The sequence below is a fragment of the Pholcus phalangioides genome, unplaced genomic scaffold (assembly GCF_987345545.1).
Source record: "Pholcus phalangioides strain wild (caught in Gottingen) unplaced genomic scaffold, Ppha-v1.0 ptg000001l_1, whole genome shotgun sequence".
Lineage (NCBI taxonomy): Eukaryota > Metazoa > Arthropoda > Arachnida > Araneae > Pholcidae > Pholcus > Pholcus phalangioides.
The window spans coordinates 14,556,525-14,844,882 of NW_028301594.1; the positions used below are offsets into that span (position 1 = coordinate 14,556,525).

Here is a 288,358-nt window from a genome sequence, read left to right on the forward strand (position 1 = left end):
GGGGGGGTAGGATGATGCTTACGTCATCAACCAACCTTTAGTAAGATATGATATATTCTTATGACATCTCTTATTCGGTGCTCCAAAAACGAGAAAACCATTTCGATTGTTTGTGGGTACTTGAAGTAACATTCCCCCAGCTATCGATAAGTGCCCTACAGAACCACTTTAGTGATCTCTAAATGTTTCGCGGATCCAAGTGATCTGGAAATGCGTCCGGGCCGCTTAAGTGCTCTAAAACTGTGCCACGCATCACTCAAGTGATCCTTAATTATACCCGCGGATCACTTACATAATCTGAGAATGTGCCACTGGTAACTTTAGTGATGTAGAACCGCACCGGGGGCCACTTAAGTGCTACGTATAAACCTACGTCACATGTCACGCAAGGGATATCTAAATGTGTCACGGATCGCTTAAGTGTTCTGGAACTATGTCCCGGATCATTTAAGTGATCTGAAAATGTACCACGGGACACTAAAGCATTCTGTAAATGTGCCGCTTAGTTAATTTTTACGACATTGACTTTTTTGCCGTTGGCCTCAAAAGAAACGGGGCAACAACTTTTTAATTTTTGTTTTTCAAGACAGGGTGACCGTATAAGATGTTAATTTTAATAACTATTCTTCCCTCTTCAATATAAATTACGTATCTGAGGTCTAAATGTTATTTAAATATTTTTCTAACTGAAAGTATGCCTTTGGGATCAACGGGTCGTCAGTACAATACGGCAAGGGGAATCATGTCCCCCCCCCCCTTGTATATTATTTGTGATCTTTTAAGTCACGCGGGATACAAACAGTTCAGACATAGCTGATTCTTAGATATTTTAGAATCAGATTTTTTAAAACTGTAGAAAATATAAAATAATTAGTTGTTCTAGTTTTGAAGTTTGATTTCAATGGATCACTAAATGATATAAACATACAGGATATAGAAGTAGAAAATTCATTGATCTGAACTAATTTACTTCGATAATGTACGTAGAATGAAATTAAATGAATAAATTACTTATTACTTTTCTTTACTTCATATTTCCCTCTCGCAAAAAAACAGATTTAGGGTGTCACCCACAATATAATGTGTGAATAATTCGAACATAAACAAGTGAGTGAACCCGCAATTTTAACATTCGCCCCCCCCCCCCCACATGATGCGGATGAGCGACCATTACACAAAACTTTATAGAAAAAATTATATTTGTGGATGAAGGAAAATGTTATCTTCGAACAGAATTGCTGTAATGATTAATCTACGTTAAAGAAAACCCATCATGGTTTTACCATTATTCATAATTAACGTGGGAAATATTTAATTAATACGTCTCATTCGAAATCATTATATCAACAAGAAAAATCCTGGTCTTGGAAGACCTTAGGGAGAAGCGGCTGTGAGTCCCGACTTTTCGGCGTCCTGTGGCTATTTATCGCTCCGGTGATAAATTCCCAGGAGAACTTTCTATCAAACACGAGGTGAGCGGAGCAAATCCCAACTAACAAGACATACTTTCAGCATATACACACTGGCAAGAACAAAACCGAGTTATATGCTTCGTATATGCTTACTTGCTCACATAATATATTTTTTGTTTCTTTTCCTATATCATAACTCCTAGATTCGCAGTTCTTTATCCGAAAATATTGGGACAATCTTAGGTATACTGTATATGTTTCCTAGCTGTTAAATCAGCGTGTTCTCTCTCTCTCTCTCTCTTATTTTCGGAGATGCGCCAAAGATTATGTTGATAAAAAGGCCAATTTAAGCAGAAACGTTTGTAAGGAAAGTATTGGGATATATATATATATATATATATATATATATATATATATATATACATATATATATATATATATATATATATATATATACATATATACATGTATACTGTACGTGGTTAATTTCCTAGGTGCTAAGGTGCAGTCTTGTCGTTTTCAAAAATACCTAATTTATGGTTAATGTGGGTAAAATGGATGATATGCAGAATAACCTGATTTATATCGGTTAATATATGCATAATAATCTGCTTTTCTTAATCAGATCTTGGCCGGCCGCTGTGTCTCAATGAAGAAATTTCAGCATGCGGTCGGAGAAGACTTTAGCTGTGCATGTACGTGTTATGAAACTAACGGGAAGTCGGTTTCTGTGCAATGCTTATTATGTATGTGCCGCCATCTGTCATCAGTTTTTCCAACTATGAGTGTAGTGTATGGATTGAATAACTGTATCGTTGTATGCCCGTTTTTCCTCTCCGTGGCGAGATTTTATAAATATGGTCGCATTCACGCCTCGAAGTTAGGAACCACAGAAAATCAACTTCAGCCAACCACCTCTGTGGCGACGGTGGAGTTCGAACCCGGGTCCTCGTGATGCGAGGCCGTGACTACGATCACTCGACCAACACAGCGGCTATGCATGATAGCCGGATTTATATCGGTTAATATATGGATAATAACCAGATTTATCACATTCGCTGGATAACATATACACAGAGGAGCTCACTTGACAATATCCGGACATTTGTCTAAACTCAAGATTGGACAGGTGGCAAAAATGAAAATCGATGAAAAATTTCCAGGCATAAGAAATGAATACATCAATGATACAAATTAAGACGTGGTAGGTGTGATCATCAAAGGTCGAAACAAAATAGAAATAGCAGTTCTTGTTTTTTTGATTGGGAAATTGACTTTTTTTTGTGTAGTAGCGATACCTATTGTGGGCCGGAGTAATTGAACCATCGCCAAGTAGGTGGTATGACATGCGTTTTTATTTCGATGTTCTCAAATATTTTTCGCTTTAACCCTAAATTTAATCCAAAAACTTTTACAGCAACATCATTGTTTCAGATCATGAACATATTATGGACAATTGAAATATTTATTCATAGTATATGAAACATGTTACAAAGAACCAAAGCCTCGGTTGGACTTAAATTCTGGTTTTGTCAACGTTATAGTTCATTGAAGTAGTTTTAAAAGTCTCTTTAAAGTCAATCTCTCACAATATGTAAATCAAGCTGCAACGGTGAAGTTGATACAATCATAGTCATGCATTGTGTCATTCGTAATCTGGGTAGATGATATGCTTGTTATGACGGATTTCGAAATTACTTGGTGCTAATTATTTATTGTGGAATTTTGTAGAACAGCTAATGCAAGAAAAAAATGCTTGATATTTTTTTACATTTTTCCGTTCAACTGCGTTCGACCGTACACACACTAGAGATCCTCCATACCCTTGATATCAGTTAATGTTTGTTCACAGGCACATATGCAACTCCCGTAAGTAAGCAGTAAATCATTAGCACGTAACGTGTCGATTCGTTTGCTTTGGTTGCAAACTAACGACAAACCCGGCGAAAACTTTTTAAAGTTATGATTCATTCCCTCTTAAGGGAGCCATCTCCAATCCCGAAAGTAACACTAGTAAGTATATCTTGCGGGATGGAGATTCCCGTGCAAATGAAAGTACAAGTTTACCTCCGAAATAATTTCACGGTTTCCTGGTCTCTCTCACGTACATACGAAACCGATATTACCTAATAACTTTGCGTGTGGCATCAGTTATTACTCGTATGATTCGAGTACAGCAAGAGGATTTCCGCTGACAATGTTACATCCATCACATCATTTGGTGCATCTAGAGTAATGAACTCATCGATAAACGCAGTTTGGGGACACCAAAGCCAGCATTAATGTCTTTCTGTCTCTCTCTCTTTCTCTCTCTACATATTGCGCGCCCAACTTCCTCTCTCTCTCGCTATATAGCCTCTCGCACGGAATTAGTTCTTAACGCTGGTCATTAATAATCGAACACACCTGGTCCACGTACCACCATCGCCCCAACAGCCTTTACTTATCCCTCCAATAGCGACTAGGGTCTGTCAAACCTTTACCTTTAGGGAGGTTACCCGTGAGAGTTGACGAACTTCTCGCTACATCGTTGCACAGACATACATATACAGGCGAAGTTGGAACGAAGAGCACCAACACTCCTCAAGCTTATGATTGATATCCTGTGATTGCTCGCTAATACTCATTAACCGGTAACGTGCTCACTTTGGTCTGTGACGGGGCTATATAAAAATCTGCCGCATTTTTCTGTGAAGATCCTTCGTTTGTTCATATTGGTGATTATCACCAGATTCGTTCGGATATTTTTAATTTGCATTTTCACTTTTTGTGTAATTAGGATACGATGTTGACAGAAGTTCATTGGGTAATGTTATGTGCATATCGAATTCGATATGGAATCACCATAACATCGATGATCATCACACTTCATTGTTACCACTGACATATAATTAAAATATATTGTCATTTTCAGTAAAACCGATCAACTTGGACGATCCCTAAACTAGGTGGTTTTGAACATATCCTATATATCTTGGACACGTCACTTCTTGGACACACTAACTTGAGAAGTTTTTAATGGAACAACATGTGTGTGTGTAACACAGACAGGTTTTTATCCCTTTCAGATCCGAACAATCAATTTTCAAGATTATATTTCGTGTTTTTGATATTCAAAAATTACTTTCAAAACATCAATTATAGCAAATCTTTATTTTTCTCTCAGTTTTTACGTATTTGTCAGTTGTAACGTTTTCCCCTCAATCTTTCAGTGAATTTAAAAACAATGTGCATAATATACGTACATGTATCATATCCAGGTAGAAAGCGAATTTTGAATGAATCTGTTCAAACGGAATGTGCATGAAATACTCGCAAACACGCAAAACATCGAGCAAAATTGAGTAATTAACAGTAGTACGTTGGAAGCGGTCATTTCGACCGCAAACTTACTTTTTCATGCCATTGCACCCGAACGGTTAATTTCAGGTACTTGAAATTCTATGACTTTTCTCATTTTGTTTTAGCTCTTAATTTGCTAAAGTATTCATATTCTAGGTTTCTTATTTTAGTGGTAAAATGAAGTTCTACCAAGAACGACGGTAGCGGGGTCATTTTGGCAGCTATAGATATATTTAACTAATATGATTTCAAAACATGCTGAAATGGACAGTCTTCTGGTACGAAAATTAATATTCTGAGGAACGGATGTTCTACTATGATGCTTTCTTTTCTCCGTTATACGGTAAAGTGTCAACGTGAGCAATTTTAAATCTATTCTTAAAAACGGGCGAATTACTGTATACCCCAGTGTATAATCCGCGGATGTCAAGGGGCGAATTCGAGTCGATCTCCCCTTTAAAAAGTCTCGCCACAGACAGCATCCATCCAAAAAAACATATAAATTATATAAATAAAATATTATAATAAAACATATAAATATTTAATTTACTTCCTCAGTTAATAAAAGAGCCGCTGTGGTGGTCGAGTGGTCATAGTGACGGACTCGCATCGCGGGGACCCTGGTTCGAGCCCCACCGTCGCTACAGTGGTGGTCGGCTGAAGTTGGTTTTCTATGGTTCCCAACTTCGAGGCGCAAATGCGAGCCGATCTGCCCGTTCAAAAGTCTCGCCACAGAGAGCAACAGCCCTACAAACAGTACAAATATTCAGTCACTACACATCACTCACTTCACTTCTGAGATATAGATGGCAGCACTGAAAAATCATACACAACACTAGATACGCACTCAGACTGTTAGGAACACACACTTACACTTCCGGCACAACTCACTAGGTAATAAATTGCCTATGGCGATAGACCTGAGTTGTGCTCGGTTTGAAAAAAAAAAGTTAATAAAAGAACAATCTTCATGTACATCTTTTTTTATCAATTTAAAATCTTGGTTGTTAACTCAAGAAGATTTAAATTATCTGTTTCATATTGTAATGCAATCTTCTTTTATCTTGCATACGCCGCTAAATGCCAAATTTTTTTGTTTATCAATTCCATTCCTGTTGCCACTTATTTCTTGGTGTTATATATATGTGTGTTTTTTTCTTTCTTTTTTTTCTCTCGTTATTATATATGCCGACAGATATGTATCGGATATTGTTTTGTGGGCTCACAAGCTTGCTTAGCCCCTAAATGTTTTGTAACTGTCTTTAAAAATATTAAATAAAGGAAACATGATGAAAAAAACAAATGCGTTCAATCTCCGTCTTACGAAACCCCGAAACTTTTCTCCAACTCTAAACCCCATCTCGTCTGTAATCAGCACAGAATTTGTTAATCGCGATAGTACCCAATTGTTCGAGGAAAATATGTTGTAAAAATTTTAGAAAAGTGGCTAAAATTCTGCCGACGTAATACTTCAACCTTGAAACGAACAATTTTTTTTTTTTGGCTATAGTTGACCACTTTGCTTTCTTTTGAAAACTTTTTGGGCAATATCCTAATTTTTATAAAGGAGGGATATTGTAATCCTAAACATTTATCGTGTTGTTTATATTGTTACTTTTCTATTGGAACAGTTTTGCGGGAACCATTGGCGGGCCGCAACTGGCCGCGTACTGGAGGTTCTGCACTCCTGCGTTTATTTGAATATTGAAATTATCATTCCCCAGAGGGGTTGACGGAATATGGGTCGTGGCCGTTGGGGGGGGGGGGGTTTACTGTTCTAAAAATAATTTCAAATTTGTGAAATATTTTCACTCAAAGAAGAAGCGGATTAAAACGCATTCATAATGGTGTTAATTAAATATTAATATGCAAATAAAATGACAATAATCCGATTAAAATAATAGATTTGGAGGGAAAATATCAATGGTGTGTGACTAAACAACAATGCTGTTACGATAAATGTGATCTGTTATCATACATGATGAGCAGTAATTATGCATACACACTTATCGCCGGAGGGTGTGCTAAATTTATCACTTTTACCGGCGAATGTGCATAATACTAAAGCGTCGTTGGGGAATTCGCAAAATTCCCCAAAATTGATTACTTTATCTGCGATTATGCATAATAGCCAAGTGTTATTATTAAATTTGATAAATACCTAATATTTATCATCTTTATCTGTGATTATGCATAGTATCCTAGTGTAATAAATGAATTTGATAAATATGTGTGGCGGATGTCATCGGACCCCGATATAATGATAACAAATTTTGCGATCGTACCCCGATATAATGATAACAAATTTTACGATCGTATTCCGATATAATGATACGATATATGTATAAATTGTCATGTATAGCATATTATATAGTGCGATTTATCATGTTTACCAACGATGCGACGCTTGGGTATTGTGTATAATCGCCGGTAAAGGTTATCAATCTAAGAAAATTTATGAAACTGACCAAAATGTTCGGCGATTATAGATGCATAATGACCTGTCATCGGGCATGATAACCGAATTTATCACATTTACCGCGTGGCATAGTTATTTCGACTTCCCTTTTCCACCAAAAGTCGAAATTTCATTCATCAGTGTTTTCCCCCCGAAAAAAAGAGAGAATAGACGTGAAGAAAAAGGAATAACATATCTATGTAATAAAGTATGTGTTTCCTTTTTTCCCCTTTCTGTCCATGGAACTCGTGGAAGCTGGAACTTACGCAACAGCAGCAGCGAATTCCGTCGACCAATTTCGACATAACGCGCTGCAATTGGGATAAATAAGTACTAAAGAAGAAAGACGATACTTTTTTTGCTTTCTCTTATTTCCCCCCACGTATGGACGCGATAACCAGGGAAAAACAGTAACAGTAATATCCATCCGTGGGATGACTGATGGATAAGTTCTTGCAGGTAATAACCAAGTCGTCCCTTCATTTACCTTTCGTTACTCCGGGAATCACCAGCGAATGTTATTTGCTTTTCTTCACCCTCTCGTTTTATCCACACTCGTCTAGTTTTACGTGCAGCCGCGTTGTAATCAAATATGGATGCTCATTCGAAAATCGAAATGGCAATCAATGGGTGATAACAGTGGTTCCCAACCGGAGGTGCGGGGAGAGTATTTTTGGGGGGTTCGACATGGAAAAACAAATACATGTTGACTGATTAGTCAGGGAAATTAAAGTGGTGACAAAAATGGAATTTTTGAATTCCGAAAAAATAATAAATCATACCAATATTTTAACTTCCACTCGCAAAAATGTGGCATATGAATTTTGCGTTTTAAATTTTTTTTTTTTTTTGCGATTAGCGATCGTACTTGTGTTTTCATTTCGGTTGAGGAAATATACCATCATTTACCGAAATTATTTTGAGGTTTGTTTACATTGGCACCTGGTGTTATTTGTAGGTTGTGCTTAGATTTGATGCTGTCGTGAACACACGACTCAGGGAAAACGTGAATATTCAGTCGAGTGTCAAAGAAACATTAATTTATAGTATTTTTGGCTAGAATCAATAAGAGGAAAATTGTTCAATGAATTTTTTTTTTCCAAATCTCAAAACAAAATTAAAAAATATTTTTTTGGGATTCGTGTTTGAATTAATTAAAAAAAACGAAGCCAAAATTAAAGATTAGCTACAGCAAAAAAGACATTAAACAATAAGTGAAATAATTCATAGCAATTAATTATTGGATAATTAATGTAATCAATTACGGAAAAAAACCCCTGAATTTTCTAATATAAAAATGTATTAGCCAAGGTGGTGTGGGAAAGGGGCCGTTCAAGTATTACGTAGGCAAATTTTTAGCCATTTTTGATTCCTCCCCCCCCCCATTGTCAGCAAAATTTCGTCATCAGCTCTACCCCTCTGAATCCAACTCATATTTTCATAAAGGGTGGTTGATGACGTAAGCATTATCCAAACCCACCCTCCCCCCTTGTCATCAAAAGTCAGCAAATCAGAAACCCCCTCCCCCATAGATGATGACGTAATACTTGAACGGCCCCAAAGAAAAAAAGGTTGGGAACCAGTGGGAACCGGAAGATCTGTGAATTTCACAATTTAATTTTTTTTTAAATCGGATTTATTCTTAAAAATGGAATTTTGAAAAATATTGCGCGAAACTTAGTTTTCACTGTTCTTCAACGAATTCTCACTACACAATGTATTAAGTGTGAAATGGATTTTACGATTTAAATTAACTTAAATTTATTACATTTATAAATCTGCTCTAAATTTATTTATGATATTAACTTATAAGAATGTGTATTGCCCCTAATGTTGAAATGAATTTTTAAATGGATAAGAGACCACCACAAAATTAGAGTAAGGATATCATTACATGTATACAGTAAATACAAAAAAAAAACTTTTTAATTTCCTGAATTCGTAAAAGTGTTATGAAATTGAAAATTTCATTTTGACAGCACTTAAATCAGTACTTGCGTAAAGTTATAACACAGCTTTTGTGCATGTGATTGTTTTGATTATGACGTTTTGTTCTGCACCAGAAAAATTGAAAACTCGTTTTCCTAATTTAGCCGAAATCTTGAAAGATCTCTAAAAATATGTGATTAAATAAAAGAAGCGATGTATTTGATGCAATAATTTTAATAAATATTTATTTCATACGCAAATATATTACATTTCAATCTGTTTATATATATATACTGTATATGTATATGCGTTACTGCCAAAGACCGAAGTACGGCCAATTCACGACGGGGGCCCATCAGTTCGAAAATTGGCCAATTTCGTTAACTATTGACCGAACAATGTCCAAAATTCGAAGCAAATGTTCGAATTGCAGAAATTATTTCGAGTTTGGCCGGCTATTTCGCGATGTAGCGGGAGATTCCTGGCCAAAGCTCGATGTGTTGATGGTAGAAATAGGGTTTTTTTAATAATCAACGTATGATGCATATCTATATATAGCAGCTACATTGGATTAGCTCTATGCGACGAGAGAAAAAAAAGTGGAGTTTGAGGGAAAAAACTTTAAAAAATAATTATATAAACTATATTTTTTCTATCAAATTTTTGAGCAAAAAACGATTACCACATCGTGACAGCGGCTTGAGTGGTTTCCATAACTAACGTGGACATAATTATCACGAAAAAATACGTCAATTAGCAAATTCACGAAGTGGCCTTCCCCGTCGCTAGTTGGTCAATTTCGATCTTTGGCAGTAACATATACGTATATGTGGTATTCAATGCGCAGTATTTAAATTAAGATTATGACACGTAGATGAAGTAGTAATTCTATAACATTAAAATAAAATGAGAATTTATTTAAATTGGTAAGAGAGCAGATAAGATCTGCTGCCACCCTTTGCAAAAGACAACCTCAACTGTTACCAGTATATGGGTTTCTTCTATACACTCCCACGCACGGACCCGGACCCCCTGACAGAATGACCTATATTTACACTACCGTTCACAAGCACATTCTAAGAATCCGAAAACATGAGGGGGGGGGGGCATCAGGGGAACCTTTCTTTATACGTAGAAATACATATATAACACACACACACATGACACCGATGATGTCATTGCACAGTCTACAAGGACGTAAAAACGATTCCCGGACACGCTCGAAGTTACCAGGTATTCTTTTGATGTCTGCCACAGCGACGACAAACCGCGCTTTGAGATCCTCCAGTGTGTCCACAGGCGTCGCATAAACGAGTGATTTAAGGTGACCCCGTAGGAAGAAGTCACACACGGATTGAGATCCGTCGAACGTGGAGGCCAAGCAACGGGTCCCGCGCGTCCAATCCACCTCCTTTCGTCTCCTCTGAACTCAGAGACTGCATGCGTTTTTCGCGATTTTCACACTCTCAATGTGGTTTGCGACACCATGTTCCATTGCAATTTTTGTTCCCCTTGATACCTACTAACAACCCTCCGAGTTTGCCGGTCCATTAACAGAACACACTGTATATACAAGCCCCAAATGTTTAAAGAATTGCTATAATAATTTTTGAAAAATAAGACTGCAGTGTTACTGCGGTTAAGGGTACGCAGGAGGACAGTCGAAAATTGGTAGGAATGTTTATTATTACATATATGAAATCTACTTACGGGTACTCCAAACATATATACAATACAGAAGTCCGTTATAAAGACAGCTCACAATTACGGGGAAAAAGTGTCGTTATATCGGAGACTTCTAGTAATTAGCAGATTTTTAAGTATTTGCCCTGTAGGATAAACCTTTGTAATTCTGTACGTTCGTAAAATCGTCACTTATATAGATCATTTCGTTCTGATATCAGTGAATAAACGGGAACTCGAACTTGCTATTGATTTTCCGGCTCACAGCAGTTGATTCTCTATAACCTATTTTGCGCAGAATTTCGTATTCTTAAAAGGCTTTGGCAGACTTTGGCAGTTCTTAGTAATTATGTTATTGTTAAATTCCGTTGTTTCATGAACTCGCTTTAACATCTTCTTGCTGATCGAAGATTTTTGTTAATATGATTTTTCCAGCCTCTGCAGAACGTCATAAGTTCTCGTCAAATTAACACTAGCAGTGAAAAAATGACCGTGGTCTTTAGTCACTGCCAAAAGTCATATTTCGTATGTATATTAATAAAGCCAACCAATAAAAGGAAGAGGTGAGAAGTTTGACGTTTCTGCATCCATTTTAGGTAAAAGGATAATGTTTTGACAATGAGTATTTGAAATGATGTGATTAGTTAACCGTCTTTAGCTCAATCCTTAGGTATAGAAAGTGAAAATTGACATTTTTGACAATTTTGTTGACGTCATAACGGAAGTTTATAAACTCGATATAAACGATATTTTTTGTATGCTTAGCATTAGCTCTTTGATAACCACTTGCAAATCACTTGTAATAACGCGATTCGCATTATAAGCCATACTCGTTAGAACGGGCTTTCCCATTGTACCCATTCTGCTTTCCCATTGTTTCCCATTGTACTTGATGAGATTTTCGTGGCCATCATAGATAGAAAGATAGTTTCTCACAATTGAAGGGACTTCAATATTATGCGATCATCCTCATCGTTGACAGCTGCCATTAATTAGATGTTTACCAAAAAAAAAACACTAATAAGTGTATAGTAATATTTATTGATGATAACAAAAAAAAAATTCCAGCAAATGAGAATATTCTGTAAATCTTTCAGCTCAACTAGCTTCAGCTGTTGGCAATTTAGAAATTTTTCTAACCAAAACCAAATAAGAAATAAATAGTTACCGATGCGTAATTATTTATTTTATATAATTTTCGTCTCATACCCAAAGAAAAAATTTCCGAAACGATATTTTTTATGTGGTGTTATCATCTTCTTTCACAGATATTACAGAAAACGGATAATACAAGGGAAAAAAAAATCTTGTTTTTTTGCTTGTCATATTAACTCTGTTAAGTAATAGTTTTAAAATAAGAAGCTTTAGAATCAAGAGCTATTAAAAATTCGAAAATTCAATTCCCGACTCATTAAAAGGCAGCCTTTAATATCATCGTCATCATCATCATCATCATCCTAGGGCTATTGTTTTCACTTCTCTTTAAAAGAGAGCTCTGGATTTCATTGGCCTTCCTCTTTAGATTTCCTAGTGTTCATTTACAGAAATCCACCGTCATTACGGCCAACAAAACGTCTCAAGGGGTTTTCCACTCTCTCTCTCTTCTCTATTTTCCTTTCCCAGCAAAGATTTCATCTTACGGGAGAATTTTCCCTTCCACATTCACTCAGGGATTTAATTCAAAATCTTCCAGAAGCCGAGGGGAAGAGAGAGATTCCTTTTATATGCACTCAAACACACACACACAAATATACACCTATATCTACATAACACGGGAGGAACCTTGTTTGTGTTCGTATAGTGAGTTTTAGAGCTTTGCTTAGAAAAGGGAGATTTTAAAAGCAAGGGAATAGGTTGAAGGTAAGATTGAGAACAGATTTGCCGCGATTTCCAACTGACTGCGTGCTCCATGACTTGCTAACATGTTCCTCGGGAATGTTTAGGGAGTTCGGTAAGTCCTTTCCGAGGGGGGATATATCCCGGATACCGTAAATATCTCGGTCTCGAATCGCATTCTCATTATCAAGGCGGAAGATACGAACGAGGCCAAAAATCCCCGGTATCAAGTGTTTTAAATTTGTATAGCTCATACATGAAATGAATGTCAAATGATGTAATTCTCGATGTTATTCAACTATCTTCATGAAAATTTACAGATTTTACGATGAAATAAAATAGGCAGCAGAGTAAATTCTACGGTTATATGACTATATGAGAAGCTTACTTTCAAAAAGAAACTCTTCCACTTTTTTTTTTTTGAAATACACTTTTTTCACGGTTTCTGAATCTTTGAAATGAGCTCAGTCTTATTATTCAACAGGGTTTGTTCAAACGAGAATATTTATGATTTAAATTACAAATTAAAAGTAAAGTTATTTGTTTCTACTAAAGCAGAACAATCAACTTCGTGCATTCACTTCAGTAGTTTCATTCAAAGGAACACATAACAAAGCGGATGTCCTACTGGCGTTGAGGATTTTTTTTTAACTTTACATTTTTCAAACGGTGCTTTGGAAGATTCATTTCACAGTAGAACCTCTCGTTAAACGACACCCATGGGACCGAAAACTTTGTCCGCTAACGGAGAGTGTCCATTAACGGATAGTAAAACGCACCAAGCCCCGTCGACGTAATTTAAAAAAAAAGGGTCCATTATCGAACGTTTCATTATAGAATGATCGTGTTCCTTATGTTACTCACGAAAGCGTAGAGAGGGTACCTTCCTTGGTTATGTGAAATTTTCTGGAAGCAGCAGGTGATGTGGAAATTTCAACTTTTCACAAACCAGTACCAACTTTCATCAAAAAAGTAGCATTTCCACTAATTTTCTTTCGAACCGGAACATTTCCAAAATTTAAACATAAGCAACCCCCTTGAATGTTGATAAAAAAATGTTCTTATACCACTCCCGAATGCTACCTGTTAGGCTATTTTCCAATTTAGTAAAACAGCCTCATTCCCGAGAATAAAAACTTTTTTACTCCTACTGTAAATTTAGCAATTGTGGAAATATTCTTTTGAGAAAATAAGCTTCTCATACGCAGATGAATATCCATTGGTACTGTTGCCTATGACGTTAATCATAGGAACGGGAAAATATTCAAACTCACGATTCCTAATTGAATAGGATTATTTTAATTTATTTACGACAATAATAAGCATTTTTCAAATTTTAATTTTTAATATTGCGTGTTCAATAAAATATTACACATTATTAATATTAATATTGGGTGTTCAATAAAATACTACAGTAATATTGGGTAACATATTAACGTAAAGTATGGACAAAATCAACTCAACAGTTAATGAATTTGCATAATTATACAATTACATATTCTATCACCGAGTTGTTTTTAGAACCGTATTAGATAGCGGGGGACTGCTTCAAAAACTGTGGAATTAATAAAATTTCATTTGCGGAGTTATATCGCACTGTTAATGCTCGTAGGGATGAATACTAAACCATAAGCCACGAAAAATGAAGAAAAAGATTAATTTATTTTTTCAACTCCAGTGTTTTCATCAAATAATAGAAATGCTCACTCAACAAAGTTGCTGGGGGAAAAAAAATTAAGATACTGATGAGTAGATGTAAGGACAAAAATGTGTTGAATTCCATTTTTCTCTGCTCAAACACTTACGAGAAAACAACTTGTCTGAAACAACTGGTATGATGGGTAATCTTGAGAGCACCCCTGTCTAATCCGTTAGAATATGCAAGAAAAATGGAATGATGGAAACATTTTGAACTTTTTTTTTTCAAATTGTTAGTTTGCTAGAAATTCCCCGAATTAGTTATCGGGTTATTTTGTATATCGTTATGATTAAAAATTTTTATATCTTCAAGATATCTACCATTCTTATGAGTTTTCGAATAAAATGGTACTGAATTGAACTTTTAATAACATTTTTTGATAGAAACTGTCTCAAAATGCTGAAAAACAATAATAAGTTTTGGACATTTTCTATTTTAAAAGCCATTTTTATGTCAAAATTTAAGCACAATTAATGGGATATTTCAAACATGGTTGCAAAAACCTCTATGGATAGAATGGTTTGTTATTTTCACAGTACATCCAGTGGTTAATCATTAGTGATGATGCGGGTCATGAACCAAAATTTAAAGTATTGCATGGTATGCTCATAAGTTACACTCAAATCTGTTGATGTACGTGTGAATCTATAAAACACTATAATTAGACAAATATATGTGATATACCTTAGATTTTACTTCATAACCTCGGCAATATATAGCAACATATCATATTAAAATTTCCTATAAATGAATAGTTTTAGAAATCGTGTTTCACACTCAAGTAAAATGTGTAAAATTCTTTGTAAAACGCGTTTAAATTTTTTATTCATGGATAACTTGTATGTAAAAACGAATCACCTAGTGGAGGTAACTTCAGTTATAATCACAATCATATGAACAAAACAAAACTTGTTTTGGAATGGAATAAAAAAAAAAATAGAGATTTCATAAATTTTCTTAAAAATCACGTTTTGAACGTAGTCGGATACCGTAAATGAATAATTTACGAGGGATAGTATACAGAAATATATCTAGTACAAAAAAAAATCTAAACCAATCCCAAGTCAAATCCTGACTCTATCCAGGGGTGAATAATCCTACCTAAATTCTGAAAGTCCCGGAAGAAAGATGACGCCGCGTGTGTTCATCCGAACGTTCATTTCGTTTGCACAGAGCCTCATCTGGATGTGTTTGTTTCTCCCTTTATCTATCCTCTTTTCCCACCCCAAACTCCACTCCGGTTCCGGGAGTCAGTCTGGAATTCCGGAATTCGAATTGAAGTCTTTCTGTCCCGGCTGTTTAATCCCAGGGGAGAAAAAGGAAGCAAAGGCCCGGAATGGCAAGGCGAATGACATTCCTAAGCATAAACAGAATTCCTACCCCCCCCCCCTCTACCCTTCCCTGCGCAGCGATTGCTTCTTTCCAGGGTTTTTTTTTCCACCCCATTTTATTCTCCGTTCATAAAGAGGGCAGCTCGCTTATCCTTACAGCATATCAAACAACTCGTCCTGGAGAGAAAAAGAACCGCGTTTCGTTATGCATGTAAAGTGAGGAAACGGTGTAGGAGGAACGAGAAAAAAAGCCAACAAACAGGGGCAAGTGGTGCGACGATACACGAATACACTGTACATACGGGGGGGAAAAAAATAAGAATACAGATCGAATACGAATAGAATAAAATTTCGAAACATTCGCAACATTGCATACAAAAGGATACCTCCCTTCCACCTCGTCTTTTACATGCAGAGTTTTCTGTGGGATTATTATTATTTACCCTCCCCGCGACCGAACCTCATCTCCCGTCTTTTCATCGAGAACGCGGTTCAAGGATAGAATTTTAATGTTCCTATCCTGGATTATAAACCACAATAAAATTGCTATATTTTTTTCTCCCTCCATCCCTCCCTTCTTGGTATAAATGTACAAAAAAATTATCTTTTCTTTGCGATTTTATATTTTTCCCCGGTGGAAAGTCAGTAACATTTCAAAAATAGGAAGCATGGAAACAGGAATAATTCATATTTTTATTTACGTATTGGAAACTGAAGACAAATGAAATGGACAATATACACGTAAAACAATAAATATTTAACACTGCACCGAATATCGGGTAATTTAGTATTCTGTAAGTATTAAGTATAGTTTATAGTATCCAATGCAATGTTTACGTTTCGGTAAATATGATAGATCGACGATTATCCATAATCGCCGGTTATTATGGTTATTTAGAAATAGTGTCGGTGAGTTTGATAAATTTCCTACATTTATGGATTTTAACGGCATTCCGTTAGCTATTTAATGTATTTACCAAATACAAACTAGGGATTATATATATCACCGGTGAACGTGATGAATTTTCAAAATATTTCGACATTACCAAAATGGTCGGCCATTATGCGTTATAACTGGATTTATCATTTTACCAATGAGAACTGTTCATTATTTGTCTATTCAGATGTATAGAGCAGGAATAAAGTAATAGACAAATTTTCAGTTTTTCATCGGAAAATATTTATCATATACATGTACGAATAATTTGTGTGTGTGTTTATTACTTACATACAGGATGTATAGCTAACACTTTGCACCGCAAGTAACTGGGGAACCGTTGATCCAGGCATCTTCTAATTAGAAAAATAAAAAAAAATCCAAATATCGCGTGTGCACCTCGGATGCGTCATGTGTGATATATACACATTAGTAGTGTAGTAAATTTGTAGATTCGATGGAAATCTGTAGTAGATCCGTAGGAAAAGGTTTTTTCGTAATACAGCTCCTTTCGATATGAATGACGTATCTGAAGTTCATACGTTATTTGAATGCTTTTTCCAATTGGAAGTGTCTCGACGATGAACGGTTCTCCGGTAATATGCTGCGTAAAGCACCCTATATATACATCAGTTTCTTCCTCTTTTAATCTGAGCCAAAATTGGCTGTTAAATAATAATGTTCTGATTGATTTGTTTTTGTTGTATGTCCCAATGCCCTTAACAAACAAAACAAAAAAAATTGATTTGGGTTGATATCTTTACTAGGACCATTTCAGTTGGGTATATATATATGTGGATCTCAAGTCTTAACTTGGAAAAATAATAATTAAAACCATTAAAAGATGAAGGTAAACTTATGTGTGTACCTCTGGAGCGAACAGGACAAATTGCATCCAGTTGTCTGTACCGTGTACTATAAGTAACCTTTGGTCACCTGGCTGAATATCAATGCAATGATACTTTTCTCTGATGAAAACAGTGGAAAGTATTCTCATCAACACCAGCGGTGTCTCATGTTCCAGCTCGGACAGATGCCTGAATTTGTAACTATGTTGTCGAAGTTCTGTCTGCTCTTCGGCGAGACTATTTTAAATTGGAAAATATCTACGGCTATGACGACTAATATTTTACATCGATTAATAATATATTTAAAAATAACTTGAAAGTCTAACACCACAAACTGCTTACATACATTAAGTATATTTATTTTATCATTTCCTATTTATTTTGAGCAACTATTTGCGTTATCTTATATCTGGAGAAGTTTAAAAAATTGATTTATGAGAAGAGTCACACCCTAGAAGTCTAATTGCCTTTTTGTGCGGACGTGTGGGTGTTTGCATCAATTGAGCCGTTAACATTTTGGAGCTTATTTTTTATTTGTTCGTTTGTATATTGTATTGTCTATAGATTTTCCCAGTATGTGGCATTCAGTTATTATAGTTGGAATATCTCATATAGGATATATTTTTCTAATTCAGTACGTTCATGTTCCCATTTTTGATTTTTTGCATACTAGAAGTTCTGTTTTCATTTCACAATCGTGTTCTAATAACCCAAAGACTGAATAAGAAAAGTTTTTGACTAAACCCAGAGAGATTTTATTTATTTGCCCTTATCGTTGTTTTATTTAAAAGAAAGAAAGAGAGAGTGAGTACAATGGTGTTTATTATTTTCAATCTCTCGTATGTGGTCTGAGGATGTTATATTTTCCATCTGCATCCCTTATTTTTGTCTAAAGATGTTTCATTTTTCATCTCGATTTCCTTATTTAGTCTAAGAATGCTTTAATATTGTTTTTGTCGTTTTCACTTTTTATCGTTATTTTATTTCTCAAGTCATATTATCCGTTTTTGGCGATGTGTGGCGATTTTTTTCTTTGGCAAGTGTTACACCATCGAGCTTATATTACAAGTATATAATATAAGATGGGTTTTCCAACCAATCTCATTAATAACAGTAAATTGCGATATAGCGATATGGCCAGAGTTGGTGTTTGGTAAAATAGTAGTCTTTCACTTGAAAAAGTGACCAGGCAGAACTTGAGGACGATACTTACTTGTACAAAATTTTATTTGCAATTTTACTTCAAAATATGGAATACAGATGGCAGCACCAGTGCAATACGACATGTTATGCTGTTGCTGTCGCCTGTATTGCGATATGACCGAAGTTGGTGTGCGGTCAAATAGTAGTATAACACGAAACAAACATTACTCCGGCAATATGAATATGTTAATGGGCACTCGTATACACACACAAAACACGTTTCCTGCATGCAATCAGCTCATTAGAAATTCCCTAACGGAATTTTTACTAGACCCATGTACAGTAAAGGAGTAGCAGACAGCACATGGACACTATAACGTAAGGCTGAGCGTGTACTTTGGCAAGAAATCAGCAGGAAAAAATCAGCAACGAATGTGAAACGCAGTGTACGAACTGAGTGGAATGTTAAGTACTCTCACCCCCTCAACATCTATATCAGCGTATATTTGCAGCAGTGAGCGACGCTTCAAACACTACTAAACACTTGACGAGAGATCGAGTTTCATTTGGACAATCTGCAAAACTAATAATGGTGCTTACATTGTACGTATTGTACTGTTTATTTTTTAAGACTTGATAGGTTAACCTGCAATTAACATTAAAATTGTCCTCTTCGATTGAACTGAAATTTAAATAATCATGGGTCACACTCTCATATAAGATATTTCTTTTGAAAACTCACAAATACAAACGCAAAGGCCACATCAGTCAAATTGCCGAACGAGGTGGTTGAAAAAAAGATATGGATATCCATACAACTAAAATACAGCAACCCCTCCAAAAAATTAATCCGCGAAACTAATTAAAAATATATAATTAATGCCCATAAAAACGATTTTAGTTGTCTTATTTTAAGTATGGATAGCTTCTCGATTCATCCCACTATGTCTATGGTACTTCTTTTTAAACTTATCAATTGTGTTGGAATTCACAGCCAGCGGAGATGAGCTATTCTATATATTGACAATCCTATTAGAGAAAAACTTCCCGTGACACCACAAATGGGAGTCGCCTCTTACTAAACGACACTGGTGTCCCCTTGTCGAAGCAGTTGATTAACGGTGTATTAGTAACTCATGACCCACATCCTATTCATTCCGTTGAAAATTTTGAGCACTTCGATCATATACGCAACACCTGCCGCCGTTCCTCCAATGTAAATATATGAAGTCTCCCGCCATAGCTCAAGCCTTGCGTGGCAACAAGAGTACGCGTAACTCTTCTCTGCAGCCCCTTGCCCAAGTATATGTCCCTCTATAGATACTGTCTCCAAAACCTTACGGCATACTCCAGTGCAGGATGAACTAGGCCTCGGAAAAGCGGAAGAATGACTTTAGGAGAACGCGAAGAGACCTTTACGAAAATGAAACAGATGATAAGTGTTGCTGCATTCAAGTATTCGGATTTTTTGCATTAGTCATATGCTGTACACCATGTCTCTTCCAAGTGGTGAATAATATTCGTTCAACAACAAAGAAAGTCTTATAAAGCGCAATGCTACATATGGTCTTTAATAGAAAAAATATATTTATAATCCTGAAATACCGTCGACAAGAAGAATCATTTCTACACTGATGAGCCAAATCCATTTAACAATAAAAAAAAATTATAATTTAAAATATTTTTTTCGTGTGAATAGTTGATGTTTATACGTGTTTTTTTATGTGCGGGAAATCGTTTGTTACATTCAGAGAATAAAGTCCGAGAAATAGAAAAACTGTTTGCCAAAGTCCTCCTTATATTTCGTCCATATTTCCTATGTTTTGCCAACTTTTATCTCGCAAAGAAATACGAGATCTCGTAAGAAGACGGGAAGAGCAGAGGCAGCGATGTGCCGCCATCATACGCCACACGAGTAATAACATGGAAGGTTCTTCTATCGGTACGAAATGAAATTCTGACGAGAGGTAGTGAGCATAGTCTAGAATTGTGGTAGGAAATATGAGAAAAGTGAACGGGTGCGGATGGAAGACGCGCACATATATACAGAGAAAAGTATTTTCTATCCAACAGAACTTCTTATTTGCTGATTTTTTGTTTGCTCCTTGAAACTCTAGACGTCACGTGTCAAGATTCACTTTCCAGAGATAACAAGTCCATTCAATGGAATGCGAACGGTGCGAGATCTATTGGATGTCCATTTGCCTCGAAGCCCATCGAGGTTTGAGACTTGACTCGGAAGTTGTTATTTTATACGTACAAACATTTTTTTCCAGATACTTATTTTTGCCCCCTTCCACGTACAATAATAATAAAGTTCTCTAATACTACGCAGGTAATGTATTTTTACACTTAAATTGCAAAGATCATATTTAATGTAGCATGCGGTCTATATTAATGTTCAATATGATAAAATATGTTACTGCAAAAGTCCGAAATCGGTCAGTTGCTGAAATAGCCATGTATCACACATTGGCGATGAAAAAAACAGACTTTGCACCTACCGGACCGTTTTACACCAGCTCATTCAACATTGGCCAGGGATCTGCTGCCACTTCGAAAATCAGCCGGCCGATGCCCGAATCATTTCTGAAAATTCGTCTTTCGACAATCCTCTCGGCCATTTCGTGAAATCACCGCATTTTGGACTTTGGCAATATCATATACGTATATGAAGTTACTGTGTTTTTGAGTGCCGGTAATTTTCGAATTTTGAAAATTGAGAAAATTTAATTAGAATAAATTTTTTAAAAAAACCGAAAGGAACATTAAACATTACAACATTCGATGGATTTGAACAACGTTTCGTTTTAATCTTTTAAAATTTTATTAGATGCGTACCACCTCATCCTGTATAAACTATACGTCTCTAAATATTTTGAAAATATGTTACAAAATTCAAAAACTTTCATGGACCCGGAAACAGATGCTTATTTGGAGAAAATCTCTGAATATCTACGATATCACATAATAATTTCATTCCGTTTCAATGTAGCTAAAACTAAGCTTCATGTTACTAAGAGGAAATAGTAAGCTTTCACGATTTCGGAAAATATCTCTGATAATTCCTAAATAATTCTGGATGTAGGAAACATGACTGAAAATGAAATAAGTAGTAAAAAAAAAAATTTCAAAATTTTAAGTTTGTCCGAGAAATAAGATTTTTCAAGTTTTTCATTCTATTTTATTAGGAATTCAAAAAAAAATTAAATGTTAATGAAAATAAAGAAACCTTATAAAAATGCAAATTAATTTTGAAACATTGAAGAATAAATTAGTAACATTTCATGCCGAAAATAAATTGATAAAGGCTCTTGAAAGAACGTGATTAACTAAAAAGACTATTTTTTATAAATTGGTAGTCAGCTCCAATCATGCGAATTTCAATAATAATTATTTATTGCGATTTGAAAAATAATATGTGTATCATAATAAGAATTTAAAATGAAATTAGTAATTGTTTATTAAAATCTTTATAAACGTTTTAAACATATTATAAAGAAACCTTTTCCGGTATCAATACATTGTAGAAAATACTTTAAATTTGATTCAGAATGGTTGCAAGCCTTTCAAACATGAAAATTCAATAAAACCAGGAAACAAAATTCACAATTTCAAGAAAAACTTAATGACATGAAAGAACTTCCAGAAAGTCTCAAACATTTATAAAATCATCACAACATATTAATATTCTACAGAAGTTCGTCACTGCAGGCCCCTCTCATAACAAGTAATGTGATCAAAATTTATGCAAATGCAAATACAACTATTGTCACAACAACTACAACTATTACAATACCAGGAATTGTCTTGGTAACATAAATGTTTCTTATGTAGAGAAAGACGTCCTCTTCACTTTTTAATACAAAATGTATGTTGCGGTAAATATAGTTAATCAGTCATTATAGATAATAACCGTTTATTATGCATACATGTCAATCGTCTTCGTAAGTTTGATAAATTTACCACTTTTATCAATCAATATGTATAATATCCTAGTGTGGTTGGTGAATTTGATAAATTTCTCTAAAATTCAACACTTTCACATGCGATTATGCATAATAACCAAGTGTGGTTGGTAAATTTTATAAATACGAAAAAATTCTGATTGTGTATAGAATGCGTGAATAATATACTCAGATCCCGATATAATGATAACCAATTTTATTTTTGTTACCCTGATGTAATGATACAATACATGTATGAATTATCATATATAGTATATCACATAGCATGACTTAAAATGTTTGCAAACGACGCCAAGCCTCGGCATTATGCTTAACCGCCGGATTTTGATAATACCTAAGTAAAAGTGATTATTTCAGGGAAATTTATGAAACTTACCGAAATGCTCGGTGATTATATAAGATAACCGGTTATTATGTATAATGTAACCGGATTCATCAGATTTAACGTAACATATATACTGAAACAATGACTGTATGAAGAGATATTGATGTATATTAAAAGAAAATTCATCTCTGCCCTCACGGGTACTCGAACCCCGGTCTCGCATATGCCGCACGAGCGCTCTATCTGTCCACTAAAACAAAATAACGCGTCTTATTATAAAACCTCTACTGAGAAAATGACTTTGAAATGACGTTTAAAAACACCGCGATGTTTTTCTATTTGTAGCCCGTCCCTGAGAAAAAAAACCCTGAATCCTATAAAAGCTAAAATAAGAAGAAAAAAAAATGAAGAGAAACCTGCAGCATCGTGGAATGTCTTGTGGCTGATTTTGGCAAAAAGTTGCCGACTCGAGCTTTTCTTGAAGGAAACTGAATATCGGAAAGGACATACAAAAACGCAACCCCCCTTTCCTCATTTTTAAAAGAAAAAGTATCATGAAAAGTCGGCACGAAAACTCCACTGATAAAAGAAAAAAAAAAGAAACAGTTTCAGGGAATCACAAAATTTACTTTTCCCATCTTTCTTTATACATATATATATATATTTTTATATGTTTATTTTTCTTTCATTCTTGATGTGTTTGTTTCTTTCTTTTTGAAGCAATCTTGATTCCTCACGCCTCAAAAACAAAGTCCTATTCTTTTGCCATTTCCTCTTCTTTTTGTTTCTATAGTTGTTTTTTTTTTGTTTCTCTCGCTAAAATGTTATAGATAAAAAAATAGAAGAAGAAATCTTTTACAGAATAAGAGTATGAGTCAGCAAAAAATTACTTTTATTTATTTATTTTTTTTTTCATTCTTCCATCTTATTTTCGCAGAAGCTTCCAGTTTTCTTCAAATATGTCTTGGTGAATTTGTTAGAGGACAAAAGAAAAGAATAACGTTGAGTAATCCATGTAAGTAGACGATCCAAATTTATTTATAAAATGGAAACGTGTCTGTTTTAATTTCAACAAGAAAACTCAACACAAAGCCAGATGAAATGGTTGCGGGGGGAAAAAAAAGAATTGTCTTCGAAGTTGTCGATATAATTTTTGTTTTTTTTCTCCGTAATTCACTAGAAATATTGGATTTGTGTGGTGGAGAAAACACAATACACACACACACAATACTTTATACAATGTAGGGATTCTCGTAATTCTATAAGAATAGGATAAATAACGGGGAAATTAAGTTAAGAAATCCCAAATCCTCTCGGGATATTATTCATGAGAAATATGTAAATTTCTTAAAGGAACGAGCACGAATTTCTTATTAGGTATCAGTTTTGGTTTCTCATTTATTCATTAGGAATTTATGTTCCCATTGTATCTCCTAGAATTTTTGTAAATACAAAAACAAAGGGAATAAAATTCTCGGTTTCATTCTTTTTTCGTATATTTTTTTTTCCTCACTAACGGATCAGAAAAAAAAAAAAGTAGATCGCACTTTACACTCAGTCTAAATTCCGTCGAGGAATTTATAGCTCTCTAGGGCCCTGCCGGACGGACTGGATGGCGTAAAAAGGAATCGTGACTGACCTTACTGGCTGATGGCAGCGATGTGTAAAAAAAAAAAGAAGAAACAAGTGTTACCAAAAAAAAAGAAAAATAATTTTAAATTGAATGTATTGCTGGAGGTCATAGATGACTAGGAGAAAAGAAAAGAAATATTTTCACCTATTTTTTTGTTCTTTTGTTGGCACTCATCGTGTCCATCAGGGACTACGGTGAAAAGTGTCTTAGACACTTTTTATCTCCAAACTTTGTATCTTTTTCTTCTCTTTTTAAACTCATATTTTATTTCCGAAGCCTGTACCAGTAAATGTCTGGGGAGACAGACATTCCGCACGTTCGTAGATAAAGAACAATTTCGTAGAAGAAGGCAAAAACGGAAACTGTATGAGGAGTGGACACGTCTTGTGTCTAGAAAGGTTCACAATGAAATTTGTATGCATATATTTTTGAATTTGAATTCATATACAGTCAGCCCTACTTAAATGAGTACCAGCGGTTCAATTTTCCAATATCCGATAGGCGGTTATTCGATTATGCAGGAACGATTCATTTGTCATTTCATGTGGTTAGTGTAGTCTGTTTTCTGAAGGTTGATAAAAGACAAATTTTTGTAAAGATTCGTTAATAAATCAGACATCACAAATGAAATGAAAATTTAATATTGAATATCTAAGATTTTTACTTTTCATTACTATCGTTTTCGTCCTCTATGAGCTCAACAATGAGCAAGAATAAAATAATTAATTTGACATACTGAAGACTCTCCGAGTCTAGTAACCAGTTTAAGGTTTGGGTTTTTTTGCAAGTTTTAATTTAGCAACATATTTTCCATTAATTACAACTGTTTTACCTAATAAAAATATATACATAGTGGTTATAGTATTAGTCGTTCGTATAGTAATCAAAACAGGATGAAGTTACTAAATTTATTCAATTAAGCAAACAGTTTCTGCGTTGTCTTTATGGGGAATTTTTTATTCTAAAGGGTTTTATCCGTTCAATCGTGATATTCCGGATCTGATGAAGCGGGGCCAACTTCATTTAGGCACTGGTCGCTTATCAGGACCACCACAGGCTCGATTTCCCCAATTGGCGTGATGCGATGTCAAAGACGACTTTTAATGGTAACCTACAATGCCTATTCTTGCGGTTCAAGTAGCGAATTTTCTTCACCATCAAACACTCTCATATGAGAATTCACTGGTTTTCTCATTGCCAATCGAGTCCTGATAACCGACAAGTATCTTAATTTGTGAGTCAGAGGCCAGATAGTGTCAGGCTAGTTGAAAAAAAGGTTTTATTCTCATACTAAAGAGCCCACCGGCTGGTTGAAGGTGATGTTGGTTTATCCATGGAAAAAACCTAATCTTGGGAGATGACACTTCTCTCGCTCTCTATCTTTCCAACCTGACCTCGCGCATACAACTCGTTCGTATCCTCTGCGGAACTTGTAACGAATTGGGGCATGTTAGACTGTGCTTGTACGTGCTATGAACCGAACGTGAAATATGTTTCTGTGTAATGCTTGTTATAGTGCTGACATTTATTTTTCAAACTGTGGGTGAAGTGTAACTAGTGTTCTAGGGATCCAAGCTTCAATTAAACATCCTTTAAAAATTGCATTGAAGGATTACAATTAATGCAGATTTCAGGCTTAAGTATGCCAAAGTTGCCGTAAGGAGAGTAATACCCGTTTGGCGATGGGCATAGACAGTCTCTTGCGACTCGAGAAGGGTAAAAAGCCCCTGACTAAGGACAAGAACAAATCAGTCTTGATAGTTTAAAGTGATGGCGTCTGGTACACTTTCTCTGAGAACCTCAATTTGTAGGATGCGAGGGGTTCTATTCGTGTACGAAAATAATGCACACTGGTTTTTGATTCTTTGAGTCAGCGCTGTTGCTGATTGATTAAAAACCTTAAATTCACGTTTTTTTACCAACGTAAAGTCGCCGACTCGCAGAATTGTGAACCGGCGTGCACTATGATCACACCTTTGGGTGCCGATCCGGTGCTTAAGGCTAAAGCACTGGCTGTTCGTGGCGCAGCCTTGTTCCGTGGTCTAGAACCTGTACCGAGACAGACTATGACTGTAGAAGATATTGGCACGATGTGTCTATAATAAGCCCTCCGCACAGACATAGCATTACATTCTATGTCTATGGTTCTCTGGTGACTATCGACTCGTAGCCTTGAACTCGTTTCTACTCATTAGATCTGTGTTGCCAGGATTGCACCGTCTGTTCATCGGAAGAACTGATCACATGACATTCAGTCAGTTTTGGGAGGAGCAGAGAAAGCCTTATCCACAAACCGCGTTAAACTTGATATGACTAATTTCTTAATGTGTGTGGGGCCCCATAGGAATTTTTGCTCTTTTTTTCTCCCTTCTCTAAAATTAAACGTTCTGAAAATCTTTTATTGCCAAAAAACGAACCCATAAGATGCGTCATCATAAAACTATAAAAAAAAAATTAAAATCATCCCCCTCAAAATATTTCTCGAAAATTTTAATGCATAAAGTGCTCAATTTGATTTATAAGTACATCACTCTTACTATATCTTCAAAATGAAATTTTTCAGAAAACTTCATTCTGAGAAAATATGTGAATAATAAATGATAACACACTTGATTTATTTCTTATGCGATTCGAAATATATTCAAAGAAATGGGCACGCGAGCATATTTTTGTGACGAAAATGGGAAAAGGAACGCTGGTTGCGTAGCCATCATTCGAAATACGCAATACAATCCACATACACACACACAGAGACACGTATAGGGATCTCGACCCGAAGCAAATATATATATCAAGCACCGGCCGCAAAATACGCTGAACAAACTATAAATCTCTTTAATATGAAGGAACTGACAAAGTACAAATAAAATGAGCTCTGATGTCCTTCTATATATCCAGAAATGACAGAAAATGCACAGGATATATATATATATATATATATATATACATACACATACACACACACACATAACAAAGCAACGCCATTTTCAGTGTCTGAGGGAAAAACAACCTCAAAAGAATACGAGATCGTGAAGAGAAAAAAAAAATACACCGAAGAAAACCATTATTATTTTTTTTATAAAGAATTTCCTCGGCTTAGATTCATGTTCGCCCTATATATTCTGTCCACATTTTCGATGTCCTTTGCTATTTTCTGTTTCCTCTCCCCCATCTTCGCCTTCCGATGAAATACGAGAAATAGAAAAGCTTTCAGCATCAGGTAATGATGTCAACCCAATGGCGATGCGGAAGCGAGAGAATTTATACATATAGATATATATATGTAAGGTGGAAATATATATTTATATATGAAATCGCAAATGTCTACAGGACAAGAAAAGAGTGTAAAGTTCAATACCAACTTCGGACTTTTATATCCATGGCTGTATTTCTTTCTATATATATACACGGTTTATGCTTGAAATTGTCTTCAAACTGACAATACACCAATGTGATATTCGTGAATCCGTACTGAATAGTTTCGCTAAAAATTTTTGTTGTACTATAGGAACAGGCTTTTTCTTTTCAATTACTTTGCTTTCAAGTCCAAAATACCGAATTCTGAAATGAATGCAAAACAAAAAGTTTCTGGTACTGGTTCATTTTGCGTATCTAATTTATCTTTCATCAGCCAAATTAGTCGGAGACATACCTCTTTAAGAAAAATAAATTTCAGTTGACGCCCGTTATAACGACATATACATCGAAAATGGGTGGTATATCGGGTTGTAGTTATATTGAAAGAAGCAAATAGTGTTGCCATAATGGACTTGTCGTCCCAGGCATTGTATCAGAATGATCACCATAATGCCTGGTCTTTATGAACGAGTATGTTAAATATATATATCTTTTTTTTTTGTTTTAGAGCTTCTACTTCTACCAAGGAAAGATAGATGACGTTTCTGATGCTTTCACTTGCTAATAAATACTAGTTTTTTCGAACCTTCCTACTATCTAAGCCCAATAAATATTGAAGACGAATACAACTATACACAAGCTGTTACGAACTGTTCGTAAGATACCGTTAAATGCTCTGTAATTTTTTTTCGAAATGATTCTTTTGATATTCTTTGATGATATTCTTTTTCATAGTTGATGACACGGACATAGAAATCATCTACGAATAAGGAAAATACAAAATACCATCTGCGAGAAGATGTTAAAAGTGATCACATCAGAATAGGCCCCTTGCCGTCTAAAATAAGGAAGAGTTGATAAACTTTGCTTAATAAAACTCAGAAAATCACCAACAAATGAGGGAAATACAAAACCCCTTACTCAACCTTACCCCAACCATACAAAAGTTCTTCCTCACGTATAGAAAGCCCGGGAAATCATTAAAAAAATCTCGAATTCCTCTGCTTATAAAGGACCTTGAAGAGGCCGTATATAAAGCCTTGGAAATCACTTATACAAGAATATTGATAGTATATGCATTGAAGTAGTATGGTATTCCAAATAATTATAACTACCATCTTTTCGACAGGAAAAAAATATAACCCAAAAACAGCCGATAGGTGGCGCTAGTACGAGCAAATGTGATGGAAATATACAAATAAGACGATTATAAGAACTTGCGCGCTCCTAATCCACCACCAGTTCACCGTTGTAAACCGTATATGTGGACCTGCTGCACTCTGCCGTTGCTGTATTTGTGACTCGCCTGCAATGCGTTATTCACTATGGTGGTCACGTGGAACATATGATGCTGTAATAAACGATTTCAAAGCATTCTGTTCCTTATTTGCGTATGTTTTCTTTGACTTGCGTGTGCCAGCGCCATCTATCGGCTTTTTTTTTTAGTTTTTTGCTGCTTAAAAAAAAATTCCGTTACCTAGCGACGCTAACCCTGCAAACCGTTTTTTATTTCGGTTATTTTTCCGGTTTGTTCTGAATTTTTAAAATTTCTACGGACGTTTTGCGCACCCTGTACATGAATTTAATTAAAGCATAAAGCAAATCTCACATTACGGAAAGAATCGTACTAACCCCTCAACGTCAAACGACGTACTCAGTACGTCAGTCTTGGACCTCTCATGCCGTCGAGCGTGTGACTCGCCGTCGGCGACCAACTGAATATATTATAATTTTTTTTTTATCCATTATATTATTTTCACGATCTCCGCATGCTTGGTATGATTCGAAAGAGGAATAATGCGGCTTTGTACAATCATAATTATTATATTATTTTCATTTGTCATATTTTATTGTGAGCGATGAAGGTTTGCTGCTTAACACGTGGAAACCGAGATATTATTGTAAAGATCATGTTTTAGCCCGTTGAGCTAGAACGCCCTGTATAATTATTACTTTAAAAAGCATGTTTAAGTCTCTGTGAGCTAAAATGCTCTGCATAATTGAGTTGGTAGTTCTTTGTTACAGTAATGAGGCTATTATAAACCTCCGATTTTTGGGTAGTGGTAGAAGAGGAAGAAAATACCAAAAACAAAAAAAAAGTAATACACTGGTGATGCTATACAACATTATAGACAAGACGTTCTTTTATAAACATGAAAAAAATTCAAATTAATTCAACGATTAGTTTAAAAGTTATTTTTTTAACTAAGCATCTGGAAAAAACCGGCGATTCCATTTTAAACTCCTCCGACCTACGAGATGGGAATCATTTAAATCTCCCCCGGGCTTGAGGAGTTAATAGCCACCGAAACAGAAATTATAATAAAGCTAATCTCACTAAAAGACACTCAAAATACAAAAAAAATCACAACACTCACCCACCATCATCTGTCCTTGTAAGCACCCTGTAGCAGGAAAACACTTATATTCTCTTTTTAAATTGGATTCTGAAGCAAATTTACACCGGTCCGGTCGGGAAAAACAGAACCTCCCTACCCTAAAAGTCCCCACCAAGAAGTGTGTGGTACACCTAGATTTGGAGTAATCTGACAGAGATGCTATTTTCTGATTGGTCAATAATGCTCATGTGTTACCTTGAGAATTTTATCCAAACGTGGGAACGAGGCAGAAGATACAATGCTTATAATGTGATGGCAGTCACCAAATAAAAATACAACAGTTCAGTATATGAGCTTCTGAAGGCTTTCGTCGGAAGACACGACTCAGCCAAAACTGCGCGAAAAAAGAAATAAAAAACAAGAAGTTATCACTTCCATGATTCATTAAAATTAATTAAAAATACTTATATTAATATTATTTATATATTCAGTCAAACCTCGTTAATGAGTCACTCTTGGGAGAGCAAAAATATGACTTAGTAAGCGGAGTGACTCGTTAAACGGAGTAACACATAGCTGTGCCAATTCCTGCCTGAGGACAATTGAGACTTCCAAAAAATTACCCGGTAAGCGGAGTGACGTGTTAACCGGGTGACGCACTAACGAGGTTTGACTGTACTTATATACAGGAGCGGGACGCTCTCACGTCACCTTGTATTGGAAACGGTCGGGGCTTTGCAAAACGTCTTTCACAAATCAAAAGAAGACGAAGATATTCCTACCAACATCTAATCTAGGGGTCTAATTGCATGAACGTGCATGAAGACGGCAATTTTAAAGCGAGAATTTTATTCTGAATTAATTATACTGGAAATTTGAGATTGTTGATCAAGAGCCACTTTCTAACCATGAAGCGTTTCAGATGTTTTGTTTTCGAATGGATACCCCAATAATAGATCGCGGCATGAATTTCGCGTCAGGATCGCGTTGAAGAAGCGGAACAGGAACCATCAACCAGAGTCCAACTAAAGTGACACCGAACGATTTTGTTAGCTTTCTATCGAAAGCCTATATGTTGCGAGACGAGTGGAGAGGCGGCGATGAACGCATTTGGTCTCTTGGTGAAATATGGAAGGCCATTAGAAACATAAAAGCTCTACGTGCCCCGAATCTAAAGTAATAAACTTACGGTACATTACATGTTAGTAACATTCGAGGCGAAGAAAATAAGAAAAATAACTGGCATCTTCGGAAGACGGTCCGTTTTATATCTTCACTTGGTATTTTGAAGATAAGGAGCGTTCGAAGCAAGAGTGTGTTTGTGTGTGCGTAGAGGTGTAGACGTGGTCCTGGAGACATAATTTACGCTTTACAACATCTATTGTACCATCTTCGATTTCATTCAACACCATCTCTTAAAATTTCCGTTAGAATTTGCCCCTTTTCCACAGTTTTTCAACAGATATCGAAATGATAGTTATTCCTGATTCATTCTAGGAGAAAAACTCTGAAAAATACTAATTCTTGGCTACGAATTGGCTTAGTTTTTTCCCCCTATAGGGTTATTTTATAACTTCAATTATTTTTCTTTCATCCAAAACGATCATATTGACCAGTGGGTGCACAACCAGATTTGCGGTATTTCTGACGCTAGCGGGCCAGAAATTTATAGTGACCATATGATACGTATTATACGTGATATTACCGTAATCTTGACCCAACTTTTTTACTAAATGTCCCATTTTTTATTTTTTTTTCATTAAGTCTTACTTGAATTTTCGTGAGTTATGAATTATGATATGATAATTTTGACTTTATCATATATGATAAATTATAATAATATATATTCATCTCAACATATATTTTGTCAAATATAAACTTTTTTTGGTGAATCATGCATTTTCACTTGCAGTACTCGTCATTTTCCACGATTATCTAAGAGAGCAAGTGTTTAAAAATCCGCATATAACGAGAAGTCTTGTAACGACACTTTCTTCCGTAATTGTGAGCTGTAATTTCAATGGATTTTTATTGTATTGCACGTATGGTTTGGGTAACCATTAGTAAATTTAATGCATGACAAATATACATCACCACCAATTTCCGACTGCCCTGTGCTCTCTTATCTGTGGTAACACTGCACTCTTTTAATTTACAAAAATTATAACAAAATTCTTCAAACATATTATGCTGCTTTTATACAGGATGCATAAGTAACAAGGCGTATGACATTTACTACTACTACTAAACCATACATGTATCTGTATAGTTTAGTCTCTGTCCATATTCGTCCATATTCCCCTGCGGAACTTCTAAGAATTGGTACATGTTGGAATGTGCGTGCTGTGAAACCTGGCGTTGTTTCTGTGTAATGCTTGTTATATGTAGTTCTGCTATCTGCCACCAGTTTTTTCTAACTAATGAAATTTACTAGAGAACCACTGGTCCTAGAGGCATACTTCCAGATAACATGCTGTATTGAAAAAAAATAAAAAGTAACTTTTCATACTGTCCCCGTGTACACAAAAACCCAATCATACAAACACAGATACAAGGCCTCAACAGGCAAAATGCCCAACGAGTGGATTGAGAAGAAGATGCCTGTAACAAATATCCAATAGATCTCATATCCAATTTGAAAGTTTTTGCCCTGTCTCTCCTGATGAAAAAGAAATTCCACTATTATAACTGCAATATTAATGCGATATTTGAATTCGAAGAATGAAGAAAAGTTTTTGAAAAAGCAACACTTTACTTAATGCTTTTTTTCCGAACTTCAAGCCCTTTGTTGAATTCGAACATCTCAGCAAATATTGCATTTAGAAACGTGGAATGTTTTTCGTTGTGATCAGGATCGACGGGAAAATAACTTTTCAATTGGGGTTTTGGGCACACGGGAGAGAAGATGCAATAAAAAGTGAATTTTTCTTTACTATACAATACCTTGCAACATGAATGACATATCTAAGTGCAATATTTTATTTAGATGTTTTTTTTATTGGAAGTATGCCTCTAGAATGAACGGTTCGCCAGTAAAATGTCACATGCTCTGTTACCTATGCACCCTGTATATCGATTATGTTTAAGCAAGGCAATGTTGTTGAGCACTGTATATCCACCCAAAATCGATTGTGTTACCACACCACTGACGGGAAATGACATTTTTTTGGTCTTGAATGGGGAAAAAAATTTATAAAAGTGCAACTCTTCTAATTCAACGCGTAAAAAAAGCAAGTAATACTGTATAAATGAAATTTTGTTATTTCATCACTAAACAAAAGACAAGTGCAATAAACATTTTGAACGTAATAGGATTGCTATTGAGCTTAATTAAGCCCAAAACGAAGTTAAAAAAAACTACATTGGGGTTGGTTTGCACGATTGTTTGGGAGGACCAAAGTAGCCACTGTATTGCTCAGAACATTACTATCGAATTAACAACGATAAATAATCCGAGTTACAACTTTATAGGTATGATTTGAAAGACAATTAGTTTTTGCATATTAAAAAAAAACTTTAATTTGTAATGCTTTTCTGACAACGATTCAGAGTGAAACAAACTAGCAGAGATACATTTATCCGGCAATGATGTCACTCTCCGCTATCAATGCAATGGTTTTTAACAACTGGCTGATGAGAGAAAACGTGACCGTACATGAAGAGTCGGACCTAATTCAGGTAAAAGCTCACAATTGTTGACACTGCCACGAAATGGCGACTTATCCGAGGATGATGTCACTCTCTGCTATACATACGATAGGTTTTCTAACAGCTGGCTAATGCGAAGATATATTTGGGAAAGAGAGCGAATTCATCTCAAGGGCAGTTAAATTGTCTCTCTTTCGTTAATATATCTTCGCATCCGCCAGCTGTTAAAATCCTTGGTACGGATACGTTTAGCAAACGATATCCAAAATAGCTAATGCATTACTAACTCAAACACATGAGTTGACCAATAATGTCTTCTGTCGGGAAAAATTAAAATTGTTTGAAAATTTTCATTGGAATAGCCACTAGATAATGATGAATAATTTTTTTCAGGATCGATGCAGTTTCCCACTCCCGGTGAAAATTAGCCCCGGATTACGGTGCTAATATTTTTCTTAGAAGAATTTTTTGAGAATTATTTGGATACCATCACATTGTTGCTTCTTACTTATTTATTATTTTGAAGCCTTTCGTCGAAATCGAAAGACTTCAAAAATGTCAGGAACGCTCTAGGGGAAAAAAAAGATTTTAGATCTACAACTTTATCACAAAAAAGTCATATTCAATCTAATGTTCAGACTCTGAAAAGAGGCATATAATAGTAATAAGAAAGAAGAAGATGGATAAAGTCAGCATGAGAAAAGGTAGAATGTCGGTAAGAAAGACAGAGAATCAGGCACATGTTACGTAACACTCAGGCATATTTCTGAGAATCGAACAGATTGGGGAAAGGATTTCGTATCCGGTGTGTGAATTGACTTGTTATCCGCAGAAAAGAGAGGAAGGAATCTTTCTATTCCTCAGTCACACGTGTGTACATCTATTTGCACGTGTCCCAACAAACTCTGCAGAATAAGAAGACCGAAAACTCACAGAGGATGAAGAGAAAAAGTTGTTCCTTTTTACTTGTTTTATCCTCCTTTTTTATATTACGTACGAATATGTTTTCGGCAACCTCAATATCTTTCTCATCACTTTTTCATTTCCGGAACTGATGTTGCCATTATTACTGAGGTCGTTTCTTGCTTGATTCTACATATTTCGTGATAGAAAGATACATGATAGAACTAGAAACGTTCTTTCTAGAATGAATGGAATTGACTGGGGAGTTTCGCGAATTTCCTTCGACAAGTTTTCTGTGATCTTCGTACGGTTTCTATCCGTGTAAGAAAGGACAAGTTTTCTTCTATTTAGGTGAACTCGACACATTCTAAACATCATTTTAATTTTTCGTATGGATACTTTCCCGAGGTTTTAGATACCAAATTGTAAAAATGTTGCCTATTTATTTCTAAACAACAGATGTAAATTTGCGTCCTTCATTTCCATTCAATTCGAGGATTGTTAGGATTTTCCGTTAAGGATTTATCCACACAATTTCGGACAACTACAATACTGCTTTGATTCAATAAAAACTGAAAATAAGTATGTACGTGGAATATTAAACTAAACCATCAGGTTCTTCACACGTAGAACGGATGACATTAGAAGAGAACACTGTACCTACAGATTAAATTACATTATTTCTCAACCGCTGTGAAACACATTTTCATCTAGTATAACGCTCAGGGTATGCTCTAAACTTTTGTGAATAAAGTAATGTTTTTAAAACCTAAAGTTTGAAATAATGAATTTTAGAAATTCTAAATTTTGCGATTAAATTTTCATTCCTAATGACAATAAACTGATGTACGTACGGACATACCCAGGTGTACCTGCGGGCATAATAAAAAAAAAGTGCAATATTTTGAAAACATTTATTAACAAACATTTTATTGATTCATAAAATGCTCATATATACGTATACACATAAAATAATGTAGTATCAATACATACCGTCAACTGGGGCGATTAATTCAGATTTCACCCAGTTTCAAAATTAAAATTTAAAATTTTCATTCAATCTGTTGGTTAAAAAAACTGCAGCAAAATTTTTATGTTCGGTTTATGGTTCACAGCTATCATTTATGTAGTTTTTATTTTAAAGGGGCCACCCTCCCCCTCTCTTTATAATAAAAGTCAGACTTCATAATGGGGTAGCTTTACCCAAAAATACCAAAACAAATCTATGGCTTCACTGCAATTAGAGTTGACATGCACAAAAAACAACTTAACGTAGTTCAAAGCTCCAAGCACGTCTTATTGTGTTCGAAAATACAACGTAGACTATTTTGTTCGCTACAGGAAGGTAGCAACAGGTAGGTTAAGATTCCGATGATTTTAAAATCTAAAATAAATCAACAAAACCTGGATAATAAACTAAGACTATGGTAAGTAATTATAATAAAATAGAGGGAGAGGAAAATAAATAAAGATGAAATGATTTGTTTTACTTTGACCTTCAAGTAAGAGTAGCAATATCATATTTACTTACCTTGAGCACAAGCTACTTTCCCGTCAGCATCGACCTATCACTAGTTTACATCCGCTAAGAAGTGCCACTCTGTATTCCCCCTGTTTTGGAAGATTTAAATGAAATGTCCGTAGGTACAAAAACTGTCTTCAAGTGCAGCGGTCTTCCCTTTGTACGCCCTACCCGATGTCGATATGTCATCTGCTTCGTTTCATATAAACGACGCCATATAGAATATCAGTATTCGGGTTTGAACCCCATTGGCGCCATAGCGGTTGTTGGCTGATGTTGGTTTTCTGCGGTTACACAACTTCAAGGCACGAATGTGAGCCAGTCTCTCAATTGGAAGAGTCTCCTCCACGGAGTGCACGTAGACCTTTAACGCGATACTTACATAATCGTGTTAAAGGTCTCTTTTTCTCACACACCTCGTTGGACATTTCGGCCTTGTATTTGTATAATATGAAGTGCAGGTATTTGCAATTTTCTCTTGAACACATGGAATGCAGGTGGCAACACCAATATACCACGAAACGAGCATAACTCTGGCAATATAAATTCGTTAGGGGGAAACGCATACGCACAAGCGACACGTTCCGGCATGTTCCAGTTTGTTTGAAATTTGTCAGAGGAATGTCCACGAGGAACGTGCACGGTTGGGTACTACACGTATATCGATGTTCGGTCGATCCCTCGTTACAATTGTATTTTTGTTTGCACAAATCAAATGTTTTTGACTTGTTAGACTTTTTTTTAATTTTTGATTTTGTACGTCGTATTTGTTGCATCTATGATCACCATTCATCATTCGCAATCCTTTTGTATCTTTTAATAATTGCATTGTTGTCTATATGTGCTCATATATATATATATATATATATATATATATATATATATATATATATATATATATATATATATATATATATATATATATATATATATATATATATATATATATATATATATATATATATCTTTGTATTGATATATTGATATATCATTTCGTGTACAATAAGTGGGGAAGTGTGTGTGGGGGGAAGTTTTGGGAGGGGTCCTGCTGCTGGTTGGATTGTGGCCATGAAGCTTGGTGTGGATGGTTTGCTGGTCTCGGATGTAGTTGGATTTTTTTTCCACCGTGGCCCACGTCTCCTGAGCTGAGACGGACCATCTTATACCCACCCTGGGGACAGAGCGGGGGTCACGATTGGTCTGGTGGTGGTTGGGTAGTATATAAACGAGGTTGCGAAATTCAATTATCTTAGTTTGGGAACTGGCTCGGAATCTTCAATCTTCAGAGATACTGCAGTCGAAACCCTTCTTAACGAATACCGTTACAGCAAAAATCTCGTTTTAACGACCACTGTTCTAATTCCCCAGATAATATTACATAGGGACAATGCAAAAAACCTGGAATTCCTTTATAACGAAATTTCGTTATAACTAAGTGATTTCTCGGGTCTCTCGGAGTTCACTATAACGGGATTAAACTGTACTTCCACACGCGGAAGAGTATTCCGATAATAAATCTACAAAAAATGTGGTTACAGTAAAAAGTTTCCATAGCAATTAAAGAGATCTTTTAGGGCTAATGACGTCAACGGTTCCGAACCTTGCTTTATTTCGAATGATTATCATCATTATGAGATGCTGGAGAGATTATACAGACGCGTATATACATCTATCAAATCTACATTCGTGATAAAAAGTAATTAAAAAAAAATGTGATCGTCTCACGTTCTTCTAAGTAGGTGCTGGATTTATTTCCAGATTGATTTTGAAATAAAAGGCAAAGCCTTAAAGCAATAGCGAATTCAATGATTAAACATATTTTCGGATTCTTCCCGGAGTGAATCTCGCGGAAATGTATACTGAAGAGAAAATGAGAAAATGCGTAGGGGGATAGAGGGGGTTCGCGGCTTCCAAGAACTCTGCTGATGTTCCTATACACCCCAATGTATCAAACCGTGAATTACAACTACAATGTCCCTATAGTTATTGCTAGAGAAATATGCAAACTTTTTCAGAATGACAAATCGAGCAACTTTTTTGGAAATACAGCCGAAATGGAATGAGGAATAAAACTTGGTTGTCTCAGCTGGGAATCGAACCATTTACGTCTAGCGATCCACAAACATAATACCATGTCATTTATTTTCTCATTATACGCACAGTAAGGTGATTCAATGAATAGATGCAATATAGCTTATTTCAACTTCAGCAATACGAGTCCAGGTGGCGACACTTGATTTGCTGTGGGCCGAGAGGAGGAAAAACACTTGAATTCCAATATCTTGGTCATGAATATGAAAATTTCATTTTGGGAACGACAAGAATGGCATTTGAGAAAGTAAACTACTGCCGTTATATCCAAGTGTCATTAACAGGCAACGTCATATATTTTAATTCGGCGGAAACCTCTGTTTATAGGCATTGTGTAGGAAGTGTCATGATAACTAACTGAGTTCGTAAATATGTTAAAAATGAAGGGTTAAACAGCAGTTTGGAAACGCGAAAGTGAATGAGTGACAAGATATTAATACAGACCGTCTCGAAAGTTTCGACACTACAGATTGCGCCATGGATACCATTTCGAATTCTAGTTTCGTGTTGTTTCCTTGTGATCAGAATGGAAAAACCTAGTTTGAACTACGGTCGTTTTCTAGGAAAATAAGTTTTGGATTTTTTTAAATCAAATTTTTGAAAAATGGCTGTCCCAGAAGTTTAGAAAAACTTCCGATCATACTTAAATTTCGAATATTGCGTCTATATGGAATTTGCTTTCATTTAAAAAAAAAATTGCCAAAGTCGACGCATATTGTGTACGACGAAATCCTTCGATTTCTCCATTTGAAAGCAAAAAGAAAGGATGTAGCTGCTTAATCATTTCCATTGATTTAAGCAGGTCGAAATCGAGTGTCTGGCGTGTAGTGACCCAACGTGTTTCTCAAAAGCCAAAACCCGGTTGTGGTAGGCAACGCAGTATAAGTTTGCGCGAAAGCAAAACCGTTGGAAGATCGGCTCTTCAACGAAAAATAATGATCTTGAATGAAGTTATGAAAAATTCTGGACTAAAAATTTCATCAGATTTAGTTCATAGACAGATCAGGGAAGCTTGTATTTGATTCATAAAAGAAGGGTTGAGAAATCGCTTGCCTCAAGGAAGCACCAAATAGAGGTGCAGAAGAGAGATTGGAATGGACACGAATTCATATGTTTTAGGAGACAAATAGCTTGGTATCATATTTAGTACGCAAAAAGAAAAAAAATTGAGCTCACATGTCCCAGAAGGTTGCCTTCAGCAGACTGTGAGGTGGAGCTTCGACAATGGTAGCAATTGCTTCTAACGCGGTCAGGCTTCCCCAATTTGTGAAATTGGTCGTCAAAACACTGATGCTTAAAGGAGATCCTAGAGGACAAATTCCTACTGCTTACAGAAGGGATTTAGGAGTACCAAACTTCACATTTCAACATTATAACGTGGCTATTCAAAGATCTGAAGCCACAAAAATGCTCTTTAATCGTGAAAATGTATCGGTTTTAGACTGGCCATCGTTGAGTCCTGACTTGAATCCTATTAGAAATTTATAGGACCTACTTGAGATAAATATGTTTGCGAATGAAATACAGTGTTTTCGACTGTTGATGACTTGAAGAGCTCTATTGAGGAAACATGATACAGTTTTGATGTTGAAATCCAGAATTTAATTGGATCCATGTGTGTTTCGGGTGTTCAGAAAAAAAATTAAAAGTCTGTTAGCTACTAAAAGCCTGTAACTTTTGTTAATCTAAATTTTGTCTGAACTTTTAAGACAGCCATTTTTGTATTTCCGATACTATAAATATTCTAAATGTTCTTTTGCAGAATATGTTTTTAAAAATGCAGAAATGATTCAGATATCATTCATTAAAAGTTGTTAATTTTACTCGCTGTACTTTTCCTGCAGTTTTGACAAAAGTGGATTATCTAAAATTTTGAAACGTACTGTATAAATATAGCGCGTTGAACATGGTATTGCCTGAGAGCAAGAAATACGTGTGTTTAAGTAATAGAAAAAAAACTCGCTTCATTCTAGTAAAGTTATAAGTATTTGTGTGTATCCTATAAAATTCTATAAAAGAAGAAAAAAATTGGTTTTTTTTTGTGTGTGTATATATTTCGGTCTACTTCTCTTCCTGCCCAGTTTCCTATTTTTTCTCCTCTTTTTCCGGGTTTTTTGGTCCGTTTCGTGCTATTTCCTTGGCGTTACTGATAGGCTGAGCCTCCGGTCACGATTTCTCTCTTTCAGTATTTTTTGTTGTTGTTGTTGTTATGCTTCGATCCTGTGGTCCTGGCTCAGGAGAGCAATAACTTTCCCCGACGAAAATTCAACTCTGTTTCAATTTTCGAGAATGTTCCTTCGAGGGGGAAAATAACTAAAAGAAAAAAAAGCTGAGAAAGTCTATTGTAAAAAATTAAAGTAGGAAAGTGAAATATAGAGGTCGCTTTTATTTTGACCGATGTTCCACGGGAATATGCTCTCAGAGCTATTATAAATTATTCACGGCCTATAAAAGCACCTTTTATTTGAGGAAATATTCCATGTACAGTGTATCTTGGGATAACTTTCCAATTTCCTTATGCGTATTTTATTCGCTCCCAATTGAAATTTCATCTGAATTGTTTGATAAACTAGATCATGATCATTTTAGAGACAATAATTTTCGGTAAGTTACTGCATGTTTCACGTGAAGTGTTGAAGAGTAAAAATTTGGATTGATTCTAAAATTTAATATGAAAAATATCAGAGTATCATAGTTCCTAAAATAATAATTATAGAAATTATAAACACAAAATTCATATACATTATACACTCGACAAAATATTGAATTAGTACAAAATTTGCAATTCTGTTTACTACATCAAAATAAATTTACCTGATGATAATTTGATACAAATTTGCTGAGATATGAGCGATCGAAGTTGAGAAATTTTATTAAAATTACTGTTATTCCAAACCTTTTCCATGACACGTAGTCCATTTCTACTCTTTATACCAATATCGGAAATTTGCAATTATGTGTGTGTGATATGTATACAAACACATAATTGCAAATTTCAATTGCAAATTTCAATTGCAAATTTCAATTGCAAATTTCAATTGCAAATTTCAATTGCAAATAGTAAGCGGTGTCCCACAAGGATCGGTACTCGGAGCGATACTCTTTTTGATTTATGTAAATGATATACAACACCTACAAATGAATGGAAATATTATTAGTTATGCAGATGACACAGTGCTCTTCATTTCCGATAATGATAACCTAAACCTTAAATATAAAGCTGAAAATGATATGACAATAATTTAACAATGGCTAAAATATAATAAATTGACCCTTAATTTAAATAAAACTAAATTTATGCATTTTCAATTATATAATAACAGAAATATAGAACCAATAACAATACAATATCATGTAGGTCATTGCTCACGCAATGAGTGTCGCTGTACTGAAATTAAGGAGTCCGATGAAATAAACTATCTTGGAATCGTTTTTAATAAAAACCTTAAATGGAAAACTCAAGCGGTGACAGTAAGCAATAAACTAAAATACATCAATACCAGGATTTACTGCTTGAAAAATATTATATCCCCTAAATTTCTTCGTACTATTTACTTCGCATGGATTTTACCAGTCATACAATATGGTATATCGGTATGGGGCGGTGATTATGACTCAAATATAAATATAATAAGAAACACTCTGAGAAAAGTTGTGAATAATATATCTGAAAAAATAAATATAATCCAAGACTGTCACAATGATTATAGATTTAACATCAATAAACTGTATCTTTACAAAATATTATTCTTTATTCAGAAAAATCCGATTGTTTCAGAATTAAACACCAGCAGAGACAAACAAGACAACACGGAATTCAATACGCCATAATTAAACCAAACAAAACCATAATACAAAAACAATTCATATACATAGCACCTAAAGAATATAATAGATTGAATAACGAAATAAAGGCGGAAAAATCACTGCACAAATTCGGAAAACTACTCATAAACAAAATCAACACAATTGAATATTAATCCCATGCATCTTTTTTTCTCTCTTTACGAATGTAATGTGAGGACAATATTGTATTTTAATTATATACACCATTGGTCTGTTGTCAACCCCAATATATACTACACTATCAATATGCCCTGGACGGATTATGTAATCCCTTGGGCTAATATATAAATGGTAATATATATGTTTTTTTTTTGTTTTTTTTATATTGCGTCTGTATTATATGTTGTAATATGTGTGTGTGTGTAATAAATTTCAAATTTCAAAATTTCAAATTTCAATTGCAAATTAATCGCTCTCTTCTGCTTATAATACTACTAAATCACACCTGTACGTCATCAACATTTCTTTGGGAAACTTATATGAATTGGTTGCCATCACCGGAATATGTATGTAATGTGTAACTCTGAATTGAAGTTTGTTTTTTTGTTTCCCATCAACGCCTGTGTTTTGAAGAAGTGCTGCCATCTTTCGTGAAAACTCGAACAATTCATTATCTTGCCTTTGATACGCAACAAAGGTGTTCAACCTTTAGAAGAGCACGGGATAGTTCACTGATTTAACAAGTTATCTGTAAATGTGTAGAGGGCCACTTAGATGTTCTAGAGCTGTGCAACAGGTTACTCAATTGATCTGTTAGTCTGATATGGTTTACTCAAATAATCTTGGATTGTACCACAGACCCCCCCCCCCCTAAATGATGTAGAAGTGCACTGCGGATCACTGAAGTAGTCTGAAAATGTGCTGTGGACAACTTAGCTGTTCTGGAACTGTGCCCACTAGAGGAATCAGTGAATCCGCCACGGGTCACTCACGTGATCTCGTAACGCTTCACAGCCCCACCCCCCTGCACCGATGGCCACTTGAATGATCTGGTAAAATCTCAACAAATGATGATCTACTATTTCACCAAACACTGGCCAAATCGCTATATTGTAATTTACTGTCATTAATGAGATAGGTTGGAAATGCAGGCGTGGTCTATTGGAGGTCGCCTCAAGTTCGTTAAGACAGCCCACCAGGCCACTCGGGTGCAATATATAATGATCTGGGCCACTCAAGTTGAAATGCACTTTTGGGCTTTTCTCTGGGAAAAAATGCGCCACTCCATTTATGTTTTACAAAACTAGGTCGTTTCGTTCTGTACCAGATGACTCTGTAGGCCACATTCGGCCTGAGGGCTGGGCAGATACTATATAGTGTCCCATAAATTCGTAAATATTTCAAACGTTAATGAAAAGTGGAGAAATTGGTATATTTGAATGCGGTTTGCGAAAAAGTTATTCACACGAAAGGGACTTTTTCGGTATGAAAAATAGCTCAAATTTTTGTCGTGAGAGAGCAGTGCACGAAAGCAAATGTACTAGAAATATGCAAATCAGAGTCCTATAAAATGCAGGACGGAACATAAACAGCTAATTTTTCTGTTACTGTGGCTTCATAAGTTTTTTTTTTTTTTTTTTTTTTTTTTTTTTGACATTGGTAGACAAACCATTATTTACTCCAACCATTGTTATACTCCACGGCATAATTTATTTATTTCTGCTTATAATTTTTCACGTTTTACTGCAATTTCAAAATTAACAGTAGAATCTTCATTTATTCCGTATAACCATCTTGGAGCAACCAGTACAGGAATGGACGAATAGAATTAGACGAAGATCCACTTCCTCTAATGATTGCAAGGTTTCCAGGAATGTTACTCTATAGAACGGGAAAATGTCTCGGAATCGGCATAAATCCTTTTCTCTCTCCTTTATCTTATAACGCTGAGGATGATGTTGATGATCATGTCGTTGTCTGAAATCTCGTAAGGTATTCGAACGATGCAATTACTTCGGCTGTAAATTTCCTAAGCAGATCAACGTCTGACATGGACGTCGTCTTGATTTATAAGTTTGTGCGTCGCATTTAAGCGAATTCCTTCACTTACGATCATGTTAAGAAGCGCGAAAATGTTTATGGAACTATCTGATGACTGGAATGTGTCAAAAAAGACAAGGAACTTCGAACTTATATATGTTACTGCCAAAGTCCGAAGTGCGGCCACTTTGCGACTTTGTCAAGTGTTTTTGCCGAAGTCCGAATTGCGGAGATATCTCGGACTTTGGCTGGCCATTTCGCGAAGTAAAAACTGCACGGTAGGAGCTAAATATTTTTTTTCTCAAATTGCCAATGTGTGATACATGTCAATACGTAGCAGCTGTATTGGATTAGCTCCTTGTGAAGAGAGAAAATAAAATAACATTTTAGAGAAAAACCATAAAAATAATTATCTGAACATATTGTTTTTTCTGCAAATTTTTGAGAAACAAATGGTTCCTGCGTCGTAACTGCGGTTTGATGGGTTGCCATAATCACTAACGTGGACATAATTATCACGAACAAATACGCCAACTTGACGAAGATCCCGAATCATGTCTTTGGTAATCGGACTTTGACCAGAGATCACCTGTCACTTCGTGAACTGTCCGGCCAATGTACGAATTTCCGGTCACCACCGAAGTTAAGCCACGACTTCAGGCAATGAAAAGTCTGTTGCCTTGATGCCTACAACGACAAAAAAATATTAAATCATTACACTTCACTCATAGTTCAAAAAATAGATGGTAGCCCTATAACAAGCAATACACAAACTTCACGTCAGGTTCACAACATATACACACACATATTCCAACATTCGTTAGAAATTACGTAGAGAAATGTAGAGAAGGTGCATGTGTGGTTTAGTAGTAGTACTCACTGAAGATGATTATTAAGATGAAGGTGTAAAGAAAAACTCTGCAGTATAGTATTGCTCCTTATCAGAATCTATCACTTGAGCGCCTAACTGGCACCCACGCAGTGATGTTAATGCACACGAATCATCGCTCATATATATACCAGGTGATATCTATCCTGGGGTCCTCGGGGAATGCGCTAATGAATTGTTGGGGTCAGTCGCACAGATTTGCAGTAGTGTTGCTGTAGTATCATCCCTGTAGTATCACCCCTTTCAACGCTTTGTATAGGATAGACCATGATTTATTACTTCGCCGTCAATCGACTGCTTTTACAAGGGGACACCAATATCGTTTGGTAAGGGACAATTCTAGGTTATGGTATCGCAGGGAAGTTTTCTCTAATAGGATCGTCAATAAATGAAATTGTTTACCCCCTTGAATAGTAAATTGTAACACAATTGACACGTTTAAAAAGAAATGCGATAAACATGTTGGGGTAAATCAAGAAGCTATCCGTGATTAGAATAAGACAACCATAAGTATTTTTTTTATGTGGACATTGCATTATATTGCATCATGCATACATAGTCTTTAGTTCTTCCAATTGAATTTTTTATTGGGTTTCTGTATTTTAGAAATACAGTCGAATCCCGTTATAACGAACGCCAAGAGACCGGAGGAATCACTTCGTTATAACGAAATTTCGTTATAAAGGAATGCCAGGTTACCTAGCATTGTTCCTATGTAAACTTATATGGGGGGGATTAAAAAAGTGTTCGTTAAAACGAGATTTTCGCTATAACGGTATTCGACTGTATATGACATCCATATTTGTTATGGCATCTTTTTCTCAGCCACCTCGTTAGGCATTTTGCCTGTTGTGGCCTTGTATTTGTATTGCAACTCCCCATACTCAGTGCATAATCTGCGTAATTTTTACCACAGCCAATTTCACCATACCTAGTAGATATGGTAAACCGAAACATAGCAATTACGATTAAACAATGAGTATATATTACAAAGTATTTTGGCAACGTATTTGCATAAAAACAATACTGTGCGCAGTTTAAAATGCCGTCGTAGATTCTTTAAATGCCTCCCGATTCCGGCAAATAGTTCCGTGAATACCGCACGTGGTTAGAAACTATCGTTCCAGCCTATCAGAAACAAACCGTGCTTGAAATTTTTCGGAATCACCGGACAATAAATGTCTTTCGAAGCAAGTGGGAGGTGCTTTAATTACTCTCGCGTAAGGATTCCAGAGTCAAGTTAACATTTCCCCCTGATTCATTTAGAAGAGAAATCTCCTTGAAACTTGCTCATGATGCTGCTAGTTTCTAGCTTGAATGTACGATGGGAATGGAACGGATACATTTCTATCTCTCCCGGTGGCATAAAGTAACGCAATGCATCAACCCCTGTCCAGATCACAAAATACCTTCCCGCCTTCAGAGAACGAGCCGAATTTAATCTCTCCAATTTACCCAACCTTCCTCAATAACTATACATATGCATACTCGGGGAATGCGTCTCTTCCGACCATATATGTATTATACGCACACGACGTTTGCATTTCCAGAAAATTATAGCCATGCCATATTGACGGTCACACACGACTGCTTAATTCAATGAGGGTGAAGATGAACAGCCGGAATGCCCCAGATATGCATTCGTATCGAAGCTGGCTTGTTGTGAATGGCACGTTTCTGATATAGAAATTAAGGTTACGGTCCTTGCGAAACAAATGCTCGGATGAGCGTCAATATCGATGGCTGTGGTGAATTCAATGAACATTGGTTAATATTGGTGTCCGGTTAAGAGTATATTATAGTCGATCCACTGAGATCCGCTCGACTGGATTTATTGTAACAGAAGGATGCACCACGTATATCTGCCGCTTGCGGGCCAGAACGTTTTATGTATAAGTGGAGGGGGGAATCACACACACACACACACACAAATATATGACCTCCAATTTATGGAACATTTCCGTAATTTTGGAGTCCCTACTTTTCATATATATCTTGAATTTTTGAAATCAAGAATTACGATTATTTTCAATAAGCTTTACATTATATTATGGTAATTATTGCTCTATTAGTGTCCAGCTAAGAGTATATTATAGTCGATCCAATGAGATCCGTTCGACTGGATTTATTGTAACAGAAGGGTGCACCTTAATAATCAGTTTAAATCATATAAATATATTCATATGGCGTACATCTACATTTATCACCATTGGCGAATTTTCATCATTTTTAGCGATAGTTGAATATTTTCTTGCCTTTGACACAATTTTCGGCTGAAATTCACAATTTACTTACTTTTGATATTTTTTTAGCTGTAATTTTTCAACTTTACTTGAATTTTACAGTGTTTAGCTGATATTGGCAATTTTACTTGCTTTTAACAACTTTGTTGCTTATAACTCGAAACTTTACATTCTTTTGAAAAAAATTTGGGTATATTTCGGAACTATACTTGCATTTTAAGATTTTTTGCTGTAATTGTCGGCATTACTTTCCTTTCACTATTTTCTCTCTTGTAAGTTGCAACTTTACTTTATTTTGACTATTTTTTCGGCTGCAGATGGTCATTTCACTTGTCTTTTTTGCCTTTGCTAATTTTTCGTCTAAAATGGCAACAGTGTCCTTGGTTGTTACAATTGTTATGTGTATAAATCGCCACTTTACTCTCATTTGAATTTTTTTGCCTGTAATTTGCAACTTTACTTGAATATTAGTTTCCTGGGTTTACTTGGCAACTTTACATGTATCAGATAATTTTTTGGCGATAATTGGTGATATTCCATAAGTATTTCCGATTTCTCGTATTTTCATGAAGGATATATGGTCAGAGTATTTATTATGTTCCGTGTATTGATACTTTCTTTACGGAACACCTTTCACGGGTCATTATAGCATAAATTCATAAAAATGAGTGACATTCTTATATAAAGGACCCAACACCCAACATGCTTACGCAAGGTGTGATTTGTTGCATCACAAAGCTTGTTTTTCACCCGTGTATTTTAACACCTTTCTGTGCAGTGATCGGAAATGGAAGTTACAAGGGGACAGACGGAACATTTCCTCTCCTAATGATATCTAAACAAGTTCCCGCCATGGATATTGCGTTTTCTAACGTTTGGCGGTCGTAGGGGGATCGTAAAAACCCGAATACGATTCCCACTTGAAGCGCAGGGGTTACCGGATGAAGTTAACTTTCTGTGGCTTTCCGACTTCGAGACGGAAATACGAACTCACCTTCCCCTTAAAATTCGCGCATCTCTGACTTTCACTTTCAATATAGATGAGAGCCTTTCCCGAACATGAAACACGCATGACTGTGACACCATAGATACGTCAAGGCTGCGCGTGTACACACGCAACTTATTCCAGGGTACTTATTCTACAGTTAGCGACACTCTGTTTTTGGATCACAATTTACTTAATTTTTCACGACGATTATCTGGTTACCTTAATTATAAAGGTCAAAATTTTATTCAGACCCATAAGGATATTACCAATATTAATTGCAAGAATAGAATAATTTTTTATCGAGATAGAATTAAAATTATCAAGTGTGCTTGCGGATCAGTTCTACCGTCGTTACGAATCACCTCTCGTCCGCGAAGTTGAAAAACGCTGATCGAACTAAATCCACTCAAACAAGATTTTATTGACATTTACATATAAAAATGAGTATTCATGAGTTTAAAACATTATCTTCATCATTCTCAATGAAGCTATATATTCAGTTAAACTCATTCAAAACTATTAACTTCAAATTTATATCTTCGTTTTCTTCAAACATCTCTTGTGAATTGACATTAAAAAAATCTAATCTGAACAGGACGACGTTATAGTCATTTTTCTTCTGACGTTTCCACTCTTATATCTTACTGAGAGAAATTTCGAAATGATTGCTTGAGATATGTGGAAGTAATTTCTTCTTCGGATCTATTTCATCAGTTTGTTGTCATCAGTTTAAAATATAGGAAAAAAAGACAAAGAAATGCCGAAAGAAATATCAAGGCAGAGTGAAAAAAAAAATGAGTGGAAAAATTTTAATTGCCACGTTTGACATCTTCAACTTGCATTTGACAACTCGAGAAATGTTATTAACCTCCCTTCAGAGAGAGAGTATTCCACGACGAAATTAAGACAGTTGCTTAGAATTATGAAATAATAGGCAACTCGATAACTTTGAACATGGCTACTACAACTACTGTTTGACGTACCTGCAACTCGTACATTTTTTAACGAATTGATAATGAATTTTAATGAATTTCTAACGAATTGATACATGCTAGAATGTGTGTTGCGAGTGCATTTGGAGTCCTAACGCATTTATGTTTTCAGAATTGTGCTTTTGTTATGTTCCTGCTGAAATCCTTCTTCCATATTTCCAAGTAAAGATGCTTTGCACATGACTGTTACACTCAAGACATAGACAAGAAAGAATGTTAAAAGAGTGTATTAGATGTGTCGCAAAACTGGGAAATGCACAGTGTCCTCTGTATGTGCCTGGAGAGCTTACAATCTACACCCCGCCTTAATATACACTCCATCCCTCCAAAAAAAAACAAGCTGAATAAGAAAGCTTTATGCAGCTTTCCCAATATATCATTGTGCACACGTAACTAAGTCTCTTTGTCATGCACTATATCACCCTTTTCTTCAAGAAAACGAATATCAAAATTTCAAAGATGATTTCTAATGACACATCGGAATTGCACCATTCGAATAAGATTTGATCGACGCATACATTAAAATCTATATCACGAGTTTCAAACATTATCTTTATCATTTTCAATAAAGCTACATTCATTTAAACTCATTTAAAACTATTAATTTGAATTTTTTTTTGTTTTTTCAAACGTTCCTTGTAATTTGACGTTAAAAAAAATCTGAACAGGATGTTCAGATTACGTTACAGTCATCTTTCTCCTCACTTTTCCGCTCTACTATCTTAGCGCGAGAAATTTCGAAATCATTGCTTGAGATATGAGTCAGCAATTTCTTTTTCTTCGAACCAATTTCATTAGTTTCTTGTCATCGGTTCAACATGGGGGAGAAAAAAAAAAACCCACATGAAAAAATGCCGAAAGGAATTTCAAGATGAAGTAGAAGAAAAAAAAAATGTTAATTGCCACGTTTGACATCTTCATCCTGCATTTGACAACTCGAAAGAAGTTATTAACCTCCCTTCAGAGAGAGAATTTCACGAAGAAATTAAAACAAGTGCTGAGAAGTATGAAATAATGGGCAACTCGATAGCTTCGAACATGACTATTACATTCCAGACATGGCGTAGGAGAAGAAGAAAAAAAAGTGAACCAGACAAAAAAGAGTGTAATAGAGGTGAAGAAAAACCGGGAAATGGACATCGTTCTCTGTATGCGCCTGGAGACGACAACCTACACCCCGCCCTGGCATTTACTCCATCCTTTTAGAAAAAAAAAGAAGACAAGCTGGGATAAGATAGGCTAGTACTTGGTGTCCTTAGGAAACTATTTCAACTTCTTTCTTCTCCTCCTTAATTTTTTTTCCCCTGGTCAGTATCTAAGGGTATTTTTTCGCCAGCCTTTCTTTCCTTAGAAACGTTGAAGAACTGGAAAGCTAATGGTACTTTTCTCTATAGCATTAGCTGTGGTATCCAAAGCACTGCCCCGTTGAGACGATAACAAACATAACAAAGCTAGTAAAAGAAAATGTTTGAAGGATAAGAATACTATATTCCGGATGGTTTTTTATTCAGAAGGAATCCGGGAAGTTAATAATATCGTTATAATATATATATATTTTTTTTAGGAAATAAAAATTCAGTCGTTCATCACTCTTTCTTACCACGATCATCAGTTCCTGTGACTTGAGGCAGAATTTTATTAAGTATGATTTTTTTCATTTCAAGAATGATACCTTTATCGAATGGCCACCCAGACTGATGCGGAAGAAATTCGGAGATGAAATATGGTTTTTGTTAAAATGTTTAGGATGAGCATTGCGATATCTTAGACCAGATGATTTCAACTTTTCAGACTAGCTGGTCATTCCATCCGAATCACCAGACAGACTGGATTTATTAGAGTTACATTAATAATCTCCATATTATTCGATTGCGCAAACTTGCTCATATAACTACAAATTCAAATAGAAAGACAAAAGTCACGATAGGCAAATTGCAAAGCGAGGTGGCTGAAAAAAGATGCCCCGAAAAAAAAATGGATGTTAGATCAACAAAAATAACGCAACACAATAAAAAACATATATCACCAAAAAAACAAGAAGTAATTAATAATATATAATACACTGCCCATAAAACAGGTTGTAGTTGTCTCATCTAACTATGGATAGCTTCTAGATTTATCCACTATGTCTATGGTACTTCTTTTTAAACGTATCAATTGTGTTAGAATCTCCAAAATTTATCCGTATTTTATGTGATAAAATTGTTTGAAATCATCTCAATAAAGCATATTCTCGTTAAGACATTGCAAAGTTTTAAGACATTTAAAGAAATGGTGTTTTCAAAAATTTTTCCTTAACTAACAAAAAACATAATTTGGGAAAAAATAGAATTTTGATGGAAAAACATAGCATGGATAATAATAGCCAACAGCTTATATTAAAATATGTATATTAGCAATACTTTTGGTGCTGGTAGACTAAAATTTTCATGTTATTGACAGCAGAAAATTTCAAGGTATTCCATAATTGAAAGCTCGTTTTTTTTGTTAAATGTTTCTGCACCAATCTCTTTAATAAATATTTGAAAGTTCAAAGTTCACATTTCACTTAACAATCAGCTATGAACGTACACTAACGAAATCGAAATAGACACCTCAGCCCATCCTATATAAGCGGATACAGTCACTATGAACGTGGGGGGCGGATCACCGAGGGTGTGTGTATATAAAATAGTGGGTGGTTGGATGTACTTTATGTCTCCACTCACGCCTATGCCAGTAGTACGAGTTTTACCACTGGAGAACGGGGGCGATTGCACCCCCCCCCCCCGTCCTCTGGAACCACCTACTGCCCAAACGTGGGATCAAAACAAATTGCTGATTCTTTAGAACTTCTAAAAAAATACATAGATTTTTCAATTCCGTAATCTTTTTCCAGAAATCCATCGAAAAATCACAGAATTTAATAATTATATGACTACATAGAGCCCCTCCGAATTCCGTCACAAGACAAAAAAAAAATGTACTGAATCCTCTACCTCGATCCGCCTTTAATTAATGGAAGTAAATGTAGAACATACGTTACCTAGAATCATAACAACATATTACTATACACCAGGGAACATTTCAGGACTCATAACTTGAAGAAACTAATAAAAATGCATAATTATCATGCACAAAAGTCGCAATAAATCCCGTTCCTTACTCGAATAAATCATCATACATTTTTCTGGAATGGACATACGTAATAACTACGGCGTTTTTATAATGATCGTGTAGATTTAGTTCCATTAAACATATTTTTCAACAACAAAATAAGAATAAATGAATAAAAAAAAAATATAGAAAATCGAAAGAAAAAAAAATCTCGTTAAACGAATACTTAATGGTCCATCGTAGAAATCATATCCGAACAGGTAAAGAAGGGAAACAGGCGCATGTGCGACAAAAGAGAAGATGATGGAATAAAACATCACCGACGCACAAAAGTCATAAAGTGCATTAAAAATTCCACTTCTTCATCTCGAGCATCATCTTTAAGAGAGTCTTGTTTCCTCGTGCCTCCGACGATGTTTCTTAAAGCTTTAAAAATTCACTAGAGTGTGCCCAAGACTTTTGTGTTCATTGCTTTCGAGAAATAAACTAAGACACACACACACACATAAAGTAATGAAAAAGAAAAGAAGAATAACAAATAAAATTTCTCCATCTTCCTCTGTCTCTTCCTCTGAAGGAAATTATTCGAACGAATAAGCAAAAAAGCGAAAATTTTCACGATTTTATTTCTTCTTCTACCCAAGAAAATTGTTGCCACTTCATAAATCTCCATAAGGGAAAAGTGGGAAAACGTTGAAAGCATTTGAGGATATATACATATACACAAAGGGAAAAATATAGAATTCGAACAGCGCGAAAGCCATCGCTGCCCTAAACTATATGGAGGCGTTTGAATGTTTTATTTTTCATTCCTTTCCATTCACGCCTTTTATCGCTTTGTCTTAAGCCACAGGTAATGGACTATCCAGGAATAGATGGATTCATTTTCTTTCTGCCTTATTCTGTATATTATAAGTAAGAATTTTAGTTTGATACTCTCTCTCACATACGAGTCGATTCTAGAATCTCTCTAAATAGAATCGCTATCATTCATTTACGCGTAATGCACTGGAACCGTTCGTTATTTGAACAAAAACCGAAAATGATACGTGATGTAGATTTTCATCTATTATTATGCAGGGTGTTCCTTAGATCCCGTGAATATGCTAATAATGCAGAAGTGGATGAATGTAATAGCTTAGCACTGAGATGTACAGTCATCGCCGATTAATGTGATCACATCGGAACTCAGGTTTTCTGATAACTATATCCGAAAAAGTCCTGTTTGTAAGTACGGGGACCAAACCTTCCATTTGGTGGAACGGGATATATGGTAAACAGGTATTGGTAAAATGGGACAACTGTTTTCTTTCCCGCATAATTTGTTTCAAAATGTTCAATCGTTTCCATATTTTTTTATTGTATTCCAAAACAGGATATCTTTTTTCCCCTTTAAGCTAAAATTCTACATTTCCGTTATTATCTCTACTTTCGTTATTCAGTGATTGTGAGGCGTTCGAATGGAATTGTCCAATGTTAATCGCAAATTACGACATTTCTTTAATGGGCACAATACGTTTCAAAGATATTTGACAAAATTCTCTCGGAAAAAGAAATTTGAATCTAGTCAACCGAAAGACAACGATCAAGAAATGTGGGAAAACACTTTTTGTCGAACATCTACATCTTTACTATAGGAAGGTATATATATAATTACGATTTACATTTTCGGAAATACATTTGTCACAATAAATCGCATTCTCATGTATAGGTCTCAGCCAATACTGTGGTATAAATAAATAATTGCAAAAGCGATTTCACATGTGTGTGCGCGTATGGATCTCAGCGAATACTAACGAATGATTACACTGATTTATCAACAAGGGAGGGGGGGGGGGCAGAGAACACCTTTTAGTCTTCTACATAGTCTTGCAACCCGATAACAATAACTTACAGGAAGAATTAAGTTCAGTTAAACCTCAGCTTCAGAATCCGCAAAGAACTTTCGACGAAGAAAAAGTATAGCATTGTCCGAAGTCCCAATAGCAAAAAGTGGTTCCCATGTTATGATATTGATGCGGGGATTATGAATTGTCGGGTGATAAGAAATACTACCACTACTTTTAAACCACACATACACTTCGTCCATAGTCCTCTGCAGAATTTCTAACGAATTGGTAAATTTTGGAACGTGCATGTCCGTGTTGTAAACCTGACATAAAATTAGTAAAGTGTGTAATGTGTAGTGCTGCCATCTTCAATCAGTTTTCATAAGTATGAGTGAAGTGCAAGGGTTCGGAATTTTATGCCCCTAATGATGAAACGTCATTGCTGATAGGTTAAAAAACCTGAATTTACTTATCACCAACGACGCTTTATCTTTAGCGGCATAAAACTCCGAGCCCTAGTAATGTCTAAATGTTTTAACGTTGTAGGCCTAATACGGAAGACTGGGATTTCAGGTTTTCCCTGGGATTTTCCGGCCTTCAGGTATGGCATCCAAGTGGTACAGTGATAAACTCTTTTTCAAAATGAAACAAAAAAGGCTGTCTTGGCCATCATGTAAATTAGAATTCAATTTCAAAGTATTCGGGTTTTTGGCCGACGTCATGTATAGTTTTTTTACAAACTATACATAACGTCGGCCGAAAAATCCGAAAACTTTGAAATGGAATTATTTTTCAAAATGTCCCTCATGATGCAGTAAAGCCAGTTTCCTTCGGTTGCCACCATTATCACAGCTGATTTAGGAGAATATTTGTTGTTGTTTTTTACTTCTAGAAATTGACTCGGGCATGTTTTCAAAAGTGTCTATTAATTATAAGAAAAGTGCCCAAAAATTTAAAACTATATGCAATGTAGTACATCATAAGCTTTGATTTTTCTATGCGATTTGTTCATGTTTTAGCTAGCGATTCTTTCTGTTCAGATGGAACACTAATTTTCCAGAGATGGTGTGTCGGAAAATATGGAATACTATAAGGTATCATCTGTTGGGAGCTAGAATATCTTTATAACACAAAAGGTTTTGGAAGGCAGAAGAGAAGAGGTCTGAGAGGCACGTCTTAGGGAAGACATAGATCAGACAAACATACGCGTCTGATGTATGCCTTGTTCACTGTGGCTGTCTCTTTCATCTTGACTGCATCTTCACTTTTACGACAGAGAAGAATGATTGTATTTAAGGCAGTTCTAGTAAACAGACTATGAGACCATCACATCATCAACTACAAAAACAAATGATAAAATTTTCATTGTCATACAATGATTAAACCTCACCTCATTTTTGACTAATTCTCGTTAGTTTTCTTCATTTTTAACCCCCTGTTCCGTATTACTCGATAGTAATTCCAGCTGGTGTTAGTTCCATATTGCACCCCCCAGAAAAAGTTGTTTTAATGACTTTTGCTCATGCATAAAATTTATTTTTAATTACCATACACTTGTCTATGCAAGGACAAGATTCCATAGTTTATAGAAATTTAGGTTTCATGTTTCTATTATGTTTTAAATTGAAATGATGAAAGAAAAAAAGTAAATGAAAAATAAAAAGATATTCCCTATTTCCTGCGCCTCCTACATAAAAATTTCATGAATATATTGGAATGTACGATTTCGATTATGATTCACGATTAAAAATGATTTTACTGTACACGTTCCGGTAAAAGTTATAAATCCCATGCTTATGTATATCCAACATTTGGTATACAAATTATGCTCTATAAATATCTTACATGCCTTTACTATTGATCTCTATCTCTCTCTCTATCTCTTTTTTTTGATTTCCCAAATATATTTCATTTATAGTATTGCTTAATTTTATTCTTAATTTGCATTCGACACACCCATTTAATGCGGTTTCTACATTTCCCGTCTATTCATATCTACCAAAAGTATGATGCATTTTCCTGATTTCTTATTGAAAAAAATATACATATTTGTACAAAAAGGGAGCATTATAGAAATTATCATTATTATTGAGGTATTTTTGAAAATTTTCATTTAAAATATTAATTTGAAAAAAAAACAGGCAATACTAAGTATCATTATTATTGTTTACAGACGGTGCATAGTAAACAGAGGTATGACATTTTATTGATGAACTGCGGATCCTAGAGGCATACTTCCAAATAGAAAAATTTTCCAAATAACGTGAGGTGATTTACTATTCAAGGAAATTTATAGTTATTAAAATAAAATAAAAAATATAGCATTTTATATAGTCCGCGTGTGCCGCAAAACCTTGATGGAAAGTGTTGTTGTCATGTCTCTCCTGATGCCCGCAGAAAACATTCCACGTTTGTAAGTGCAATATTTACTGAGATATTCGAATTCGAAAAAAGGGAAGTTAGAAAAAAACAGCATTAAAAATGCAAGTAAAACGGGTTTTCCGCATTTAACACTGTTACCCACCCCTCAACTTTCTTTCATTTTTCGAATTTAAATATCTTAGTGAATATTGCATTTGTAAACATGCATGAAATGTTTCTTGTTCTGATCAAGGGAGCCAGGGCAACAACTTTCTTGCAATGGCTCTCCAACTTTACTTGAGTTTGTTGCTGAAAAGAAATGCTGAAAAAATGAAGAATAGCAATTAGAAGTGCAAAAATATGCATTTAAAAATGCCTAAAAATTAGTCCTAAAATGAAAAACACTCAATATTGAAATATATTATAGAAAAAAAATTAAGATATTTGATGAAATTCAAAGAATAAAAAGTTAAAAATAATCACGAAAAAACATTAGTACAATGCGAAGTAATAGAAAAAAAAACTTTGCATTATTTTAAAAAAAAATAGATGATTTCATATATTTCATGCACTTATTCATTTGCATTTAATTCGGATTCTTCTAACAATCACCAATCGATAAGTTAGATATTTTTTTTTTTTTGCATTTATCACTACTACCATTGATTATGATGCATTCCGAAGTAAAGTTTCATAAAATATGGAAAAAAAAACATATGGAAGTATCACTTCGATTTAATCATTTCTCATTACATGAGGGTTTACTACGTATTTTTCAAGACATTAATCAAAGTTGAAATAAGAGTGAAGAGGGCAGTAATTTTTGTCAGTTTATTAATCTTGGCTTTCTTCACATTAATCCCTACGTGCAACATAACCAACATTAGGGATCAAGTGCATTGGCCTCGACTGGACTCTGAGCATAATGTATGGTACACTAAAGTATTTGATTGATTGAAGATTTATCAAATTATATTTTGGGGAGGGCACTGGTTCCAACTGAATGTTGTCTCGTAACGTAGATTTTATTCGCAGATCACCATAACTTATTTCCATATGACTATGGTCTTCTCTTAAGCGCGTTCTCAACGGATGATCCAAACTAATTGATTTTAATCATTTTGTTAAATACCTAGGTTAACAAATATCTCAATTCGTGAGCTACGAAATAAAGTTACATTTCAAGTTACATAATTTTAAAAGTAACGGTTCAGCCGATTATAGTTCAGCTAAAGTTAAAACGTGGACTAGAATAAAAGCGATAAACGGTAGGCGATCAAGTCCACTTAAAAATGAGCTTTTATATCATCGAGAGATGATGTGCACGCAGTCTATATGGAATTTGCATGGAGGAACAGGTGATGTTACTGTTACCAGATGCGGGTTATTATTATGCATAATAACTGGGTAAATGTGATCTAATCGCATTATATATGAACAAATGTTATTAGGATGCTCAGTGATTATTAAGGATACGTAAATTTCGTATTTACGAAATAAATGCGAAATTTGCCAGTCTTGACGAAGAAATACTAAAATTTGATGTTTTACTACTTTTCCGCAAAATCAAGATAATTTACACTTTTTGAAGTAGAAAAGTCGTAATTTTGCTCAGTACTTGTGAGCGTGCTTGAAAGCGAAACCACAAGCATCACTTCTTTCCCCTCTGACATTATGTTAGATGCAAATACAGTCGAGTTCGGTGTTAACATAGCCCCTAGGTGATTCGAGAAGTGTATTTTGTAACCGACGCGTATGTTATAAGCGAAGCGTTGGAATTAGCTTACGTAGAAATGGCATATATGCATTATTTGAATTGTCGTGATCAAAATAAGCTTATGCCGCACATAATTCAAATATAATATAGAAGAAATATAGTTTTTGATTGATATCTGAAAAGTTTCGGAAATTTATTAGAAAATGCAAGATATACAACTACATGCAGACATTTTTGGAAACGTTAATGACTTTTTTTGAGTTTATGCTAACGGTTCTTCCCTTTGAAACTGACAGTATTGTACAATTTAAGATAAAAAATTAATTCAATAATTTAAATTTATAATTGTATTCATTCACTCAATGAATATATATAGCAATAGACGATAGAGTTTTGCTGTATTAAATTATTAATTGTCAAAAATTTATTGCAAAAATAGTTACATTAATTACTGGCATGTGGCGCTAAACTTTGTCAATAATAGTATTTCGTCCAATCGAAATTGTAACTATTTCAGCCACGTAATTTCTCCTTCATTGAAAAAAATTAGGTCTTTTTTTTGAGGAAACGTCAAGTTATATATATACAGTGTATAAATAAATAAATAAATATATATATATATCGATAGCATACAATAAATATTTTTCATAAAAGGCGGTTTCTCACTGTATTTTTTAGCAGTATGTTATATCCGGACTATTTTCTTGGTTGAGCCCATTTTTTTCGGTCTGTTATATCCACAGTGTATATTTTAAGCACAGGGTACGTTATAACAGAGGTAAAAATGCATAGATGTGAATGGGAAAAATTTTAAGGATTATACAACCGTACGTTATATTCGGGTTATGTTATAAGTGTATTCGACTGTATATGCAACTGTTTGGAATTTCGGAAAAAAGATGCTATAAAAAGTATTTGAAAAATGATGTTAAACTACTGTGTTTTAAAATTTTGTAAGTTTTTTTTTTCTTTTTGACACAAAATAAAGTGTTCTAGACTCTGCCGCGAAGCTGGGCTGGAAGAGATCTCATCAACAGGATAAGTCCAGTGGCAAAGTTCTGGCGTTCACTCAGCACTATCGTAAAGCTGTTTCTGCTCCATCACAGGCTCAAAGACTGATGGAGTCACAGATATTTCTCTGGAAATATTTTTTAGACAACTATCTCAATATGAATTTTCTCAGTTTCCACGTACGCGATGGGTGCACCATACGTATTTTTTCTATAAAAATTAAGTTAAAATAAAATAATTGCAAAGAAGATATAAAAACGGCAGGTTTTTTTGTCTTGTGATGTTGGCTTTCCCTTTATTAATTAATATGTTAAAAACATAATAAAAAAATTACCATTAAAATTCATCCTCCGAGACTGAAATTTGTGCTGAATGTCTTTAAATCTTCCACTAGACAGATTTAAATTGTAGACATGAGAGAATAGTTCCCCCCCCCCCCTTTATATTTGTAATACAAATTGTAATACAAAGACAAAAAATATATTTATATATTTTTTATTTGTCCCTAATTATTTCCTGTTGGGTGAGATCAAAAGCGAAATATCATACTATATGAAGAAGTGACTTTGGCACAATTTGTGTTCATTTTCTCTCCATTATAATTAAGTTACAAAATAATTACCCTCGCATAAGCAAAAACTGAAATCTTCTTCTTCTTCATAGTGGGTGCAGTTTTAGTAAAAAATGTTAATTCATAAGAGAGTTAATACAAAAATTTCCAATTAATTAATATGTCCTCAACTCACGATAATGCTTATGTATCGCACAACAATAAAAACTGTGGAATAACATAACAAAAACAGAAAAAGTGCTGAAGTTGCAATAAATAAACAAAATTTATCAAACTTATTCAAAACGGTCGGTTGTAGAATTACACATTTAAAATTATATATCATAGTTAGAGAATTGATTTTTAAAAAATAATAAAATATTTTAATGTGTCAAACTCGGGGAATAAAATATAAAAAAAAAATCTGTCCTTTTCGGTAGTAGTTTTGCTCATGCGCGGTGGCAGCAGCACCAGCGAAGTCCCGTTTTTCCCGCTCCTGACAGATAACGCTCCCTACTGACGAAAATTCTCTCTTCTCCAGTCAGTATCTAACCGCCAATCTATAAGCATCAGTTTCGGCCACCGGGCAAACAACCAAAAATGTCTCTAGTTCTCTCGTCGTCGTCGTCGTTTTGACCTTTAATTTCTTGATGATAATATTTTATTACTATTATCATTATTCTTAATTTTTATAAATTAATATCTTCAACGAAGAAAAAAAAATAGGAATTGAAAACTATAAAATCCTGGATATTTCTTGTGGTTCTTTTTTCCCAGAGCCGTCGTGTTTTTTAATGGGATTTTCTCAAGATAAAATACGAAAAGAAAAAAAAAAGCCCATACCGAGACGAAACCTGATTGAAAATTAAAGCATTATTGATATTATTTCCTATTTCTGTTGATTATCGTCATTGGAAGTTTATACCGTTTACGCTACTGTGTACGTGTCATTTTTTCCCCCCAAATGGTACTGATGCGGAGAAATTGAATTACTTTTGAAACTTCTGGAAATATTCGCACAATTCAAGTTTCTTCTCTCGAGCGTCGTTTCGGAAACTTTTTTCAAGAGCTTTCATTTAAGGGCTGGTATGGATATTTATGTGAACATATACAGTGGTGTGTACATGTATAATAATGAAGAATATTTTATTACAAGGTAAGATAATTAGATATTCAAACTTTGAAAATGAAATTCAAGTAATTCGGTTCTTTTTGAAGATTTACCGAGAGGAATGGATGAAAATATTTTTATGACTATGCATGAAGCTGAACATTGATTCATGTGTGAACATTAGGAGAGGTAGCGTAATTTTTTTATCAATTAATTTACGGTTCGTGAAATACGGAACTAGAAGTTTACGGGGGATTATATTGATGGATTTTTGACGCATTCATTTTTCAGAATTTGGGCATATATGTTGTGGAAATGTGAAACCTTTGTCAAAATTTCTGGCTTACAAATCTTGAAACAGCAAAATGTATTTCGATAACGAGAACGTTTGATGTAACGTTGGAATCATCGGATAATAAGTGATAGGTGATTGTAAAATGTAGGAGTGATATGCCATCTATAGAGAATATATATATATAGTGAATTTTCTGTGTGCCTAATGGATTGTCGGTACGCATATAAATAAAAGGAGAATATTCATATATATATCTACATAGAGCGGCAACACATAAACAAATGATGGAGCCGGTCTTTCGGAAGTCACGTCAATGTCTATTTGCAGTCTATCTCCTGGCCGCTCTGCTGTTGATTGCAGCCTCGCAAACGATATCTGGGGACAACACCAAGAAACTCGTGTCCCGTGTCGTGACTACGAAATACGGCTCCCTCAGAGGATACGTGACCACGCTACCAAATAAGCAATGGAGGACAGTTGAAGTATTTCTCGGGGTCCCTTACGCCAGTCCCCCCGTAGCTTCCTTAAGGTTTATGCCACCGGTGACTCCTGCCCAGTGGCGGGGGACCAGGATGGCCGATCGCTTCAGCCCCGTTTGTCCGCAGAAACTCCCAGACATACGGAATGAGACTGAGGCTCTCAAGAGAATGCCCGCTGGCCGACTGGAGTACCTGAAAAGGCTCATGCCTTTCCTGCAGAACCAGAGTGAGGACTGCCTCTACCTGAACATATACGCACCTGCTTCCGGTAAGTTTTCCGCAATATTTTAGTACATTAGATACCCAATTAATTTTCTGAATATTTCTCAATATTTTGAAAACTCATTGAATTACAGAAGACAATGATAGATATCATCAATTTCAAGTCAAACATGGTTATTATTGTCACACATCTTGGGAGTCAGAAGTGTTTTAGACATGTCATTGATCGACATGTGCTTTGTATGTGAGATTCTGATTTCTGTATTAATTCTTTGGGTGCTCGTACACTCACAGTAACTCGGTCAAACTGCAAAATAACTCCAGGTGTAAAATTTGATACTGTTGTAATTTATGGGATATGAATAATGAATTTAATTTAATTAAAAGAGAAAAAAACTCATTGCACTTCAATACGAAAATCGTGAATTATTTAGCTACAAATAGAAATTTCTCTCATTTTTGACACTTTACTCTATGCAATAATTTAGGTGTTGTGCTAATTTTCCAGTAGCAGCTGATATTAAAAGAAAATACTTTAAAAACTAGACGATTTAATACCTACTTTTCCTTAGATAATCATGAAAATAGAAAATATTCATGTAATTGATTTCGCATTGAACATGAATATATTAAAATATCGATTATGGGGATATTCAAATGTAATATACCAAATTATTAATTTTAAATTAAAATGACTAATTTTTATGAATATATTTGAATATCAATATTTAAAATATAATTTTCTTGTAAATCTCTCTTAGTTCTCCTTAAAAAATATCAAGTTCCATATGGTAAACATGATCAAAAATGTTTTTATTCGATCATTATATTTTAATCATAAATTTAGAACAAAATTATAGTATTAGTTTTGAACAAAAAATAATATAAGAATATAATTTATATAAGAACAAAATTAATAATAAGAAAATAATATATAATCTATATATATAAAATTGATTGTGTGTGTGTGTTCTCTATACAAATCTACAATTTTAGATCGATCGTCGCCAAATTTTGCATATATACCAAATGGGACCTGACTTGAACGATAGGCTACTTTAAAATTTAAAAATTTCGTCAGAGCAGGGCAAATGCCCAACGGGCAAAAAACTGTCGTGTCGGGCAACAATGGTTTTTGGGCCTCAACAATCACTTTCGGAACGTTTACTTTGGTTACCGTGGTACCCTAGCAATGCGTTTCAGACGTGTATATGCCTTTACAACGGTTTATCACTTCTTTAATGCTGCCAGTATATATGTATAATAATTTATGCCTTTATAATGGTTTGCCATTTTTTCAATATTCCCAGTAACGAGAGCTTTTGAATAGACTTCAGAATCATCATCAGCATCATTTTGAGGGTCAGGAAAAAGGTGATTCTCATAGAAATCGGTGTTAAAATTTCCGATTTTACTGAAGAAATGGGGAAATTTATTGGGGTTTTCCACCACATAAATATTTTTAAAAAATTTATTGAATTCTTAATTTTTGAAATATTGAGTTCGCTTAGAGATATACGAAGCCCAGGAGATAAAATATGAATTAATTAGCCGGACCTACTTTTGAGTTGAATATCCATGCTATAAGACTGATTTAATTTTTTTATTTATATCTTCCCAAGCATGAAAATTAATGTCTCCATATTGTCTTTAGTATTCAACTGCATAAATTCATGTAGTTTAGGATGTTTTAAAATTAATTATGGGCCCATAAATTTCATCGAAAAAATTCCACAGCTTTAATTAAGCATTTTTGGAAGCTGAAACAAGTAGATGTGGACAACTTGAAGTCCAGGGGGCGGGAATAGAAATACTTGGCACCCCTTAAAAAGCGGAAAAATATTTTACTTCCTACATTTCTTTAAATCTAGATTTGTTTCTTTCATGAGTCGAAAGTAGCTATATTGGTGTTCACTTGGACACGGTTTGTATGTATGTTCCTCAAAGAAAGAGGGAGGTATCACGTGATCCAAAACGCCTCATTGAATAAAACCCGGGCAGCGCCGGATATTATAGCTAGTATAATATATTTTTATTATTGCATTTTAAATTGGGTTGCTGTATTTGTGAAATATATGGCATCCATATTTGTTATGGGCATCTTTTTCTCAGCCACCTCGTTGATCATTATGGCTGTTGTGGCTTTGTATTTGTATTTGTGGAAATTTTTGAACAAAATAATATAAGAATATAAACTTAGAACAAAATAATTTTAGAATATATAAATTCAGAATGAATAATTGGAATATAAATTGAGACTAAAATAATTATAATATAAATTCAAATTAAATTAATTACAATATAAATTCAGAACAAAATTGTAATATTAATTTAGAACAAAGGAGGAGGAATATAAATTTAGGACAAAAATTAAAATTAAAATTAAAAATAATAAGAACATAAATTTTTTAGCGATAAAAAATCAGATCCTGGGTTAGAATCATGTGTATCTTAGAATTATTAATGAAACCTCTATTTTTCTCTAGTACGATACGATCTATAATGTTCTGAAAAAAATTGATTATAAAATTGGTAGATATTCCGTTCATTAAACGTTTTAAAATAAACATCGTAATTATATTTCCGAAAAAAATCATGTTCATAATTTGAAATTCATCAGACTCAAATTCAATGTAATTTTAGTAACTCAATGAAAATAAAATATCATCCATGTGGAAAGTTCGTCCAATGCTCACTGCAATAATTATCACAAGAAAAAGCACGGATAATGTACTTATCTGATTAACCAGAAGAAAAATACACGTTATAATTTAAATAACTGTAGTCAAACAAAGTTCGTAATCTGTATCTTAAACAGCAAGGGATATAAAATGACCGTATTTGATCCTCACGTAAGGGACTATGGTCATTTCAAAATCTCTCTCGGACGAGAAATGTTTCCACGAAGATGGAAAAAAAAAAGTAACTAAATATCCCAAAGAATAATATGTGTCTTGAAATGGGAGGAAATAACAAAAACAAGAGTAGAAAAATACTCAGAGGGATTAGCAAAGGGATCAAAATAGGCGCCCACGAAATAGCTTTTTCCCCTGGACTGTAAAGCAACTGAAACAAGTCCAAGGAAGAACAAATATCATCGCAATAAAGAGACTGCGAACTAAAACCTTATGAGGAGCAAGAAGAAGAAGAAGATGGTTGCTCGTTACTTATCTCCCAAGATCATTGTCCTTATCTTTCCTGTACAATTTCCCCGAGACTTTTATTTGTTGTTTCTGTTGCTTCTGTACTATATATATATATATATATATATATATATATATATATATATATATTTAGACGCACCTTATATATCTCTCTCGCTCCTCCCGAGGAAAAAGATTTGAAGATTCTGTTCATCTTTCGATAGCCTATGGCACAGGCTTTATTCTTCGATAAATATCAGATCGGTGTGAAGGAAATAAGCTGGTGCTGATACAATCCTCTTCCCCAAACATTCATAAATATACATTCCCACATGCAGGGTAGTCAAAAATAAACTGGCACCGCTCAGACATATTTAGCGCCTATTGTGATGGAGGTATATTGGCGAAACTTGGTATATAAGATATATGGACCATAGAAAAGATTCAATAAAAAATTGTTAACTTTTTTGAAACCAGGTGAAAAATGTGCTTTCAATCGCAGTTATATTTTTCCCATGATCACATAGTGGATACATATACCAAGTTTAAATGAAATACGCCCACCACAGCGGGTGCTGCATACTGTATTTTCCTGCGTATAATCCGTGTTGGTGCGTAATCCGTACGCGAAAATTGAAGAAAGAAAAAGAAAAGCAACGTATAATCCGTAATCGCAGGATTAAAAAAAATAATAATAAAATCGTACCTTGTGTTTCAATAATGAATCCATTGGTAGGCTAATTGATGAAATTTATTTACGAAACAATAGCATTATTTACATACAAAACAAAATTCACAGTCTATCGAAAACATTCAAATTCAGAATCATTAGAATACTCACCAGGCCTATAACATAATTTTCTGCAGATTATCCGTAGCGGTAAATAATCGGCATTTTTTAAATTTGACCATTTTTTAACAGATGATCTGCGGATTATACGGAGGAAAATACGGTAGGTCGGAGTAGTGTCAGTATAATCCAACTAACACCACTCAGCTTAATTATACTGACACTACTGCGACCTATGTAGCGCCCGTTGTTATCAACGTACTTCATCATATGTTCGGTATTACCCGAAATTTTTTTTTTCAAGAGTAGTTTAATACGCTTCGATTTTTTAAGGGTAATTTGATAGAAGAATGCGGTATCTTTCAATGAAAAACAGAGAAATATCTCTACCAAACATGTCCTAAAATTTGAAGGAATGTTTTCACTCCTAAAGGAAATTTGGAGGAGTGAAACTGAATTTTGATGCGTCAATTATGCATCTAGATACGTATTGCTAAACACTGCAGTACGTTATTTGGACCATTGGAAGAATATAACTGAGATAATAAAGCACCGCTTTTGCACTTCGTGGTCAAAACTTGAACTGTTTTTTTTATTGAATCTCCCCCCCCCCCCCCAATGATTCATATATTGTATAATACCAAGTTTTATCAAAGTACATCTGTCAGAATGGGAGCTACATACGCTTGAGTAGTGTTCGTTTATTTATAACCACCGTGTAGAATATATCATTTTAGCACGAGGGCTATATTTATTTTTTGGATGGGAACTGTCATTTGGACAGGTTAAAAATACTTTACGTGCCATTCGAAGTCATTACCACAATGCGTGCGGGCTAATATTCTGTTTGCCGTATGGTTCAAGGCATCGGTTCTCGAACTTATTGAGACCGCTGCCCGGTAAATTCAGATGAAGGAAATGAAGAATTTGCTGTGTTAGTTGCACAATATTTATATGGTTATCATCCAGGTTCATATTAAATAGCTAACATCTTAGTCCGTGAGATTTTTTTTTTTTTATCGTATGGGCTGTTACCTAACGGTATGATTGGCGTCTCGGCAACTTAAAAGGCCGGTTGAGAAAGGCTAGTTTAAGAAATAGTGCACATAAAAAGAAATATGTACAAGAGATGTTGAATTACATTAAGCGTCTAATAAATTCGTGTTATAACTGATTTTTAATAAAAAAACGGTGCTTGAACTTTTTATTACTATTATTATCTCCCGGTTATTAAATGTTTCTGAGTTTATAATGCTTTGATGATAAGACTGCTCAAAAAAATTTTTGTTTCATTCCTTCAAGGAAATTTAAATGGTTCCACGGTATATTGGGGCTGCCGTTTAGGTTGGTTTACGGTTGGTTTTGCTGAATTGGCTCTAGTTTTTAATTCCAAATATTTTAGTATAGTCTGCAGCCACTAATTTTTTGCATCAAATTATACTTTCGGTCCTCTACTTATTTTCCAGTTTTATTCAATATATTATTTAATTTATATCATGAGCAGACATTATTCGTCTTTATCTATTGATATTTAATTCATTATTGATTTACATTTCGCAAACTTTGAGTGTGATTTGTATGTTGTTTATGTATTACTATCAAAATTTAATTTTCACTTTATCTCAAAAACTGGAGATAATCTGACAAAACCAATGTTAGATTCGGAATCAGCATCTTAAATCATCGTATAATCACTGAAAAATCTGAGAACAAAATCAGTGTTAATGAGTATGAATGAGGTGAACAAAAATGGTTACCAATCTAAATAATATTATAGCATTTTTGCCATTAATGTTTATAGCGATCAATATTTACGAGGCAGTTACAGTAGGGTTTCCAATGCCCGTTGTCGTAGAGGTACATGAATATTTATGAATCTACATTGTGTTATACTTATGCATATTTATATTTAAAAAAATTGCTTTACTATAAAAAATTCATTTCGAATTGTAATTCATACTTTTCGTTGACTGAACTTTTCGGGTACTCTTTTAAAACTCCGACCGTCAAAGTGTGCATAAAAACTCGTATGTGTGTTTCATCATTCGCAGCCAAAAATTATCATTTTGCTAACAGTTGAAAGAATTGTTGATGCAAAATAACATAACAATAATGGCAACTTCTTTTTGTGATTTGAGATTTTGCCGCGCCTATTTTACAAAATTTCTATGAATGGTAAAACGAGGAGGTAACTCTAAAGCGTTAGCCTGGAACAACTAAAAGTAATAACACAAAACAACAACAAATTTTGTGGCAAACTTCAAAATTATAATTTCAGTAGTTCCTTTATTGATTTTTTTTTTAATTTCCGATGAAGCTACCCTTTTTTCTGAAACAACTCTTGAATTGCTGTGGTATGGATAAATTTTATAATACGGAAATCAAATTACAACGCATTTTGCTCAAAATGCATTGCCTGAAAAACATAAGATCAGTATTTTATTTCATTTTGATGTGCCGTATTTTTCTGCGTGTAATTCGCGGGTTATACGTTAAAACAATCATCTGAATTTGTTAACGCGAATTACAGTTGCATCTTATTTGCAGATTTTCATCTGAGAAGTTTGAATATCACTTTTTAAACTAACTTATAAGGTAAAAAAATTTTTTTGTTGAAAATTTACAAATGAAATTTACATTTGAGAATAAAAATTGGCATTTTCTTCTACAAAAACATGACTAGTTTATTCTTTTCTATTTTGTAAGATAACGAGGTTATGATATTGATGAGTGAAATTTTACCGGAAGAATTACACGCTGCCGCGGTAATACCTGCTGTGTATTCTTTGGAAAAAATCATGTTATACCAAATAAACGGAATTTTTAAATATTGGCAGGTTTTTTTTTTTTTATATGATTTTTTTTTTTCGGCGGTACAGCAGAAACAAAATCGACTTTTCTGTAGATTACTGATACTGATTTGTGAATATACGTTGCACATATATTTTTTCTTACAGCATTATTATTACTGGAGTGCAAGATACCATTATTTTTTTACATGTGAGAATCTAGGTTCAAACCCCGCTGATGGTACAGTAGTGGCCGATTAAGTCGGTTTTCTATGGTTTTCAAAGTTCGAGGCGGGAATAACGGCCAGTCCCCTATTTGAGAAAGTTTTTCTATAGAGAGCAGGAAGAACTTGCAACATGGCATTTACATAGCATGGAAATTCAAGCATTTACCGTGTTTACTTCAAAATACGAAAGACTGATGACAGCGCCAAAAATAACACTTAACAAGCACAACCGGCAACAGAACTACGTTTAGGGCCATGCTTATAAATAACATATTACGTTCACACAGTAATTTCTGACATGTACTGATTCGTCAGGATTTCCACAGAGGTTGTGCGAGGTGCGTGCATGGTTAAGGTATCTGACTACGTTCAAAACGTCATTTTGAAAGAAAATATATTTTGTATATAAATATGAAATCACTCTATTCTCTTTCTAATTCCAAAACGGGATTTTTACGTTCAGAACCGAAGTTACGTCCACTTCAGTGGTGCGTTTTTACATACAAGAAATACGTGAATGGAACTTTAAACATGTTTCACAAAGAAGGCTATTTTTCATAATTTTACTACAGTTTGAAACATGATTTCGAAAAATCTTTACATATATACATATAATTTATTATGAAAAAGCGAAAAAATTAGAAGTGGAAAAAGAAGGAAAAATTGAAAAATTATGGAACAATGAGGAGGTCGCTCTCAAGGGGGAGCCCCCCACATTGCTCCAAACTGCAAAAAATGTTTCTAATGACGGTAAGCCTAATAGGCATAAAATACCATCAGTTCCCCCGACATTTTTGCGATAAACAAGCTTTGGAAATCAAAAATGAGAATACACAATTATAACCAAAAAACATGAAAATCCAAATCATGAGTAGCACAATATAAAAAGATATTTACACGAAGTGTTATATATATGCAATTAGAAGATCTTCTAATTTTTATTTCTAGTTACGTGTATGCAGCTGCCTTGGGCGCTATACTCTGGCTTTTGAAATGTTTTAATTTCAGCACATTTCATATTTGGTTTTAAATTCAGTATTTCTTTTTGAACGTATGTTATAAAGTATATATATATTGAGAATACGAACTGAAATATAAGGTATATTACGTACATTTGTATCTTATATTGGTTACTTATATTGGGTCTTCCATATTTTGAAGTGAAAATGAAAAATTCCTAGTCATATAATGCCAGCATTCAATGTATTCCTGCTTTCAGAATTGAAAACTGCAACAGAGAATCCTTTGTCAGAAATTCATGATATTTTTTCAAAACCTAATTACATCTTTGCCAGCTCGTAGCCCAGTTGCAATCAAGTACTTATACAAATGCCAAAACCGTATTGATAATTTTCCAGACCGACCTATACTCATAGTCCTTCATTTAAATCGTCTCTGATGATACTACTTTACCGCACACCAACTACACTCATATATCGCCATACGGCAATTTTCAACCAGTGGAGCTGGGTGGGAAATGCTCCATCCATCGGCGGTCACCCCAGGTAAAGAAGTTGCTTCTCACGTTCAATGCCCGGATTCGAACCCACGGACCTTGATGGCAACCTTCATTGTAGAAGACGAGCACCGTACCACTGCGCCACTCGAGCTATCTGATGATACGGGGCGCATTCGCAAAAAAGTTACGTAACGAAATAATTTCAAAGCTCGTATCAGTATTCAGACTTTTTCATCGTTTTCGATACATGCAGCTATATCTCGTTATCACCAATCCAATGATATCACTGGGTATGAATACCTCTCCCGATCTGGGTACCAGGTTCACAACGCGCTTTCGTAACGAAATTGTTTTACCCCATATCTCGAGAGGCTGGCAACGGAAATACACGTAGCAGCCAATGGTGACGTCTGATAGGCATTCTTGCGCTTTGAATTTTATACCTGTCAAATTTACTGATATGGGCAACAGACCGCATTCGTTATAAAGTTATTTTACTCTATATCTCGAGACATTTTCATCGCAAATAAAAGCCAATGTTGTCGTTTAGCAGGCATTTTAACGCCAATTCAATGAAACCACTCTGATTTTTGTTCTTCTTCCGGTCTGTGCACTATACTAGCGAATCACATTCATTACTAAATTGTTTTACACTATATCTCGAACAGGTTCGCAACGCAAATAGACGATATTAGTATCGTCTGTTAGCTATCCTAAAGAAAAATCCGATGATACCCATTTCATTAAGTCAGCGTCTACGTACCTCTCGATGTAAAGCACAAAGAACGTATTTTCGTCTAAACTGGCGGTCGTAACTTAAAACCATTTTTTATCCTAGAATATGATGTTGAAGGTACATTTTTAAATCAAACAAAATCTATGTTTGTCGGATTCCGACATATTGTTCCCATGGGTCCAGCAATCTTTTGGCATTAACTTTATTTGGGATATTCACTGGATTGTAATAAGCGTTTCTAATCATCTACTACTTCCTATTATTTATCATTTTTTTGTCAAGGTGATGTAGTTTTTCAATTCTCCAGGTATCTTGAACTAGAAAAAGTGCACTCCGAACGGTGATGAAATTTCCTCCTGAAATCGTATCTTTTCGTCTTCTACTTACTTCTATTACAATACATCATCCATAATATGTACGACTGAGTTGAAAAGCTTTTGGCACGGGTTCTACTACTTTATCCGTATGTGAGTACGTGTACATCTTCTCTTGTCGAGTGATGGATGAGGTCAAAGTGTCTTCGGGAATGACGCAGCGGCTCGGCATCTGCTAGTAATTCAACTCGAAATTTCGGACAGAGACATTCGAGTTTGATTCGGTGTTGGATCGATTGGTCCTGTTACAAGACAGCCTCTTGCGTTTAACGTATGTTTCTTGGCCATGTTTCCGTCTCGTCTTTCCTTCTTTTCTTCGAGTTAAAATAAATTTCTCTGGGATGGGGATTTTAAGACTCATTTTTCAAGTGAAATGAACTGTCCTTTTTAGACCGGTTCCCATGGTATAGCATTAATCCTAACAGGGCCACTTTGTTTTCTGCCTCGCATAAGACTAATGGTCGGGAGTATTTTTTGGCAAACATATACACATTTTTATCAAACTATAATCCCCAATAAAATGACCTGGTCATTTATTTTAATTTCATATCTTTATTCTGTGGGTGTATCAAGAAGAAAAACCTGAGAAGAAACTCGGATAAAAAACATTTTGATCCTTAAATATGAGTCCAAAGGGATGTTTTTCCGTTGGAAACATATTTTTAATTTCGTTGCTTTTCCTTTGGAAGTTGAAATTATTAAATTTTATAAATACTGGATATAAAAAAAGGAGATAACTATATAAAAGTTTATCGTGTTATAAAGACCCGGGATGCAATGGAAATATTCGGGTACTTCCTATTCCTTTAGATCGGTGTTTCTTAATCTACGTTCCTTGAAGATGACACAGGTGGTCTATAGACAGACTTGAAAAACTTGTATTCGTGTTTCCAACATGATTTGCACTGCTTGAATATTAACTCTGATCTGCATTTCAATAAGCAGAATCAACGAGAAAATTGGGAAAATTTATCACGCGATAGTGTTAGATCATTGTCGAAAAATCCGAGAATCGGATACATTGAATAGATAGATTCTCAGAGGTTCTGTCAAAGAATTTCCACATTTTTCAATGGAATTTCCTTTCTAATTTCTCCAGAAAGTGAACAGAACTTGTAATGCAGGCACGTTTCATTTTCTTTTTAGTTTGCCATTAGGTAACGGTGACGATCACTAGGGTAAAAGAGCTTGAGCCATTTTCTGAAGGATGCGCCATCCATCCACTGATGTAGTCCCTCTACGGAGTATAGTCATGTAGAGACAACGATGTGAGAACAGATGAAAGCAACGTCCCTTTTTCCTCCAGATAAATATCGTTCTAGTCCAAGTACCAGGTTTATGACCCAAAAGTAATAGAAAAAAATCAATAGTTCGAGAAATGTACACAATTCCGTTAGTAGGTTGTATAAAGGAGGATCTGCGTCAGGCATTGGCATTGATGGACCGGTAACATCCCTCTCCAAGAAGAGATGTCGACGTGCTTTTCGGAGGGGATGGGTGCATCCGGAAGTCTTTGCAACAGACAGAAAGTCTGAGACCTTCCTACTAAACCGCGCATGCATCTCGTAAACATTCACAGGGAAACTTCTAAAGAACTGATGTGTGTCGGAGTATGACTGCATGTTTTGTGTAACCAACGTGAAGTTTTTTTCTGAGAAATGTATGATATGTGTGTGTGTGTGTGTGTTCAAGAAGCGCTGCAATCTGTAAGCAAATCTGAGACCACTAAAGCAGCTTCTGCCGGAGACAAATGCACTATTCTGGGAAGAACATATTTTTGGCTGGAAATTTATAAAAAAAAGAAAATAAACATTCATGACTTTTTGAGCCTTTCTGTAAAAACAGATTCGTGCTGATGTCTGCAATTTTCGAATTATCGAATTTTTACCGTATCCTTAATTTTTCGATCCACCCAGTATTTCCGTCTCTTCGTGTTCTTTTTCATGGATCCGCAAAGCAAAATGGATGTAAGCTACAACGTACCCGTCTTACCTCACTCGCACGAATAAATTATGAATTGAATATGCAGTCGAATCCCGTTATAACGAACTCCAAGAGACCGGAGGAATCATTTCATTAAAACGAAAGTTAGTTTTAAAGGAATTTAAGGTTACCTAGCATTGTTCCTATGTAAAGTTATTTGAGGGATTAGGAAAGTGTTCGATAAAACGGGATTTTCGCTATAACGGTATTCTTTAAAACGGGATTCGATGTAATTGCTGAGAAACGTTGGCGGTTGAAGAACATAAGATATCCAGGCGTAATAGTCAATGAAATAACACCGAAACGTGCAATTTCGTGTCGGATGATGAATCGGGTAATATTGTAAATCTACAGGAGAACCGCAACGAGGATTGTTTGGATTGGCCACGTGGAGCTCGTTCGTTCGAGGATTTATTTTTAACGGCTGTATTTTCTCCCATCGCAACACACACGCACACACAATACCTTTATTAATATCTCTTAATTGTGGTAATTTAGAAGCTGTAATACGTCCTCGGTCTATTTGTTGCAGCGGTTGCTGCTGCTGCTGCTGCTAACACATCTCGAAAAGGCGCCGCAGATGTCAAGGGGCGATAAGAGCCGTACGTGATCTGCAAAGTCATCCAATCGCTTTAAGTACTAACACACAGTATCAAAGAGGTGAAGCGGTGGAAAAAAAAAAAATGCAGGAGCCAAACCATTTTCGTCGTCGTCTTTCTCTTTCTCTGTGTTCAAAAAGTGTTGAGCCTTAGATTAATGACAGACATTAGGGAATTGCCCAACAGTTAATGGGTTTTATTAGCGAACACAAAAGATGCTGAGGAATAATAACCGAGGGAAGGGGGAAAAAAATCTAGTCGTGCTTTCTGTACAACTGCTCGTTGTCCTGTTATGGTTTCCTACTGAAAGGGGGTGTAAATGTACGAGTAATAACTTTGACATTCTCGCTCATTTATTCCTGTATGTATTCGTATATTATCAGGATTTTTTTTTTTCCTTATAATATGTCAAAATTTTTCCTCTCATAGCATGCTTGTCGATTTTTTCCCCCGTCGATTGCACAAATTACGGGTCAATAACGTTTCGTGTTTGTCTCATTAATTTTGATCATTATCAAAAGAGAGGGTACATGGTACCAGAAAGTAGTAATTATGGTATATTAAGTTATTTTAGTCGATTCTTACATCAAACGAAAACATCTACCTCAAAATAACTATTAACCATATTAATCTATAATATATTAGGATGATCGCTGCGTAGAGAATTCGTTCTTTGTCGATTATTGTTTGCCACACTACAGTCATTTGAAATGCGCGGGGGTTATTATGAATAGGATCTTAATTTTCGCTGAGATATCACGTTTCTTATCAATATTCTGGTACCTATAACAGATTCTCGGCGTTTGTCTTTTTTGTAATGGCTAGTGTCTGTAGAACGATTTAGCACCATCTGTTTTCTAAACGGAAATTCTATACCAAAAAAGTGGTACTTCCTTGTCATGATATCTGTTCAAATCTTTCGAACTCGTCTCATACTGGAGCGTAATTTGATACTCTATATGAATGGCTATTTCATCTGAGATCTAACGTGACCCATTCTTAAGGCGACTACATACGTAACTGTAAGGGCATCTGCGCAACTCCTCGTGTGATTTCTTGAACTTGCGAGTGCACGATAACAAGCAACACTCCAGGCAAATCGGGGCGCGTTAACATACGTGTGTTGGACGTTATCCTTGATTGGTTCACTGAACTTTTCATGAACTCCTACGGCTGTCATGAAATATTTTATTGCGATATAAGCAATGCGCACTAGACGAACGTCGAACTTAAAACGACCCACCGATGTTGCAGTCATAATATTGTGGCGCTGCGATCGCAGTCCGTTTGTGCGAAGAAAGAAGAGAGGGTGATGAAAAATAGCAACAGCAGGGCGGTAATAATTAATTACCCCACGGTTAAAGCAAGCAAGTAAAATAAGTAGGCGCGTCTTATGCCGGACAAATCATGCATGATGAATCTGTCTGTACAACCATTGCCAGTTTTTTTTTTTTGCCACCACAAGCTACAAGTATGGTTGCACAAAAACTAGTTAACACTAGGAATGCGTTCAGCTCGAGCGACGATGCTTTCGGTTTGGCTGCCTCTGTCCTTGTGAATGGGAGGAAAATTCAAATGAAAAACATCGTGGTAGGCTGCATCATCGACACGGCCGCACGTTTTATCGTGAATACGTTCTTCGTGTGTTGATCCGTGTCGTAAGTACGGACTTGATGAAATGCCTATCATCAGATATTTCATTGGGAAAAACTAACAAGCGATACCAATGACGTCTATTTACGTCTCAAATGGATTTCTCGAGATACAACAATTCAACTCAACAAACAACTCGAGTGTAAAACAATTTCGTTAAGATGGCGGGCCGCGATCATGGGGCACGGATCGGAAGAGGTATAAAAACCAGAGTAGCTTTTCATTGGATTGGCCTTAAAATGCCTACTAAGCACCAATGACTCCTGTTTGTCATGAAGATCTCACGAGACATAGCGTAAACCAATTCCGTTACGAAAGCAGGCCGTGAGTCGAGTGCTCGGTCCGAAAGAGGTATTAAAACCAGAATGGTACCATTCGATTTGTCCTAACAAAATCAACCCACAGACATCACAAAGACATTGATATACTTTAAATACTTCCTAAGGTATAAGCGTTTAAATGATTTCATTACGAAACTTTTTGCGACAAATGATTTAAAAGACATATTTACATCTACTTGCCAACACAGAACAGAGCTCACTGAAGCGTGAAGGCGGGTTCAAGCTTGCACAAATCACCTGCATGATAGGAAATGCATAAAATCCATCTGTGAGTCCGGTTTTTTTTTTCACAAGCTCGGCTGAAACAAGCATGTACTATCAAAATTCATTGTCTTCAAGCGCCACTCGCACAATCAATTGCAAAATTATCCAACAGAAGCTCACGCATGCTTGCACAAAAATTTTGAGCGTGTTGGCTGTTAAACGTGGAGTTACGTGTATATATTCCTTTATATGCACAAGCATCTCATAAAGCTTTTCATGAAGCTAGCTGCTTCAGATCGGAACCGATTAGTCAGTCAATGAAGTTGTCAAAAATATAGGATTGATTAAATAAAATTACACCGACTACCGTGGGTTATTTTTTTTATTGTAGAGTTGTCTGGTGGTTTACTCTGATTTGAAGATAACATTGATTCGATAGTCATAACAGTAGAAACTCCCGTATTCCAGAAATAAGAACAGTAATTTATACGGGGTGTTCTGTAAGTGTGGCCATTATCTCATCAACCCGCTGTCGTAGAGGCACGATTTCAAATTAAAAAAAATGATCAAAAGACATTTAAAAGTTACCCTTTATCAGTTTTGAGAGCGGAAAATACAGTGTGTCACAAAATAAAAAAAAATCTGATTTTTTATGTTATTGTCTTTTAACTTCTAATAAGAAAGATGTTGCCCTATCTCTCCTGAACCCAACAAAAAAATCCAATGTTTCTAATAACAATATTTACTGAAATATTTTAATTCAAAAATTGGAGAAAAGTTGGGAAATAACAGCAAAAATTTTATTTCCCAAATCTCATTTCACTCATTTCTGCTTTTCTTTCCCTATTTTTCTCTGCAAATATTGCAGTTAAAACATATTATATCTTTTGTTGGACTCAGAAAAGACAGGATAACAAGTTCCTAATTGGAAGTTAGAGGACAATGGAGACTGCATAATACAAGTTTATATTTTCTATTTTCATTTTCAAAACTGGTACAGAGCAATTTCTGAACACATTGTGAGCACTTTTTTAAATTGAAACCATACCTCTATGACAAACGGTTGATGAGATAGAGGCAGCATTAGCACTTACAGAACACTTTGTGCATGCATTTTCAAAGATGCTTGTGGACTGAAAGGGTGTGCACGATTTTTGTGGCAAAAGAAGTATATGAAATAATTTTTGGAACAATTTTGTTAGATTGCATCTGATAAAAATGTAGACAAGATGCGGTCAAATGTACTCAAAAAATGATTTTTTAATCTATGTCTCCTTTTTTTTTTGTTTTACTTATAATTTTGAATTACTTTACTTAAATAATTAATTAATTACCTTTTTTTTTTCTTTCTTTCTGGGACATTATCGGAAATGGAACGAATATTTATAGAAATTAAAAGGTTCAATGAAAGAGTGGGATAGAGAGAGCCATGGTACTTTTACAATTTTCTGCAAAGGAAATAAATTTTTTAAGACTTTCAAAAATTAAATTTTTAGAAATTTTATCTTTACTTTTGATATGCAATTATTTTTCATGATCATGAACAGAAATAATTAAAAAAAAATTGAAATAAACAGATTTTCCAGAGATTTTTTCTTTTGGCTCCTGTTACATGAGATTTCTCGAAAGCATAATTGATATTTATTTCAATTGAATTAAGTTAATTAGAGTACATTAATTAGAAGTTAATTGATCCAAAAATTACGCTAGTGGAAAAGAAAAACATGCTAAATGAATTATACATATGCGTTAATCAACTTCCGCGGTAATAGTTCTCGAAAACAAATTCATCAAATTCATATCCATGGTGATAATTGCCTGAATACTAGTCGGCATTCAGCGGCATATAATGCTGCTAAACCAAAACCAAGAGTAGTTATTAATATTTGGCGTTAAATATTGCTTATAGATAATCCGATTACGGTTTCTATATAATGAAATACGGTGCACTTTAAGTGTGAAAATTATTCATCTGCTTATATAAATCACATATATTTTAATAAATAATATCGGATTGGGAGCAATATTTCACGTTTCGATGGAATTAATTATGCAGTTAAAATTTGTGAATATGACAATAAAAATTGAGATATAACTCCATTATAACAGGATTAATAAGTATTACTGGTTTTTCTTCAGTCATTACATTGCATCACTATTAAATATATATAAGAGGATTAGAAAACCGTTTCATCACCATTTTCTTCAGTTTATATCTTATTGCAGTTAGAAGTAATTGGTTCTTTAAAATAATTAGTTCAAATAAGTCGTATAAATAAAATTACAGGAACAACTTGAAATGCACACATCATATATGCATGTTTCATAAATGATCATACCAATTTATCACAAGCAAATTAAATGGCAAATTTATTTTACTTACAAATGTATCTAATCATTCCTTTTTTCACATGGTAGTTCCTAGAATCGATTTTATGATTGCGTTATATACAATTCACGATATTATTCAAGAAAATGTTTCTACCATACAAACAAATTTCATAAAAAATTCAATTGTCTGTGTATCGCCGTAATTTCTTATATATTTTTCATGTTGAAGTTTCGAAAGAAATTAAATATTGCTTCTTCTATTTTATTAGTATTCAAGTTATAGCTTTTTTCAATTTTTGTATTTGTATTGTATTTGTATTTGTATTTGAAAATGCAAAAATGAAATTACGTATAACGATGTGAAATCCCGTCATTAAAAATTATATGCGGCATGTCTCACATATATTTTTAGACTGACTGATCGAAGTAGATACATTTTCTCAGGGCTACCGAGTCTTTTAAGACTCCCATAAGCTTCTCCGGTCGATGCTGCTCCGTACGAGCGAAATCTATTTTCTAGAATATAATCTAGATCTAGTATCTAGAAAACTGTATTATCTACATTAGATAATAGTTTTTAGATTATTATCTCATCTATTGTATTTTTTAGACTATTCTATCAAAAGAATGCATTTTCAAAGTTAACGTAAATGCATGTTTACATCAGAATATTTAGAAATCTTAATATATATTGTGCGAATATTTAAATATATATTCATATTTTACGTATTTTTTTAATATATCTGGGAAAATTTCAATGTCCTCATATGGAAATAAAATGGTTGTTCTTTTTTACAATGACATGACTTTTCTTAAGACCTGGAATATTTCATCACTCTCGCAAAATGCAGTTTTAAGAGAAAAATAATGTTTTGGTTCTGATTGGAGAACAATAAATACTGCAGACACCGCTTTTTAGAATTACGGACAATGTTATCATTGCAGTATCTTTATCACTTTCGTCCAATACAGAACAGACACATATCATAATATACGAAAAAAAAAACCTTGCCAGGACAATTTTGTTTTCGTTAAAAGTTTTTTCTTTCCGTTGCATATTTTGAAGCTAAGGTTGAACGTGACTCATTTTTGACCTATAAGTTATCGTTATCGATTTGGAAGAATATGTAGGAGATCTGAGAAAACTCCATTGTTAACGAAAATTTCTAAATAAAAAAATAAACGATTTCAGGTAAAAGAGGAAAAGAATCATATTTCAGACCAATTTTGGAAACCTGTTAACAATTGAAAACGTAAGGAAGAAAAACCAAGTTAAGCTAAATCTATAGTAGAGATCTGTTATACAGTCAAACCTTGTTAATGAGTCACTCTTGGGAGAGCAAAAAATATGACTTGGTAAGCGGACTGACTCGTTAAACAGGTAAAAATCAGGTAAAAACCCTTGAAGTAAATACCTTTACGAAATTTACTTCTACAAAATCCCAAGTCATCACAATAATTCGGAAATATATTCACGAGAAACTTTACTTTTAACACTTATATATAATAACCAAAGTTGACCTATAAATTGAAATGAATTTTAAAAATTTCTAGAAATTGAAGAAATTATTATCATAAATGTGTGTGTGTGTGGGTTTGCAAAAAAAATTCTCTTGACGATTTTTTTTTTTAAACAGAAAAAAAAATTAAATCAATTTTTTGTTCATAGCGGACGCCGCACGTATCATGAATTGAAATCTTTTTCGAAGTCTTACTATAATCTGTTCTGTGTCTGAAAAATTCATAAAGCTTCAGCCAACGATTCGTAACTGAGATAAAACAACTTCACCAATAATATTTTGTCCGCTGATGTCACCATCACAATGAATAAAAACCTCATCTAAGCTTAAGTAACAGGAAAATTAAGAAATTCGATGTTAATCGTATGTCTTTCGCATTTTATAGGAATACGATTTTCATATTTGAAGAATAAGAAGAAATAAAAATTATTGAAGTGATATTAAGAAGAATAACTTATAACTTTTTAGCAATCCACATTCTTCCTACCAACTCCTTTGATTTCAACTTATGGGACATCTTGTATAACCATCCACCCATTAGCTGATCTGGAGCTCGCCGCTGGGGATGATTTTACAAATTGCTAAAAAGCTATGGATGTGTATGACCATACGTCCCGAATTTTTACCGTATTTGCCGGGACAATTCCGGTTTTGTATTGTTTTCCCCCCTTTTTCAGGTGGAAAAAATTATTTTTCATTTTTTTTATCACAGCGTAGAACGCGATACATTTTTAAATGGATTGTTTGAATGCAATATTATCATATAGCAGTTACGAACATTCTAGAAATGATCGCATTTCGCTTGAAGGGTGGTGATTCGCCCCAATGCATCCACGCCTGCATCCACACCCTTCCTATTCAATAACTTTTCTCTCTAGCCCCTGGTGATGCCTTTCTGTCTCGTCCTCTAGTTCCTATTTGTGAAACTGGGTTTCCCAACTGATCATTTTTGTTACACCACAGGCATTTTCTGTACACGAGGGCAAATTAGACCGGGACCTACAATTTATTACCGATTCCGAATGACAGCCTTTTTTATACTCACGAAAAAGTTTGGTACGCTAACCTCTCAATGTGGGACTTCCTGCGGTACTTTTTTTGTGGTCAACGACCGTTTCTGTTGTACCCCTGTGTCAGGAAAGTTTCTGACAAGGACGGGCCGATAGCGAACTCGCGACACCTACAAACATCCTTTGGTACATTAAGCGAGCATCTCATCGACCTGGGGGTACCCTTCGCCTAAACTCAGGTGTAGGCAGCTAAAAATAAGATAAATTGCCAACATGATACGACATTCAATCCATAACCTAAAATATATTAGATTCACGGAAGTAGTAGTGTTTTGTGCATTTCTGGAGTGGTCCGGTTTATAATCATAGCGTAATGTATTTTTTAGCTTCCTGATTGGCGTAATGCAGCGGTTCCCAACCGGGGGTACGCGAGAGGCCGTTAGGGTGTACGCGAAAAGAAAATGGTAATGGCGGCCATTCATCTAAAAAAAGAGCAAAATGATAAAAAAAAAATTGAAATTGATTTTTTAAAGTAGGTAGAGTTTTTTTACTAATATTGTCAGTTGTAATATATGGGCCTTCCCTATCAATAAAATCTTCTATAACAGAGGGGTTGCGTACGCTGGAAGGTTCGGCCTTCCCTTGTCCCTCCCTCGCCCAACCTATGATCCGGACTCACGCACTCCTTCCTCTCGGCTCACTTTTCTTCGGCGTTTTAGATTTGATTGTTGACACATGCCGAGCTGTGCATAAAAGCGAAGAATTAATTAGTGTTGTGCTAACTTTTGTTGTGGGCGTTTGTATTGAGGCGTGTGCGTGTTGTTCCCGCAATTTTCTACGTCAACTTTTCTACCAAGCACTTACCACTCACGTGATTTACGCTATGGATCAGTGGCTAAAAACTAGATCTGTGTGGAAGCGGACTGAAACACCAAAATGAAATACCGTGCACTTGTGAACGTGAAAACATATTTTGAATCTTCCAAAAGGGATTCTGCCAAAGCTACCGAAACCTCCAACTACATTAGATATCGTATTGCGAGACGAGGAAAAAATCACACTATCACACTAATGGTGAAAATATGCTATCACATGCATGCTTGCAGGGGAAAGTGCTCTTATAATGAATTTAATACCTCTGTCAAGTAATACGGTGTCTCGAAGAATACAGAACATGTCAAACGATATTGAGAGCGCAGTCATAAACCACGTCAAAGGTTGTGAATTTTTTTTCTATCCGAGTCGACGAAAGTACCGACATTGCGCAATATTCTGTGCTACTTGTAATTGCTAAGCACTCGAAAGAGAATTCGAAGTAAATCTTATTTGTCATCCAGTGAAGGGGTTGTACGACTGTTAAAGACTTGTTTGAAGCAATTGATCATTATTTCCTTGGAAAAAGAATTTAATGATCAAAATGCATTGGGCTCACAACAGATAGAAAAAAATCCCCGGAAGGCTGCTATTTAGGCCGTCGTGGCAGAAGTCGCTCACAAAATGAAATGGACTCGCTACTATATTCAGACAGATCCCTGCGTCAAAACCGTTATCTCCAAATTTGCGAAACGTACTTGATGAAGCGGTAAAGGTTGTCAACTTTGTTAAGGTGAATCCTACCAACTACAGGTTGTTTAAATTGTGAAGACATGGACATCCTTCACAACGCTTTGCTTTTCCACACAGAAGTTAGGTGGTTGTCCTGGGGTTAAGTCCTGACGTTGCTGTTTGAAGTTCGGCACGAGGTAGCCCTTTTATTGGGAAGTGTTTGAAACACTTCACGATTTATTGTTACAAGCTGAGCTAAATTTAACAGTCGGCCACTTGAAAGGATTAAAATCCTCGTTTGAAAAATATTTTTGAGAGCCGGAAATGGGTGATCGGTGGACAGCTAATCCTTTGAAAGAACTGGCTTTATTGGCGATTCCAGAAAAGGAGAAAGTGCTAGAGCTCGCATCAGATACTCCTCTGAAGTTCCTTGCCAATGGCGGAATGGTGAACCTGGTCAGTTTTTGGGCTTGCCGCGGTGACGAATACGTTGAACTTTCTAGAAAAGCCATAATATTTTTGTTGTCGTTTTTAGTAATGAGCTTGTTGAACGGGCGTTTTCTTCGTATGCTTACATAAAAAATAAATATAGAAGCAAATTGAACGCGCTCCAGATTTGAGTTTGTATTTATCCTCTTTTGAGTCTAATTTTTTAAAAACTTTGTGATTCAATACAGTCCCAAACATCACATTAATTTTTTTCCTAAACTTTGTGTTAATTTGTTTGCTTACTTGGAAAATAAAAAAAGCTAAATAATGAAAAAATAGACCATTTAGTTTAATATTCAACATGAAATTCAACAATTCATAAGCCTTTTTTTTATGTTTCCCGAAAACTGTAATGGGTGAAACAGATTGGGGGGGGGGAGGAGTCCGGAGGATTCGAGGTTGGGGGTACGCGGAAAGGAACCGAGCCAGCTGGGCGTACGCGGACTGAAAAACTTTGGGAACCAGTGGCGTAATGTAACGAAATTAAACGGGTCCTTTTTCTCATGACCATTGAAATTTCGATTATCAACCAAACCCAAAACTACGATGCTAGGTATCTCGCCTAATAAAATGTTCGATATAGAGTGAGATTGAACACCACTTCCAATATTAAAAGATTTCACTTCTGATCTTTGATTCATCTGAATATTTCCACCTTCTTAGCGTGATAACAGAAGGTGAAACTTGAACTTTCCTAACGTACAAGCTTGCTTCTAATATTTGCAATTTATAATCGGATTTATCAGTTTCCAGAAACTGTCCTTCGCTCAATCAAATGTTATTTTCAAATTCTCACGGGGGGGGGGGGGGGAACTAAACAAAGAAGCAATTATGTTATGTGAAAAGAGACGTAAAAACTAACTCGAGAGGGACGGAGCTCACGTTATGGCTGCACCAACTCCAGAAACGCGCAAAACACTACTACTCGCGAATTATTTCATAGAACAAAGAAGATTACTTTCAAAGAAGTGAGAAAGTCACCTACAAATAATATTCCACAATCGATTAATTTCATTAGCTAATAAAGACATCAAGGTCTTCATTAATGTAATTTCAAGTTTATTTCTCCAAGGCGTAAAACATCTGACAAATTAATGAGAATTGATGCATTTTGTATAAGGGTATGATTTTTTTTTATGATTTCAAAAGTAAACATGTTCTTCGAGGGTGAAAAAAAAACCCCACAGAAAAACAATACGGAAATTTATCTAATTACTTCTGCTATACTTAAAAAGACAATTTTCTTTTTCTGCAAGTGGTTCGTAATTTTTTATTTTTATATTTTGGTATATAACTTATTCTTGGAGGCATTGCTTAATCATAGCCGACACGTATCCCGAAAGTAAGTAATCCCCGCAAGAGCCTTGTGAGTGCGAAAAAATAATTGAAACTGCATTTCTCGGTGGCTGAAGCTTTTATAGCGTTGCTTTTATATGCAGCCGAAGGGCTAAAAATGCATGTGAAGATGTGAGAGAGAGAAAGAGAGGAGAAGTATGGTATTTTGCTGTTTTTCCCGTTATTTTCCTAGAGCATTCCGTTGATTAAATGCCAGAGAGAGAAAGAGGGAGAGAGCAGCAGTTTCCTTCTTCTTATGTTCCTAAAACTGAAGACTCCGAAATGAGAATAAGGACGTTAATTAAAATGTCAAATAAGCCCGCGGCAATCAATCCCAAACTAAAAAGGACCGTCTATGTACGTACTTACAATAAATACTACGTACTGACAAATGCTAAGAAATGCTGCTGCTGTGGATGTAGTCAACTTATTTGGTGGAAACAACATTTTTATGACTCTTCTGTGTCGCAATGATGAGTTGTCGCTCTTTTAGTCGGCGAAAAACAATTTTTTTTTGTCGTTTCATTGGATTAAAGTCAATGAATATAGTGTATGAGTCGGTTATTAAATTATGGGGAGAAAAAGGTGTTATATTGTTCTATGTGAATTTTGTCTGAACTCAAAGAATGGTATTTCCATCAAACATTGTTTTAAACATTTTTGAGTTTTCTAAATATTTTAAGATTTTTCATTTCAACTGTCTTTTTATGCAATTTGTATATTAAGCAGAATGTTCGATAGTATTTTTGTTTATTTAATTCGCATACATTTCGAAGCATACTGATTTTTTTTTTTTTGCGTGTGAAGTTGCGTTTCTTTCATAAAATTTGGAGGAAAATTACAGTTATATACAAATACTGACCCGCATTTCACTTAAATATAAATAATTTAATTTTGCAATTCAAAGAATTGGTTTTTAAAACCTGAACAATTTTAATGCTCCGTTTATCAAACTTTTCTTCCTCTAGATTTTTGATTTCGATCATTCTGAAACAAACATATTTTCAAAGTGTTCTGAAAAAACGAGAAAGTCTCAAGAAATAACAAAGTTTGCAAATTTAATCATCCATTTTCTCAAACATAGTGATCAGTAAAATATTTCTCAATATGGGATTTTGGGGAAAAATTTGTCATAACAAAAAATCCTTTTTCGTGATTTTTATTGAGCTTCGAGGACTACGTGCGTACACTTAATGTACGTTCATGAGATGTAATGTAAATATAATGTAATTCAAGAGATATTTTCTCTCAAGATCTATGTTGGTCTCAAGTGTTACATTCAATCCACACACACACTCATCTCTCTCAATATAAATCTCCATTATTCTTTTTTTCAGTTTTTCCACAATTTATCTGTTATACCTCGTAGTTATCTGTCATCAAGAAATACCTGAATGGGGAAATTTCTCATTTTGATCTTTGCTTTTTTCTTTAATATCGATTTCTAGAGTTGTATTTTATGCATTATTTCTTGTTGTTCGCACTACTAATTTACCGTATACCCCAACTCCGGTGAAATCACTATACAACAATTTCCTACCATTGGAGTTGGGTGGGCAATGAAGGCGCCATCCGTCGGTGGTCGCTTTATGTCCGGTAAACGAATAGCTTGTTTTCGGTACTCTTCCCCCGATTTCGGATCCGTGGACCCTGACTGAAACCTCATTGGTGGAAGACGAACAACTCATCACTGCACTGTTGTTTGTACTGACTGGATATTCTAGTCGTTCAAATATATTAGAGCTGGGAATCGATTAAAGCTTTCAACTGGCTATTCAAAAAAAATTAATCGATTAATTGAATATATTTGAACACTAAGCTGAATAAACTTGTGATATCCTGTTGGAATTTCTAAACACGGCTCTTGTCTTTTTTTTTCCTGAAAATCGGTTACTTTAGGTCACTAATTTCGAAACGAATTTCGATCTTTTTATTGGTCTTTTCCCTCAGAAATTTGTGGAAATTATCGATTCAAGAATATTAAAATGCGGTCTTTCATCTAAAATGTTATTGGACAGAAAGATAATTTATAAGACGGTTGTTTTCGTCGACGATTAAATCGGTTTCTTCCAATGAATGAAGTTCATTTGCAAAGTTTAAATGAAAATGTCAATCGAATTGATCGATTAACTCAACCCAAATTTAAAACTGCAAGTAACAATTGATTAATCAGACCATTTCTAAATCAAATGCTTCGCTAATAAACGAAATTACAAAAAAAATAATAATAAATAAAAACAAATACTCAACAATACTCTTTAGATAGACGACACTTTTTGAACGTAAAACCTGTGATAAATTTTCCTTTTAAAGGTAAATATCTTATGTTGATAAATTATCCTCTGCATTTTGCCTTTTTTTTGGATATAATACTTTTCTCTTTATTATCAAGAGTTCCAAAAATCCAAATACAATAGCACCCGCTTAGAACAAATATGGATATTACGAATTTTCACAGAGTAATTTTTTCCCCATTTTCTGTGAACTTCGTATTGCTTATCAATGATTATAAAGCCCATGCAGATGTAAAGAAGTTCATTTTTCTCTGTTTCTACTGACGTCGTTTGAAGCGGATCCGGAAATAATAATAAATAATTATTTTTATAATTCTGCTTTCGTGGTGATAACACTCAGTTGCGTTCTCTATAAAAATCATAACGTCTGTATTTAAGTTTAATCTGAGTTTTAATTTTGAAGGTACGTTACAAACCTCCCATCAAAATTGCCATGGTAATTGGCGGCTGAAAACTTTTTAGGGATATTCACGCCTTATCTGCATACCCAAAATTATTTTGTGCATAATGATTAAAATATGCTAAAAGTAGATTTCTTTCACCAAACATCCTGTAATCAACACAGTTTTCAACCAAGTTTGATGATAATTTAGTTAATAGAATCCGACACAGTGGATCCAAGAAATATCCACTCTTATGTATGATATAGCGAGTCTGTGATTAAATTAAGCCAAAAAAGTTTTGAACGCATCGTTTAGCGTATACTTTGACGTATCGCAGGATAATTGGACATAAACTAAAAATAAAGTATCATAAACTCTCTTTCCACAACGTCTATCATCCCCGAAAATTTATTCCCTCTTACATCAATTTCGTTTATTTTTCCCCCAACATAACTACAAGATACATAATAATAATTTTTTTTTGAGAAAAAAGAAATACATTTAATTACACGGAGTCCTTGATGCTATTCCGTCAGAAGCATTCAAACATGTTGAGTTAATCACATCGTGTAATCGATCGCTGCAGATGTTGTTTGTCAATGACGAATATATCACATGAGAAAACTCTTATTAAAAAAAAAAAAATCTATGTAACGTCGCTTCAAATCTGTAAATATACAAGATTAATTCGACGGTATACGTGTACATATTTATTCAAGAGAAATCTGTTAATACCTTCATGAAATCGAAACTCGTGTTTTCCTGAAACTTGCGTTTTTCTTTCTTGAACTGAGAACTCGAGATATTTGAGTTTCATAACGATTTCAAAGAAAGAAAGAAACATGCAAACACATACAAAGTAAAAATCGGAAAGAAACTACTTCTTCAGTGTTTAAGAAAGAAAACACGTCACCAGCAGCTACTGGGGGGGGGGGGGCTGCGATTTCCTGACAGTTTAATTAAAGTTCAGCATCATTTCCAAGAAAACTCTGTTTTGACATCCTCAGTTTCATTTTTAAGAGTTTCAGTTTCTTCTCGAATTTTAAAATGGAGTTACGATTCCGTTGTGTGTGTGTTTGTGTATGTATTACTCGAACTCGTGAGACATTTTTCCGAAATAAGTTAAAATATGCTGTTGTTGTTTTTTTTTAATCTTGTATTTATTCTATGTCTTATTCGTGCTCTCAGGACATTGGAGTAATGAATGCATTTAAAGCGATAAGATATTCTGAAATGTTATTTTTTGGGGGGTGAAGTGTTGAAGTAAGGAGATGTCTTTTGATGCGTGCTTCATTAAAATTCGCATACCTAGAGAATTTTCGTTTTCGGAGGGGAGCAATGAAGCATATGTTTGCTATTGTCTTTAGAATGTAATTTCTACTTTAATAACGTTCCGGTATGTCAGGGTTACACATATAGCTGATCATGTAAAATATTTCGTTATATGTTAAATATATATTTTTTGTGACATACGAAAATAACATAGTAATTTATGTCTCAAGAGAAGCAGCAGCGTCATTCTATATTTTTCTTTCAGTGAGTTTCATTTGTATGTTTCACATAGCTGTTACGTATGAATATATTCTGTATGAAATCTACACAGTAGAAATAAGACTTGACGTGATTAGATTACGTTGCCGGAGTGACTGAAATTGGCTTCTCGTAGATGAAGACGTTACTTGTGTGTTGTCGCAGCCCAGTCCAATGAAATAATGATGGCCATTTTGGGCAGCTAACGAAATGGCGGTGGTCATGATGACCACGTCAATGTAATGATGATGGTCATAATGATCAGGTGAATGAAATGATGATGGTCATAATGATCAGGTCAATGAAATGATGATGGTCATAATGATCAGGTCAATGAAATGATGATGATGATCGTGATGACCACGTCAATTAAATGATGATGATGCTCATGATGTCCAGGTCGATGATATTATGATGGATCCTGATGGCCAGGTCAGTTAAATAGTTATTTTATATACCCGAGCCTCCAAGATTTTATGAGTTTCATTCCAGCTCTAGACACAATATTCCCCTTTCCTGACGCAAAATAACTGTGGTACGTCTACAATTACACTGTGACCACGGAAAGATGACCTCTGACCTTGCACGGACTTCATGATGAAAAGAGAGGGTTCATTCTTCAGTAGGGATAAATGGAGGAAAAAAGAAAATAAACATAATCAACGATTCCTGCCGGAGTTCTTTTTTCCCTTATTTCGCTCTTTTTTTATCATGAAGGCCATACAAGGTCAGAGGATATATTTCCGGGTCAAACTATATCAGACCTGTCTTCCACTAGACGCGAAAACAAGTTGTGTGCATGCGCAAGATAACTACAGCGGTCTTCTTGCGCATACACGGAACTTGTTTCCGCTTATAGTAGCTTCCAGCGGACATCCGAGATGATGGCCGAAATATTTTTATAAATAGCAGGGATTCTCCGAGACCTTTTTTTCCCCCTCCAACATTAATTCATTTTTGGTTGTTTCATCAAAGTATTATGACACACATTTTCGGTACGTGCAATTTCTTCAATCACGTTGTCGAATACTTTGCGTGTTGTGGGCTTCCAGTTTACGTTATTTTGGGTCAGTGACAATGCTAGAAACTTTCAAATCTTTTATTGAATAAAGAGAATGTGTGAGACAGTGTTTCTCAGCCCACACACACACACAATACATCAAGGAAATAGCCATTTCTCTGGATATTATGCCATCCTCTAATTTTCTTGATGTATTAGGCTTACAAATAAGGAAAAAGAACGTATATATTTACGTATATAAAGAACTTGTATATAACAAGTTCTTTACCTACCGAGCCTGAGGCGACCAACAATAGATGGTGCTTTCACTTCTCATTCAACTCCATTAATGGGAAACTGTCGTATGGTGATATGACAGGAGTTGGAGTGTCGTAAAGTAGTGGTGTGCATGACAGAGCACTTGCCTTGTTTGCAAGAGGACCTGGGTTCGATTCCCGGCGGATACCGGATGACTTTTCCTTCCGAATTCACCTCGGCGTAATATCCGGACAAAATTGTAATTCCTTGATTTTATTGAATAATGCGAAGGTTGCGAAAAAAAATCGTTTTTGTAAGATTTCCTTCAACTGATACAAGAGAATGAACTATTTATCACCAATATTTTTTCTAGCTGTAAGTTGCCTGGTTATCATCAGCACATTCTTGGCTATAATATTTAGTTAAATCTTACTCAAGCTAAAAGTTCTCATATACGTCCAATAGCTTTTGTTTATTGTCCAAATTACCTACTTGGATATAGAGGAAACTGTTGTTCCTTGACCCATAGTAAACCTTGAAACAGTTGAAATAGTTTTGACAATTTCTCTCTATCCGATGTTTTTAGAGTAGAAATATATAATCTTACTTCGCGCGCAAAATATATAGGATATATATAATATAACCTTATTTCGCAAGTAAGAACATGAAGAAAGAAAAAAAAAACTGTTTTTTTTTTTGCTGTGTTTCTTCTCAATGTTTCAAGTTTAGTGAACTATATTCACTAACTACATATAATCTATGCTTCTCTTCTATATATATTCTTCTATATCTACCTATGTATCCACCTTCTTCAATCTATCTTCTGCTCAATCATACCAATTATCCTGAAAAATTTATTAATATATTTCACAAATGATATAGAGCATGAAGTACTTTGAAACAAAAAAGATGATATGCGTAGGAACAGTATATAACTTGCAATTTTCCTGGTTTACCTTGGAATACTCTCAACTTACTCTAATATTTAATATTTCTTTTTTTCGCTTTTAAATACAATTTATATTTTAGTTCTATACTTTTTCCCCATAAAAACTTCAAATATATTCATTTCTTTGTTTCCATTCACCTTTGGTTAATTCTTAGTCAAATGTGTTGGAAAAAAACAAAGTTTTCAGTTGGATGCGTCAAAACATAAACTTTCACCAAATAAATCTCCTTAGGAGGACAGGTTAAAAATTAATATTCAGGACAGTTCATATGTTCATATGTTGTGTGTGTGTCATCATGGATATTGTATCTCCAATGCAATCACCTAGCATCAAAGTAACTGACAGAACTGAAGATTTAGAAACATAATCTTCCTTTTTTTACAAGTATATAAAAGAATGATTATGCATTTCGGTTTTTAAATGCAATCCTACCTCCATTATTGCTAGTTTTGTTTATATATATATATTTTTAATCATATAATCATATTTGTGTCATTATTTTGATATTTAGTATTTGAATATATGATTTATATTTTTATTATTCCCCTGTTTCAAGGCACAACAGTGCATACTTTAAGGTATAAGACCCCTTGTTGTACCTTGGAAAATTTTTGACTTTCCAAAAGTACAAAATTTCATGATTGCAGTAGGAAATATAGGTAATTTAGAATTTATATGATCAGTATATAAGTATAATCAGTTCAATATTTAGTATATAGGTACTGAAAATGAATTTAGTGAAATTTTACGGTAAAAATTGACTGAGAAAAAGTTTTTTTTTTTAAATGTGCCAAGAAGCAACAGTGCCCTACTACAGATAAGTTACGGTGATGATATTGCATTTCAAGAACAACAAGTGCGTAGTGCATATCCGTAACACAACAATATTTTTTTAGTACACATCTCTTCTTTGCGTATTTTCATCAAAAGGATATTTATTTATTTTCACATGACCATCTCCAGCTTATTTCTAAGATTTATGCATGTCATAAACAATAGTTAGTAGGATACATTAGCCACTAGCCTAAGAACATGGGAAAAAAATCGATTACCCAAGGAATGTAATGGTATTTTGGGACCTAAAGCTATTTTCAGTTAGGTTTCATTCTATGATGGGAGGTGGTTAATATTAGTTGCCGGCTAGGGCGTATTGGCTAAGATAAGACTATTCAATATATGGCTATTTCTAAATAGGAACTCAGTCGATTACGTCTGGCCATGCTCAACTCATTCCACTTCCCAACGAGCTTAGTCAATATTTTGAGAATATAGACTGTGCCTTGAAGGGCTTTCAGTGGGTACAGATGAATACGATGATTCTATGCGTGATATCATAGAATGCCTTGGGATAATCGTATAACTCTATGAGCAGAAGTGAATAAAAGAATTCATAGAATTAATGAATATAGAAATAGAATTTCTATAAATAGGAATAACTTCTTGGGCTCATCCCAGACACTACGTGGGTCAACATATATGCAATTTATACTGTATATTTATATATCTTTTCAAAATCAACATATTTACATTGACTTGAGCTGAAGGTTCCTGAAATATGAGTGTGAGAACAGAAAGCTAGATTTAAAGTAGATCATTCAGATTAACTAATGTATCACTAGTTACCTATCTTAATACAGCAGCAAAGTAATGAATATATCCGCTGCCGACAACATCCGTAGGCCAACCACTGCTTCGTGAATAATTATAGCAAAGACTAACATCTGATGAATATACATAGTTTGCAATGAACATAAAATATGCTTCTAAATAATCACACGAATCCATTTTGCAATCTCCAGCTGAAGCAGTTCATGAGGAATACAATTTCAATTTTCATCCTAATACGTTCTCAATATAAAGTCGACTAAATTACATCCATATTATATGCATAAATATAATTATCTTTGATTTCTAAACCGTCTTCGATATGAATAATTATTTCTACGAAAACATATTTAACAGCTTGAAATCAGATATTTAATATTATAAAACGAATGTCGCGTACTTCGGGATATTATATTGATGGAGCCTCGCGATTGGAAAATATTAGAATATTCCATTTAATTAAACGTAAATGTCTTAACGGAAAGAAATGGCTCCAGGTTATTTCTCTCTGTCTCTCTCTCGATCTTTCTTGAAATTTCATGGAAAAGGCGACAGTTTTAACAAAACTAAATAAAATGACGGGGGGGGGGGGAAGAGATATTTTCAAAACAACGCAGTAAAATTTTCTCAATATAAAAGTAGAGAAACGTTTGTTATATATAAGCTAAATCTTTTTCGATGGAAATTTCTCCCCGTAGGGTCACTAAAGACATTCTGAAGGAAAAGTAAGAACTCACAGCGTTGATTTGATTGCATGTATGTTATTTGCCCTTTTCCATGTCTTTTCCTAACAAGAGGAAACGGCGAAAACAAAAACACCCACAGGGGAATTTCTATTCTATTCTAGGATATCTTGTTTCGCTTTAGCTCGAAACGACTATATTTGGGGCTAGTAATTTATAATTGCTCTGATATAATGATTTCCTTTTTTTCTTTTTTTACGATCCCCATTATAAAATAAAAAGTATAGATAGCATCAAATTTATTTTGTCAATATATTTTCTATTTGATGCGTATTTATTAAAGCTGACAAAATTAGATTATTTTATTTAATAAAAGAAAATGAAATGATTCTTTTTAGCTGATATAATGGGAAAAAGATATAGATTGAATACTCGTTGTTCTTTTTATTATCGGTCTATTAAATTTTGTTTTTCATTCCATAAACCGGTCTATTTTCTAGTCGTAATGACATGAAATGATATGATTATGAATCATGTTAGTATAATCGATTGATTACGTTCGTGGGAGTATTTTATGTCATTTTGGAATCGCTTAACAATCTCCTATCTAAACCCCCCCCCCCCCCACAACAATCTCCTATTTACCTAGATAAAAATGGGGCTTACGCATAAGATGCGCGGTCATGTGAATATCGTGATAATTTTGCATAGAAAATCCTGGCTTAATCAGCATATGTGGCAGTTTGGTGGTCAACTGAAGTTTATTATTTGGTTTTCTAACTTTGAGGCGGAAGTACGAGCGTCTGGTGACCTTGCAGAACACTCGATTTAGATCATAGTTCGCAAAATTTAAACCTGTAACATTCGTGGCAGTTCATACATGCAGAATTACGTAAATTCCGCGTATGATAAAAAAAAGAGAGATTCCTGCAATTTTTGCGTGTAAAATGAATTTATTAGTTGCGGTAAATGGAATTTAATGCAGAAAATAGTAAATACCTAAATAGAAATCGTATAGCAAACGTGTCATTTTGTTGATATTGGTGGCAATAATCTCATTACTTAAAGCAAACTTAGATTCTGTTTCGTCGTCAGTTCTGCATTCAAAATTAGATAGAGCTGGCTTCGTCCGAAAAAAGCCTGGGCGAATTTTGCCGAGCAATTATGCGCTTATCTAACAGACAGTACAGCTGCTATAGCGAGGATAAAACATTTTCAATGTCCATTATAACATGAAAGTTACAAGTTGCCAATTTCATTTACAATCTTATGAATGAAATCAACAACAAGTTTCTCTCTCCTTCGGCACAACTCCGATTAATAGAAAAAGACAATTCCTAAGATTCCTTACCGTTTGAACATACAGAATGTACCTTTTTCTTTGCACAAAATGTGTTCATAAATGCGTAATCCGTCCAGTACGCCTCGCGTCTTTCGTGCTTTACATGAATCTATTTTTCAAATATGAAAGTAACTTCTTCCACTGAAAGCGAAAAGAAGTCTGTCACTGAAATCACTGAAATATTTCTTTTTCGCTTTAAAAACAAGATTTTTTTTCCCCTGTACACACGGGAATGTAAAATATGAGCAAAATTCAAAGCATGCAACTTCATATATACTGGCTAAGAACTCGTGCACAAGTACCTTTTTTGCATTATGTGAGAGAGAGAAATCATATTTTAGACTGCTTATAGGAAGCAACCAAACATCTCTTATACAATATTATCCCTATTCATATTTATCAGTGAATCACCAATAACAAATACGAACCAAAGTTGCAAACTTTGTCTCCAAAGAAAATAAAACATGATTTATGGCAGAAAATGAGACACGCAAGGGGGTAAAACAAAAAAAACTAACCAAAAAAATATCAAATAAAAACAAATAAGAAATCGAAACAAAAAGAATTATCAGAAAATGAGATGTCGCAGTTTCTATTTCGTTTTATGTCAGATGAGGATTTCTTTTTTTGTTTTAAGAGTAATGATTTTCATACCGTTTTAGTCCCAAAGAATACCAATATATATGTACATTTCTTTTTTATAGTTTATCCCAAAACTTCTTGCACAATTCTTCGTTCCTTACTTCGCTATCTATACTAGTATAGCATCTGTTCAATGTTACCAGTAACAGTTTTTTTTTCTTTTACTTTGTTCTTGAGCAATCCGTATCTATCTCTGAAAAATAAATGAGAGGAAGCTTAGGAAGCGCACTCTCAGTAGGGATGGAAGGGGCAAAATGTTATTTGGAAGGTCTCTGATATATCTTGTCCATCTGTCTTCGGTAAAAGAAGAGAAATAATGGAATTTATTCTGTTAAATCCTTCCATCATTTTTTTCCCATCTATTGAGCCTGTTGCAGTAAACCCCTTTCGAAATGCCAACTTTGTATCGTTGTACTTATTTTTTTTTTAAACTTATTGTAAGATAAATTTCATCCGTAAACTAAAAACAACGATGCCTTTAACATCGGATTTCTAATTAATTTTTACCTTCGACCTTATTATTTTAACGCGGAAAATTTTATTTTGTTCAAGGAAAAGCTTAAATTTCCATTTGTTAAATAGGATTTCGAGAATCCCAATGAGCTTGATTAATCATGAAAGTAAAGATAGATAGCAAATAGAAATTAATTGATTCACTGAAATGCTATATAAAAGGATTTTTTCTAATTCAAGATCCTTCACGTTTTTCCCCTTACTTTTAGATAACAAGTTATTAATTTGTAGGAAATACTATGATTGCCAAAATTCACAATTAATTAGAAAAACTCGATTAGCGAATGATATAGATTTTGCCTTCTCATTGGTTAGTTACCTTTGATGAAATCAACACGTCTGGAAGTTTATTTTAATAATATCATGGTGCTTTATATCATATTTACCATTCTGAAGTATCATAAAAATTCACTTTTTTCTCTTTTTTCACATAAAATTCTTTGATGTAGATCAGGGGTCTTAACCGCACTGTGCGTGGGCCACGTGTGACCTTCGGATATTTCTGAAGTGGCACACCGATGAAACAATGCTCGTAAATCACTGAAATTCTTAGAAATTCTGGGAACAAACTGCAATGTAGAAATTTATGTCAGAATTCCTAGAAAACATTCAATAGCTAATGAAAAATAATTTAATAATTAATGAAAAATAATTTAATAATTAATGAAAAATAATTTAATAATTAATGAAAAATAATTTAATAATTAATGAAAAATAATTTAATAATTAATGAAAAATAATTTAATAATTAATGAAAAATAATTTAATAATTAATGAAAAATAAGAACTAATTGAAATATTTTCAGAATTTATGAGATATTATTTTAGAACTTGTAAGAAATAGCTTTAGAATTTATAAAATTTACAAAAAATTTTAGCTTGTAATTTTTCTCCTGATTGCAATTGATTCATGTTTGATAATAAAAAAACTTCAAAAATGTTAAATCGAAAATTCATATATGCTATAGCAATATAAGGTCCCCTTGTTTGATTCAGGCCACGGGCCCCCTTGGGACTTGATTATGTGAATCCAGATGTTGCAGTATGATTTGTTTGCCTTCGAGCTTTTCATGGAAATTCATTGTTGGCCCTCAATGAAGGAAAAGTTAAAAACTCTTGATATATAGATTTTGTAAATTTCTTCTTTTCTTAAAATTGGCTAACATCTTGGCTTAAAAACATCTAAATTCTACGAAAATGTGCTTTCAGAATGACCAAAACATAGTATAGAGTTGAAATTTGAAAATGCTTATGACAATATTGGTGAAAACAATTTTGAAATCACTCACAATAAACGTTTTTAGAACTGACCCATCTAAAATAATCTCAAACATCATGAAAAATAATATGCATGCACATTTCATGTAAAGCAATACTTTTAGAGGAGCACAGTACAAAAACACATTCGCGTTCTACCCTTGCTTGCAAAATTGCTCATGTCAATCATTAGAATGCTTGAAGTATGCAAATGTCTTTTTTTTTTCTGAAATAAAGCGGGAGGGGGGGGGGAGAAAAAGAGGAAAATGTGTCCTCTCCGGAAAATTCCATTTGTTACATTTCCGCAGAATTTCCTGTCCGAAGGTAGGGGGAAAAAAACGAAATGAAATGAAAGGAAGAGAAAATCATTCTTTTGATGGAACCGGTGTTTCGGGGTCGATCGCCCCAAGAGAAAGAGACGAAATATATCTGTAATGTGGGTGACAGGTCCGCAGTTGAAATACATTTCCAAGGGGATCTTGGAACCTTCTACAAGAAAGCGGTTTTGCAGGAGGCACATAAGGAATGGCAAGAAATATCTGTATATATATATGTGTGTGTGTGTGGGTGTGTGTACGTATAATGCTCTGTGGTGGGCTTTCGTCTTTCTTCTTCTTCTTTTTCTCCTTAGAAAGTCTCAGATAAACGGCAGAAAAGGAGGAGAAATCTCTCCTGGAAAAGACGTTGCAAAAATTGAGAGCGAGAGCACGGACGATGCATTATTTGAAAAATACGGATCTTTCAAAAGGTGCATCTGAATGGTTTATGTGTATATATATATATATATATATATATAGAAAGAGAAAGCGAGAGAGAGAAGGAAGTATCTTTCTGGAATGTATTCTTTCTTTCTGCGTTTGCGTATGTATTCCCATGATTCGTTCATTTTCGTACGAGTTCTCATTTCAAAAGCTATGATAAATGGAACCTCACCAATTTTTGGTACAAACTGGAAAATCAAAACGCACAAAGCGTACATGTACAGCGATACACACGTGAGGGTAAAAAAAAATTAAGTAAATGATGGCACGGAGGAACTACTCACCAACATATGGTATGGACGAATGATACTTTTTTTTTACTTAAATTATGTTGATAAATTGTGGTTTTGGATACAACATGGATGAAACTTTCAAACTCTATATAATGGGAGATGAGTAGGAAAAGTTTTATTACTATCTCGTTGGGCAATTTATTGTATTGGTACAATGCAGCCAAATAGAGTGATGCCTCGAATATAACGTCAGTTATACATTCCAAGACTAAAGATGTAAGTCGAAAAATACGCGAGTCAAGGTAAATATTGCCAATAATACTGTATATTTTTAAAAACGAGGCAGCTAAGTTCCTTGTAAAATTGTAATGGAAATAATGTACTGCGTTTATGGACGACGTCACCAATTCTCGCCAACTCTCGATAAAGCAAAAATTAAGTTTCAATGGTAAGCAGCATACAAATGATATTGTTTAGAGTATGCATTATTTCAAAAAATAGAGCCGATTTATCAAAACCAATGACAGATTCGAATTCAGCGCACCAAAATCACTCTAAAATCACTGAAATATTTTCGCAAATGATCTACTAGATTTATTTATTAACGCACAGTTTCGATGTGACGTGTATGCTGCTTATGGTATTAATCTTGAAATTTAATTTTCACTATAGCTCATAAACCAGAGCCAGTCAGACAAAACCATTGCTAGATTCGGAAAGCCCCCCAAAATAAACCTAAAATCTTCGCCAACGATCTACTGTATTTATTTATAACGTACAGTTTCAATCTGATTTGTGTTTGTATGCTTCTTATTACCACTCAAATTCAGTTTTCACTTTATCGCAGAAAGTAGAGCCAATCTGACAAAACTAACGCCAGATTCAAAATCAGCTGCCCAAAATCATCTGAAAATCTCTGAAATATCGACGAGAACAAAATCAGTGTTGAGAAGTATTATGGCTCCAAGCAACTATTCCCGACACACAGGTTATATGCAACGCAAAAAAAAAACGGATTTCAGAAACGTAACTCTGATTTAATTCATCTACAATTTAGTTGTTGAACTCCAATGTATTTTGTGACTAATGAATAAATGATTGAATGTGTAACTTGAACAGAAGAGAAGATAAAAGGAAGAAAATATCTGCATATATAGACTTTTTCTACATTAATTAGATGCACAATCGCCTTATCGGATGAATGGAAATTACTGTAAATATCGAAGGAAAATATTTGACCAACTTCGTAGGTAAATATTTAATGAGTCAATACTTCCTTTCTTCCGAGGTGTTGATTCATATCTGTTATCCAAGATGATTAACTAGAAAATATATTCGCAGATCGATTAAGTAATTATTGGGTTGCGTTATGATCAACGGATATCCCGCTGTCCCGGGGCAATCGGTGTACATATTTGCTGAAACCACAATGGGAAGTCAGCTATTAGCAGCGAACGACCTTCGTTAATGTCTACGTTTGGAAATTACGTTGTGAGACACAAATGATTAATTACGACTTCTTGACCATTAACATGTTCATGCTGAATGTATTATGTTCAGCGGGAGCCAGAAGTTTTTTTATTCTTAAGATCTCTTTACACCTACAGCGTCTTATGCTTTAAACTATCAAGGAATTATGAAAAAAAAAATGTATTGAAAAATAGTTTATGTATAACATTGAATTTTAGCTGAAAATATTAAATTAAATTTGAAATTAATAAATAAAACAAATATATTAGACAAAAACTCAAAATTTAAATTAAAAATTAAAAATAATCAATTTTGTGTAAAGTTTAACAAAAATTTTCTCAAAGAACTCCAGTACTTACACATTCAATGTTTGATGCAAACCAAAGAAAAGGGACGGCTGAGGAAAATGTCGTTATCCACGCGTGGAAACAATTTTTTGGTGCCTTTGACCATGTTTTGTTGGACGGGGAAGCTTTTTTTTTTGCCCTCTAAACTTGGATTTGGCTCGCCTTATAGAGCGGTGTCTCTTACGGTCGCATGGTCGCACAGCACAAGAGCCGCCCCCACCAAGAAAAGATATGCTTTATGAATTTAGAAAAATCGATTTCACTCTGATTTCTGTTCAATTTCAAAATTTTAAAAATGATAAAAAGATTCTGTAATGCATTATTATTCTTTTTTTATTTACTACAGTCGGTTCCAACCAGAGGTACTGGGGTAGGTGTTGGTTTGTCAATGGAGAGCGAAATGGAACACGATAAAAATTCATTGCGAGAGGAATGCAATCAGAATTATGTTTTTGATTGCTTATTATGTCTTGCGTTGAGATTTGACTGTTTCGTGTATTATTTAACTTTGGAAACAAATAAAATAAATTGAATTTGAAAAAAAACAAAAAAATTGAATAATATTCAATATTAAATTTGCAATGCAACCTTCGACTAATACGAGTAATTTATCAGTCACAGAAATCCATTCACATCAGAGGAAAGCCTAGAATGGAAATCAACGACGTGATTTTTCACATCGTTCCTATAAATGTAGAGGTATCTGTTACTTTTGCATGTTCTTAGATGGTTTTGTCCACAATTGATAAATCAAGTTACTGGTTGTATGCTGTAAATGTATAAATACATATGTATTCTCGACCTTCAGTTAATTTAATCTGGTATCTGGCACAACAAATGATATGCGGCCCCATATATTTTACGACATTTTTTTCCATCAACCATATTCTATATCAATACAATTAATAATCACCGAATATTAATTTTGAAATTGAATTTTAAAAACTAATTAATTCTTAATTACTAATGGATTTTGATCTTAATTGTACTACGAAATTACAGAAATATTGACCGTAGTATTACATAAATTAAATATTGATTGCAATACCATGACTATTTCCAAATTATTAGAGACTTTTGTCCCCTAATTTAAGTACAATTTTATACATCATAGTAATTAAAATGATAGTTTGCTTTGCCGAGATTATACTATTCCTAAGTAACCATCACGCATTCATCTGGAAACAGTACCAAACTTGTCAACCTTGTCTCACAACACATAGCAACTCTTACTAGATTTACAACGATCCTCTCTCCACCGTCAAACACACTCCAGCAACAGCCGATGATAAGCCTAAAGTGATAATGAGTGAACTGACAGCCAGTAATCCTCTTGTTTCTAACACTTCAAGAGTTTTGACACGGAGGCGGTTCAGTCATCAAACAAAACCGAAAAGAAAGAAAATAAAATGGCTACTTTTTCGAAAAAAAAAAAAATGTTTTAGGTATGCAATTTTCGTTCTCTCCAGTTCCGAATTTCAGTCGAGGCTATATATATATATATATATATTTTTTTACCCCATAATAGAAACCGGATACTTCTCCGAGCTAAATACGAACCATTAGGGTAATTACCACGTGTATGTATGTTCACTCGCGTGCAGCGAACATGATGACAGCATTTTGCGGAGAGCTAACCACTACCCTTTCCGTGAAAAACCCATCTCGCTTTTCTCTTTTTTTTTTTAAAAATAAAGTAAAATAAAATAAAAATCAGCCGAAAAAGTAGAAGAAAAAAAAATTATATATGTATAAAATACTACGCCCTCTCACTCTTTCTCTGCAACTCATTGCGAAGCGGCTAAGAAATCATTCCGAAAGAGCTTTAGCTAAATCATCCTTAATTTACCGAGACTAGCAAGGAGGACCCTTCATTCTCACTTCTCCTCTTTCTTCTACAAGTCTTTTAAGGCGGCCATCTCTCTCTCTCTCTCTCTCTCTCTCTCTCTTATTCTACATTATATATATTTTTTCTCTTACTAGAACATTCCCTCCTGTGCTTTAAAGAAGAATTGAGGAAAAATACAGCTAGAGTACTTAGGATGGCAGTTAAGTTAAGAAAATAAGGAGAAGTGCAAAAATAAATTTAAAGAATAGCTCTTAAAATATATGTGTATAAAGGCTTTTTTTGTGGAAAAGAAAATTCTCAGAAAAACACACTTCTCTTGTTTAATTTTCTTTTCTAAATCTTTTTTTCCTTCTCCACTTCTCTTTCGTGTTGGAAATTATTCTCTTTACTTATTTATGTTTTATATTTTCTAATTTTCTCTCGGTTTTAAGTTTTTTGGTTGGACGAAGTGGTGTCTTGTAAGAAAATTTAAAACTTGAGGTGACACCAAAACGTGCCTGTCGTAGATTAATGTTTACTATCTTCTCCAGATTGCTTTTAAGAGTTGGAAGAGATACTCTTTATATTTTTCTTATTATTTGAACAGGAAAGATTGTGTGGTATATGTTTCACGTGGATTTTTTTTTTTTTGAAGAGGGGTAAGAGTGATGTTTATAATGACGATGGCATTCGTTAATGGATTTGGATGTTCTTGTACTCAGTGATGTACGAAATGCCGGATTGTCTGATGTTGGATTTGTTTCGAAGTTGTTGACATATTTTTATGGGGATAAAAGAAGTGTTATTAGTACTTGAATGTATGCATTCCGTGATAATTATGTGTGATGGAAAGATATAAATAGATTTATTATGGCACTGATTAATACGTGACAGCTGAATTCCATGGAATTACTTATTGCTGCTTTTTTTCTCGGTTTTTTAGAAAAATCTAGTCTGTTTTTCATTAAACAGTGACGAAATTCTGAGGCCCTGGAACATTCTGAAAATACATTCGTTCTATTATATATTCACTCAATAATTTTAATCCTAGATGATACCAAAATTCCTACCTTCAACATGATACTAACGTAAACACAAAATTTCAGCTCCCGCAATTTCCACTTCAAAATATGAAAGATAGCTAGCAGCACACTGAAACACCAAACTCGCATAACTTTGACAACATAAATGCATTAGTATTATTCACATAGTCAGAACAGACACAGGTCGCAAATAGGGTGAACAGGCGGGTCATGTGCTTCGGGTGCGGGACCACAGAGGAACTAATTTCACACTTTAACTTAAGGGACACCAAAATACGTGCTTGACCCGGCTCAACAGGTATCTAGTTGCAACCCAGAACACACATTCCAGCATGTAAAAATCGTTAGAAATTCTTCAGAGGAATATAAATCATGGTGCACGTAAACTGTTAGACACTGGTGGCGTAGCATACTGTAATGTATCATTTTCGTCTCTTCAAGCGGTTGTACTGAGAACTTGGATATTAACCATTGAGGTTGAAACGGTAAAATAATGTGCAATTGAATGATGTGCTAATCAATATGCAGATTCGAAGTTTTTGCATTTTTTATTTATTTATTATTTTCAATGCACTTCAGTCAAGCTACTTATACCAAAATTATTTGGTTCAATTGATAAAAAATCAGGGAAACGATAATGTAGAGCATGAGGATGTACAAACATAGGTTCGAGGTCCAATATGGCTCAATAGATATTTTTTAGCTCGCTTCCTAAGGTATTTACAATAAATATATCGTTATTTCAGAAAACGCTTCACAACGTGTGGTTAAATGAAAAATGTGCGTAATAGAAAATAGAATTACACACAATGCGTCATTCATTTTGCTGCAATGAATACCAATCAAAAAGTACATCAACGCTAACTCAACACGTTCAAATTAATCTTAAAGTTTGAGTTTTCATTCATATTTGCCTCTCGAAGATGTTAGCTTTTATAAAGAATGTATGCGCATTATTTTAAAAATTTGGTAATAATAATAACTAAATTCGCAAAATAATTACCAAAAACAAGTTTGTTTACATTGATAACTACGCGCATGGCTATTTCTATTTTACAATGTCTCTTCTCTCTCATCATAATCCGTTCCATTTTTTGATATCCCATTATGATCCTGACCAGTTCATAAATATTCCAATGTTAGAAATCATCAAAAAGCTAAACATCATTCGTAAACACATAAACAAAAGAGAAATCTTTTTTGTGCTATACTCTATATACAGGGTGTATAGCTAACAGCACGCACCGCCAATTACTAGCGGAACGTCGATCCTAGAGGCATACTTCCAATTATAAAACGTATTCAAACAATGTCTGAAACACAGATACGTCATTATATTGCATATAGTTACTAAACAGATTATTAACAGTTATTAACTTTTTATACGAACACCCTGTGCTCAAAAACACAATTAGAAAATTTTTCTGTCTCTTCTAGGCCAACAAAGAAAAACATTCCACATTTTTAAGTGCAATATTCGCTGATATATTTGAATTCATAAAACGAAGAACAACCCTTCCCCCCTTCACCCTGAAATGTGAATTATTTATATGAGGTCTACACGTCATTTGTGTGTGTGTAGTATGCTTTCTCTAATAGGAAGTATACCTCTAGAATCCACGATTCGATAGTAATTCGCAGTGCGTGCTCTATACACATTGTATAAAAATTACGTTTCCGAATAAATGGAAAAATAATTATCTTCACAGAAACGGATGAAAATATAATCTTTAAGATGAAAGAAACCCGGAGAGGAACTGTCGTAACAACTCAGTTTGCAAATCATTCTCCTGGAAGAAAAATCCGGAGCATGGGAATAATATCAGCCAAATGATATCGCGAACGGGACAAAAGAATCACAATAACATTCAGATTCCCACAACAACGAAGAGAAGAAAAAAATGGATTCCCTTCTATATAGTTAGCTTATTGATTAACATTCATGAACTCTTATGATAATCATTTCCAGACCCCATGATCCAGAATGACCGGCAAAAAAAGATAAATTCCTGCATTTATAATCCCTCTCTCTCACTAGTAAAGCCCTGACAAGTCTTCCAGTTTCACGTACACACACATACACGTATACCATATACAGATATCCATATATATTTCGTGTCCCTATTGCTTTATTCATGTCATACCAGAAAGAGAACATCTCAAATTATTAACTGTGCACAACCTTGCTTCGATACTTGCATGGTACATAAGTATTCGTAAATTATTATGATTATTGTTGCTATTATTATTATTATTACATCTCGTACAGAACGGAGAGAGGAAAAATGAATCAGATTGATATGAGAAGAAAGAAATAATAAATTATCAGGAACACATTCATGTTTTTCGGATCTCCGTTCTCGTGGCAATTACTCGAAATGATAAATTGTCGCATTTGTTCCTCCTGAAATGGAGGAAAAATAAAGAACTAAAAAAAAAACCTAAAAAAAAAAGCGGAAATTTTTATCGGAATGGCCTTTCATATCCTGGATTGTGGCCTATTTTAAATGATTTTCCGTAACGACTCCCACGAGTTTGTGCGTCGGAAAGGCTTAGAGGATATAAAGGATCATAGAATTAATGTTGCGGAAGTATAGAGGAGGGGGGGAATCTAGACAATAAAATAAAGTATGAATTGCAGATATACCCAATCCTGGGATTTTCAGCAGTTATTAAAATTATTTCCTCAGGAAATACTAATGAAAAAGAATTTATCTCCTTTCCTGTTTCGCATCTTACACCGATATTTTAATGACAGTTATAACCGGTAATAAATTACGCACAATGAGTTTCTCAAAACTCTTTCCTTTTTTTTTCCTTTTGATCATAGAAATTAAGGTGAAATGGATATTGGTTTTGTAATATGAGTATATATATTTCTTTAAAAGTTCGATAATCATAGGTATTGCTGATGGCGTGTATCGAAAATCGTGCTTCTCAGTTCCTGTTACCTATACAGGGTGCGTAGGTAACAGGGCGTAAGGCATTTTACTGGCGAACCATTGGCCCTAGAGGAATACTTCCAATTAGAAAAAGTATCCAAATCACACGTAGCACTCAGATATGTCATTCATGTTGCAAGGGGTTGTATAGTTATTGAAATAAAAAACTAACTTTTTATACCATGTCAGTCTGCCCAAAAACCCAATTACAAAGTTGTTGCCTTCTCTCTAATGATGCCAGAAAAGAAAATCCACGCTTCGTTCTTCCACATCCGTTTCTCCAATTCGAATATCTCAGTGAATATTACACTTAGAAACTTGGAATATTTTTTTCGCATCAGGAGAGACAAGGTAACTTTCTAATTAGGTGTTTTAGCACACTTTTGGGCTTTGGGGGGGACGGTGAAAAGTAATTTTTTTTAAATTTCAATAACTGAATAACCCGTTGCAACATGAATGACCCTATCTGTATACTACATGTGATTTGAATACTTTTTTCTGATTGGAAGTATACCTCTAGGATCAACGGTTCGCTAATAAAATTTCATGCATCCGGTTACCTATGCACCCTGTACATACAGTGAAACGAAACTCCTCTAAGATCCACCCCTCCTGCGATGCCAATCAGCATTCCGTAAAAAAGTGGACATCTTTAGAGGTGACCGCCGAATAGAGGTTCTATGAGAGCAAAACCGTATTTCGGTGGGGGGGGGGAGAGGGGTGGCGTGTGTCAAAATTACGGTTTTCAATGCCACAAAAAAAAATCGTATGCTTAATTTCTTTATAATGCCCAAAAATTAAAAAATAAAATAAAACAGATGCGAATACAAAACGTTATTCGATTAATCCCTCTACAATGACATTTTTTGCTTTTCGCTCGGAAATATCCTTCAATATATATTTTTAATTCATCTCAAATGCATCAGTCCAAATCAAAAATCAAGTTTATAAATTTTCACTCATACGTGGAGATTTGAAATTAATTTTTGTAAAACATATTTACCATCTACAGGCAATGATGTTCGTAGAGATGATTAAAAACTTACGTGGAAATTGAGGAATGGAATAAAAAATACAACAGAAACAGAAACATTAAAAAAAGAGACATGTAAAACATAGAAAAGACAAAATTATGAATGTCAAGTAAAGAACGTAATGATAAAAATAAACAAAGGGAAAACATAGCACACACAACACAAGAAAAATGTAATGTAAACAAAACAATAAAAATATATATAATATATGGAGGGGGGAATGAAACTTACACATACATAACGAACGCAAAAACAAGAAAAATTTTTAAATAAAAAAATATATTCATAATTAAAAAGGCAAAGCTATATTGGATAAAATATTATTGCTCCTCCTTAATGTCAAAATAAAAGTCTACTTCGTCTATTGAAATTAATAATTTGAATAATGTGTGTTTTTTAAATATATAGTCGGCGCGTGCGTGGGTAAACACTGTATTTTCAGTGGTATTAAATTACATAATTTCTGAGCTGAATAATAAAAACGTTTACGAAAAATTTATTTCCTGAATGTATAAATACGGTAAATCATGTGTGATCTTCGCTCGGATGGATACATTATCTTTTAAACTGCATAAGCCTTTATTAAGGTTTAGGAAAATAATAATACGGAAAAGAGCATTAGGACGCAAAAGAAGTAAATTAAGATTTCTAAAAATTCCAGAACAATGAGATTGACTCCAACTCAAAATTTTGAAAACTTTTTTGGATTGCAAATGAAGACAATAAATTAGTTCTCTCCGAGGATATGTGATATTATCGGTATTAGGCATCACCTAATCACCGTAAGTGTTCGGTATCGCTGCTTTTTTTGGTGATACACAAAGTGTATTGCAATAAACCCGCTTTAAAGGGCTAACTGAATTTCTTTTATCAGCTAATCAATTAAAATACTTTGCAGATAATAAATTACTCGAAAGCACATTTTTTTTATGATACTAAGAACTTAGAATTAGAAAAGCTGCCAACAACAGCAATTTGATACACAAGTGATGGCAATTTTGCCTCTCGATATAACGGAAATTCCTCTACAAAGATATTTTTCTTGGTGCGGTATCGTTATGAATGTCGAGCTTTCACTGTATTTTATGTATAACTTGAAATACCAGATCATCCGGTCAATTTCTTAATCTGTATTATAAGGGATATGTTCTTTACTTACAACAAGTAGTACATGTTCTATTCTCGCATTTCTTTTACTCCATCACTGTTGTTCTACTGAATCTCTGCGTGCTATAAAGTGAAGAAAGTATCCGCAAAGCCAAAACTTCCACATCCTTTACCTATTCAGTAAAGATCATGGGTTATTTGTCTGGTTTATCCTGTCAGCCAAGGGAGGAAATTTTTTAATTGTCTTATCAGCTAGCAGCAACCGTTTAGCATTAGCCTTTGTCATACTGTCTACAAATGTTTTCAACCTGATGGTGTCACACATGAACAGAAAATTCCATTGATCCGAAAAGGTATTTATGCTGATGTATAAAGATTGTAAGGCTATTTGTTTTAAACTCTTATCTATAAGGAAGTGGCCGCTGACCACATACAGAGGTGGCCACGGAATAGGGGTAATTTTTATATTATGTCTATGGAGCCTATTTTCCGTTCTGAGAAAAAATAGCAGCGAAGGGAAGTTGTCCGGGGAAATAGCTATGGCTGCCTGTCGAAGTTTCACTGTATTTTTTTAGGGATTTTAGATGATCTTTTATTCTGATAATTCCAGGGTTGGCAAATACTAGGGTATTTTCTGGAAAATCCCTACTCATTGAGTTTTTCCAAGGTTTTTAGGGTTTTTGTTGTTTTTTGTATTTATACACGAGGAAAGCAAGTTATATATGGTGTAGCCTACATAAATATAACTGACTGAGGAATTACGGCAATTATAAAGTAATTATTATATGAATGAATGCTCGTTACAGAAAGTTCTGGAGGGTGCCAGAATCATATTACATATAAGAACAGGGCCCGATTTACTCATTGGCAAGTACGGCATTTGCCTAAGGTCTCGTGATTTTGGTGGCCCAATTATTAATTGCAATTATATATATTGTTATTGTAATATGCTATTATTAATACAGTAAAAATATTACTGTATTATGGTAATATTACTGTATTATGATAATAATACAGTAGGTATTATGATAATAATTCAGTAGATATTATTATCATAATACAGTAAAAGGTAAGAAGTAGTTGTAGAAAAATCTGCAAATTTCTCTCCAAAATATCCGCAAACCTCACAAGCTAGCCTAGACCCAAATATTTTGGATATTTATTTATATTAAAATGAATAAATTATGTTCTCTTATCTTAATTTATCCCATTCCTCCTCCTGAAGAGGTTGGGGCATTGCGATTGGTAAAGTTTATCTCGACTGAAAGTATCACTGTATATAAGTATTTAGTATATTATGTTTATGGCTCACACGACCTTGTAAGGTCTTGCCCCATTAGAAACTAAAATTCAAAGTCTTATTTTTTATGATGAATGCGTGTTTTGATGATTTCTTTGTAATTTCAAACAGCAAGGAATATTTTATAAAACTATATGTATAGAGTATATGTATGGTTCCCTCCCCCATCATATACAGGGTGTCCTAGAACCCTGTATATGGTGGAACGGAGTTTTCAATGCCATCTATGACAAAATATATATATTTTTTATTTTAGTAACGTATATTTGTTTCACTTTATCAACGTGCAATTGAAGCTGCTGGCACCGGAAAAGGGAGAGGAAAATGTACTAAAATAACCCTGGGGAATGGGGGTAAATCCCCACATACACACGCACGCAAAAAAAATGAACAACATTTTTTCCCCTCCTCAATTGTCTTTGACTGGAGTGAAGAAATTTCCCTGTTGGCCCTGATGATAAGAACAAGGTTTCCATATTTTGTCGATTTTTGAAGTGGGGTTATGTACGCATTTCCCGCATAAGTATGATCGACCCTGTGCCCCATCACAGAAATCGTCCATCTTGACATATACTACAGTAGACTCTCAGTAACTTGACACCCCAAAAGTATCGAAAAACTAGTATTGTGCCAACCAAGGGAATAATAGATGTCGAGTTATCCGGATAGTCGAGTTATCCACGTGTTGAGTTACCGAGATTCTACTATATAACCTCTTCTAGTTTTGGCGGTAGGATTAGGGGACACCCTGTATATCAAAGGAATTCCTATGGCAACTCATAAACATGTTCCAATTGACATTTTCGAATATTATTCAGAATATTTCATCGATTTTGGGCCCTATACAAAACACACAATGATAAATTTCAGTATTCCTTCACTCAAAAAAATAAATGATTGTCATTTATTCTGTGAGAAACCGCACATATATACACATCGTATAGGAATCCATCGTGGGTTGGGATGCACACAAAACTATGGATACAGTCTTGGCACGCTATCAAAAACACATACAGCCACGAAGGCATTTTTTTACTTACGTCCATAAATAAAGGATTGCATATGATGAATGTTATTCACGTGCCCCATAATCTTACGTGGATTCGCTTTCCATACTTCTCAGTTATTCTCTCCAACGCTCCCCCCCCCCCCCGCAATTCTTCCTTCACATTTTGCACATCCATGGCACATATAAGGTGAAAACTAATTTATTCTCCGAAATACGTAAATGTTCGAAAGAGAATTTTCAATATCTGGCATTAGATATTCAAGTTTCTTTCGGAATTCCGGAGATAAAATACGTAAAGGTATTTCAAATTTCAGGAAATTTAAATAGATTTAGGGTTGATTTGAGGTTGCATTAAAATTTATATCAATAACTCCATTAATCCATTGATTCGTTTAGAAAATCGATAACTAAGCTTTGGATAGCCACATTAAGAAAATGAAAATTAATCTAAAAATCAGATTTTTGTAGAAACTAATCTTGCGTTTACTGGCTAATAAAAAAAATATCCGAGAACTTTATGAGCTGAGAATTTACTTGCGATCAATGTTACGATCAAAAAATATACTCCGAAAATCATTCAGTTAGCAATGAAATATAATTCGGTATTATAATTTGGATAAGTATCTTTATCCAAAAATACGGCTTGCATAAACGTTTTATATGCTTACATCTTAAGAGGTTTTTCGATCGTGAACTTAAAAACGGGGAGTATAGCTGTATAATCAGAAGACTTCTCAAGGGAGCCCATACCTTGAATCTGGGCTGCGCTCGCCACAGGTTTCTTGTTTTCGCGAATAAATTGCAAAAAACGTATTCCATGAAAGAAGACCAACCAGAGAATATTCAGTTGCAAGCGTATTATACAAATACAAAGGCCACAACAGACAAAATTCCCAACGAGGTCGCTGAAAGAAACATGCCCATAAAAAATATGGATGCCGAATATATATAAGTAAATTACCAATTTCATACTTTGTTACAAATGCATGAACAATCTGCAACAAATACGTGGATGCTCTGCAACAATAATCTGATTCAAATACTTGAGTTATTGTGTTACGAATACTTGCGTTGTTATGTTACGAATACTTGCGTTGTTATGTTACGAATACTTGCGTTGTTATGTTACGAATACTTGCGTTGTTATGTTACGAATACTTGCGTTGTTATGTTACGAATACTTGCGTTGTTATGTTACGAATACTTGCGTTGTTATGTTACGAATACTTGCGTTGTTATGTTACGAATACGAGAAACCTGTTATTTTCTATACAACGTATACAAAAATGTTATTCAAATAAATATTTGATTTTATTAGGAATGTTTGAATATTTAGCTAGGTTACTTGGTGGATTCTTGAGTTATTCAGCTATGGATACTTGTTTGAATATTCTGCTACGGATGTTTGAAAGTTGAATTTGGTTCTTGAAAAGAATTCAATTGCGAATACTTACATATTCTATTACGGATACTTGAATATTCTATTACGGATACTTGGATATTCTATTACGAATACTTAAATATTCTATTACGAATATTAAATATTCTATTATGAATACTTGACTAGACAGTTGAATTCTTCAGTTATTCAGTTACTTGAATACCCGGTAACGAAAATTTGAATGATGTATTACAAGTATTTGAATAATATTTTTCGAATACTTGAATATACTCCTATAATTGCTTGATTATCTAGTTACGAACAGACGATATTCGACGAAAGTGCCATATTCAACAATTCAGCTCATTTGATTATTTTTTGTCGCGATACGACCATTTTCTGCACACGAGGGCTAATCATTCAACAATATATTATCCAAGTTGCGTGAATGAATATTCACAGCTCGTATAACTCAACATACACGCTTATATTACTAAATAACTATTTGCCACAACCATAAAAATAGTATTTTATTAATTCATTATTATCTTATCTCGAAACTAGAAAAAAAAATCGAGCATATTTTATGAAATCCATAATTTTTTCCTACTAATTAGTTATCTTTTTCCCACAGTCACTATCCCAGACATAAAAAATATCATCTTATACTTAATTACATACTCACGAATGTTTTGTTTTACTCAATGTCGTTAAAGATAACACGTAACAGTATGTAATCAAAATCACAATCCTTTTTTTTTTTCGATTTCATTCATTTAATAAGCAATATTATCGGACTTTCTTCTCCGCAAATTTCTTTTTATTACACAGATAACGAGTACAAATAGGGGGGAGGAAAAAAAACTAATTTCTTATAGTAAAAAGAAAGCGCAAGTTGCGAAAAATTCCCAAAGTATATACATGTCTTTAATGATACTTCAGGTTTAGAAGTATGGGAGATCAGCGCAATTCACACAGCCTATGTATACATACTATGTTCGGGAAAAAAATTCTTTTGGTGTTATTCTGTGTGTGTGTGTGTGTATGCTCGCAACCTCTCGTGCAAGTTTAATCCTAGAAGAGATCGTTCGAAGGGAAAATACCACCGAAAATGGAAGGTGGCTGTCGAAGGTAGTACCTACAAAAAAAAGGGGGGGGGGAGTACTGGCCGTACTTGGCACAAGGACAGGAGATGGAAGGGAGCAAAAAAAAGAAAGAAGTCCTTCAAGTAGCAGGAAAAAGTAAAGACAGGAACGGGAAAAAAAAATAAAATCGGAGAAAACAGGAAAAACTTTTAGCGGAGATTCTTGCAACATATTCTCTAGGAACTCTTCTTGTAAACGAAGAAGAATAAGTGGGCAACGTAGGAGCAAAGTAGTAGTATAAAAGGACAAATTCTTTACTCTGAAGGAAAGTAGGCCTTAAAAAAAAGAGGGGGGGGGCTAAAAAAATAGGTAGCATACTAGATAAATAAAAAAAGAGTATTACCCCCCCCCCTCCCCGTAGGTTGGGAACATGTACAAAATTTTATTTTATTTTTTATCTCCATTTTTTTTTTCTCAACTTCTCTCTTCCATTTTACTTCGACAAAAGCAGAACTTCTTTTCCCCAAAATAAGGAAAAATGAAGCAAAGATCACAAACACACATGTTCAGAATTTTCAAGATTGAAAAGTCCTAACATATATATTTATTTATTTATTTATATATATTTCGCAATTTTCTTAGTTTATTCTTGAATAATGTTCCATTTTTTTGGAGGTGTTTCGGCACAAGTTGAGCCTCATTCATAGAATATTGCTAGTCAGACAAAACTTCAAAACAAATCTAAACAATACTAAAAATGACGACATTTTTTTTTAAAGTAAAAAAATGGCTATTAAATTTCATTTTTTTTCTGCGTTTTCATTGCTTAGCTAATAGATAATGACCAATGTCAACTTTTCCTATTCAGTTACAATTTTTTTTTGCAATAGATGTCCGTCCCCAATATCGAAAGAAAGTATAGTAGCAAATTGGGTCGAGATGGCCATAGTGACGGACTTGCATCGCGAGGACCCTTGTTCGAATCCCACCGGCACCCCCATGGTGGTAGGCTGCAATTGGTTTTCTTTGGTTCCCAACTTCGAGGAGCCGATCTCCCTGATAAAAAGTCTCGCCAAAGAGAGCAACGGGCCAACATCGGTACAAATATAAAACCATTGTACTTCTTCACTAACTCCACTTCTAAAGTTCAGATGACAGCACTGAAAAATCAGACACAACACTGCATACGCATTCACTCTGTTAGGTACACACATACTCACTCTTCCGACACAACTCATTCAGTCGTAAATTGCCCATAGCGATAGACCAGAGTTGCGCTCGGTGTGAAGGAAAGGAAGGAAGTAGCAAATCATAGAAAATAACTTACAAAACATAAAGCTAGCCTATCTGAGACACGTGGGCGGACATTTAGGCTTACATCATGTCACAGTTTTCAGTGAATTTTGTTAGCCATTTCGTCATGTAGTTGTTACAAATACAACGCGATACACTTTTATTTACACTGTTATATAATAACAATACACCATAATAATAATTTATCCTAAATTAAAGTTGTAATTTTTTTGCAATGATTCACAATCGCTACTACTAATTTTCTGAAAATTGAAAATTGATTTTGTATTTAATAAGGAACGGTTAATTTTATGTGAACATTCAATGATTGTTAAATGGTTTGATTGCTTTGTTAAAAAACACTAATAAAACACCGTTCAGGAATTATAAACCTTGCTTTTATATGGCTGGAATTTTTGCAACATGCTTTCAAGGCCGGGATCCTTAACGAAATCCCTACGGACTCCTCGAAGGTCCTTGGAGAGATTTCAGTGTCTCTCCGAGGTCGAATGAGAAAAAAAAATCATTGCTGTATACTGAATAATACACTGTTCTTAGCCACTTTTTACGGAATAATATTCTGTGAAGGAGTCTCTGTATACTCATTTTATTGGCATGGGTCCGTGGCGTCCATTTGTCAAAAGGAGTCCGTGGAAACCGTAAAATTGAAAGCCACTGTATCATTACAGTAAGAACTGTTCAAAAATCCTTTCTCATTTGGTTTGTTATGATTCTGCTGGCAATATACTTCTGGGTATATTTTTTAAATTTAACACTTGTAAAATTAGTACCTGGGAAAATATTTTATTTGAGTACCTGTGGACTGCAGCGTCACCTACTGGCTAAACTTGTAATGAATTTGAAAATTCAGTTTATTTCAAAATTTTCTGTTTCCTGCAAGAAAAATGTAGCGAACGGTGCATTTTTGCAATCGTCTGCGTTTTTGTTGTTCACCGTCACAGTTATGTAGTGATTTTCTGGACACCTTGCACAATCTCACCTTATAACAAGCTCCAATTTTGAACTACGAACTAAAATCTAAGTTTCTTTTCCACACAAATAACAAATCATAGAAAATCCTTCATACTTGGACGGAGACTGAAAAGAGATTGTGTCAATTCTACACATCTCTCCAAAGGCGAGCTTTAAGGATTTTTTTTCTTTGTAACTTCCTACTTTTAAAATAAAATTCCCTATTCCAGAGGTTGAATAGTATTGAAAAAAAAATCAGGAAGGGGGAAAAAATATAGTTTTGTGGAGGAAAAGGTTCTCTCTGTCTGGAAAATCCTCTTTCGGTACTTTTTCTTCTTTTTAAAATTTTGCAGCTGGTTGGAATAATCTCATTTTATTTTTCCTCTTGCTTTTCTCCAATGGACGTGTTCGTCGAACCTCAACGCGTTTCGGTACAAGCGAAATAATAATGATAAAAAAAAAAAATACGGTCTCTTATCCAATTTTTATTTTCGCTTTGACATCTCTTACTCTTGGACAGAGTTTTTCTATTTAAAAAAAATCAACATATGTGGTTCTAATGTCCGAGAGAGAGAGAAGCAAGTACACGGAATTCTGTTCCGCAATCTCTATTAGAGCATGTAATTTCTTCTTTTCCTCTCGATATCTGGGAACTGGAAATTTATTGAACTTAAATTTCTGGATGAAACATATACATTTTTTTCGTTGAAAAAATATCTGAACCATATAAAATATTGTTTTTCTCTTCAAAACGTTTATGACACATGGCACCACCACTAGCAGAACACGGAACATGTATAGCTTTCGCAGAATAAATAAGTTATGTCACATGTACACTCAGAATACGTGTTCTCACATGTACCGATTCATTATAAACTACCCACAGCAAGGTTGGACAAATCTGCAAAAATTTACATGCCCGACCGGGCATGCAAATAAAAATAATAGATGTCTTAACCATTATTTTACACTCCCGAAAAATGTACTTACTTAAACAAATCTGGTCAGGAACTGGAAAATATAAAATTAGTCAAGCTGCTAATTATAATTTTCCGCTCTCTGTTTGAGTCGGGAAAGAAGTCACCAAGTCATAATTCATCTCGTTTTACGAATCATTGTCGATTTGCGGTATGGCACCGGACTTGAGCCAGCGCGGGCTAATCCTCATAAAACCCGGGACATAGTGCGAATTCCCCGATAAAAAACGGGACAGCTGAGAAAAAAATTCAAAGGACATTATGGTGTATGTTGTTGATTTTAAGGCAGGCAACGGGTAAAATTACTTATTACTTGAAGCTTCAACTTTGTACGGTTTAGTGGTGTTCTTAAATCTTTTTCTTTTTTTCCATTAGAGACCGCTGAAACTTAGTGAACCATTTCACGAACCGGGATAAATAGAAGGAATAATTAGGAAACTTTGAGAGGAAAAATTATACGAGGAAAATTTTCTACTTTCTGACCACATATTTATTATCTATACTTTGCTGTTCTAAATACGACAAATTACGTTGAGCTAGGATAGCTGCTGTCACCTATCGAATAAAAACAAAACTGTCTGTTGAAATACGTTCTTGAAACGAAATTAGTGTTGATTTTAAACCAGTGTGTAGCATGAGTATACACGTCACGTTGCATAAAACTATATATATTTTTTAGCTTTACGATACATACCTGCATAAGTTTTATGCTCCAAAATACCAGTTACTGTATTTCTTTGATATTTTCAAAGTGGTTTTCCAAAAAACCCATAAAATGTAGTAACCAGTATTTTGGCTCGGTATAAAATTAAGACAGAATTATAATTTAACATCACATGTTCTCCATTTGCTTGATGTTTTAAAGACGAAAAACATATTATTTTAAGAATTTTATCGGATAGTTTCATATTTATTTAATAGGTGTCAGCAGAAGTCCCAGCGCAAATTTTATTCATTTCAATATATTCATACACATATAATACGCACTATTCTCTTATCTATACAAAACATTTTATCAGTACGGGAATACGAATAGAAATCGGGAAAAAACCATCAATTTGCACAAGGCAGCATGATTTATATTATTCTGGCACACAGATGTTCGGGAGTAATCTTTAAATTAAAGAAACGGAAGTGCTTAAATTTCTGTTTTAAATTGCACAAGGTTGGCACTTGATACTAATTTTTATAGCTGTGACCTAGTCAATTGCTACACAATCACTGTTTGCTATTTCACTGGTTTTCTTAGCAATCTAATCAATATTTAAGTGCATCAAAATCAGTGAAATCAATTAAATTTTCGGTAATTACGTTTTAGCCTAGCCACATCTCATGCTTCTAATTTGATATCATGTTATCCAAGTTTGGTACTCGACTGTCATTAATCATTATTCAATTATTTTTCTTGTTGTAAACATTATTGAATAATTGCGCGTTACACTGTCGACGTTCGTTTTAATGCCCCCCCCCCCTCCTCGTTCCATGGTAAACGGCCATTATATTGGGAGATTATTATCGAAAGTTTCAGAAAAAGTTACCATTTAGTTGGATGAAAAATACGGGATGAATAAGGGAAACAATAGGGGTCATGCGTACCGCCAGTCGTTATAATTGAACGGCCTCAATAATACATGATCGTTGTAACGAGCATGACTCATCGAATGCAGATCAAATATTTTCCTGCGCGTTTTTAGGAATGGCCGTTTCGAATCAACCTCTAGGTGCATATTCTTACAAAAAACTATGTAAATAATCATTATTTATCATTAATTATGTCTGACATGAATGTCGCTCTCCACTTGTTAATACAAGAATTACAGAAGACTGGATGTTGTGAAGATATTTATTACTTGAGATGTTAATTTTTTAAGGGAGGAAAAAACTCATCTCTGCCTCTACCGGGAGTCGAACCCGGGTCCCTCGATCCGGCAATCGAGGGACCCGGGTTCGACTCCCGGTAGAGGCAGAGATGAGTTTTTTCCTTCCTTAAAAAAAATTAACATCTCAAGTAATAAATATCTTCACAACATCCAGTCTTATGTAATTCTTGTATTAATTATGTCATTTCATGCCCGTAAATACCCATTAATAGAATTCTCTGTAAATATCGCCGAGGTGGCACGATCGGCGACGGCTATAAGTTAGCGATATCGTGATGCCAAACGAGAAATGTAAAAATGTCACGCGAATCGTCGAGATTATTCTAGAAGGTTTCTTTTGCCTATATAAAGTGTCGGAACCCAAACGGGACTATGCCCAGGTGTTGAAATTGCACCGGGAAGACAAGACCTTGTCTGTAGATCACTATCGATATTTGTAGGTGGCGTTCCGTCGATCGCTGCTTGCTACGTGTAAATAGCTGTTCTGTGAAATAAATTTGTAACGTCCTGCATTCTGTTTCATCCTCAGTCCTAAATATCTTTCGCTATGAAGTTTTTAAATTTTTGTTCGTCATTTCGGAGCTATATATATATATGTATAAGGTTTCACCATTTTAATTTTTTTTCCTTGTAAGTTATCGTTATCAACGTGCATAACTATATAAGAAGCTATAAATTGTTCTCTCCCCTCACTTGTTGATAAGCATTTTCATATTTAATTAATGTAATTGGGCCGTAGTATTGGCTATGATCCATATACTGTGCAGCTGCTTTTGCAATGACCTCCCTATAGTGAAGCAAATGTTTGATTTAAAAAAGGGATCCTTTCAGTGTTTGGTAACTTCTTTTCGTTGTCCAGATTAACAATTTTCGCTCGAAAGACTTTTTTCGAGATCTACGGAACGTACCGTACATTATAAAAAGTACCCGAATTCATGATATACATTATACTACAGTTTCCTCAACCACTGGGCCGTAAGTGTGATTAGCAGTTTCATTTTTCCAAATAGTTCATATGTATGGCTGTAGCTTTCACTTGCAAAAAGGAAATTTTCCGGGCTGCGTTTTTCCAAAGGTTGAGAACCACTGGATTAGCAGTTATATTTTTTAGCTCCTCGCAATGACTGAGGGAAAATAAAACACCAGTACACCAGTATTTTAGCTTAGATGGATAGAAAAATACAACGGAAGGATTGAACATTTTGCAACGAGTTATTTGAGAAAGAAAATCAGAGTTAACCCATTTTCCGGACTCGATGTACGACGGCCATATGTCCCGTTCAATCAAATGGTACGTATGATCATCGAATCATACGATCACCGGGATTTATTTCGGATATAGTTATTAATTAGTTCCGGGATATAATGTAAGTTGTAATTCTGTAGTTCTGTTATTATAATTGTAATGTAAATTGTTTTGCAGGGGGCCAATGGTGCTCCTTGCGGCGGGATGTATTTTTTTTTCCACTGAGAAAATAAATACTCCCTCCGGGGGGGGGGGGAAAGATTCCCGTATGGCGAATCACATTCACCGTAAGTAACTCATTGTTATCAATTGGTTATACCGTTATCAAAAACCCGAGTCCTAATGTGATCACATTAAGCGGAGTCGAATGTATTATTTTCCTAAGATTTTTATCCCCATTCACTGGAAATGCATCGAGAATTCAGTGTGTAGTTTGAGAGATTTTTGTAAGAAAGGTTAGTTGATATCCACAAATGCGATCCTAAACACAAAAAAATACCATAGAAAATAAATCAAGATACTTTTTGTTCGTAAGTTCGAATTTATGAACACAGTGCGCCAGGTAACTGGCACAAGGGAATCATATTTATCAAAGAAAACGTATAGGGCCTTCTAGAATATCAAAGGATATTTTTAGAAGATTTCTCCAAGTTAAATGCAAGTTCGAGAAACAAAAACTCCTTTTCTTGCAAGTTTAAGGCAGAAAAGAAGGAAGGAATCTCTCGATAGAATCAAACGGGATCAGGAAGCGGAAACAAAAATCTTCCCTTGGGTGTAGGTTTTTTGGGGATTATTCCGATGACCTCCGCACAAAAATTCCCAAACGAACTTTGAGAGCGCGAGAGGTTTTGTTTTAATCGTTCCCACGACTCACATAAATTACATTCTGTTTAATGGTGCAGAAAAAAAAAATAGCACGAGCTTCAGCAGGAATAAAGAGAAAGGGGGAAACGTTTATCTTCTCTTTCTAGTTTCTCCCTTTCTCTCGGTACGAAAATCCCACTTTCACCGCAAATATGTATGAAAAATCCCCTGGGAACACGCCTAAGATAAGAAACGCTGGCGCACACATTCAGACAAACATCAAGTAAGAACATGAAAATCGGAAGAAAAGGAAAGAAACTGTTTTTCCCAGAGTTTGCATCTCTCTCTCGCTCTTGAACTTTTTAGGCAATGCTTGAGGATTAAGCAGAAGAAATAGCATCTACTGAGTGACTTTATTCGCAACTACCATATTTTTCATCCATGTTTTTGACAGTTTTTGACGTTACAAAAATAAATCCAGGTCCCAATGTAGAAAATAATGATTCGAATTCTAGTAGGTGTGTGTAAAAAAATTCATTTTTTATGACTTTCGAATGCATTTGCCTATGTTCTTTTAGTGCTTTAATTTAGGAGTACAAAATTTTCGAAATTAGAGTAAGAAAATACTACTAATACTACTTAACCGCACATGCACCTCGTACACATTCCTCTGCGGAATTTCGAACGAGTCGGCACATGGTGGAATATGTGTTCTGAGTGTATGTTTGGCCCCTAACGTATTTATGTTGACGAGTTGTGATCGCTGCCATCTGTCTATTGTAACTATTGTTTTGATTTATAATGAAGCTCCAGAAGGGGCGAGGTGGTTCTGGAGGAGGGGGGAGTTCGGTCGCGGGGCGTGGTGTGGGGTTTTTGGGTGGTCTGGTACCGGCTGTTGTGGGACTTGCTGAGGATGTTTAGTTGGTGTTTGGGGGGTGCGAACGCCTTGGTGGTGCCGGGGTGGCGATGCTGGGATACTGTTGGGTTGGGATTGGCAATGGAGGCATTGTGGCGAGAGAGTTGGTGGGGGGTGCCCTGTGGTGGTGGGTTGGCTGGCTGATACACCGGTAGGTTTTCCCGGCACGTTCGCGGTCTTCGAACCCGGATCTTCGCGATGCGAGTCCGTCACTATGACCACTCGACTACCACAGCGCCGGTAAGAAAATACTGCAGGCTGGTTTCAGATTCTGCAAATCTGCACCATTACGGATTGGTTGAATACCTGAACTTTTGATTTATAAACCAATCCGTAACTGCGCGCCGACATGCAGAATCGGAAACCGGAGTGCACCATGTTTGCACTCCAAGATTAGAGGGTGTTTCACATTGAATAAGTATACTACGAGCTATGTTAAGGCGGTCCAACATCCGTGAGCTATGCGTTGTCTTGGAATGATTTGCTGAAATTCCCCACTAGTGTCCACGGAAGTTACGAAATTTTTCATTACTAGCCAAGAAACTCGCACTAGACGAACGTCAAATTTGTGAGGACCCACGGATAGTCGGTACATCAAAGAGACTGAAGTTTCACTTCTTGGATTTCGAATAGCGAATACTGTGACGGCGGGAGGAGACGGCCCTGTGGTCTACGAACAGCTCTGCTTCATTTTGAAAGTAGTCACACTTTTTACCCACCATATGTCACATAAAGTTTCATTTCTTTTTTCTGATTTATTATTATTATTATTCATAGAGCGATGTGGCTTCTCTTATCAGATTGACTTGGCCCCCCTTCAATTTCGTTCTAACCCGTGGACCACGTGGGGTATCTCAGGACAGCAAGAATCCATATGGTACGAGGTTGAGTTACACTGATCCAGTTGTATCAGATTCTACTACTACTTAACCGCACATGCAACTCATAGACATTCCTCTTCGGAATTTCTAACGAATCGGCGCATGCCGGAATGTGTGTTCTGAGTGAATGTGTGGTCTTAACGTATCTATGTTGTAGAGTTACGCTTGTTTCGTGTTCATGCTGCCATCTGTCTTCCATTTTCTGAAGTAAAAATGGAAATATGTCAGATACTGCACGTGTTAATTTTCCCCCCCCCCCGAATTTTAGCAGCCAGTAATATGTACTACTACTACTAATAATAATAAAGTACTAAACAGCGCACACACCTCGTAAATTATACAAATAATTTATTCTGATAAATTTGAATGAAATTCTCCCAATTAAAATTTTGAACCTGTGTAAAAGACATTCTAACAGTTAAAACCTCAACTTCCATTACAAAAACTACAAAAATATATTTCATCGGACGCTATCAATTTGTACGTGTGCTGCGCATCAATCATATTTAACAAAGCATTCTTAACCTGTAGTTTAAAAGTATAACTACAGGGGTTTTAGTATCAAAGAATATGTCCTGAATTTAACAGCTGATAATATTCAAAAGTTGGGAAATATTAAATTTCATAAAATTAAATAATTCAGTGTATCCAAAGACTTCTATTAAAATAATAAATCAATGAAAATTATCTTCAATTTTTCATACATTTCCGAAAAAAATATAGAAATATTGTATTGATGCTTTTATCATTAAGCAAATATCTTTTGTAAATATCTTTCTCTCTCGAGTGTTGATGATTAGGTAGTTCTGAAAGAACTTGTTCATGTTTTACAAAATATCTATGTATATTTATAGTATTTAGTTTTATTTGCCGGTAGATATGCGAAATTTAAAACTAAGATTTAAAAAAATTTAGATTTTTTTTTTTTAAATTTGCTGCAAATTAGAAACATTAATTGGGAAATTGTATTCAAGTAATTAGTCGAGTAAAGAAATGCCACATTTTTCAAATAATATTTAAAAGGCGAAATATGTTTGTTCATACATTGGCTTAAACGTTTACTGGGAAATTATTTCAAGAATTGAGTTAATTTAATTTCTATCCAGGGTTTTTATTTTCCTTTCTCCGAAAATTCCAATCTCAAATGAATCAAAAACATAGTCTTTAACTTAAATAGCATTAAACTTATATTAGCATTTCGTTCTCTTTCATTTATGTAAAATTTCCTGAAACGGGAAAGATAAAAAAAAAACAGTAGCAAATTCATTAAGCATATGTTGTTTTTTAGGGCAAAAATTCTTCGAAACGAAACAAATATTAGGTGGGGAAGAAAGTTCTATCCAGAAATGATATTATAGATCCTGACGTGCTGCAGTCATCGTATTTACAGTCAAATTAGCATAATCGTGTTTTGGAAACGTTAAAGCGTGCTCTACTAGTAGGCAGAATTTTGTTCGTTGTTTGCGGCTTTTAATTGTAATACGGGATGTGTAAAATGTCTGTTGAAAAATCTAAGATTCGACGCAGCATTTGGTTCCAACGTAGAGTCCACTGTAAGCGCCAGAACAGTAGGACAACTGTTTCTAATATGGACATTCATGTTGACAATCCAGCTGGAAATTGGAGGGTGCGAGTGCAAAATATTCGCCACACGCACACTGACACACAAAAATGTAACATTGTCTGTTTCGTGGGATCACCGTGGAATAATTTTCTATGACTTTCTTCCAGAAAGATATATTTCATGCTTTTTTCTTCTGTATACTTCTTTCCGAACGATAAATTTCTGGCAAGAACTTTATTCCGCATCTAATGTTCCAGATTTCGTCATCCAAAAATTACCATGTTCGCAGAATAGAAAAAAAGCGTCTTTCAACGTTATTTTAACGGTTTTTGGGGGCTGTTGATTTTGAAACTGGTGTTACTTTTACCGAAATAGCTCTTGTTTTTGAGATAATGCATACTCCCAGCATTTCAATATAGTCTGCAGTCACAAGTTTTTGTGTCAAATTTTACTTTCAACTTTTCACTTGTTTTCCAATTTTATTCAATATATTACTGAATTTATATCATAAGCAGACATTATTCGTCTTTATCTATTGATATTAAATTTATTATTGATTTACATTTCGCACACTTTGAGTGTGATTTGTATGTTGCTTATGTATTACTATCGAAATTAAATTTTCACTTTATCATAAAGCCAAGAGCCAGTCCGACAAAACCAATGCCAGTTCCGGAATCGGAATTCTAAAACCATCCTAATATTACTGAAAGATCTTTGGGAACCAAATCAGTGTTAAGCAGTATAATGAGTATGAATAGGGTGTACGAAAATGGCTATCAATCTAAATAATATCATAGCATTTTTGGCATTAATGTTTACAGAGATCAATATTCTACTCACAAGACAGTCACAGTGGGTTTTTCAATGAGCGTTATCGTCATTATCATTTGCGTCACATTTCTACTTTCAATTGTTTTTCTTTTATTGAGTATATTATTACATCTATATCATGATAAGACATCAGTTGTCTTCATTTATTTATATTAAGTTTAATATTGATGTGCATTTCGTACACTTCGAATGTGATTTGCACACTGGTTATGTACACCTGTGTGCAAAATTATCAGAATTAGCAAATTATGTCGTATTTCTAAAAAATTAATGGACTGATTTCAATGAAATTCGGTATGAATACACAGTTTATAACAGAGAAAGAGATGTACCAAACAAAAGTCATAGCACGCTCTCATGATTGTCAGTAAACCTCATTATTGCAGGAATGTCCAAAATCCACGTTGCGAGATCGAACCGAAAATGAGGTATGGTTCTCCTCTCACAGTCAGACAGGTCGCACAACGCGACAGCATAATGGACACGAGGCAATTGATGAGTCCCTGTGGCAGTCGGTCCCACTTCTGCCGCAACACAGTTTTAACTTCGATATTGTCCTTAGGGGGAGGGGGGTGGCGAGATGTGCAATTTCGCTCCCAAGGACGTCCCAGACATGTTCTATAAGGTTTAAGTGAAGAGATCCGGCTGGCCAATCCATACGCCGAATATACTCACTTTCCAGATAATCATTGAGCAGGTGAGCCCAATGTGGACGAGCGTTGTCATCCATGAACCGGAACCGAGCGCCAACTGCGTCCCTGAAAACTCGAACATAGGTCTCTGAGATCTCTATATACCTAGTAGCAGTCAGGGACGGAACTACAGGGGAGCAGGAGGAGGGACAACTGACCCGGGCGGCAGAATTTAGGGGGGACGGCAATTTTAGGAGGGAACAAAGAACACCGTTATAAAATTATCGAATTTTAAAGTTGTGGGGATGGCAAAATTCCTTGCTATGGCAATTTGCTACCTTGTGAGTTGTGCCGGAAGTGTGTGTACCTAAGAGTATGAGTGAGAATCTGGTATTGTGTCTGATTTTTCAGTGCTGAAATCTATATTTCAGAAAAACAGTGAGCGAATTATAATGACTGAATACTTGTACTCTTTGTATAAGCCTGTTGCTCTTTGTGGTGAGCCTTTTTAACGTGGGAGATCGGCTCACATCTGCGCCTCGAATTTGAGAACCACAGAAAATCAACTTCAGCTTAACACCACTGTGGCGAAGGTGGAGCTCGAACCCGAGTACCCGTGATGCGAGTCCGTTACTATGACCACTCGACCACCACAGCGGCTATTTGTTTCATTGTAGGCCGATTGGTCTCTATGAAGAGACTTTTTACGGGGAGATCGACCCGCAACTTTTTCAGAACTGCTCGCTGTAGCTCGTGGCTTGCCAAATAACTGATGCTGTCTCGTAGAGAACAGAAATACTGAACCGCGGTGACGTCACTAATGGCGAATTTGCACATTTCGATTACCAGTCATGGAAATCCATTATTGAGCTAAACTTTTGCAAACAAAAATTCTACACTTTCGCAAAAACTAATTTTCATTACGAATTGCAGCACTGGTTTCGGTATTCAAATGTTCGAATAATATTTTTAGAGTGAGAGATAATAATCTGATAATCTTTATTATTCAGTAAAATTGTTTTTTTTTTAAATTTAAAAGACCGAATTTCATAAATGTCTAAACTTTTTCCGTGCACTGCATTCATAAAGAAAAAAAAATCATTGTAAATAGGTTGATGATTTTATTGTACTCTTTGGAGGTTATATATTCGATTTTGGAATTGCCTGAGTAATCGTTATATAAGGCATAAGAGACATTATGGTAGTTCTCTGCGATGAATATCGTATGACATAAAGTAGCATATACCGTACATTTCAATTACAACATTTTTATCAAAAAAAAGTCATAAAGGGACTTTGTAAGCGGGAAAACGCTTTAAACTGGAAGCTGGGAGCACGAAAAAGAATCCTACTAAGCGAAAACGGTATAAGTAGGAACGATAGGAGCGAGATTCACTGCATTGTGTGTCCGGATGAACCGTATCTTGAATCTTCGACATATTCTGCAGCACTAAAAGTTTGAGGGAAAAAACCATCTCTAACAATAAGAGCAGATAAACACAATACGGAAATACGGGGAAACGATGATGTTCTGCCGGCCGGAAATATACTTAAGAATAAATTTTTCTGGTCGTTATGCTGATTCGAACTTTCAGAAAAAAAGCCACTGGTATCCAACGGAAATCGAACCTGGCCCTCTTGAATTCCGGGAAAGTACGCTAACCTATAGACCAGAGACGCAAATTTCCTTTCCGTATTATTAGCGTGATGTGCTGAGTGGAGACATTGCAACATCCCTAAACTACAGCAATTCCGTCACAGGTGGAGACAGTACAAGGGAATAATGATGTTTTATCAGCCGGAAAAATACACACAGAAATAAATAGATTTTTCTGGTTGTTAAGCCTATTTTTGAACCTATGGAGAGAAAACTCAGTTGTCTCCTCAGAAAATCAAACCCGGGCATTGATCCCGGTAATATGAGCGTGAGTTTAGCCGGGAGTGCGAGAAATGTAAATAAACATCCGTCTGTATGGGCCTATGTTACAACGCTAGATTGCTTAGATGTCTTTCTGTCAATTAACTTGGAATCGGTCTAATAAGATAAGCCACCGAAGAAAAAAAAAGTTTGTGAATGTATAAATGTACAACGACTGTACATGCGATCGGCTAAAGATCGTCGATAGCATTGCTTTGCAATCAATGGTTATTTCCGAGTTGTAATCTTGTTAGTTTAACGAACCACCTTCTATTTCCTGAATAGACCAAAGAAACTGCCCGGCGACGTCTAATATACAGCAAGAACCGGACAATTCCTTAAGAAGAGTTTTCGAATTCTCATGGTTCAACAGCAATTCATCGGAAATCCCTTACTTCTGCGGAATCAACTTAAATCGTACGTAGAACTCTTCCCACAGAGCTCACATAATATGGGCCCGATAAAGTTCCAGCTTTCCAGTCATTGCTCAAGAGCATTGGAGCTTAACTGAACGTAGAAGAGATACGTACGACCTCCCATACCATTTTCCACCGAACACAAGCATACACACACACATATTATACATACACACACACATACACACACACAAACGAGGTAAGGGTAGTACAGGCTTTTATCGCTGTTCTCTCCCCAGTAAGCCGCAAATTATCTGCAATTAGCTCAACCAGGCGTCTGCGAAAAGAGCTTCCGCCGAACCTCAAGAACCCCAACCCACTCTTTCTCTTACCATTACGACTTTCCAGCCACTGCTGAGTAAGTGGGCTGGAAAATCAGATTGTCTATTTCGTAAGTAGCTGGTTTTTGGGGGGAAAAAAAGAGAGCCTGAAATCACGTACGTAGTTGTCCGGAAACCATCCCACACCTCGTTTTAACATCACATTCATGGAACGGAATGAATTAAATGTCATACATGTATACACACACTCTCCAAAGGAATCAGGCATGAGTTCCGTAACTGAACTCTCACATGAGCGTTATTTCATAGTTATATGACTGAATAAGCTGACTTTATGAGTTAATTAACTCGAGCTCTCATGTTCAGTAAATATTCAATAATGCACTAGAATGAAGTAATTCTAGATCAATAAATTCACATTTTTGGTGAATAAAAGTTAGTTCGACAAGACCAGTGCGTTGAAATTTATACTATGTTATGCATTTTTTTAATTAGTGATAAAAATGCGTCCATGACATATAAAATAAAACGTGGCATTTTAAATGTAATGAAATTTTCAAAAAAGCAATAACACTTAATACTAAAAAAGTAATTCTAGCAGAAGATATGTGTAGAAAACACAAAATATATCTATACCCTCTAATCCCTTAAAGTATCATGGGTGATCTGATGAGGATCATGTCGAAACGCAAAAAAATACAAGAAATTTATTCTAGCTCTTCCTGACTGTTTTCTCATTATTACACTGCAACCCTACGAACAGGAGTTGTTTTTTCCCCTCCCTGTTCTTTCTATACGCATATGCGCTAGTTATTTTTCATTCCACATATAATGCATCTTCGTATTATATATCTGAGAGAGATAAGAGGAGATATAAGGGTGAAAATGAAATCTTGATAAGTGCAGTACATAAAGATTTCACTTTCATCCTTATACCTTATACACTTTTATACCATGTTAGAAATATAAGGGGGAGAAAAGGTAAGAGAGTGCAGCATATATTTTCTCCCTCTTCTATTTCTAACATGCGAACAAAGAAACCAGTTTTTTTAATTGCACCTCCACTATTTGAAATACTGATCATCTAATTTGTTCCCAAAATCTTGTGCGTGAAGAGATTAAAGAGCAGCTATTGTCACCTCAAAATCTAACCGTCACATGGCACAGATGACACATCCTCAACTAAGGATAACACTCACACTCTGGACAACAGAGGAACATCAAATCACAACACTCCAGAAACGTACGCCGTCATTCACAACAACTCGTCACGTGTCTTCTGTAATTTTGACAAATTTGGAAATGATTACTCGCTCAAGTTCCTTGAGAATTCGAGAACTTTCTTTTGATAAACAGCATCCTTAGAAAAGAAAAAATGACCACGAAGAGGGGAATCAGGCATGATATCAGTAATTGAACTCTGACAAGGGCGTTATTTCATAGTTGTATGACTGAATAAGATGACTAAATGAGTTAATTAACTCGAGTTCATGTTCAGTAAATGTTGGATAAAGCATTAGGGTTAAGTAATTCCCCGATCAATGAATTCACACTTTCGGTGAGTGAAAATGAGTAGCTCGAAAATGGCAGAGAGCTGAAATTCGTATTTGTGTACATGCGTTTTAACTTTTGTAAAAAATACAAATACAAGACCGCAACAGACAAAATATCCATCGAGGTTTGACTGCGAAAAGATGCCCATAACAAATATCGATGCCATATATTTTGTAAATTACAGCAACCCCCAATTAAAAATGCAGTTACAAATACTAAAGACTATATACGTAGTTTTTTTTCTCTTCACCCCTTCAACCCTATAGGCATGTGGTCTCCAAACCATACAGTATACGAACAGCAGAAGAATGACTGATAGAACGCAAAGAAATTTTTTTAAGAATGAAACCCCCATGAACATTCTGTTCGAGTTTTTGACCACCTTTGACCTTTGAAGACCGGATACACCCCGCTTCCCATCTCAGAGAGATATCGAAGCGTTCCCGAAGGATGGGTGTATCCGGAAAGTTTTATTAAAAACAACGTAACATGACCACCTCAGACGAAGGCAGCAAAATAAAATAATTTACATAAAAATTGATCGTCAACTCCTGAAGTCATATAACAAATAAATAAAATCTAAACAATCAACGCCAATGGGCAATCAAAATTATAAACGGGATTATAAGATGCTGGTGTATAGCCGTCCATCCCATAAGAATCCAGCAATCGTCAATTGATCGAAAGTTTTTGACCACCGCTGAACAATGTTCAGAAAACCTGAGCCGCTCGTCAATGAGAATTCTCAAATCGGTGAATCTAAAATGCTGCACTCCTGATACATGCAAAATATGTGAGATTAAATGCTATGAAATTTGCAAGACCGTAAGAAACTAACTTCCGCCAACGCTATGCCGTCAACCGGGTTCGAACTTGGATCCTGTCGACGAGAGACACCGCTATGCTCATAAAATTGCAAAGGGCATACGGTGACTATACCCCATTATATGTAGAGAAAGATGTCTTCTCTACATTTTTTAATGCAAGGAACTGGTTGTTAAGCAGAAATGATGACTAGGAAAGAAAAATTCGCATTTGTCCACCACCGGGACTCGAACCGTAGCTCTCTCGCAGTCCGAGAGAGTGTACTACCTCTACGCTGTAGAAAAAATGTGATTTCGTCTTTGGAGCATATATGCTGAACGGTAACGTGCGATGGACGGTGATAAGTAATCAGCTGATAACCCGTGATGGCCAGCAGTGCCATCTGTCGCGAGATTTCGTGCTAACAAGAAGACAGCATCAACTAGGGAATACAGGAACTACTGTGGAATTAATATTGCAACAATAACAGTTTTTCTATCATTGACTTTCGAAAAGTCCATCTCAGGATGCAAATAACATAGAAATGGCCAATACAAAAATATTGAATATTTTAATCAAAACTTAGCTTCATGTAGAAATGCTTATTTTTTGTTCAGAAACTGCTGTTACTCTCTTAGATGTTACTTGAGAAACCATACGCATCACACCTACATCAAAGTATAAACAATATCACCAACAACTCACTTGAAACCAGATCTAGACCAAAGAAGGAAAGAACACAAACAAAAACGGGAACAAGAATAAAATGCCATCAGGAAGTAATTTCGGGCATTGGTTACAGCATTGTGTTTCAGGTACGACCTTCCACTCTTTTCGTCCATTACACATAATGCACATATGTCTCTAAGTCGAGATCCGTACAGCGCGCGTGTGTGTGTGTGTGTGCGTGTATATATAGATATATACATTTATGGAGGAACATGTACCCTTTACAAACTTTGTGCTGCTGAAGCGATTTCGTGGTAGATTGTGATGAGGTTGAGGATGAAAAAGAGATCGAGCAAAAACAAAAAAAGGGTAAAGGAAATTGCTGTTTGCCCGGGCGATATGTCTAAGAGAAATTGCGGTCAATCATCATCAAAGAAATGACCTGGGAAATTGCTTGCCCATAATCCGCACTTTCTCGCCATACCGTGCTATTTCCCTATAAGACACACACATACTCTCTCTCTCTCCCCACATATAAGTCCATTTTTATTTTTTTTTATCTTTTCCATTCCTTGGAAACGTATGTTTGATAGTGTGTAGATGTGTATGCAGCATAACGGATAATATTTATTTTTCAGGTGAAGGCAATAAGGCGTAAACAACGGCTTTGCCTTTCAGAAAGGAATGAGAAAAAAATAATAACGATTGAGGGCGACTAAATCTTTATTGAAATACTTCTGTAGCACGCATACTTTGCTCCTTTGATAAAGTGTTATTAGACTTTTTTTTTTTTTGGAAAACTGCAGCTATAATTTCCGAGCGTGGAAAATAGTGCATTCCTTCGCTCTCGGTTGAGTTATCGAAAGAGAGAAGTATGGGTATGTTGAGAATATGCTCTCTGCAATAGTCGATTTTCAGAATAAAATCTCGTCAGATATGACCGAGTTTATACGGGAATGCTTTTTAGGGTCCATTCGTGAAATAAGCATTTCATGATCGGAAAGAAAAGTATTGCTAAACCTCACAGAAACATTATTATACAATTACTCGCTTCGGGTAAGTACAATAAGTATTTACTCAAAATATAGAGTTCCATGAACAAATTACAGCGTAAAATAGAAATACAAATACGAGCACAAAGGTCACAACAGACGAAAAATGTCCAACGAGGCCGCTTAAAATGATGGCCGTAAGAAATATGGATGTTGAATATAACTAAAGTAGCCTTCAGCAATTTTATACAAACCATATATACCTCGAAAATAATTGATAATATATATAATAACTGTCTATAAAACATATAATGGTTGTCTTATCTGATCAAATTTAGTAATGTTATCAGAATATATTCATCTGCCACTGTGTGGTCATGTGAGTATCATGATTGCTTCGTATGTTCGTGGAAGTTGAATCTGATACCCATAACCACACAGGTTTACAATTGTTGAGTTGGATGTGTTGGCCAGTTCTCTGAAACAATTGTTTGCAACGAAAATCACCATACCCACAGAACTAAAAATTGATCATCCAGCACCTTTCCACAACATACATTACTCCAATATACTTGGGCCCATCTAACGAAAACCTTATCAACAACTTCTCAGAGAAATACCATCAGTGTGGCCTGGAAGAATTGTTGGCAGCTACAAATAATCTGTGTTACAGCTCTGTCGATGGTAGTTATGAGATTACTGAACAAATATATTAAAATGCATATGAGATTTTGTATTTATATTTTTTTGAACTAATATACTGTATATTACTATACTTTCACAAACTATTTTAATGGGCATAATGATTCACTAACGTTGTTTCGTGTCATCCTGGGATGCCACGAGGTCCGTCAGGAAAGCCGCAAAATACTATTTCAAGTGTGAATGTAATAATTCATTCTCACGAAATTGGCCTAAATTGTGTCCCCAGCAGTTTACGTTTAATTTAATTGCATTGCATTTTTTCCCCCGCATTTTAAATTTGTACTGTTTCTGACAAAATCATCACTCTATAATTTTTTCATCAATATATTTGTAAAATCTGCTTGAACAAATTTTCATTTGTTAAGGAAATGTCATTCTCCTTCCTGTTCCCAGCCCATTTTTTTAAATTTTAAAATGATAATTTTCTATCATAAAAGAGGAATATATATTTTTAGGATCAGTATAAATTTTCATATTTCAATTTTTACATAATTTTAAATATGTTTTTTCTAATATTTTATAGCCAAATAGAAATTTCCCACCTTTTTTTTCCGTTTGTGACATTTGGAAAATATTGGTTCAAGTCCTACAACACCAGTTACCACTTATCAAATTTTGTGTTGAGAAGGTTAAGAAGTATGTAGTCATCACTTCAACTTCTCTTTTTAAATCAACTAGATTTTTTTAATTAATTCGGAAATTAGATTTATTTAGGAAAAAAATAAGATAGTGTCTTTATATTAAACGTCGTTTTCGAAGCTACTTTTTTTGCGAGAAATATATAATTGACAATTATTTTCATTTTACCTCAGGTTACAGTTCAGAGACTTCAATGTCTAAAGCAACTCAGCGTTGCAAAACATGTAAAAATGTCTGTTTCCTGGCTTTAGGTAACCAGAAGGAAGATTTGATTCCAGGTTAAGGGAGTAAAAAAGTAAAAAATCGAATTTCTTGGTTGCAACATCAAGCTGCAGTAATGTTTTATATAAAGACTTTGCTTTCTGGGAATGTTTAGCAACACAGAAACAAATTGAAACCTCTTGTCCCCATAAAATTGACAAAAAATGAAATAAAATAAATAAACGATAATTGCAAATACAAAAAAAAATGAAATCGGCAAAAAAAAATATTCAGACCATCAGTGCTTGTCCAAGTTGAAAATGAACTATGAAATATATGCGAAATGTTGCGAGCGACAAGCATAATATCAAGTGGTGAAATAGGCAAAATGCCACATCGCGTCTGTCTATCTGTTATAACATGGTTAAACTTAAATGCTTTTTTAAAGCGAATTTCACTGGTGACTATATTTTATTTATCAGCAGGTAAATAAGTGACCCTAAGAGTTATTTTTGGTATTTTGGTTCATTTATATCTACATGTATTTTGATTTGTTTGTCCTATTTCGTGAGAATGGGCCATATAGTAAGTCGTTACAGAAGTATGATATCTAACTAGTTTACCTGTATTACATTTTAACCATTTTTCGACCAACACTACAACCAAGTACCAGGTTAGATAATTTGCTACGTAACTAAAAAAAGTTATGGAAACAAAATTGTTTTTTTTTGTTTTCAATCAGAAATAAAATGAACTATTGAATAATTTAATTTACATAGAAATTACCGATTACTATTGTAGCGTAGTGGTGAACTCATTTTTGCCAATGAGATAACAAATCATTATTCTTGATTAAATGATTTTTAATTTTAAATAACAATATATGTACATTCTACATTTTAGTTAAAATACTTTAGTGTCGACCACGTTGGTCGCACATCCATTCACTATCTCGGTTCGTCTCTCTCTCTCTCCAAGTTCTTATCTCTCGTTAGACGACGGCGTACTACTCTACAGGAGCAGGTGTTTACAACCGGCGGATGTTTTGTCTGCACCCGCCGGGGCAGTCCACATAAGTTCAAGGGGTAGGATTCGATGGACGTCACAGCTTCCTCCCCCCTTAAAGAAATTTCCATTGGGATTTTCACAATGGAAATTCACAATCTAAATTCACAATCTAAATTAACCACAAATAAGCTTATAAGAAGATTGCAATAAAATTATATTAACACTTATATAGGGATATATTACCACTGAAGTACCATGTCAGGCAAATTGAGGCACAAAAAAAAATTAAAAAAAAGAAAAAAAACATTGTTCTCGATACATTGCAATTAAATCACAGAAAAATAAATTTGAAAAATAAAAAAAAATTATATGATCCGTAGAATTTTCTGGGTTTATATATAACCGAATTCAAAATAATTTTTGAACAACACACAAAAAAAACCACAATTCTTCATTAAACTCTGCAATTATGATGGAATAATATAACACAAAAAATAACAAGAAAAATTAAAGCATTCATACATAAAATTTTCGAAACATTCAACAAATTGCAGGTCATTCGGGAATATTACGACTTAGCACATCAGCATTCCTATTTTTGCGACCAGGTCTGTGCTTTATCTGAAAGTCATATTGTTGGAGTGACAATGCCCAACGCATCAGACGCTGGTTTGTGCTACAATTCTTCTGTAACCACACGAGAGGATTATGATCAGTGACAATCAAGAATTTTTGACCATCTAGATAATAGTGTAAACGTTTAACAGCAAAAACAATGCTCAGACATTCCTTCTCAGTAGTAGTGTAGTTTCTTTCTGCCTGAGAAAACTTTTTGCTGAGAAAAAGGATAGGATGTTCTTCTCCTGCACTATCCTCTTGAGCTAAAATGACACCCATTCCCATATTTGACGCATCAGTCTGCACAATAAATTGCTTAGAGAAATCTGGTGCATATAGCACTGGTTGACTAATTAACTTGTTTTTCAAACAAGTGAAACTCGCATTACACTCAGAAGTCCAGATGATTTCTCCTGTCTTTTCTTTCCCTTTTAAAGCTTCTGATAACGGTGCAGCCAATACCGAAAACATAGGAATGTAATGACTATAATACCCTACCAATCCTAAAAAAGCTCTGATTTCAGTTTTGGTTTCTGGAGTAGGAAACTTTTCAATGGCCTCTATTTTCGCTTCACGTGGTTTCCTATACCCCTGCCCAACTATATGACCCAAATATTTGACATGATCTTGGGCGAAACGACATTTTGATGGTTTTAGTGTTAATTTAGCTCCCTTCAAGCGTTCTAACACTAATTCGACATGTTTCAGGTGTGTCTCCCATGACTCAGAAAATATAGCTATATCATCGAGGTATGGTACAGCGAAATTTTCATACTCTCTTAGTAATTCTGCCATAAGTTTACTAAAGAAATATGGAGCATTTTTCAGACCAAATGGCATGCGTAGTGGCCTGTACGTTCCGAAACTGGTAACAAAAGCGGCAAATCTTTGAGCTGTGGGACTCAATGGAATCTGCCAGTATCCTTTGGATAAATCTAACAAAGTAATAAATTTTGCTGATGAAACTAATTCAAGCCTTTCTTCGATATTTGGCAATGGAAAAAATTCGGTGCGTATCACCTCATTTAACCGGCGATAATCAATACAAGGTCTGGGATCCTTATGTGGTGCTTCAACTAAGATCATTGGTGAGGTATAATCTGATTCCCCTACTTCAATTATTTTCAAATCTAACATTCGTTGAATTTCAGTTTTTAAAATACCATTCTGTCGTTGAGAAATCTTATACGGCCTAGCTCTGACGGGCTTATCATTTATCAACGTGATATCATGTTCAACCAGATGGGTCATTCCTGGCTCGTTAGAAAACATCTCAGAATATTTATTCACCAGTTTATGCAATTGTTCAATTCTTTGGGGATCTATACGTTCAAGCAAGTTGCTTTTCTGGACAATGTCTTCAAAATTGAAAATATTTGGATTGGTATCCAAATGGGGAAAATCTATATCATTGTCCGTGTACCCATCATTTCCTACGCAATCCAGGAAATTAATGCTCTCGGGTCTTTTGTAATACGGTTTTAGCATATTTACATGATATATTTGTTCTTTTCTATCCGGAAGCTTAACAATGTAATTCGTCTCGGACAGTCTATTTTGAATTACACCGGGACCAGCCCACTGAACTGCTAACTTATTCGGTTTAGAAATTGCAAAAATGAGTACTTCGTCACCTTGCTTAAATTCCCTTTTTACAGAATTTTTATCATACCATTTTTTTTCTAGTTACCTGTAATTCTTCCATTTTGCTAACTGCCAAGTCCTGACACCTTTTCATCCTATTTATGAGTTTAAGAACATATTCTGTAACAGGACTTTTCTCATCCCCTGACTGTGTCCACTGTTCATACACTAATGTTTCTGGAGTTCTTAGATTCTTCCCGTGCACTAGTTCTGAAGGAGTGAACCCTGTACTTTCGTGTGTAACTGTACGTAACGCTAACAATGCTAGCGGAAGGTGTTTTTCCCAATCGGGCCCAGATTCTTCACACAGACACCGCAACAAACGTTTAATGGTTCTGTGAAACCGTTCCACAGGGTTGGACTGTGGGTGATACACGGAGCTGTGACTCACCTTAACCCCAAATCTCTGAAAGAATTCCGAAGTGAGAGCACTCGTAAACGACGTCCCTTGATCACACTGTACTTCTTTCGGGAAACCTGTCCTGCTAAATATCTCGAGTAGTGCATTGACCACACTCACTGATTTAATATCAACGACCGGTATAGCTTCTGGGTATTTAGAAGATAGACACATGGCTGTAATGATGTACCGTTTCCCAGTTGGGGTCTCTGGAAGAGGTCCACAAGCATCTATGTTAATTTTTGAAAATACTTCCTGAATAATGGGAACCAATTTGAGAGGTGCCTTCTTCTTTTCGTTAGGTTTTCCCGCTCTTTGACATTGGTCACAAGTACGCACATATTCCTCCATATCTTTATAACACCCAGGCCAAAAGTAATATCTCAAAAGCTTATCTTTTGATTTTGTAACTCCTACATGAGCCGAAGTGCTTTCATGGCAAAGTGCCTTAACACTATTTCTGAGTTCCATCGGTACTAGTAGTAGTTTTGTTATGTTTCCGAGGTGGTCCTCATGCATCTTAAACAACAGATTGTTTTCAAGAACATATGTCTTCTTCGCAGTAGGATTTACAGGCTTTTGGGCTAATGCCATTAATTCCCTTAAGGATTGACAGTCCTGCTGCATTTTAGATAGTTTCTTAGAACTAACCTTCAACAAAGACAATTCCTCAGCCCCTTTACTGACTTCTGGCAATTGAAGATTATCACTTTCGTCAACAATAATATCTGATAACAGACGATCATCACCTGCCTCTTCATTTTCTTGGGCGCCTAAACAACTCTCCCCGAGAACTTCAACATTTTTCTCTTCTGGGATGATCCCCTTATTAAACTTTGCTTTCGTTTGCGCCCTTGTTTCTACGGCATTCAACGCCTCTGGGGACAAAAGACAAGGCTTCTCACACCCTTCCAATAATTCCGCCGTACGGTTTCCTAAGAGATACCGCCCCTGATCTAATTCGTTTCTAATGACTGCTGCTTTGGTACATATTTTTCCAAAACTACCGCATAATTCAACATGTGCCAAGGGTAGGCACTTGGGATCAGGATCTAACGGCGTTTTAAGCCATATGTTTTCACCTGTCAACATATCAGGAGTGATAAGCTTCTCACAAACTATATCTATTGTGGCCCCCGAATCCCTCAAAATTTTCATAGGAATGCCATTTACTCTACCAAGGGTTGTATATGGGTCTAAAAGATCTTTTGACCCATCATTAACATAATTAACTGTACCCTCTGATGTTCGCTTCAATTTTGGGCAGTTCGGACGTAAATGCGATGGCGAACCACATTGATAGCATTTAAGGGACCTACGTTTCTCAAATTCTCTATGTTCTTGTTTTTGTAGATCTTTTTTCTCGTAGTGAGCAGATTTATTAGGGAACTTTTTATCTGCATATTGCCATCTATTATTGCTATACTTTTTGTCCTGAGGGTTTTTCGACCCTTCTCTAACGCGCCTTTTTATTTGATCAGTGACCATCAATTTTTTTAGCCCTTCAAAATCAGTCACTTGCAAACCTTCCACCCACTCATCAAAATATTTAGAAAGTTCAAAAACGAAATCCCGCCACGGCTTGGCTGAATTTCTCTGATGTTTGACAAATTTTAATCGAAAATTTTCTGGGGTCATTTTGAACCTGTTTAGGAGAACCATTTTGATGTGTTCAAAGTTATCAAAATTTTCTTCGGATTCCTTTGCTATAAGTTGTACCACGTCGGGTGGTAAAAGAGCCAACATGGCTGATACCCACTTTTTTTTTTCTACCCCCCACTCTTTTGGCTTGCCTTTCAAATAAAGCAAGAAACAACGCGATATCCATTTCCTTTTCATCGAACTTGGGGACAAGCTTTGTCAGCTCATAACTTCCCCCACAGCTTCTTATATCGAAATCCAAACAACCTCGACCCTCGTTTTTTATTGCTGCTTCTAAGCGTAGTTTCTCTAATTCAAACTCCCGTTCTTCCCTTTTTCTTTTTTCTTCTGCCTCTTCCTCCATTTGTTTTCTCGCGAATTCTTCTTTTTTCTGTTTCTCTTCTATTTCTTCCTGAAGTTTTCTCTTAGCTAATTCCTCCCTAGCCTCTCGCTCTTCGACAATATTAAAAAATTGCCCCTTAACAAACTCTTCTTCAAAATCTGCTGAATTCATAATCAGTCTTTTTAGATCCAAAATTCTCATTCTATCATTCACATTCTCCCCCAACTCTTCCGCTAACAACCTCAAATCTTCTTTTCTAGCTTTTGCAAGGAATGCCATAGCTGATAATATTAGTTATACAAACTAACTTCAAAATAAAAGTAATTCAGCTATTTTTCAAGAATAATCAAAATATACAATCTACCACAAATAAATAAAATCAACTGCGGTACATTTTAAACAATACTGTGCCTCAAAAAAAATTTTTTGCCTTAATCATGGCACTTACCCCTTCGGACTTCGGAGAGACTTAGAACCTAACGAGATGATCTGATGATCCAACAATAACTATCACTGTCGCAAAAGTCACTGGGTGAAACTGCTGTTTACACACTACTCTACTTCAAGGCACTTATTGTTCTCCTGACGGAGCTGATGACCCAATTCCTCCAGAGTTCCGAGATTTATCCAGACGGCACGGATGGCCGAATCTCTCCACGGCACGGATGGCCGGATCCCTCAATGGCTCTGATGACCAAATCTTTCGACGGCACGGTTGGCCGAATCTTTCGATGGCACGGATGGCCAAATCTCTCCACGGCACGGATGGCCGGATCTCTCAATGGCACTGATGACCAAATCTTTCGACGGCACGGATGGCCGAATTCGAAACTATTGTTGGAGACATCAACAGTCAAAAACTTTTACGAAGAAGAACATCGGAACGACGTGAAACACATCCAAACCGCTGCCACCAAATTTTTTAGCTGTAGCGTAGTGGTGAACTCATTTTTGCCAATGAGATAACAAATCATTATTCTTGATTAAATGATTTTTAATTTTAAATAACAATATATGTACATTCTACATTTTAGTTAAAATACTTTAGTGTCGACCACGTTGGTCGCACATCCATTCACTATCTCGGTTCGTCTCTCTCTCTCTCCAAGTTCTTATCTCTCGTTAGACGACGGCGTACTACTCTACAGGAGCAGGTGTTTACAACCGGCGGATGTTTTGTCTGCACCCGCCGGGGCAGTCCACATAAGTTCAAGGGGTAGGATTCGATGGACGTCACACTATCATCACATTTACATTTTTAATTTTTTTTTTTTTGCATCACAACAATTTCCAGAAAACCCAAGCCGCTTCTCAATGAGAATTCTCGAATCGGCGACCCTAGTTGCATCAGGGATAGTAATACCATTCAACTCGTAAGAGAAGTGTGGTTTGTTCGAACCAAAATGAGCGGCCATACACGTATTAAAGGTCATGTTTCGTTCATTTACCCATGCTGCAATCATATTCAAGTTCGTCTGGAGCATCTCCCTATCGCTGGGATTCCCCCCTTCCACCATCAGCATTATGTAATCCATTAATTCGATAGCAATAATAATGCGCTGCTCATATAGCCGCTGTGGTGGTCGAGTGGTTATAGTGCCGGACCCGTGATGCGAGGATCCGGGTTCGAACCCCACAGTGGTGGTCGGCTGAAGTTGGTTTTCTGTGGTTCCCAACTTCAAGGCGCAAATGCGAGCCGATCTCCCCGTTAAAAAGTCTCGCCACAGAGAGCAACAGTCCTACAACGGTAAATCATTCAACCATAACACTTAACTCATAGTTAGTAAAAACTGGGGGCAGATGACAGCACTACACATAACAAGCAACTACACACAGAAACAAACTTTACGTCAGGTTGCACTACACGTACACGCACATTCCCACATGTACCGATTCGTTGGGGGGGTTCCGTGGGGGGGGGGGGTGCATGTGTGGGTGTAGCAGTAGTAGGTAGGGGCTCGGGGATCCATGATGTTCTTAAGTCAGCCACCTCGTTGGGCAATTTGCCTGTTGTGGCGTTGTATTTGTATCATCAGCGGAATAAATTTGTATCATATGAATGTAGGATTGATTTTACCTGCATAAGAATCAGTCCATTTTCAATCCTGAATGACACTGCGGAATAATTTTGACTCTTGAGTGAATTAAATTATTTTTTTAAATTAATATATAAAAAAACGGCTTTTACACTATTTATTTGTAATATTTCTCAAAATTCGGGTATCTTCTTTAACGTCCCATTAATTTCACTAAATTAAAAAATGAGTTTTTTTCTTAATTTTCAATTAAGATTTAAAAAAGCATTACTAAAAGCAAAATTTAGTATAAAAATAAAATACCCCCATTTCGTTAATTACAAAATTTCTAGTGGAAAATGTTGGATAACTCAACCGTACACCGACAAACTTTACGAATCGCTACTTACGTACTTTTTTTTATTAATAGAGACGAATTCTCTGTAAATTTCTAAAATCAAAAAAAAAAAAAAGATGTGAAATTTTATACTGAAAACATATTTCTTATTTTTATTAAACATTTTTAAATCGAAATTTATCATACTTATAAATAAGAAGAAAAAAAATCCCATCCGTATACTCATATTTCCAGGTAGTTAGCATGTATTGAAATAAATATTCAAAAATATTGGTTTCTATTAATAAATCACTAAATGGCATCGAAATCTAAAAGAAAAAAGTTGAAAAAAAAACAAAAAAAATCAGCAAAGCAAACGTCACCAAAAAAAATTCAACAAAAAAAAAAACTTTCCCATATCAAACGTAAACCTCAATGAAAAAGGAAAACTAGGCTGGAACCGTTTCTTTTTACTTTTTATGAAAAAAAAGATTTTTTCGAAAAAAAACGTTCTTTCACAAGAGCTGTTTTAAAACTAAAAGCCTCTCAATCTCATTAAATTCGGAATTCAAATCTAGAAATCCTGACTCAACCAATCAAATAAGCACGTCTGCAGTTGTGAAGAGAGAAATAGGATAAGTCGGAAGGTAAAAAAAAAGGAGGCGGAATAGGAAGGAAAACCTAAAAAAAAGGGGAAAATATATATATATATATATTCTGGGAAATAGAGAGCCGTGGTCCTGGAATGGGATGAATGAAGGCGGATGGTATAGGAAATGGAGGAAAGATCATTTTACTGAACTTTTCGAAATGAAAACGGCACCTTCTAGTTATCAACTTTCTGTTCGATGGTGAGAGAATTCAAGAAATTTAAGAATCCTAGAATTGAAAGAAAGAAGGAAAGAAAGAAAAAACGAGATTTTCGGCCTGGAAGGGAGAAAAACCCGGATGAGAGAGAAAGCTAAAGGCGTGAGATAGGAAGAAAAAAAAATGAAAGAGGGCAAGTAAATAATGGGAGAAATTCAAATAGAAGAAGAAAAGAGAATTTGGGATTCTTCTTAAGTTCTTCGAAATCGCTTGCGGCGAATGATTGGGATTCTAGGATATATAGTCAACTAGACTAATCAACATTCCAGGACGAAATAAAGAAAAAAAAAAGCAGAGATTTTCTTATTTTCTGCTGTGAACGTGTAAGGGTTAGGATTTGGCATTCTACAAAGAAAAATTTTATTTTTCCTCACCGATTTTCTCTCTTCAGATCTTTACTAATACTCTTCTATGTTCGGTACCAAAATTTTTATTCAATTTTTTTTTTTTTTTTTTGTTCTACGTACAAAGATGTCCGAGTAAATCTCCTCCAGGAAAGGATTTGTGATTTATTTGTCGCTTGGGACAACACGGATTGAAATAATTGATTCCAGACGAATGATTCTTGTCTTCTTCGTTTTTTATTTACCGAAGCAAATTGTTTCGGAACTTCAGTTTTTTAAAATTGATAAAAAAAAATTATTTTTAAATACACAGAATTTGGTTTTGAGTAAAAGTAATGCACGTGGAAGCTGACATTTTAAAAGAGAGAAAAGTGGAAACTAAATACATTCTCCTAATGAAATCTCGAAAATGTGTAACGTAAGTTACCGCCATACTATCGTCTGCGTTATCGCCATAGTGGTATATGCCTAATTTTTGACTTATGGGAGAAATTCAAATAGAAGAAGAAGTAGAAAGAAATTGGGAATCTTCTTCAGTTCTTGGAAATCGCTTGCTGCAAATGATTGTGATTCTAGAATGTATCATCTTTGCTCCGGGGATACACACACATCGACACCGGCAAAATAACGTCATAACTCAAAAATGCACGAAATTGAGTTAATTCCATATTCAATATAACAATTGTTTTCTCTACAAGTCAGTATATTAGCATTATTGTAACTACAAAACTAGGCGCGCTAGCCCAGGTCGATAAGATACTTGCCTAAAGTACCAAAGCATGTTTAGAGGTGTCGCGAGTTCGATATCCGGTTCGTCCTTGTCAAAAAACTTTCCTGACGCAGAGGTATAACAGAAACGGCGACATGACCGCAGAAAAAATTGCTACCACAGGGAGTCCCCATCGAGGGTTTAACGCACCAGCCTCTCGATGAGTATAAAAACGAGCCTGCCGTTCGGAATCGGCAATAAATTGTAGGTCCCTGTCTAAAATTAGCCCTCTTTATATTTTGGCGTGACCTTCAATAGCTTCACGCTACTACGAGGCAGTGCTCTTACATATTATCTGTGGTAATATTTTTGATTTTTGTGTGCGAGAATTCCATCCATTCCCGCTGGCATCATTGAGCATCTTCACTTTCATAAACGATCCTCTTGAAATATCATTTGGACTGCTGCATGGATATGACTTGCAGTAAGGTAACTTCACTGAATCCGCAATCGGAAGACGAGTACATCATTCTATTCCAGTGGTTCCCAACAGGGATTGCCGGATCCCTAGGGGTCCACGGCTTTTTAACTGAGTGTCCACGGCCTTTTTACTTAGGGTCCGATGGTGGCAGACACCAAGATTTCCCGGGTGGGGGAGGGCTTTGTCCACAACCTAAAGTATTCGGGAATCACTGCTCTATTCCAAGACCATTGTGTTCAAAGAATTTTTTTAACTGGATTTATTTTCTTCGAATTTACTAATAATAGAACATGAGATAAATTCTGGAGCGTTCAAGAAACTTGTCAGATAATTATAATCATCATAATTGGATCAAGAAATATTTACTTTTTCGGATCTGATAATAGTGTCCACTTTCGTATAATATATAAATATACTGTATACAATGAATTATTCATGAAGTACTAGTCACAAATATCAAGTTTGTATTCCTAATGATTAGGTTTTTAGATTTATCGAGGAGAAAAATATAAGGGAAAAAGGCCAACTGATCGTAGTATTAGAAAGTAAGAGCGAGAGAAAGAGAGTTCCTTAATAGGTCTCAATGTGCAATTGCTGGAAATTCTGGTAGTTTTTCGTCGTGGGCCCTACTGCTATCTATTTCTCACAGGGGCTCAACTTTCTTCTGTCCGTTGGCCCGTATCACTTAGATGAGATCATTTGGAAAGCAATCAGCGAACGGTAACTTCCAGTTCGAGTGGAGAGTGACGAGTGTAACAGAGAGATCCCCAAAGCTCTCTTTATCTTGCTCTCCCAACTAGACTGGAACACTCTCTCTCTGTATATACGTGTGTGTGTGTGTGAGTGTCTACTCTTTTCCGCCATTATTACCTCCTTCCTTCTTGGGAAAACTTCATAGTTTCTACTTTTATGAACACTCTGAATCAACGTCGTAGAAGAAATAAAATAGAAAAAAAAAAAGATTCAGGAAGAGAGAGAGGTTTGAATGTCAGTTCCCAGATGTGAGACAATTTTTTTCTATAGCTCCCATTTTAATATTATACAGTGATACCTCGGCTAACGATCGCCTCGGCTGACAAATAATATGGCAAACGAAGATTTTTTTTCGTGATTTTTCTGCCTCGGGTAACGAATGTTTTAGTTGATGTGAATGCATGTCTGTTATGTCTCGGACATTAAACCGCCGCGTCGTGAGCTAAATTTTCTGAAAGTCAAAATTAATCCCATGTGTAACTGTCACTGAAGAGATCCAAATTGATTATTTCCAACTCGGAATCGCTTTTCTGATACACTTCTAGTTTAGAAAGATTTTAGGTCGTTTCATGTGAAAAGAATAATTGACCCTTACAGTGGCGATCCAAAATATCTCGTTATCTTAGAACTCTCTCATTTTGGCAATCCAGAGTACAGCTTTCTCTCTGTAGAGAGCTTTGTCCGATAGCATGCCCCCACCTCCGTCTTGTCAATCAACTGCAAGTGGGCGGAGTCAGTTTTTGCTCAAACTTTTGAACTACAGAATAGAGAAACATATATTAAATTATTTACAGCAATGGTTTTTAATCGTCGTGCCGAGTAGTTACAGGAGAGAAGCAGTGTCTTCCCCCCCCCCTCCTCCCATTTTTTCAGAGTTGTATACAAATATGTGTACAAAATGAATAATATAAAAGATATTTGATGAACAAGGGAGTGTTTATCTTCCTTGTTTCATTATTATAATCATTCTAGATTTCGGGGATGCTCATTTCCATCTCTTCCAGATTACAGTAGCATTTAAATTTTACCTTTCTTCTCTTCTTTTGTATAACTAAATCTGAAATTTTCAGGTTTTTTTTTACTTGAAACAAAATTATTCACTTATACAAAAAAAAAAAAAAAAAATACACACAACATGTTATAAACTGACGCAAAAGTCGATTAACTGTGAGTTGAATATGTGTTGACATTGGGTAACTTGGCTACCCGCACTGACAACATGCAACGTAGCTAACGTTAGAGTTCTTTAATACAATTAATATAACAGTGTTAAAATAAAATAGACATATATAGGGTGGGGTTGACAAATCAAGTGGTGTAAGTAACTTTGAAAAAAAATTTCAAGTCAAAGAGATTTGCATTTGAAATTACTAGTAATTATCGTGTGAGGAAAATTATATTGTTGCCATATGTACGCTATTTTTCATCAACTTCAACTTGCACTACTTTATTTCAAAGTGAGTATCAAAATGATTAGTTATTTAATGACAATAATTGTATTTCATGTGACAGTTCACATCAACCAAATCTGGACTTACACCACTTGATTTCTCAACCTTCCATATATAAAACATATTATGTGAACAGTAAATTGAAGAAAATACCAAGTATAAAAATCAAGGTGGTGGCAGACAGGTATTTATTTGTAATTAAAAATTAGCGAATTGCTCCGGCGAAACAAAATCGAATTCATAAATTTATGTCCGAGTATAAAAGTAAGTTTCGATATTTGAAATACTAGCAAGTTATTGTTGAAGTCATTGGTTAAAAGCAAAAAAATTGGTGTTATATTTGGCAAATCAATAGTTGCAGCGTTATGGATTTTAGGAGCAATGTGAAAAAAAACAATGTGTGCAAAAACTCTTTTTTCTACGTGAGGGAATCTCACATGGGGAAAAACCTCACGAGGTCTTCTCAAGAAAACATTGAAAAACAAACTTTTCATTATTTATTCAATTCTTTATTATTATATGTTTTATTTATTATGTGTATACAGTTCCGCTTAAAAGGAAATAACAGCAAAAAAATGTTGGAAGAAAAATTGCAATTTTTATCATAGATGTGCCAAACTCTAGGAGCAGCAATTTTTAACATTTTGTGTTCTACAGACCCTCTGTGTCAATAACATGAAGTGCATCAACCTCAACGGGAAATAAAAGGAATGCCGCGGGCCTCTTTACAAAAAAAATATTGAGAAAGCGAATAATAAAAAAATGATATTCAGTAAGAAAATACAGTAAAACACCCCTCAGCCCCCTTTAACGGTCAAATAATAAGTCACTCGTGCATAATAAAAGTATGCATTTCAAACCTCTAATTAACGGTCACAACCTCTTTTATGGACGAATTTTTTCTGTCCCGCCTGTATCCGCAAAAGAGAGGTTTTTCTGTAATAAATTAAAAAAATAATATCCATCATACATAGCAATGAGTCAATTGTTTTCTCATACAAGCTCAAGGACATTTTTCTATCTGAAAAGAAGTTGATTGATATTTTCCTGTGGAGATATATTTTTAGTGTTAAAATCTGACGAAACAAGAAATCAAACCGAAATTACCAAAATCATTTAAAACGAAAAAAATTAAAACCTATATTTTCACTTGCAGTAAGTATGACTCTAATTTTTGTCTCGTATTCTCTTCTCTCTTCTGTTTTACAGATGAGCTGAATCTGATGGCGTTAATGAGAATTATCGTAATTTAAATTATATTTAAAAAATATATTTTTTGAAATATTATTGAAACAAAATAGAAAGCATATTAGCTATGGATAAAAATCAATCATGACTCGAAAGAAAGAAAACGGGACAAAAGACAAAAACAATTTGTATCTACCATTGAAAACTGAAATTGGAAATTGATTACATTTCGGTAGTTGAGCTAAAGGTATTAAAAAACGAGTTTTAAGGAATTCTATTGAAGTATTGTTTATTTTTTATACATGGGAAATAAAAAGAATGCGATGCGAAAATGTTATACGATCTTGTATCTTTTCGGCACAACGTTGATGGGAATTCAATAAATAAGCAATTAAATTTCTGGGAATTTATCTCCGTTCGTATATATCGTGGGAGGAAGATCGAATCGATTGTCGACCAGCATATCGTATCGAAATTGGAATATTTTGTTTTTTCGGGATGGCAAAAAAATATTGATTATCAAAGTATTAGTAGTACTATCGAAAACAGTAACATTGAATAATATGTCGTTATGAAGTTGGCGAATCGCCAAAAATACACACTGACAGATTAAAGAAAAAATTACACTGTACAGTAGGCTACTATGCTGGACCATTTTTACAAAGGTGACTCTCACACTCGCCATAACAGCGATTTTATGAATTCATGTAATAATTGGTCGACAAAAATGGTCAATTGATATGCCTCGCCAGCCATCATTTAAGAGGTCGAAAACAGAAAATAGATTACGGATATTGATTTTCTTAGAAGCAAATATCAATTGATGTGCAAAGCTAGCCATTTAATGTACTTAAATACTCAGCTGACTCGATGTTGTTGTTGCACAGCATTTATCACCCTGACCTTAGCCCAACACTCCCTACTGCGGTCTGTGTAGTAGAAAAACTGGTGAACTGGTGTTGTACATATTACCACCACCAATGTGTTTTTTTTTTTTTTTCGCCGCACACGAGTACTTGAAAACATTACAACTAGCTGTGGATATGAAGCCACCAAATCAAAGAAGTGATTAATACACCAGCGTTTTGTTTGACAGGTGTGGGTTGGAATTTTCACATTGACAAGAAGGAATGACGGTTTACAGTTAATCTGGGTCTGATTATCCATTATGTGTACAAAATAATAGTGTTTGCTACAAAGAAAAAAAGAGGTGTTTAATTAGTCGTTCATCCCTTTCATACCCAGCGCTAACAAACGTGCGGTTGTTTTCCTCTCTTGGTAACATACTCATAATCCCTAGAGTAATGGTTGAGCTTCCTCTGCTTATAAAATGAGAATATCTGCAGCGAGGAAAAAACAACTCTCGGCATTTTTGTATGCAAGTTCTGAAAGGGTTAAACACTCTTTTGTTTGATAATAACAATCTTTCTGAAATAATTCATTCGTTGGCTCCATCTGAATGCCAGAGTTAATAGTGACCAAATCAAGAATGACTTATAGGATGGCCGAACGCTTTGTCAGCGTATAAGAGAAAGCTTAAACTACCGAAGAGGTAAGGAGGGGGAGACGAGAAGTTAGTCGGTTGCACACATTAATTGGGTAGTGCTGTGTCATATTTTGTCTCGAGTGTCATCAGAGGTACTTTCCCCCCTGTAATTGGCCCGTCACGACGCCACTGACCTTTGTGCAGTTGTCAGTTACACGCTGCCCAGCATTCCCACCGCCCTCTGTTCTGGATCTAAGAGTAGATGAAAGAGAGGGAGCACAGGAGAGGAAACGTTCATCTGCAGCTGATGGGGAGAGATAAAACAATGTTGGAAATGAACGGAAATCTACCATCACCTCATTTGTTCCTGAAAGGGATAGTTTGTATTCAATGGACAACGGTCAAGAAGAGATTGTTCGACGAATCAACCCCCAAGTCTATATCTAGTTGTACATTCCTTCCGACTATAAGAGTGTTATCTCTACCCGGGAATTAATTCATTAATATCCCTTTCAGATTCAATACTAATAAAGGTTGGTGTTGTTTTTTCTTGCTTTATTTAATTTTTTATGCTCAGTGAGTTCAGCCTTTACTTCAACGATAGCACACACACATAATCCTTAGTGTAAGGGATGAACTTTCTGCAGTTGAAAAAAAAAAAAAAAAACTCTAAGCGAGAAAATATAAATCCGAATGATTCTACGCACAGGGTGTTGAAGGAATAAAAGGTACATATATTGATGTTTAACCCTCACAGTGGCAAGAACGAGTTATCTCGCGTAACTTAATGTCCCTTATTTCGGCAATTCCGAGTTATCTACGTCTATCTTCCTTAAAACCCTGAATTTAACATCGTTAATCGCTATAATGTATATATTCAAAGCGATCAAAATGCATATAACATCCTTCCAAGTAATGGTGTGCACAACTCTTTTGATATTTTTTATTATTTTTATATCTTTGGATGCATAACTAACTTCCTGAAACGCAAATTACCGGAAGAGCACCGGTTCATCAGTGAGATATATTCACAGATCACTTGAGTGAACTGTGGCACGGTTCCAGATCACTCAAGTGGTCCTCATCACCTTCACAGATGTTTCAAGCGGCACGCGATACATTTACGCATTACTTAAAAATCCATGCATTTCCAAAACACTTAAATGACCTAGGGTTCAGTCCCGCATCATTCAAATGTCTTGCGTCACATTCCAATATCACCTAGGTGGTCCGCGACACATTTGCAGTGACTCGTCGCATATTCAAAGATCACTTGAGTGATCCGCGGCACAGTCTAGAGAACTTAAACGTCTCACGGCGCATTCACAGATCACTTAAATGGCAAGCGGTACAGTTCCAGAACACTTAAAGAAACCAGCGCCACAGTTCCAGATCATCAAAGAGGACTGCGATACATTTCCAGAACTCTTAAGTTACTCACGGTGCAGCTCCACACCGTTCAAGTGGCTTGCGGCACATCGCCATACCACTTTAGTGACCCGCGGCACATTAACATATATTTTAATAACTGCACCTGCTATTAAAACTATTATATTCAAAAAAGTAAAATTCCAAATGCTTCTTTATTTGAATCTTTAAATAAGAAAAAAAATTGATAAAAAAATACAAGAAACTCAGAAATGAGAGTACAGATATAAATTTCTCCACCACTCTCGGGCATTTAATATCTTCTTATATATCCTTAGATGGTCATAGATAGAAGACGGGGGGAAAAATGGTTAGTTATTTTGACTTCCTTGATATCCTGAAACGAAAAACCGAAAAAAATATAAGAAATAATAAGAAAGAAACACAATTTTATCACAGAAAAACGTTTCCTTATGTTATTAAATTCAGAATATATATATATATATATATATATATATATATATATATATATATATATCTTATTTTTCTTTTGTTGTTTGGAGTTTTTTTGGGATCAGGAAAAGATAAAAATGGTAAAAAAAAACCCGGAAAAAAAGGAGATAAGGATTGCGTTGGAGAGTTTTTCCAAGCCATACTTATTCTTATAACTGTCTTCTTTTTTCCTACCTCCTTCATCATCAATGACAAAGAGTTTTAATTAGATTTCTGGATAAATATTTCTGATCATGATCTGGACGAACAAACAGCAAAAAAAAATATATATATATATATATAAAAATAGAATGATGAATGCTCTTTTTATTATTATTTATCATTATTATTATTATTTTCCTTCTATTTCTGTGCGTCTCCATTCTTATGAATTGTCCGTTTATGCTCCTACTTTTAATAAAAGACAAGATATTTCTTTTCTTGTGTTTTTCGGTGAACAAAGTACGATTATTATTATTTTGTGTGTGTATTATTTGCTGTATTTTTTTCTTCCTGTACTATCTTGTTTTTTAGGAATAAGATAAAAATGTATTGGAACTCGTTGAAAAAAATAGGTTGTGTATGTAAATATTGGAAATTTTGATGTATTTGTATACCTGGGAATAGAAATGTGTGTAATGTAATTATATGGGTATGAGTTTGGTGTTCTTTGTGGTTGTATGCCTTGAGGTTCACCTATTTGGTATTCAGGTTTTGTGTTTGTTTTGACTTACTTTACATTAATCTACCACTGCTTACGCATAATTATCACAGAACCTATCAAAAATTTACATATGGGAAGAAAAAAAATCTGATCGAAATAAATAATTGCCATATAAAAGATTCAAAAGATGATTTCGGAATAAAACTGGTGTAACATCAGTTTTTGACTAGTATTATATGCATTACGGTGATGGAGAGGATGTTTCTTTGTCGCGATGCACCTTTATTTAGAAATACAGTAGACGAAATATGAATGAAATATATTTTTTTTGAAACATGAAGGATGTTATCATTTGGTTATTCTTTAAACTTTTGCAAAATACGGAACGGACATGTGAAAAAATTCGTTTATAGTTATCAAGACTTCGATTTATGTTATCAAGACTTGTGTTATAATTTTTTTGTGTTGGATATTTTTATTTCTTTATTCTGAAGCTATAAACTAGAACCAGACTCGTTTTTCACTATAAGATATCGTTATCGATCTGTAAGACTAGTAGGGTCCCTTATTGACAAATAATTCTGTACTCAGTTTACAATGCCCTAATCAGCCGCTATGATCCATGTACGTGTGGCGCTTCTTCTGCAATTTCATTTCTATAGTGAAGTAATGTGTAAAGTAAAAAAGTACCTTTCTTTAGGTCAAGGTCAGTTTCTCACTTTCACAGTTACTCGGCAAGAAGACTTTTACCGGGGAGATTTACTTTATCGAATACTTTCGATTTCATCTAAGGAACGTACATTATAGCAACTATCGTAATCCGAAACACACATTAGACAGTTTCATTCTATCTCCTCACAATTACTGAACAAGAAAATGATTTGTTTTTGCTAAAGGGAGTAATATGGGGACAAATGGTCATCGAAGTTTTTTTTTCGGGTATATATAGTTATCAATCATTTATTTATTTTTTCTTTCTTTTTTGTAGTGTTCTTTTTTTCACCTTTTTTTATAGTGAAACAAATTGAAATGTGCAAATACAATTATGCTGAAGCAGCAACAAGCAAATTGTCCAAATGGTAAACAAGCCAAATGCATAATTGCATCGAAGTGTCAAAAACGAGGTGTCGTTAGTGATTACAGTGTTTTGTAAAAACTTACCATGGATAATATCAAAATATTGTAAGGTGCTCAAAATTTATAAATTCACATCTTTAAAATGCGGAGTTTTTATATTTAATCAATGGATGCGACTTTCAAAATATAGTCGTTATATTTACCAAAATATGTTACTCGAGAAATTCATCGTTTCGCTCAAAAAACTAAATTTACAATTTAGTACCAGGAATATCACTTCAGCATATGTCTGCTTAGGATTGGCTAAATACTTTGAACAATCACTAAAATCTCACATATAGAAACTTCAGCCAAATTTATTTTTAGTCATTAACATTTTGAAATGGGTTGGTATAGAAACACTATTTCAAAAGTCTCTTATCATCAAAAATGCAATTTTCCAACAATTCCATTCTATTCTCCAGTGCAATTCCATGTAAACAAGGGAATATTAACAAAATATTAGCAAGATAGAAGCGTGAAAAATAATACATTGATGATCTAAAAATACAAAGCCAATTGAGAAAATTTATATCAGAAATAACTTATGTTATTATAATAAAAATATACGAGGTACTTAAATAATAATATTTATAAATGCGATTTAAATATATATAGAGATTTATTGTGAAATTTAACGCTTGAGAATTTTTAGAGGTTAGATATAGTAGGATTGAATGACGTGAATTTCGCTTCGGCAGTTTAGAATGAACTTGAATAATCGCACTGAGTCATTAACATGACATCCAATGTGTTTGCATGCAATTTATATTTGACTGAATATCTTCTTCATGTTGAATAAATTAGATGTGTCACCTGATTAGTACAACCAAAGGGTATTAATGAACATTGAAGGACCGGACACACCCCGCTTCCCATCTTAAGGAGATATCGAAGCGTTTTTTTAAAGATGGATGCATCCGGAATTTCGTTATATGAGTATATGTGTGTATATATATCTATATATAAATTTGTATAACAGAATAACACAAGTCCAATTACAGGAGTATAAATCAACGGAATAATTATGATGAATCGTGGTCCAAGAATCGAAATCTAAATTGATATTTCAGCGTTTTTTTTGGGACGTCTGGAGTCGATAACCAAAGTTCCGTTGATGGCGGTCCGTTCGTTCGTTGGATGTCACAAGTTATAGTCGTGTAGGCCCTATAACGACAAATCGATGCCATGTTTGCGTCACATGGAGTCCTGGTCCAAGGCAGCCAATGTTCAGACACCCAGGTGTTTTAGCTCATTCTAGGCACATATTCGTTTTCAATGAGTATCCTATATTTTAATTCTCCTGGACAATTACGAGAATTTCATCATTCCCGAAGCTACATCGGCTGGCTAGCGAGAATATGGGTGTCATTGATTCACCAATGTTAAGTGCTTATTGTTTCTCCAATGAATTTCACCATTCAACGCCATATCAGCGCTGATGTGTGTGGGGGGTATTAATGAACATAACACACACATTTGTGAAATTCTAGAAAGACTGAAGGGATAATAAAACTGAGAGACTATACAAAGTAAATGTAATGATCGTCCCTCTCACATACTTGTCAAACATATACAGTTCTTCACTTTTTTGGTGAATTACATTTGAAGCGATTGTGACTTGCAGTAGTCTCTCTAGTTCTCACCGTTGGCGATTTTTCAGCAATTCTAGTGATAGTTGACAACTTTACTCACTTTCGACAATATTTTTTGGCTATATTTTATTTGGGAACTCTACTTACGTTTTAGAGTTTTTTGGCGATAATGTCTCATATGGATAAGAATTTCCCATATTTTTAAGAAGGTAATATATGATCAGCCTTTTACTCAGGTCCATAGAACAAGGGCTGCCCCATAAGAACCTGGAGTTGTGTGTCATCACGCGTGACGTCATACCCCTGCAGAACCGAATGGGCTCGCTTTGCTACCTTGTCAATTACAGTAGTTTGTACAATCGTTGTACTGCCAATTTTACTGAATTATTTCCAAAATTATCCTTTCGATTATTGCCATTAGTATTTATGTATTTATTGGCTCGTTGCGTTCAACCATTTAAACATTTAAAATAATAACACTAATAATTTGCAAGTAGGTAACTTGTGAATATTTTTCTCGGATCTATTTCAGTTTAATCGCGTACGTCAGTTAACTTCTACTAGGTTAATTGAAAACCAGCTGGAGACAAATAATTTATAATATTTTTTGTACTTTCAAAAATTTTAATTATCATTTGGTTTCATTTGAATTAGGTATGGTTTTAAGAAGTGGCAACTCTTCGTTTTTACCCATACAACTGCAACATGAAAACAGGGGAATCCAGTGGCGTCGGAGCCGGGCGTTCTGTGGGGTTTTCGAGCACCCACGGTCGTTTATAGTACTGGTCTGAGCACCCAACTAAATTTACCAACTAAAAGACGAGCGCTCACAAGTTCCAAAAATTTCCGACGCTCTGTAAGAAGCAAATATATAAAATATTCCCAGTATACAATATTTGAAGTCAATTAATATTATTTTTAATACTGATATCAAAATACATTATCGGGTACAAATACTCATCGGGTTTAGTTTGAATTTTATCCATTTCTTAGCTTATAGACTACGAAGGTACTATATGCTCATACCTGGGACACTAAAACCCCCTAATTATGGAGAATGGGAAAAAAAGGATCATGGACGTGACATCACACAACACCCCGAGACCACGACCGCTGAGCCAAAGCGGCAGGAGCAACATCAAAGAGATGATAACAGTCATTACTATAAAAAGTCCTGATTTTACTACTGATACTTTTTCTTCCGGAACAACTTTCGCGTTCCAGATGGAACCGCATTTGGCCCACAGGCCAAAGGTTGTGCACTCCTGGTCTACAGCGTATTCATATATTTGCAAGTCGTTTATGGCTATCCAAATAGTTGCGCAAATATTCATGTAAATTCTCATCACGAAATTTTCGAAGGAATGAAATTTTTAAAATTTTCCTTTTAGACTTACCAAATCAATCGGAAAAACATTGGTTGGAGATATATATGGATGTTTCTTACTTAAAATTTATATATAAAGACGATCTCATATTCAACTGCACAGATACCACTTGAAATGTGCAATACCAGCTGTTACAATGGGCAAAATAAAAATGGAAAACGAAGGCTACACGAAGATCTTATAATATGCTGCCAAGAATGTTTTGAAGAAAGAGTTTTTTGAAATATATATACGTTGCATCAAAATTTTCTCACCCAACCTTATTCTTACATCTGTATGTTTTATGCATGGGATGGTTCTTAGAATGGGAAAACAATGTCTTTCGCTCTGTTTTTGACGGTTTATGTGCATTCGGTTCCGGATGGATTCTGTGAACTTGCGCCCAATATATACACTATGTTTTTTTTTTGCTCCATCTTTTGTCTCGACTACAGTCGTGGACCGTTGAGATGACTTATCCATCAGGAATAAACTGCTCGGAAAAGGGTTGAGATTTTACTTTGAAATGGGTTACGACAGATTCACAAAGAACATGCAACGTTTTTCGATATATTTTTCGAAGGACAGCTGCCGCAACTGCGCTTCTTACAACACCTTCTCCTCAGAGTTATTTCAACTTATTTTGTAAAATAAGTCTTGAAGGATTCATCCTTTTTGTTTTCTTAGACAAGGAAGGTTTTCTTTCCAAGCTCCCCAATCGATGGTGAATGTCCCGCAGAACTTTACGAAAAAATGTCAGAATTCGGCGGAGGTTTTTTGTTTGTTTTTATTCGTATTAGCAGTTCGATAATATGATGTGACTCGTATAATAATACATATATATCATCTAATAAATAATTCAAAAAAATTGAACACGTGATATCAGTGATTGTTTCTGGAGGACTACGGAAATAAATAATGTTTTTATACATATTTGCTTACATAATAAAAATGTATGCTGGACATACATATTTTGACTGTCACAGGTTGTACGTATTTTAATAGCAAAAATATTGCGTGCCTTTTGAAGAGGGACACAATATTTTTGAAAAGGGACAATAAGAGAAACTGATTTAACTTTTTCTAAGAAGCTTTTTATGATAAAATCAAAAAGGAAAGTGAAAATTCAGAAGTAACATTAGAAAACTCAAGTGACGTACCAATATAAATGCAATAAAGAAACTTATTTATCAAAAGGAAATTATACATGTTAACTATAGATTTTTTTATATCTGTAGATTTAAATTCTCTAGTAGCCTTCTCCTCCCTATACAATTTCATGTAGTGAAGATAACTCATTGTTAAGTTGTTCGGCGGTTTTATAAACTTCGCTGATCTGCATTATAACTGACACAGTAGAAATAACTAAACTCTTTTTTGAATGTTATCTGTTTTTTTTTCTTTTCAAAGAACTTTTTTTACTGGTTTTGTGCAGCTTATTAGAGTGCTTACCCACCAACCGCGAGATAGATAAACCCAAGAAAAAACCACCCTATCATTTTCTATTATGTATACTGTAGGCATGTTTCCTTACTACATGAAGGGAAGAAAAAAAAATGTCTCACTTTTTCTTTATTTCTGTCTGCCTTCTTCTATTATCAAAATGGGAACAAAAGCTCCACCGTTGTCAGTTGATCTGACGGTGTATGTGTGTGTGTGTGTGCGTGGGGGGGGGGGGGTTAATGGGACTAGCTCTTTAGACTAGTCATCACCAAAATCACACGGTTTTAAGAAGGTGAGGTATTTCGCGATTGCCGAAATACAAAGCATCAAGTTACGCGAGCTATCCAGTAATTGCCGAAGAGGAGGTCAATAAAGGATTTCATCAAAAAATATCGCAATGACCATTGCAATTTATTATAAGATATTATCATTCAATATATTAATTTCAACTCCACAACGCACAGGGAAATGTAACCTCTTTCCGAGAAGGGTAATTCGAAGACCTAAAGTAGAAATTCAGTCCACGGTCTACTGTCTATAATATCGTACTTTTGGACGTATACTCCACTGGTTATACTCTAAAAAAATGGAGTAGGAAGTGTCACGGGCACGGCTGCTAGTTTTGACGTGGATATGTTCTTTGTGCCTTGAAACGCGTGGTAGGTACTAACATAATGAAGGTGATATCGTAGGATTCATTCTGGAATAAAAGCTAACAGAAGATACCATTGCCGTCTGTTTGAGTGGCAAAGATATAGCGTAAAACAATCTCGTTTTGAATACGAGCCGCGGGTCTGGTGCCAAGATGAGAAGAGGTAATAAAACCAGTCCAGTAACTTCCGATTTGGCTTAAGTATATATAACAGACGATACCATTGTCTTTTATTTGCGCTGCGAACGTCCCGAGATTTTACCTAAAACAATTCCGTTATGAGTACGAGCTTGATACTCAGATCGCGGCAGGTATTGACACCAGATTGATATCATTGCATTTTTCGTAACGGGATCTACCCTCAGACATCTAAAACATTGATATATTACGAGTACTTCCTGAGACATGAACGTTAAAAACATTTCATTACAAAACTATTTTGTGAATGGTCCCACTATCGTCAGATGATTTAAAAGTCGCATTCACGTCAGAAGTTGATAGATGGCGAATAGATTTAATTGGAGAAACTGACTTTTTTCCAGAATAACGTAACAAAAAACCCTTTAAATCAAATTATTTTTCAAGATTCTATTATTTATGGATTAAATTTTCGCATGTGGATTGTACGATTACATACCACCCTCTATTTATAAAAAAAAATTCATTTGTAGATTATACTCAAAAAATTACGATGTATTGAAGAACTCACCCAAGAACATGCCTTCCGACATAAAGTGTGAAATCGAATTCATAGAACTAATCAATTAAATCGTCAGTACACGGTGGTAGAGCCAACTATTTTTCTATATATTTTAAGGTGTAATTATAACCACTAATACTGATGGAATTTAAACATGATGAACTGCCAATAACTGCAGTGATATCGGTAAACCAAGAACCAACAAATCAGTAAAACTACATATCCTAAGGAACATAAAAAGTAAAAAGAAGAACTAAAACTCCTCAAATTGAATTTTTCTCCCAAATAAATTTCCATATCTCCATATATTTCATTTCCATACATTCAAGAAGCCAATATACATACGTATATCACGTGTCTCCAATTCCATTAAAAAAGAAGTAGGAACGATATCAAACCGATTCCCGATAACAATAATACTCCTATAAATAAGAATCTAACGATCATATTATAACATAAAAAAATTTGATGCGAATAAAAAAAAACAGTACTGAATAATAGATTAATGAATAGGAATGCTCAGATAATTCTTCGTCTTTATTGCCAGATAAATTGTTTTTCTTCAGAAAAAATATTTATTTCTTTTCTTTTTTGGTTTCCTCTCTTCTCTAGGAATTTTCTTTGTATTAAAATGTTTTAATCAAATCCATTGGATGACTGATCACCCAGTTATGATGGGAGGAAGAAGAATATGTGTGTGTGTCTGAACGTATTCGTTAATATAAGTAGAATATCTAATTTCCATATTATACACTTTGAAATTAATTACTTTATATAGTGAACATTGTATTTCTTCGAGGATAGACGTTTTATAAAAACCAATTTATAAATGGTTATTTTTTGTTATCCGGGAATTTATTTGTAGCTTTCTCAAAGCAGCAACGCGCAAAATCACGGTGTCGTGAATCGAAGAATTCAACCAAATATATGAATTCTGTCACAAATTGTAGAATAGAATTGATAGAAATAATAAAAACAACTGTGCCCTTCTGTACATACTAAAATATAATTATAATAACTGATACTGCTGTTAAATTTTTAACATCTTGAACTGCTTATAGCTTCGATGATATCGTTGAACTAAAAAGCTAACAAATCAGAAAATAGCACATCCTAAAAAAAATAAAACTAAAAAGATAAAGAACCAAAACTGCTAAAACTGAATATTTTTCCCAAATGGATTCCAATCCTCGATATTTCATTTCCATAGCTTCACGAAGTCACGTGATAGATATATGTGAATATATATCTTCAATTTCATTTAAAAAAAAGTAGAAGCAATATGAAACCGATTTCCGATAACAATAATAATCCTGTAAATAAGAATCTAAAGATCATATTATTCCCATGAAAAAAAAAAATTAACAGTAATATAGAAACAGTCAAGAATATAAGATTAATGAATAGGAATACTCAGAAAATTCTTCGTCTTCATTGCCAGAAAAATTGTTTTTCTTCAGAAAAAATAATATTTATTCGTATTTGTTTGGTTTCCCCTCTCTTCTCCAGGAATTCTCTTTTCATTAAAACGTTTTAATCAAATCCACTGGATGACTGATCACCCAGTTATAATGTGAGGACGCGGAATATGTCTTAACGTATTCCTTAATAGAATTTCTTATTCCATTATTATACTTTGAAATTAATTATTTTATGTAATGAACATTGTATTTCTTCGAGGATAGACGTTGAATAAAAACCAATTTACAAATGGTAATTTCTTTTTCCTTATCCGTGAATTTATTTACTATTATTAAAATTATTATTGTTGTTATCCGGCTCTGGTATTCTTTCCTACAGGAAAGGAATGATAACAAATAAATATATATATATGTATATATGTACGCATATAATATATTTCATCGCTAGGAGATGGTTTCATTGTTTGCAATTTGATAATTTTTTTTTATTCTTTCTTCAACCGTGTTTTCATTTCTGAGTAATATAAATAAAAAAGGAAATCAAGAATAATAGATTTTTCTGGGAATTACATTTCGCTTGATATTATGTATATTTGTTTGTTTAAGAAATGATGTTTACCTGCGGCTTCGACGTCATTCCCTTCCAATGAATTTTTCTTGAAAAAGAAAAAGAAGGAATGTAACTTTGTTGTGCCTGTAGGGGCATCTATACATATATATATATATATACGTATAAAAGATAAAATAAAATGTTTTCGGAAAATTAAATCTTTTTTGGAATAACCTGGAATTTCGAGAGAACGGGGGGAAAAAAAGGCCTTGTTTGATTGAAGTCGTTTTTTCTTTATTTGATTGTTATTTGTATCCATTTCATGGAAGTCTTTTGTAATATTTTTGTTTCCGTCCGCATAAGAATGGAAATAAGAAGAAAAAAAGAGAATTATCCGGGATTGTTTTCATAATCTTGAAAGATAAAGAGATTTCGTGGAAGAGAGTCTGGGTATAATATTTTTTGATAGGGTCGAATGAATAAATGGATAAAGAGATAAATTGGTTTGGTTTCTTTTTTTCTTAGGAATTCTGTAAATGTTAGTTTACAAATTAGTATGTGGTGGAATTCAATTTAACTGAATGGGACTTTTCGCTCGGTTATTTAATGTTTATTGTCCAGTGACGAAAACAACTTATTTACCACTGAGAGTACGAGGAATAAATTTATTTAGGGAACTAAGAGATAGGGGGTTTCTTACACACACACACAAGATCGGCTTGTTTGTAAATTGATCAATTTTTATGTTGAAATTGATGAATTTAGCAAACATTACCGAATTTAATAAATGGACTAAATTGAGAAATTAAAATAATGGTACACTGACTATACTTTCTATTATATGGTTCTAATTTGAAATGAAAATTTGTATTCTATTATTTTCAATGCTTTATTAAATTATTATTTTTATCTATTATTTTTACTATCTTTATACCATGTATCATACATGCTCAAACTATGGCCCCGAGACCAAATGTGACCCTTATAGTCACTAGGTGGGGTTAATATTAGTACACAACCAGATCACCTATATAATCCGTAGCACATTCCCAGTTTACTTAAATGATCCACGGTACATTCCAAGATCACGTAAGTAACCTAAGGTGATATTCCGGATCACACAAGTGCCCGTGGCACATTCTCACTTGGCTTGAATGGCCTGTAGCCAGACCATTTCAGTGACCCGCGGCAGATTACTCAACTGGCCAGTGACACATTTCCGAATCTCTCTTGCACCCGAGGAACAATGGGGCACAGTTTCACATCACTCGCGTGTCCCGCGGCATATTTGCAGATAACTTGAGTGACCAACAGCACTGTTCCAAATCCCTCAAGCGGCCATCGGATATTTCAAAACAGCTTTATAAACGTTTCTGACGGTGAAGAGATTGAAGAAAGGTTCACACAGTTGAAAATGCTCCTGGTTTGCTTTTCCTGCAGTGTCCTCTACTGGCGGCAAAAATTTTAACTATTTTTGTACCAAACATCCCCCACACTCTTTCGCGAAATCCACTTTTTCACAAAGCGCATTTAACTGTACCAATTCATTCACTTCAGTTTTTGTGAACGTCTAAACTATTTAGCAATTTATGTCCCGTCCCCGGATAACGTTTTACACTGATTTTTTTATTTTCCTAAAATCATTGATCTATTAATAAAAAAAAACACGTATTTCAATTAGTGCGTTTCCAATGTTGATTAGCTGATTCAGTTGCAAATGAGACTCTACTTCCGTGAATATCGATCACATGGAAAATATCAATATTATAACGCAATGCCATTCAGTATAACAAACTTGGGCATGGAAACTTCCGACAATCATAAAATTTTATGAATTTATAAAGCGCACTCTCAAATTCGGTTTTGCGGCATTTTGACAATAACGTCAGCGGTGGTCCCGACTGATTACCGTAAGGAATAATTATTATTCATATATCAAAGATAGTTTGCAGCGCTATCTAACGGCGAACTTGTGAAACTAATTTTAAACATTCAAATATTTCCAAAAAGCATCCCTAGATTTTCAGTAAAAATGCAGCAAATATTGCATATGCGACTCTGCCTAAACTGTACAAATATTTAACCATTAAAATTTATTCGCAATTCGGAATACAGATGGCGTGACTTCCATCATGCGTAACACTAAATACGCACGCAGATGGGAAGGTATACCAGGTATCAATTAGGTACATGACGTATACACACTTTCGGCGCAATTCAACATCTCAAAGCTGATAAAATGGTAGTAAATTGCCCAATGACGGTAGACCGGAATTCTACTTGGTTTAAAAGAAGAAGGACCGATGGTAACATTGTATTATTATATATTGTTAAATATATTCCAGCACAAAAACCGATTTAAATAAACCTCGCAGTTCAGCTTTCTAAACAATCGATAAAGGACGAGATTACAGTAACAGGACGTCAGCTCCATGACAAGCCTTTTTCATTGGAGCAATAAAGAAATATTCCTGAAACTGCTAATTTTTCCCGAAAAATTTTAAATAAACCTTTGCGAAGTAGCTTCTTCAAATATTTCTTAGAAGAAACAACACAAAAGCGGTTTTTTTTAAAAAAAATCTATAAAATTTAGCGCAATTCTAGAACGTCCTGAGGAACAACTATTGTGCACGAGGAAAACATGTTTTTTTATTTAAATTAGGTGAGAGAGAGTTTTAATTAAAATGGTAAATCCATGAATTTTTTGTTCATTTTTCAACTAAATTAGATAAAAATCAATAACTGAAAAAGTAGAGAAGAAAAAAATAGAAAATTTTATAAGGTCATATTTTTTTTCAATTTCAAGGTCACTTTTTCATGTTTTTAAGTCATAAATGCCAGTGTACTTTCAAGATTTTCAGGTCATAAAAATTCGAGCCTCACTGTTATACATGGAAGAGATAACCCCCCCCCCCCCTCCCCATCCTTTAAAGCAGCGATACTCCACCTTTTTTGACTCGCGGAGCCCTTTTCAGTAAAAAAATTTTATGGTGGAGCCCCGTAGGCCCATTTTTTAATTATTCATTAAAAGTCACTGAATTATTTTTACTATTTAAAAATATTTATAACTGTTTTTTAATTTGTACTGGTTTTTTTTTTTTTGATTTCCTCGAGTGGCCGAGCTTTAAAGATTGTAAGTCGTTCCTCCAAAGCAGTGTTCTTCAACCTGTGGTCCACGGACCCCGGGGAATCTACGAGTACTTTATAGCGGGTCCGTGGGATTATTATCTTTTTCCACCATTGCATTTTGGTGATAAGAAATAGTAATTTATTACTTCAATCATTCATGGCATGCAAATTATAAAAAAACCCAAAACAATTCATTTCGTATTTTATGGGGAGGGGTGGATCAGTATTGACCCTCCGTACAGGGGAGTCTGTGGTGTATTGGCTTTCACTGCAGGGGGTTCCCGCATAACAAAAAATAATATTACAAAACTGTATCCAAAGGAGATAGGACCGCGATTCATCTAGTCCACAGTCTCCCAAACTTTTTATTCCATCGCCCCTTCATCAGAAATTTTTTCCTCTCATCGCCCCCCAACTCGAGTAAACCCATAGGATCCTATGTTAAATCAGTAGGTTCTATCGCCCCCTTGGACAATTCCATCGCCCACCAGGGGGCGATATAGCCCACTTGGGAAACACTGATCTAGTCCATATACTGCTGATAAGTATGCTGTATTTTTTCGTGTATAGTTCACGGATGGTGCGTTTAAACAACGTCGGAATTTTTTGGTGTTGGTGAATGCATTGCTGCGTCTTATATGCAGCTTCTTTTTTGAGCTGTTCAAATAGAAATAAATAAAGAATCTTGCTTTTTATAACATCGAAAGTAGGGTGATTTTAGCGGTTTTGGTGCACAATAGGACTGCGCATTTGCTGCGCATCAAACAATAGGGCTCCCCACTTGCTGCGCATCAAACAATAGGGCTCCCCACTTGCTGCGCATCAAACAAATGGGTGCTTCGCACTTGTTGAGGCTCGCTAGATGGCGCTTCCTATGACGTCATTCCTAAATTATCGTTCTTGCCTATGATGTCATTCCCAAATTATCGTTTTTCAGGGGGGTCATTCCTAAATTAAACTTTATTTCCCAAGTGATGATTTTTTTCAGGGAACATTCCTAAATTAAACTTTTGAATTCATTTTCTGACTTAGAAAAAATTTGCTCCTAAATTAAACTTTATTTCCTGACTTGTTTTTTTTTTTTTGGAGGGATGCTCCTAAATTTTTTTTTTCCATCCCAAGTGATGAGATTATTTCAAAGAGGGGTCATTCCTAAATTAATCTTTTCTTCCACAAATTATTGTTTTTTTACTGACTTAGTTATTTTTCTAATGATTTTTTTTTTTCATTCCTAAATTAAACTTTTTTTTTCACATATCAAGCTGTAAAATAAAATTCCCTCAAAAAGAAATGTTATTGACTTTTCATCATACTCAAGCTGAAAAAAAAAAATCACACGTAACTCAATTAATGACAGAAGCATTGATGATAAAGAAAATTAAATTTTAATGATACACAAAATAAATGAGAAAAAATATATATACAAGAATAAATGGAAAAAATATATATACAAAATAAATGGAAAAAAATATATACAAAATAAATGGAAAAAAATATATACAAAATAAATGGAAAAATATGTTAAAATAAATGGGAAAAAATATGTACATCAGTGTCCATGTAGCACTGTTCATCGAATGGCATAGTGGCCATACGCATATGTTTTAATGCCATCACCGAGAATATAGCGTTTATCGTCGCGAGGGCACAGCGACGTTTTGCGGAGGGCGACCGTTTGAAGTTTGTGGTTACTGGAGGAGATTTTTAGCATAGTATTTTTGATCGAGGAGTTGTTACGGAGGCAAGCCAGATAATCTTGATGTTTTAGTTGTTTTTTAACAACCGCACGAACGACCCCTTTGGCGGTCTTTTTCTCCGCGACTGCTGTGACCATGCTGTACATTTTTGATCTTAATCCGACGAATTCCACAACGGGTTCGCCGCCGTTCTCGTCCTTCATGACGCCCACCACTTTTTTATTCTGCAGGCTAAACAGAGGATGATCACCGGGGTAATTTGACGTGTCGAATCTGTGGAGCTCCTCCCTCATGTCTTTGTAAATGTCACCGGTTTTTATCTCGTAGAGGAATGAATCTGTATCTGTGAACAAAACTTCCACACCGGGTCCGTATTTTTTCTTCATAAAATTATAATGGAAGTCCGCCATCAAGTGTTTGGACAGGTCCAAAATCGTGACACCGGTATATATGGGCCTGTCCAGATGGATTTTCGTCTTCAACATCTTGATGACGGCTAACTCACCGGTGATTATCCTGAAGCATTCGAATGCCGGGGATGATATTAGCTTCCTCAAGCTCTTCTGATTGTTGGCGAGACGGATGTCGACGTGCTTCCTCAAATTTTCTAGCGATTTCCCGTACACAGCGTTATTGAGGAGCTTATAGAAGTCCTTTTCGAATTCGCACCGGGCTTGCTTCCTCTTTTCCGTATTGAACGCTATGTACGGGCGTATCCAGGGCTCCTGTGTGAATTCGACTGCACGCCGAACACCCGTCAGCTTCATTCCCAGCGACGTGTATAACTTCAGGCACCGGTAATGGATCACATAGGAAGTTTTGTTCATCAGATTTGGTGAGAGCTTTTTGGATGGTTTATCACCGGGTCTTCTGATGAATGGAGAGAGCATGTCACCAGTAATTTCAATGTTTTCTGCCGCCAAGGGGAAACAATTGTGCTCGTCGTGCAACTTCACCGGGTATTCCATGTCCACTTCTAAAATATACCCCTTGACGGCGTTGTCATCGATGTTGAGAAAATCGATGCTCTCAAGTTCACTGGGGGACAACCATCTGAAGTCTCTCACCGGGAGGGGCTCCATCATACACTTTCCATATAAATTATTCACATCATAGTACATGATATATGATGTAGGTTCACTGGGGTTATAACCGGGTATTAACGGGTTGTTGGCTCGCGCATACCGCTTGGAGATCACTGAGACCCCACCTCGGATACCTTTCTCCATGAAGAGATGCATGTCCGGATCGTTGATCAATTCGAGCTTGACACCGGTCATTCGCAGACATGCGTTCCAGGCCAATCCCGGGGATGTGAACGTATGCACCGGGTCGATCTTGTAGTTTTCTTCGCAGAGTTTTCTAAAACTCTCGAACACATCCCCGAGAAGCAGCACGTCAGTCTTCACGTAGAGGTTGTGGTAATCACCGAGGTTGGAACACCGGAATTCTCTCCAAACGGTATGCGCATATGTATACTCGTCACTGGTTATATGTTGATCCCCCAGAGAGGTGTAAAAGGCCTCTCGTGGGGGCAGCACCGGATCTTCGAACTTCTCAAACGAGTCAACGTACTCGTACGGATAACATCCTTTACGTTGAAGAAGATGACTCGTAGCTCCAAAACATTTCTTCATGTTGTTGAAGTCACCGGGGTTCATCGCTTGCACGAGCGAATCCAACGACGCCGCCAAGAACTGGTTGGAATCCAGGAATCGCAGGCGACCGAGAGAAAAGGAGATAAATTTCTCCATATTCCTCCCGATCACCTGGATCCTGCGATCGGGGTACCGGGAAAGTCCTTGCATCAGGAAATGAGCGTCGTAGTTTTGTAAATTGTGAAATATAACCGGGATGTGACGTCTTAACCTGAGCTGGAGATTGCACTTCTGATGCAGCGCCGCTCTAAAACCACCGGTGATGTGACAGTGGTCACGAACCCTGTCGTCACCGAGTGGGCGGTCGCACACCATACAAGTGGTCGCATTCCCGAATCTCTCTTCATCTTCAGCTGTCATCTGCAGAGGCACCGGGTTGTCGAGCTTGCCCATAACCACTCGTTCTTCTTCGACGAGACACCGGAAGAAGACGTCCACGCAATCTTCACCCCTGTACACTGTGGGCTCTTTCACGTATACACCATCGGGCCCCACGACCGTATACGCGAATCCACAGGGGCGGTGAAGGCTCTTCTGGGTTGTGCTAGAGAGAGACGGGTTCGGCTTACAGCTGTCCACCTTCTCCAAGATCGCCTCAAAGTCCGCATATATGACGTATGGAACGTGCAGCTGGTAATGGTTGTTCTTGAAGAACATCACGTTGTCGTCTACACCGGGATACGTCACTCGTTGCAGACCGTGTGTCTGGCAAAGTGGTTCGTGCGCATTCAGCTGCTCGAGGGAGGAGAAGCGTTGCAAGCAATAATTGCAAAAGTGGGATGCACCTTCATACTTGGTCGTGTAGGAAAGCAAACGAGACATGTTTTGGATGAGGCAGTAGTGCGACGTTGTCTCGTTGCTGATGAACAAGAGGTTGATTGGTGTACCAGACACCACCTCACTAATCCTGAGAGGAAAGACTTCTCCCCCCTCCAACCCAAAGACGTTAATGCGCACTGAATTCGCAGCTTCGAACCGTGGGATTTGTTTAAGTGTCACCGGGTATACTAATTCACTGGTATTCAATTCATTCTCATACTGAATATAGTTGAACACCCTTTCGGGGTTTTGCTTCACCGGGTGTAGGGCAGCCAACACACACCAGAGAAAGCATTTCTCATCATCGTTCTTTACATTTACCACTGCTCTTCTGCTGGCTACCCCCTTTGGCAGCGGAATATAAGTGGCGGCCGCTAGTGGTTGGTATTGCGCCGTGTTTAGCTCAAGCAAGAGCACGCGCTCGAGCACCCAACCACTTCCGCTGCCTTCAAAATCCTCTGTCGCCTGCTTTACCTTTACGAAGGCTATTTGTAGGTGCTCTTCTATCTGGTCGGCGGTTAAAGTGGTGAGCATCTTACTCCGAAGATACCCGTTGCAGAACTCGTCCTCGCCGTCACTTCCTTTCCTGGAAAATACAGCAGTCGCGACGATGTTCCATTTCAATGACCGATGTGTGGCCATGTCCTCCCTCAACAGCCGCGTCAACTCCTCTCTGACGCTGTCGAGGAAGGTGGTCATATCCATTTCGGTGTCTGGGGTGGGGATCAATTCGTGCGTCGACAACATGTCGAGTGCGCGCCTGACTTGCCCTCCTCCTCCTAGCTGTGCTCCTCCTTGGGGTGCTCCAAGCTGCTGCTGTGCCCCATGGCTCGGTGATGGCCGCTGTGGTGGTGCTCCTCCTTGCGCCCACTGTGGGGACGCATCATGCTGGGGTGGTCCTGCTCGGTGATGGCTCGGTGATGGCCTCTGTGGTGGTGCTCCTTGTGCCCACTGTGGGGGCACACCATGCTGGGGTGGCGCACCATGCCCCATGGCACGCTGGTGGCGCATCAAATCGCTCTTGCGGTGAAACGCTGCATCGCACACCAAACACTTGTGGCGACGCTCGCCATGCGTTAGCCTGTGCTGATTCAGATTCCTACGCAAGGAAAACTCCTTACCACACGTCTCGCATAGATGACGCTCCTGAAAAACAAATAAAAAGGTAACGTAACACACGTAAGTCTAACACATGAAGAAATGGAGGAGAGGTATAGAAACCCACGTCTTCCCGCTAGTTTCGGTGGCGTATCCGCCCTCAAACGCGTGTTAAATAAACCTAAAAAAGAAATTAGTGATTGGTTGGCTGGCGAGAGAGCGTACACGTTGCACAAACCAATTAAAAAAGTATTTCCCCGCAACAAAACAATAGTGGCTGGTCTAAACAGTCAATTTCAAGTCGATTTGGTGGACATGCGTAATCTGGCACCTCACAACGAGGGCTACAACTATCTTCTCACGTGCATCGACGTCTTTTCCAAGTACGGTTTCGTCGTGCCTCTCAAAAGGAAAACCGGTGACAGCGTGGCCAAAGCTTTAGAAAGCATCTTTCAACAACGTCAACCAGTGGCGCTACAGAGCGATAAGGGGCGCGAATTTATAGCGTCACCAGTCCAGCGCTACCTCAAGCGTCAAGGTGTAAAGTTTTTCACTACGGAGAACGAACAGATAAAGGCCAGCGTGGTGGAAAGATGGAACAGGTCTCTCAGAAACTGGATGTACAAGTACTTCACTGCCAAGAACACGTATCGCTACATCGACATGATCGAAGACCTCGTGTGGAGTTACAATCACAGGTATCACAGGTCTATAAAAATGAGGCCCGTGGACGTGAACCCCGGAAACGAGCCGGAGGTGTGGAACAATCTCTATGGGGATACACCCAAGAAACAAGATTGCAAGTTTAAAGTGGGTGATCACGTGCGCATCACAAGATCAAAACACACCTTCGAGAGGGGGTACGATTCTAATTTCACCGAAGAGATATTCGTGGTGACCGAGTGCGTGAAAAGGGAAATTCCCGTTTACAAGCTCGAGGACCTGATGGGGGAAGAAATCAAGGGCACATTCTACGCTGAAGAGATGGTAGGTGTAAAGATGGGAGAAAAATTTCCGATTGAAAAAGTTTTAAAGAAGAGGAGAAGAAAAGGAATTATTCAATACCTCGTGAAATTTCGGGGGTATCCGAAAAAATTCAACGCGTGGGTGGTCCTATAAAAACCCGGAAACAGTGCGCGCATCTGTCATTTCAGAGATGGCTTCTTTCTATCTCACTCTACCCAGCGATGCTTCCAGAGACTTTTTTCCCGACAACACGCTCTCGAGTTTCGTGGTTAAACTTCCAAACACCCTGGAATTCGAATCCGAGATGGAAGTCGCACTGTCGGAGATAATTTATCCCCATTCATTCCACAACATCACTCAAGAGACAAACACTTTCGAATTCGATGTCGGAAACAAGATAATGAAGACCGGTCGCATAGCCCCGGGTTTCTACGAGACGACCCCCGAACTGATCAAAGCCATATCCACTCAAAATTTTCAAGACAAGATTGGTGTGACGTACAATAAAATCACGAAAAAAGTTAAGGTGAACCTCAAGAAAGACACCAAGCTCAGTCTCAGACACGGTATAGCCGAAAACCTGGGTTTCGAACCCGGCCTGATAGAGGGTCCGACCATAGTCGAGGGTCCTTTCACAGCCGATCCTAAATTAGACTTTCATCTCTTGTACGTGTACTGCAACCTGGTCGAACCTCAGGTCGTGGGTAACACCTACGCCCCGCTACTGAGAATCGTGAAAACTAGCGGTCAGGACGGGGATATCGTCAGCGTGTCTTTCGAACGCGCCCATTACGTGCCGCTGGCCAGAAAGAGTTTCGACATCGTTCACATGTATTTAAGGACGCACATGGGCAAGTTTTTCACATTTCAACGTGGAAAGGTGATAGTGAAACTACACTTTAGACTGCGACATGCATTATAAACCGTACCGGAGCTGTGCACACAGCATCAACGATTATTATCTCGCTCAGGCTGGAAACGGACTCGGATATTATCAGGGTAGCGCCCTGCAGAGGGGGTATGGTCTCGGATCTATATTCAGCTCTCTCTTCAGATCGGCCGTGCCCCTGTTGAAACGCGGTGCCAAGGCAGTCGGTTCTCAACTGTTGCGCTCTGGTGTGGATTTCGCCAACGACATAGTTCAAGGAAAAGACGCAAAGATCGCAGCTCGCGATCGTGCCAAGGAAGCCGGAAGGTCCCTCACGGATAAGGGGGCCAATAAAATCAAGTCCATGCTCGGAGGAAAGAATAAAAGGAAGAGACTCGTCAAGAAAACCGTCAGTAAGAAGAAAGCTAGAAAGCTGTCGACACCCGATATATTCAGCGATGGTTTTTTTAATCCACGAAAATTCTCATGAGTGTTTGAAAAGCGAAGCCGACCTGTTCACGGTGCCGCCCACGGAAACCTCTATAGAATCAGCCGAATGGGTCCAGTACCATCCGATATCTCAAGTGCGCGATTCGGGGGCCCCCATCGAATTTCACGTGGCCGGAAGTGCGGAAGAATACGTAGACCTTTCCGCCACTCAGCTGTATGTCAGAGTAAAGGTGACAAAACCAGAAACCGCCGAAGCGGTCTCGACGGCGAATAATTTCTTGCATACCCTTTTCTCTCAGATTGACGTCACGTTGAATGGAAGAACGCTCACAAACTCATCACACACTTATCCGTATCGAGCTTACCTGGAAACGCTGCTTAACTACGGATCGGATGCAAAGAAAGGACCCCTGACAGCCGAGGGCTACTACAAGGACACTGCAGGTCACATGTCTGACCTAACCAAGAACGAGGGGGCCAAGAAAAGAGCTAAACTCTTGGAAAACTCTTTCGAAATGATGGGCGTACCTCACGTCGACATATTCTATCAACCGAAGCTGATGCTCTCTCTGGTGGACTTGAAGATGAGACTGGTTCGCTCGAAACCCGAGTTCTTTCTGATCACAGCTGCTGAGGGTTGCGACGTGGTGATCGAGCAAGCGAGTATTTTTATGCGTAAAGTAAGAATGAACCCGGCTGTGGCTGTAGCGCATGCCATGGCGCTCGAGAAAACAACAGCCAAATATTGCATTAACCGCGTGATATGCAAGGTTTATTCGATATCCATGGGGAGTATGAGTTTCGTTCAAGATAACGTATTTCTCGGGGTCATGCCCAAGAGATTGGTGATTGGTATGGTGGACACGGAAGCATTCAACGGAACGTTCAATTTGAACCCCTTCGACTTCAAGCACAACAACGTCAACTTTGTCTGTGTTTCTATCGATGGAAGACCAGTACCCCATACACCACTTCAACCCGACTTTAGGAACAAGCACGTCATCAGAGCCTACAACACGCTCTTCGTAGGCACCGGTAGACCCGGTGAAGATAAGGGATGCGACGTGAGCAGAGTAGAATACGAAACCGGCGGTTACTGCCTCTTCGCCTTCAACCTGATACCCGACATGAGCGACTGCGGACACGTGCACCTACAAAAGCAGGGCAATCTGCGAGTGGAACTCAAGTTCTCCTCAGCCTTGATCAAGACCGTGTCGGTTATCATATTCGCCGAATTCGAATCGCTGGTGGAAATAACAAAGTCCAGAAGCGTCTTGTGTGACTTTGCGGGATGAACACTAAACAGATAGAGCGAGCCCTCTCGACACACCCCCACACCCGAAAGGCTTTCCTAGGTGTTTTTGCGAGCGATAACTTACCCGAAAACGTGATCAAGTATCCCGCTGCACTGGTTGTGAATACAGACAGAGAGAACGAACCCGGAACGCATTGGTTGGCTATTTACATCGAAAACGAAGCGAGAGCTGATTTCTTTGACTCTTACGGGAACCCACCCACTTACTTCAAGAAGGGGGACATAAACAGATTTCTACGCCGCTACTCACGCGTCGACTACAATGACGTCATGCTGCAATCAGATAAGACAACCGTGTGCGGTCACTATGTGATTTTTTTTATCTATTCTCGATGTATCGGCAAAAGTATGAATAATATTGTATCGCGTTTTAATATGCAAAACGATATGCGCGTAGCAAGCTTTGTAAAGAAAAATTTTTCTGTTAAATAAAAGAGAAAAAAAATTCATTCATTTGTCATTTACTATGGAACCTTTCAAGCTGACACATCCGAGCACCGTGCTCATTGCCGGACCCACCGGTTCGGGAAAAACATATTTTCTCAGAGAACTATTAAAACACAGAAACGAAATGTTTCGAGAGCCTCGTCCGAAACGAGTTATATGGTTTTACGGCGAATATCAGACTTTGTTCGAAGATATGGAAGACTACGTTGAGTTTCGAGAGGGGAGCAATTTCGAAAGCGTGGAAGAAGACAGCTTGGTGATTTTAGATGACCTCATGAACGAGCTATCGGGCGAGAAAAAATTAGCAAACCTTTTCACAAAGTACAGTCACCACAGAAAATTGACCGTGATTTTCATAGTGCAGAACGTGTTTCACCAGGGGCGGGAAATGAGAAACGTTTCTCTGAACGCGCAATATATGTTTCTATTCAAAAATAGAAGAGATGTCAGTCAGGTGACCCACCTGGGACGTCAGCTGTTTCCCAATAAAATCAAATTTTTCAACGAGGTGTTCGAGGATAGCACGAAAAAACCGTATTCGTATTTAATGGTTGATTTACGACCCGAGACGGAGGAGGAAATGCGCCTGCGCACTAACGTGTTACCTGGGCAGACGCAATATATCTATAAACCCAGGAAATGAAACTTTCCATTTTCGAACATGACGGCTGTGATAGAGGTCGAGGGTTTCCAGCTGTCGGATAGAACATTCATAATCAAGGAGTTGGCGTGGTGTTTCATGCATTCGAGAGAAAATTTTCACTATGTATATAAACCGCCCAAAAAGTTTTCGGAATTATCTCCTAGAGATAGACACCAATGTCTCTACGTCACCAACAACATACACGAAATATCGTGGTCGGCGGGTGATGTACCTTTTGAAATGCTGGAGCAACATTTGCAGCGATTATCAAAAGTCGTATTGTATACGAAAGGCCACGACAAGTGTCGGATGCTACTGCAGCAGTACGGGTTAAAAGTTTATAATCTAGATGCGATTCTCTGCCCCAACATTGTGGACTTGCCAGAAGTGAGCGCGAACTGTTTTCTCCACGAAAACATGATAAAGCACTGCGCGCTGAAGAAGGCTATAGCATATAGCATATGGTTGGAATAAAAACATCGTTATTTTAAAGTATGGCATTGGAGAAGCAACAAGTGCTTCGTCTACTCTCTGCCTGTCCGAGGAATAAACGTAAGGATTTGTTGAAGAAATTACCGAAATCAGCATTAAAGACAGTCTGCGAGTGCTCACTCAATATTTTGAAGGGTGTCATACCGTTATCCTCAAAACAGAAAAATAAACTGAAAAGGCACAGAAATACACTTCGCAAACTCGCCTGCAAAAAGACGCCGCTATACGAGAAAAAGCGCGTGCTGATTCAGAAAGGAGGTTTTTTGTTCCAGTTAATCCCAGCCGCCATACAAACCCTCGCCACTTTGTTCACGAGATAATGGAGCACGCACAGAAATTCGCTCTGGTTCCAGAACAATTGTTATCGCGTCATGTGACCACAAAAGAGCAGCTTTCTGAGTTGGACAACGAGATGTTGAAAATACTGCGAAGCAAGGAGCCCGAAGCTATAAAAATTAAACTCTATCAGAATCTGCTGAACAAGAGAATCAACGTCGCCGAGAACAATCCACCGCGGTTACCAGAACCGAAAATTCAAGAAGTAGAAAAAGAGAAGAAAAAGAAAGTTGACGAATTACCAATAGCTCTGATTTCTGTCCCGAAATCGCAAAGAGGGCACTCAGAAAAAATTATCACGCATATAAATAAGCATCCGAACATATTAAAAATTAATTCTAACGGCTCGATCGTTTATAAGAGCAGACTCATCAAAGGAAGCGACATTCGCGATTTGATATCAAGTGTGGTCGGTCGGAGAAAATCACCCGTGGTGGGTCAAGAAATTTTCCTGAAAGCGCTAGAAGAAACCGGAGCTCCGAGAGATTATATAAAAAACCCATTTTTGAAACATATTTGGTTAGAGCTTTGAAATGCCAACAACAGTGGAAGCCGTGATCTACGATCAAAACAATAGAAAGCAGGGTATCGCATGGAAAACGGATGTACCGTCATTCGATTTACCGAGCTGCTGGTCCTACGAATTGGAGAGTAATGGAGAACTGATAAGACACAAGAGAATGTTCGCCATATTCACGATACTGATTGTTATATTATTTACTCTTATAGCAACAACATATAAAAATCAAATGGACTTTGAAAGATGTAATTCCTCTCTTCCGCTGGGAGGAAATATTTTTCTCACGTATTGTAATAAAACCTACGATATACGCTATTTTAGCGGAAATGCGCCCACTACGAAAGCCGTTAATCTCACCAGTGCGCAAATGTATAAATTGATTCACGAGTCTGCTGATGTACAATTGAATAAAAAAATTTCTATTTGAATTCTTGTGTCGTTTTGAAATTGTTTCGCGACATGAAATTCCCAGATGTTTCGCAGCTCTACCATTAAATAAAGTTTAAATACCTTACATGAAATAAATTTAACTTGAAATAAATTTACGCCTGAGAAATTGTTTCGCGACATGAAATACAACTGAATAATTTTTTTTTCGATGAATGAAAATTTAACTCGCGACATAAATAAATTTGATTTGAAATTAAATTTACTCCTAAAATTTAACTTGTAATGAAATTCCCAGATGTTTCGCAGCTCTACCATTAAATAAAGTTTAAATACCTTACATGAAATAAATTTAACTTGAAATAAATTTACGCCTGAGAAATTGTTTCGCGACATGAAATACAACTGAATAATTTTTTTTTTCGATGAATGAAAATTTAACTCGCGACATAAATAAATTTGATTTGAAATTAAATTTAACTCGAAATAAAATTTAACTTGTAATGAAATTCCCAGATGTTTCGCAGCTCTACCATTAAATAAATGAGTTTAAATACCTTACATGAAATAAATTCAACTCGAAATAAAATTTACTCCTGAAAATTAATTTGGAATAAAATTTAACGCGCGATAATTTAAAAAAACAACTAACCTCTTTCTTCTTCTTCTCTGACGGAGCATATCCACTTGGTCCAGCTTCTACTGGCGCAGGACGCTTCAGGCATTGCTGGATGAAATTCTCCTCATCCTCAATCATTAATTTTATATCGCGATCACTAACTAAATCCTCGTTGAGACATTCATTGACGAAATTATCGTCATTTTCCAACAATCTAACTAATTCTTCTTTACTTATACCGAAATCGATAAAACTAGCCATTGCGCGAACGTACGAAGCGAAAGCTAAAAAACTTGATGCTGTCTGGACAAAACTCAAAAACGAAGTGAGAGGATCTGCAAAGAAGATGATACTTTTAATGAGATAAAGGGTTAGGAAGCGATAACGAGTCTCGTGTGCTATGCGTCATTACTCGGGCAGACAGTACTCATATAGTTATCAGTGTCGCGTGCAGAATAATCGAAGCAACGCGAGTGATGCATACTCACGTCAATATCATTATCAGTGATTTATGTAACATTGGATAGTGTATCGTTAGATATTGGTACTGTATCAGTGATGCATGCTCACATGAATATATTGTATCAGTGATTCACGTGAATGAGATAGTGATGCTACTCACATCATTATCAGTGATTCATGTAACATTGGATAGTGTATCATTAGATATTGGTACTGTATCAGTGATGCATGCTCACATGAATATATTGTATTAGTGATTCACGTGAATGAGATAGTGATGCTACTGGGTGCACTTTGAGATTCACAGTATATTCCTATACTTATGCTTATCAACTGCAACTGCAGTATATAAACTGCGGGACAGACACAATTCCTTAACTTAGTTCTCTCGCTCGCTTGGATACACTTCTCTCTCCGCAACTTGGTAAGATTTTTTTTTTCTATGGCTTCTTGCGTGTTAGATTTTGAGGGATTCTTGCTTAAAAGTGGGATATATGTTGTTAAGGAAATGGCTTGCTTTGATTTAAGCACAGGGAGAGTATATCACTCTCTCTACAAGCCGCCATTCTCTAGCAAGGAGCTATCCGAAGAAGATTTCCCACAAATGCTCTGGGTTAGCAGAAATCTTCTTAATATTAGATGGGGGGAAGGGCTTTTCGATTATAATTTAATGAAAATTCATCTCACCACTGTTAATAACAGATATAGTTGCATTTATGTGAACTGCAGGCAAAAAAAAAAATTTCTAGAGCAACGATTCAACCTGGAGACAGTGAAAGTCTTAAACTTCCCAAAATCCTTGACTTCTTGCGGGTTTCACCCTCTGCAAAAAGGGCATTGCGCAAGAAGCAAGGTCGTAGCATGCGCTGAATGGTTAGATGCATAAAAATTTAATTTTGTAAAATAATAATAATAATAAAAATTTAAAAAACTTAAAAAAAAAAAAAAACTTCTGTTAAAATATATATTTCGCAATTTTTTTTTTTTTCATCTTGAGAGTTGCGGAGAGAGACTGTATGCGTTGTTTTCATTTAGACAGATGGAAAGCCTCCGCTATGAATACGCTCGGAACGTACTGGATACTTCCGTTGCGATACTACACCAGCTCGAATCTGAAATCGTGTACCGTCCAGCAGAGGAATGCGTCTTCAAGTTTGGCGACAAGACTTATCCGATGCCCAGACAGCATGCTGGGTATGGTGACGCTGGCCTACACTACACCTTTTCCGGAATGACCCTCCAGGCCCAACCGTGGACACCTCTCCTCTTGGATTTGAAAGCCGTGGTCGAGAGCATCTCAGGCCATGACTACAACTTTGTTGTCGTCAACCGATACTCTGATGGAACCAAGAGCATCTCCCCGCATTCCGATGACGAATCACAGCTCGTCAAAGATTACCCCATCGCTTGCCTCTCCCTGGGCGCTGAAAGAAAGCTCGTGTTCTCTCGACGGGGGCACCAATCCGTGGACCGAATCCTGGAACACAACAGCCTGCTGACGATGCTACCTCCAACCAACCAGCTGTGGCGTCACGCGATACCTAAAGACCCAAAAGTAAAAGACGTCCGACTCAGCCTGACGTTCCGGAAAATGGTTTCGAGTAACAAGCGCCCATCACCGAACACTCAACCACCATCGGCTAAGAGATCTCGCAGCAGTGGATTCAATAAGGAAGCGCCGCCTCCCAACATCTTTCACGTGAAGGAGAACTTTTTCGTCAGCGTCGTGATCTTCAGTGGTGAAGTGCGCGTACATATTCGAGAATTTTTCGAACGCGATGGACTCATGCACCCAGCTAAAAATGGAGTGACTCTTTCGCCGTACGTGTGGGAATGTTTGAGAACCGAATTCTCTCGTCGTACTATGCTGCAACGCGTTGATAGAACTTTCCTAGTGTCGGAGAACCTGATCGTGGACTACAGCGGTGATGATGTGCTAATTCAAACTCTTCATCGCGGGGACAACAAAATTTTCAAGTGCTCCGAAAACCCCCTCAAAATGACTTTCCAGGCAATCGAGGCACTCTTCTGGAGCGAGGATGATAAACCACTTCATACCGTGATCAGTGAGCTCGTGCAGAAAACGCTCTGCTTGGACTATCTGAAAGTGTGTGTGCGCGAAAACCAAACTAAAGGAACGAGTTCTATGGATATCACCGACATTTTGGCTAAATTGGTGAGTGAAAAACTTTTTGCTAGCATCGAAAAAATTGTTGACTGCCATGGGTGTTCCATGGGATATGCTAATCAGTTGGGTCATGAATGTCTGCAGTTGAATGATAATTTAATGTTTTATAAATATTTTGATCATGCTTTAACCCTGATTGACTTTCGCGAAGTCGCTAAAACTCTGGCGGAAAATTACGATGTAGCGGAAAAATGTTTTAATGCGATTGATTTTGATGTTTTGAAATCTAAGATAGAAGAAATTTATTTGAAATAAATGAAAATCATATAAAATGACTTTGTATTTTATTGCTCCTTTGGTTTATTTTTACTTTTCAGCTTGGACATACAAAAGTTTATTTGTGACTTGAAAAAAATTTTATTTTAAAATTAATGAAACGATTCATCTTTGTTTAGTTTAGAAAATAAAGTTTAATTTAGGAATGAAAAAATCATCAGAAAATAAAGTTTAATGTAGGAAAGATCCCCAAGTTAGAAAAAAAAAAAAAAGTCTGAAATTAAACGATAATTTGGGAAAGATCCTTCTCTTTGGTGATATCTTCGAAGTGACGTTATGGGAAAATCTTGGGATAGAAAAAAATTAAGTTAGAAAATGCATCCCTCCAAAAAATAACAAAGTCAGAAAATAAAGTTTAATTTAGGAATGACCCCTCTTTGAAATAATCTCATCACTTGGGAAGTCAGAAAATAAACGATAATTTGGGAAAGAGTTGAAAGAACGGTAATGAACTTTAAATTTCCCAGGGTGTTGAGAAAAAAAAAAAAACCAAGTCAGAAAATAAAGTTTAATTTAGGAGCAAATTTTTTCTAAGTCAGAAAATGAATTCAAAAGTATAATTTAGGAATGAAAAAAAAAAATCATTAGAAAAATAACTAAGTCAGTAAAAAAACAATAATTTGTGGAAGAAAAGATTAATTTAGGAATGACCCCTCTTTGAAATAATCTCATCACTTGGGATGGAAAAAAAAAATTTAGGAGCATCCCTCCAAAAAAAAAAAAACAAGTCAGGAAATAAAGTTTAATTTAGGAGCAAATTTTTTCTAAGTCAGAAAATGAATTCAAAAGTTTAATTTAGGAATGTTCCCTGAAAAAAATCATCACTTGGGAAATAAAGTTTAATTTAGGAATGACCCCCCTGAAAAACGATAATTTGGGAATGACATCATAGGCAAGAACGATAATTTAGGAATGACGTCATAGGAAGCGCCATCTAGCGAGCCTCAACAAGTGCGAAGCACCCATTTGTTTGATGCGCAGCAAGTGGGGAGCCCTATTGTTTGATGCGCAGCAAGTGGGGAGCCCTATTGTTTGATGCGCAGCAAATGCGCAGTCCTATTGTGCACCAAAACCGCTAAAATCACCCTACTATCGAAGGAAACGGGAAATCTTCAAATATAATATTGCATTTTCCGTCGCTCTTTTCGCTTCCATTAGTACATTGATATGACCCGTTAGCCATACATTTCCGAATTTTTCTCTAATTTTGCCTTCTCTAAAATTTTCTATATTCATCAATTTCCCATATTTTTCCCCGTTTTTCTTTCAACGAAGATAAATTCCACAATTGAGAAATAATATTATATATGACTTTGTATTAATATAGACATTCCTGAACTTTCTTTCCTCGTGAATACATTTTAAATCACTGCAGACTTTCTATAGCATTTTATATTTCACCAAGTCTGTATATAAGCAACAATTCGCAATTTCTCCTACGATTGGCAACATTTTTAGCGGAAATTTGCGATGTCCAGTGTTTATAATCCCAATACCCCGCATTTTTCTTATGGTGACCCTTATCATAGTAAAATTTCAACTCCATATTTTGTAATTGATTACATCTGATCTTTTTTTTTTCAAATTCCAGTGGACTTGTAAACGTCAATTTCGATTACAAAGATAAAATTTCACGGAATATTCAATTTCATTATAACAGAGTTTGACTATATACAGAGTCAAGCCCTATCATAGCATCCCCCGATGTCGTGCCGAACCTGCAAAGCGCCAGAAGCTTCCAGTAAACGAGTTAAACCGTGTTTCGATAAAACTTCAAACTCGTGACAGCGCCAGAATTCAGTGAAATGAATAGTAGAGTTAAATTGTGCGGTTTTTGAGTATATATACAGGATGATTCCATACTTCCGCTTTACTCGCGAACCGTGGATACTTCCAATTTAAAAAAAAAATAATGACCAAATAACGTGTAGAACTGAGATGCGTCCAGTCACGTTGCAAAGAGTTGTATAATTATAGAAACATAAAAACTCACTTTTTATACGGTCACCCTGTCCTCAAAAATAACATTAGAAAGTTCCCTGTTTCCCTGCGACGCCCCGAGCAATACTTTAAGTAGATGCGTCTTAGTTATATATAATGCCATTAACTTTAGATTCTATTTTACACTTCGGAGAAAAAATCAATTGAAAAGAACAGAATAGAGATTAATTTGAAGATACCCTTTTTTCGCCATATTTTTATTTTCTCCTATCTTTCAGGGGTATACGTTTCGACAATGGATAATTCTGAGATTAAGTGAAATATTATCTTCGATACCTCGAAATAATGCGATAAGAGGAAAATATTATTCATCAACTAAAAATAGGTATATTGAAGGGTAGAGTAAGGCGAGAGTCCCTAGTCAACATTTTACTGGATAACTGTTGACCCTAGAGGGATACTTCCATTTAGAAAGAGGATCGAAATAACTTGTAAGACCTCAGATACGCCATTCATATTGCGAGGGGTTGTATAGTTATCAAATTAAAAAATTAACTTTTGTGCGAACACCCTGTTCTTCAAAACCCAATTGGAAAGTCCTGTCACTCATGAAACGAACAAAGAAATTCCCCGTTTCTAAGTGCAATATTTGCTGAGTTATTTTTTGAATTCCAAAATCCGAGAAAAGTTGGGAAATAACCACACGAACAAACAGACAAAGCTTTTTCCCCACGTTTACGCTGTTCCTTCCCATCTTATCTCAAATTTTGGTAGTCAAATATCTCAGCAAATAAGTGCACTTGGAAACGTGGAATTTTTTTGTTGGTTTCAGGAGAAACAGGGCATCGAATTTCTAATTGGGTTTATGAGGACACAGCGTCCGTATAAAAAGTTGGTTCTTATATTTTAACTAACTATGCATCCTCTTGCAACATGAATGGCGTATCTCAGTTCTACATGTTATTCAGATATATTTTTTAATTGAAAGTATGTCTCTTAGGATCAACAGTGCACTACGGAAATGCGGAAATGGGAGTTGTCGAATCATCCTGTATGTATGTTCCTAAGTAATAGCAATATCATATTTCTAAAGGGTTAATCATCAATTTCAAAAACAACCTATATCAGGATGTAAATCTCAATGTTGCACCCCCCCCCCCATCGACCCACCCTGAAGGCTATACGGGACATATAGTAAATCTGACGCTACATTCCTGCTCAGTAAGAAAAACTGACAGGCGAAACGGGATAAATCTCCGAGTCTGGTGCCATCGAGTTCAGAATTCGAGAGAGGTGCCACTCTCTTAATGTCCGTCGTGGGATTGCCATGCTATAAATACAAATCTATAGCCTTGAACCTGTACGGCTTAGCACTGCATAACGGCAGCCCAAAAGCTGAAGCCCTACACGCAATAGAGCAGCGAAACTTCCCAACAGTAGGGTAAAACTAACCTATCTCATGACGGTATATCAGGATGTAAAGCCTGATATTTGTGGACCAGCATCAACAAGCGTGACCGGTGATGTACTTTTTCGACAAAAAAAAAAATCATGAAAAAACTGAGAATTCTCTGGACTTGTTTGCTCTGAGAATAACTTGTCTATGACGATGTCTGGAGTCAATACATTTTATTTCATCCCCCCAAGAAAAGTTCGGGCGAAAAACTCGAAGGGTTCCTGGAAGTGAAAAAAAAATGGCTATCTCCTGTCAAATCCCGAAGAAATTCCCAAGAGCATCAAATATAAATTGAAAAGACTCGTAAAACACGAGAAGTATTTCAGTCTTCATACAAAGATCCATCCTTTTCGGCTTCTTTTCGCGTTCTTTTTTTCTCTTATTTTCATTCCTTTCCACTTTCAGTCTTTAGACATGGTCAATAAAAAGCTGTAAAACTTTACTTTTGATGGCGCTTCGATCGACTGCCGACAATTACTCGAGGTCTCCGTGGAAGACAAACCTTTACTGAAACCTTTCCAGAAAGAGCTGGAGTGAAATTTTTATAGCCTGGGTTTAGAACCCCTCAAGACAATGACTTATACTGATAGCCACACACACACACCCACATTCTAGAACTTTCTCGATATCGCAGTCTACCCGGAGGCCTGCAATACACGGCGCAACGCAGCAGAATAATCTACTTTTCCAAGGAATCACTTCGTTATGATGGAAAAGACACTTTAGGGTAGAGGTGCTCAACCTTTTCAGTCAGCGGGCCAAATATCCGGTGTTTTTGCCGCCCGTGGTCCAGAAAAAGAAATTTGTACATAGAGAATTATGATACGGCCCCTATTTTACGGGACATTTCCATAAGTTTTGACATCAAGACTTTTTTGTATAAAATGTCCCGTTTCTGTTTGTATTTTCAGCGAAGTTCGCTTGAATTTTTATCCTTTACTGAAAATCAATTAAGATTACTTTCATCACTTAAAAAATGGAAATTTTCATCACTTAAAAAATGGAAATTTTCATCACTTAAAAAATGGAAATTTTCATCACTTAAAAAATGGAAATTTTCATCACTTAAAAAATGGAAATTTTCATCACATAAATTATATTATAACTATGGCACTAATTATCGTACAAATATATTCATGCCACATCATATTTGTCAAACATACTTTTTCTTCTCTTTTTTGTTTCGTGAAATACATTTTTACCCAGTACGAATTGCAGTATCCCTTATTTTTCCGTCGTTGATGAATTTTCAGCAATTTTTAAAGAAACGGCTCGCTCTAGCTGCAGTGTTGAACATGTAGGAATGCACATGCGCGTGGTTACCAAAAATAGTTTGCTACTCTTAATTATCGCCAACTGGTGACTAGCGCGGATGTATAAATTTTATATATTTTACTACGACAACGTATGTAGTCCATCGATGGCACTGTCAGTAGCATAATGAGCTGTAACACTAGGTCTTGGGTTTGAATCCGCTATCACTAACATTTTCTTTTTTCCCCGCCTTTTATCTTCGATTTTTTTTAAACGTGTTTGTTTCATTTTTCTTCGTCGTAATTTTTTTAATTATTGCAGAAATGAAATGCTGTTCATTGTGAAATTCTGGCGTAACCAAGTTTTGGTTGACTTGATCTCAACGCTGATAATAAACGTCCCGACATCGGGTACGGTATTTTAGGTGGGTTTTTTCCGAGTATAGAAGAAGAAAACATGCCACTGCATGTCTGTGCGCAGAAGAATCGGCTTTTTCCGTTGAATTCCAGTAATCGAGCGATTTCACCAATCCTGCAGGTCCTGGTCAGATATATGTGTCGAGTTATAGCTAGAGTCTACTGTATTTTCGTTAACTGCTGTGGTGATCGAGTGGTCATAGTGACGGACTCGCACCAGATAGCTGCGGTTCCCAATTTCGAGGCGCAAATGCAGGTCGATCTCCAAGATAGAAACTTTCGCAAAAGAGCAACAGGCCTACAAGGATACATTTATTCAATCATTACCAAAAGTCAGAAAAACTGATGGCAGAACTACATATAAACAAGTATTACACAGAAAAAACTTCACGTCAGGTTCACACACACCCGTTCCAACATTCATTGGAAGTTCCACGGAGAAATGTGAACGAGGTGCATGTTTTGTTCATACGGACGAGGTTCAGTAGTAGCAGTAGTAGCCTTTAGCAGGCTAAAGCTGGTGTTAGTTGTGCACATAATACAGTGTTACATAAAAATATCTCTCTTCAGTTTCAAATGTCTAAAAGAATCTCATCTTCCTGTAAAAATTCTCATTTATCCCTACTTCGAAGCTTTTAATTTTATCCTGCGGTTGGTTTTTATATTTTTAGAACGCTGTTTGGTGTTTCAAAAGACATATTTTAATTTTGATCAGTACCTTGAATGTATTAGACGATTTCATATCGAAACCTATAAGTAATGGCGCTTCAGCTAACGGGCGTGTGATTATGTTTGTATCAAATTTACGTGGAGTTTTTGAAATTACATGAAACCTGAAACTGCACGTGGCTCCACCCATTTCTCATTTCAAATATTATTAGTATATCGTTAGTAATATGATCCAAACGACGAGATATGTATCATTATGAATCATAATGTACCATAGTTTAATGGTCCCACATCATTGCTGCTCGTCGTCTATACTCCATTAAGAGATCCTATTCCTGTAAATGTTCCTTCTCTTCTCGATCTCGTAGCATTTCATATTTTTTCATTTTGATTCTTCATTGAGCGCATATAAAGGGGATAAAATCGGTTTTCTTTTCGGATGACGGCTATACATAAAAAATTATTTCAACCAATCTTAGATAGCGAGATGTTTTTTCTTCATAAAATAATATAGACGATGCCACCTGGCATTAGTCTGGATGCATTCATGTATATGATGTATTTGATATATTTGTGTGATCCTAATTATTTCTTTGAATTTTGGCATACATGCTATAAACCCTAACGAATTAAATAAGCAATTTTTGAAATGAGAAACGGTAGTTGCCACTTCTCTAACAGATGACTATTCTTATGGACACGCTGGAATGACACCCTAGTCCCTTGGGATCACAGATTGAATGTTCCTAATTCTATGTTTATTTATTTTTATGAATGTGTGCATTTTTGTTCCGTTTTACTGTTTTCTTCTTTTTATACTAATTTGTGTCACAAATAGGTTTTTTTTTCTGGGACATTCTAAAATAGACACCACACCTATTGCGTTATCATGAAGCATACTAGCTTTTACTAATGAATCATTGATCATAGAGACATGTGCTGTTATTCAGAATAGGTAGTTTTATAAGATATGTCATTTGTGTGTCAGAAGGGGCTGTTTTTTATTATATGTAATTAAAATGCCGATTTCATACTTTTAATCTGTGCATATGGTGAGAAAGATCTTATAATAAGCACCCATCCAGCATTTTTGTCAGAAATCCTCTTGGTGATCGTCTGCTAAATGAATTCGTCGTAATCTCTGGATCTACAAATCAATGTTGATGGCTTTATGCATGGAATCAAGTATACATCGATTCTTCGAAGACCACGTACACCCATAAACGCACAGATTATGCAAATTATTAACCCTGTAAATGATGACATCTTCGATAGCACGACAAAGTGACGTGCCACACAACTAGAAACGTTTGCAAAAGTTCCGAAAAGTACGAATAACAAGTTACTGTACTTTCCGGGCCTCTATAAATTCCCCGTACTTGAAACTGGACGATCATCTATGGCAGCGTTTCTCAACCTTTCTGAACTCACGGACCGCTAAAATTTCTGAAACAATCTGGAGGATCACTAATTTGCAGTATTTTGTTTTATTATCATTCAAACCTTTGTGGGTATCATATTATTTGCATACCACAGAATAACTTTCGTTTTGTCGGAATCAAATTCCCCAGTCAGCCTGCGGACCATATGTTGAGAAACGCTCAAGTATGGAACCACCTCGATCGTCGGATTATTTGGTCTATAGACCCTGCAACACGTACTCTCCAGCAGCTGTAAACTGCACTGTAGTCAGCATTGCTCAGTATCCCTGTAGAAAAATATCTAGCACCGGATCGAATCCCTCCCAGCTTGTCCACGCGCTTTCCGAACAGCATATGCTGGTTATTCTATTCAGGTAGTCACATTAATGCGAGTCTTTTGTGTATATGATCTTCCCTTAACATATAAGTGAAATATTTTGGCCTTCGTTTACTGCGTCAAACGGAAAATTCCCCCTATTTCTAAATGTGATATTCACCGACATATCACACATCAAACACATTCCACATAATGCTAAGAGCGAGAGAAGTTTGATACCATATTTTTGCTATACCTATACACGTCGTTCATAACTGCAATCATTTGCATTCGACTCTCACGCGAATGCATAAGCATTATTTTGAACCTTGAACTTATTTTAAGCTCTTAAAAAACCGTTTGCTCGACTTTGTTTATCTCACAGCGACTAAAAGTATCAATTTTCTGACCGACTAATGCCTACAAAAAGTTCCGGAAAATCTGGATTTTGTAATACAAATATCTCTACAAATAATCCAATTGGAATTTGTCACATTTTCTGTTCGACTCAAAAATTCTGAAACAGTTTTTTTCTGATTATAAGGCAGCATAAAGTAAGGGATAGTAAAAAAAGAAATTCGTATTAGTGAATTTAAAAGCAATGACATATCTTACATTACCAACGTGGTATTTCAAAACCCAAACATGTTTCTACGGTAGAGAATTCAAAATTCGAAAGGCCTTGTTTCGAAAATGGAAAGTTAATGTTTTAGTTTCATAACTATATAACCCCTTGCAATATGAATGACGTATCTGAAGTCTATACGCCATTTGGATATTCTCTCTATGCATCAAATTACTGACAAACCAACGGTTCGCCGGTAATTTGTGGTAAGAGGAGAGCTATGCACCCTGTACAGAGAAACATACTGAACCCCTGTTTCGGAGATTTCAGAAACGTCCGTAAACGGTCGAGTTTCGCTAACGAGAAGTATCCATCATGGAGGCTTCACTGAATTAGGGGAGATTCTGACATAAAATAAATTTGTTTTTAATCCACGAAACGTCTTCACACCCCTTGATACAACGGGTGAATGTCTTGACCTGAAAAAAAAGAAAGAAAAGGCTGCACCGTGTCGCATAACAGACATGTATATTTCCTCTCACTGAACATCGTTCACACATTATCATACTCCAAACAACCGCAGCAGTTTCAGCTATAGCGCAAGAATCTAACTAGTGCCGTGTGTTAATACCTACGCTTACATACACACTTGGCATCCATTACAACATAGTTTCAACATAATTCGGGAATCTCGAGATCACCAAGCTCACAAGAAATGTTCCAAGTGGATGGATGCTCCATCATCTGGGCCGACTCTCACCATGGGGAAAAGTCTATCATTTATCTCCGTAGAATGTTCGCTCATTACTTATACTGAGTTGTCCCGATTTTAGAGGTACAGATGTTCATCATTCTCTTCGAAACCATCTAGAAGACAAGCAGATTGTAGTCTGCCATCTTTAAGTGATAATCATTAGTCATTTCATGTTTTCACCCAAAACATAACGATAAACACGATAAGGGGAAAAAAGATAAAATAATTGCAACTTAAAATAAGTGAGCAACAAACCAGTTGGAAATAAACAATTTATTGACGTACGTGAACGTTCACCAATGACTACTACCATCAAAGATTTTATGTCATCGGTTAGTTTATTATTTATTTCCCATAATACACACGCGTATACTCTCCGTTTAATCATATCGGAGAATTCTTGGTAATTAATCAGTTTCGATTAAAATTTCCAAGAGATTAAGAAATGGAAACGAAGAAATATATATATACGTATACATCCGTATGTTATTTTATTTATTTATCGATATGTAAGCGTATGTCCTTAATGATGTATTTGCTACTGAAATGGAAACTCATAAATATTAATTAGTTTCTGTTTTCGGTCTCTGTACGAATAATGAATAGTCTAATGGTAGAAAAATAAGTAATAACAAAAAATGAATTAAATTTCTTAATTTTTATTCATTATTCGACATTGTATTTCGTTTGATTTTTCCGAATCGATTTGCATTTCCGAATGCAATGATTTCATTTGTTTTCTTGTTGAAATGTAGTGTAAATTAAAATAGCATAAGAAAGGTTGTTGTTATGAATAATTTTGTTATTTGGAGAGAGGCATGGAAGGAAATAGTAGTTGTCTTTTAATTAATTTTGTTGGTGACGTTGTTTGAAGTTTTTAGCGAATAATATTCAAACAAATTGCAAAATAATGCCCTCTGTTCAATGATAACGCAATAAACAAGAAAAATAACGATAAAGATCTGTTGGTGTAACACAAAAGTGTGTTATCCCTACAACATTTTTATGAATTAAGGTGTATTCACATCCGCGATCACCGTTTTAGACCTGTGTCGGGTCAGACACAAAAAATACATTATTAAATGAAACTCTATATACCTTTATCTTTTGAACTGTTGGTTATGGAAACATATTTCCAATAGAAAAAGTATTCAAATAAAGTGCTCCTTTTTAGCCATATCATTCATTTTATCGGGGGCGTATGTGTAATGAAATACAAAACTCAATCGTTTATTCGTTCCTCTCTGTTCTCTAACTTTCGATTTCAAAGTTGTTTTCTCGTCCCTCCTGACCCCCAAAAATAATCCACGTTTTTAAGTGAAATAATTGTTTTCGTTATCATTAAATTCGAATTTGTTGTGGATTTGAATACATAGTAAGTTTGAATGGTTTCTCCTCCAATACTCGACATAAAACTGACTACTACTACTACTACTAAACCAGACATGCATCTCGTCCATCAGGGGAAATCAGTTCGCATTCGCGCCTCGAAATAAAACTAACTATGAGCAGTAAAAAGAATGAAAATTTTGTGATTTTATGATACATTTTTATGCTATGATAAAGCTTTCTGGATAGGGTAAACGAGGGTATGGTAAAATGCGTGCACGAATAAAAAAAGTGTAGTCTATAAAACTGAATATTTAAAAATTGATAAATAATTTGAATTGATGAAAAAATGTAAATACAATTATATAACAAACCTGAATCTGTTTCAGCTCAAATAATTCGTGGACCGTTGGCTATAGAAACATACTTCCAATTAAAAACGGTATTCAAATAACGTGCTCATTTTAGATATGTCATATATTTTACAAGAAGCGATATATGTACTGAGACTAAAATTCTACCGCAGGAAGTTTTTCTCTGAAGGGCTGTCAATAAATTAAATAAAGCTTGCCTTCTGGAGTCGTGAATTCTAACTCAATTGACACGTTAAAAAAATGTACATATAGCCTATATATACAGTATATAACTATGTACATAAACATATTGGGATAAGAAAAAGTCCGGAAGCTATACATATATATTTTCATAATTTATAATTTTATAAATTTTTTATCATAATTATTGGTCTTTAACTTCTCTTATTGGGTTGCAGTATTTCGGTACAGTTTAGATATTATTGGCCTACATGTTTTTTACGGGCATATTTTTTTAGTCACCTCAGTGAGCATTTTGCCTGTTGGGGCCGTAGAACACCCTGTATGATCGATTAACGTATTTACATTTACACCGTAACGACGTTACTGCTGCCTTACATAAGGTTTTCATTGGGATATTATATTTGTGGATAAAACACTATTGGTGAATTTGTTTTACCTCAGAAACGAATTTTAGGCTGAAGTTTACGGAAATTTTTCAGGTGCAGAAGAAATAGAAGAAACTTTTATGTCCAATCACTCTTGCTGGATTTTCGTGCAGCGCTATCAACAAAAATTTGACTGATATTTTCTCTACCAAAAGAATTCCTTTTGCACTTGCAAAAAATTATAATGAAAAACATATATCATTCATTATCGAATTCGTTTTATTCTTATAGTCAAACAATGTGGTCGGAACAAAATTGAACACTTGCGGAATAAGATTTTAGGTTTGGAATTTTAGTTTCTGCATTTATGGTTGTCAGATTTAACAAGTTGGAAACAGGTTCAATCTATATCTGCTGACGAAATACCAGGCTATAAAGTAATATTAAACGCCTCTAATATTCTAGTTCCAATAATATAATTATTATAATTGATCAATAACAGTTATACCTCGACTAACAAGTGCCTCGAATTATGCAGATTATTTTCTGGGATTTCCCTGCCTTGGTTAACGAATACTGATTCACCTAATAAACACTCTTTTTAATTTATGTGGATGCATGCGCAAACATAAAATAGTCGCGTCTTAAGCCAAATTTTCGTGTGAATAAAAATGAATCCAATGAGCCAGATCGATTATTTCCAACTCGGAATCACTTTCCACATACACCTACCTCCTCCATTTCTTTTTCAGAAAGATTTTGAGCCATTTCATAAGAATTAAGCAATGACTTTAAGAGAAAACGCATTTAAAAAATAAAATGCAAAAAGAAAAGAATAAAAAGACACACCTCAGACTTGAATGATTTCAATGGAGGTCACGGTGAGATTCTGGGAACTTATTTCCGTCATCTGCATGTGTGCATGCTATAACATGAGCTGACTATATCACTATGCACATCGACCTCACATTTTTTTTCGGTTCGCTATGGCTCACGAACCCGATTGGATAGCGTACAAAAAAAATAAAAGGAATTTATTAATTTTTTCATCTTTTGTAAATTCTCCTTCATCCGATTGTGTTCTTAATCTCAGATTTAGGTCGTTATTTTTGTTTTTTAAAGCGCTCCTTTAGTGTTTCATGAAACTTATCTCAAAATTTTGGACCGTTTCTGGAACGAATTAAACGATTTTCCATAGAAACGTGTGGAAAATCGCATTTCAGCTAGTGATTGTTATTCCGGAACGAATTAACTTCGTTAGCCAAGGTATCATTGTACATTAGAATATTGATTAATTGACATCTTAATAATATCTTTTTAAGTCTGAATGCTAATCCGTCTTGAATATTTCTTCTTGTTCAAGTATATATAATGCCCTCCAAATAATTTTCTATTCCACTGAAAATATCTGAACCCTACCTTATCTATTCAAAATTACCTGCCAAAATAATAGAAAGAAATTCTACCGCGTTATAAACAAAACTTATTCGATTTCTTGTTAGCCTTTTTGAGAAACATTCCCGTTCCACATTCACCGGTCGTAAAATTAGAAACCTTATCGAGGGAAGCGAGAAAATGTCACAATTAAAATACGCGGATACAGATACCCTCGCACGTCGTAAAGGTACGTGTTTATTTTGGGAATTCCTAGTTAAAACATCTCGCATGCTTCTGATCAATATTTATGATTCCCGAGGAAGGAATTACGTAATAAAATGCAATTTTATTGCCTAAAGAACGAAATGATAAAGAAAACTGTTAAAACTGGAAGTGAACAGATGCGTTTTATTGCGGCGAGAGAGAGAGAGATTCCTAACGATGTGCGTTTCTCTTTCGCCTCTGCATATGCGTTACTTGAGAAAGAAGCATCTTTTGATGGCCCCTTGCGCATCTCAGTCCATTCCCGATTTGTCTCGTCCCTTTTCAGTATGTGTGTTCGTGTTGTTTTCATTTATTCGCGCGGAATTCGATTAAAACTACGAATTTCCAGTTTCATCGTTTAAACGTCATGCTCGAATTGTTTAATGGCTCATACGTGACAATGCCCCATACTCTTCTCTCACATGGAAATCGATTCCATCGTGACTCGAGTTTGCCGGTCGAGAGAGATCGTTATAAACATATATATATATGTGTAATACGCAGTATATATATATATATAATATATATGTGCTCTCGAGTGAAATCGATCATCGTACAATCACTGAAATGGAATGACAGCTATGGACATGCTTGATTTATTCCTCAGAACACAAGACACGTCGTTGTTACTACATGTAAATGAATGGGGGAGTAGGGCATCTGGATGAAAATGAAACGAGTTTTCTGACATGTTTTATGAAGTAATGAAAGGTTTGATTTTTAGGGCGAATAAAGTGCACAAATTTCTACTGCATCTCTTCAAAATCATTGCTGTTAGGTTTCGTAGGTACTTTGGATTACAAATCCGGAAAATCTAAATAAACTAATATTCGAATTTCATTCACATATATATATATATATATGAATGTAATTCGAATACATAGAGTATGTATTTTATAGAAATTCCATTTGTGAAGAGGGAATATAGACTAAGTTAGGGAGAGAGCATATTTGAGTTTGAGACGAAAACTAGAATTATTGCCCAATTTCAGCAAATATTATGTATTTCGTCAAACTGTACGGCAAAATGACGAAGGTCAGAAGTCTACCATCGAAATGAAACGAGGTGATCTTTGAAAAAATCAAACCATTTTTTTACACATACATAATTTTACACATTTAACACTATCTCGCAACGCCCTAATCAACGTTCCCGCACAAGAACTCTGCCATATAATTTAACAGAAATAATCATGAGGCTAATCAAAATATCTTCTCAGTGCGAAATCAAGCACACGTCTTCAACAGCTTATTTCAGAACTATGACCCTAAGGATGTAAGTAACACCAAACTTATCATAGAGGAGTCCCACACACACCAATATTTTAATCCAGAGATTCCAATGATGTTAATTTACCGCGCACAAACATCAACTATTGAGAGTTTTAACCAAGTTTCACTATTCAATTGATGTTATTGTTAAAAAAAAACATTTATCAAAATCATACTGTATTGAATTTTTCTATTCTGCTCATTAATTAAAAAAATGGTCATGTCAATTTCAGTTGAAGAATTAGAACAGTTGTATTTGATAGGTGGCAGCAGTAGTTCTAGTTGAGTAATGTTTCATATATACAGTCGAATCCCGTTTTAACGAATACCGTTATAGCGAAAATCTCGTTTTAACGAACACTTTTTTTATCTCCCAAATAAGTTTCCATAAGAACAATGCTAGGTAACCTGGAATTCCTTTCTAACGAAATTTCGTTTTAACGAAGTGATTCCTCCGGTCTCATGGCGTTCGTTATAACGGGATTCGACTGTATATTCAGGATGATTGTACTCAATTCCTCCTTGCCGCATTTTACTTGAAAACAGTTGATCCTACAGGTGTACTTCCAATTAGAAAAAAATATCCAAATAATGTGTAGAACTTTGATACGTCATTCATGTTGTAAGGGGATGTATAGTAACTAAAATTATTTCTAAGTGCAATATTCGCACAGATATTTAAATTCCAAAGCCGAGGGAAAGTTAGAAAAAACACCATAAACTATCCAGGTTCCGGGATTTTTAAGGGCTCCGTGATGTTTGATCATGTGAAACCCCAATAATGCTGTCACGGGACCCCAGTTGGAAACCCGTGCCCTACAGTTGTGTATTTTTTTTTTCCTTTTTTGGACAACGCAAAACACGATTAGGAACTGAGATGGCATATACAGTTGTATATGAAAGTACAGTATATACAGTATATAAAAAAGGCTTGTGTCAACAGGCCTGTTCACCATAGGCTTAATTCCACTAACGAAAGTCTGTGTCAGGATATTTATGGTAAATTACACAACTCCTCCCAACACATATGTTTTATATGGGCATACTATGTAACATTACGATGTGGTATTTAATATATTGGTTTTAGGTTTCCACAACGGTAAAAAATTAATGTACTTTTTATTTTTTCCATTACAGCCGGGAGGGATTCCGTAAAAGTTCCAGTTATGGTTTTTGTACACGGGGAGTCTTACGAGTGGAACGCCGGCAATCCTTACGATGGGAGTGTCTTAGCGAGTCTAGGAAATGTCGTTGTGATAACTATCAACTACAGGCTAGGCATTTTAGGTAAGTCAATCCTGATCATGATTTACTATCACGTAACTCATCGATCTCGATGTGCTTATTCGCAAATAATCATCATCACTGTTTGCATTGAATAATGAACATTGACACTATGAATAATGTTTTTTTCTATTTTTCGTCTCGTTTATAAATCTACCAGCATATTTACTTTTTCTCCCAGTTATTTATTTCTATTCAGCTTATTTACTGCTTTTCGTCTGCTATTAGCATTTCTAGAAGTAAGTATTTGTCACTCCTCTGTCCATTCGATATCACTATAATTCACTCGGGTCACTCAAACGATGTCTAGGGAAGCTTCGATGAAAACGGGTATTTTAGGAAGTAATGCTTTACGATATGCAGGGCAAGAGTAGATGTCTCAAGATGCAAATGCCTCAAAAAAGATGTGTACATGCTTCAAAATAGATGTACATAGCTGTATAATAGATAACTAATGATTGTCAATGATAATCACCAGGTTTATGTTATACATGTATGTGCATAAATGGCGCTGCATATTCACGAACCGGTCGTTTCTTCTTATCAGGGTGGGTGCGTGTACATTTTGCCTCTCTTGTAATAAACAGTGTTGTTCCTGTCACCAACTCGTCCGCACCTCTCTCTTTAACAATGATAAATAAGTAGATGCCGAAAAATAGAAATTGGCAAATGGAAGACGGTTGTCGTATCAAGATTTCTTCGCCATCAGGTTGATGTTTGGATCCGTGTGCGGCCCCAAGTAGCACGAAGACATGGATCCGGCATGCCACATGACAACTGTTCGAGTCAGTGGCGGTGGAATAATGGTCTGGACAGCATTTTCCTGATACAGTCCTGGTTCCATATTTCCGTTGGGAACATCCGTCAATGCCAGCGTCTACCTCCACATTCTTGATGAACACGTGCACCAGTTATGGGCCATAATGTTTCTTGATGATGATGATGGCTATTTCTACCAAGATAATGCACCCTCCAACAGGGCTGGAATCATCTCAGATTGGTTTGAGGAACATGATTCAAAGTTCCAATTGCTTCAATGGCCCTCCTCCTCAGCACCCGATCTCAACGCAATTGAGTATTGGTGTGACCAGGTTGAAAGGTCTGTTTAAAAACTCCGAAACCTCACCTTCTCACCCACTGTCCCACGGCCCGGACTCATTCATTGATCTTCTAATGTTAGGGAATTAAGAGCTGCTATTTCGTTATAATAGGCTAATATTCTTCCTCAACGGTTTCCGCAACTTATAGAGTCCATGCGTAGAAGAATATCTGCTGTCATTAAAGCCAGAGGAGATTCTCCACATCACATTAGTTTTAAGTAGCAGTGTGTTCCTAATTTTTTGGCCACTGCGTGTATATGTCTCAAAATAGATATGAAGATACATTATGGCAGATATACAGATGTCTCAAGGTAGATTTGTAGATGCTCCAAGACAGATATAGAGATGTCTCATGAGATGTTTATTCAGATATCTTTATGCCTCAAGAATGTCTCTGTTTATTTCAGCTATATAGCGATTCAAAGTAGTATGGTTGTTGCTTATGTTACCTGACGATTTACATCTGACGGTTTTATGCACCGATCTCATGAATATACATATTATAAACACTTATCAGTCACTGCAGTTTTCAGTGCTTCGAAACAGACACCAACAGTAACAATCCAAGATAACGACTGATTCTGACATCCGTATGCCTCGAAATAGAGCTCCGCTCCATTCATCCATCCAGTCATTCGGTAATGTGTTTACATTACCGAATGACTGGATCTCGTGAACACAGTATCATGATCCGATTTCTCTTTCAAAGGCATGAAAGCTTAATGCATTTAATGATATGATATTTTTAGAAATATCATATCATTAAATGCATATCCGAAATTCCATGATTTATTTATGGGTTCATGCCTGTTTTTGTTCAGACAGGAAAATAAATCTTTTTTTATTGCGGGGAGAAAAATCCCACTTGATATTTTAAGCCAATCTTTTTTCGTGACACGACACCCATACTTTAATATCTTCGTGTTTTATTTAGCGCAAGAGCAAAAATAATATCCGTTATATTCTTCTTCTTTTTTTGCTTTGAATATCCATACAGGTTCAGACCCCCGTGAAATATCAGAAATCAGACACCACCATGAATCATCAATCACGTGATGATCGATCGATCATCGAGGCGGACTCATTCATTGATCGGGTTGTAAAAGAGAAAAGATAAAATAGATTTTCCTTTCTTGTCTTTTGCGCCAGTTCCAGGTCAAAGCGCAGGGGATAAATATATATATAGACACATACACTCTCATGTATATGATACAGAAAGTATATCGGTTTCCAGATAAAAGAACAAGACCGTAAAAGGATTATTTTTCCTGTATGAGATAAATAACTGTTATTTCCAGGGACTCTTTGCGGACTCTTCCAAGTTTAATTGCATCACTCTAACATATAAACTACTTCTGAAAGATGTTATAATGTATCGTAAACGAAAAACGCTTGAATGGCGTATAATGAAATGAATAAATCATTTTTTTTAATGGACTTCAGTGGGGATATTTATTTGAACAATAGTACTAGTAGATTTTTATTAATTTCACTAAATATTCGCTATGTGTAAACAAATATAGGAATAGATTAAAAAACTAAGAGCTGCCGCTTCAAGCAATATAGTATGCTGAACATATTTTGTCAAAACCCGGAGTTTCTTCACTCGGATCTTGTCGTTTCCTTTCAAAATTTATTATTTTATATTAGTCGCTGATTTCTAAACTACTACTACTTTTGGTCATAATATTGATTTTTTTCCCTAGAAACTCCTTCCAAATAATACTTGTGCTGAGAGGAGCTGATGCTTCAGAGAATACGAAAGACTGTCCATAGTGAAGAAAATAAATTTGAGTCTTTTAATACTCCCATCAAACTGAAACTGAAAAAAAACAACACTTTGAAACTGAAATTCTGAAATCTCTAGTTTTCGTTGAACCGCTTGTTCATCATTTGCCCATGAAGAAACATTTGTTCAAAATATTGATTCAAATATTTTCAAATACGCGGTTCCTTATCCATAATGTTATATATAGGCACATTATAATTCAAGACATCTAATCGGTTTCGTTAATTAAAGTAAAATGAAAAACTTTTAACACAAATTTAATTGAGTTGATCGAGTCGATTAACTCAACGAACATTTTTAACTGCAATTAACAATTGATCGGTTGACCGACCCGATTAATCGATTACTCGAATCAGCTCTTTAAAACATAAATATGTCAGTAAAGTTAAAAATGAACATTTGCGAGAGCTTCCATCAATGAATGAGAATCAGAAGTTTGCCATTGGATTTATCCCGTTGCCGAGATCTCTTTCATCCCAGCTTCGTGTCAGAGTCTGGAACACTTTATTTTGTGTCAAAAAAGAAAAAAAAACCCTACAAAATTTTTACAACATATTTTCCCCGGAGAATTGGGTACTGTCGCAATTAACAAATTTTTTTGTGATTACAGACGAGATGGGGTGGAGTTGGATAAAAGTTTCGGGGTTTCGTTAAGACGGATGAATGTACACATATTTGGATGAAGGTATGTTTTAAAAGCAATTGAGAGGAGAGAGGGCATGTCATCTCATGTGTTATCTTACACTTGCCATATTACTGCATATACACAGGATACAAAAAAAAAAAAATAAAACGAAATTAGAATCTTATTGTGAAATATAAAATATCCATCGGAGCGAGTCATCTCGCTTAACACCTTATTGGTGAGCAAATGGGTTTGATAACTTGCGGACTAGAAGCCAGTACGAGAGCTTCCAGATGGAAGTTTAACAAGAACGAGCAAGGCAAACTTCAGTGCCGAAATTCATGCACAAATTAAAAAAAAAATGTTGTGAACACTCCGAAATAAGCATATTGCTGCATATACCGTTTGAAGAGAGAATACGCGAGAAAAAAATCATATTTAAAATTTTGGTGATATATAACATTCAAAATTTAATGAATCAACATAGAACATTTATAATGATTTTGCAAGATTTTACACGAGAAGTCATCAGTAATGATCATGGATCACAGTTTTAAAGGAGGAACAGAAGAATAACGTATTTTTCTCCTCTTTGGTCATAGTCCATTCATGACAAGTAACAGGGTGAAAAAAATAGTCAAACATCCATTTGAGGGACATTCTAAATGAAGGACATCTCCATTTAAGAGAGGAATAACTCGATCCTGAATAAGAAATCACTTGTCACGTAACAAGAAGCACCTGCATTTAATTAACAAGAGTCTGGACCCTGGTACCTTATCACAAGTTTCCACTTCACTATGCATGTTTGACTGTTTTCGCAGCAGATCTCGTGTCTTTTTGAAAGACTTCATTGTATCAGCGTTTATTTCGCAAGTACAATTCAGTTTTTATTTCGATGCGCGTCTGTCAAATTCAGTTTGGCTTGTTAGTGCCATCTTATGTCTCTGTCCGTTTATTGAAATTTCAGTTCCTGTTAAATGGACGTGTGGTTAAACTTTCTGATGTATTTTTTGTGAGTTGCTACGGCCTAATTTTTAAGTATCATTTATTTCAATGTCCTATGCGATGAATTTATACTTTGATGGAAATCAGTTTCCGTTTCGATTCCGACTGCCAGTCACTAATTACAATTAGAGCCATCTTTCGTTTATTTTTTGCAATTTTATTTTCACTTTTTAAGAAATTCAGTTTTCCCATTGCTACCTTCATATTTTTTATATTAAATTCTAAAATGCTTGGTATTTTCATATTGACTCCAATTGTACAACATCACAGCTAACGCAAAATTATTAAGTTTATTAATATCAATATACTGTGAGATTCTGTTCACTGCACGTGAGCTCTATGTCTAGTAATAAAACTCTCAAATATCGAACGCCTGGCGTCGCTTGCTAATGCCTTGCTTACAAGAGTTGCTAATGCCGAATTTTCAATTACGTTTGCTTCTGAATATTCTATGCGATTAATATCTACTTTGATGGAAATTTTTCTGAGATTACGCATTAATGAGGACTATTTTCTTCTATGTGTGCGCTCTTTCTTCCAAAGAAAGTTACTTATCTACTCGTTCAGCTTATCCCGAAGGAAAATCCAGTGTATACATTAACAGGTTTTAAGCAGGAGAAGAATAATAAACTGATGTGTTTGTATTTGAGACAGAGGTACAGTGTGTCGTGCAATCAATTTTCCCATGACAATGAAGTTGCTTTTCCTTCGTATGGTAAATTTCTCCCTGGATGTGCTTAACGACGGTTTTAATTCCTGTGACGAATAGAGCAAAGCTCCTATGCATTCTACGTTTCCTGTAAGAGGATTATGTTTCATTTATTAGGATTACCTTCCTTTCATTACGAGTTAATCCTAACAGGCAATGGTTTCAAGCGCGTTTCTCTTCGATAGAGTCGTTCTGTTTCATTTCCAGTTGAACCCGTGATTATAATTTATAATTGGACTTCCAGAATTTCCACTCGCAGAGGATGCAAACTGGATGCCAAATTCTCTTTATTAAAATCCTCCGCTATCAATTTTTAACTTTACTATTACTGTAACTTTTGATGTTTCATTATAACAAATTATAGGATTTTTATGGAATTTAAAATTAGTTTTGCGAACGAGACTATGCAGTTGAAGAATGAAATTACTTGTCATTCCACTAATATGTATCGTACGATATATTGATGATAAAATACTTTTCAACCTATTTCAATCTCATTAAGTTTTTATTTATCATAAACTGAAGGGTTTCTACCTGCAACGGAAGGCTCAGCCAGAGGAAACTACGGGCTCATGGATCAAGTTGCCGCGTTGCACTGGGTACAGGAAAACATCGCAGAATTCGGAGGAGATCCGAGGAACATAACGATATTTGGTCAGGGACATGGAGCTGCATTCGTCAATCTCCTGATGATTTCTCCGATGGCGAGAGGTATCAAGAAATATTTATCAAATTATTTAATGCGTCTGAAAGTGTGTTATGCATTGTACCTATTCGCTAATTTCATTCCTTATCCCAACATGTTGTACAGAATTCTAATTTATTTATGTGTTACGGAAGAGGCAGTTTTATTTATCTGAAAAATAATCATCTCCGATACAATACACAGATATTAATAATTTATAAAAGCACTGCTAACGGTTATTATTAGGTTTCACGCTATTCGAGTGATGGTGAGTGCAGGCATATTGTGATGTACACAGAACGAAAAACTGAACACCAAGCTAAGATTAAGAATCCAAAAGAATATTCACGTGGTGGTAATCGAACCACATACCTCTCGAAGTCCGAGAGTGCTTAACCATTCAGCTATGGAGACATTTCCTTTCCCTTAAAGTGCGGATGCACGACCTCTTGTCCGCGGGCTGAATTCGGCTCTCTAAGGGGTTACATCCGGCCCACGAAAGTTGTTATGGTATAAAAGTATCAATGCAGGATACATACAATTAAAACAAATTTTCAAAGGCCAGAAAAGTCTCATTTATGACCAAAACGTATGTCAAAGGCCACTAAAGCTGTCAATAGTAGCCTAAAAATTGCTAAACACAAGTAAATTGGTCATTTACAGCCAAGCATTCACTTGTTAAAGACAAGAAAAGTTTCCAGCTATCGCTAACACTGGTGAAAATTAGCCATTCGGGAAAAATGATAGGCGATGCAAGTCGAAACGTAACTCGCCGAAAATATGTGAGATGAATAAATTTATATCACTACATAAGGTATATGGTACTTCGTCAAAATCATCATAATACTGGTCATGAAAATAATCTTGATTCTTGATTTCAAACATTTAACAGAGCCTCTTTGAAAATAAGAGAAAAAACGGGACATTTAATAAAACAAAGTTGGAACTGCCAAAAGTACGGAAATTTCCCGTAAATACGATACATACTACAACCCTTTAAAAACGATTTCTGGCCCTCGAACAGTAGAAATGCCACATACCTGACACGTGGATTGAAAAGTTTGCGCACCACATATGCGTTAGAGCATATATGGACGTTAAACTGATCCGCGCGTGGTGAGCCTCGTAACTCAGCTAATAGCAGTTTACGATAATTCCCGGATGGAATACATATGGAATCCGCGAAATGCTGGTGGTTGAATTCCCCACAGCGACATGTGTGAATGCGTGATTTTCTTTCTGAAATTCTTTATCTTAGTTTGGTATATCCAGTCACGTTCTTCGGATGAGCAGCGGAGACTGGCATCTTTCGTCTATTCTGTCATGTGTCAATGACAAAGGGTGACGCACATCAATACGAGGTAAAGTCAAAAAAATTTATGCAATATGGGAAAATGAAACTCGCCAAAAAAAAAAGTTAGATACCTGAAGCATAAAGGAAGCTTTTTGTATTTTCTTATACAGTTAAATTTGGATGAATTTTACAAAATCATAAAAAGTCAACGAATTCACGTACGTACCGGGGTGCGACCTACGAGTCGGGGTCTAATTTTTCTTTCGACACAACAAAATAATAGTTAAAATTCTTTTGCACGTAGGTGGATTTACTTGGTGCCACATTGACAAAATGCATAAACAATGAATATCTAGATTATACATCTACTTCACCAAATGATTCTTTACGACCAATGTAACTATCAGTCTTTCAGAGTCACAATAATACAACAAAACCGTAATTTATATAATTCGTATCCACTATTATCTAAAAAGAATTAGTCCATAGGGTAGTTGTTTATTTTCATCATTTTTTAAAAAGGATTAAATTTACTTATCAATAGGAAATAAGACCATACAGCGGTACAATTGTGAAAGGATTTTAACTAATCAATCTTCATGTGTCAGAAAAATTCCGACTCATTGACAATTCTACGGGGGAGGGGGCGAACAAATTCTACCGATTCTTTTTGATTTCTTTTTTTATATCCGTCAAAATTTATTTGACACCTTACATTTCAATCCGGAAAAAAAGAAAAATTTAAATGACAAACTGTCTCTCTCTCTATTATTTCCTAAAAATCGTTAATTATGAATCCAAATAATAGTATTACCATACCCATTTTGGCAATGAAACACGCGTGGTATCTATCAATATATTTCAACAATCTTTTATGAAATTCGGAATAGAATATTCATCGTGCAAAATATATTTTGACCACAGTTTTTCATTCATCATTTCACAATGGCAGTTCCCCGTGGATTCGAAGAAAAGATAAAACAAGAAACAAATAACAGACAATTCTTCATTTTAAACAGCATTTGCCTAAATAAAAAAAAAAGCATATATATATATATATATATATATATATATATTATAACAGCTTCTTCTCCAATGGTATTTTATTTTCTTTCCATTTTTCTCAATTTATTCAAAATGGGAACTCAACATGAGAGATATTTAAAATGAAAGGAGAAAATAGAAACAAAAATAAAAATGACGGTGAAATGTGTTTTTAGAATTTCCTGTGTGTTATAAGAATATGATTCTTCATTTGTTATATTTTGCTGGGGCCAAAGAAAGATTTTTTTATTTATTTTTAAAAATAAGGAAAACATTTGTGATATGAATTATTAAAATCTAAACATCAGCGTTTGTTTCTTTTCTCCAACGGAAAAGAATGTTTGCATGTTTTGCTTCACCTCCGCGCAAATGAATGACGTGAGATAGAAGAGTAAAAAATGCATTTTTACATGCTTTGGTTTCCCTCCTATTTTACGTTTTTTCATCATCACTCTTTTCTCATTTAAAAGTTCGGCTTCACATATTTGTTTTCATAATATTTTCTTCCCTACGCATATTTTTCCTGCGATGTCTAGAAATAAAAGAATGTATATATTTTTTTCCCTTTATTATTATTTTTTTCCAGATGAATTATTTGGAAAAAAACCAAATTGAAATAGTTTTATTTTCTCAAGATTTGATGATAATAGAAATGTATGAAAATATGAAATTGACAGTTTCTAATCGTGTCTCTTTTCACGGGAAAATAATATTACTTTTGTTTGAAACGCTTCAAAGAGAAAATATTCGGTTTGTTAGGCAACAACTTTATTGACCATATTTTCAAATGTACATGCATAGAATTTTACTCACACATGCATATAAAAAAAACACTTGAAAAATTAACACTTTTCGTCACATAGAAGTTCTTCATTCGTATCATTCTGAGTAAAAATAGACTAACACATATACATTTCCACTTTTCAGTCAATTAAACAAACTCGACAACAAGTATGTTTATAAATGTTTAAAAATGATCTATAAAAGAAGTGCCCATCTCAATCTGAAGTTATATAAATATGGAATACAATTTAGATGTCATACTGTTCAGGTACTGAAGACAAATAAGTTTCCTTTACTTAGCTCCTAAAATATTTAATTTACTTTCACAGTTAATAATTGAACAATCTTCATATAGTTGTTTTTATATAAATTTTTAAAATCATGTTTAGTAGCTCAAGAAAATTTAAATTAAATATTTGCCATTCTAATGTACTTTTCTTACCTCTTGCATACGTCGCTAAATGCCGATTTTTTTTAAAACTCTATCAACTCCATTTCTGTTTCCACTAATTTCTTTATATTACACTGCTGGCCACCGTAAATGCAACACCCTGAAGGAAGCATGCAAATAATATGAAATTTACAACATGCATTAGCGGAGGTGAGATATGCAAATGATTAGAATTTCAGCGCAGACGCACATCACGCGCGCCTGTGGCGCCACTTCAAAGCGTTATTTAAGGCTTGGAGATTTCGACCATTTTGAAGTACGGCAATTGTGTTTTTCTTGTGGTTTTTAAAAAAAAAACCGATCAATTATGCCTCGTAGAAAGCAGCGATCATCTTTTGATCAAGTATCCGAGTTCGACAGAGGAAGGATAGTGGCCTACCGAGATTATGAATTATCTTTCAGGGAAATCGGTAGTCGTGTTGGACGAAACCAAACAACTGTAATGCGAATATGTGATCGTTGGATGCAGGAGGGTACGACGGACCGACGTGTTCGATCGCATCCACCTCAGTGCACCACTTCACGTGATGACAGGCGTATTGTGCGTATGGCAGTGACGGATCGCTCAGCCACATCACGAACCATAGCACAGCACATTCAGTCTGTACCGCATCATCCAGTGTCTGCGCGCACCATTCGACGCCGTTTACAGCAGAGTGGTCTGTCCGCAAGACGTCCATTGCTTCGTCTACCCTTGACGCAGAACCACAGACGTCTCCGCCGCCAATGGTGCGATGAAAGAAGGATGTGGACGGCACAATGGAATGAAATTGTCTTTACTGACGAGTCAAGCTTCTGTCTGCAACACCACGATGGTCGGATTCGAGTCTGGAGACACCATGGAGAGAGGATGCTGAACAGCTGCGTTATGCACCGCCACACTGGTCCCGCACCGGGTATTATGGTATGGGGCGGTATTGGATATCACTCTCGCACTCCTCTAGTACGCATTGCCGGTACTTTAAAAAGCCAGAGCTACATCTCCGAGGTGTTGGAGCCAGTTATCCTTCCTTACATTCAGGGCTTGCCCACAGCCATATTTCAACAGGATAATGCGCGACCACACGTGGCACGCATTGTCCAAAGGTTCTTCGTCAATCGCCAGATTGAATTGCTTCCCTGGCCAGCTCGCTCTCCGGATCTTTCGCCGATAGAAAACACGTGGTCCATGGTTGCTCAACGATTGACCCAGATTACATCCCCAGCTGCCACACCAGATCAACTTTGGCAACGCGTGGAAGCTGCTTGGTCTGCTGTACCCCAAGAACATATCCAAAGTCTCTTTGAATCAATGCCGAGGCGTGTGGCAGCGGTGATCTCCAACAATGGCGGCTACTCTGGCTACTGATTTTGGCAGGAACCACACTTCACAGAAGTCTATAAATTTAATCATTTGATGCTTGGTCAACATGTTATCTACAAAATAAATATTGTTGCGATATCTCTTGTCTTTCTTGGTGTTGCAATTTGGGTGGCCAGCTGTATATATATTATGATAAATTTCGTTATTATACATAATAACCGGTTATTATGTATACTTACAAAATTTTTAGTTATGTTAATATCTTGATAAGTATATATATATATTTTTGGCTAATACTACTTACCAAGATTTTTGGTAAGTTTGATAAATTTGCTTAAATTCATCACTTTTACCGACGATTATGCATAGTACCCAAGCGTCGCTTCGTCGGTTGACATGATAATTCATACTATATACGTATTCGTACTTTTTCGATCATGTACTATTTTCTCATGATACTCATACATTTTTACTATACATCATAATTCATACATGTATGGTACCATTTTCTCGGGGTACGATCGTAAAATTTGTTATTATTATATCGAGGCTCGACTATATTAGTTACACATACCAGACTCAGTTGGAATTTTCCAACGGCGTTTGCGTATTACACATAATCTCCATGAAAGTATTTTTTTTGTAGTATTTATCAAATTTACAAAAGACGCTTGGGTATTATGCATATTCGCCGGTAAAAGTGATAAATTTATCAGACTTACCAAGACGATTGTTAAGTGTGCATGACACACAACCAGTTATATATATATATATATATATTTTTTTTTTTTTTGCTCTCGTTATTATTATTATCGACAAGCATGCACCAATTGCTATTTTTGAAGCTGCTAAGCTACCTTAGCCCAGAAATGTTTTGTGACTGTGTTTCAACTGATTAAATAAAATTAACTCATCTAAAAAAATATTACAGCACACAAGTAATGCAAAAATACTGGAAAATACTGCTATTTACTGCAATCACTGGGAAACAGCAAGGGAATGTGAAATTACTAGAATAATTATTTTTCGCACTATTAACATGCAGGCTACTTCCAATAACGCTCTTGTAATACTTGTTTCAAAGATCCCTGATATAAGTTTCCATAAATATAAGTATTTGAAAAAAAATTACAGACAAGCAAAGTGAGTACAGAGTGATTACAATTAAAGTTCCCATACTCTGAGTAGTAAGTATGGCTCTAGAGCCGGGTCGCAACTAATTATGGCATCCTTTAAGTAGTTAATTTCTCACAAACTGCTTAGGGGCCGTTCAAGTATTACTTAAGCAAATTTTTAGCCATTTAGCCCCCTTGTCAGCAAAATTTCGTCATCACTGTCCCCTACCTTTTAACGCATAATGGTGGGATCAGAACCGTACGCAGGGGGGGGGGGCATATAAGGCTCGTGTGTTTAATGCGAAAAATATTTTAAAAAATTAAAATTTCGAAACAAAATATCTTCATATGTTGTTATAATCGATTTTTGTTAATTTCGATGCTATTTAAAGAGTAAGAACTTAAAATTTCTCTTTAAAAACTTCATTGCTACCCTCTAAGCCATATATGGTAAACCCTTAACCCGCAGCACAAATGTGGCCCTGAACATCATCTGATGTGGCTTGCCCCCCTGAAAACTAATTTAGTAAAAATGAACTTAGCGGCACATTTATAAATCGTTTAAATGACCAGTGGCACACTTCCAGAGCATTTAAGTGGCCCGTGGCACATTTTCAGATCACTTTCATCACAGATCACTTTCATATTCAAAGATCACCTAAGTAACCCGCGACACAGTTACAGAACACTTAAACGATCCGTGGAACATTTACAGATCCCTTGAGTGACATGTGGCACAGTTTTAGAGCACTTAAGCGGTCCCCAGTGCGGTTCTACATTACTGAAGTTACCCGCGGAACATTCCCAGATTACTTAAGAGATGCGTGGCATAATTGCGGATCACTTGAGTTACGCGTGGCACAGTTCCAGAGTACTTAAGCTGCCCCTGAAACATTTTCAGAGCACTTGAAGGATCCGTGAAACTGAGATAATTAAAGTGGCTTTGTAGGGGACTTATCAATAGGTAGAATGTTAGTTCAGGTGTCCAATAACTATCGAAATTTTTTTCCGTTTTTGGCGCACCGAATAAGATGCCATTAAGAATATTTCATATCTTCATAAAGGGTGGTTGATGACGTAAGCATCATCCAAACCCCCCTTGTCATCAAAAGTAAGCAAATCGAAACCCCCTCCCCCATAGATGCTGGCGTAATACTTGAATGACCCGTTATCCGAATACTCTCAAACTTTCAGGATATCTTAATGAGACCATGGAAAGGAGATTTATGAAATTTAAACAAAAAATTAGTTCAATTTTCGCCTACCATGTGAAAATGTGGCACTTTTTTACACTGAAAAAAATTTCCTTTTTCCATGATCCATATAGCGCGCATTACAAGTTTCAATGGAATACGTCTACCAGAACGGACGCTATATACACTTAAGAGCCAAAAAAACTGGTGAACCTGCCTAATATCGTGTAGGGCCCCCGCGAGCCCGCAGAAGTGCCGCAACACGGCGTGGCATGGACTCAACTAATGTCTGAAGTAGTGCTGGAGGTAATTGACACAAAAGAATCCTGCAGGGCTGTCCATAAATCCGTAGGAGTAAGAGGGGGGTGGAGATCTCTTCTGAACAGCACGTTGCAAGGCATCCCAGATATGTTCATGTCTGGGGATTTAGGTGGCCAGCGGAAGTGTCTTAAGTCAGAAGAGTGTTCCTGGAGCCACTTTGTAGCAATTCTGGACGTGTGGGGTGTCGCATTGTCCTGCTGAAATTGTCCAAGTCCGTCGGAATGCGCAATGGACATGAATGGGTGCAGGTGATCAGACAGGATGCTTACGTACCTGTCACCTGTCAGAGTCGTATCTAGATGTATCAGGGGTCCCATATCACGCCAACTGCACACGCCCCATACCATCACAGAGCCTCCACCAGCTTGAACAGTCCCCTGTTGCCATGTAGGGTCCATGGATTCATGAGGTTGTCTCCATACCCGTACACGTCCATCAGCTCGAAGCAATTGGAACCGAGGCTCGTCAGACCAGGCAACGTGTTTCCAGTCCTCAACAATCCAATGTCGGTGTTGTCGGGCCCAGGCGAGGCGTAAAGCTTTCTGTCGTGCAGTCATCAAGGGTACACGAGTGGGCCTTCCGCTCCGAAAGCCCATATCGTTGAATGGTTCGCACGCTGACACTTGTCGATGGCCGAGCATTGAAATCTGCAGCAATTTGCGAAAGGGTTGCACGTCTGTCACGTTTAATGATTCTCGTCAGTTCCGTTCTTGCATGATCTTTTTCCGGCCGCAGCGATGTCGTAGATTTAATTTTTTACCGGATTCCCGATATTCACGGTACACTCGTGAAATGGTCGTACGTGTAAATCCAAATTTCATCGCTACCTCGGAGATGCTATGTCCCATCTCTCGTGCGCCGACTATAACACTACGTTCAAACTCACTTAAATCTCGATAACCTGCCATTGTAGCAGCAGTAACCGATCTAACAACTATGCCAGACACTTGTTGTGTTATATAGGCGTTGCCGATCGCAGCACCGTACTCTGATTGGTTCCATATCTCTTTATTTGCATACGCATGTCTGGACCAGTTTTTTTGGCTCTTCAGTTTAGGTCTGAGTAGTTTCAGTATACCGACACTCTTCAGACAAATGTAGCAACCTCCAGTATACTGACACTACTCAGACCGATTTTGCGCCCTTTCTGGAGGACGTATTCCATTGAAAGTTGGTATATACACTATATAGTTCATGGGAACAAGGAAAATTGAGTAAAAAGCGCCACTTTTTCACCTGGTGGTCGAAAATTGAATTTATTTTTATTTCATAAATCGCCCTCTCATGGTCTCATTGAGATATCCTAAAATGTTTGGCAGTATTCGGATAAGCAGTTTGTGAGAAAATAATTACTCAGAGAACGGGAAGCTTTAATTATGATCACCCTGTATATGGCGTACAAAAAACTAAACTTTAGTGTCCTCTAAATGAATATTCAGACCCTTACGCTATTCCAGTGTCCGGAAACCACACACACACACACAGTTCGTACAAATGAAGACAAGGAGACAAACAAATGATCTCAGCCGAAGAAAAATCAAAATGGCGGAGGGGGGGCGGTGGGTGTTGTCACAACATTCAACAGCCTCTCAGAGGTTGGCCTCTTAAATCTTGTCGAGTTCACTGAGTGTTTTTGAGAAATCGATCGAGCGATAGAATTGATCCCTGAGAACGAACGAAGAAAACGATTTTCCCGAAGACGAAGAGCCTCACAGAAGGAGGAAAGATCCTGATGAAGATGCTTTTAAGCCCCGGAGGCGGACGAATCTCAAGGATCCGGGAATTTCAATCATTCCGTTGTTCTGTTGGTAAATTAAAAGAATTAGTTTCGAGCAGGTCGGGATTTGTTCCGAAGATTCAGGTGGGAGGTAGAGGGTCGGGGGGGGGGTTTCATTTGTAAAATAAGGGAGGTCTCATTACGCCATTGTCTAAATACGAAGTTGAAGCCAATTAAATTGCCAGCCCCTAGAGCTAATTGGAGAACACATTTATATATATATAACGGAATTTTTCTTCTATTACACACTGTTATTCATTTTTCCAACTCGACTTTTTAAGAAGCTTATCGTTGAAAGTTTGTTTCATTTGGTTGTTTTTCCTTTCCCGTTGAAAAATATAATCTAATGGCATTCTCTCCAAGTAAAATGTAATGGCGTGATTAATAGTTCTTAGCTGTAACTTATCAACACCGAAGGAAAAACTTTACAAAATTTAATTAAAAATGAATTATTAGTGAATGCTGTGAAAGGTTTTTTCTTTTCCTGTTTAGATGAGGGAAAAAAATGGGAGTGAAATGATACTCTCATTAAAACATTAATTTCCATTAATAAAAATTCGATTAAAAATTTTCTGATATCAACGGTGCAATGAAATGTGATTTATTTCTCTGGGTATGTGAGTAGAAATTTATATTAGTTCAATAAATCATTTTGGCAAACGTATATATTTTACGAAATTTATATTATTATTTTTTGTTTATAAATCGGATTATACTCTAGGTAAGTCAAATAATTTATTTGAATCCAGTCAGTGTTTATCGCTGAGATTTGAGGAGCTTGAAGGGCGTTGTGCGATATTAGTACATATGTGCACTGATTGGATGATTCATTATGTGCTCCTGACGGTTTTAAACAAATAAGCAATGGCATCACGCTGTTGCCACTACAGGGCTAGGGTAATCCAAGCATATCACTCTCCGCTATCCATACGAAGGTTTTCAACAGCTGGCTAACGCGAAGATGAATTTACGAAAGAAATATAATTCAAGTGCCCTTGCGGGGAATCGAGCCCATGTCCTCTCATTTGCCAGGTGAGCGTCCTATACCACCAGAAAAGGCAACGAATATCAATCTTTCCTCAGAGTTATTGTGCGCTGAATGGAGCCGTACATGGACAGTCGGACAAAACTCGGGCAACACCATGTACAGCATAAGGACTCCGCGTGAAGCTCGTGACGTCACGGAAGAAGGTCATTTCACCTATAGCCATTGGATATAGCAGGCCGACGCATGCGCATCTTTACCCCTTTTTTGTAGTATATCCAATGGCTATAGGAGGAATGGTTTGCTTTAGTGACTTCACAAGCTTCGCGCGGAGGCCTTCTGCCTTAGATGTTGTTGACTCGGTAAAGAGTTAAATTCATCTTCGCATCAGCCAGCTGTTGGAAAAACTTCGCAGGGCTAGGCTAGTATAAAAACGTAAAACTCTTGGTTAACTTGGTTTCTGAGACAGTAGTATGGGGCGATTGTTCACGAAAATATGGGGAAGAAAGTGATGTGATTAACTTTGAACATGTGATGATTGCAGGAGCTTATAGCCATGGAGCGAGTATCAGCGAAACCGCGGATTTATGAAATGTTCAGGAGCAGCTGTAGTTAAAGTACTAAAAAACTTCGCTGTCAGAGTCTAGACGTAGAGATACGAAATACCGTTGTATGATGTAAACTTTGAGAAAAGAAAAAAAATTGAAACCGGACTATATATTTTAGTCAAATGTACATATTTTTTCTGATTCAAATATACAGTAGAACCTCGCTACAACAATACTCGATACAACGGTAAATTCCATTGCAACGATATTTTTTCAAGTCTTGTTAGGAAATGACTGAACTGTAATGTTATACGGCTGCCTCTGGATATAACGACGATCGCTATAAAACGTTATTTTTCTTGGTTCACAGAGCATCTTTATATCGAGGTTTAATTATATTTGCAACCAGAGATTTAAATAACACAATTTTAAATACGAATTTTGTGTTACGAGTTGAATTTCAATTGATTTGTTACCTAGACTCTACAATGAATTCGGTTCAGGATCCATGCGGATTTTTCTTTAACCTCAAATTCAATTCTTTCCGCTTCGTACGTGTTTTTGTTTTTTCCGGTCACGAAAATCAAGTTTCACCGATAAAAAATTCAAATTTATGTGCAGGTTATCGCCATCAATTTAAATATAAGCATGCCCCAACGCCATGTAAAAAATTTTAAATAAAAAAATCCAGTATTTGAACAAAAAAGTTTAACTACCATGAGAGGGAAGATGAGATGCACATTTTCCCAGATGTGCGTTTTCATGTCCGTCATGTCATGACGATAATAACTTTTCCACGACAACCATTATTACGATGAAACTATAGGCTTTGGCAGACACAATTTTCATTAACCATGAAATGCAGATTGCTCACGTTCCTCCTTTATTATCAGCTTAATGAGATTAAAATTAAAAAAAACTCATTAAATTAAAATTTTAATGAGTCCGACGGGCTCAGAATTCCGCTTTTAATATCCAACGGAAAAATTATCATATATTAGCGGAATTAAACATTTCTATTATATGAGAAATCTCTCTGGATGTGAAAAATGAAAAACGGCACTGTTTTGAATCAAGGAAAAGTAGAGTCCCTAATACTGGGAATCTTAAAATCTATAAATAAAAATCATAATTAAGTCTATTTATTTATTTTTTATACAGGGTGATTCAGAAAAGATGGGAAAAAATTTAAGAAGTGATGCATTACACATTAATGCAAGCAATCGTCATCAAACAATGTGTGGTCTAACATGAAACGCAAACGCGCCGGCCGCTCACTAACGTCATAACGGCATTCCTGTTGAAATTTATCGGTAGAAAAAGAACACCATTCATATGCAAATATAACCTTGGGTAGAAGAAGAAACCGTATGCAAGTCTGCGTCACAGTGAGCAAAAGGCGCGGACAACAGCCCTGTGAAGTTATCCAGCCCCATTTCGTACAGCTGCCGATACAAGCGCGCAAATGTTTTCGGATTGGGCAACCAAGTGGCGGGGGGGGGGGCTTTGAAACGCTCACCGTGCATACGTGTTGCGTCTGTGGTACTTCCATTTGCAGCTCCGTAAACGAAATGCGCGCCATCATCCCGTCGGTTACGGCTGTTAGAACGGCTCCACGCTGGAATTACCTCACAGGGCTGGCGTCTGCGCCTTTTATTTACTCTGATGCAGATTTGTATGCGGTTTTTCTTCCACTTCCCCAGGTTACATTTGCATGCATGTAGTGTTCCTTTTCTTCCAATAAATTTCAACAGGAATGCTGTTATGACGTTTGCGGAGAGGCCGTTGCGAAACGCGCTAACACGATTGCGACGCGCTAACATAATTTCGTGTTAGACCATGTATTATGTGATGAAAATTGTTTGTTTTTGTATGTACTACCGCCTCTTAAAGTTTTTCTTATCTTTCCTGAATTATCCTGTATATTTTAACGTTTGAAAAACATACAAATCTTGGTACCCAACCAATTAAAAAAACACTTTTACGTCAGAACTATCGGGAGTACATCATACAACATATATATTTCGTAGCTTTCGCCAATATTAAATTATTTCTCGCCCCAGGATGTACGAAATGAATTAATATCCACTCGCAAGAGCGCCTCATTCAAAATCAAATATTAAAATGACGAATTCCATTACAAAAGAAAGTTGGCGAACAAATATTATTAGATTTGAATCTTATCATTGAATTTATAATAAGATTTGAATTTCATATTCAACGATTAATTCAAATAATTATCTACGGGGGCTTATATAAAATTTATTTCCTCTCCCACAAAGTATGTGTGCACATCTCTTTATACACGTAGCACTGCTTCACAAACGTTGAGCTGACGGAATTGCATTCGACGTAACTCCAAAGATTTTGTATCTACTAAGACTTCGGATTGCACAGGGATATAGTAAATAAACTTATTCACTAGTTATTATGGTGGGAAATGCAAAAACTCCTGAATGTATTCTTGTCGTGAAAAATCCATCCTGATAAAGATGAGGCATTTATTGACAGTATATATAGAATATATTGCAGCATTTGGAAATGCGTGAATACAGAAGCGAGTATTGATTCAAATTTTTCGAACATGAGTGCATCTGTTATATACTAATTTTTGAGTCGTTAGTACTCTTTGGAATTACTCTATTATAATGTAGATGTAAAAATTAAGAGGTGAGTGCAGTGAAATGTGGATATAACAATACTCTACGAAAAAAGAGAAAATATCGTTGTAGGCTATGGGGGGGGGGGGGGTAATCGTTGTATCATGAAGTAGGGTTATCATTAGGCGCCGTCAAATTTATGCTGTTGTTGGAATCTCTTCTGAATTGGCATTGTAAGTACCATCATAAAATTTATTCGGAGATTTGAAAAGAAAAATATCGTTATAGAGGGATTTATCGTTTATTGAGTATTACTGTAGTGAGGTTTCACAGTATATAGGTACGAAACATATATTTAATTCATGGTAGTAAAGGAAGTCCCTTGCCGCATTTTACAGGTGTACCTAGAATCCTAGAATCATATTTCCAATGAGAAGTATCCGAATAACATAGTAGATACCCATTCGTATTGCAAGGGGTTGTATATTTACTACAAAAAATATTTGGTCACCCTGTTTACGAAAACTAAATTAGAAACTTTACGCCCCATCTCTCTCTCCTGATGTAACAACTAGTTCAACATTCGTTGAGATATTTGAATCCAAAAATTGGAGGAACTTTAGGGAGAAAACAGCATAATATGAGCTTGTCCGTTTTTATGCTGTTTTCCCCCCATCTTTTCTCTAGTTTTGAAACGCACTATCTTAGTGAATACTGTACTTGAAAACGAAGAATGCTTTTTTTCATTGACCTCAAAGAAACAGGGCAACAACTTTCTAATTCGGTTTTTTAGGACAGGGTGTCAGTATGAAAAGTTATGATTTATATTTTAATAACTATACAACCCCTTGCAATATGAAAGACGCATCTGAATTCTACATGTTATTTGGATACTTTTCCTAATTAGAAGTATTTCTCTAGAATCAAAGATTCACCGGTAAAATGAAACCAAAGGACTTTCCTCAGGACCATGTATAGTTTCTAGATATTATCCTATTATCTAGATACTGAAGACCAAAATATGGTGCAAAGTAATCTTATATGTGTTTCTCTCTCCTCTTTCCGATTCCCTTCTTCTCTAGGATTATTCCACCGAGCGATCATGCAAAGCGGATCTGCACTAAGTCCCTGGGCTATAGCTCACGAGGCTCTGACTTACGCTCGTCATATTTCCAGGATACTGAACTGTCCCGTGCAAGAAAGCGCGCTCATGCTGGACTGCATGCGTCAGAGGAAACTGTCGGATATCCTCCGAATACAGCTCATGGTTCCGGAACATTTGTCGGCGTTCGGTCCAACCGTCGATGGGATAGTGATCCCCGTTGATCCTCTGGTTCGGATGCAGGAGAAAGACAGCCTGTTCGGTCAATACGACCTTATGTTCGGAGTTACGAGGATCGAGAACTATTTCCAGCTATCTTCTCAAGAAGAAAGGCACGGTATCGATTCCGAGAGGAGGGACAGGTTGCTCAGGACGCTCATAAGGAACATTTTCAACTTCCACCTCCAGGAGATATTCCTGACCATCGTCAACGAATACACGGACTGGACGAGGCCGGTACAGCATCCTGTCAACATTCTTGATTCGACAATCGACGCGCTTGGTGACGGACTGGTAGTCGCCCCAGTGCTGAGAGCTGGGAATTACCATTCGAAAACGCACCGAAAGTCTTACTTCTACGTGTTCGGCTACCAGACAGAAAGTGGGGACTATTCCCAGAGGCAAGGCTGTATACATGGCGAGGACCTACCTTACATATTCGGAGCGCCTCTCGTTGGCTCTTTGTCACATTTTTCTAAGAACTACTCACGATCTGAAATTACTTTAGCGGAGGCTGTCATGTCCTATTGGATAAACTTCGCGAGATCCGGGTAAGCATAACATCAACTAGTCATTCATTCTCATTTATGAAATTAAATGAACCTTTTCCTTGTTGCCTCCCCTTTTTATTTTTTAATTACTATGCTGAATGTATATGTAACTGCCAAAGCCCGAAATCGGCCAGTTCACGGATTGGTCAATTTCATCGTCAATTTACCCGGCCAATGTACGATATTCGAGTTTTGGCCCGCCAGTTCGTGAAGTGGCTGAAGATCCCTACCAAAGTCCGAAAGGGGAATGCAGGATTCGGGGTCATCGCCATTTGGCGTGTTTTTTTCTTCTTCTGATTATTAAGTCCAATTTAGCTGTGGCAATACATCATATCGCAGGCTGATAAAGTAATCATTTTTCCTTCAAAATTTGACAGGAAAAAAACTATATGTCTGTTATTATTATATAAATGGAACTTCCTCTGAAAATTATCTTTATTCCTCTCTCGTCACATAGATCTAATCTAATGTAACTATTATATATAGCCATGTAGCCACGTTAGTGATGAAAACATTGACTTGGAGCCTACCCTCTTACATCAGCAAATCGAACATTGGCTAGCTATTTCCAGCCACTTCACGAATTGGCCACCAAAGGCCTGAATCATTTCTGTGAAAACTTTCGAGAAGTGGCCGCACTTCGGGCATTGGCAGTAGCATGATATCCCGAAACTCCACCGCCAAACTAAGTCAGATGATAATACACGGTCAAACAAACATTGTTCCCAAAGAAGCGTAGAGCTAAAAATTACTTTCTGTGCATGTTAACATTTTATTTAAGATGACGCCGGTTCTAAAATAACCCTGGAAGTGAGAAGAAAAAGTATTTTCCTCTCATACATTTAATAAAATTAGAAATTGAAAAGTATTTTCCTTGTATTCATTGCCTGCGACTGGTGAGAAGAATTCCCCTGTAAATCCTCATAGTTTTAGCAAGGTGTCCACATTTTGGTGACTTCTGAAGTGGAGTTCTGCACGCATTTCCCGAATTAGTGTATTAGGGTTCTTTGAAAATATTATTTGTCTTGAGTTATCAATATTTGTCTTGGTACAATGGCCTCTCTTATTTTTGCGGTACGCTTTTGCGACACTCCCCATATGTATTGGTGATTGTTCATGTTCTGTAATTTTGTTCGCAATGCAGCCAGCCCCACTTAATCAGATATCAACGATTCCAGCAAAATATATAAACTGAAGAGCCATAAAAACTGGTACAGGCATGCGTATGCAAATAAAATAGATATGGAACCAATCAGAGTACAGCGCTGCGGTCGGCAACTCCTATATAACACAACAAGTGTCCGGCATAGTTGTTAGATCAGTTACTGCTGCTACAATGGCAGGTTATCGAGATTTAAGTGAGTTTGAACGTGGTGTTATAGTCGGCGCACGAGAGATGGGACATAGCATGTCCGAGGTAGCGATGAAATTTGGATTTTCACACACGACCATTTCACGAGTGTACCGTGAATATCGGGAATCTGGTAAAAAATTAAATCTACGACATCGCTGCGGCCGGAAAAAGATCATGCAAGAACGGGACCAGAGACGACTGACGAGAATCATTAAACGTGACAGACGTGCAACCCTTCCGCAAATTGTTGCAGATTTCAATGCTGGGCCATCAACAAGTGTCAGCGTGTGAACCATTCAACGAAACATCATCGATATGGGCTTTCGGAGCAGAAGGCCCACTCGTGTACCCTTGATGACTGCACGACACAACGCTTTACGCCTCGCCTGGGCCCGACAACACCGACATTGGACTGTTGAGGACTGGAAACACGTTGCCTGGTCTGACGACTCTCGGTTGCAATTGTTTCGAGCTGATGGACGTGTACAGGTATGGAGACAACCTCATGAATCCATGGACCCTACATGTCAACAGGGGACTGTTCAAGCTGGTGGAGGCTCTGTGATGGTATGGGGCGTGTGCAGTTGGCGTGATGTGAGACCCCTGATACGTCTACATACGACTCTGACAGGTGACAGGTACGTAAGCATCCTGTCTGATCACTTGCACCCATTCATGTCCATCGTGTATTCCGACAGGACTTGGACAATTTCAGCAGGACAATGCGACACCCCCACACGTCCAGAATTGCTACAAAGTGGCTCCAGGAACACTCTTCTGACTTTAGACACTTCCGCTGGCCACCTAAATCCCCAGACATGAACATTATTGAACATATCTGGGATGCCTTGTAACGTGCTGTTCAGATCTCCACCCCCCTCTTACTCTTACGGATTTATAGACAGCCCTGCAGGATTCATGGTGTCAATTACCTCCAGCACTACTTCAGACATTAGTCGAGTCCATGGCACGTCGTGTTGCGGCACTTCTGCGGGCTCACGGGGGCCCTACACGATATTAGGCAGGTAAACCAGTTTTTTTGGCTCTTCAGTGTATGAATATAATGATATATAATAACATCCGATGAAGTGGGTTATCCAATTACGTGGGGAACAAATTAAATTGTCATTTTACAACGTTAGTATAGTTTGTATATTGAAAACTGATGCATGATACCAATATTAATAAAGCGTCTCGAATAAATCAGACATAAAAAATGTAATGAAAATTATATTTAATTACAATGGTTTGATTACAATAACATTAAGCGGAGAAATTCTGGTGCCGGACGGTTTTATCCGTTTGAGCGGTGCCGACAAGCTGGAAGATGTATTGCTTACATGGCATTAATCGAGGATATATACATATAGGAGTTCCATGCATTGGGGAGATTTCCATGAATAATTTCCACTTTTCAAGTTGCATAGCTGAATATTATTGATTTCGCTATCGTTCAACTGGATCATATCACAGCTCCGCAAGTTGACGCATCTATACGGTAACCATGCTTTGAATCAGACTGTACAGTGTTTGGTACGGATGACGACACTTTTCCGACGGGCGTTCAGTTTTCTCTGCAGTAATGAGATCTCATTTACTGTTGAGTGATAATTATTGGTAAACTTCTCTCTATTCAGCAATGACTGATTCAATGTCACGTTTTTTTTCCCCATGAAATATTTTCAGACCATACATTTGCTATATAATCTGAACTTTTTCTCGACCGAGTACAAACGGTTTTTGTCTTTTTGGGGACCACATTGTTACAGTGATGGACTAAAAACAGTCAATATGGCTCAACTTTACTCAGATTTGACTAAGTTTTTGTCTGATTAGGAAATTTTTACAGTGCATAAAAAGCTTGGGAGAGAGAATCCTGCCCGTGTCTGTACGGCGCGCGATTTAAAATCATCCATTTACATTATGAAGTTATTTCCATACACAATTCCTATCACATTACTCAACTTTCTACAAGTCCAATTCAACAATATTCTTAAAATGCCCCGAAAAATAAATCTTGACTAAGACTGCATAGAAACGGAACGTACAAAGAAGTCGTTCCGTTTCCAGAATACCATTTGAGCTCATTTTTATCTCCATCGACGAGACAAGTTTATGTCGTATGACGGCGCAGGGAATCCCGATACACAGTAAGTGCTTTTACTTTCCTCTAAATAAAGTGAGGTAAAGTTGAACTATTTATAATAGCTAATAAATATTCAAGAGATGCCACCGACGTTTGTCGCTGCACGGGCCGTCAAAACTCGCAATTCAATATGATCGATTAGGGTTTCGCAAGCATTAGAGCATCCCGAAAAATCCATTCCTCTACCTTCCTTTCTATATATATTACTTAGTGAAACTTTATTCGCGGTCGTTGATGCTCCGATAGCATGAATAAATATAATATACTTCGCAAGAAAATTTGATTTATATTTATTTATATTTCCACACGCCACTCGCTCAAGATTGCATATCAAGATAGTACATTCTATCTCAGTAATGTAGTAAATTTAGGGATCATCGCGTACCCAATTGCTGAAGTTTTACAGCGTGGAATTCCCCACCTTATGGATAAAGTATTACTCAAAACATATATCTATTCCTTCTCTCGACGGAGTATTTTCTTTTTACAAGTCCACTTAATTACCACAGACATTATATGCGTGATAGACAAATCTAACTGCGTTAGAAAATGATTTGTGAGCTTAACCATGCATCTTCTCCTCGAGAACATTTAAAAGTGAATTTCCTAAACCAATTTCGTACTCCCGAGTTATTGGTGAATTCAAACTCAACCCTTTTCGCGGATTCACAAATTTCACTGATGTATAGTACAATAACTGGTGCAGGGAAAATAACCAAACCCTCTGTAAAATGTCACATCCTCTTTCAAGAAGACAACATTTGTCCAATTTTGTGCAGGTCCCCGCCCCAACTCCGAGAACAATAAACACACACAGAAAAAAAGACTAATACTCCATCTTATTTCTATTGTTTACATACTGTAAGCATATTAATTATCTACCTCAAAGGTAGGAAAAAAGGGGTATATATACCTGAAACAGTGTCGCTTTATCTATGATTGGTTATTGATCTGATCGACAGGTTGGGGAAAAAAACCTGTTCGAGTGGGAAACAAACACAGCACAGTATCTGGACTGTGCTGTGCTTGCGAAATAAGGTTTTAAGGAGGCAGAAATGTGTGTGTGTGTGTGTCTCTCGGGAATCCAGAAAGTTTAATGTTTGAAAAAATAAATAATAAACTTAGATAATATTGTTATCTACACTTTGGAATACAACATGGCTGAACAAATATATTGCCCCAAGGCACAAAAGCGTTTCCGGATCGACCTTTGGAAGAAGCACAAAAAAGGTTTAGGGATGCGCAAGAATTTTCATCCAGAGAAATTTCGAGCGCTAATACCTTTCAGAAAACATTTAAATTTATAGAAATTGGTTAGAATAAAATATGAAAGGTATTTTCTTTCGATATATTCATTTTTTAGAGAAATAAAACCAAATTTTGATCAGCTTATGTAGCATGAAACGATATATAAATATGCATTTTTACATTTGCTGTAGGGATTTATTTGGCAATAAACTTTTGTTTTTTTAGAAATATAGCGACCGATATTACGGTACATAAAATTTACACCGGTAGGTAGCATAGAAATAAAAATTTATAATTGCATACTATATATTGTAAATTTCCATGCTCTATATCGGTTTAAAACCATTAAGCATTTTATTTTGAGAATTATAATAGATAGTTTTATTTTTATTCAATAGGTGACAGTAGGGATCCTAACTTGACGCGATTTCCCGCAGATATTTATAATGGCAAAGTATATAACTATGAAATACGACCAATTAAGAAAGTCATTCCATTTTCTTCCCAATATATATATATTTTTCTTTTCGCCGGTCCGCAAATTATTTTTCCGTTTTCGACGATTCGCAGTGATATTCAATCAGTTTCAGCGGTTTTCATTGACAAAGAAATGTCGGATAACATCGAACTAAACCATACAAGGCCCATGGTTGAGTGACATTAGGTGATTTTACTCATTTCCTTACATTCGACACTCTTATGGCCTCTGCAAAAAAATTTTCACGATGTCACGGTTTTTATTAGGATTGGTCCCCCCCCCCGTTTCTCAGTGGCAAGATTGGCCACACTAGGTCCTCACGTGCCCATGCCCGGTCTATGGTTGTATAATTCGAGGTGAATTGTGATTTGGTGACCTTTTTCAAACGCCAACAGCGCGGTAAATCATAAGTGGCGGTTTGACTAATGTTAGATTTTTCATTGGTGGACTTTTGAATTCGCATTTCTTTCAAAATTTGGATTATTCAAAAAAAGGTAAATATATCTCGCTTTCTATATATTACATGGAAATAAATCAATTTTTCTTTAAATTTTTTTAAAATAGCGAAGGAAATTATAATATTTTTCGGGGGTGTAAAATATTGATAATGACATCTATATATTATTTCAAGTTACATACCCAGTCGGGCATGTAAATTTGCTGATATTTGTCCAGCCCTGATACTGAAGTAAACGCTATTCATTCACTATTAATGAGATTTTTCCTGATATTTTTAAAACATTTTTTTTCTTCCCTGTAAAATTTTGGAAAATGGAGACGCTATTCTTCCTTCGGTATCTACAATAGTTCTCAAGTTTTGTTCAAGGTTTGTTACCTCTAGCGAAATATCTCTCCATATAAACATCCGTATTACTTATGATCATTATCGGATACATCTCAATCCATTTATATGTAAATTATTCAGTTGTAACGTCATTTTTAAAGACAATAATACAGCTGAAAATATAATCTAAATCATAGATAGGTATTATTTCATGAAGGAAATACTACAGCCGAACGCAGAATAAAACTAAATATTTGAAACGAGGGAAAGAGTGAGTGAGAAAAGAGTCTCTTTCGAAAACCCAAAAGCGTATGATTGGCAGTAAACGACACGGCGAAAGACATTTTGAAGACATATCTACAGCAAACATCATGTGAGTTTATAAGCTCGTTATGACAAGGTGGAAGTTTGCCGTTACATATTAAAGGTCCTAAGCAACGCGCTGGGGGTAAGGCCGAGCGGAGGGCAAGGCGAACGTAATTATACTACGTTCAGTTAGTGTCGTTTCGCCAGAAATAATGGCACGTTAATGGGCAAACGGTGCTTCGGCCATAACTTCCAAAATTACCACGAGGACTGCAAAAGGAATTAATACATTCAGGGGACACGGAATTCGCAATTTCGTTGATGCGAATGCTACACACAGAGAGAGAGAGAGAGAGAGACGGAAGGAGATGGCAAGTCTCTTTCAGAAATGACGTGCAAAATTTAACAAGAGAAACATTTCCAACTTAGACTGTGGTCATCTGTTAAATTGACTAATTTCAACATGCTCCGGATTTTAAGGGATTTTCCGCCAGAAACTCTCTCGCTCGCTTCTCCCGTCCGTCGCTGTACACGAACCTCCACTCATTTCGAAGATTAGCTTTATACAACTCCGGTAAAAGTGAGTTTGTTGGTGAAGACGTTGGCACGATTAACAGTGGCAGCAACAATCGCCCCTCGCTACAATTCTCGTATTTCGAACCTATAGGAACAAACTGTTATAAACGTGCTTTCATACTTGCGATAAAACCGGCTGTTCTAAATCAGATAAATATATATGTTGCCGTAAATGTGATAATTTCGGTTAAAATTAATCAGAAATGCTGACCATTTTGGTAAGTTTTATAAATTTATCACTTTCACCGGTGATTATGCATACTACCCAAGCACCGTTGGTAAATTTGATAAAATCGTACTAAATTCATAATATTTGCCGTTTATTAGGCACCATTACAATTTCGTATTGGTAAATATGATAAATTGGTCAAATTGTCATGATAACATTTATTATTTAGATGATCGTACTTGTAATTCATAGTCCGACCCGGAGATAATGAGTTCTACTTTAACTTTTCGAACATCCCCGAAAATGTGATAATTTTTTAGTATTCATCAAATTTACCGACGAGGCTAATGCATAATCATGAATAAATGTGATAAATTTATCGAGTTTGTCGAGACGATCGGTGAATATTCATAATATATATATAACCGATTTATCACATTTACTGTAACGTATATGCACACTAACTTCCAAAATTAATACCTTAAGGCCAAAAAAAAGTATACTTAGATAAAATAATAAAAATCAGTTAATTTTGACGCATAATAAGATGCATAACATTGTTTTTTTTCTCATACAGTAAAACCTGCAGCTTGAAAACAATTTTGTAAGTCTTGCATATCATTTTTATATTTTTTGGAAAAATATGTTTTAACATTTTTCTGTAAATTAAGAAAATTAAGAATTATTTTCTTTCCCATGTATACCATTAGTATATACCGGGGGGGGGGGGGGCAACAGCTGGCCCGTGAAGTGATTTTGTGCTGCCCGCGAGACAAGGTAAAAGTACCATGAAAAAATTAAATTTGTGATCATTATTTGAACTATCGGTTCCAGCAGCAGATTTCTTGATTAACAAATTGCTGACAAACTTCTTATTTCTGGTGACGAAATTAATTTAATAACTAGCGAATTAATCCAATTAATAATGTAGCGGCTTATACACCAAACTTGCACCACTGATGCGACGCTATAGCTGACCATTATGTTGGCCCGCGAACAGAAAGAAGTTGGCCACCCCTGGTATGTACAATTTCGCTTCAAGTGAGGTTTTCTGTTTTCCAGAACAGCCCCATATATACAGTTTATGGTTCCATTTTAGTCCAAAATGTAGTGTGTGAGATCCCATTAGAGTTAATGTCGGCACCAAGCTGCCAAGGTACCGTGGAAATAGATCAAAATACGTTGACCGCGCATTTGCATCACGATAGGCAAAAAAAAAAATTCATTTCCGTGAAATTCCTCGAGCGTGTAGGATGACTTGCATCATTTATTAATAAAAAATGAATAAAAATGTGTGTGTTCATCTTTTTTTCGAATATATGTCGCCGAGTCATCCATGTGGTCGGGAATATTTGCTCAGCACTGGTATACTATTCTTTGTGCATTAGTTCAGTAAAAATTTGAGAGATTTACTATTTTTAGATAATAAACGTCCGTGATTAATTTTAATCCCGAGTTTTCACGATGAGAATAATAATTTCCGTTCAGTATGTAAATCTCAATGTAATATGAGAGATGAATTTGAGTATATATCACTGCCAAAGCCCGAAATTGGCTAATTCGCAATGGGGCCGCGCACATCGTGAATTGGCCAATTTAGATAAATATTTACCCAGTCAATGCCCGTTGTTCCAATATTGGCCGGCACGTTTGAGAAGTGGCTGGTGTTCCTTGGCCAAAGACATTATTCGGAATCATCGTCGAGTTGTCGTATTCTTTAAAGATAATGACGTCCACGTTAGTTATATGGCAACCTATCAAACCGCAGTCACGATGGATGATCTTTCTGTCCAGATTTCGGCAAAACAAAACAATATGTGTGTTTATATAATTATTTTTTTATAGTTTTTTCCTCTCAAATTTCTTACTTTTCTCTCTCGTGACACATAGATGTAGCCAATCGATCTGATATATGGACAGGTAACGCACGTTGGCGATTAAAAAAAAATGGATTTGGTTCCTACCGGGCCTGCTTACATCAGCACATCGATCTTTGGCCTGGATTCTTCGACCACTTGTCGAAATGGCTGGCCAAAGTCTTTCCGAAGTGGCCGGCCCCGTCGTGATTTCGCCTCACTTCGGGCTTTGGCAGTAACATATATATATATATCATTCTGCTTAATAATGTTAAATTTACCGATTATTTTGGTTTTGAAAAAAATACCGAATACTTTTCACACAATTCCACAAATAACTAAAGAACGGTTTCTTTTTTTTTTATATCATTAGTCTACACTCCTGAAGATTTTCAGCTTTGCTCTCTGTCGAAGAACACTGGGGAAAGAACACATCAGCAGACGCTACATGCAAACGCCAAATGTGTGTCTCACGTTTACTACTATCAATTTCGAATGTTGCATCGAAATATCGGATACACAATTTCCTCTTTTGAGAAATCTCCTCTCCTCATTTATCTAAGGAAAGTTATTGCGCAAAATTCGATTTTTGTGGTTGTATGATGCCGAATGTTGCGTATTTTCTTGGAAGGAAAATCGAATCTGAACACTGAAATCTCTCTTTGTCAGTCGGTTTCCGATCCCATGGGTGCTTGAACCTTTTCCTTCCCTGTTTATCCTATTTATCCGGTAAGGAATGGAGAGCAGCAGGAGAAGTGAAAATATATTTCCGCACATTTTGCCTTTTCCTTAGGAAAATCGGTGGATTCTGTAATGTGAAGGGTTGGGGACCGGGAAAACACAAAATTCCTTTTCCGTACCTAGTGTCTTACTGACAGAGAGCATGCCGGTTATTCGAATTTTCTATTACCTTTCACCGTGGGTTTATAAATTATTCATTCGGCTCTTATACCACGATTAGCGGTGATGGGAAAAATTCTTGTCTTGCGGGAATCAAGTGTCAACACCAGGTTCGGGGATAGCTTACAAATTTTTTATTCATATCGAGACAAACATGGGCGTGTAATAATTATTACCTATCGAATTAATGCGTTTTGGGAATTTATCTTGAGTGAAATATTAAATATACTTTTTCGAGCTGTAGGGCTGTTGCAGGTTCGAGTTCAATATCAAAGTTTCTCTCACGCTAGTAACTGATATTGCGATTCCGTTGATCGTAACGGTTATCATAGCTAACAATAAATATAAATTACCATAATTTTCACATAAAAATAGCCAACTTGGCAATGGCCTCGAATCATAGGGAATCGGCATTCAGGGAAAGGACAAAGCCCGAAATTCGGACATTGGCCGGTTCAACTGGCTGGCCAGTTCAGCTTACTGACCTTCGGCCGTAACATACGCACTTTTTATATTTGTGTTTCGCTAAGCATAGTTCTTCCTTTTTTTTTATCCGGTTTCCAAGGAAGTATCACGGAATTTCTCAACCTCCCCCTCGCGTTCTATCGTTGCTCGTTTTTACGTTTCAATAGAAAATTGTTTATGGAATTTTCCAGAATGTCTTTGGGTAGCGATATCAGTAAAGGATAAATAAGGATCAAGATATGATTTGATATCACTTTGTGTATAGCAAAAGGACACACACACACAAAAAAGGTCTCTTTATATTTCAACGTTCTGTAGAATGTGTTTAAAAACTTGGAATAAAAGTCTTGTTGGATTCATGGCTTTTTGATCATTTACATGCCTATAAAATGGTTCCTTTTTTAATATCCTGATCAAATATTTCTGTACTATGTATATTCCAGTGACCCGAATATTTCACCTCATCAGGAATTGGACGCTTTCGGCAACGATCGAAACCGGCAAAGGTTCGAGAACTTATCAGAACGCTCTGCACATATTTCTCATAAACCCTTTAAGTGGCACTGGAGAGTTATCTCGCCTCCTTGAAAGCCTCTTATTTGAAAATTGAGGAACCCAAATATTTTGTAAAGTTCGTTTCTCGATGGGACAATTCTCCTATACCCCCCCCCCTTAATTTGCCCCTTTGGAAAATCGGAAGAAAACCAAAAACCTACTCAATTAAAACAAATGTGTCACTTAAAGAGTTAAAGAACTGAAAAACAAAATACATATCAAAATATTATCAAGCATTGTGGGGCTATAACAGCATTCAGATTTTCTTTCATGGTGTAGTTACGAAGAAGTGGACATTGGTTATTGAACAAAAATTTAAAATTACTAAAGTAAAAAAAAAATTTATAAATATTACCGCATAAAAATTAGATTCAAGCCTTTGTAATTATAACGCCTACTACTTTACAAATACGGAAGTCAAAATTTATTCCAATATTCCAACTATCCTTAAAGTTATTCTAAATCTAGTTAGAAGACGTGCTTGGCAGTCCAGTGGTTAAGAAATCTGACTCTCATCCCGATGACCTGGGTTCCAATTAGGTGTCGCCGAGCATTACATTCAGTCTGAAACGCTGACTCGTATGGAATAGCCACTCATTTCTTTAGACGTGAACCCAATAGAGATATATTAGAGATCCATGGAAAATATTCAACTGCTCTCCATGACCCTTTCAAAGCCTCCGTGAGCTGCGTACAAATTCTGGCTAATTTTTCTGTCTGTACTTGACAACTTGACTTGGCTTTGACAATTTATCGGGATGTACCTAACTTGCAATGTGCCGTAGGGATTCAAATTTTCGAAGGAAATATGATCATGCTGGGTTTATATCGGGTTTTGTGTATTTGTACTTTCAAAAAAAAATTGACCGAGCTGGTCACGGTTTCGAATTTGCCGCAGGAGCAAAACTGAAAGTTTAGCTGCTTAAAAGATACAAAAGCCGTTTCGTTGTTCCGGAAATATCAGTGCATAGCCTATGAGAGATTTACACCACCCACCAATCATGTACAATTCAACATAAATACATTCAGCAGTGAATAACTAATCGAGGATCCAGTTTCGAACATTTTGTACTGGTCAGATGAAGTTGGTTTTCCGAACTTCGTGTTGCAAATGCGAGCGGAGTCTCACATTTGAGAAAGTTTCTTCACGCAGGGTGAAGGCAGACCACCTTTAACGCGATACATATATGACCCGAAGATTCATGCATCTGCCATTATCACGTCAAAATACGGAAGGCGAATGGCATCACCTTAGGAACACACAACAAGCATAATTCTGACAACATAAATACGTTGGAGCCACGCATATGCACAAACAACGCATGCTACATAAAATCAATTAGAAATTCCTCAGCGGAATGTTTACGAAGTGCATGCAAAGTGGTGTAAAGGCCGCTGTGGTGGTCGAGTGGTCATAGTAACGGACTCGCGCCGCGAGGTCCCGGGTTCGAACCTCACCACAGTGGTGGTCGGTTGAAGTTGGCTTTCTGCGGTTCCCAACTTCAACGCGCGAATGCGAGCCGATCTCCACATTGAAAAGTCTCGCCGCAGAGAGCAACAAGCCTACAACGTTACACTTATTCATTCATACACTTCACTGACTATGAGTTGAATGTATTAATTTTAATAACCAATCGCAACGCAATAGTTCTTGTAAAACTGAAGCAAGCCATAAATATATTGAGTGCTGCGATACTTATCGTATTTGAGATTTTGGTTGGAGGAAAAACTGATTAAACGCGTTGTTGTTTCACTTAAAATAAGCCCCTTATCATATAAAACAGCAAAATTCTCAACCAGACGGGGTTAAGTGTTTTCCAGAGCGAAGAGCAAATAGATTTCATTAATGAAAAGTAACATAAATCGATTTAAACGAAATTCCAACGTACTGTCATTTTCGTGAAAGAAAACAAACAAGTTTCTTTAAAGAACTTCAATATTTTAGTAGAAGTAAAGAAACAAACAAGTTTGCGTAAGTAATTTCAGTTTCCTCAACTAATAACAGGAAGCAACTTTGTTTTACCCCTTATTACTAAAACAAACTTATTTAGCTCTACTTATGAAAAATTGCTTTTATTAAAAGAAGAAGAATACACTGTCTACTTACTACTAATAAGAGTAAATATATATATATATGTATATGCATTTTTTTGTTATTTATTTATTCAAGAATATTTCTCGTGACTTCGGGAAATAGTTTCCCATTTCTTTCGATGGAAGGGCAACCGGATACCATTAATTCCAATGCGTTGATATGTTTTAAATATTTTTCTTATGAATTTAGATCTGCGTCTTCCCTTTTACTTAATTTTATCAACAACACCAGCATCCATAATAGTCACAGAGATGACTTACCCAGATCCAAAAGAGAATGATCACAACATTGTCCTTTTATTTGCATATCTTATGCTACTTCTACATTATGTTGAAATTATTACATTCGAGAATTATAAAAAAGACTATAATGTCTGACAAAACACCAACTTAAAATGTTTGGTTTTAAAATCAATGCTAAGTCAGTTTGAAAATCGTTCTAAAGAGAATATTAATACTAGACCATACATAGAGAGGCACATAGACTTCGTTGAAAGGGTGCAGAGAAGAGCTACGTGTGTTCTTATTGAGTTCTTATTGGCACACGGGGATTTATTGTTACACCGTCAATCGACTGCTTTTACAAGGGGCGCCATCATCGATTGGTAAGGGATAGTTCTAGGTTGTGGTGTCGCAGGGAGTTTTTCTCTAATAAGGTTGTTAAGAAATGGAATAGCTTACCCCCCGGAGGTAGTAAATGCTAATAAAATTGGTACGTTTAAAAAGAAATGCGTAGGCATGTTGGGGTAAATCGAGAATCTATCCATACTTAGACTAAGGCAACCATAAGTATTCTTTATGGACATTCTATAATATTTTATCATATATGTATATTGTTTGTAATTGCATTTTTAATTGGGTTGCTGTATTTTTGGCATAGATGACATAGATATTTGTTATGGGCATCTTTTTCTTATCCACCTCGTTGGACATTTGGCCTATTGTGCTGTTGTATTTGTATTTGTACAGTGATACCTCGGCTAATGAGGATCATTCGTCCGACATCATGTTCGAGTTCATTAGCCGTAATCTTCGTAAGCCGAAATGTGATTTCCCATATGTTTCTTTAGAAAATCATTTCATTCGTTCCATGTTCTGCCCAAAATTCAGTTTTGTTAAACACCTCTATAAGAAGACAAAAACTAACTGAAGGTTTCAAATGAATTGTTTCAAAATCGAATAAACGGTAGTTTACAATAAGATGAGAAACATTGACGATTTTTTTATTTTACGCTAATACACGCACGCACGCGCACGCACGCACGCACGCATGCATGCATGCACACAAATAATGCCAACTAAAAGCTAGTGTTCACAAAATTGTTCAGGGTTGGTAGGTGTCCCAATCCATTTGTGATTTAGCCAGCTCATTTCTGTGTCTGAAACATGTAGATAGAAAAAATAAGTACCTAGAATGTCCAGATTGGGCAGTTTGATGCTCTAAACTCACAGGCTTTTTATTTAAATGTATTTTCTATCAGCTGTTATTTAGCTATTTCCTATATCTTTTAATCAAACTCTTGGTAAACTATTCAGCTCTGGAAGAGAAATGGAAGTACATCTGGGGGGAAATATAACAGGACATGAGTCCGCACATGAGTTAATCGGACTCAAGTGAGATAATTCTGATGGTGATTGGTGCCAAAAATTCAGCTCAAGACATGACTGTTTTATGTCACACGTGCATCCACATCAACGAAAATGTTCGTTAGCCGAGAGAGAGAAGCACGAAAAAAATCGTCTTTAGCCTAGTATCGCTGTAAAACTATCTAAAGTATATTGCATTCAGATCTCTTTCCGTGTTCTCATTCAGTGCATCTGAAGAACATGGCAGTACTAATAATGATATATTTCCGAATTTGACTTTGACTTCAGGGGGGTGTCGAGCTCTGCCCAAAGTAGACAGTAGACACAAAACCCTCTCCCCTGAAACTAAGGTAAAGCATTTGTACTTATTTAGTGAATATTGTTTGCTTCACTGAATGTCCGAGTCAATGAATAACAAAATAATGATTGATATGCCGGCCATGAGTACACCGATAAGTACTATGCACATAGCAGGGCTTTCACGACCAGGGCTATACGTTTCTCTGCTATCCAGACGTGAACCAGACAAAATCAAAGCAAACACTTTATCAACACTTACTGTAGCAATCTTGGGTGTCGACTAAGTGATTTCTGTGATTTCCCAGAGACGGCTGAGATAACAGTCGGAGTAGTGCTATTAGTACTTATAGCTGTGTATATTTTGACTGCTGTATATACTATCACAATCCAGCTAAGTCCGCAGTCGTCTCTGAAAAACCGAGAAATAATCGAAGGGACCGCTTCGATTACCGAGGGTATCACATATTAAACTGCGCTCTCATGGTCGCTGATAAATACTCCATCATTTACTACGCGTTGTCTACGTTAATTTCTTTAGCCTCACTATTTTGGCCGACAAAATAACCTTTCTCAGCCATATTTTGTCTATTCACAGCCAATGGGACCAATAATACCCTCTGGATAATGCGCTTATATCCCCCTTGGAACAGAGCCTGGGCCATGTATGGCACTACAATAACTAGTTCTGAACAAAAATATTCAGACACATTCGGAAAATCCTGTGAAAACGAGGATAACATTTCCTGAAATTAAATCATTTCACCTACTTGAAAAAAAAAAGATTTATAAGCAAAATGAAACGTGTTTTTATACAGCACTACTGAAGAAATAAAGAAGCTTGTGCATCGGTTGAGAGGACAAGTGCGTTTTGATAGGGATTGAATCTGTTGGACCCGACTGACGCGACACCGAGTAAAATGAGCAAGAAACCATTCACATCAAATCAAATATGAATTCCATAATATTCTGAACCTGTCTAAGCAACCTGATATCACCTCATTGTCGTGAGGTGAGTCATCCTCACCATCACCGTTCGAACTTATGCAGGATAAACCATTACGGGGGCAGAAAATGCTTGGGTGAGGCACAAAAATTTTCTTCCCGGGACATTTTGTGTGTGTGCGTTACCACCCTCCTAAAAGCATTTATATTAACAGAAATTGATTAATATAGTATACGAAGGGTACTTTTTTTTTATATTTGATTTTTTTCACCGAAATATTATTTAAATCTTTTGGTCGGCTTATGGGGGGAACACGTGCCCCCGAGCACCAGTCTGCGTACGCCTCTGCAACTTATGACTGATTCAAGATACGCAAAAAGTTTGACACGGAAAGCGTCGTGTAAGTTCGAGCCTGGCCACACTTCCACGCAATAGATAAATAGATAAAGTGATCAATCTTATAAAAAAAAAAATGGAAAAAATCTGAAATTTTCCGTAACTACTTCCGAAAATTTTGACGAAAATATTATGGAAGGATTTCTTAAAAAGATAAGAAAGATCTTGTTCAACAAAAAAAGTTTAAGAGATATTCCATCTATAGCTTTGAGAGGATTCTTTCAACCGTATGTACCTGCTCATCGAAGTGTAAGAAAAAGAAAAATAGTTTCAGAATTCTTTCTTTCGCCTTTTTTTTTTCAAGAGAAGAGATATAATCAAATTTATTTTATTTTTTTATACACACACGTGTGTGTATTGATGTACCTTTTCTTTAGTTCCTCCTTTTTCTTTTTTATCCTACAGTTTCCAAGGAAGTATCACGGAATTTCTCAACCTCCCCCTCGCGTTCTATCGCTGCTCGTTTTTACGTTTCAATAGAAAATTGTTTATGGAATTTTCCAGAATGTCTTTGGGTAGCGATATCAGTAAAGGATAAATAAGGATCAGGATATGATTTGATATCACTTTGTGTATAGCAAAAGGACACACACACACACACACACACACAAAAAAGGACTCTTTATATTTCATCGTTCTGTAGAATGTGTTTAAAAACTTGGAATAAAAGTCTCGTTGGATTCATGGCTTTTTGATCATTTATATGCCTATAGAATGGTTCCTTTTTTTAATATCCTGATCAAATATTTCTGTACTATGTATATTCCAGTGACCCGAATATTTCACCTCATCAGGAATTGGACGCTTTCGGCAACGATCGAAACCGGCAAAGGTTCGAGAACTTCATCTGGCCTCAGTACGAGACAGTTCATCAGAAATACCTTATGATTGGTAAGCTCTTGTGCGCTCTCGTCGTTAAATGAAATATTTTTTTTTATTCTAAAAATTGAATGTTAATGCCAATCTGTGGTGTAAATTCGTTAGTAATGTTAAAATGAAAAAGTGAGAGGAAATATGTGAGGGAAAATGTACCGCACGTTACTCCAAAGCTTCTTCCTTTCTTTCCTCTTAAATCGTACAAAGGCCTAGTCTATCTCTACACAGGCAATTCAATGTTTGACACGGTCTACACAAAGGCAAAATTTTTCTTCCGTAGAGGTGGGTGATTCGGAATAAGTTATTACTCTAACAGTGAATATCTAAGTTTCGTGAGTGCATGTGTAAATGTTACGCCAACTGTCTTCAGAAGAAGATACTGGCACTGAATGAATATCGGAATGTGTGTAATCTAGTGTTTTAAAATAATTATGAACCCCAGAGTTAAGTTATTTTTAAACGTTCATTCGCTTTGCCTTTAGTTAAACAGTTCTTATTTCTCAAGTAGACTGAACAATATATACTCGGCCATTCACAAAACACTTCTAAAAAGAAGCATTTTACTTACCCCATCGCACAATTTTGCCGCACTTTACAACATGATATTTTAATATTACTAATGTATTACCTTTCAAAAGACGCATAAAATCTATTCTTAATCCACGACATCGAGAATTTCTTCTTATTTGTTCTGCGCTTCTTATTCAATTGAATTAAGAAACTATTTGATCTTAAGCCAGGATTACACTATAAAAATTTGATAAAAGTCATTTTATAAAACTTAAAAAATGCTACATATAAGATCATGGATTGCATTTCTAGAATTTAACCACTAATCTTATAGGTATCATTTTTCAAGTTTTATAAAAGTTTAAAAACGTCTTTTTACGAAACTTGAAAAAAACAACAACAGAGCCTATTGGTTACATTACCTCAAATGTAACCGATACGTTTATCGGTTGAAATTTTCAAATTTTATGAAAGGGCTTTTGTCAAACTTTTATAGCGGAATCTGGGTCTTACACATTGCAACATTACACTTATTTTTATTAGTAGTATTAATCTGAAAATTATGCCATGTAAATCCCATGTAGTTGCATTCCCTGCTGTTCCCAAAAACACTTTGAATCATGTATTGACGTTTGATTTTTTTTCTCATGTTATCCACTGGATTACTATTGCCCCCTTTTTTATTTATTTTTTCTCACAAAAAATGTTTTTTTTAATGTTTCTTTCCTTTTTTCGTTTTGTTATTTTGTTCACTAATACATTATTATTCGTCATAAATTTGTTAGTGTATCAACCAGTGTGAGCCGCTTGACCTCTTTGGGGTTGATTTTTTCTTCCCCTCTTTATTGATTTAATTAACAAATTAAATCAATAAAGTGAAATTCAAATTGAAAAGTTGGTCACCAAATATCTTTGTCGGTAGCTGTTATTTGTCATCTCCTGGGATTACAAGGACACTGATAATTAAGTTCTTCTGACATGGAGCCACCACCAACCACCATACGTTATTGAAAGGCAGGGTGCACACCGAACCGATAGTACATACAATGTAACTACGTTATCGTGCTAGTGTGCACCGTATCAGTTGGTTCAAACCCCGTTTTATGCTATTAACAATCCCTGTCGATTTCGTTAAGAATCGCGGCTAAAATTGACTAATGCCGACAGAGGATAGAGCCAGGGCAGTGTTCGATTTGAAAAGAAAGCAAGAATAGCATTGTGTTTGTCGCATGGGTCCTGTGTGCACCCTTCTCAAGACATTCCAAAGAATGCGTCGTATCGTAAACACAACAGACTTTCTGAAATGTTGAATGTGGGTGCTGTTATTTTACACAATGATGCTTGGGTTACTTTAACCCCAGCAAACAACCGATACCTTCTATATATTCCACCAATATATACTGGAACACCCATCCTTGAGTCCAGATTTTCACTAGTCCTGACAACATTGTCCTCTCGTAAAGCATCTGTAAGTAAGGAGTCTTCTTCATAAAAATGCGAAAAATCACTGTAAAGGATTCTCTGTTCCCACAGATCGAGACCCTCTTTCGTGAGGACATACACCAACTTGCAAATGAATGGGATTGTTGCCAGCGATCAATCCCAAGGTCGTTGCTTTTTACTAATATTTTATCATAAGATACATTTGCCACCTTTTAATTTGGCCAACTTGTTAGAAAATGTTGATCAGCTGGCTTCTGTTTGCCAGTCGATGTGTTTAATGACTGCATGACATCTTTTCAGGTATGAAACCGAAGATCAAAGATCACTATCACGCTCACAGGCTGTCATTCTGGCTTAACTTGATTCCACTTCTACACCGACCGGGTACAGTGGCAGTCGTACCACAGCACCATCTCTTGGACGATCACGACAATCCCTTGACGTACGACGGCGTAGTTCGTCAGATAGCACTTCCTGTCGATGGTTCAGGTTCGACGACGGCGGCATCTTCCGGGTCCCAGTCCGACACTCGCGATGGCAGTGGCGGCGCTGACGTGCATCAAGTTGCGACGTCGTCATCGTTGGACTACTCATCTACTGGACAGACCCAACTCGAACTACCGGGTCGGAAACCTACAGCAGAAACAGTTGCAAACTACACGGAGACCAGATCGGTCTTCATTCACCAGAGCACGTATTCGACGGCCCTCAGCGTCACGATAGCCGTTGGGTGCTCGTTGCTCATACTCAATATATTGATTTTCGCCGGTGTGTATTATCAGAGAGACAAAAATAGAATGGAGCTCAAACTTCAGAAGAGAAATTACAAAGTAAGAATATATATATTACGGTGAACGTAATAAATCATGTTATTATGCATAATCACCGATCATTTTGCTAATTTCGATAAATTTCCCTCACATTTTTTTACCCGGGATTGTGGATAATACAACTTCATTGGTAAACATGATAAATTGCAATAAATTTATCACATTTGCCGGTTTATGCATAATCAGCTTTTCGTATTGGTAAATATGATAAGTCCAGTTTCATTACCGTGATACGATTTATTATTTATAATGACCGTATTTATGGGTCATGGTGTAAACCGGATATAATGGACTCTGATTTAACGAAGTTTTCCGAACATCCTGCGAACATTTCCTTGACGAATCCTCAAGTCGAACCTCGAAATAACAAATTGTTTTTCAACAGTTTGCAAGCGTACCCTGATATAATAGTCTCTCATTTAACAGTCTTTGATTTAACGATTTTTCACAAATTTTTCTCGTATACGATCAGGCCCCAATTTAACAAATTCCTATCCCACGAAAACAACAACAACCGATCCCCTCTTATAAGATTAACCCCTATTTAATGTATTCTACAATCGGATCTCGATATAACGAACTGCTATTTAACAAACTGCGTGATCGTATCGCGATATATTGCGTAGTATTTTATCAAATTATCATAACGTAATTTTTTTAGTATTTATCAAATTTATCAATGACACTCGGATATTATGCGCAATTGTCGGAAAAAGCGATAAATTTATCAAACGTCTTTTTTTATATCTATACAACCCCTTGAAATATGAATTACGTATGTATCTAAGATTTACTTGTCATATGAGTACTTTTTCTAATTGGAAGTGTCCTCTGGGATCAACGATTCGCCAGTAAAATGTGGTCTAGGGGAACATCTTTACTACCCTGTATAAACCTATTTTCAATTGATTAATTAATAATTTCCTCTTATCACAGTATTTCGAATCATCGAAAAGGCAACGCTTCATTTAATCTCAGAATTAGCCGCCGCGAAAACGTAACTGATACCCCTGAAAGGAGAGATAAAGAAAAAATATTGCGGAGAAGAGGGTATATCTTCGAATTAATTTCTATTCTATTTTTTTAATTCGTTTATTCCGGAAGCGTGAAACAAAATCTAGAGTTAATGACATTTTAACTTAGACGCATCTACTTAAAGGATTGCTCGGGGGGCTCACAGATTTCAAATGCAATTAGTGAGAAGCCAGCGAATAAACCTCTAGAAAGTCACCGGCAATTTTTGAATCGCTATTCAGATTCTGTGATACAGAACTTACAACGTCACAACTAATTCCGAGGATTTGGATTCTCCCATATCTGATTGCATTAACGTGAGAGCAGCAGAGACAGATTCAATTTGGATCCACAAGTAGAACGTAATTAGACCATAAAGGAGGAACAGAGAAGCATTACCATCATCGCACAAAGAGAGAGATCACACCAAAAAGACACGCTTTTGCACCGAGAGAGTTTTGAGAAATATTCCTATTTTTGTTTGTGGGTGTCCTGTATCTCTCTCATCTCGTCTGAGGGGATTTTGTTTGTTCCGTGGATTCATTACTCATTATAACTGGGTTTTTTTCCCATATTGTAACATTTGAGACAGGGAATAGATAAGCTTTCTGTTTCGCAAATACGTGAAATGTTTCCGTAAATAAGCAGATCTAGCATGCAATAAAAGCAAAGCAGAAGCTGATCCGTCAAATAATTGATAGGATATTAGCGAATGTAGTTTATTGAAAACGATTCTTATGGGGTGCCATACTTGATACGAACTCATTTTATTGTTAACGTTTCCCCAAGGCTATAGTGTTTTGTATTGTCAGTAGAACAGCATAATCTCATACTACCATTTTCAAAAAGTTCCGAAACTTATTTTATTACGGAAAAATAAATACAGATTCAACCTGTTTATTTGGTATTTCCCACTTCGAATCTAGCCTTCCCCTTTCCACATCCTCCAGTGCCTCCGTTAATACTCGCTGCGCTTCTTAGGAACCCGAAAATCGTTGCCCTTTAGCAAATTTTTTATCCGAAAAACAAAGAAAAAGTCACATTGCGAAAGATCAGGGAAATAAGGTGGCTGTGAAAGTATCGGAATGTGATGTTTGTGACGTGTAAATCTGACCTGTGAGTCCTTAAAAGTAAGTCTGCGTGATTCAGTGAGACGCAACCGACCAGAAGTCGAAGGCGAAGTCGTGGGTGCTCAATCACGACAATGCCCTGCCCCACAGGTCCCTCCTGGTATCAGATTACCTGTCAAAACATTGCATTCCGATATTTCCACAACTAGTTTATTCTCATGATCACCCTCTTGCGAGTTTTTCCTTTTTTCTCGGATAAAAATAATTTGCTTAAGTGCAGCAACGATTCTCTGGTTCCGAAGATGTGCAGCGCGCAGTGACGAAGGCACTGTAGGATGTGGCAATAAAAGGAATTGCAATCCACACATTTGCAATCTTTGTATGAAGAATGACAAAAATGCATAATTGCACAGGGTAGTTACTTCTAAGGAAACATCAAATAAACAGGTTTCATCTGCATCCATTTATCCGAAATAAAATACGTCTCAGGACTTCTTGAACGCAGTAGTATTACAACTTCTGATAACTGCACATTCACATCGTAAATATTCCCCTGTGTAATTTATTAAGGATTGTTATACGGTCGACACGTGTCTTCTGAGTGCATGAGTGGCGCTAGCGTATTTGTTGTCTGAGTGTTTAGGGGTGTGCTGTGTTCTAGTGCTGCTGCCATGTCTCTTCCATATTTTGAAGTGAAGACGGCAATCAGGGCCGTCAATTCAACTTTTTCCAGGGGGGGGGGGAGCACATGTACTCAATGTGTGTATATATATATCCCCCCCCCCCCAAATGACGGGCCTGGTAAATGCTTGAACTTTCATGTTATGTAAGTATCATGTTGAAGGCCTGTCTGCGGCTTAGACTTGTCCCAATGAGAAACCAGTCCGCATTCTCGCTACGAAGTTGAAAAAGCCGAGATAACACACTTTAATCGACCACCACTGTCCCACCAACAGGGTTGAAACCTGGATACTCGCGATGCTGGCCCGGCTAGATGCATCGCGAGGGCCTAGCAAAAGATCTATGTACTGATGTAAGACGGACCGGTGGGCATCACGTTAATTTTTTACATCTCCAACGTGTGATACATGGCTATACATAGTAGTTGTACTGGATTAGATCCATGTGAGGAGAGAAAATAAGGATAAATTTCAGAGAAAAAATATTTTTTAGCAAAATAGACATATTTTTAAAAAATTTTTGAAATTTTAAAGGAAAAAAAATGATAATCGCATCGTGTGACCTAGATATGATGCTTGTCATAGCCGACGTTACTATAATTATCACATAAAAATACATCGATTTCGTGATGACCTCTGAATCCTCCTTCTTCTTTTCGGACTTTGGGTAGCGATCTCCAGCCAGTTCGCGTACTGGCTGGCCAAAACCCGAAATTCGAACATTGTCCTCATCAATTTACAACGGAATTGACCGATTCGCGAACTAACCGATTTCAGGGTCTGGTCGTAACATATATAAAATATGTGTTGGACTAGGAAAAGAAAAACGGAACGTTATCAGTGACATAGTTTGTATTTGCTTTTTAGGACGGTCCCGTCTACGGAACCGACGGCGAAGAACCCGGAGACGACGAGTCTTTCCGGCAAACGCACGGTGGAAGTGACAAAGATATTAACATTGACAGGGATAAATTCAATATATGGGAATACGAAGTAAGATATGCCGTCATGACCAGCGATGCATGCATACTCTGTTTATGCATGCCATTCCACGATTTCCTTAATACCTACTAATATACAGATCGCTACATAGTTGCTTCCGGTTTTGAAAGAGAGCTTGAATGCATTATGCTTGGAATATTAATGCACTCATGTGCATTGTGAGTGTGTTAAGAGCATGATTTTTAGATCTTTATTTTCCTTTTTTGCGGAGACCATGTAAATGATTATTTCTAGTGCGCGGAATGCCATGCTATTCGATTACACTCGCATGACTAGTGTGAATGTTGATTACTTTCCTTCACTTACCCATCCTTTTGTTTGTTGATATAATCATGATGTATTTGTGTGAAGTTGATCTTTTACAGAAGCTTAAATAGTAACTTAAATAAATAGAAGCTTAAATAGAATAAATTAGTAACTCGTGATAGGAGGCGTATAATATTTTGCTTACGTAAGGTAAACAAGCATTTATTGCTCAGATGATGCTAAAATGTTAGGAAATACGCCAGACTCGCAAAAGTCACTGGACTACCTTTTTCAGATAAAATTAAATGATCATCTGAGTTACACAAGTGCGTACTTCATCAGCTAAAAATTCTGTGAAAAAACATCTTTCCTTCATCCCGCTAAAAGCGCACCATAAAATTTTTTATTATAGGTGACGATGATTATCAAGGCAAAAAAATCATACAATTTGCTTCCATTCAAGGAGTACAGTAACTTTTTCGAACAAAGCGTATCGTAAAAATTATGCATTGAAGATTATTGAAAAATAATGCACAATCAGCCCCATTTCCCATTCGGCACAATAGCATCTGGCTGGACTAAATATGTTGGAATATCAATCCATGTCATACTGTGAGGCGAAATATCATTCAAATTTCTAAAACTACAATGATGCTTATTCATCACCTTTTCTTTTTAGCGATTCTTCGATAGAAATTTGCGCATGGGGTTGTTAGAGCAGGTTTCGATGGCTCACTGGAAACGCTACGGCAGAAGTACAGAGATACCTCGGCTAACGAAGACATTCCGTTCCAGAATCGCATTTGTTAGAAAAACGAGATTTTCCATTTGTTTCTATGGAAAGTCGTTCGGTTCGTTCCAAAAATGGGCCAAAATTTGAACATAAGCTTCATAAAACACACGGAAAACACTGAAACACTGTAAAAAGACAAATATTGGCTGAAGGCTGAGACAAACAGCTTACCAATCGGACGACTTGGGATTGAATTTTTCTTGAATCTAAAAGTAGATGAAAAACTTAACACGTCTTTCGTTTACATTATCTACGGTATGCAGTCGGGTTTCGTGAGTCATAGCGATAAAAAGATATTTAACTTGGTGTGCTTTGTGCCAGCAATTTTCTCTCTCACACACATGTAAGTTCCAAGAATGTATGAATCAATAACAATTATTCATTTGGTGAATAGACATTAAAATCCGTTTCCGCTGAAATCATTCAAGTCTGAAGTGCTTTTATTATTATTTTAACGCGTTTTCTCTTAGCTTAATCATTCATTCCACATGAAATGGCACTTAAATCTTTCTGAAGGAGGAATAGAGGTGTATCTGAAAACAGTGATTCCTTCCCTCCCCCCCCCCCCCCGAATTTGATAAGTAATTATTCTGGCTCGAGTGACAGTTGCTCATTGGATTACTTTTCATTTTAGAAAATTTAGTTCGCGACGCGGTTGTGTTAGGTTAGCTTGCGCATCCATATCCACTAAAAGTACTCGTTAGCCGGATCCGTATTTGTTACCCGAGAGAACAAATATGTCGAGAATAATCTTCATTTGCCGAAAAATTCTGCGAGCCGTGGCGTTCATCAGCCGAGGTATATATTGAAGGGACCCCCCCACCCCACATTGCATAAAAAATTAAGCAGTAGTGCTTCAATAAAAATGAGCCAGTGAAATCGTAAAAATTAGTATCTGGCTAATGATGGAAGGAGTCACTCGACAACAAGAAACCGTAATTTTCAGTCTAAAAATTATCCTAAATTATTATCGTTTGATTTTGACGGGAAATATCGCTCAGTTGGCGATGAAGGTATGAAAAAGGAGAAATGGGGTAATATTAAACTCTAAGTAGTTTAAAAATAAAACATATACAACCATGGCGAATATCGCACTACTAGTCCAGGATGGCTAAGAAATGACTCAGGGCTTTGCACTGTTTACCAATTTCAGTCGGAACCCACAGGCCACTATGTCATAATTAGGATTTAGGAAACACCCTTAATAATAAAGCCCGTAATACACATACAAATACAAATACAACGCCACAACAGGCAAATTGCCCAACGAGGTGGCTGACTTAAGAACATCATGGATCCCCGAGCCCCTACCTACTACTGCTACACCACACATGCACCCCCCCCCCCGCGGAACCCCCCAACGAATCGGTACATGCGGGAATGTGCGTGTACGTGGAGTGCAACCTGACGCAAAGTTTGCTTCTGTGTAATGCTTGTTATGTGTAGTGCTGTCATCTGCCCCCAGTTTTACTAACTATGAGTGAAGTGTTATGGTTGAATGATTTACCGTTGTAGGACTGTTGCTCTCTGTGGCGAGACTTTTTAACGGGGAGATCGGCTCGCATTTGCGCCTTGAAGTTGGGAACCACAGAAAACCAACTTCACCCGACCACCACTGTGGGGTTCGAACCCGGATCCTCGCATCACGAGTCCGGCACTATAACCACTCGACCACCACATGCTACTAAGCAGCACGAAAGCACGTCGCTTTCGCGAGCACATGCAACGCAACCAATGAGATTATTGGTAACAAGTTGTTACCAATAATCTCATTGGCTGTACTGCCTTGGCAGCATGTGTATCACGGGACCTAAATGATAATGCATGCTACTCAAAACGTATACACATGCCAGCTTACATTTACCCACACGCAAATTTCCGGCTGGTGTACCTATTCTTCACTTTAATTTTCAAAAGTGGTGCTGCTCCAAGGCATAGTGAAATAAAAAACCAATAATCCCTATAATTTACTAATGATTTTTATATCTGCTCTTTAGGTGCGCCGAGCCGGTGACAGAGACTCGATGGTGATTCCTTCACCGCCTACAAAAGCGACACCGACGGGAACTTCATCACCGATCCCAATGTGCCCTCCAAATCTTCCACCGGACTACAGCCATCACCATCACATGACCTTGAGTCATCCGCCGCCACCTGGCGGGGTACGGATGATGCCACCTAAAGTTCCACCTAAGCCCGTGATGGTGCCGCCGCCTCCGACGACTCCTGACAGCAGCGCCTTACCAGAGGCCCAGCCTCTGCTGCCTCACTGCGGCATCCAAAAGCAAAACGCTTCGACACCGCCTCAGACACAAGAGATGCCCGTCTGAGGAAAGTTCGTTAATTGTCTCGACAAGGAAACTATATTGTACATTTCCTATATCTCTCTGTGTCTCTCTGGGACGCCGTGGACATCACAGGTCAGTAATTTTCTATTGACCTGAGCGTGGAGTTGCTATTGCCCTCTCGTTCGCGATGTATCGCGTGGAATGGACACACACACACACTGCAGTGCTAATAATGATCAATTAGAACTGAGCGGGTTGCATTCCCGTTGACACCGGAGAACACTGATGATCGCTTCGTAAATGCGCGTACGTGTGTGTTTCTGACAAAATGAGACACCAGTACTATTTTGGTGAATATGTCTCATCCAATCCAATGAGCTCCTTACGAGTGCAATTCTCTTCATGGCATTCATTCCGTTCAAACTAAAGGTCACAATTCAAGATAATCCCATCTGAATTCTCAACTTGAAAGTCACTAAAATGATAACCAACGCCATTCAATGTGATTTATTTTCTACTTCAGAATTCTCTGTTATTATAAATTACCGATTCAGTGATCTTGTTGGTTATGGTGACGTCATCCCCGAGAAGTTTGTTTATTATCATGCCCTCAGTTCTTTAATTTTCTGAGTTCATTCGCCATATACAAGGTCCCCCATAGGTGTATAATATGTATTATACGCAAGGGTAAATTAAGGGACACACACCTCTGTGGAACTGCACAACGTTGGCACTCCACTCGAGGTTCTGTCCGTCTTGCCCTACAAGTTTATACAGGCAGCAATGGTAGCATCCGGATTAAGAATTTTTTTGTATAATAACGGGTGGGGTGTGAGGTTCATCCGACGGATACAAAGTGTTCCAAAATCGACGAATCCTTTCGAAAAATTGATAAAAGACTGGAACGAGAAGTGACAGAAATTGCATAACTTGCTGCATCGGTGGAAACAATAAATTGTCGGTCAGACATAACTTCAAAATTGGTTCCAAATTTTTGAAACAGATGACACTGCAGTTTAAAGAATTAACTAAAATACAAAAGGTTTTCGAAATATCCACCATATGCAGCATCAACATGGCATAGTATGAGAAGAAAATTCTTAGAAAAAAAAAAACCTCTTCAAAAAAATGTATTTTACGGGACTTCGCGCACGAAAACACCGTATTTAATTTTAGGAATTCAGCAACTAACTTCGTAACTAATTTCGGTATTTTGCCTGAATTCAATCGAAACTCCATCTAAGATCTTTACACTGGTATCTAGGAATTTTTTTTTCTGAGATTACACCACGTCATTGTTGTAAATGGAAAATATTTAGAAAATATCGTACTACAGTTTCTCTACCGATTGCAGGTCTATCCTCTCTTGCAAAAAACTGTAATCATTTTTGAAATTCTCTCTGACTTCAAAGTTACTGTTTTCCTAAGCACAATGCAACAAACGTTATAACTGCATCACATTCTACAATTTTTGGATACCCTCTGTTTTGTATTATGGTGGGGCATGATATAGTCTGAATGGCATTTCACAAAGAATTTATGTTGTATGCATTTATATTATTATCATTTGCATTTGTATGGCCTATACGAATGGGAATAGCTATCAGTATATCCGTTATTGTCGTGATATTATTAACATTATCGTTTTGTCATAAGGGATCGGCCGAATAGTCGTCCCACAATCACGCCAGTACTTGGAAGGTATAACAACACGTGAACTCTCTTATAACAATGCATCTTCTCCCTCGGTCAACAATGTAATTCGTTAAACAGCATGATAATCCATGAAGAGAATGATCTCGTTTATGCACGCATGCGCAGAAACATTTCGGCGAAGCCAAACGGACACCTGGTGATGGAATATTTCGCGATCAATGGATGATATACACTTGATACACACATGGAGTGAACAGGTTGATATGATTTGTTTTGTTTCATTTCGACATGTGGTGCTTCAACACAATGGCTGTAACTGTCTTCCGACGCATGTTTATGTAATTGTAAAAGTCTCATACACACTATATATATATATATATATATACCTATCCGTTGAACACAGCGCATGCGCAGTGGATGGACACTGCCGACATTGTCTCGAGTGAAGGACAGTGGGGAAAATTATGTACACACACAAACAAACGCAAACATTTTCCTTTTTTTATGTACTTGAATATGTAATTCCGGATTGTAGTTATGGACATTTTGTAATCTATTATGAGCTCGATTTTTGTGTATAAAATACATGAACAATATCGTTTTATATGGAATTCGGAAGAAAACACATGAATTTGCTCACTCATGTTTTTTTTGCTGCAGATGTAAAAAAAAAAATTAAGATCTTATTTCTGTTCTTTCTTTTTCATGGGAAAAACCGTAAATTGATTATTTATGAAAATGTGATTTTTTAATTATGGAAATGTAATTGAAAAAAAAAAAGGATCTTACGTAATCATTAAAGGGAAATTTGAAAAGAATTTTATAATTGATAAATGCGGAAAAAAGTACTAGTATGTTGAGAATTTTGATTACTAATGGTTAGAACTATTATTTTGTCAGAAAATAAAATGTTACCTAACACGCAAGAGTAGATTTTCTTTTTTCATGGTTATTCTTGTTTCTTCTTTCCCATGAATATACGTAGTAAATGGCATCCGAATAGTTTTCGGATGGTTTGAAACAGAGATGCATGGCCATGTGACTCCTGCTGCCACCTATTAAATAGGAAAAAATCTACCCGTTTCAATTCTTAAAGTAAAATATGTTGTTGAGCTCAAACTGCTGTGAAACATGGGACATGTGCGTGTGAGAGTATTCGAAGGCAGACCCGTAATGTGCCTTCTCGGAGCCCCGGGCAGAAAAAACTTTATATTTGTTCTGCCTAAAATAAGCCATTCAAGACAGGGCCCCCAACGAAAAGTTTTTTGGGGACCCCCATTCAGCTCGGAGCCCCATTGGCAGTGCCCCGGTTGCTCCAGTCTAGTTACGGCCCTGTTAGAAGGTATACTATTATGTATATTTTATTTTAAAGCTATATATTGGTGTGAATTTTACGTGTCACAATACCGGTAACTATGTTTTAATGTTTGCCTCCAAAATAATTTTGCGGCAAACATAAAAATATTGTAGCTGGTATTATGGGGTCATTGAAGTATTACGTCAGCTTCGAGGGGGGGGGGGAGGGGTTTCGGATTTGCTGACTTTTGATGACAAGAGGGGAGGGGGGGTTTGAAGGTCGCTTACGTCATCATCAACCACCCGTTTTTGAAGATATGAAATATTCTAAGCTGCTGACGAAATTTTGCTGACAGGAGGGGGGGGGGGGTCAAAAATTACTGAAAATCTGCTTACGTAATACTTGAATGGTCCCTATATGGTTCGCAGTATTCGCATTGGTATGCAACATGAAAATAAACAGTATATGATGTCATACCATGCACTATTTATTTTCATGCTGCAAACTGGTATGAAACCAACAGTCAATTTTACTTGAAGAATTTAAAAAAAAGTTTTGTTCATATGTGTAACAGATGGCAGAAGAAGTGGTCAGTGCAAAGTTTCTATGCAAATTTGTAATTTTTGCAAAAATTACGGAACGAGAGAAAGCGAATAAAATTCGAACTCGAAATAAATTCGAAATAAAATATTCCTTCGAAAAACGGCAGAGGCGAGTTGAAGTGATCAAAAATTCTCTTGAAAACGGGCAAGGACGCGTCAACGCGTCCGGACAGACCAGCCCCCCCCCACCCCTTCAGCTGCTCTATCGGACACTTGTCACCCACGCTGTTTGACGAGCTCCTCCCTCTCCATTCAATAATGCTCATCTCATTGTAGGAAGCTTTTCAACTGCACATAGTACGGCAAGCAGACGTGAATAAGGGGCACTGTTCTCTATTATCAGTATACTGTACTTATCTTCAATAGCGAAATCTCTCTGTGCATGTGCTAGGTGTCTTTGTTGGAATTGGAAATGGGGTTATAACAGTGCGTTTGAGAAAATTAGTTTTTCGAAGAGTACTTTCTTTCATATACAATATCTTATCTTCACACAGAACTTTTCATTACCAAAAACAAAGATTTTGAATAAAATGAAAAAAAAATAAAAGGAAAAAAAAAAAACGAATAAACAACATAAATATAAGAATTTAACTAAAACTTCAGTGAAATGTATTGCAGTTTATGGTACGAATATGAAAACTCGCCGTATCACATACAGGATATCAATTCCAATTCAATTAACGTATTTTCTGATAAAGAAAGCATTGGGAGATGTATAAGTAGCTTGTCTAGGAACAAGACTAGAGAGAAAAAAATTCGTAGGAACGCACACACATCGTTGCTTACGTACCTAAGCTCCGTATTAGCTGCACATGGGTTTTCATTCGAGAACAAAAAAAAATGGATATGAGACATTTTTGTACATTCAGTTGAAAAATTAATGTTTAAATTAATGAATTGCTGTAATTTTTTTGAAATTACAGAATGTTTTTATATATTTTTACATAAGAGTACTCGTATTATATATATGCATGTAGTTATATACAGTGGATCCCACTTATAACATTAAGTACCACTTATAAGTCAATATAAACGAAAATCGTTTTGTGTGAAGTCAAAAAATAGGTGAAAAATGATTTATACTGACGAGAACATGAATATCGTGAGACTTTTAACACTCAGTAACGTTGTGCCATCGTCAACCTACAAAAGATGTATCCATATCTTCGACTTATTGTTGAAGGGGGAGGATTTCCACTCACCAAAAATCCGGCACGAGTGAGGGGAAGGCATCGCCTTTCCTCAACAGTCCCTGTCGTTTTTCAAAGGATATTAGTGTGCCCGTTTCGGAAGGATTTTTTGTGAATATGCCTAACTGTCGAAGGGTTAATGCATTACTGCAATTAATCAGCACAATGAAGATGGAGAGGATGGAATAAGCTGTTATAAGCTCATCTAAGCTACCCCGATTAACGAATTAATACATTCGTTAATATATTTATTAAAACTTAATAATCGTTACCAGTTCAGCAATTTCCCTGTGATTACGCTTGAATTTGAGAAACTCGGGGCAGCCAAAGTCGTTGTATTGCCATCCGTAATTTTTATCAAAGGGTAACCTCTTGTCAAGATAGTACAAAAACGTAAAATAAAAAAAAAACAATATACATTTTATTACTTCTGCAGTTATTGTGTTATTGTCACCATCATCGAAAAATGTTTGTGTCATCTGCGTCTTCCTTTATCGCGGGGGAGGGGGGGGGACATCTCCACTTTGCATGGATCCGTATCGAACTGAATAACTGCACCTGCTTCCATCAATTGCTATCCATTTTTTCGTTCCGTACGGAGAGAACTTCTCCATCTGAGATTACCAGACGTATACATACCGGACTAAATATTCAAAATGAATCCCGAAATAATTACACGTTTTATTTTCCGCTTCCCATACGGCAGATTCCTACGATCGTTGAAGTAACTAAAAAAAAAAGAAAAAGGGAGATGGAAGCGAGAAGCTCGTTATCAAAATTTGAGTCGAAACTCTTTCATACAACGGTGTCTTCGATCTTATAATGAAGTGTATGCGGTGTGTAAGAGAGGGAAGATGTGAGAAAGCGAGGAGAGATACACACGATCGATGGTACTTGAAAGGCTGGTGCATGTGTGAAGTAACAACGTATCAATACCACCACTACAAACACGCTGGAAAAATGCAGCGAGAACCAGACCTTTTCCCTGACCAAAATTCGATAACGGAGTTCCCGATGAACAGGTCTTATCTCACCAAATTAAGATGTTGTAACGTACCCTCTCTCTCCTTGGATAAGGTTGTTATTAAAACTCTGCCGGCGTCATCCCCCTCCTTCTAAGATATTCTCCCTTGAACTGAAAAGACGCTCACACTCTCTCTCTCTCTCATAATTAATCTGTACCATCGCGTGCAAGGATGACGATGAAGGAGGCAGTATATGGATAAAGGTGAATAGAGAGAGAGGAGAAGAGCAGCTTATATATGTGTGTGTATACCGTATAGATGGAGAGAGAGAGACATGGGTCTTCTGGTATCCGTAAAACCACCTGATGTTCTTTCGCTGAAATTGGCGACAGATGGTGACAGGGAACTCTCTCTCTCTCTCGCCATTGTTTTGTTATGCAAGAATCCAGGTATCGGGATGAGATTTATCGCGAAAAGTTTTCTTAACAGAATCAACCAATGATTTGTATGAACTAATATGCAGCTGTCATGTTGCAATTTTTGCCGTCTTTCCCAGAAATTGGCATGGGAAAGAGTGAAACGATCCTGTCCTATAAGAAAGACCGAATAAATAATACTTGAAGCTCGATATTGGTTAAAGGAAATGCTTCGGGAACTTTCGCAGCTGAGAATGATGATCTTAGTGATCCTTTTGTCGAATATAGTTTGTGTATCTGGCTTAAGGACATTATGAGATTTTTGCTCTTAATTCACCCATACTACAGTTTTATACCATGTAAGTATAATTTATAATGCGATCTATATATGTGTATAATGTAAGAGTCTTAAGAATTTTCTCTCAAGAGGTAATTAATTCATACTTCACCATGAAATGTGTGTATAGTTTGATGAAAAACAAAGAAGTATGAGTTGACTTAGTTCGAAGAAATATCTTCTCAGTTATTGAGACAGATCAGTATAATTTTAAACTTTCTGCAATCCCATATAGACATGGGAATAATTAATGCTAACGATTGCACAGGGATATGTGAAAAGAATGATAGGATTTTCAAATTTCACATTGGTAGTATACAAGGTGCCCCATAAATTCGTAAGTAGTTTAAGAATACCATAAAAATTGAAGGAATTGATATACTTGAATGCGGTTTGCGGAAAAATTTATTCTCACCAAAGGAGATTATTTGTGTCGACTCTTGCTTTACTGTGCATGTGATAGATAGAATCTACCCTAAAAGTCAAATGCCATTTTGACCGTAAGAAAACAAAGTTGCAATGAAAAAAAAGTGAGACTACTTCTATTTCCCACTTCAACCCCTAGAATTCATGTTTTTGAAATTTTCAAGATTTTTGGCATTCAAAAAATACATTTAAAACATAAATGTCAGCAAGTGTTTATTTTTTTTCAATTTTCAATTTTCTTATGTAAAGAAATAATCCACGTCTCATTTTCAATTTTTTTCCCGACTAAGATCTTGCCAGGTATTTCCATCTTCCTATACAATTGTTTCCAGAATTTTATTGCTAAATTTTATATCATAAATCACACTTTTCCCCTGAGGCACTTTCTTCTGATAGTCGTCTCAAAACCCCCCGGAAAGAGTCAGATTTAACGGCGGGCGCACCGGTCGCGCGCCCGTGGCCCCGACTTCGAAAAAAATGCCCCAAAAACCAAACTTCATATTTTTTCTAATTTAAGGGGACCAATATTTTCTTTTTAGCCTGGAGCCTCGAGCGACTTCAATACGCCACTGCCTGAAAGTTTAACTTTAAGTGCTGCCCTCTGCTGAATACCCCCTAAAGTTCCTATGCAGAATTTTCTAACTCAAAACTTGCACAATCCTTCAAGTTAGGGCTTAACTTCCTGAGATTAAAAAAAAAATCTGCAGTGAGAAAAAGCAATTTACACATTTGTGGTACCAGGGTACGCGAAAGGGTTATATACTTACCAACAGTTCATAAAAATATTTGCACCAGTAGATTCTAGGGTAATTCACGCACACAATCTTGAAACATATTCCAGAACACTTGAAACATACCAGAGAAAAATTGTTTGTTTTTTCTGACATAATAAATCGGTTAACCGATCATTATGCATAATCACCGTACAATCTGGTAAGTTTGATAAAGTTTCCTAAATTTATCACTTGTACCGGCGATTATGCACAGTACCCAAGCGTTGCGTCGTTGGTGAACATGATAAACCGATACTAATACTAATAATATAACTTAATATTAACCGAATAAATCACAATTCACACATGTATTATATCATTATATCGGGATCCAACTATATTCATCACACATACTAGATTCATTTTTTTTTCCACATTTATCAAATTCACCAGTTACACTAAGGTATTATGCATAATTACAGATAAAGGCGATAAATTCCAAGTATTTGTCATATTTACCAACGACACTTGGTTAATATGCATAATCTCTGGTAAAAAAGGATAAATTCATCAAACTTACCAAGACGATTGGTAAGTATGCATAATAACAGGGTATGATAGATAGTTCAGATAAACTTTTCATAAAGATCTTGTGGGGGAAAAATGTGTGGGAAATAGATCGGGTGCTTTTTAAGTAAAGGTAGATAACATGACCATGTATTCGAATGATATATCGTGTGACCTTTGGCGTTACATTTCATGATGCCGATAATTCGAAGTAAACAAACGGTATTTTCGGTTTTCTATTTACAGATGTTTTTCCCGATACAAAATATTACTCATTTTCACGGTCGTTCTTGCATTTTACCTCGGAAAAGAAAAGAACTAAATGCCATAATAAAAAAAAAACTTATTTTTTTTGGCCATTCGCTGCACGTGATCACATAATGCGCTCGCATTTACTGTCATCACTCGATAATTTCGTGTGACACAAAGTCACGTCCGCTCTCCACATCCCGTAAATGACGTTGTTCAATCTGCCATATCCCCCACACCAACCAACGAATTGGCTTCCCGTATACATAAATGTGCCACCTATATCTCTCTCGCTGCCCACCACGACCACGGGCTACCACACAACCTTGTTTTTCCAGACATATGAAAGAAAAAAGAAATATATATATACCGACCTTTTCTTTTATCGGTACAGGTATGTCCAGTTGCGGTAGCGGCAAAGGAAACGATTTCCAATAAAAACCAGTCATCGGTACATTTTTTTTTTCGGACGGACGCGTTGTGGTAGCAGTAATTTAACTGACCGAGAGAGAGAGAGAGAGAGCATATAGTGTGTACTCCGTCAGAATTTATCGATCGTGTGGGACACACGCAGGTGATAACACAGTAGGGAATTGTGGCAATTTTTCCCCCTTCAGTCTTAAAATTCTTGGAATGTCGCCAAAATATCTGTAAAATTTTTATTTTCTTCCAAATGCTTGAAAATGAAAAAAAATTGGCAGATTTTTTATCCTTTCTTTTATTGAATTCTAAATGGTAGCAACATTTTCATATTTAATCTTGAAAGAACGCAGTGCAAGTAGTATTATGATAATGGCCGGCTTTTACAACTACTACTCAACCGTATATGCACCTCTGTGGAGTTTCTAACGAATCGGTACGTGACGGAATGTGTGCTGTGAGCATTGTTATCCGAAAATATAGTTTTGATGAGTAATTTCACTCCTTATCCAAAATTTTAAGGGACATAACTACAGTTGAATATCGTTATAACGAGCGCCAGGAGACCGGAGAAAGCACTTCGCTATAATGAAATTTCGCTGTAAAGGAATTCCATTGCTCCAATGTAAACTTATCTGGGGGGATTAGAAACGTGTTCGTTACTACGAAATTTTCTTCATAACGGTATTCGTTAAAACGGGATTCGACTGTATAAAAATAATCGCCTAAAATTTGAAGGAGTATTTTCACTCCTCGACGAAATTTGGAGGAGTAAAATTGGATTTTGATGCGTGAATCACGTGGATATTGGCGAACATTGGTTCTGAGTGCATATACCCCCCTAACGTATTTATGTTTTTAGAGTTTCGTGTATTTTGTGTTCTTGCTAATACTGCTATCTGTTTCACATATTTTGAAGTGAAGATGGCAAATGCTTGAATTTTCATGTTATGTAAGTACCGCGTTTCCGCGAAAATAAGACCTGGCATGATTTTTCAGGGTGCTCCTAACACTTGACGTACGCAAGGGGGGGGGGGTTCGGATCCCCCCCCTTCAAGCCGAGATTATAGTGTTATTTTTCAGGAAAAAATTTAACCCCCCCCCCCTGTTTTAAGAAAAACAAAATTAAAACCTCCCTGAAAAAATTCTGCGTACGCCTATGCTCCTAACATAAGCCCTACTCCGACAATAAGCCATAGCTAAAATCGTCAATGAGACGCATTTTTACGTCATTATAACACATGACAGATATATTAAACTATAATAAAATTTATTTTTTTCCCAATCTTTACTTGATCCAATCAAGCATAGTTGAAATATAATCTGATGTCTTTAAAATATGAAAAGGGACGATTCAACCTTGAATTCAAGGAATTAAAATTCAATCATTGTATTTTCGATTACGCACAGTTCAAGTCTTATAACCCAAAAAAAAAATTTCAAAATTTTTCTTTCTCAAGCACTTTTCCTTATACATTCAGAAGCTAACTTACACTTTAGCCAATCTAAATTTTTAATTTCGTTTAAGCCGCGAAATGCGAGGCAGTTTATAGGCCATGTAGGTAGCCTTAGTGCGAAATGCCGGCATGAAAATTCTCATTCTTGTCTGATATGAGAAATTAGTAAGAGAATATGAGGCCACAATGATGTTCTGCTGGCAATAAACTTGGGAGTCCATAGTAAAGAATGTCGACTCGATGATATAAATAAGCAGATGTCTTCAAAGGAAAAGAGGAAGCCATTTCGCATTTATACAGGGCATTGCTGTATTTTACAATAAAAATACAGTGGTGATAATATACAGGGTGTTTCAAGTTCTCTGATAGAGTATCCTGATATTTCCAGCACCCGAGTGGCGTGGTAATAAGACGCTCGTCTACCACCGTGAAAGTTCCCATCAGGTCAACGGGTTCGATTCTGAGGGGAAGAACAGAGATAACAAGTTCCTTTCCCTAGCAAGCCTGCGCCGACCACAGATAGATGGAGCCTTCATTTCCAACCCAACTTCATCGATTGAAAATTGCTTCACGGCGATATGACCGGAGTGTGTGTATGGTAAATTACCTTCTCTCAGCACAACAATTTCCATTCATATTTCTTGACTAAACACTTTCACGTTGATTTCACAAGAACGTGCTATGCTGGTGAAACAATTTTACGAGTATGATAATTTCGCATTAACCCTTTTACTAGCATAGCAGAAATCACTGAACTAACTCATTGTAAAATGCTATATATTTTAAGTGGGCTTCCTTTGAATTTTGGGCAGGTATAAAACAAAGGAGATGAGAAAATGAGCTCCATAGAAGAATCAATCTTACACAATATCTTGTCATATCTAAAATAAAAAAGCGAAAGCATTTCGAAGGTGATATATCTCGTAAATACTTTTCAGAAGGTTAAAAGTTATATTTACAAAGATTTTTAAATATTCTCCCGTCCTTTCGTTGAGACGCTCTTTAAGTTTCATAGCTTTGTGATGGGTACGTAAGGTAAGGCTGTACATAGCTCGGAATATGTTAATTTTAATTAAAGACACCCTGTACTCGCCACCCCGAAGCACGTGCACATTCAAATGGTTAATAGGAGCAGCAAATCTGTCCAAAAAATATGATATTTGTTTATGGTGAAGTGCTGTTGAGCACTCTCTAGAAACACCCTTTACCGTCTTTGCTATTGGGATTCGACCACACATTCTATGATCAAAACTACTTGCTTAAGGTGTGTTACATTACCTCTTGAAGATTGTCTCATGAATTTAGACTCGCCCTGTATAGAAAAAAAAATATTAAAAAAGTTAAAACACAAAAGATTTATTAATACGCATAATACCGAACGAATACACAGTAAAAATATATATAAAAAAAGATAATTATAATATAAAAGAGTGGAATGCATCAGCTGAATAAGCATTACAAATCATTGCTTTTTATTACCTGTTTCTCTTGCCATCTCCTCTTTTCATTATTAACCTTTATTGCGCATCATTATATATGTAAAGAGGGAGAAGGATATTGGAATAAAAAATTTATTTCATTATTTTTTTTTCTGGGATATTCCTCGGATGTGTGTGTATTGAATTCCGTTTTCATCGGAGAGAGAGAGAGAGAGTTAATGGCAAAGAGAACTACGTAGTGCTTGGTGGATGCGTCGAAAGAAATCGCCTAGATATGCATATTGGAAAGATAGAGAGAGGGGCCAGATCGATAAAAGACTTGAAGAAGCGAGAAAGAAATGCGAATCGATGTTTGAAGGTGTTACACAAATCGATATTTCGGACGAGGAAAAAAATGATGAAAATGAAAGAAAGCGTTCCGCAGTCCATAATAATAATTAAAAGAACGGGATTCATTTTTATTTCACTTTTTTGTTCTGCTACCTTTCATTAACATCATTGCGTAATATTCGAATACGAATTTGGTTATAAAATACTATCTTTACGTAGGAAAGTACTAGTGGATAAAATAGTTTTTGGTGTAAGTAACTGGTCTTTACTGCAAAAGTGTATTTTTTCAATTCGAATATTTTCTAATATTGCGTAATTTCCCAGTGTACCCGAAATTGAAACATTATTTAGTTCATTTAAATTTTGATGACTGTGTCTGCGTTAAAATCATTTTTATACCTGGTGAAAGCATGCATATTACACCTACGCTTTCATTAAACGACCTCGTTTCCACCATATTATAACGCCACCTCCTGCCTTGAATACGGTATCTAACGACTAAAAAATTCATGAAATACTTATCAATTCATTGAGTATTCTAATTTTAAAATAATGCCTTTTATCAGAAGAAACACTGTTATCCGAATACTTGTGTGATAACTTACTTATCAAATGTCATGAAAGATAGTATCCTCTTCACATTACCTAAACCAAAATATTTTTTTCCCATTGATTAGGGTCTATTCAATGTCAAAATGCCCTTAAATATATTAAATAAATTTCTCTTTACGCTATGAAATCACCAAATCATCGGAGTTGTCTCCAAACTCACTAATTGTGTTGTCACTTTAGCGAGATTTAGAGATCCGATAATTTCCATTTTTACGTAAGATAATGACTATTTACAGGCGAAAAATCGCATAATAAATGATAAATAAGGCTATTTACATAATCTTCATAAAATTGCGATTTCAGAAAATATCATGATGAAGGGCGGTAACCCATGTTTAACCACGTATTTAATACATATAAGAAGTAGTAAATTGAACAAAATAATATGGAAATAATATTTTATATATTTATACACTATTTAAAAAAAACAAATGTGTGATTTTATAGGTTTATAACAAAAAGTAATAACTTTTCAAAATAGTATATACATTGATTGCTGCATTTTGCTTAGAGTTGAGTGACATTTTTGAAAACTACTTAATTTTAAAATGGGTTTAGAAAGTTCAACGTTAGATGCCGCTGTAGACTGTTTGTAATACAAATGTAGTGGACGCATACATTCATCGCATTGAAATCTCTCTGTCTCCCTATGTAAATTTTTCCTTACATATTCTCTCTCTGTGATTTATTACGAGCTATTATTTATGACGTCTCTCACTTTTTAACGACTTCGTCTTGGAAATTCCTCTTCAGTTCGCCTCACTTTCGGGATTTCGAATCTATAGAAGGACTATAAGGGACATGCAAATCATATGTTGCCCCACTTACGATTTCAGAAAACGTCAATGGATCGGGAACGATTCTCACCGCTCTTCCAGCAGATTAAGTTGGTTCTTTCATGTGTTCTCAAAGACCACATAGAATGCAAAATTCGCTGAAAAATACTTAGCAGCGAAATTTCACAAAAGTGGAGTCCTTTGATATTTCTTGAACTAACGCCCATCATTAAAATTTTGCTGATGTCACTGATACGGAAATTGCGCTTTTGAGGCTCAGGATATAATGTAATAATGGATGTTCCTCGTTCGAAAGTAGCTATATTAAAGCCTTGTGCGTGTGTGCGTATTTGCGTCTGCTCCCCATACTCGGGAATTACTTGTACTTAATTCTAGGCTTTATTTTAGAGCGGTTAATACTCTTAAATTTTGGCAAGTGAAGTAGCGGAGTACCATCGCATAATGTGAATATTATTATGGGAGCACTGTGTGCGGTTGCCTGAATTTTATGCTCCCCGCTTTCTGGTTGTTTTCTTGTAGAAGTTAAGAATTCCGATTCCTGTCGTTGCACGAGTCCTTTGAGCTGCTCGTTACGGGACTACGTACGAGAAGGGGATTTAACGACGGCAAATTCTTCGCTAATGAGAAGTTCTAATCCGATTAAATCGATTAGTTAAGACTAGTAAATAATTTTTAACATTTCTAAAGATATGCTTTCCAATAACTCTGCTTTCCGTGAAAATTCGCGGGATATTTTATACGATGGGGATTTCTCGACAGAAATAAGGAATTTTATGAATAGGAGTTTTTTGCGAGATTATTATTATTAAGTATGGAATCTCTGGTCTCTAGAAAAAGCAATATTTTATCGTAATGTTGTATATTTACCGCTACGAGTCTACCCAGACAATATATGACTTCGATTTGTAATGTCAATTATAAAGATCTAACTACACACTGCCCGGACAAAAAAAAATATTTTTGAGTCCGCTCCTTAGAAATTTAACAACAAAGTAATTAATGAATAATACTATTACTACTTAACCATGCATGCATTTCGTACATATTCCTCTACTGAATTTCTAACGAATTGGTATATGCCGGAAAATGTGTGTTCTGAGTGCCATATCGTTATACTGCAATTTAATGTTGTTAACACGTTGATTTTTAAATGAAGAAGCCATCTATTTGTGGTCACTTCAACCTCGTTATCTGGTTCGAACCTGGGACCTGACGGCAAACTTCACGGTGGAAAACAAGCATCTTACCAACGCGTCATTCGGTTGCTGTCATGTGTATTGCGTAAAGATGTAATGGTCGTGTTGTAGTGCTGCCTGCTCTCCGCGGAGAGCCCTTTTTGAACGGGTGACCGATTCCTATTCACACCTCAAAGTTGGAAAACTGCAGAGAAACACTGTGTGAGTCAAAGGGCTCGAAACTGGATTCCCACGATGAGAGTCCAACTCCAATTGATGAAGACTGGTCGATCAAAATAAACTTGGTTCCTTGCCTATAGGTAGATGGTGCTGCTCAGTATATATATAAAATACTTTTATGCGAAAATGTGAATTTTTACATCATGCTACGCAAGAATGATATGGCAAAAAGGAACAGATGGGTGCAAAAGAAAAATACACTTGAATACTTATTGAAATTTCACACGTTATAATGTAAGTTTTTTTACACATTGACTGCAATTAGTTTTTAGGGGAAAGCAACATTTTTACCATTTGGCTACAAACAGAACGTATATGTCCCAAAAAGAATTCCAAATGCTGGATTTGCTTAATTCGTGACCTATTTTGCTCATTTTCACAGAAAACTGATGTCATTTTTTTTAATTCGTAGTCGAAGGGTTAAGCTGTAGTAGGCCGACCAGTAGATCAGTTATGAGCTTCCCAAGATGGCTCTTCGTAATCACTGGGTCAGTGCTAGATAATGTGAGGATCCTCTTCATGGACTCAAGGCTGAAGCACGAAGTCATATAAACGGAAGTACATTGACATCCAACCCGAATATCTTCTATGTGTATCAATGGATTCGAGGTACCTTGTTGTCCGTATTTGCGCAAACAGGGTTTCAGTGAAAAGGGAGCAAACCAGCATGTCAATGCCAAAATACGTTGGGTTGCTTGGATATAATGAATATGCATGCATTCATTCATTCGAACCAAGTACAACTCCGGTCCTATCGCCGTGGGCAATTTAAATGAGTATACATAACCAATATGACCCCCCACCGTCGCCATGGTGGTGGTCTGCTGAAGTTGGTTTTCTGTGGTTTCCATCTTCGAGGTGCGAATGCGAGCCGATCTCCCAACAGGCCTACAACAGTAAAATCTTCAATCATTACCCTTAACTCATAGTTAGAAAAATTGATGGCAGATGGCAGCACTACACATAACAAGCCTTAGGTTCGCTACATGTACACACACACACATTCCAACATGCACCAATTCATTAGAAATTCCGCAAAGAAATATGGACGAGGTGCATGTATGGTTTATAGAAGTAATAGTGGAACTAATATGAGTGTTTCTAAAATCATCGAATTTCGCAGCGGTGCCATAATCATGTTTGCCAACCCCTCCCCGCTTAAAAATCATAGTTACGGCTTGGGTAAACGGAGACTATACGGACAGTGGTCTTACGTTTTCTCCGGAAATTATCATTTTCTTGTTTAAATTATTTCAAAATGGCTATGCGAAATCAGTGCAAAAAGCAATACCCTCGGACTTCAAATTGCGAAACTCGTCCATGTAATTAATTATTACAATTTTATTCATATTTTCCTACTTGATTACAACGACCATTACAACTGCTTCCAGTATATTAAAATAGCTTTAATTTTGTATTTTCCTCCCAATACGCAATTCTCTTGAAAAAAGTGAATTTTTTTTTTCACTTTGTATTCAACAACTCCTAATATAACGTCTGTTTCCCGTGGAACGATGAGAGTTAGGAGAGTTATTATAACTTGTGTCAACGACTGTATCAATATGTTGAGCCTATATTCTTCTTTATCTGTTTCCTGAAGTAACTTCACAGTTTACAAGACGTAGGGATATAAGACGAAAAGTTTCATCGTGATGTATGTAAGGATGAAAGAAGATTCAATACTCAAAAAAAGTTTCGAGACTCCTCGTATATAGACACATAATGACATTTGCGCTTCGGCATCAGCGAAATAAACTCGAACCTTTAGAAAAGATTATGCAACAGAATGGGTAAATATTTCCTTCAAGGGAATTCACTAACCATCTCAAGAGAAACAACACTGTCTCGGTGAAGTACAAAGGTTCGCCGTGCTGAAGGTTCAACAAACTTCATAGAGTAAGCGCTTGGAAAATATTTCCCCTCGCTCTCCGCAGAGCACAAACACACACACACCATAAGTGATCCTCGCAGTCAAGTTGCAGCAGAGGAAAAATGTTTACTCTAGTTTCAATTTCAATGCAAATTGGATTGTGCGGCCTCCTGTTACCCTCCTTTTTCGGGCAGATAACATGAGCAAGAGAAATAAGTCTCTTGATGTAACTGGGAAACTCCGTTTCTACAAAACACGTTTTTCCTTGAACGATACCGAACATTATCTTCGTTTGCAAATGTTATTCTTGTAGTTATCTTTTTTTCTTCTTTTTTGCTTTATATTGCATACAAATAAGTCACTTTGAAACAAGCACTTCTGTTTTAACCACAACAGTGACATTTTAAATGGATTTTGAAAAAATGTAGTTTGACTACATGTTTAGTAAGTTATTTAAATAGAAACTGTAAGAGGACACACACACACACACACACACCAAAAACTAGTTTGTGGCAAGAGTGTCTTTTGAGATAACTGACCTCCAGACCAACCGTGACCCCTGATACTGGCAACTAACCGTTATCAGTAAGATTTCTTCCTATTCTCGACGTTTTACTAATACAGTGATACTTCGACTAGCGAAGATGATTCGTTCTGGAACCACGATCGTTAGCAGAAATCTTCGTATGCCGAAACGTTGCCTAGGTTTCTATGAATAATCGTTTGATTCGTTCCAGGTTCTTCCCAAAATTTAAAGATAAGTTTTTCTTAAAACACCAAAGAACGCTATAAAAAAATTCAAAAACTGATCAAAGGCTAAAAAAGGCTTCTCTCTCAACATTGGCGAAATAATGATCGTTTTTTCTCCCATTCATTTGTGATTCGGTCAACTCATTTCTTTCTGTGCCTGATACATGCAGATAGAAAATATAAGTTCCTAAAGTGTGTGTGTTCAGACTGTTCCATTTGCTGCTCAAAATCATGCGCTGAAGAACGTTTTTATGCTATGAAAATATACGCTCTTTTTTTTCAATATATTTGCTATTTGCTAAATCTTTAATCTTACATTATTTGGTTGAAAAATTTTCAGAACAAGAAGCGAAGGTACATTTAGAAAAAAAGATTTCGAGGTGGACAAGAATTAATCGGACTCGAGTGACAGTAAATTCTTGATAATCATTTGGGATGAAAATTTAGCTCATAAAAAGCTGCTTTATATTAATGTACTAGTAATGTACTGGATTCCCAGACCAGGATGTTTTACTGGCGTTTCTCTAAAACTTATCGGTTAATTTTGACGAAATCAAACTCTTCGGTAAGAATAGTAATGCGAAAATAATAATGAACCGTAAGAGTCCCGGTTTTCGTCACCAATAAATATATTGTCCTGAAAAATGTACTCTGGACAACTGTTTGTCCCGGTGTTTTCTCCGCTAATGGAAAATTCAATGAATTCAAATTATCTATACGATGGTGTAGAAGGTGTTGATTATAAGGGGCGGAGGAAGGCGGTATACTTTCACGTACCGATAATTTTGTATGGAAGAGTGCACATAATTGCTTGAACGCTGGAATTCCTGCTGTCACCTATTGGATAGAAACAAAACTAGATGTAGTAGTTTTCAAAATAAAATATATGTATTTCTTGTTAAGAGAAAAAACACTACTCTTTGGAGTTAAAAAAATCGCATCTTCAAAAATGACTTCAAAAAATATTTCATTTGATTGCAAATGAAATACTAAAAGTTTAGTGTCAATCGGTCAGTTTGTTCTTTCATAATTAAAAAAAGACATACTGGATTATACAGTGTAAACTAGAAAAAAACACTTTGAACGCGATTTTCTCTGATTGCAGTTTTTGAGCTCATTCGTAAGATTAAAAGGAAACTACTGCCAGAAAAATTCTGAATTTTTTTGCAGAAACGTTTAGTTGATATGTGTTAGCAGAATAGACCTCACATTTAGCAATCGACTAATGGGAAGTATATTTTAAAAAATGTTGAACTTAGATTTTTGAAATTTATATATTTTTTCAAACTTTAAAAACTCATAAAATTCTAACGAATGGTCAGATATCAAAGTCCGAGGTCTATTTTACTAGCACGTATCCACTAAACTTTTCTGCGAAAATTCGGAATTTTTGGAGCAGTAGTTTTCTTCCAATCTTACGGATGAGCTCAAGAACTGCAATTTGAGAAAATCGCGTTCAAACTGTTTTTTCTAGTATACATTTACACTGTATAATCCAGTATTTCTTTCTTTAATGACGCGAAACTTCTTTTTCTTGGCACGAAACTTTTAGTATTTCATTTGCAATGAAATGAAATATTTTCCAAGAGTATAGTGAGACCCCTTACTTCAAATTCTACAATAAGTGTGAACATAAAATTATAAATTTTAAATTTTAATGCTGCATACCCGTGTGAAATTTATGCGTGAAAATATCGATTGCTATGTGTTTACGTTTGCCATGAGAATAGATTCTGCAGCAAACTTACAAACATAATGATCAGTATTATAGAGGATAGAATTTATGCAGGTATACAACATAAAAATAAAAATTATAGTTTCATGTCACATGTTATTCATTTTATACAACATATTGGTTCAAAACCAATAACCATTTAATTATGAGAATTATAAGAGATAATTTGGTTATTATTCAATATGTGACAACAGGGGTCCTAGGTTAAAGCGGCTTCATAAGCGTGTTCACGCTTATGACGGCATGTCGGTCCCGCATGTTGTCATCCAACAACGCGGGAATTTATAATTAGCGGTTTGACTAATTTGAGATTTTTAATTAGCGGTCGAATTCCTTTTGAATTTCCGTATTTTTTCTTTCAAAATTCCAATTTTTTTTTAAATTATATCATTTCGATATTTTTATGTAACTAAATCATTGGTTTTTATTTTTTTTTTTTCAAATCCGGGGATAATATTTTTTCTGGTACGCAAAATATTGATTCGGGATCTATTATTCGAAGTTTCAAGGCCGACAGGGCATGTAAATTTTCGGAGATTTGTTCAGCCCTGATTCACACTCCTCGTTAGCGGTCAAAAATTTCGCTCCCATAGTGTTCATCCCATAGTTTCGCTGACAGTTTGGTTGATTGTGCACAACTTGAGAGTAACCATACGATCCGCATTTTTTATAGATGCTTGCTAATGTCCCATATTTTGCTGTATTGAGTACCCTATATTCCCGTAGTTGTCCCGATAAAATATTGTCAACTTACTCACGATCATATTGACTCGATATAGAGCCATTGTGTGAATTCAGTCACTTCACATGCATAATCAATACCTTTGAAAAAATCCTGAGGAACTGTCTTGTTTAGCTCGCGTATTAAGGTCCATGCAAACTGGAAACTAGTGTAAATACCAGTAAATATGGGTACTTCTGAGTGAGATCGATTATAGTTCTACAAATCTCGGGAGAATCATTTTTGACTAGGAACATTCCATTTCTCTACAATGATATTTTTATACAGTTTTAAGGATGTTCGTTGCGAAAAAAATGTAATTCTATTCAACGAAAGAACAATAAAATATAGTTTTCCTCTTCTGAATTCGAGTGGCAATAACCCGAATTCAACGACATCTGGCACAAAAGTTATATATTTCCATCGAAGATTTCGAATTGTTTCGTGAATTCGACAGTCAAATGACATAGCCGGATATCATTGGAGTCATCATGTTATTTTTCTTCCATCATATTCCTCGTGGTACTTAAAACAAAATGACTACTGTCTTTGTGAGATGAAATCGTACATTTATGGAGATATATATAAAAAACGTATGCATTCAAAATCGAAGACATAATAATTTCGTTTTTTATCCCGAAAAACAAAATTGTTTCATGTTTGGAATGATCTGAATAGTTCTTAAAGAAAAGACATTCAAATCGTTTCCGAAGCCATAAACATTTTTTTTTCATTACTAACTTTCAGAAGAATGAATTCATAAACGAAGGCTTCACTTTCTACGAAGTCATATATTATAACTCGATCTACAGACTTTTTGTATTTTGAAGCAAGCAGCCATCAGAACATTCCGATGGGCATCATTTGAGCACAATTTTCTGCTGGAAATGAAGTAAAAACAAATGTGCATTCAAGAATGTATTATACATTATTATCCCATTTTATCCATAAGAGGATTTGCAATAACATCATTTCAAATAGATTCATAAATGAACAGAAATATGTTGAAATGTTGTATTCGGTTATGGATAAATCTCAGGGGAAAACAAATTTAATGAATTCACAAATGCGAATAATTCTTCATTGAAATACTTCAGCTATAAACACGATTCGATATCTTTTCTATTATGGTTCCCTCTCAACTTCGTCTCGGCTTCCAACTCGATCAGCGAAAAAAATTGAGAAAAATATGAAAATTGGAAAAAAAATTGGTGGCACAAAGTTCTGATAATTGATAAGAATTGATACTACGGGTAACCAAAAACATTTAGAAAAACCCAATGCATCAATTTGTGGTAAATAACATAGAAATAATCATATATAGGCCTACTTACCAGATCTCTCAGGAAACCCTAAATGGTCTAACCAAAGGAGACTCTTTTCAATTTTTCATGAAGACCAAAAACTTGAAAATCACCAATGATTTTCTGATAAATACGTGGGATAACTGGGAAGGTCATTCTTACCCAACATTACCTCTACATATGTGTATCTTCCTACCAGTTGATTATTTTTATTTTTTTTACTCAGAAAACACAAAATATAACGTCTTTATGTGTAAACGCGTCAAACGAGCTTCATATAAAGATGCCAGTAAAAATTTCAAGTGAAATTTATTTTTGACTCTTTATATTATTATACCTACCAAGGTAGTATAAATGCTGCTTCAGTATTTCAGCAAGTGTTGATGAAGAAAAACAATCATCACGTGCTCAAATTTCTACTAGCTTTCAGATAAGATTCAATGATTGGCATTTTTACATTTTTGGCCACATTAGTATTTTTATTTAGCAGTTGGTCGATCATTCGATATGCTTTCAATTATCCGAACTTAGCATGTCTATATTATTAGAAATTTGATGCCCCTATTCGACGAAATATTTGCTTCTCATGGCTATGAATGTGTCCATAACATTACCGGTCTAACTGACCAGTGATGGTCCTTCTAGGTATAATTAAAACTATCTGCACAGATTTTTTTTTAATCATGATAGCTGGGCAGGTTAATATTTGAACATTGTCAGGAAAAATCGTGGAACTTCAACATTCTAAGCGATCTGGTTCATAATGGAAATCGAGAAAAAAAACCCGAAAACGTCAAAATGACCGGTGTAATCCTTCTAGTGTTAACAAATCGCTATATATGAGGACACAGGAATGATTCTCAGATTCTCTGACGTGCCGAAATATCAAACAAACTTCACTAGATCGACTTTCTGAGGGTCACAAACAATTTTAAGGGAGGGGGCACAAGGAATCTCTCTCCTAAAGAAGTTTTAACTATTAAGATAGCACATAAATGTATTTTCTTTGAATAATTTAATTTTTTTTTACAAAATATTTAAAAATATTTTTAATTTTTCACTGTATTGGAGGCACGGGCTTCTTATGCTTCCCCCGTCCTGCGTGCACCTATGTTCTTAACAACTTTTTGTATGGTACGTTGAATGCCGTAAACCAGGGATCCTAAACTGAAATTCAAAAATTTGTCAACATATGGATCTATCGCATATCAAAAACGCTAGCATTATTCGATAACTTTATTTATTTTTCCACATACGCGGATCGTATTTTCCGAACTGAGCATAAAATAACAAAGAAAAGTCTGTAACCGAAGTAACGGAAGCTCATATATTACAAAACATTTTTACGGAACAGTAATAGTCCTTCCTTTTACTTATATAACGTTTTATAGTTGAAGTTCAAAAATATAACACAGTTCCAAAAAAATAAGTTGAATCAAATTACTGAAAATCTTTGAAGGACCGTATCAATCCAGTTTATGAGTACTACCTTTAACAAATACCACGCCGAACCGAACACCGTTTATTCCCATTCATCTTTGATGAAACTGGTCCTCTGAACTAGAAACTCACAACTGACACAACCCAATGACATTTGCGATTCTTACGATGGATATTTCTTAAGAAAGATGCAATTTAACATTGAAAAAAAAACATAATAGAATATATTTCAATTAAAACAAATATCGAGTATAAAAAAATACAAATTACATAATATATATACACATACATATTAGATACCGAAGAAAAATAAAATTAATAAATTTTTAATACTTCAGGATCTTTCCTTTAAAACTCAGAGCACACTGAAAAGGAATTTACTTTAAAAACAAATAAAAATTCTAGTGATATTTTCTTCAGGATTTCGTAGTTTTATTTCGCAAGCTAAGAATACGAAAACAAAATATTATATAAATTTCCCAAGGAGTTTGTTTGATATGAGTTTTTACTATTTCGAACTTTTATGAAAAATGTGTTGGGTACATACATACATACAAAATGCAAAATAGAATCGAAAAGTTCGACTTCGATAACAGAGGAGAAGAAACAAAATAAGAAGAAACTTGTTTCGGTTTCGTGATGGTTTTTCTTATTTTTAAAAAATATTTCATTGTTTTTATTTCGAATTCTTATATGAAGAAAAGACGCGTTGTCAAAATTTAATTCTACATATTTTACTTTTTTTTTCTCTTTTCATGATTATTTAAGAATTTACATTTTTCCTCCAAAAAAAAAGTTTTGATACTACTTCCATACAAATATTGCAATTTATTTTTCTAATTTTATTTTTCTTTTGGTATCAAAAATCAAATTGAATTTAGAATTAGGTATTGCATACAAATGTTGTTTAGAGGACTTATAAATATGAGAGGGAAAAAAAACTACTGTTTTCTTAGATAATCCTGTTTGTGTGGGGGGAAAAGTCAATTTTTCGTCACATAAGAATATAAATGATATTATTTTGTATAAAGTTTGAATCTTCATCTCGGTTCATTATTATTTTTTCATCATGAATTGTAATCAGTGGATGCATTAAGATATTTATTCAGGATTGGTTACTTTATTACATTAATTTATTCGGTTTTCCTTTGTCACGACGTTTTTTTCTTCATTTAATAATAATTTAAAAACATGTTTTCTATTGTAATACGTTTCGTCAGGATGGCTCTGGCATTATAAAATGTTAATTCCAATCCAATCTTTATTACGCGATGAAATGTGAACACTGAATATGTTTGGATATTAGCTGTAGAAAGTAAAGTAGGATTTTAAAAAAATCCTCAAAATTATTACATAAAAATATTTAGTCCCATGATATAAAAGTAAAAGGTAAGACAAAATGAAAGTATGTATTTTAACCAATAAGGGACCTTAATTCTGAATGCATGCTCCTATTTCTGAAAAGCATTATGACAGCAATCTCACCAGAACTAGGAAAAAAAAAAAAAAAGAACTGGGTATCCGGTCTCAATCCTTAAAAATGTTTCGTAATCTCAAGGTTGCCAAAAGAATTGTTCCCGTGAGACACAATCCATTATAATAAATCCTACACGTAACATGTCGAAAATAAGGAAAAAAGTGGCAAAATCCATCATAGAAATTTAGATCGAGCGACCTCATTCTCTGATATGATCAATTTTAATGCCCGTAATACAGTGTCAGTGACCAGAATGAAGAAATGCGGACAAGATGAAAATACGAACACAAAGAGAACAAATAAAAAGAATAGTAAATAATCTAAGCTGGGTGTGTATGTGTGTAGCCTCAAGGGACCATATACAATATGCCCTTATGAAGATCTTATCTATGAAGGATGTTGAGAGAGACTCCATGCAGGTGGGGAGAAATAGAAACTGTCACCACGTGTCTTTGCATGCATCTGATGCTTAGAGGGTAAAACAATATTGAACAATATTCTACTGTAACCAACCCATCGCGTCAGTTCAATCTTTGTTTCGATTTGATTCTCAGTCTCCTGCATTTGTGATGGTGTCTTATCTGCATATCTTTTGCTTCTCTTGCGTGTGCGATATCGTTGCAGTAGAAACATTAATTCTCGTTCAAAAAAATGAGATAATTAAAAAGCTTGAGAAAAGAAGGGAAGTTGGTTGACCTTGCCAAGGAATATACCCTCCTGCTCATCCCAGTTTTTTTTCAATCCAGTAGAATATAACAGTTACCAGGTGCAATTGTTTTTTTTTTGTTTTTTTTTGCGAAAAAATGTATAAATTCATCATGCAAACTCATTCATTAACTTTATATAAATATATATATATATAAAATATATATAATAAATAAATAAATAAATATATATATATATATATAAAACATTTAAAGTTCTGTCACTCTTGGCTTCATTTCGTTAATAAAAATTCGGCGTGCGTAAGTAGTTTTAACAAGGTTAGTGCACGAAAATTTTTTAAAAAACACATTTTCGAATTTTTCAATTTTCAAATACTATAAAATTTTGTTCCGACAACTGTGTTCCAGTTTTTGTTCTACCTGAACTAGAAGTATTTTTTAACATGTTTCAGTATAAACAGCTGGCAGGCATTATGCTAATGTTTTCCACAATAATGCTCTTTTTTCAAAACTGAGTTTTTTTGTCAGATAAGTAACATTTTTTGAACACCGCTTGTTCAAATGGCTTGAAACTTTGTATGTCTTTCAACATTTAGATTTTACATACTTTAACGAGAGAATTTGTTATTAAAATGATTTAAAGAATTTTTATGGCACAAAGTAGGAGTAAATTACAGTGATTTTTTTAAAAAGCTGGATGAGGTCTTATTTAAATTCGAGAAAAAAAAATAACCAACAATCCTAAATGCTATCGTTAAATTATATAAAAATATCCTAATATCCTATAAGTCATAAAAACAATAGAAAATGTTTAAATGTAATTTTAAATCTCCTAATCGGAAGGAGATTTTTCTCATAGGAAAGCATGGGAAGCTTATATCTATCACGCACCTACTCCATTAAATAATTTGAATGCATTGTTTTCGGAAAACCTTCTAGTAATCTGGTTCACCCTTGGTGTGATATGTTCCGGATTACCGAAAGTCTAATGTATTTTAGACCTGATGTGGGAAAAAGTTTTACGAAAATAGTTTTCTTCCTACCCGAAATTCAAATAATAACAGCTAGATAATTAAAATTAAAGATTCCTCACCCTACACCTTGACTTTATTCATATAGATAATCAAAATTAAAGATTAAGTTTTGTTAATTTCGAATTTTGCCTTTCGTGCTTTCACGATGAGAGAAATGAAACGCCAAATATGATTATAAATTACTGAGGACACAAAAAAAAAAAGGAGATGAAGTCATTCTTCCGAAAAACTGATTAAATTTCTACAAGAAAATGCTATCATTTCCCTATTCCCGTTTTGTTCTCGAGTACGCCACTGAAAGAAGGAAAATGGTTTCCTTCTTTTTTATACTCTCTCTTCGTGGATTTTTTGATATTTCTAAAGGAAAAGAGCCGAGAGGAGATGAGAAGAAATATAATAATCCGTTTATGATTTTCTTGTTGAAATAATTTCATTTTTTCTTCTCGCGTATTTTTGTGGAATTTTTGAATTCTCCCCCCACCATTTTTATGGCGTTTGCTCTTATTTTTCCTTTAGGTTTCTATAGTTTTGAAGACTTTTATTGTCTGTAAAAATTCTGTCAATGCAATTGCAGGATCCTACATTTCTTGCTTGATTTTTTTATTGAAATATTCAATTTTCTTTATAGATAAAATTCAATAAAGAAAAAACGTTTCCCTGTATTTAATATTTTTTCAAAATAATATGAAAAATTTTCGTTTTACTATATTAATAAAACTTGAATGTTTTCACGAGATAGCAAAAATATCAGTTACACACCACGTTTTATAGGAATGCACCAGTCTTTCGTTTACGCATCAAATATCAGGAACAGCACATTTCAAGCGTGGCTGTAATATTTAGTATTGTATGTAATGAGTGTAAAAGCGGATGAGAGAGAGAGAGAGAGACGGGGAGAGCATCACATCATCAAAGGACGTATCACTAGACCGAGTCTTCATTGGTGTGACTTTGTGAGTGAATATTAATTCACTCCTTGCTCCGTTGCCTTTAAATATTCAACAGTTTGAATACCACTAGACCGGTAACAGTTCCTTGTATGTGCTGTCTTTGTCTTCCTCTTTCATCCTCTTTTCACTATTATGTGCATAATATCGAGATGCGCGTTTCGCCGCCATCATCAATGGTATTTGGTTTGTAACATTGTGGATCCTCAGATAGTATTTGGAGGTTATTTAACAGAGAATGACATCAGACTTTTGACTATCGCATATGCGAAATAGTTGATACATGGAATTATGGTCCGAGTTTCGTGCTGAAGACGTTGGTTGCTTTAAATGAAAGTCCTAGCTTTCACAGCGTCTTTGTAGACTATGAAATGATTGAAATGAAAATTCATCGTACCAATAGAGATTTCATACTGCTTATGCTTAGTTACATCTGTATAACCAAATTTCGGTTTGAAATACGGATAAACTCACAGTAACCCACAAATTCATAGAGAAAGCTGCTATTCTAGTCCCATTGTCATGGTGCATTGGTGCTGACTTTGATGTGCTTTGATGACTTTGAGGAAAATAAAGGGTTAATTTAAAAAATGTCTTATTAGAAGAACAGTTGCCTATTTTTCACCACCTTAAAAAAGCAAAATGTAGAAGATGGAAGAACTAAAATGCATAAAGATAAAGAAAAAACAACTGTGAAAAAAATGGAAAGTCTAAGAAGATAGAAAAAAGAAGGTGTAAGAAGAAAGAACAAGAAAAGCTTAAAAGGAGAGAAGAAAGTTTGGTAAGATAATAAAAAAAAAAAGCGTATGCTTTTCAAAAGAAGAAAGCAGGAGAATCAAGAAAGGGAAGATAGAAGAAGTAAGAAGAAACAAGGTGAAACGAAAAAAGACGGATGAAAATAAGAAAAGAAAATATGAAAAAAATATATATACATATATATATATGAAAATAGAACGATTTCTTGAACGAAAAAATCATAACATGAAAAAAACGGAAAAGAAAATACAATAAACTCAAGAAATAAAGGAGTAAATGCATTTCAAAAATATAAAAATATAGAAAGAAGCCGTGTGGATAGATATATGAACTGAGGCTGTCGTGTCTAGTTTTCAGCGGCGATACATCAAATGTGATGTCTCAATCTCCGATAATGACCGTCCCCTACATACACACACGCAAAACGAAATCAAATTCTACAGATATATGTCATTGCCAAGCACGAGACGGCAAGTGATGAATTATTTCAACGTCATTGCATGTCTTCAATCGATTAACGATTTCAGAGAACGTCAAAATAGTGCTGTATATATATATATACTTTGTTATCAAGTATCACAGATCGATTCGCAAAACTTCGAATCATATCAACTGCAATAGATTGGAATGGAGTATATTCTGCATTAAAAAGACTATAAATACGGTTGAATGATGAAAGGAAATCATTTATGTGGAATGGATTTAACCATGACATAAAAATAATTTCTTATTTCCAAATATTCCTCATACATTTCTCATTCAAATATTTTATCTGTTTCATTATTTTTTTTTATTACCAAATTATAATCTGTGTATTTTTTAAAATAATTTATATACTTCATTAATGTCAATATGCATTGCCTGAAAGAAAATAAGTAGCATAATCTTACATTTTGCGGGACCACTTGCAGCGCGAATTCTTTGTGGCATTAATTTTATGAAATTCTACAATAGCGCAACGCTTTCACAAAGTTTCGATCAACGTTTTACCGAGTTCGTTCGTGTATCAAGGAGGAGTCAAATGATTCAGATTCATGTCGATACTTTGTGCTGACCAAATGTTAGAATGAAGACTCGTGTGCTCTCTGAACCATTTTTACCCTTACATTTCGAGATATGCATAAGTATATCTTGTTCATACTACTCTCCGAGAAGCCGCCGGCTTCATTGGAGACCACGTCCATAGATTGATAGGAATTATCATTAACCCCGCAAGGAGCACCATACAATTCAGACTCATGAGGATGCGCGTGGAGTCATCGTCTCCATCAGATTCCAGAGTCTTGAAGGCACCTACTTTGGCTTTCGCTGTTTGCTCCCTCCACCTGCTCTGTCACATTATAAACCGCAACTGAGCGTCATGTTCGCTGAGAAACACTACATCGCTTACTGTGGCATTGCCTTCAAGTATGTCTTCGTCCGCATAATTCTTTGCTGCGCAAATGGACTTTCTTATCGAATTTCGTCTTTATAGGCGACCATCATACGATTTTAAGTCAACCTTTCGAGATGCATAATGTCTATAATGGAACTTGTCATTGCTACCAGTTTATTTGTATATGTATTGTAGCCCAGTCAATTTGTTTAACAGTCTTGCCGTCTTCTTGGTACCAGAAAGTCAATGTTAAAAATAGTGGATTATGCGGTGAATCTAAGATTGATTTTGTATATCATGATTCTTTTTTTCTAGACAAAAATCGATTACGTCTGATGTCTCTCTTTGAAGTGGATAGACAGTTCGTTGAGGGGAAGAGATATAACTTGAAAATAGAGTATCTAAGCAGAATTTCCTCAAAGTTTTGCCTTTTCTATTTGTAGATTTGGAGTTAAATAAAGATACGACTTGCAATTTCAGTATCCATCTGTAAGATCAGGGATTCTGATGTTGAAAATTTATTTTAGAAGTTCAATGTTCAAAGTATTGTTAGGTGGTTTATATATGACACAAAAAGTCATGGGCAATTTGTTCATGTGTATTGTGCTGAAACAGCTTCAAGGTCATTGGAATGGGAGGTGCGTCAATTTGATGAGCTATTGGTACCAGTCACGATTGAGACCGGGTTGAGTGTCTTGGGATGATTAGCTGTTTTTTTTTTACTGCACTGCAGTTGTATTCGACAACAATCCAGTCTAATATAAATGACCTCACATCCATGAGCGCAACAAAAGAAGAACAGTGACGCATGGGGACCCTAATCCTGGTCCACGTGTTTGCCGAATTCACTCTTCGTTCAATTACCGCCCTGCCTGTATCCGAATACTTCCTGTCGAGGTCGTCACAGTATGTACAATACTGTCTAGACACCACATTTAATTATTTTTTTTAGCCACGCAGAAGTGCATCACCCATTCGCATTATAACACACTTGGAACCATGCGACAGAAATATACATCGAATGTTGAATCACATTATTTCTTTCACCACCATTTACGCCAGTTTCCATTGGTTTTTTTTTTCCGGTTTTTGAAAACAAAAACGAAATCGAACAGAATGATAAACATTTACACGTACAACTGAACGTGCTTAGCAGAAACCGCGACGTTTTCAGCACAGTCATAAGCATCACGTTCCGTTCCGGGCAGTCAAATCGAAATTCCTTTAGAAAGTTTCTCTCTCACACATCAGTTTCCTACGTATATTTGTGTTCTTTGAATCACGTGATGAAAAAGGCGGAAAACATGTGTATGCGTAACATTTTTCTTTCCTTTTCATCACGATGTAACGTTAAATATAAATATATATAAATAGCACATATTTTGACAAACAATTTTCCTGCAGAATTTCTCATACGCAAAGTTTTTATTACTACCTTCAAACAATTTTTGATTTCTTTCCTCCCTTACGACTTGTTTGTTTGAAGGTGCAATTTATTTATTTTTAGGGAAAACTCAACACAATTGGGAGTTGTACATGTGAAAAGAGGGGGAACAAAGAAATGTATAAATTGAATGCTGCTTGGAATATGAAATGTGAATAAAGAAAAAGAAACAAACGTTCAGAAATTCTCTACTTTATTCAAAAAACATTAAACTCAGTGAAGAAAAGGGAGGGGTGAATGCTATTGCGAGAGAGATGCAAGTAAAGGTGCCCAGCGTTTTTCTAAAGCAGTTTGCTTTACTGTTCGAGAAAAATGTTTATTTTTCCTTTCGAACATGTTCTGAATACTTCGTTTTTCAGAAATCTTACTTTTAAGGGGGAAAAAATATAAGAAATGATTGTAAATATGTAAATATTTTTAAGAAGCATACACTTAAAAACGCTGGACCAAAGAGTAAAAATCCGTTGAAATTCCAGGAGGTATACGCAGGAGATGCAAAGAATAGGCTGGCCTGTTCAAAGAGTTCTGTGGATGAATTCAATTGCGCAAATGACACCATAATTTGTGTACTGTGTACAGTACCCAAAATATGCATTCAAAGATTTTGTAATGGAAAAAATAGTTACAAAATCACCCGTTAGAGGCCATTTATAGCACGTCGCATAACGGAACTTGTAATGAGGAAGTGCGCCGTCTTCATAAAAGAAATTTGTTAGAGCAAGGTTTTTAACCTTCCATGTTTCACGATCCTTTGTGACAATGATATAAAGTCTACGTTACCCCTGTGCCAATAAAATTAATGCAACTGACCACCCCCCCCCCCCCCACCTTTGCAAAACAATAGTCAGTATATGAGAAAAAGACAAGAAGTAAATTGTTTTCTCGTTCAGGCAGACTATCCTGATTATATCTGATTCTAGATCACTTTGAGAAATGAGGTTCAATGATTATACAAGATTCACGAACTCTTCGCCAACTATAGCTCGGTGAATTAATATATTATGACTATTAATATACTATAATTTACAACTAATTATCTATTCATACTACATTGCTAAATCACAGAAAAAGATAAAATGTCCCGGACACATCCATCCCTGTGGACACTTCGATATTTCTATGAGATATGAGGTGGGATGTGTCTCTTCTTTCAGGTTTAGACCTCCCCCTTCCCTGATACTGGTAGAACCAGTATAGCACGATGCAAGTGCAAAATTATGTCAATAAACACACTCATCGCGTTCTTGCATGTAACCAATTCGTTAGTAATTTCTCAGAGGAATGTTTACAAGTTGCAGCGGTGGAGTGGCATTAATACAGCCACTGATTCTCTCCAAAGACTCAAGGGGACCAAAATCGACCCCTGCTTAAGAATGTTTGGGTTAGAGGCACAAATTCCTTATCACCTCATCAGTCCCCGTTCTTCTTCGTAGGTTCGAGACCTGGACCAACATGATTTTTCGAAACCTCTTTCCTTTTATATATAGCGTTCTTTGAGGCATAGTTACAGAGTATTATTATTATACAAGTACAGAATAAGAAGCTACATCAGGCTAATTGCTCAAAATATGTGGATACAGGTGGATAGGAAAAGAAAGAATATGAATAAAAGAAAAACAATATTGGGAAGAAGCCCATAAAAATATGGTTGTCATAAAGTATATAATTATTGTGTATAATTGATATGAATGTAAATTCTGAAGTATGGTAAGCCTTTGCTTGCTTTGCATCTTCATTAGGGTATTCAATTTTACATTCAAAAGTTCAACAAGATGAGAAATTAATATGCAAAAAATTGTAAAATGTGTGTGTGCGCTGAGCACATGCCCTATCTGTTCATGCAAAGGAACAGGCACAGCCCGTTACTGCAATGCCAAGCTATAATCCAAGAACATGTTTGAGGATCTCCATCAAGAGTAATATCTTTGAATAAATAAATGTGGATGTTATTCCACGCTGTTTTAAAACGCTCTCTATCGTGCAATTATGTATTAATTGTTTGAAGTTGTTTATAGTGTTGATTCTTTGAATAGCATCGATACAAATTATGGTATCGATCAGAGTATTGGTTGAAGGGGCATACTGCTCCGAATAATTAAACCAATTTTATGTCCACCCTGTATATGTCTATCTTCTTGGGATATATTAAGTTGGCTGAATGCGTTTTCATCAGCCTAGTGACAATATGGTCACCAGATGATAATCTAGATTGAGACACAAGTAAATATTATTCCCATCACAGAGATTCGCTCAAAGACCTCGATCTGCATATCTTTGTGTGTGAGTGTATCAAGATCGGATGGAAGCTCTACTTGAAATGGACTGACATGAGACATCTGTACACATATTAATGATGGACGCACGCACCGAATGCATGCCGCTGCTTGTATTCAAGTTCTGAATATTAGGGTCGAAGCATATGGAAATGACGATATTATTCTCTATATACGTGCAGGAGCTTCCACTATTGGATTAACACTTCCGTGAAATGTCCCGGCTCGTTGAAGAGTGTTTCTGATAACCAGCAGCTATATAGGAACAGCAGCTATATAGGAAATCTGTGAGTAGTAGCTGTAAACTTGACATTTGTAGAGAAGAAGCAATCCTACGAAGACCGAGGGCATATTAATATCCTATTAATATGCCCTCGGTCTTCGTATTGTATTAATCACTTCGGTACAGTATTAATCACTATGTTAATCTGGTTAGTAACGCATTACATGTTCACAATTCGCCTCATAAAACTATTTTCATTTATGAAGGTTATAAAATCCATATAACTATTGGATAATTTTTTGTTCACGTAAATGTATATGCATGTTTATTATACAATACAAATACAAAGGCCACAGCAGGCAAAATGTCTAAACCCTATCAATCTAATCCGACGCGTAGTTCATAAATACGCAACTGGAAACCTCGAACGGAAAATGACACATTTCTCCGGAAAGTGTTCTTTTGTTAACTTTGACTACATATGTAGATTCTGAATCACGTATAATATGTATATATCTACAAAGTGCTACCATCTATCCTAATTTTCAATTTGAAAATAGGAGACGGGATAAACCGTTTTTGTAAAACGGAAGGTAGTTTCAAAGAAGTGGCCCAGTTTGGCTGCGATCGATTCAGTTAACGCGTACAAGACCAACATAATATGAAGAAAAAAACTCTAATAAGAGTTTTCCAGCCAACTATGGACCTTATTACATTTCAAGATGAACAAGGTCATTTGCCCTGAGCTCTTCCGAAGAAGGCCAAGCTTGAAACAACATGTTATTGTCTGACAAACCAAATATATTTGATCCTGATCATGGAAACACACACACACACACGCACGCACGCACGTTATGGATTTTGGGGTGATATTCTTCAACACGGTTTTTTTATTTTTAATTCTGCTTTTGGAAAAAAACTGCGTATTGATTGTATTTCTTAGCGCGATTTTGTAAAGGCTAGCTCATGAACAAGAGCCACTACTTGTGGAAAAGATTTTGTGCTTGGGGAAGACTGCGGACTGGAGGTGCATGAGGATGACATTCAAGAACTAGTGGTGGAAAATGTCTAAATGTTGACGGTAGATGAAGTTATGGATCTCTTTTGCACGCACCAGCAAGAGTTCATGGACGGTATCTCGTAAGGACAAGTCCTTCTCTCTCTCACTCTCATAACATGAGATCAGAGACATGTGTAGAATGTGGGAATCGGTGCAAAACTCTGTAGAAAAGAACCCCCCCCCCCCAAAAAAAAAAACCTGTAGCAATGTACAATCTCTCCAACGCACACTGCAATTTACGATTTCCCAGAAATCCTAAAAAAGAGGCAAAAGCAAGTGTCATTGGATAATGGATAAGGTTCTTTTTGAAAGTCACGCAAAAAGAATAAGTTTGCAAACGACAGTGAGTCTGTAACGTCTTAAACGATAGTTCTCCTCTCTCTTCCTCGTCGTTTAGAGTGTTTTAATTTGTAAACATTATCGTATTTTCTGTAAGTTTATTTATGGTGTTGTTTATATTACACATTACGTATATTTTATTGCATTACGTATTATTATTATTGTGTTTAATTATATTGACGGAATGTGTTTTTGTTAGCCATTTCCATGTGAATGACTAATTGTAGAACGAATTATTCGAGTTTCTATTATTTCCTACAGGGAAGTTTGATTAGCATAACGAGCTATTTCGATTACGAGCACGTTGGTGGAGTGAATTAAGCTCGTTAACCGAAGCCCCACCGTATCCAAATAACGTGCACTACTCAAATAGGTAACTCATGTTGCAACGGGGTTGTATAGTTATTAAAATAAAAATATTAACTTTTTATACGGACAAACTGTTGTTGCCCTGTCTCTCCTAATGTCGACTATAAAAAATTATTAAATTATTATTCACTGAGATATTCGAATTCTAAAAACGGAGGAAGTTGGGAAAAAAAACCGCATTAAATACGAATAAAATGATTTTTTAACTTCTAAAATGATGGGGTTTTTTTTTTCAATTTTCTTCAGATTTCTTTTCAAATTCAAATACCTCAGCGAATATTGCACTTAAAAACGTGGAATAAAATGTTAGTTCGTATCAGGAGAGACAGAACAACAACTTTGCACCTGGGTTCTCGAATGCAACGTGTCCGTATAAAAAGTTTATTTTTATTTCAATAACTATACAACCTCTTGCAACGTGAATGACATATTTGATTACTACGCACTTGGATACTTTTTTTAATCGGAAGTGTGCTTCTAGGATCAATGGTTCGCCAGTACAATGCTATACTCCCTGTTACCTACCTATGCACCCTGTATATTACGATGCAACTCACCAATGTCTCTCTGAAAGTACATGACATCTGGCACTATTTGAAAAAAATCGCATTTTTCAATAATCTTCAAATTCATCACAAAAATGTCGTCTATATTTCGCACATAGGTATTCTTCCTTCCAGACAGCGGATACATACACTCCAACTATCAAGATAATACTTCCCCCCCCCCCCCATCTAATTTATACAACGAATTCCACATGAAATGTTTTCGAAGAATTCCGCTGATAATAACACCCTAAAAGTAACGGCACATTTAAATAAAACATTTTTTTTTTTTGGAAATCCCAATCAGTATAAATTTCTACTAAAATTCCCATTCTTCAAGTACATGCACCGAAAACTAACACTAACCACATGAAATAACTCACAAAAGTCCCGTAAAAATAAAAAATAAAGTACGAAAAAGTAAAAATAATCCAACAAATTCTGACAAAAAAAAAAAAAAAGGAAGAAATTACTGTAGGTGTGAAAAACTCAATTAAGTTTCGAGATTTTTAAGCCTCTTCGAAGCCGAACTTCTGTAAATTTTATTTCCGTCTTACATGCAACGAGAAAGTTTCCGGTACAGAAGAAATAATAAAGTAGAAATAAAAGGGAAAGAAAAATAAAAGGGAATTCCCGTCGAAAAAGGAAATTAAACTTTGTATTTTAAACACCTTAAGGAAATTCCTTAAACAAAGAAAAAAAGAGGATTCTGAAAAAAAAAAGTGATGTTTTTCTGTCGAGCTTTACTTTTCAACGACTTTTGTTCCCTATTTTTAAAAATGAATTTAAAAAAAAAGATAGAAAATTGGCTTCATTAACATTCAAGTGGAAATTGCAAAATCTCATCTTAGCAAAGAATTGTGTAAAATCGCCGTTAGTCAATTTTCTCATCTATTCCGATGAAATAGGATTTCACTTCTATTCGAAAAAAAAAAAATTTCTCGTTATTGCTTTGTGGTTTGGGAATCCGCAGGTACGTAGTCTTTTTTTAAACATTGGTATGTTCGAAAATGCTCAAAATTCCCGATACACTATAACATTAGTATTTATGGAAATATCGGAAAATACGATGTGAATTTATACGGGTTTATTACCTCAATTTATTTTTAGTATATGTACCGGTTGAAAATATAGAAATGATAAAATAATAGAGAATCATAAAAATGTAATAGGATTCCATGAATATTTTCGTTCTTATAGAGGATAAAGGTATTTGTGTTTTATATCGTGAATTATTTATTGAGAAATAAATTTTATATATTATACAGTAATTTTTTTAGAAATAAGATAGAGGTTGCAATTGGTAGTTTGTGTACCGATTATGAAGTTTTCATCTTCTTCATTATAGTTTGTGTAGTTTCTTACAGACATGATTCAGTCATTGGCAAGAATGAGTGCTTGAAAACAACAACTATTTATTATTAGTAACGGATGTGCTGTCATATTATAAGACTATGCAGAGTGTCCTGTATGTGCTAATGCTCCCTAAATCTCATCAACCGTTCGTCTTAGAGGAATGGTTCTAATTTAAAAAATACTCAGAATGTGTGTTTAGGAATCCTGCTTCATCAGTTTTGAGAGTTTACAGTGAATCATAAAATAAAATCTTAGATTTTTATACGGTCTCCCGTCCTCTAACTTCCAATAAAGAATGTCAAGTATTTAACATTTTTAGCCCCCCCCCCCTGGAAGGATGGTTGTCCCTTTGGGCGCATAATGTATGAGCTCAATGTTATTTTTGTGCTTTTCTTCCGTCATTTTTCGTTTTTTTTTGTCCTGTTGTATGCAGATGTTCATGTCGAAAAAAACGTTGTTGCCATGTCTTTCCTGACGACAACGAAAAAAAATTCATATTTGTAAGTGCAATATTCACTGAGATATTTGAATTCAAAGGACGGAATAAAGGTAGGAAAGAACAGCATAAAAGAGGGAAAGGAATGTCGTCGGTTAGTTTATGCTGTTCTTTCCCAAATTTTCGCCGTTTTTGAATTCCAATGTCTAAGCGAATACTGTATTTAGGAAAAAGTAATTTTTTTTGTTGACCTCAAGAGACACTGTGCCACAATTTTCTAGTTGGAAGTTAAGACGACACGGAAAAGCATAAAAATTTAGGTTTTATTTATTTTATCACACACTCTCAAAACTCGTACAGAGTACTTCCTGAACTCATTTTCAGCACATTTTAAAACTGAAATCATGCCTTCACAACGAACGATTCATGAGATGAAGGCCGCATTTTGACTTGCAGGACACCCTGTATAGTGAAGAATATAAACAGTGCATAACATATCAACTTCGTTCGCAGACACCCTGTACATTTGTGTAGGTGCATAACTTATTGTTTATTTCAAAAAAACAAAACATATGTTAAGAGAAAACTAAACCCCTTTTTTCTATGATTTTGTTGGATTTTTTTTTCGATTTCATTGTTTCTTATTTCAAACAATATTTTTTTAAATTCAATTTTAAATACTTACATTTTATGCTAAATGCATATAAAAAATTATCATGTTTATTACGTAGAAATACCCTTTTTTGTTAAGAAGTATCGGACAAATAACGTTAGTACTACGTATTGAATATATTTTGCATATTAATGTTGTGTTTCAAGCTGTGTTCAGAAACCATGGTTGGCGTGTGTCAAAATATTTACAGCTTATATTGAAGTCTAAAAATTATTTATAATTTTGAATTGCATTCTAAGAATAGCAAAGAAAAGACAATCTTTTTTTCTCAATTTTTTGTTTGAAAAAAAACTGTCATAAAAATTGACTATATAGGGCGATAGACCGGCGATCTGCAATACATTTTTTAAAACGTTTAATGACGTTATAGTATCACGAATTTGACTAACAAAAACATCTCCAAATTAATTAACAAAATATTTCTTAATTGGAAAGAAAATTAGAGTATTCATTAAACTGAAAGCAATTAATTAGCGGTAATGAAAATATTCTAATTTTTCTTTACTCGGTTGACACTCGGTTTCACTTCTCTATCGAGGAATTCAAGAATCAAAGCCCTTCTACCAATTGCAATTCCAAACAGTTAAACTGAAGATTTGAATATTATTTCTTTTTCAATTAAACCAAATCAGGCGCACCAACTTTGACGTTGGTGAACTATCCAGGGAGTTAACTTATTTCTTTAATCGGAGTCAGCGGAAATGCCTGCCATTGCGAATTGTTATTAATGAGAGAAACTACGAATTGTGGTATTTACTACGTTTAAGTTAAAGAGACCTAACCCCCCCCCCCTCCACCCGGTCTGTTGAAAGCCCTGTCCGTGGTCAGTGCCGTCTTAACGCATGGGCCCACCAGGGCACGGCCTCAAGAGAAGAGAGGCCTGACAAAAATGAGATCCGATTGAAATTTTCTAGGATTTACCAGGTTGGGCTTCTGTAAAACCACTTGACCCGGGGGCTCATGATACTTTTAGACGGCCCTACCCGTGGTACTCTCGATAGTTACCATATTGGTAGCAAGCTGGCCTATGGCAGTATGAGTTCGAATCCCAGTTAGTATATCGCTGCCCTTTTTCAGTCGGTTGTCCAAATCAGTTGTAAACTGTATGTCTCGGATAAATCTCTCTCTCCTCAATTAATAAAATTGTCACATATTCGAAACGTATACTGGGAAATCTTGAGAATGTGAGAGAGGTGTGTGTGTGTGACTTTTCTGCGTAAATCCATTGTTAGAAGTACCTCAAAGTAATGTTTATGGGGAACGTGCGGTGGTAAGTGATAATAATCCATCCGTTTTGTAAATTTCTTGAAAGAAGAATACGCAAAAATTCATTTTAAAATACTGACAATGCATATGTAGCCTCTATTTATACGACATATCGTACATAAGTACTTATGAAAAAAATATCCCCTATATTATTTATTTAATAATATTTTATAAAACGGAGATTGAACAAAAATAATTAATTTTATTATTATTTTTTTAAAATGGGAAAATATTTTCGATTCAAGAGAATATTATATATTTTTGGGAAGAGATTGTATATACCATCAATCTTATTTATTAATAATGCATTACATCATCATAAATATTTAAAATATGATGAAAATAGTAAAGTAAACCAGTAAAACGAAAAAATATTTAAAATATTAAACTCGTTTATACGAAATTTACGTGCATCTTCGTTAATTAATATCTTCCAGGTAATCGCGATTTCTTGTATACTTTATGGAAACTCACCCGTGATTATTTTTCTGTAATTTATGCATGGAATTTTCAGTTTGTAGAAATATGTTCTAGTAATTAAAATTTGATAAATCCACAAATTTATACATTTTGTGCTCATCCGTTTCAATTCATATTGGAATTTAAATCGTTGCGAACGTTCGAGGATTTTTAAGGATTGAAATATTAATTATTTATTTGAATTTTAATTATTCCAAATATAATTATTTAATTTTTTAAACCCAATACCCAACCATATCAGTAAAAAGATATTGCTAATGACATGATATGTATTAATATTGATGGATTATTTTTTCCCATTATTATGTAATATTTCATCATGGTGAATAAAACTTCTAAAAAATAAATAAATGCACGTAATTATACATTTTTATAAGCTTGCTTTATTAATACGTGATAAGGATCATCCCTTTGGGTTAAAAACTGGTTTTTTTGTTTGGTTTTGTGCTATCTTGTCTTTTTTTAATGTAATCATCACGTATTCGCAAGAGATTTTTACCGATCTGCCCAGGGAATTTGTTAGTGTGTTAGTAGACATCCATGCCCGAACCGGGATTTGAACCCAGACCTGCACAGTCAGAAACTAGCTCCCTAACCACTGGACTGCCAGTGGTTAGGGATCTAACTGCCATAGGGATCTGGACTGCCAGGGCTTAGTGCCAATCTCTCCCAATGAAAAATAAATAAAATAAATTAAGGTTTTTCAACATTGATTTGACATTCAAGCTCGCTCCACTAATGCACTCGGCCCCGCTTAATCGAATATCAGCAGTTCCAGCACACAATACCCGATTAAGCGTGGGGGAGGGGGGGGGGGGATATGCGATTTTGTACCCCCATTGCCATTCAATATTGAATTGCCATTCAGCAAATGCTGACGTGTGCCACAACGTCAGCACAGTTTGCATAATGAAATTTGATGAAAGATCAATATTAATAAAACTTTTTAAAAAAATGGGACATGAAAAATGAAATGAAAATTATATTTAATTACAATGATCAGGTAAGTTAGCGCCCTCTATTGGTTGAACAGAGAACAGAAATAAAAAAATTAAATGCGTATAGGTATTGGAGATAACTTGAGTGTACTCGGGGTCCAGTACCTAAACTGAAATGAATTTTTGGTTTTATCTGAACTTGGTAACGTATTTTCCATTAGTTCCATATGTTTCATTTTACAAAAACAGTATGTATATAGTGGTTACTGTACATTAGCAGTTGAAGTGTTCGATGGGACTCGTGTTTTCATTACTATTTGAATAGTGGAACTTCTAGTTCTGATAGATGTACATAAATTTTGACCTGACTACGAAAAAATTATGAACTCAATAAATAATATTGAAAAACTTAATGAATTAATTAATAATTAATATTTTTAATTCAATAACATTTTTTCTCCCAAACAGTTTAACTTTCATATTTCATTCATGTTATCCTCCTTTTTCTTTGAAAAAATATACTGATCATTTTTCCATCTTTCTATAAATTCGAAAACTTGTCAAAATGCTTTAGATAAGTGGTTCCCAAACTGGGCAGTAACGACTCCCCCCCCGAGGGTGCCGTTAATGAACTGGGTAGTGGGGGGGGGGTTATAGTGAGAGAATTTCAGAAACAAATACGTCTTGAGGGAGGAAATTCATTTTCAACTTACACAAAGTGGATTAAAATACAGTAGACTCTCGACTTTTCGGACTAGTTTAAAAACACTAATGAATTAATAAAGTAACCATTTTGCCTTTTCACATGTTTGTATAATCATTTATCAACAGCAAAATAAGTTTGAATAATTTTTGTAAGAACTTAGCCTACGTTTTATACGCTTATGTTTCGTTCATTTTGAAAAAGTGTTCATTTGTACTGCACAACAGTGTTTCTCAAATTTCTTGATGCAGTGGACCCCCTTTAGTGAAGCTCAAGGCACCACGGACCAACTGCGGTAGCGGAAGTCACTTTTCGCGCAGCCTCCCCATCAAATCCAAAATGCGATGCTTTTTATATAATTTGCATATGCACACAAGCTGATGCCCCTGAAGGCATACAGGAAATTACGTTGGTCGGTGATGTGAAAGCAATTCCTCATCACGAGTGGTCAAAATTCAAAGGTAAATTAATGTATTAATTTGTGCCACCATCCACTATGTCGTAATTACGCCACCCCACCTATATTTTCATGGAATCCTTATTTTTACCTATGACCCCACACCATGGTACCGACAAACAAAAGGGAACAAAATCATATCAGTAACTACAATAGGCAGGGAGTGGCAGGGAGTAGCATCATGGCTCACTAGCCAAAACCATCCACAATATATTTTAAAGTATTGGAACAAAAGATAATACTTCACACACCCCTGACCCAGCCTTTTTGCCATACAGGATAATTAGTAAATCGGACATCGCCATCAACACGTATTTAGACCGACGGGCGAGACGGGAAATAATTGTCTGAATCGAGAGCCGGCGAGTGTCTGATTCGAGGGGTGGTGCCAACCCTCTTAATGTCCGTCGTGTGGTTTTTGCACATGGCAACAAAGTCAAAGTCGCTGACCCCAGGGCTTAGTGCTATGTGCACCCCCGTATCGATCCAAAGAACCTCAGCCTGTCAACAGTAAGGTAAAACTAACCTGACTCACGACGATCTGAAACAACAGATGAGGTTATCTTAACTTGCCAAAAAAAACCATCATATTCCTTTCTTAAACTTATGTACAGGGTCAACGTGACATGTTTCGCCAAACGAAAGGGGGAGGGGGGGTAATAGACGAGCCCAAGTTCAACGTGAAATACCTTACCAACCTTGTCCTACCCCGAACCCTTTTCGAATAATAGTGGATAATCGATTATGGAAAAATATATGCGTCAACTCTAAAAAAATCCGAATTTTCTAAATTTCTGAACGATATATGCTTCAACTGATCACACATTTGGAAAAATATATGTAGAAAACTAAGTGTATAATATAAGGTCTCTCACATCAATTTCATCAAAATATCTAGATTTAGTGGAGAACTACAACCGCTGAAAGATTGGCGGAGTTCAAAATCCTATTCTCGCCAAAATTTTCCATCGCTAATTCCGCAAACACGCTTTTAGACGTAATGCGATAAAATTTACCAAAAGCTTGTTCGTTGCACTAGATTCCGAGAGAAAGAGCCTACAATAAACCATATCGGTGATCTAGTTAAGGACAAATTTAGCCTTTTCTATTGCAAACAAAAGAATTTCTTCCGAAATATTGTGGCGCACAAGGCGTCAGAATTTTTGTATTGTGTATATGCATTTTTCTTTTATTAATAAATGTCGTGATCCGGCATCACGGCAAAAATAATTGAATACAATCTAGAAACACCTTTGTCGCAAACACTTGCGAACCCAATATAATCTCTGTGTTTTGTGTTCAAGTTGAAATTTGAGCTCAAAAGCTACCTTTTTCATAATTTTTCGAAATACGGCACCATATCTGTTTTTCGTATTCGTGTACGCATCGTATTCATTCACAATGAAAGTCCAGATGAGCTTTGAAATGGCTGTGTATTCATCCTTAGCATACATGTGAGTCTTTGGATTCCTCTATTATCTCTTTTTTCTGTAACACGTGGCTTACCTGATCTAAGGGGGGTAGTTGAGCACTATATGTACCAACTCCAGATAATACTTGGTAAATAGAAATTTTAGACGTTATGAGAGAACTGCAATTTTCGAAACAGCCTACCCTTCCGATTTCAGCTCCTTATGTTTACTTTTACTTTGATCGAACTGCTGGCTTTAGCTCACAGCATCTCAAATAACTGATGCTGTGACTAGACTCACAACTCACAGCATAAATACTGATTGACGGTGACGTCATTGGTGACGAATTTGCATATTTCGACGAATAATCGCGAAAACTATTTATCGTGTCTAAACCTTTTTCAAACACGAATTTCGCTCTTTTTGCAAAAATTTATTTTTATTACGAATTACAGCGTTGGTTTCGATATTCAAATGTTCGAATAATATTTCTAGAGAGAAAGAGAAGTACTTGATAATCTTTATTATTCAATAATTGGGTTTCTTCTTAATTTAGGAGAGAATTTCATAGGCTCCAAACTTTTGCGGTGCACTGTATAAATATATCATAAAAGATATCTTTCAATACAAATGTGTCAACCTGATCCCGTAAATACATATACATTGTCTCGTGATACGATAGACATCTTAAAATAAATAAAAATGTCTCTGTTCCGAACTCATATAGATATGTGGTTTCATACTTCCAGCTCTGTCAAATACACCTAAAAGACAAGAAAAGAAGTGTAATATTTGTCAAGACATATTTTTGCTGGTGCATCAAGTTTTCAAAAACATGGAAGAATTTAATTTTATTTCTAGATGTCATCTCGGGGATAAGATGATCTTGGAAAAAGAACGAATGAACAAGATCATCATAAAGAAAGACGTAGGAGGAAAAGAAAAGAAAATGCATCGGGGAAACGAAATATCTTATATATCAATATATATATATATATATGAAATTTATATATACAGTACAATAGGCTTAAAACATAGAAATGGTGAATGAATATTTAGCTCTATAAGCTTTTTGTGCTTCTTACGAATAATATGCCGGAAGCTATGCATACTAAAATTATGTGAAGAAACCATAGGGAAATTCATTCAGGATATTCCACAAAATTTTAATTCATTTTAATTGCGTGAAGAGTTCTTAAGAAGGGTAATTAAGGATTCCAACCATGAATGTACAACGTCACAATCTGCACTTGCATATTCATATAGTTATGATATAAATTCAAGAAATAAAGAAGCTTGGAGAAGATACAAAGGAGAGAATAGTTTTTTTTTAAGGATTTGTGTGTACACAAAGAAAATATGAATTTTTGGATCAAGTGACATTGACGTTTGTCATAACAACCAAGCGTTATTGCGATCATTCCATTACAACGACCGGTGTGTGTACGATGAGTCCCCATTTTTATTCCTATTTATTCTATGTTGTTTTCATGTAACACAGGGTGTTTCTAAATTCATGAGACAAACTTTAAGAGGTGATATGAGATATCCAAACAAGTATTTCGATTATTGAATGAGCGGTCGAATCACAATAGCAAAGGCGAGAGAGGGTGTTTTTGAAGAGTGCACAACACTGCATTTCTCACTAAAAGCAAACATAATATCATATTTTTCCAACGGATTTTCTGCGATATGTGCCACCAACATTCAAGGGTGCATGCGCAAATCACATTGGATTGGAGAATTTTATTTATTTTTTTCAGGGACCATCAAGGTTATGCTGCAACAATTAGTTTTCAAGCGGTACAATGAGTGGTGGTATATTTTGCGTTACCCAAGTTACAGCATGAGAAGACCTACACATCACAGTAACACGCGAGCATTGGCCTACGAAAGATCGACCTTTAGATGGAGAACAATGGTGGGTTTAGGAGGGGAAGCACAAGCAATCTCTCCCAAAGAAACTTTGAGCTATTAACCTTCAAAAGCATTTTAAATTATCAGATATAGATAAAGATAACTTAAAGTATAAAAAGGGATTCACTTGTTTGTGTGTTATTTTCATTTTTCACTGAAATTTTTGGAAATATTTGTTTCATTTTTGATCATCATGAGAAGGGCACGGTCCCATCCCTCATGTGCTTTCCTCCCTACTATGTCTCTGGTTATAAACGCATGAATTCAGGGATGCCACTTCGCTAGAAATTTCGCAGCAACATATAAATAAAAATGCCGGAAAGCTTATGTTTATGCTATGCAACATAACAACAACATAGTACGGAGAATCACGATTTTAAAGTAGGAAATGAGGAGAGCGGTTCTTAGCTTTTCAAGAAATAAATTTTCGAATTTTAATGTTATGTGCTTTTTAATGTGCTAAACAGCTCAATTAATCCTTTGAAGAGCAGACATTTTTCGATAGGAAAAAATGTGTACCCCCACTATAGAACCACCGTGCCCCTTCAAAGATGGGTTATTATATTGATTTGATATATTTACTCTCATCAGAACGTTTTTATTTAGGAAACGTTCTTAAACCATCAACGTTGTCCTCCTCCGCAAGGAGGTCATGACCAACACTTTGGGAACTACTATATCAAAGTAATAGAGATGATGAAAGAAAACTCTTTTCAGAGAATAATATTTTAAGGGCGACAGAATTTATAGGACCGGCCCTGAGTGTACCGTTGTATGGCTTTAATAATTTCATTTTTATATTTTGATAACATATTTCTATAAGACTCCCTTTCATCCTTTCTACCTAATATCTATGAATGAAAGATCAGTAAAATATTAAATTATTAAGTAGTAAAAATATTCAAGTATTCACTATGCAACGAACAGACGTATAGTTAATTTTTTTTTTCATGATTAAGGCGTTTGATGCAATGGATTTATTCAATGTATCGGAGATTAATCATGATTTGATAAAAACTAGAAAAAACATCGATATCCGGACTTTGTATGAGGATCAAGCCAGCAAAACACTAGCCCATTTTTATTGCATCGGATGGCTGACATTAAAAATTAGGAGCTGTTTGATAAGCGAGCCATGAGCGATCAATATTTACTTGATAAGTAATCGCTTCTCCGATAAACGGAAACTAGAAGCGAAATTGCCGAATGAAAATCCTATAAAAGAAATTCAGTTTTGATGGTTGGTGGAATAATTAGCTTAATTGGCTATGGTATTTACTAGTAATTTTTTTTCTATTTGAATAACCATGGGTATATATTTTCCTTTAAAAAATTCCATTTATATTGCGATGAATCTATCGATAATTAATTCATATTCTCGTATGTATATATGAACGTCACCTGAATATATGTTATAGATTTCTCATTAGATTCAGTGTTGATGACCCCTCCTACTGGCATGACAGGATCATACTTCCCAGAACCCTCTCTATTATCCCATCTGCAAAGACAGCCATAACACAATTGCTTGTAGTTAATCCAAATGCGTTTTGAAGGGGGGAAGAGATTGACATTAAAGTAATGTACACTCAGCCTACATTGCAATCACATTAAGACTGGCACTTTCAATCCGGTTGTATGCGTGGCAGCAACTAGTAAATTTGCATAAAACGTTAGCCATCAGAGGCCATATCGAACATCATACATATGATGATGACGATGATGTGCAAGCAATGTTCGTATTCGAACGGAGAGTCTGTCTTGTTTGCGTTTGCTAACATCACTGTTGATATATCCGTTTCATACGTATTAATATACTGTATATGTATTATAGTACTGTGAGAGATCTATCGTTATATATATATCATAGGAATGGCTATACAGAGCTTTTATTCATTCGAACGGATGTGTGCTTATATATATGTTGTTCGCGATAAAAGATTCGATTCAATAGTAAATTTTGGAATTCTGATCAAATGAGGGGACTGATTAAACTGACTCGCATTAGGTTCGATGAATATTTATAGAATATTACGTACATATTTTGACCGGTTTGACAATCCGATATGTTTTGAACGAAGTGATTAAGATCGCAAAAATTACCGAAGCATTCAATTCCTTTGTCAGACGTCTTTACGGTAAAAATTAGATATTTATTATATACAGGGTGTAGTCTATACATAAAATATTTTTCCCATTTATTTGAAGAAGTGAAATTATATCGAATCCTCCCCCAGCATCAGCCGGCATGCTGTTTAAATTGAGGGACAATAGCTTGTTTAAATATTGGAGACTGGTCCACAAAGTGGGGTTCTGTTTACTGATACTCGCAAACAGGGCCCCAACCTGATACTTCTTGAGTCACCCTGGGCGATGGTGTAAGCAAAAACAATGGCTTATTCCACTGCTTTCAGA

General features: G+C 35.9%; 4 protein-coding genes across 4 annotated transcripts; 2 read left to right on the forward strand and 2 right to left on the reverse strand.

The window, feature by feature from the left end:
• The first annotated feature begins 60,465 nt into the window (after positions 1 to 60,465).
• LOC149089928 (neuroligin-4, X-linked-like) lies at positions 60,466 to 241,309 on the forward strand. Its single transcript, XM_089231090.1, has 8 exons — positions 60,466 to 62,059; positions 192,833 to 192,982; positions 198,736 to 198,921; positions 213,392 to 214,181; positions 231,108 to 231,229; positions 233,468 to 233,997; positions 237,629 to 237,754; positions 240,800 to 241,309. The coding sequence occupies exons 1-8, from the start codon at positions 61,594 to 61,596 to the stop codon at positions 241,130 to 241,132; spliced, it is 2,703 nt and encodes a 900-aa protein (XP_089087216.1). The 5' UTR covers positions 60,466 to 61,593; the 3' UTR covers positions 241,133 to 241,309.
• Positions 135,916 to 137,874, reverse strand: LOC149089929 (uncharacterized). The gene has a single exon (XM_089234378.1). It carries the CDS (start codon positions 137,872 to 137,874, stop codon positions 136,009 to 136,011), a length of 1,866 nt encoding a protein of 621 aa, XP_089090504.1. The 3' UTR covers positions 135,916 to 136,008.
• On the reverse strand, positions 163,865 to 175,131 carry LOC149089930 (uncharacterized). Its single transcript, XM_089231075.1, has 2 exons — positions 174,847 to 175,131; positions 163,865 to 167,818 (listed from the first exon to the last, which is right to left on the reverse strand). Exons 1-2 carry the CDS (start codon positions 175,072 to 175,074, stop codon positions 164,069 to 164,071), a joined length of 3,978 nt encoding a protein of 1,325 aa, XP_089087201.1. The 5' UTR covers positions 175,075 to 175,131; the 3' UTR covers positions 163,865 to 164,068.
• LOC149089931 (uncharacterized) lies at positions 175,041 to 178,259 on the forward strand. Its single transcript, XM_089231081.1, has 2 exons — positions 175,041 to 175,699; positions 176,311 to 178,259. The coding sequence occupies exon 2, from the start codon at positions 176,315 to 176,317 to the stop codon at positions 177,716 to 177,718; it is 1,404 nt and encodes a 467-aa protein (XP_089087207.1). The 5' UTR covers positions 175,041 to 175,699; positions 176,311 to 176,314; the 3' UTR covers positions 177,719 to 178,259.
• Positions 241,310 to 288,358: the final 47,049 nt, after the last annotated feature.

Excerpts from the sequence above, each read along its gene's own strand:
- LOC149089928 (XM_089231090.1), top strand. The coding sequence starts at position 61,594 with ATGATGGAGCCGGTCTTTCGGAAGTCACGTCAATGTCTATTTGCAGTC. Across the intron at positions 62,060-192,832 it reads CATATACGCACCTGCTTCCG|CCGGGAGGGATTCCGTAAAA; the intron begins GTAAGTTTTCCG and ends TTTCCATTACAG. Across the intron at positions 233,998-237,628 it reads TTCAGAAGAGAAATTACAAA|GACGGTCCCGTCTACGGAAC; the intron begins GTAAGAATATAT and ends TTTGCTTTTTAG.
- LOC149089929 (XM_089234378.1), bottom strand. The coding sequence starts at position 137,874 with ATGGTCACTGATCAAATAAAAAGGCGCGTTAGAGAAGGGTCGAAAAAC.
- LOC149089930 (XM_089231075.1), bottom strand. The coding sequence starts at position 175,074 with ATGGCTAGTTTTATCGATTTCGGTATAAGTAAAGAAGAATTAGTTAGA. Across the intron at positions 167,819-174,846 it reads CAGAGAAGAAGAAGAAAGAG|GAGCGTCATCTATGCGAGAC; the intron begins GTTAGTTGTTTT and ends TTTGTTTTTCAG.
- LOC149089931 (XM_089231081.1), top strand. The coding sequence starts at position 176,315 with ATGGAAAGCCTCCGCTATGAATACGCTCGGAACGTACTGGATACTTCC.